This window comes from Engystomops pustulosus, chromosome 9 (genome assembly GCF_040894005.1).
Source record: "Engystomops pustulosus chromosome 9, aEngPut4.maternal, whole genome shotgun sequence".
Lineage (NCBI taxonomy): Eukaryota > Metazoa > Chordata > Amphibia > Anura > Leptodactylidae > Engystomops > Engystomops pustulosus.
The window spans coordinates 12407985-12696342 of record NC_092419.1 but is presented as its reverse complement, the minus strand read 5'-3'; the positions used below and the strand labels follow the sequence as shown (position 1 = coordinate 12696342).

At 45.2% G+C, this 288358-nt stretch overlaps 1 protein-coding gene across 1 annotated transcript; it reads left to right on the top strand.

The window, feature by feature from the left end:
* Positions 1-99850: 99850 nt before the first annotated feature.
* LRFN1 (leucine rich repeat and fibronectin type III domain containing 1) lies at positions 99851-249655 on the top strand. Its single transcript, XM_072123390.1, has 4 exons — positions 99851-100130; positions 189310-189398; positions 230723-232124; positions 247803-249655. The coding sequence occupies exons 3-4, from the start codon at positions 230743-230745 to the stop codon at positions 248647-248649; spliced, it is 2229 nt and encodes a 742-aa protein (XP_071979491.1). The 5' UTR covers positions 99851-100130; positions 189310-189398; positions 230723-230742; the 3' UTR covers positions 248650-249655.
* Positions 249656-288358: the final 38703 nt, after the last annotated feature.

Below are 288358 nucleotides of genomic sequence, written 5' to 3'. Positions count from 1 at the left end.
TTTAGATCCAGACAAATTTTTTTTTTTGCCCCGGTGACAATTGGAGTTTCCAAATTTTTTGCTGTAATGGGACCAAGGATTATCAATAAAGCTTCATTACAGACACCTTACAGCTGATCATTGCAGCCGGGGACTATAGTAACATCCAGAGAGGTCACCAGAGGTCACTGGGGGCAGAAGGGTCCGTCTGTAACTAGGGGTTATAAGTCGGGTGTCCTTAAGTAGGGGACTGTCTGCATACTAACTCCCAGTTGAATTAGATACAGCCCCCAATATACAGATTCCCACCTGTTTAATTATATACAGGAAGTCTACAGGTTACATACAGGATAGGGTCTGTAGGTTTGTTCTTAAGTTGAATTTGTACGTAAGTCGGAACTGTATATTTTATCATTGTAAGTCCGGACAAAATTTTTTTGGGTCTCTGTGTTAATTGGATTTCAAAAATGTTGGTTTGTCATAAGAACCAGAAATAACAATAAATCTTCATTACAGACGCCTGTGATAACTGTTACAGCTGATTATTTGATCTTAGGGCTAAAGTACAGTAAATTACCAATTACCAGAGGTCCGTTTGTAACTAGGGGTCGTCTATAAGTCGGGTGTTTTTAAGTAGGGGACCGCCTGTATATACATCCACCCATCCTGCTCCCATATATTGATCCCCCCCCCAACTAGAATAATAACTCCCCCCACCCCACCATTTTTTATCATTAAAATAATGAAGCAATTACTCACCTGCCGCCTCCTCTTTCTGGGCACATCTGCCGCCCAAGGCGTGACGTCATCACACGCCGCCTGCGTCCTTCAGAAGTTACCGAGCAACTACGGAGAGTCTACAGAGTCCAACACAAGGGAAATCCAGCTCAAGGACCAAAACCGGGTTGTTATAAAAGCATAATAACTTCTTTATTGAGACATCGGGGAATCCAAAAATATACAAAAAATTATACAAAACAGAGGGAAACGCAAGGCCACAGCTCACGGTCTATGCGTTTTGGAAATCATCCTTGACCTGAAGTCTACAGAGTCAGGTATAATAGTCTGCACCGCTCTGCCTATCAATAACATCAGTGTCTTAAAGACGCAGATGTCAATTATTTTACTGGTGGGTGATGGGCACCCAAATTTCCCATATTATAATTTAGCATTGCGCTGCCCCCCCTCAGGGCTTTGTCATCTGCTGCCTCAAAAGAAAGATTTTCATCACGCCTCATGACAGATGTCTATGGGCCACATGTATCACTCGTTTTTTCTGTTGTGCACCGTTTTTGCGCCATTTTTGCGACTAAACGCCAAACTAGCCGCGCAGCAAAAATAACCAGATTTCCCTCATCTATCTTACCAATCCAGATGTTTTGATGCGCCTAATGATATTCATCACTTGCAACGTTTTCATTTAGGCGCAAAAACGGGCGCAAAAACACTCCAGCCCGAAGGTGGCGTTATCTGAGAAGAAAGCACTGAGCCCCTTTGCAGAACAGCTCATTTCTAGCAGCAGAGCTCAGCCAGACACTGGTACATATAATAGATACATGAGATACATTACAGACAGGAGCTGCAGACTATTTACAGTTCATCACCTTCTATTTACAAAATATTCTGCAAACTCCTGAGCTCAGTCAAAAGAGCTCAGAAGTTTGCAGAATGTTGCAGATACTACAAACAAGTGTCCTCCATGTAATTCTGCACAGTATCACCAGTGTGTCTGAGGGGGATACTGTGCAGAATTACAGGGGTGCAGCAGGAGACCAGCACTGGGGGATCCCCTCCAGGAGAAGCCCCTGCTGAGGAGGTCACTGGGTGCTGGGTGTCACACACCTGGGTGCTGCTGTGAGTGTTATCTTCATTCTGGGCTGTGGGAGAAGCAGAGAGGAGCTTGTAGCAGGATCACATGTAAGTGCCCGAATCTAACATTGCGCCTAAATTGCGCCTAAACTGTTTTAAAGTAAAGTGATTAATAAGAGGCAGAAAATATACTTATCACAGATGGTTGTAGCCTGTGATAATTCTGGCAAAACAGTGCGACAGAATTTAGGCGCAACTACTACACTTAGGCGCACAAAAGTGATAAATGTGGCCCTTTATGTACACATACTGTATGAAGCCTCATCTGGTACTAAGGACCATTGAAATGCTTATAAGATCATCTCAATGAAGGAAAAACATTGGATACAAGATCCATTTATCAGGGATGTCGTAGGAACAATACTCTCCGGACACAGTTATTACTGAGAAGCTGCCAAGGGCAGAAGGATCAGTGGATACAATAGTAACATTATTATAAGAAGAACTCGTTTCTGTTATCTCTTAACATTCACATCTTTGATCCCATCCTATTATATTTGCATATTTCCCAGAATCCCACAACGGAGCATCAATGGCTATAAATCTCCACACGCCTGCAAGGCGGCCTTAATTGGCAAAGTTTCTGTAAGGAGAAATCTTACTTCCTGAGCCTTGTCAAAAGCCCCTCACTAAGCTAAACCAGTTCCCTACACTACACTTGGCCGCGTTGAAGCATCACTCACTACCGTTAGGAGTCTGTTCCTTTTAGGATTCATATACTGGTTTGGCTTTAATCCTGCATCATGTCATTAGGCTTCCTGAAAGTCATGCTTGATGCTAAGGGGTCTACCATATGAGACAATGAGGCTCATTTACTAAGGGTCCATTGGACGAATTTTCCCGACGATTTCCGTTTTGCGCCGCATCGCGTCGGGGATTGTGTTGCATGCGATCGGATTTTGCTGCATCGGTGCCGGCTTGCACACAACAGAAATGGGGGGGGGGGGGCGTGGCAGTCGGACAACCCGACGAATTCGGACAACGCCCAAGATTTAACATTTAGAATTGTGTCACTGACAAGCAACGGGGAGAAGAAGGTGAACTCCGGTGCGGAAGCGACGGATGCAGGAACTCGAGCGCACGATCTTCATGAATTGCGCCGGACTTCATCCTCGTCGGACTGTCCGAATCGGGGATCGCGATAGGACCAGGTAAGTAAATTTGCTCCAATGTTTTCCTTGTCCCATCGTGGAAAATGTATTTGCATATTTCCCAGAATCCCCTAGTGGAGCATCAATGGCTGTAAGTACCATATACAAACATCCAGCATATATACACACATACAGTATATACACACCATACACCATATGCATATCACATACATGTTATGTACATATTATCCTGTGCAATGTGTAGCATAATAAGTATATAACGCAGCACATCCTCCATTCTTTAGAATGTCAGATGATGGGGCCCCCTGACACTGTGGGCCCCCTAGCAGCCACTATGGCTGCTTCCCCTGTAGTTACACCCTTGGCTGGTAACAGGTGGGGACTAGAAGAGAGTGAGCAGCTGGTAGAGGAGGATCTCATTCAATTTTACATTTGTCATTGTTTCCTTTTATGCTCTGGAGTTCCCCTTTAAAATCTAGAAAGGTAAAAGACAATAAAGACAAGTGAGATATAAAACCTCGCTGGAAGGATTTGTAATATTAATTTCAGCGCTTACAAAAATGAACCAAACATTTTCGGATTTTTGTTCCCTATTTCCCCATGAATATTTAAATATGTGATTTCCTGAATCCTAATCCATAGCTTTCACCTCATTTAACCCCTTCCTCTCACCCCTCCTGCCTCCCTGCCCTCTGACTGAAGCCTCTCCAGGCTGCGGGGGGTCCTTTGTCCATGGTGCACACATTAAACATTGATGTTTTTGAGCCTTTTATGCTGCAATGAGTAGATTTTTGTTGTATCACGGAGGCCGGCTCTACATTTACTAGCGTTTCGTCTGACATTTTAAGTATATAGTTTGCGCTAATGTAAAAATGCAGCAGGAGGCCGCTCACTAATTTGTTTATGGAAATTACGCAGCACATTTTGAAGTTGGCGAATCCGTTGTTCTCCGGCGTCTACTACATGATCAAAGCCATTAGCATTTTTCCGTATAGCGGTGACGTGGGCCAGAGGAGGGTCGTGATTCATTGAACCCGGTATTTCCAATTACTGAATCCTGGAGGTTTGCAAACTAACAGCGAATCATTTATTTATACATCGATTCGCCAATAAGAAATACAAGGAAATCGCTCTCATTCTCCAGTGCGGGACCCAGATCCCGGATGCAATAGAGGAAGATGAATAAGTTGTGTCTCCATGATGACAAATTTACAGTTCTACAGAGAGCTCAGAGAAATGAGTCTGAAACAAATACTGTAAAATCTCCACTTTCCAAGGACATTATATACAATCTGCTCAGCTCCTCCTGCTCTATAACATGCTGCCTGCAGATAGGACACAATGTACAATCTGCTCAGCTCCTCCTGCTCTATAACATGCTGCCTGCAGATAGGACACTATGTACAATCTGCTCAGCTCCTCCTGCTCTATAACATGCTGCCGGCAGATAGGACACTATGTACAATCTGCTCAGCTCCTCCTGCTCTATAACATGCTGCCTGCAGATAGGACACTATGTACAATCTGCTCAGCTCCTCCTGCTCTATAACATGCTGCCTGCAGATAGGACACTATGTACAATCTCCTCAGCTCCTCCTGCTCTATAACATGCTGCCTGCAGATAGGACACTATGTACAATCTGCTCAGCTTCTTCTGCTCTATAATATGCTGCCTGCAGATAGGACACTACGTTCTCGCGTTCTCTGCGGTGGATTCGGGTCTTCCGGCGATTCACTAAGGCAGTTCCTCCGATGTCCACCAGGTGTCGCTGCTGCGCTGAAGTCTGCCGAGGTTCGCCGTAGTTCACGATCCGTTGCTGGGTGCAAGTAAACGCTGGACACTTTTTTTTTTCTTTAAATGCGGCGAGTTTTCTGAATCCGTCGGGTTTTCGTTCGGCCACGCCCCCCGATTTCCGTCGTGTGCATGCCGGTGCTGATGGGCTACAATCCGATCGCGTGCGCCAAAATCCCAGGGCAATTCAGGGAAAATCGGCGCTAAACGTAAAAATTCGGGTAACCCACCGGAAAAATATGATACGGCCCTTAGTAAATGACCCCCACTATGTACAATCTGCTCAGCTCCACCTGCTTTATAACATGCTTGCTGCAGATAGGACACCATGTACAATCTAGTCAGCGTGCGCCCGATAGCCAGCAGGTGTCACTGCTGCGCCGAGGTCCGCCGGAGTTCACCTGCTTCTTCCCAGTGTATGTAACTGCTAATCTTAAGACACAAATCGCTTTTTAAATTCTGCGGTTTTTCCGAATCCGTTGCGTTGTCCCACGGCCACGCCCCCTGATTTCTGTCACGTGAAAGCCGGTGTCAATGTGCCACAATCCGATTGCGTGCACCATAATCCCGGGGCAATTCGGCGCAAATCGGAAATATTTGGGAAACCCAACGAAAGTGCGTCGTTCGGACCCTTAGTAAATGAGCCCCACTATGTACAATCTGCTAAGCTCCTCCTTTTTCGGACAAACGAAAAACTGGAAGTGTCGGTGCCAGAATTTTGGTGATTTTCCGACACACCCTACTTATTCTTTTTGGGCGCAACATTGTGTCGCCGGTTCTGAATTCTCTGGACTTTAACAAAATACTGGACCCCAGAAGTCCGGGTGAAGCAAAAACAATTTGTTTTCTCCTGAGTTTCTCTTTGGGATCGGCCATTACTGGGCAGAAGATAAGGGAGGAATATTAAGGTGAGGAGTCCACATTGTAGATTATCCAGCACATAGAACACAATGTGGGCTCAACCAACAATCCCAAACACTTAGCTCTGTAGAATTGTCCGTGCCCAGAGGTGACGGCTCGTCTCACCCGCCCGAGTCACAAGTTTATCTCCGGGGCTCATTGTCATTTGCTTGTGAAGATGCGACATGAGAAGGGCTCGTCTGCTCCGCGCCGCGGAGAGGTTACTTATATAACGTTGCAGTTTGGGGCTAAGTTTCGGAGCTCACAGTGGAAAGAGCATCTTATCCTTCCCTCCAGGCAGAGATTCAGTCTTCCGGATGGATTTAACTGCTGTGTGGAGTGAACGTCGGTGACAGGTAAGACGCGGGAATCAGCGCCCCAGGCACGCAATTGTCTGCTTGAGATAACACCGGCAAAGAGGAGACAGAAGATTGGAAAGTAAAGTAAGTCAGATAGTAAAGTTGTTAAAAACTCCACATTCCACTAATGTTTTCTGGGTCCTGTGATCTTCATGTATCAGATGCAATTACTAAGGGGCCGCAATCAGTGGGGGGCGAGAGGGGTCTATAATTGGCCGGCGCAAAGTTCCCAAACCCGAACTCTCTGGGTCAAACCCATGATCAGTGCCGGCGCCGATTGCAGGAGTTATCCTTTAAATGGCGGAAAAGCTGGCAGCGGCTTTTTCATGCTGAGGATCGTCGCTCCCCAATGATGTTATACCTTCGATGTGGGCATTTAAAGAGTTAACAGATTACCCGGCCACAGGAGTTCCCGAAATACGCAGTGTCCGACGACCATGCCCTCTGATTTCCTGCATGTGTCGCTTCACCGCTCAGGTCCGCCGGAGTTCACCTTCTTCCTGGTGCATGTGAGTGCATTGTCTTGCGACACAATTTCGTTTTTAAATTCTGCATCCGAATCCATTGGGTTGTCTGGCGGCACGCCCCCTCCCCGATTTCTGACGCATGCAAGCCGGCACCGTTGCTCCAAAATCTGATCGGGTGTGACACAATCCCCTTCTAAATAGCTGTCACAGCGGCACAAATCCCGAAAATTTCTAAAATGCGACGACGGTGCAATCCGCCGGACCCTTAGTAAATAAGCCCCAATGTGTGATCAGTGTAAATGGTGATCGGTGAGCCCCAACACCAAATCCTAACTACTGTCTGAATTCTGGGTTCAGGGACCTGAACCTCATCACTATTGATAACAAAGCAAAATAATCAGTCTTTTAAATAAATCTCTTCCATTAGACACGTCCCTGCTTGTACATGTACCTGTGTCTTTGCCTCCTTTGAGAGCTTCAGCCACCTTCCTTCATCTCGTTGCTCTTAGCCGTTCTCTTGGTGTCTCTCAGTTCATCTCGCTGACAGACACAGGAAGACAGAGGGAGGAGGATGAGTCATCGTCTCCTGCTGCAGCTCCTCCTATTCATCAGAGCTCAAACATGTAAACAAAAATCTACGGAGAGTCTGCAGAAAACACTAAAGTAAGTAACAGGACTGCTGAATCACTTGATGAACTTTCAGGGACTATCCACAAAGCAGTAAAGGCAACTTATGTAAAAGAGTGGACAACCCCTTTAATATGAGATTGAGTGGGTCCCCCCTAAACAAATAAACAGGAAGTAAACATCTCCATTCTGAATGCAGTGGTCACACCAGGTTACTACAAATAATCTCATACTCATTTGAATGAGGGCTTAGTTGCAGTGACTCAGTTCAGCCACTACACAGAGAGCGGCGCTGTAGAGAACTTCATTCAGGAGATGAAGAGCACAGGAGAAGTTGCTTGGGATCGTTTGCATTCGCTTCTGCTCACATCGTATATTAAGCGTATAAAATATTTTGTTAATTTGATGTTGATCCAGGGGGTAATTCTGACAAATTTGTTGTCGGGAAGGAAATTTTCCAGAATTTCCCTATATTGGCATCTGCCTTGTAGGTTTTTTGACCTACCTCAGTATCCATAGGTTGGACTTGATGGATCTGCATCTTTTATCAGCTTTATCTACTATGTAAATATGATATATATTGCAGGCAGCTTCCTCACTTCCTAACATAGAGTAGTTTTTTAGCATATCAAATTTTTTGTTGTAGAATTTTGCTGCTGATTTCCACATTTACAATCTAGGGGAGACAACTGGGGTAAAACCGCAGGAACTTTGAGGAGAATTTATTACGAGTTGCATTCTTCACTGCAGAGATGACGTTTTCTTCAATATTAAATACTACAACCAGTGGACCTGTGAGTTCTCAAGAATCTAATGAGACTGATTAGCAAGTACTGGATCATCTACTTTGATGTTCTGTACATTAACAGCCAAGGGGCGTGATATTAAACGGTTCTTAAAGGATGTCTACCAGCAGGTGTAACAATAGAAAACTGAAGGTAGTGTTAGGTATTGGTTACATATCTAAAATGTGTTAGATATCTGTCTTATCATAACTTTTTAAATGAAAAAATGCAAATATATTCCAGGATTGCAGCTGGACTTGGTGCAATCGGAGATTTTCCTCTTAGATGTCTCCATTCAAACTGCTCTCCATTGCTGTAGTATCTAGCAAGAAGCCTGATACTGCCCTTACTCAGAGCAGAGGGGAGGGGCTGTGCTGTGTACAATTTTACATACCAGGGCTCCAAGTCCAGCTACAATCTTCAACACACAGAAAGGACAATAGCTAACACTGAAGCTTTGAATAAGCAAAACACCTTTATTAACAGTTTTTAGGAAAACATATTCTTAAGCTTGATCTCTTCAAAAATGCTTCACAGCAAACAATCCTGCAGCATGATCATTCAAAAGTGAAAACCCCCTAGCCTTAAAATATTATTTACTGGGACGTGTTAAGGTAGAAAAAGGGTTACAGGCCATGGTCTCACCCACAACCCCTCTCACCTACCTAACAAGCTTTGCAAGCCCTATTGGTTGGGAACTTCAGGGTCAACAATCCCTACTATGATTGCACAAGACAGTTCACACACACAAAACACAGAGGACAGGAGACTTCTGTATTTTGTGTGTGTGAACTGTAGCTAAGATTGTTGCTGCCTTCGGACTGATTGAACTACACCTGGTTCCTGTGGTTCGAATAACAAGAGAGCAGTTGAAAAACGTAGCAGAGGTCAGATACACAGTACAGCAAAAGCAATAGCAAGGGAGACTGACAAAAGTGTCAGGAGACTAGCAAAACCAGAAAAGTGTAACAGAACTGGGTGGATATATAAAGCAGTTCCTGGATGCCTCCCCCAACTGTATCAGCTGTCCATCACTCAATTTTACTGTTTTCTGAACAGAGCTGAGCTGCACAGGAACCAGGTGTCAATCAGTCCCAATGCAGCAACAATCTTAGCTAGAGTTCACACACACAAAACACAAAGGACAGGAGAAATCTGTGTTTTGTGTGTGTGAACTGTAGCTAAGATTGTTGCTGCATTGAAACTGATTGAACCACACCTGGTTCCTGTGGTTCGAATAACAAGAGAGAGGTTGAAAAACGGAGCAGAGATCAGATACACAGTACAGCAAAAGCAAAAACAAGGGAGACTGACAAAAATGTCAGGAGACTAGCAAGACCAGAAAAGTGTAATGGAACAGGGCGGATATATAAAGCAGTTCCTGGACACCGCCCCCAACTGTATCAGCTGTCCATCACTCAATTTTACTGTTTTCTGAACAGAGCTGATGGTTCAATCAGTCCCAATGAAGCAACAATCTTAGCTATAGTTCACATTGACAAAACACAGAGGACAGGAGACGTCTGTGTTTTGTTTGTGTGACCTGTAGCGAAGCTGTGTATCTGACCTCTGCTACGTTTTTCAACCGCTCTCTTGTTATTCGAACCATAGGAACCAGGTGTGGTTCAATCAGTCCCAATGCAGCAACAATCTTAGCTATAGTTCACATTCACACAGAGGACAGGAGACGTCTGTGTTTTGTGTGTGTGACCTGTAGCTAAGCTGTGTGTCTGACCTCTACTACGTTTTTCAACCGCTCTCTTGTTATTCGAACCACAGGAACCAGGTGTGGTTCAATCAGTCCCAATGCAGCAACAATCATAGCTACAGTTCACACACACAACACACAGTGGACAGGAGATTACAGACAAATGATGACACAGAAGTTACAGACAAAATTTTGAAAACAGTTATCCAACAGTAACCCATACTTGGAATACCGTTTCTTCCCTTTCATGTTCAGGGATAACAATGTGAAGAGCTGATACCAAAGTACAAGGAGCGGAGACAATGGCCGCACATTCCAAGGGTAATATAATACGTCTTTGTGTTCTCTTTGTTTGATACATTCAGTTTGAAGATCAGTAACCATTCAGACTGACAATTCCGGAGCAATAGGAGGCATCCGGATGCAGTATGTGTCTATGTGGTTATTACGGGATCATTTATGCGCTCTGCACCGGTGCGGTCCCCTCCACTCCAGAAAGTAACATCTGGTGGGCGTTATCGAGCACATGTGCAACGACAAGACAAATGGAAGCGCATAGCGAGCGGCGCATTCCTCCGAGAGAGGGACAAGTTGCAGAGCTTTTAGCGAGACTCGGCTCACAAAGCTGCAGGTGAAATGCGCTTTGTCTTTGTGCTAATGGAATATGTTGCCGGCTCTTGCTGTATTGTTTGCGCCGCTCTTTGTATTCAGATTTTCCTCCATGTCTGATCAGACATCGCCCTGTACATAATACTTGCTCCGTCAGACTGCAGACGCTTTTGTACAGGACTATTATGAAGATTGGATCTTTCTGTATGTGCATCTCGTATCTTTCTTCTCGCTATAATAGTGAGTAGTAGAATGTTCTGCGCTCGGCTCGTTAATAATGTTGACTCATTGGAATGTATGACTAATGACAGGCGCCTAAATAAAAGAGACCAAAAAAAAAGGAGATAGATGGATGGACATATGGAAGGACGGATAGAGATAGACAGGAAGATAGAGAGAATCCCTCCTCCAGCATCTTATACATCATATATCATTATCCAGAAGGTTAAACAATTGTTGCTGTTGTATAGATAGATAGATAGATAGATATGAGATAGATAGTTAGAAAGATAGATATGAGATAGATAGATAGATAGATAGATAGATAGATAGATAGATAGAGCGATAGATAGATAGATAGGAGATAGATATGAGATGATAGATAGATAAGTACAGATAATACAGACACTAGTACAGATAATACAGACACTGCAGACACTAGTACAGATAATACAGACACTAGTGCAGATAATACAGACACTAGTACAGATAATACAGACACTAGTGCAGATAATACAGACACTACAGACACTAGTACAGATAATACAGACACTACAGACACTAGTACAGATAATACAGACACTAGTACAGATAATACAGACATTACAGACACTAGTACAGATAATACAGACACTAGTACAGATAATACAGACACTAGTACAGATAATACAGACACTAGTACGGATAATACAGACACTACAGACACTAGTACAGATAATACAGACACTACAGACACTAGTACAGATTATACAGACACTAGTACAGATAGTACAGATAATACAGACACTAGTACAGATAATACAGACACTAGTGCAGATAATACAGACACTACAGACACTAGTACAGATAATACAGACACTACAGACACTAGTACAGATAATACAGACACTAGTACAGATAATACAGACATTACAGACACTAGTACAGATAATACAGACACTAGTACAGATAATACAGACACTAGTACGGATAATACAGACACTACAGACACTAGTACAGATAATACAGACACTACAGACACTAGTACAGATTATACAGACACTAGTACAGATAGTACAGATAATACAGACACTAGTACAGATAATACAGACACTAGTACAGATAATACAGACACTAGTACAGATAATACAGACACTACAGACACTAGTACAGATAATACAGACACTAGTACAGATAATACAGACACTGCAGACACTAGTACAGATAATACAGCCACTAGTACAGATAATACAGACACTAGTACAGATAATACAGACACTGCAGACACTACAGATACTTACACACACTACACACACTGCAGATGTTACGTGCAGCCTTTGTTTACAGTTCATGACCTTGTATTTACTAAACAATGTGCAGAAGCCTCAGCTCAGAGCAGGACAGGAGAGAAGTTTGCAGGATTTTGCAGATACTACAGAGAAATGTCCCCCGTGTAGCAGGATGACCACACTGGTGTCTGAGGAGGACATGGGTGCTGCTGTGGGGGTCATTCTCATGCTAGGAGAGAAAAAGAGAGGATCTTGCAGGAACTCAACTCATCACAGATGGTTGTAGCTTGTGATCGTTCTGGCGGTGCACCAGAAATAAGGTGCAACTACTACACTTAAGTGCAGAACAGTGATACATCTGGCCCAAAGTGTTAAAAAAAATGCTCTTCTTTTATTCCATGACAGACAACAGCGACATTTCAATCTGAGCCTTTCTCAAGCTAAATAACATGTGAACATAGTGGACTTATATACATACAATGGGGGGTCACTTGACCTCATAAATCCATCCCATTACATTTACATATTTTTTACATCACCAAAGAGCATATGTTAATAAATAATAAATAATTCATAAATATGAGGTGCAAATACTTTTTTCATTATATATACAGTGGCGGCCAAAAGTATTGGTACCTCTGCAATTCTGTCAGATAATACTCATTTTCTTCCAGAAAATTGTTGCAATCACAAGTTCTTTGGTATTAATATCTTCATTTATTTTGCTTGCAATGAAAAAAAACACAAAAGAGAATGAAAAAAAAAGTAAAATCATTGATCATTTGACACATTGGGGGTCATTTACTAAGGGCCGAATCGCGTTTTTACGTCGATTTACCCAAATTTTTCCATTTTGCGCCAATTTTCCCTGAATTGCCCCGGGTTTTTGGCGCACGCGATCGGCTTGTGGCGCATCGGCGCTGGCATTCACGCAGCATAAATCGGGGGGCGTGGCCGTACGAAAACCCAATGGATTCAGAGAAACCGCCACATTTTTAAAAAAAAGTGTCGCTGGACACGAGCTTACCTGCACCCGGCCCGGCTTGGTGAACTTCAGTGCATTCCCATGGACGTCAGCGCAGCAGCGACACCTGGTGGACGTAGGAGGAACTACCTTAGTGAATCGCCAGAAGACCCGAATCCTCCACGCAGAACGCGCCGTTGGATCGCGAATGGACCAGGTAAGTAAATCTGCCTCATAACTCTAAAAAAAAAGGGCCGGACAAATGTATTGGCACCCTTAGCCTAATACTCGGTAGCAAAACCTTTAGACAAAATAACTGGAAACCATCAATGAGTTTCTTACAAGGCTCTGCTGGAATGTTAGACCATTCTTCTTTGGCCATTGCTCCACGTTTCTGAGATGTGAAGGCACCTTCTCCAAACAGCCATTGTGAGATCTCTCCACAAGTTCTACGGGATTCAGGTCTCGACTCATTGCTGCCACTTTAAAAGTCTCCAGTGCTTTCTCTCACCATTTTCTGGTGCTTTTGGAAGTGTGTTTTTGGTCATTGTCCTGCTGGAAGACCCATGACCTCTGAGGGAGACCCAACTTTCTCACACCGGCCCTACATTATGCTGCAGACTTCATAATGCCATGCACATGGTCAAGAATCTCCACCATGTTTGACTGTAGGGACCGTGTTCTTTTCTTTGAAGGCCTCTTTTATATTCCTGTAAACTCTATGTTGATGCCTTTTCCCAAAAAAAGCTCAACTTTTGTCACATGTGACCAGAGAACATTCTCCCAAAACATGTTAGGCTCTCAGGTAAGTTTTGGTTTTTTATGTTTCTGTATAAGAAGTGGGGTCTTCCTGGGTATCTTACCATACAGTCCCTTTTCATTCAGACTCCGACGGATAGTACGGGGTGACACTGTTGTACCCACGGACTGCAGGGCAGCTTGAACTTGTTTGGATGTTAGCCGAGGTTCTTTATCCACCTTCAGCACAATCTTGCCTTGAAATCTCTCGTTAATTTTTCTTTTCCGTCCACATCTAGGGAGGTGCCACAATGCCAGGGGCTTTACACTTCTTCATCCAGGGAGGTGCCACAGTGCCAGTGGCTTTATACTTCTTCATCCAGGGAGGTGCCACAGTGCCAGGGGCTTTACACTTCTTCATCCAGGGAGGTGCCACAGTGCCAGGGGCTTTATATTTATACATCTAGGGAGGTGCCACAGTGCCAGGGGCTTTACACTTCTTTATCCAGGGAGGTGCCACAGTGCCAGGGGCTTTATACTTATACATCTAGAGAGGTGCCACAGTGCCAGGGGCTTTACACTTCTTCATCTAGGGAGGTGCCACAGTACAAGGGGCTCTACACTTCTTCATCTAGGGAGGAGCCACAGTGCCAGGGGCTTTATACTTCTTCATGTAGGGAGGTGCCACAGTGCCAGCGGCTTTATACTTATACATCTACTGAGGTTCCACAGTGCCAGGGGCTTTACACTTCTTCATCTAGGGAGGTGCCACAGAGCCAGGGGCTTTACACTTCTTCATCTAGGGAGGTGCCACGGTGCCAGGAACTTTACACTTCTTCATCTAGGGAGGTGCCACAGTGCCAGGGGTTTTACACTTCTTCATCTAGAGAGGAGCCACAGTGCCAGGGGCTTTACACTTCTTCATCTAGGGAGGTGCCACAGTGCCAGGGGATTTACACTTCTTCATCTAGGGAGGTGCCACAGTGCCAGGGGATTTACACTTCTTCATCTAGGGAGGTGCCACAGTGCCAGGGGCTTTATTCTTCTTCATCTAGGGAGGTGCCACAGTGCCAGGGGCTTTACACTTCTTCATCTAGGGAGGTGCCACAGTGCCAGGGGCTTTATTCTTCTTCATCTAGGGAGGTGCCACAGAGCCAGGGGCTTTACACTTCTTCATCTAGGGAGGTGCCACGGTGCCAGGAACTTTACACTTCTTCATCCAGGGAGGTGCCACAGTGCCAGGGGCTTTACACTTCTTCATCTAGGGAGGTGCCACAGTGCCAGGGGATTTACACTTCTTCATCTAGGGAGGTGCCACAGTGCCAGGGGCTTTATTCTTCTTCATCTAGGGAGGTGCCACAGTGCCAGGGGCTTTACACTTCTTCATCTAGGGAGGTGCCACAGAGACAGGGGCTTTACACTTATTCATCTAGGGAGATGCCACAGTGCCGGGGGCTTTACACTTCTTCATCTAGGGAGAAGCCACAGTGCCAGAGGCTTTACACTTCTTCATCTAGGGAGGTGCCACAGTGCCAGGGGCTTTATACTTCTTCATCCAGGGAGGTGCCACAGTGCCAGGGGCTTTACACTTCTTCATCCAGGGAGGTGCCACAGTGCCAGGGGCTTTATACTTATACATCTAGGGAGGTGCCACAGTGCCAGGGGCTTTACACTTCTTTATCCAGGGAGGTGCCACAGTGCCAGGGGCTTTATACTTATACATCTAGGGAGGTGCCACAGTGCCAGGGGCTTTACACTTCTTCATCTAGGGAGGTGCCACAGTACAAGGGGCTCTACACTTCTTCATCTAGGGAGGAGCCACAGTGCCAGGGGCTTTATACTTCTTCATGTAGGGAGGTGCCACAGTGCCAGCGGCTTTATACTTATACATCTACTGAGGTTCCACAGTGCCAGGGGCTTTACACTTCTTCATCTAGGGAGGTGCCACAGAGCCAGGGGCTTTACACTTCTTCATCTAGGGAGGTGCCACGGTGCCAGGAACTTTACACTTCTTCATCTAGGGAGGTGCCACAGTGCCAGGGGTTTTACACTTCTTCATCTAGAGAGGAGCCACAGTGCCAGGGGCTTTACACTTCTTCATCTAGGGAGGTGCCACAGTGCCAGGGGATTTACACTTCTTCATCTAGGGAGGTGCCACAGTGCCAGGGGCTTTACACTTCTTCATGTAGGGAGGTGCCACAGTGCCAGGGGCTTTATTCTTCTTCATCTAGGGAGGTGCCACAGTGCCAGGGGCTTTACACTTCTTCATCTAGGGAGGTGCCACAGTGCCAGGGGCTTTATTCTTCTTCATCTAGGGAGGTGCCACAGAGCCAGGGGCTTTACACTTCTTCATCTAGGGAGGTGCCACGGTGCCAGGAACTTTACACTTCTTCATCTAGGGAGGTGCCACAGTGCCAGGGGTTTTACACTTCTTCATCTAGAGAGGAGCCACAGTGCCGTGGGCTTTACACTTCTTCATCTAGGGAGGTGCCACAGTGCCAGGGGATTTACACTTCTTCATCTAGGGAGGTGCCACAGTGCCAGGGGCTTTATTCTTCTTCATCTAGGGAGGTGCCACAGTGCCAGGGGCTTTACACTTCTTCATCTAGGGAGGTGCCACAGAGACAGGGGCTTTACACTTATTCATCTAGGGAGATGCCACAGTGCCGGGGGCTTTACACTTCTTCATCTAGGGAGAAGCCACAGTGCCAGAGGCTTTACACTTCTTCATCTAGGGAGGTGCCACAGTGCCAGGGGCTTTATTCTTCTTCATCTAGGGAGGTGCCACAGAGACAGGGGCTTTACACTTATTCATCTAGGGAGATGCCACAGTGCCGGGGGCTTTACACTTCTTCATCTAGGGAGAAGCCACAGTGCCAGAGGCTTTACACTTCTTCATCTAGGGAGGTGCCACAGTGCCAGGGGCTTTATTCTTCTTCATCTAGGGAGGTGCCACAGTGCCAGGGGCTTTACACTACTTCATCTAGGGAGGTGCCACAGAGACAGGGGCTTTACACTTCTCCATCTAGGGAGGTTCCACAGTGCCGGGGGCTTTACACTTCTTCATCTAGGGAGGTGCCACAGTGCCAGGGGCTTTACACTTCTTCATGTAGGGAGGTGCCACAGTGCCAGGGGCTTTACACTTCTTCATCTAGGGAGGTGCCACAGTGCCAGGGGCTTTACACTTCTCCATCTAGGGAGATGCCACAGTGCCGGGGGCTTTACACTTCTTCATCTAGGGAGGTGCCACAGTGCCAAGGGCTTTACACTTCTTCATCTAGGGAGGAGCCACAGTGCCAAGGGCTTTACACTTCTTCATCTAGGGAGGTGCCACAGTGCCATGGGCTTTATTCTTCTTCATCTAGGGAGGTGCCACAGGGCTGTGTATCTGTGTCTGTATCTAGACCCTCCTCAATCCTCTACTCCACAATGAAGACAGATCTGAGCAGTTTAGCAGGCAGGAGAGGACTGATAACAAGTAGAGGATTTTTCCTTGACATACAATGTTTTACAAAGTTTATTACATTAACTTGAACGATTCTTCTAGAAACTACCCTATATGCTAAATGCCCTCAATTATCTTTGTTCTGGCCTTTCGAACGATAACAATCCTTGATCATTTTGCCTTTGCCATAACAATACCTTTGGTAGCTGCAAAAGTGAAGGCTTTCTGGTTTAACCTCCCAACTGAGTATAGTAGTATAGGATACCATTCTATCATCATACCAGGCCGGAAGAGGAGAAGACGGAGCAGCGAGGAGAAGACGGAAGGTGAGTATAGATTTTTTCTTTCAAGAGGGCCTTACTGTGGACAATACATTAAAAGGGGCATCAGGGCGGATATTTCATTAAAAGGAGGCATCTAGGGTGGACATTTAGTTAAAGGGGGCATCTGGGGTGGATATTTCATTGATGGGGGCATCGGATGTGGACATTTCATTAAAGGGGCATCTGCTGTGGACATCTCATTAAAAGGGGGGCTCTCCTGTGAACTTTTCAGTCAAGGGGGGCTCTGCCGTGGACATTTCATTAAAGGGGTGGCTCTGAAGTGCACATTTCTGTAAAGGTGGGGCTCTCCTGTGGACTTTTCAGTAATGAGGTGTGGCTGCTGCTGGACATTTTAGCAGAGTAGCGGCTGCATTTCCTATTCTGGGGCTTATACTCAAGTCAATAACTATTTCCAGTTTTTTTTTGTGCAGTAAAATTAGTTCAGCTGCAGAGCACAGAGGCCGGGCCAGGGGCAGCATCCACATCTCCTGCACTGTCTGGGGATCTGGTCTGGTTGGTAGTCGGGTGGAGGGTTTCATGCAGTCCGGGAATGTGATTGGCTTTCCAATGTAGATGGGATATAAGAACAGGATTGAATGTGATAATTTAACTTTATGAACAGTATAAGATTAAAGATATAGACAGGGCCGGATTAAGGTTAGTGGGGGCCCCTGGGCGCAAAATCTGGTGGAGGCCCCCGACTTATCATTTTAATTTCTTTAAGACATTGATGTGCGTTTCTGGGATTCGTTTACAAACGCATCCAAAAATGCAAGGCTTCGTAGAATGTGTTTGCGCCCCGTACTTGCAGAAAAATATAGAGCAAGCTCTTTTTCCCGTAGACAGCATGGTACAATGACACATGTTGTGTTCACCATACCATAGGTGTCTATGGGGACAGATATTGTACGGGCAGATACACATCCCCATAACGTTCGTGTAAAAGAGGCCCAAGGATGCTGTCACATGTTTGCGTTTTGAGAATATACTACTATTACAAGAATATAATACTATAATACTGTGTACAAGAATATAACTACTATAATACTGCCCCCTATGTACAAGAATATAACTACTATAATACTGCCCCCTATGTACAAGAATATAACTACTATAATACTGCCCCCTATGTACAAGAATATAACTACTATAATACTGCCCCCTATGTACAGGAATATAACTGCTATAATACTGCCCCCTATGTACAAGAATATAACTACTATAATACTGCCCCCTATGTACAAGAATATAACTACTACAACACTGCCCCCTATGTACAGGAATATAACTACTATAATACTGCCCCCTATGTACAGGAATATAACTACTATAATACTGCCCCCTATGTACAAGAATATAACTACTATAATACTGCCCCCTATGTACAGGAATATAACTACTATAATACTGCCCCCTATGTACAAGAATATAACTACTATAATACTGCTCCCTATGTACAGGAATAAAACTACTATAATACTGCCACCTATGTACAGGAATATAACTACTATAATACTGCCCCCTATGTACAGGGTTATAACCACTATAATACTGCCCCCTATGTCCAGGGATATAACCACTATAATACTGCCCCCTATTTACAGGGATATAACTACTATAATACTGCCCCCTATGTACAGGAATATAATTACTATAATACTGCTCCCTATTTACAGGGATATAACTACTATAATACTGCCCCCTATGTACAAGAATATAACTACTCTAATACTGCCCCCTATGTACAAGAATATAACTACTATAATACTGCCCCCTATGTACAGGAATATAACTACTATAATACTGCCCCCTATGTACAGGAATATAACTACTATAATACTGCCCCCTATGTACAAGAATATAACTACTATAATACTGCCCCCTATGTACAAGAATATAACTACTATAATACTACCCCCTATATACAAGAATATAACTACTATAATACTGCCCCCTATGTACAAGAATATAACTACTATAATACTGCTCCCTATGTACAGGAATATAACTACTATAATACTGCCCTCTATGTACAAGAATATAACTACTATAATACTGCCACCTATGTACAGGAATATAACTACTATAATACTGCCCCCTATGTACAGGAATATAACTACTATAATACTGCCCCCTATGTACAAGAATATAACTACTATAATACTCCCCCCTATGTACAAGAATATAGCTACTATAATACTGCCCCCTATGTACAGGAATATACCTACTATAATACTGCCCCTATGTACAAGAATATAACTACTGTAATACTGCCCCCTATGTACAAGAATATAACTACTGTAATACTGCCCCCTATGTACAAGAATATAACTACTATAATACTGCCCCCTATGTACAAGAATATAACTACTATAATACTGCCCCCTATGTACAGGAATATAACTACTATAATACTGCCACCTATGTACAGGAATATAACTACTATAATACTGCCCCTATGTACAGGAATATAACTACTATAATACCGCCCCCTATGTACAGGAATATAACTACTATAATACTGCCCCCTATGTACAGGAATATAACTACTATAATACTGTCCCCTATGTACAAGAATATAACTACTATAATACTGCCCTCTATGTACAAGAATATAACTACTATAATACTGCCCCCTATGTACAAGAATATAACTACTATAATACTGCCACCTATGTACAAGAATATAACTACTATAATACTGCCCTCTATGTACAAGAATATAACTACTATAATACTGCCCCCTATGTACAAGAATATAACTACTATAATACTGCCCCCTATGTACAGGAATATAACTACTATAATACTGCCCCTATGTACAGGAATATAACTACTATAATACTGCCCTCTATGTACAAGAATATAACTACTATAATACTGCCCCCTATGTACAAGAATATAACTACTATAATACTGCCCCCTATGTACAAGAATATAACTACTATAATACTGCCACTATGTACAAGAATATAACTACTATAATACTGCTCCCTATGTACAGGGATATAACTACTATAATACTGCCCCCTATGTACAAGAATATAACTACTATAATACTGCCCCCTATGTACAAGAATATAACTACTATAATACTGCCACTATGTACAAGAATATAACTACTATAATACTGCCCCCTATGTACAAGAATATAACTACTATAATACTGCCACTATGTACAAGAATATAACTACTATAATACTGCCCCCTATGTACAGGAATATAACTACTATAATACTGCCACCTATGTACAGGAATATAACTACTATAATACTGCCCCCTATGTACAGGAATATAACTACTATAATACTGCCACCTATGTACAGGAATATAACTACTATAATACTGCTCCTATGTACAGGAATATAACTACTATAATACTGCCCCCTATGTACAAGAATATAACTACTATAATACTGCCCCCTATGTACAGGAATATAACTACTATAATACTGCCACCTATGTACAGGAATATAACTACTATAATACTGCCCCCTATGTACAGGAATATAACTACTATAATACTGCCCCCTATGTACAGGAATATAACTACTATAATACTGCCCCCTATGTACAAGACTATAACTACTATAATACTGCCCCCTATGTACAAGAATATAACTACTATAATACTGCCCCTATGTACAAGAATATAACTACTATAATACTGCTCCCTATGTACAGGAATATAACTACTATAATACTGCCCCCTATGTACAGGAATATAACTACTATAATACTGCCACCTATGTACAGGAATATAACTACTATAGGAATACAATATGCATAACACAAATATCTGCACCACCACTGCAGGAGTGGTGTGTAATATATGGCATTACACAAAGGACTGCTGCAACCTGTAGCCCTGTACATTACAAAGTTCTGCCATGTGTACTAGAATACAACAATGTTACACCTGTGCGCTTCACAGCAGTGGCAGCAGTCCTGTCATAACATAGGAGGTCAGGCTGCAGCAGACCATTGTAAAATATGGACCTATGGGGTGCAGCAGACCTTCCACACGACTTATGCTGCTACCTTGTGTGAAGCAGAAAGTGACATTTAGCAACTCACAGGTGATGATCTGCTCCATCAGGTATAGAAGTGCATAAAGATTCTCCAGGCCATCACTTGTCGATGAAGAATTCACACTTGGCTGTAGTCGGCTCCTTGCATCACCTCTGTGATCCTAAAGACACTATAGTCACTTACACTATAGGGTCACCTGAATAACACCGTGCTCCTAAATTATATAGTATATACCCCTCACACCACAACTGACCACACTGTGCCCTAGGAAGTGTGTACTAAATTAATAATGATATTTACATTGCCCCTTTTAATTTGCTATAATACATTCAGCTCCCAACTACATTAAAATAACTACAATCTACATGAATAATGATATATACAGGCAGCCCCCGGGTTACATACAAGATAGGGTCTGTAGGTTTGTTTTTAAGTTGAATTTGTATGTAAGTCGGAACTGTATATTTTATCATTGTAATCCCAGCCAGAACTTTTTTGGTCTCTGTGACAATTGGATTTTAAAAATGTTGGGTTGTCATAAGAATTAATATTATCACTAAAGCTTCATTACAGACACCTGTGATAACTGTTACAGCTGATCATTGTAGCCTAGGACTAAAGTACAATAAATCACCAATATCCAGAGGTCTGTTTGTAACTAGGGGTCGTATGTAAGTCGAGTGTTCTTAAGTAGGGGACCATCTGTACTGTGAATACAGAATCATATTCTGTTATGTTTCCAGTGGCACATTGTAATAGATGTGTTAAATCCACATATACTGCCATACTGAAGTATTGCAGTGTATTGTAGGATCAATCAGACAACCCAGGGGTGTGAAAAATAGTAAAAAAAAATGTTATTAAAAAAACAACAAAAAAATTTAAATCACAAATCCTCTAGAACTGATATAAAAATAAAAAACAGTAAAAATCATAAACATATTAGGCATCCCTGAATCACAAAATGTCCGATCTATCAAAATATAATAACGGTTTTTCACTGCATTTAACCCCGTAACGGAAAATAGCGTCCAAAGTCAAAAATGACATTTTTTTGCCATTTTGGAAAATATAAAAAAATTAATAAAAAGTGATCAAAAGGTAGCACAGTCCTAACAATGATAGCAATGAAAACGCCATCAAAAGTCGCAAAAAATGACACCACCCACAGCTCCGTACACCAAAGTATGAAAAAGTTATTAGCGCCAGAAGATGGCAAAATCAAAAAAAAAAATTTTGTACAGGAGGTTTTAATTTTTTTAAATGTATGAAAACATTATAAAACCTGTACAAATGTGGTATCCCTGTGATCGTAGCAACCCAAAGAATAAAGTAGACCTGTCATTTGGGGCACACAGTGAAAGCTGTAAAATCCAAGCCCACAAGAAAACGTCGCAAATGTGTTTTTTCACCATTTTCACTGCATTTGGAATTTTTTTCCCGCTTCCCAGTACGCGCCATGGAATATTAAATACCGTCACTACGAAGTGCAATTTGTTACGCAGAAAATAAGCCATAACACAGCTCTTTATGTGGAAAAATAAAAAAGTTATAGATTTTTGAAGGTGGGGTGTGAAAAATGGAAGTGAAAAAACTAAAAAAGGCCAAGTCGTTAAGGGGTTAATAACAAGTGATCAGCAGGTCATACAGTTCCCAAAATGGTTTCAAAGAAAACATCAGCTCATCTTACAATATTTCACCTCTCACATATCTCCATATACCAAAGTATGAAAAATTTATTTGCGCCAAAACATAGCAAAATAGAGAATTTTCTTTTTGTACAATTTTTGTGTTTTAATTTTTTAAAATTTATTAAAACACAATAAACGAATACCAATACCAATTAATTTGGTATCCCAGTGATCGTACTAAGACAAAGAATAAAGGAAAGTGCCTTGAAAACGAAGCTAAGTAGAAAATGCGTTTTTTCACCAATTTCACTGCATTTGGGATTTTTTTTCCCGCTTCCCAGTACATGGCATGGAATATTAAATACCGTCACTATGAAGTGCAATTTGTTGCGCAGAAAACAAGCCATCACACAGCTCTGTATATGGAAAAATAAAAAAGTTACAGATTTTTAAGTTTGGGAAAAATGGAATTCAAAAAAATGAAGGGCTGCGGCGTTAAGGAGTTAATAACAATAGATCTAGTGACAACCTAATACTACACAACAACAAAGTGCTCACTTTAATTAGTATTTGAATAATTAGTGCTCAGCCCTCCTAATAATAATCTAATGTAGTTTTACTTACAAATAGTGAGTCCCTCACCAGCCCCAGCAGTGCCCCCTCCCCACCCTACACTTAAAGTCTCACAGGGATAGGTAACCTCTGCTGCCCAATTGTTTATGTTATTTAATACATTACCCTCCTGCCTTTAAAGCTGCTGTCACCTCTGGCCTTCTCCACGCTGTTAATGTTCCTGGGGTCCTTGGTTCTATCATTCACTTTGCAGCCGGGCGGCCGGGCCCGCGCTTCGGAGCGCAACACACATCGTAAGTGCCGACACTCCTCCACGCTACACAGGTCGCGCAGTGATGTCACTAGCGCGACCTGTGTAGCTGATATACGTCCTCCCTTGCTAGGAGGGAGCGATGCTCTGCAGTCAGAGGACCGTCACTCACAGTTAACTGTTCAAGGACTGGACCTGGTATCCTCAGTTGCGAGCCGGCGCCATGTCACTGAGCTGTTTTTCACATGAGTGGGAGCGATGCAGAGCTGTCACTCATGTCTCACAGCTTGGCTGACAGGAAGCATCGGAGCCAGTGTGCGGCGCCGAAGCATATAAAACTACAGGACCCGATACTTAATGTCTGTGCCGGCAGACATAGTCAGCTGGTGGGGGCCCCCTGGGGGGGCAAGATGGTGGGGGCCCCGGGGCTCGAGCCCCGGGAGCCCCGCCTATGATCCGGCCCTGGATATAGAGGATATAGAGTAGTAATTAAGTCCTAACATCTGGGTACACACTGGGGGGGGGGGCCCTAGTTGTGTGAACAGCCCGGGGTAGAGGGGGAGATGATGCCGACACACTAAGCTATGAAAGAAAGAAAGCTTCATCTAGAAGCTGCTCAGCTGCTTGACAACTTACTGGTAGTGGGTTATTAGGAAAATATGGACCATAGTCATTTCCTAGATTACCCTTAGTGTTCTGTTACCAGATTATCCGATTATAAATTGTTTCGGGATATTGAGAACCTGGTGGTAAGAACCAGAGAGGTCTACAAAGTATTATTATACCGCGTCACCAGTCACTATGCGGAGGTCATTGAGAACAATGTTCCACAAATGTCAAAAAACCAATGGTCTCCTTCCCATGTGACAAACATCTCGAGAATTATTCCTTCTGAGAAGCCGAGCAGATGTTGACATTTTCCGCCAGTAATTCCCATTGCTGTCAATTTACCGGGAGAAAATAACCCTTAGTGTGACCTCTTTTAATAAACAGAAAGTAGAAGGATGGCAATGTAGAAGACAGTGACAGATATTTCAATCGGTACTTTCATGGTCAGGAGAGGGATAATAAGACACCCAGGACCTTCCGGCGACTCCATAATGTGCCGGATGACCAAGGACATAAGACGGGCAGCGGCATACAGATAAACCAGGGCAGAGATGATGGGTTATCAATCTTGGAACAATGCTTTTTTTTCCCCCTCTGAATGATGTCCCCTTCGAGACCTAAGGTGTCAAAAATAGCATAAGAGCGAAGCAAACACACATCACACACTGCGTATCGTGCACTTAGAGGCACAGTCATGTACCATGTGGGTGATGAGATGTCACCACTACAGCTCGGCTGTCTCTTTACTCTGACTCTTATCCACTCGACTGTGAAATCCTCTTCCCGGTATCATACTCCCAGCATCTCAATGTTCTGTTTTATGTCACACTTTTAATTTTAGGTATTAAGTCCAATCAACACGAAGAAGAAGTCATCTGAGATGCCCTCAGAATGTGCTAAGATGTCCTGTCCTATAATTGGAGTCATCACCATAGTCTTTGAGAGCCACCAAAATTGTTGTCCTCTGTCTTGTTACCATCACCTCCATTTTGGGGAACCAGTCTTGGTAAAGTCTCATGTAGATCCACGGGGTTTAAAAGGGTTTTCTGGGCTAAAAATATTCAGAACATGTCAGATAGGTGGGGTGTCCAACTCCAAGGTGGTCTTGTAAACGAGGGAGGATAAACTATATAGTTCTGCACATCACATCAAGCTGCTGTCATGTGCTCACTCCATGACTTGCCGAGGTCTCGCTCCACATTTGAAGACCCCAGCATGTCATGGGTGAGAAGGACTATCCTTCAGAACATATCAGATAGGTGGGGTGTCCAACTCCAAGGTGGTCTTGTTAACGAGGATAAACTATATAGTTCTGCACATCACATCAAGCTAATGTCACATGCTTACGTCATGACTTGCCAAGGTCTTCATTACACATTTGAAGACCCAAGCATGTCATGGGTGAGAAGGACTATCCTTCAGAACATAGCCACCAACTCAAAAGCAATGGGAAGGTGGTCATGTAGAAGATCAAAGAAGACCAGAATCATCTTAGAAATTGATTGTTAGATTTGCAATTTCTCATGTAGTTTAAAAGTTATTAACACAGAACGTTCCCTGTGATGCACAGCTATATGACATGTTGCCTTGGGTGCTTGATCCAATTCTTATGATACTGCATGAAAAACTATGGAGAGTCTCTGTGCTGGTAACGTTTAGTGCAATGACTGCTCTATGTATAGCAGCACATGCAGGGGAAAGACTCTTCTACTGCTATCAAAAGGGATTGGAACCAGGGCCACCGCTGCCATGAGGTGACATGAAAATTATTCTAATGTGGGTGATTCAGGCTCACGTTCCAGCTTGAATAACCCACCTAAAAAAATCAATTGCACCTGTGTCTTTAAGACACAGATGCAATTGATATACTCCACTATCTGCATCACTCTGTACTTTGCAGGGACGTGTGGTCTCCTGTGTCTCTGCACAGAGCGGTCCGCAGAAGAGCTGGGAGATGAAGAGCGCAGGGAACCCAGTATATATGTAGCCCAGAACACTCCATCCAGTATATATGTAGCCCAGAACACTCCACCCAGTATATATGTAGCCCAGTACCCTCCACCCAGTATATATGTAGCCCAGAACACTCCACCCAGTATATATGTAGCCCCAAACACTCCACCCAGTATATATGTAGCCCAGAACACTACATCCAGTATATATGTAGCCCAGAACACTCCATCCAGTATATATGTAGCTTAAAACACTCCACCCAGTATATATGTAGCCCAGAACACTACATCCAGTATATATGTAGCCCAGAACACTCCATCCAGTATACATGTAGCCCAGTACCCTCCACCCAGTATATATGTAGCCCAGAACACTCCACCCAGTATATATGTAGCCCAAAACACTCCACCCAGTATATATGTAGCCCAGAACACTCCTTCCAGTATATATGTAGCCCAGAACACTCCTCCCAGTATATATGTAGCCCAGAACACTACATCCAGTATATATGTAGCCCAGAACACTCCATCCAGTATATATGTAGCCCAGAACACTCCACCCAGTATATATGTAGCCCAGAACACTCCATCCAGTATACATGTAGCCCAGTACCCTCCACCCAGTATATATGTAGCCCAGAACACTCCACCCAGTATATATGTAGCCCAAAACACTCCACCCAGTATATATGTAGCCCAGAACACTCCTTCCAGTATATATGTAGCCCAGAACACTCCTTCCAGTATATATGTAGCCCAGAACACTCCTTCCAGTATATATGTAGCCCAGAACACTCCACCCAGTAAATATGTAGCCCAGAACACTCCACCCTATATATGTGTAGCCCAGAACACTCCACCCAGTATATGTGTAGCCCAGAACACGCCACCCAGTATATATGTAGCCCAGAACACTCCATCCAGTATATATGTAGCCCAGAACACTCCATCCAGTATATATGTAGCCCAGAACACTCCACCCAGTAAATATGTAGCCCAGAACACTCCACCCAGTATATATGTAGCCCAGAACACTCCACCCAGTATATATGTAGCCCAGAACACTCCACCCAGTATATATGTAGCTCAGAACATTCCACCCAGTATATATGTAGCCCAGAACACTCCACCCAGTATATATGTAGCCCAGCACCCTCCACCCAGTATATATGTAGCCCAGAACACTAGACCCAGTATATATGTAGCCCAGAACACTCCATCCAGTATATATGTAGCCCAGAACACTCCATCCAGTATATATGTAGCCCAGAACACTCCATCCAGTAAATATGTAGCCCAGAACACTCCACCCAGTATATATGTAGCCCAGCACCCTCCACCCAGTATATATGTAGCCCAGAACACTAGACCCAGTATATATGTAGCCCAGAACACTCCATCCAGTATATATGTAGCCCAGAACACTCCACCCAGTATATATGTAGCCCAGAACACTCCACCCAGTAAATATGTAGCCCAGAACACTCCACCCAGTATATATGTAGCCTAGAACACTCCACCCAGTATATATGTAGCCCAGAACACTCCATCCAGTATATATGTAGCCCAGAACACTCCACCCAGTAAATATGTAGCCCAGAACACTCCACCCAGTATATATGTAGCCCAGAACACTCCACCCAGTATATATGTAGCCCAGAACATTCCACCCAGTATATATGTAGCCCAGAACACTCCACCCAGTATATATGTAGCTTAGCACCCTCCACCCAGTATATATGTAGCCCAGAACACTAGACCCAGTATATATGTAGCCAACAACACTCCACCCAGTATACATGTATCCAAGCACATGCCCCCAGTATATAGGCAGCCCAGAACATGCCCCCTGTACATAGGTAGCCCAGCACAGCATAAAATAAAAATCGAATACTTACCTACCCACGCTACTTGTAGCCTCCTCCTTGCTCCTGTGCCTCTTCCCTTGCAGGGTGCTGGCGTCCTCTCTGTAGCACAGAAGGCACTGGTTAGTCGATGGCACTTCCTTGGTTAAAGAGAGGGCACAGGTAGCAGTAACACCCTGCTGCCTGAATCCAGGAATCGGGGAATGTGAGCCCTCTTCACAGAGTAGAACACACAGATGGCATCTTAAGCAATCGCCTGCCCTTGCCAACCCTTCATCCCAGCATTGGGAGGGGGCTATATGGGAGGCTGTGCATAAACAAACTGTGCGGGAGGATGTAAATATGTGGGCCAGATCATAATTAAGCTGCAGGGGGATCTATATGGGAGGTTGTTTATAAATAGACTGGGGGGGTCTGTTTATATAAAAACTGGGGTGCTGTACATACTTTAATTACAGGGGACTATGTATATATATATACAGAGTGAACTTTTTTATAAGTTGGAGAGAGTGGTCAGTTGTGTTGTGAGGGGTATATATTTTTTAGGAGCACAGTGCTGTTATCTAGATGCCATTATACAATGACTGTGGTATATTTAGGGGCACAGTGTGGAGATGCTGCACAGAGCTGAAGACATCAGGGGGTCAATTCAGCAGTGATAAGTCACGGACGGAAGAACTTGTATTAAATTATTCTTCCGGATAGAGAAGATTGTCCCCTACAAGCTACTAGATGCCACCAATACCCTTCAGAATATGTGTATTTTAATTTTCAGCTTAGGCAGCAAATCAGAATCAGCCCTGATTGTGGTAATGTATTAAGGAGGCTGGCACTATTGATTACTATAGTTATCACTAATTTAGTTTGTGTGTGGTCCGGTTTGAGCGCACTGTGCTAAGATAAGGGGACTCGGCACCAGGCCCCCAGAGACAGGGCCCCTTGAGCCTATGCCACATGGTGATGGCACCTAGTAAGGGTCCTTTGGGTCAGATACATTGCTACCCCTGACTCTGTATCACAGCCCCCTCACCTGTAAGGAGTAATAGGGAAGCAGGGCGGCGTTTTACTGTATCTTCTAAAAAAAACTTCTGGAAATCTCCCAAGCGCAGCCTTGAAAGAGAACATATAAAGCAATATCCTGACCTTGCTGATAATAGACATAAGAATGGAGCTCACACCTAAGACCATAAATCCTGCACAAACCAGTCTCAGATCCAGTGATAACGCGGCAGCGGATAATTTCGGGCCGTCCTATAAAATTCCTGATTTATGATCCCGCTGTCACTTGTGTCCCCTTTAAAATGTATCTGTTATTACTGGGGAACCGAAATTCCGATTGCTTTGTAGATGAGTGTTAGATGTAGTTTGGGCCAAAGTCTTGTGTGTAAAATGCAGGTTTTAGAGATTTTTCCTCTCGCCGCTGGTTTGTAGACGATCATTTCCTCCTTTTAGTGTTTAGTGAGTGACAGCAAGCAGAGATCTAGAAATCTGTGAGGAATTGATGCAGAACATATATTGGAAAATTATATAACTTTTCATTACATGAACAATAAAATTCAGGGACATAACTTTAGAGGTAACAGCCATAGCAGCTGCTATGGGGCCCGCAGTGTCAGGGGCCCCGACTCTGGGGTATTGGGTGTGAATAAGCTGTAGGTGTGTGTGTGTATGCTGTATGTCTGTATATGGTATTGTATGTGTATTTGCTGTATGTGTGTATATGTGATATGTATATGCTGTATGTGTGTGATGTGTATATACTGTATTTGTATGAGTGTGTATAGTCTGTATTTGTATGTTTGTGTATATTCTGTATTTGTATGTTTGTGTATATACTGTATTTGCATATGTGTGTATGCTGTATGTCTGTATAATGTATTGCATGTTTATTTGCTGTATGTGTGTATATGTGTTATGTATATGCTGTATGTGTGTGTCGTGTGTATATTCTTTATTTGTATGAGTGTGTATGTACTGTATTTGTATGTGTGTGTATGCTGTATGTATGTATATTGTATTGTATGTGTATTTGCTATATGTGTGTATATGTGTTATGTATATCCTGTATGTGTGTGTGTATATTGTATTTGTATATGTGTGTACAGGCGGTCCCCTACTTAAGAACACCTGACATACGACCCCTAGTTACAAACAGACATCTGGATGTTGGCAATCTACTGTACTTTAGTCTTAGGCTACAATAATCAGCTCTAACAGTTATCACAGGCGTCTGTAATGAAGCTTTAGTGTTAATCCTGGTTCTTATGACAACCCAACATTTTTAAAATACAATTGTCACAGAGACCAAAAAAAGTTCTGGCTGGGATTACAATTATAAACTATACAGTTCTGACTTACATACAAATTCAACTTAAGAACAAACCTACAGACCCTATCTTGTATGTATCCTGGGGACTGCCTTTATGCTGTATGTCTGTATATGGTATTGTATATGTATTTGCTGTATGTGTGTATATGTGATATGTATATGCTGTATGTATGTATGTATATATGGTGTGTATATAATGGGGCACATTTACTTACCCGGTCCTGTTGCGATCCAGCGGAGCATTCTCCGATGCAGATTCGGGTCTTCCGGGAATTCACTAAAGTCGTGCGCCCAATGTCCACCAGGTGTCGCTGCTGCGCCGAGGTCCGCCGGAGTTCACCATCCTATTCCTGGTGCATATAAGTGCGTGTCAATTTTTTTTTTTTTAAATTCCGCGGTTTTTCCGAATCCGTTGGGTTTTCCGACGGCCACACCCCCAATTTCTGTCGGGTGAAAGTCGGCCGATTTCCGGTTGCGGCGAAATCGGCGGAGCCCTTAGTAAATGAGCCCCATTGTGTGTGAATGCGATATTCACATGTGTGAGTTTAAAAACATGTACATTTTTTGTAAGGGGGAGTTGGGCCCCATTCAAAAGTCTGGTATGGGCCCCAGCCTCTCCTAGTTACGCTCCTACTACAGTAATATGCTGAAAGTGGACAACCCCTGGTACCTCTGATACCGCTAGGAAGTACAATCTGTCCCTTAGAATAAATCCTATGCAGATGGCTTATTGCATAAGGGAAGTGAAAAAAAACGGAAACGCAAAAAAACTAAGAAAGGGCCTGGTCCTTATAGGGTTAAATCAATGGGAGATGTAGAAACCTGCAAACCACAGACACCAGCAATGCAGATCTGCATTAGCAATCAAGATCCGAGGACCTGATGTTTTCTCTTGCTGGTCATCCCTGCATTGCTCAAAATTTTTTATTACCTCCTCGAGGCCTTTCCGAATTTTTTATTTTGTTTTCGTTTCTACCTATGGAAGGAGATAGATAGAAGGAGATAGATATATGTCCTCCATGAAGAACACCAGAGGTGATTCATCCCCTAATATAATCTGTCATTGTGCCTCGTTGTATCCGGCGCCGGTGCTGTCCGCGCACGACTCGCTCACGCACAGCGCTGCTCCGGGGGGAAAGTTTTTTTTTTTTTAATAGAAAATTATGCAAATAGTTTAATAACCAGCTAACCAGTGTTCTGACATGACAGAAAGAAACCACTAATTAGTTTATGACCTCCCTAAGTGCTCGCCTCCATCAGTAAGTTCCTTGTTATCGGCTCTGGAGATGTGATAAGGCGCGTGTAGTGCGTCCTGCGCCCGCACGCAGATAAAACACGATTATTATTATAATCTCCCTATAATTAGCGCATCTATCTGTGTTTTAGATCCCGGACACAAAGCAACGCGGTAAATATTTATCTATTTCCACTTTACGCTGAATTGAAATTTGGTCGTCGGCAGAGTTTATGTTTGTTTAGTCTCACGTTGTAATGTGCGCCATCCGTCAGCGCGGAAAGTTCTTCTACAAGACGGCAGGAGAAGTCGTCCAAAGAGGAAAATAGATAATGTTGCTTAACTTCATCAGTAAAGGGAGGATGTTGTAGAGCAAGAGCAGCTGACTAGATTGTACATAGTGTTCCATCTGCAAGCAGCATGTTATAGAGCAGGAGGAGCTGAGCAGATTGTACATAGTGTCGTATCTGCAGGCAGCATGTTATAGAGCAGGAGGAGCTGAGCAGATTGTACATAGTGTCGTATCTGCAGGCAGCATGTTATAGAGCAGGAGGAGCTGAGCAGATTGTATATAGTTTCTAGAGATGAGCGAACACTAAAATGCTCGGGTACTCGTTATTCGAGACGAACTTTTCCCGATGCTCGAGTGCTCGTCTCGAATAACGAACCCCATTGAAGTCAATGGGAGACTCGAGCATTTTTCAAGGGGACCAAGGCTCTGCACAGGGAAGCTTGGCCAAACACCTGGGAACCTCAGAAAAGGATGGAAACACCAAGGAAATGGACAGGAAACAGCAGGGGCAGCATGCATGGATGCCTCTGAGGCTGCTTAATCGCACCATTATGCCAAAATTATGGGCAACAGCATGGCCATGACAGAGTGACAGAATGAAGCTAGATAGCATGTAAAACATCCAATAATTGACCCTGACACTATAGGGGACGGCATGCAGAGGCAGCGGCAGCAGGCTAGAGAGTGGCATGGCGACATACCCTAAATGGACTCAGGCTTCAAACCAATGGGTGGCAGAGAGGAACCAAAGAAGGTGAGCAAGAAGCGCTCAAATAATATCGGTACATGATAAAAGTTTGCCAGTATATTTTGTGGATTACACAGCAGGGTGGCGACAAAGTTAACATGGAAGCCATGAAAACAACCCAAAATTCTGCCTGACACAGCTCGTTTGATAAGGGGACCATGTATGCTTACAGTTCATGCCAGTCGCTGCACTGGCTGCCAGTCTCCTTTCGAATACAGTTTAAAATAATAATAACCCTCATCCATAAAGCTCTGTATAATGCTGCACCCCCCTACCTCTCCTCTCTTATCTCAGTCTATCGCCCAACCCGTGCTCTTATATCCGCCAGTGATCTTAGATTAACCTCTACCCTAGTGCGGACCTCCCACTCGCGTCTCCAAGACTTCTCTAGAGCTGCACCAATTCTATGGAATGCTCTGCCCCGGACTATCAGACTAATACCTAACCTCCAAAGTTTCAAACGTGCTCTTAAAACCCATTTCTTTAGGCAAGCCTATAACACTCATTAACTGCATGAAGTTTTAACTCTTCTACTAACCCGTCCTGTGTCGTCCTCCCATCTGTTATCCAGCAACCAACAGGCACCAGACTTCTCTGCAGTCCCATTCACCCTGGACCTGGTATATAAGATGACGGCTGAGTGGTTCAAGCGACAGCAATTCCATTTATTATATTTTGTTCTATTCCCTAAGAAGAATGGCTTGACCATTAAATATTCTTTTACCTCGTGTTACCCCATCATCTTCATAAACCGTAAGCTCTGGCGAGCAGGGACCTCACTCCTGTTGTTCCATACAAATGTTGTGCTCTGTTACATTACATTTGTATTTGTTTCCTATGATTTGTAAAGCGCTACAGAATATGATGACGCTATATAAATAAAGATTATTATTATTATTATTATGGAGGCAGTGAACTAGTAGTAGATTAAAGGTGCTGCAACTATGTTAGTTGGATCTTGGGATGGAGCTGGCGCTCTGCAGCCAGGCGAGCTTTTGCCAATCCAAGCCCCTGTCTCTAGGCTACTCCCCAAACAGCACTTCTAAGAACCTTTTGTATAAGATCAAGTGTAGTAGCGTTCTTATAAGTTTAGGATATGCCGGGTGAGGGGAATGTAAACAGATGCGCAAGAAGCGCTGAAATAATATCCCTAAATGGTAAAAGTTTGCCAGTATATTTTGTGGATTACACAGCAGGGTGGCGACAAAGTTAACAACTTTGATGTGGAATGCCCTGTAATAGCTCTTGGGCGGTGTGCCTTTTATCGCCTAGGCTCAGCAGTTTCAGCACCGCCTGCTGTCGCTTAGCGACGGCACTGCTGCTGTGCCTAGAGCTACCGACTGATGGCGCCATGCCCACGGATGGTAATTCGGAGGAGGAGGAGGTGGAGGAGGGGTGGGAGGAGGTATAGTAGGCCTTTGAGACCTGGACCGAGGTAGGCCCCGCAATTCTCTGCGTCGGCAGTATATGACCAGCCCCAGGGTCAGACTCGGTCCCAGCCTGCACCAAGTTAAGTGTAGTAGCGTTCTTATAAGTTTGGGATATGGCGGGTGAGGGGAATGTAAACAGATGCGCAAGAAGCGCATGATGCGCATGGAGCTGGCGCTCCGCTGCCAGGCGAGCTTTCGCCAATTCAAGCCCCTGTCTCTAGGCTACTCCCCAAACAGCACTTCTAAGAACCTTTTGTATAAGATCAAGTGTAGTAGCGTTCTTATAAGTTTAGGATATGCCGGGTGAGGGGAATGTAAACAGATGCGCAAGAAGCGCTGAAATAATATCCCTAAATGGTAAAAGTTTGCCAGTATATTTTGTGGATAACACAGCAGGGTGGCGACAAAGTTAACAACTTTGATGTGGAATCCATGAAAACAACCCAAATTTCTGCCTGACACACCTAGTTTGATAAAGGGACGATGTATGGAGGCAGCTATATGGACGACTTTTGGAGGTAGCAATGGAGACAACGTGTGGAGGCTGCTATGGAGACAATTTAATTTGGATAGTGCCTGTATGTGGCAGTCCAAAAAAGTTTTCAAACCAGAGGAGCAGGTAGGTGGCCCTCCAGAAAAATGAAATAGATTGAGTGCCTGTATGTGGCAGTCCCAAACATTTTTCAAACCAGAGGAGCAGGTAGGTGGCCCTCCAGTAAAATGGAATAGATTGAGTGCCTGTATGTGGCAGTCCCAAAAATGTTTCAAACCAGAGGAGCAGGTAGGTGGCCCTGCAGTAAAATGGAATAGATTGAGTGCCTGTATGTGGCAGTCCCAAAAATTTTTCAAACCAGAGGAGCAGGTAGGTGGCCCTCCAGTAAAATGGAATAGATTGAGTGCCTGTATGTGGCAGTCCCAAAAATGTTTCAAACCAGAGGAGCAGGTAGGTGGCCCTGCAGTAAAATGGAATAGATTGAGTGCCTGTATGTGGCACTCACAAAAATTGTTTCAAACAGAGGACCGGGTAGGTGGCCCTCCAGAAAAATTAAATGCATGAAGTACTATAGCAAGAGCCAGTGGGCCCTGTCAAAAAATAGCCATTTTCCTCTGCTTTACTGTACAAAGAGGAGGAGAAGGAGGAAAATGAGGAGGAGGAGGAGTGGATCAATTATTCAGGTTGAGCTTCCTTCACCTGGTGGAGATTGGAAATTCTGAGAAATCCATGCTTTATTCATTTTAATAAGCGTCAGCCTGTCAGCGCTGTCAGTCGACAGGCGTGTACGCTTATCGGTGATGATGCCACCAGCTGCACTGAAAACCCGCTCGGACAAGACGCTAGCGGCAGGGCAGGCAAGAACCTCCAAGGCGTACAGCGCCAGTTCGTGCCACATGTCCAGCTTTGAAACCCAGTAGTTGTAGGGAGCTGTGTGATCATTTAGGACGATGGTATGGTCAGCTACGTACTCCCTCACCATCTTTCTGTAAAGATCAGCCCTACTCTGCCGAGACTGGGGACAGGTGACCCTCGCTACTCTCCCTCGCTACTTGTCCCTCAGAACTACTCACTCTGCCGCTAGCGCTGTCAGAAGGGAAATACTGTTTCAGCTTGTGCACCAGGGCCTGCTGGTATTCATGCATTCTCACACTCCTTTCCTCTGCAGGGATGAGAGTGGAAAGATTTTGCTTGTACCGTGGGTCCAGGAGAGTGAACACCCAGTAATCGGTGCTGGAATAAATTCTTTGAACGCGAGGGTCACGGGATAGGCAGCCTAGCATGAAATCTGCCATATGCGCCAGAGTACCAACGCGTAAGAATTCACTCCCCTCACTGGCCTGACTGTCCATTTCCTCCTCCTCCAACTCCTCCAACTCCTCTTCTTCTGCCCATACACGCTGAACAGTAAAGGACTCAACAATGGTCCCCTCTTGTGTCTCGCCAACATTCTCCTCCTCTTCCTCCTCATCCTCCTCCACCTCCACCTCTTCCGATATGCGCTGAGAAACAGACCTGAGGGTGCTTTGGCTATCAACAAGGGAATATTCTTCCCCTGTCTCTTGTGACGAGCGCAAAGCTTCCGACTTCATGCTGACCAGAGAGTTTTTCAACAGGCCAAGCAGCGGGATGGTGAGGCTGATGATGGCGGCATCGCCACTGACCATCTGTGTTGACTCCTCAAAGTTACTCAGCACCTGACAGATATCAGACATCCACGTCCACTCCTCATTGTAGACTTGAGGAAGCTGACTGACCTGACTACCAGTTCTGGTGGAAGTTGACATCTGGCAGTCTACAATCGCTCTGCGCTGCTGGTAAACTCTGGATAACATGGTCAGTGTTGAATTCCACCTCGTGGGCACGTCGCACAACAGTCGGTGAGCGGGCAGTTGGAGGCGGCGCTGCGCTGCCCTGAGAGTGGCAGCATCTGGGCTGGACTTCCTGAAATGCGCACAGATGCGGCGCACCTTCGTGAGCAAATCAGACAGATTGGGGTATGTCTTGAGGAAACGCTGAACTATCAGATTTAACACATGGGCCAGGCATGGCACATGTGTCAGTCTGCCGAGTTGCAGAGCCGCCACCAGGTTACGGCCGTTGTCACACACAACCATTCCCGGCTTAAGGTTCAGCGGTGCCAGCCACAGATCAGTCTGCGCCGTGATGCCCTGTAATAGCTCTTGGGCGGTGTGCCTTTTGTCGCCTAGGCTCAGCAGTTTGAGCACCGCCTGCTGTCGCTTAGCGACGGCACTGCTGCTGTGCCTAGAGCTACCGACTGATGGCGCCGTGCCCACGGATGGTAGTTCGGAGGAGGAGGTGGAGGAGGGGTGGGAGGAGGAGGAGGCATAGTAGGCCTGAAACACCTGGACCGAGGTAGGCCCCGCAATCCTCGGCGTCGGCAGTATATGAGCAGCCCCAGGGTCAGACTCGGTCCCAGCCTCCACCAAGTTAACCCAATGTGCCGTCAGAGATATATAGTGGCCCTGCCCGGCAGCACTCGTCCACGTGTCCGTGGTCAGGTGGACCTTGTCAGAAACGGCGTTGGTCAGGGCACGGATGATGTTGTCTGACACGTGCTGGTGCAGGGCTGGGACGGCACATCGGGAAAAGTAGTGGCGGCTGGGGACCGAATACCGAGGGGCGGCCGCCGCCATGAGGTTGCGAAAGGCCTCGGTCTCTACTAGCCTATAGGGCAGCATCTCCAGGCTAAGCAATCTGGAGATGTGCACATTAAGGGCTTGGGCGTGCGGGTGGGTTGCACTATATTTGCGTTTCCGCTCCAGCGTCTGGGGTATGGAGAGCTGAACGCTGGTGGATGCTGTGGAGGATCGTGGAGGCGACGATGGGGTTTTTGTGGCAGGGTCCTGGGCAGGGGGCTGACTAGCAGCTGACACAGGGGAAGGAGCAGTGGTGTGCACGGCCGGAGGTGAACGGGCTTGTTGCCACTGAGTGGGGTGTTTAGCATTCATATGCCTGCGCATACTGGTGGTAGTTAAGCTAGTAGTGGTGGAACCCCTGCTGAGCCTGGTTTGGCAAATGTTGCACACCACAGTCCGTCGGTCATCCGGTGTTTCCTTAAAGAACCTCCAGACTTCTGAAGATCTAGCCCTCGCCGCAAGAGCCCTCGCCACGGGAGCTTCACTAGTTGACACATTTGGCGCTGATGCACCAGCTCTGGCCCTGCCTCTCCGTCTGGCCCCACCACTGCCTCTTCCAACCTGTTCTGGTCGAGGACTCTCCTCCGTCTCAGAAGCACTGTGTTCACCCGGCCTCTCAACCCAGCTTGGGTCTGTCACCTCATCATCCTCCGATCCCTCAGTCTGCTCCCCCCTCGGACTTCCTGCCCTGACAACAACTTCCCCACTGTCTGACAACCGTGTCTCCTCATCGTCGGACACCTCTTTACACACTTCCACTACGTCAAGAAGGTCATCATCACCCACAGACTGTGACTGGTGGAAAACCTGGGCATCGGAAAATTGCTCAGCAGCAACCGGACAAGTGGTTTGTGACTGTGGGAAGGGTCCAGAAAACAGTTCCTCAGAGTATGCCGGTTCAAATGCCAAATTTTCCTGGGAGGGGGCAGACTGGGGGGGAGGAGGCTGAGGTGCAGGAGCTGGAGGAGTGGCGATTTCGGTGACATGGGTGGACTGCGTGGAAGACTGACTGGTGGTGGACAAATTGCTCGAAGCATTGACGGCAATCCACGACATCACCTGTTCGCACTGTTCTGGCCTCAACAGTGCTCTACCACGAGTCCCAGTAACTTCAGACATGAACCTAGGGAGTATAGCTCTGCGGCGTTCCCCTGCTCCCTCATCAGCAGGTGGTGTCTCACCCCGCCCAGGACCACGGCCTCTGACCCCTGCAGTAGTTGGACGCCCACGTCCCCGCCCTCGTCCTCTACCCCTAGCCCTCGGGTTAAACATTTTTAAAATGAGAGTTATAACTTTATTTTTTTTTTAACTTTTTTTTGTTTTTTTTTGTGTTTTTTGTTTTTTTTTGTGTTTTTTGTTTTTTTTTGAGTTTTTAAAACCAAACAATGCTATCCTATTGCTATGGCTATTTTCTAGCCAAGTATCAAAGCACACTACTATGCCAGATGAGATGACACTGAGTTAGTGCCTAATTGAAATCCAACCCCTACTAAATTTTCCCACTTCGGTCTTTGCTATGGATATGTGCGTCACTAAGCGCAGAACACAGCGGTCGCAAGTCTCACTACAAATTGCTCAGAATTGGCAAGTACATGCACTGCAGAAAGTACAGCCACCAGCAGATCAACCAGAAATCAAATATATAGAACGCTACTGTAGGCGTAAGTAAGCTCTTTGTATTCTCCTATGGCTATTTTCTAGCCAAGTATCAAAGCACACTACTATGCCAGATGAGATGACACTGAGTTAGTGCCTAATTGAAATCCAACCCCTACTAAATTTTCCCACTTCGGTCTTTGCTATGGATATGTGCGTCACTAAGCGCAGAACACAGCGGTCGCAAGTCTCACTACAAATTGCTCAGAATTGGCTAGTACATGCACTGCAGAAAGTACAGCCACCAGCAGATCAACCAGAAATCAAATATATAGAACGCTACTGTAGGCGTAAGTAAGCTCTTTGTATTCTCCTATGGCTATTTTCTAGCCAAGTATCAAAGCACACTACTATGCCAGATGAGATGACACTGAGTTAGTGCCTAATTGAAATCCAACCCCTACTAAATTTTCCCACTTCGGTCTTTGCTATGGATATGTGTGCCACTAAGAGCTAAACACAACGGTAGCAAGTCCCCCTGCTAATTCCTCACAAAATGGTACTAGATGCAAATTAAAATAAAAAAAGTAGAACGTTATTGTAGCCCTAAGAAGGGCTGTTGGGTTCTTTGAGAATCACTCCTGCCTAACAGTAAGCTAATAGAACACCCTAACGCTTTCCCTGACCAGCAGCAGCTCTCTCCCTAGCGGCATCCAGACACAGAATGATCCGAGCAGCGCGGGCAGCGGCTAGTCTATCCCAGGGTCACCTGATCTGGCCAGCCAACCACTGCTATCTACGTGTAAGGGTACCACGTCATGCTGGGTGGAGTGCAGAGTCTCCTGGCTTGTGATTGGCTCTGTTTCTGGCCGCCAAAAAGCAAAACGGCGGGAGCTGCCATTTTCTCGAGCGGGCGAAGTATTCGTCCGAGCAACGAGCAGTTTCGAGTACCCTAATGCTCGACCGAGCATCAAGCTCGGACGAGCATGTTCGCTCATCTCTAATAGTATCCTATCTGCAGGCAGCATGTTATAGAGCAGGAGGAGCTGAGCAGATTGTACACAGTGTCCTATCTGCAGGTAGCATGTTATAGAGCAGGAGGAGCTGAGCATATTGGGACTCATTTACTTCCCGGTGCAGTCGCGATCCAGCGGCGCTTTGTCCAACGCGGATTCGGGTCGGCCGGGATTCACTAAGGTCGTGTGCCCGATGTCCACCAGGTGTCGCTGCTGCGCCGAGGTCCGCCGGAGTTCACCTTCTTCCTGATGCATGTGAGTGCTGATCTTGTGACACAAATTATTTTTTCAATTCTGTGGTTTCTCCAAATCCGTCGGGTTGTCCGACGGCCGCGCCCCCTCCCCCCATTTCTGTTGCGTGCAAGCCGCCGCTGATGCGCCAAAATCCGATCGCGTGCGCCAAAATCACAGGGCAAAACGGAAATATTTGGGAAACCCGACGAAAACCCTTAGTAAATGAGCCCCAGTGTCCTATCTGCAGGCAGCATGTTATAGAGCAGGAGAAGCAGTGGTGGATTAAGTGTCCCATTGGCCCTGGGCTGCTCACACGACTAGGGCCCCCCCAGCATCCAAACCAATATGTGCCTGGATATACCTTTAATCTTATACTGTTTATAAAAGTAATTTAACTCCCAGCCGGCCGCGCCCCACTCACGCCCCTTCACGCCCCACTGGCGTGAAGGTGGCAGAGAGAGTGCTAGCAATAGGCTAGGATTTGCAATTATTTCAAGTCCTGATAAATATGCCCCAATGTGTCACGAAAAAACAGTCTCAAAATAATTTTGATAAATTGAAGTGTTTAAACATTATAATAACCATATAAAGCGACGCAGATTACACAAAAACAGGCTGAGCATTAACCCCTTAATGACATGTGACATAATAGTAGGTCACACGTTGGCTGCAGACGCAAGGAGAGGGCTCACGGGCTGAGCCCTCTCCATTGCAGATAAGTGTTTGCTGTAAATATCGCAGCAATCACATACCGGGTAACTTACCGGGTAACTGCCTGATCTATCAAAATATAATAACAGTTTTTCACTGCGTTTAACCCCGTAGCGTAAAATAGCGCCTAAAGTCAAAAATGGCTTTTTTTTCCCATTTTTAAAATCATATAAAACACGATCAAAAGGTTGTACATTGCTAAAAATAGAAGCATTGAAAACATCATCAAAAGTCACAAAAAATGACACCCCCCCACAGCTCCGTACACCACAGTATAAGAAAGTTATTAGCACGAGAAGATGAAAAAAAAAAAATTTGTGCACTTTTTTTTGTAAATGTATGAAAACATTATAAATCCTATACACATTTGTTATCCCCGTGATCGCACTGACCCAAGGAATAAAGTAGACCTGTCATTTGTGGAGCACAGTGAAAGCCGTAAAATCCAAGCCCATAAGAATATGGCGCAAATGCGTTTTTTCACCAATTTCACTGCATTTGGAATTTTTTTTTTTTTCGGCTTCCCAGTACACGGCATGGAATATTCAACACCATCACTCTGAAGTGCAATTTGCAGAAAACAAGCCCTCACTCAGCTCTCTACATGGAAGATTTAAAAAGTTATAGATTTTTGAAGGTGGGGAGTGAAAAATGGAAATGCAAAAACGAATTTGGGCCGTGGTGGGAAGGGGTTAAGGTCAGAACTAGCAACGTCCTTATGGTGTCCAATAATAAAACGTTATCATACAGCAGACGCCACACGCACTCCTGGAACATTTTTTCACAGAGCTCTTGGGCGTATCTCTTTGCTGCCTAATAAGGGCTGCTCTGATTGGATGATGTCACAGTGTGTGGGGACACGCCCCCCCCAACTGGTCACACCCAGGAGGAACAACATAGGAAGAGCAAAGGACAGTATTATGAAGAAAGATGATTCAAAATGGCAAAAGTAACAATATTCTAGAAGTGTCATGTCAGGAGAGGAGCGACGCCATCTTTACGTTTTTACCAGATAAATTCCAGTTAATTACTACCCTGTGGCTTATTCTATCCTCCTAGCGCATTACTGGGGATTTACTCTAGTGATGGAGCCGTCCAATTTACCTTTCATTGTTCTTATCCAAAAAGGAAAGACGCGTCAGGACAGAAAAACAGCCCCGATTCTTACCTTCTGATTTTATTTCATTGATCTCTTCTGGGAACTATTCCAATTCCAAATGGAAGGAAAGACAATTCTTTCCGAGGTTTGTACATTCCTCGTCAACACCTGAGCTGAGCCTCGAAATATTATCCATCTGTGGCAGTTATTAAAACCTGCAATATTACGGATCTATTTTACCAACCCTTCAGGATAACTGGTCGCTGTTTAGTAGACAAATTGCAAGGGACGGAGCAGATGATAGGTAGAAAGATGTAGTGATAGATAGATAATAGATGATAGATAGATATGAGATAAATAGATAGGAGATAAATAGATAGATAGATAGATAGATAGATAGGAGATAGATAGATATGAGATAGATAGATAGATATGAGATAGATAATAGATGATAGATAGATAGATATGAGATAGATATGAGATAGATATGAGATAGATAGATAGATAGATAGGAGATAGATAGATAGGAGATAGATAGATAAATAGATAGGAGATAGATAGATAGATACCGTATATACTCGAGAACAAGCCGAGACCCCTAATTTTAACACCAAAAAAATGGAAAAACCTATTGACTCGAGTATAAGCCGAGGGTGAAAAATGCATTGGTCACAGCCTCCCCCCAGTATATAGCCGTCCCCCTGTAGTGTATAACAGCCCCTGTAGTATATAGCCTGCCAGCCCCTGTTGTATAAAGCCTGCAAGTCCCCTGTAGTGTATAGCCAGCCAGCCCCTGTAGTATGTAGCCTGCCAGCCCCCTGTAGTATATAGCCTGCCAGCCCCCTGTAGTATATAGCCTGCCAGCCCCCTGTAGTATATAGCCAGCCAGACCCCTGTAGTATATAGCCAGCCAGCCCCCTGTAGTATATAGCCAGCCAGAACCCTGTAGTATATAGCCAGCCAGACCCCTGTAGTATGTAGCCTGCCAGCCCCCTGTAGTATATAGCCTGCCAGCCCCCTGTAGTATATAGCCAGCCAGCCCCCTGTAGTATATAGCCTGCCAGCCCCCTGTAGTGTATAGCCAACCAGCCCCTGTTGTATGTAGCCTTCCAGCCCCTGTAGTATATACCCTGCCAGCCCCCTGTAGTATGTAGCCAGCCAGCCCCTGTAGTATATAGTCAGCCCCCTGTAATGTATAGCCTGCCAGCCCCCTGTAGCATATAGTCAGCCCCGTGTAGTGTATAGCCTGCCAACCCCTGTAGTGTATAGACTGCCAGCCCCTGTAGTATATAGACAGCCCCTGTAGTATATAGCCTGCCAGCCCCCTCTAGTGTATAGACTTCCAGCCCCTGTTGTATATAGCCTGCCAGCCTCCTGTAGTTTATAGCCTGCCAGTCCCTTGTAGTATATAGCCTGCCAGCCCCTTCCCCCAATATAATGCCTGTATGAAAAAAACAAAAAGTGTACTCACCCTTTGACACCCCTCCGGCAGGTCCTCTTCTATCCATCACGGCTCCGGCATCAGCTTTGTGTCCCCGCGCAGTCCGTCGCAGGCACCATGACGCCAGCTGGAGGCTGACATCATGGTGTGTGCCGATGCTGCCGCACATAGTACAATGTCAGCGAATGGCTGAAGTCATGATGACAGCGATGGACCGGGACACGGAGAAGATGCCGGGGCCGCGATGAGTTAAAGCTGAGTTTGGGTTTTTTAGCACATTTTTTGTGCTGAAAAACTAGGCTTATACGCGAGTATATAGGGAAGATAGAAATTGACCAGAAGTGATGCATCCTCCTTTCCCCAAGAAGCTGATTCTAGTACCAGATGTAGGAAGTGATTCCAGACTTGTAGGGGCCAATAATATTCATACAGCCCAGGGCTCATGGTGGTCCTAATCTATTGCTGGTCAGTGCTGGTCCTTTAGTTTCCTATAGTACTTCACATTAATGGGTGAAGCTTTACTATTCTGCACAGCCACTAGTATGGATGACTTGCCCTGACTTGCAATGCATGGTACAAACTGATGAAGGTAACCCCCCCCCCACCGATGACCGACATTCGGCTATTTTCCCGGCGGACCCCTTTAAGGGATAAAAGCGGCTGTATAATTGAACACTCAATTAAAATGATTATATTTATGATTAGTTTCATTACATCCAAAAACAGCCGCGGATCATAAATTCAAAAACATCCTCCATCCCGCCGCATATTACTTTCATAAACTTCTCCGGGATTATGAAGGAAAACTCATATTAATGATATAACGCTGGAAAGTGAAGACGTCGGGGGTGGAACGTACAAAAAAACAAGAGGATTAGGTTTCCTCTTAATTAAAGAAATTCACAACCGGCCGGGATTAGGTTCCGCATTCACGGGAAGGAGTCTCTGAAATGTAGGAGCGACGCGCGCCGAGAGACACGGAGATGAGACCCGGTTGTTGTCGTCTCGTGGTTTTATTGGACAAAGTCACCAAAATAAACAAAATACCGAGAATGTCTCATGTTTCATAGTATTAACCATTGCCTCCCTGTGGACATAATGGGGCTCATTTACTTACCCGGCCCCGTCGCGATCCCGCGGCTCGTTGTCCCACGAGGATTCGGGTCTGCCGAGATTCACTAAGCTTGTGCACCCGAGTTCCTGCATCCGTCGCTTCCCCCTCTGAGGTCCGCCGGAGTTCACCTTCTTCTTCCCGGTGCATGTGAGTGCTGATCTTGCGACACAAATCCTTTTTTAAATTCCGCGGTTTGTCCGAATCCGTGGGGTTGTCTGACAGTCCACCCGCCCCCCCCACCATTTCTGTCACGTGCAGGCCGGCGCCAAAATCCGATCGCGTGCGCCAAAATCCCGGGGCAATTCGGCGCAAAACGTAAATCGTCCTGAAACTCAACGAAAATCCGTCCGACGGACCCTTAGTAAATGAACCCCAATGTCTATACTATTCCAGATAGTTCTGTGATAGTAAAGGAACGTCTTTTGTACTTTATAGGACCCCACAGACCTCAGGATGATGGGATGATTACAACCGGAGATTGCAGTTGTGCCTCCACAGTAGCCCATAGTTACAATGCCCACAGTAGCAGAGTCACAGTGCTCCCACAGTGGCCATATAGTAACTGTGCTTCACAGTAGCCAATATAGTAACAATACCCCCACAGTAGATAAGTTGCAGCGCCCACACAGTAGCCAATATTGTCACAGTACCGTCACTGTAGTCCATAATCACAGTGCTACCACAAAAGCCAAAAGTCACAGTGCCTACAGTAGCCAACTAAAAAGTATCCAATGCAGTTATGAAGTCATTCTCACAGTGCCCACAGTAGTTAAGTCATAGTGCCCTCACAGTGGCTCATAGTCACAGTGTCCACACAATAGTCAATATATCACAATGCCCTTTCAATAGCCCAAAGTCACAGTGCCCTCATAGCAGCCCATAGTCACAGTGCTCCACATTAGCCAATAGTCACAGTGCAACCACAGCAACGCATAGTTACAGTGTCTTCACAGTAGCCAACAGTCACAGTGTCCCCACAGTAGCTCATAGTCATAGTGCTCTCACAATAATCAATAGTCGCAGTGTCCCCACAGTAGCTCATAGCCATAGCGCTCTCACAATAATCAACAGTCACAGTGTCCCCACAGTAGCTCATAGTCATAGTGCTCTCACAATAATCAATAGTCACAGTGCCGTTACAGTAGATCTGAGAAGTTTATACGCACCTCTCTGCTGCTAGCACTGTCATCCTGATCCAAAGATCTCTACCATATACCACCTTCTGCTTGACAAATGGGCAGACTTACCTCTGCAATTCTCTAAAAACTGGGAGGAGGAGCTAAATAAAACCCCATACCAAAGACGAGTGGCATAGGGCATTTGAATGTAACATAAGTTATCAATCTCAACTAAGTCCCCAGAAACAAACTATAAAATCATATCCATGTGGTACTGGGTTCCCGCAAAACTACACAGGTTCTATCCCACCTGTCCAAACGAATGCTGGCGATGCAGAGGCTCAATAGGGACAATGAAGCACAAATAGTGGGAATGCCCCAAACATCCAACCTTTCTGGGAAAATGGCTGTAAAATAGCCACAGAAATCACAGGACACAAGGTCATCAATGACCCATCACTGCTGCTATTATCCATATCCTACACACAAACTAATATCAGAGAACACCCATTACTATGTTTCCAGCTGCACGTTCATTAATCCCAAGATTATGGAAGACCTCTAGAGTTCCTTCTACCACTGACTGGTTTACCAAAATTCTGCATTTACAAAAATTGGAAGAACTTTCAGCGGAGAGCAAAAAAAGCACATGACAAACACTTAAAGATATGGGCCCCGTGGATAGCTTTCCAAATATCTCCAACATACCTCTCCATAGCAGAATAACTTGAAATCGAAGACCATCCTCTTAACAAGTTGATTAAAATAACCCAGACGTGGTTCCCCATTCCCTTCTCTTCCCTAACTCAACCAATCCCCCCCCCCCCATCCCAACCATTCTTTTTATTTTCTAATCACCCTTTATTCCTCCTAATTTTCTTATTTTTTCTTTTTTCTTTCTTACTAAATGCTTCCATAGCCAATAAAGTGTTGACATGTTTACTTACTGTCGTCTAAAAGATACTCTTCATCATCTTACTGCCCCGCAGCTCCTAGTGCTTGAGTGCTCGATCCAACGCCGCAGTGTTAGAGTGATAGTGTTACCGGAAACCTCCGGCGGGGTACAGTGTAATTGTTGGACAGCTCGCAAAGCTGTCCGAAGTATTCATGAGGGGGCGGGGTTGGGGCCTGGCTAGGGGCGGTGACTAGCGTGCGGCAGTCACTGGCGGCCTATGGAGCGAGCGGGGCGGTCCGGGGTAGAGGCAGCGCCTCGGACCGCCCCCTCATGAATACGTCGGACAGCTTTGCAAGCGTCCGATGATTACACTATACCCCGCCGCAGTGTTAGATAGCGTTACCGGAGGCTTCCGGTAACGCTATCACTCTAACACTGCGGCGTTTGATCAAGCACTAGGAGCTGCTTACTTTAGTAACATCTCCTAGTGCCAAAAATTTAGGTGACAGGTCCTCTTTAACTTTGTACGAAGCGGAAACACTCCATATGCTGTAAACATGAAAATATGTTATATAAAATACTAACTTGTTGTAATTGTTTAAATCTGTTTCAATAAAGCAAGAGTGATAAACAAAGATGTGGATCCGACCCAAGATGCTTATGACAGCGTGATGATATCTTTGTGCCACTTAAGTCCTGTACACCTCTCCATGCTAATCAATATAATACTGCTGGCCTAACACACACAGGTACAACCAGGGGGAAATACAGTGACCCTTTATTATTGTAAAACTATCTGAGCCCATGACAAAGGCCCCAGTACCCCCCTCCTCAACCACAGTGGCCCTGGGTGTGCCAACTTTCTAATTTGCATACTGATTAAAAGTTACTTTTCTGCACCTCTGCTACAGACAAATTAAAATGCGGAGCTTGGGAAATCCATGGCAAAATTATTTTCCCATTGAAATCAATCAAAGATTTCCTCTCGGAATATCGGGCACATTGGTCAAAATCTGCAGCCGAAAAACTTGACGTTGGATTTTGACCCAGATGTGAAAGTTCCACCATCGGCTCCAGATCTGCGTCTCATTAAGTATTTCTCGGATATTTCTCAGATTTTCTCGGTTTTGAGCTGATAATTTGTAATTTCATTATTAATAGTCTTCCCGTCTCTTCTATCAAGTGGAATCCTCTCTGATCTCTCGTCACATTTGATGTGTTAGGTATCGGCACCCAGGAAGGTAACGCTTTATATCTGATATAGTTTGAGGCAGAATTTTAATGGATATCTATAAAAATCACATTGTGAAATATCCTCCCATGAAGAAAGTCAGCCTGGGACTGGATGTAACACATCTACATGCGCTCAGCAGTGTGAGGACCAGGCTTGTTGGAGATCTACAAGGCCTTATGTAGTATGTGGAGTTTTTGGAAAGTAGCTTCTACATTGGCAAAGTATGTAATTATGTAATAATTATCAGAGTGGGCTTACGAATCATGGCCAAATTTTGTATCAATTTCTCAAATTAGGAAACAAAATTTGATATTTTCCTACAAATAGCGCCACCCTTGGACATGGCTGGTTCTGGTATTGTAGCGCAGACCTTTTCAAGCAAATACTGCCATGCCTTACACTACCTGAACTTCATGGAAAAATGCATGTTTTTTTTCTTTTTTGCTCCACAATGTGACCCCTGCATATACAGATAATACACTTCGACCCCTCAATATATTATAATATATACTACTGTATACCTTATATACTCGAGTATAAGCCTAGTTTTTCAGCACAAAATTTGTGCTCAAAAACCCTAACTCGGCTTATACTCGAGTCAACTAAAAACATAAAGACAAAACTCACCTTTCTGACGTCACCCATAGGTCCTCTTCTGTCTGAGACAGCCTGAGACAGAAGAGGACCTATGGGGGACGTCGGAAGGATGAGTACCGTGTTATTTTTTTTCCTACTACAGGGGCTGGGCAGGCTGTATGCTACAGGGGCTGGCAGACTATATACTGGAAGGCTGTAACCAATGCATTTCCCACCCTCGGCTTATACTCGAGTCAATAGGTTTTCCCAGTTTTTTGTGTTAAAATTAGGGGTCTCGGCTTATACTCGTGTCGGCTTATACTCGAGTATATACGGTACTTCCCTCTCATTAATTCATGTTTAACACCAGCAAATTGTAAATAATTTTGATAGCAGAGCACCCACTTTATATACACTCACCGGCCACTTTATTAGGTACACCTGTCCAACTGCTCGTTAACACTTAATTTCTAATCAGCCAATCACATGGCGGCAACTCAGTGCATTTAGGCATGTAGACATGGCCAAGACAATCTCCTGCAGTTCTCCCGAGCATCAGTATGGGGAAGAAAGGTGATTTGTGGCCTTTGAACGTGGCATGGTTGTTGGTGTCAGAAGGGCTGGTCTGAGTATTTCAGAAACTGCTGATCTACTGGGATTTTCACGCACAACCATCTCTAGGGTTTACAGAGAATGGTCCGAAAAAGAAAAAACATCCAGTGAGCGGCAGTTCTGTGGGCGGAAATGCCTTGTTGATGCCAGAGGTCAGAGGAGAATGGGCAGACTGGTTCGAGCTGATAGAAAGGCAACAGTGACTCAAATCGCCACCCGTTACAACCAAGGTAGGCAGAAGAGCATCTCTGAACGCACAGTACGTCCAACTTTGAGGCAGATGGGCTACAGCAGCAGAAGACCACACCGGGTGCCACTCCTTTTAGCTAAGAACAGGAAACTGAGGCTACAATTTGCACAAGCTCATCGAAATTGGACAGTAGAAGATTGGAAAAACATTGCCTGGTCTGATGAGTCTCGATTTCTGCTGCGACATTCGGATGGTAGGGTCAGAATTTGGCGTCAACAACATGAAAGCCTGGATCCATCCTGCCTTGTATCAGCGGTTCAGGCTGGTGGTGCTGGTGTCATGGTGTGGGGAATATTTTCTTGACACTCTTTGGGCCCCTTGGTACAACGCCACAGCCTACCTGAGTATTGTTGCTGACCATGTCCATCCCTTTATGAGCACAATGTACCCTGTAACATCTGATGGCTACTTTCAGCAGGATAATGCGCCATGTCATAAAGCTGGAATCATCTCAGACTGGTTTCTTGAACATGACAATGAGGTCACTGGACACAAATGGCCTCCACAGTCACCAGATCTCAATCCAATAGAGCATCTTTGGGATGTGGTGGAACGGGAGATTCTCAACATGGATGTGCAGCCGACAAATCTGCGGCAACTGTGTGATGCCATCATGTCACTATGGACCAAAATCTCTGAGGAGCTTCCAGCACCTTGTTGTATCTATGCCACGAAGAATTGAGGCAGTTCTGAAGGCAAAAGGGGGTCCAACCCGTTACTAGCATGGTGGACCTAATAAAGCGGCCGGTGAGTGTATGTAGCCCCAGCACGTTGCTCCACATATGCCCTAGCAGTATATAACGATCCCACACATGCCCCAGCAGTACAGAGGTAGCCCCCACACATGTCCAGAAGTACACAAGTAGCCCCCAAACGTGCCCCAGCAATACAGTCATGGCCATAAGTTTTGAGAATGACGCAAATCTTCTATTGTCACATGATCTGTTGCCCTCTGGTTTGTCAGATGTTTATCACATACAGAAATACAAGTGCAATCATATTATGGGGAACAGAAGCTTTTATTGGCAGTGAGAAGGAGTTACTGCAGCGAGTCAGTATTTGCAGTGTTGTCCCTTCTTCTTCAGGACCTCTGCAATTCTCCCTGGCAGCTCTCATTCACCTTCTGGACCACATCCTGACTGATAGCCGTCCATTCCTGCACAATCACTGCTGCATTGTGTCACAATTTGTTGGGTTTTGTTTGTCCTCCCGTCTCTTGATGATTGACCACAAGTTCTCAATGGGAATAAGATCTGGGGAGTTTCCAGGCCATGGACCCAAAATCTCTATATTTTGTTCCCTGAGCCATTTAGTTCTCCCCTTTGCTTTATGGCCGGTGCTCCATCATGCTGGAAAAGGCATTGCTCATCACCATCTGCTCCTGGAGGGTTGGGAGAAGTTGCTCCTGGAGGACATTCTGGTCCCATTCTTTATCATGGAGGTGTTTTTAGGTAAGACAGTGAGAGAGCCGATTCCCTTGGATGAGAAGCCGCCCCACACATGAATGGTTGCAGGAGGCTTTACAGGTGGCATGAGACAAGACTGGTGGGATCGCTCACCTTATCTTCTCCCAACAAGCTGTTTTCCAGATGTTCCAAACAATCAGAGAAAATGACTTTCCCCCAGTCCTCAGCGTCCACTCCCTGCACCTCCTGCAGAATATCAGTCTGTCCCTGATGTGTTTTCTGGAGAGAAGTGGCCTCTTTGCTGCCCTCCTGGACACCAGGCCTTGCTCCAGGAGTCTCCGCAGTGTCACAGTGCGTGCAGATGCCTCACACCTGCCTGCTGCCATTCCTGAGCTCTGCACTGCTGGGAGCCCCATCCCCAAGCTGAGACACTTGTAAGAGACGGTCCTGGCGCTTGCTGGTCCTTCTTGGGGTCCTGGAGCCTTTTTGGTAACAATGGAGCCTCTCTCCTTGAATCCCTTGATGATGCAATAGATTGGTGACTGAGGTGCAATCTTTCTAGCTGCGATACTCTTCCTTGTTAGGACAGTTTTGTGCAGTGCAATGATGACTGCACGTGTTTCTTTAGAGATAACCATGGTTACCAGAAGAGAAACAATGATGCCAAGCACCAGCCTCCTTGTACAGTGTCCAGTGGTGTAATTCTTACTTAATCATGACAGATTGATCTCCAGCCCTGTCCTCATCAGCACCCGCACCTGTGTTACTGGAGCAATCACTGACACCATGTTAGCTGCTCCTTTTAAGGCGCCTGCAATGAAATTGAAATGTATTTTGGGGGAAAAAAGTTCATTTTCTAGGCAAATATTGACTTTGCAATTAATTGCTGTTAAGCTGATCCCTCTTTATAACATTCTGGAGTATATGCAAATTGCCATTATAAAACCTGATGCAGGAGACTTTAACATTTATATCAATCTCAAAACTTTTGGCCATGACTGTATATGGTGGCCCCCTCACATGTCCCAGCAGTATATAGTGCCCCCAGATGTGCCCTAGCAGCATATAGTGCCCCTCACACATTCCCCAGCTGTATATAGAAGCCCCCATATGTGCTCCAGCAGTATGTAGTAGCCCCCACACGTGCCTCAGCAGTATATAATGTCCCCCAAACGTGCCCCAGCATTATATAGTGGCCCCCACACGTGCCCCAGCAGTTTATAATGGCTTCCACATGTGCACCAGAAATATATATTGGGCCCTTAGAAGAATATATGCTGCACAGCCAAATGAAAATTTAAAAAAATCAATACTCACCTACCTGCACTCCCTGCAGCCGGATCTCAGTTCTGAGATGTTCTGCTTCAGACACTTACATCATTGTTTAGGCGATGGAGTCCGAGATGAGTCCTCTCTATGACGCAAGCAACGACATCAGCATCTGGGCCGGACAATGGGCGTAGCCAGCGGTAGTATCGCTCCCTGCGTCCAGTAATCAGTGGTAATTTCCAATTTTTTCTCCCTCTAGCACAAGGGAAGAAACTGCAGCACTTGAGTCTTTTCACTTACTACACACTACACTGCTGTACACAGTATGGTGGTTGTTCTTGGTATTGCAGCTCAACCCTATTAACTTGAATGGGACTGAGCTGAACAGAGGGGAACATTAGCGCTAATGGTGATAGGGGTCAGTCCACCACTTATCTGATTACTTATTCTAAAACTTAAAAACTGAACTTGTCCCTACACAAATCCCTAGATGGGTTAGAGTTGATCTAGATATACAATTTAGACCGACAAAAAATGTGGCCGTTGGTTTTAATCTTAATCCATATGGATAGAATTTTTTTCACTTTCCTACATCCAACAATGGAGCATTATAATTTTCTACAAAGAATTTCCCGAGCCGATCCTACATAACAGATTAAACCCAGTGTCACACAGCAGATGTTCCGTCACAATGTTGCCAATTATTACCGGTTTGTAATTTGGACGGCACCTGGACGTCCTCCTCAAGCCAAGCTCACAATAACGCGGGAGAGAATGGAGGATCACGCTGACGGGAGATCTTCATCATTAGCCACCGTCTCCGGGTTGCCTCTTCCCATTGACTTTCTGAAGCTTTTCCTTCCTGATACCTCAAAGGTGTAACAGATGTGGAGATAATTGGGAGGCAGGCCCAACTCGTGTAATCTGGAGTGTTGTCGGCGTTCACAAAATCCATCTTCACACTTGCTTGTTCACCAAAGCCTTGGAGACATCAGTTTATAAATACATTTGCAGCCAGTCCTCCCTCCAGGTGGCATCGTCCTCCCTCCAGATGGCCTCAAGATCTCGCTCCAGAAGTACGAAGAAAACACTTTCGGAGAGCCTGGAAGTAGACTAAGGGGCGTTAAGTTCTTGGCACCGGCCTCAATGGGACGCACCGTCCCCTGCAATAACCCGAGGAACATAGAAGCTCTTAGCTCTTAGCGGGCATCAAGAAAGGCTGTTAATTAACCACGTACTAAATGAGTCAGAAACAAAAGCTGTCAGGTTCCTGCGCCGGTGGATAGAGTTCTACCTTATCTCCCTCGCTGTGTCATTAACACGCTGCCGGCGCACTTTCCGTATTGAAGAATAATTAAGGCGAGGGGCGACGGTTTAATACCTTGTCTCTGACAGCGAGGTTTACGAACTAGGGAAGGAAGATTCTGGAAACAGCGTCTAAATGCCGGGGGAATTAGGAGCAGTTTATTTTCTGTGAGTTCAGCAGATGAAGATGTGTCGTGGTCAGTTTAGCAGTAGTTAGCCGAGCAGCGACGGTACAGCCTTCGAGTAAATGAAGGGGCGGAAAGCAACATAATAGGGCACAATTAAAGAGGGTCCGAATCCTGTTTTCCCGAATTTTTCCAATTTGCGCCGAATTGCCCTGGGATTTTGGCACACGCGATCAGATTGTGGCGCATCGGTGCCGGCTTTCACGCGACAGAAATGGGGGCGTGGCCGTCGGAAAAACCCAACGGATTCGGAAAAACCGCGGAATTTAAAAAACAAATTGTGTAGCAAGATCAAGCACTCACATGTACCAGGAATAGGTTGGTGAACTCCGACGGACCTCGGTGCAGCAGCGACAACTGGTGGACATCAGGCGCACGACCTGAATCGCCAGAAGACCCGAATCCTCGTCGGAGAATGCGCCGCTGGATCACGACAGAACCGGGTAAGTAAATGACCACCATTATACAAACCAAGCTTTAATTCTAAGCAGTTTTATGCAAAAATGTAAAAAATAAATAAAAATGAGAGCGGATAATAAGACATCGCTTCCTGTTGACTGCAGTTGAGTCGTCAGCTTTGACGGATAGGCTGGGACATGTCTGCAGAGGATGGTCAAGTTATTCACTGTTATGTTGTAAAATAATGCCCTCATTAAGGGGCTAATAAATAAAGTTACACGATTTCAAAGCTTAGAAGAAACAAATAACTTGTTGGCCGATTTCCAAATTGTTTCAAAGATCATGAAAGCAAAGTTTTTACAGTCACATTTGGTGGTCCCTACATGAGGCATTAGGGTTATTGCAGTCTTCCTGGTGCTTGTTTGACTTCTAGGGTATGGGGGGAGATTACCAAGTCACGATCAGTTAATTTTCCCCGGAAGCAAAGCATTGGTGTTGGCTGGATTTCCTGGGTGGGGTGGCTGCCACCAGTCAATCATCGCTCTAGTATAAATGCTGCCACCAGTCAGTCCTCTGTCTATTGTAATAACTATTACCAGTCAGTCCTCAGTTAAATATAATGGCTGCCACCAGTGAATCCTCAGTCTAGTGCGATCACCATGACCAGTTAGTTCTCAGTATAGTGTAAAAACTGCCGCCATTCAGTTCTCATTGTAATATAATCACTGTCAACAGTCAGTCATCCGTCTAGTATAATGGCTGCCACCAGTCAGTCCTCATTCTAATAAAATCCCTGTCACCAGACTCAGTTTAATGTTATCACAATCATCAGCCTGGTATAATCACTGGTGCCAATCAGTCCTCAGTCTAGTATAAATGCTACCACGAATCAGTCCTCAGTCTAGCATAAATGCTGCCACCAGTCAGTCCTCAGTCTAGTATAAATGCTACCACGAATCAGTCCTCAGTCTAGAATAAATGCTACCACCAGTCAGTCCTCAGTCTAGTGTAAATGCTGCCACCAATCAGTCCTCAGTCTAGTATATTCACTGCCACCAATCAGTCCTCAGTCTAGTATAAATGCTACCACCAATCAGTCCTCAGTCTAGTATAAATGCTACCACCAATCAGTCCTCAGTTTAGTATAAATGCTACCACCAATCAGTCCTCAGTTTAGTATAAATGCTACCACCAATCAGTCCTCAGCCTAGTATAAATGCTGCCACCAATCAGTCCTCAGTCTAGTATAAATGCTACCACCAATCAGTCCTCAGTCTAGTATAAATGCTACCACCAATCAGCCCTCAGTCTAGTATAAATGCTACCACCAATCAGTCCTCAGTCTAGTGTAAATGCTGCCATCAATCAGTCCTCAGTCTAGTATAAATGCTACCACCAATCAGTCCTCAGTCTAGAATAAATGCTGCCACCAATCAGTCTCCAGTCTAGTATAAATGCTGCCACCAATCAGTCTCCAGTCTAGTATAAATGCTACCACCAATCAGTCCTCAGTTTAGTATAAATGCTACCACCAATCAGTCCTCAGTCTAGTGTAAATGCTGCCATCAATCAGTCCTCAGTCTAGTATAAATGCTACCACCAATCAGCCCTCAGTCTAGTATAAATGCTACCACCAATCAGTCCTCAGTCTAGTGTAAATGCTGCCATCAATCAGTCCTCAGTCTAGTATAAATGCTGCCACACTGCTCTGCACACACTGGGGAATGGCTTTATTAATTACCCAGCAAAAATTATGCTGCCAGCCAAATTGTCTGATTTCTGATGTGGTTTCATGCTACGTTTTAGCTTTGGCTTGGATTTGGAGCTCATCCTTTGGATATGAGGGGCTACTGAAGGGGAAATGATGAACATTTTAGTAATGGATCATTCGCAAACAAGCCAACACAAAGAGCCAGCTCTCTTGTGTGAATGACGGGAGTCAACTCACTTAACAAAACCCCTAATTGGGTAACCACGCCCCTTTTACCTCGATAAAAATCGGGATAAAAGTGGTGTGGGGAGGAGTGACTGACTCACCTGAGGCTCCCTATTACACATTTAATAGGAAGCCATTCAGGGGCCAGAAGAGCCGGCTCCTATTAGTGAGCGGAGCCTTAGGAGCCAGTTCACTAATAAGACCTGGACTTCCCATCACTAGAACATTTCCCCCCTCCACTTCCTCTCGTTCTTTCTGTTCAGCTCCTACATGTCGTCGGCACTCTAGCTCCAGGGGGGGGAAATAACATAACTGAGCAATGCTGCCACCTATTAGAATCAATCATCTCTTCTCCCGAGGGGAGAGGATTATTGTAGCTCTCTGATATCCTGCAGCGTCTTCCACCACTTCTTCCCCCTTTCCAATCTTTGATGGTCAAGTAACTTTTCACAATAAAGGATAAAGCTGACAATGGGGCACATTTACTTACCAGTCCCATCGCGATCCCTGCTGCGCGTTGTCCGACCTGGGTTTGAAGCTGCCGCGATTAACTAAGATTGTGCGTCCAACTTCCTGCATGTGTCACTTCCCCGCTCCGGTCCACTGGAGTTCCCCTTCTTCTTCCCGGTGTATGTGAGTGCTGATCTTGCGACACAATTAGATTTTTAAATTCCGCGGTTTGTCCGAATCAATCGGGTTGTCCGATGTCCATGCCCCCCCATTTGTGTCGCATGAAAGCCGGTGCTGATGCGCCACAATTCGATCGTGTGCGCCAAAAACTCGGGGCAATTCAGCGCAAAATGGAAAAATTCCGGAAACCCGACAGAATCGTGGACCCTTAGTAAATGTGCCCCAGTGACCCTACAAACTCTACATTAACCGATAAAAACATAACCACAAAACACGTTCTACATGACAACCACAAGTCATAAGAGGATATTCCCCGATCCTTTTCCTTCTGTAAGATGTGATATTTCCCTTGAGCACTTGAACTTTTATGTCTATGTGATGGAAGTTGTAAAATGTTTCAGCTGTGATTGCTTCTAATTTCCTTGTTTTTATGGTCCGGTGATGAGAAGGTATCCTTGTCTTCAGTTTTTGTCCTACTTCTTCTGAGTATATTCAAGAAAGCTTCATACGTCGTAAAGAATACATGTGGGTATTAATATTGCAGTGGAGGTGTCCTAGTGTAGCCTCTAGAAGTCAGGGCTTATTTACATAAACTGGAATACAGCTCCGGATACGAGAGATTTATGAGTTTAGAACCGTCGTGATCTCCATAAAAGGGTTTTTCAGGGAAAAAAATAGCAAATGCCGGAGTTATTTATAGGAGGTCGGATGTCTGCGTCTACAGTAAGTAGGGCTTAGCCATTGTATAAGGACGAGAGGTTGGTAGAGGAGAAGACCTATATTCTCGATCAGTAGTGGTTCATGGAAGTCACACCGAAAGTGGAAACAAGGTATAGAAGGATCCATTGATCACACGTTTCTGATCTATCAAAAAGTTCCATATAAACACAATCACGGAAACAAGGTATAGAAGGGTCCATTGTTTAGAAACAATGTAGATCCTACATGCAAATTGGGCTTCATTGTTTCCAGACAAACTCTGACCCAAAAGTCACCCTAGCGCTTGTATTGGCAAAATAGAATTATCATTGGCTCCTGCAATAATTTAATTGCCCACACATGGTAGGGACAGCTCAGTACTCATTATTTACCCTCCTGCCTCAACGTAGACGTGTACGAGAAAGGAAAAGGTGGGGCTTAACGGGTGTGGGTGTCCTCATCAAAGACCGATGTGATTCAAAATCAACACATTTGATTTATTTTATAATTTTTGTTATTAAAGAGATATAAAATCCAATATCACCATTAGATATTGAATTTTATATCTCTTTATATCTCTTTAACCCCTTAAGGACCAGGCCCTTTTTCGTTTTTTACATATTTATTTTGCACACCCCACCTTCAAAAGTCTATAACTTTTTTATTTTTCCACGTATAGAGCTATGTGATGGCTTGTTTTCTGCGTAACACATTGCACTTCATAGTGATGATATTTAATATTCCATGCCGTGTACTGGGAAGCAGGAAAAGAATTCTGAAAGCAGTGAAAATGATGAAAAAACGCATTTGCGCCATTTCTTGTGGGCTTGCATTTTACGGCTTTCACTGTGCGCCCCCAAATGACATGTCTACTTCATTACTTGGATCAGTACAATCACAGGGATAACACATTTGTATAGGTTTTATAATGTTTTCTTACATTTACAAAAATTAAAACCGCCTGTATAAAAAACAAATTCTTCGTTTTGCCTTCATACTTTGGTGCACAGAGCTGCGGGTGGTGTCATGTTTTGCGAATTTTGATGGCGTTTTCATTGCTATAATTTTTAGGACTGTACGACCTTTTGATCACTTTTTATTGAATTTTTCATATTTTTAAAAATGGCAAAAAAAGTGGCATTTTCGACTTTGGACGCTATTTTCCTTTTCGGGGTTAAACACCGTAAAAAAACTTTTATTATATTTTGATAGATCGGGCATTTTCGGACACGATGATCCCTAATGTGTTTATGATTTTTACTGTTTATTCATATTTCTAGGGAAAGTGGGGTGATTTGAATTTTTTTTTATATATATATATATTTTTTTTTACTATTTTTTACTATTTTTAAAACTCCCTAGGGTACTTTAACCCTAGGTTGTCTGATTGATCCTTTTTCAATAGATCCAAGAGACCGACAGTATATATCAATCCATCTTTATAATTTTATCATTTTAGCAAGACTTAAACCATCAGAGTGCGTTGCCAAAGTCCATAGAAAAGTTCACACATTCTTAGCGGTGGCTCCTTACTGAGACAACGAACGTCCGGTGTGTCGTGACGTTTCGGAGGGAGTACCTCATAGGCATAGGCATAGGCATCATGGATGACATTATAGAGAAGTACTAAACTTAATAGAGGAAAACTTACTATTAGATGCAGCATCTTCTTTGTTTCCGTGTGTATCTGCTTTATTCTTAGTTTGCTTCTTCTTTCCTCCCTCCTTCTCCATTAACCTCCATGTGAAGCTGTAATATGATCCTTCTCTCACAGTCTACCATGGAATAAAAATTGGACTATAGTCACGTGCTGATAAATTGTCCTTCTGTCTAGACAATGCTTTAGGAGTTTTCACCCATGATGGTCAAACCAATATGGACAAGAAATGTAAGTATTTTTTGGGGGGTGTTAAAACTATAAAAGGCCTATCTATATACCTTAAATCTATACACTCAGCGGCCACTTTATTAGGTACACCATGCTAGTAACGGGTTGGACCCCCTTTTGCCTTCAGAACTGCCTCAATTCTTCGTGGCATAGATACAACAAGGTGCTGGAAGCTCCTCAGAGATTTTGCTCCATATTGACATGATGGCATCACACAGTTGCCGCAGATTTGTCGGCTGCACATCCATGATGCAAATCTCCCGTTCCACCACATCCCAAAGATGCTCTATTGGATTGAGATCTGGTGACTGTGGAGGCCATTTGTGTCCAGTGACCTCATTGTCATGTTCAAGAAACCAGTCTGAGATGATTCCAGCTTTATGACATGGCGCATTATCCTGCTGAAAGTAGCCATCAGATGTTACAGGGTACATTGTGCTCATAAAGGGATGGACATGGTCAGCAACAATACTCAGGTAGGCTGTGGCGTTGTACCAAGGGGCCCAAAGAGTGCCAAGAAAATATTCCCCACACCATGACACCACCACCACCAGCCTGAGCCGCTGATACAAGGCAGGATGGATCCATGACACCACCACCACCAGCCTGAGCCGCTGATACAAGGCAGGATGGATCCATGCTTTCATGTTGTTGACGCCAAATTCTGACCCTACCATCCGAATGTCGCAGCAGAAATCGAGACTCATCAGACCAGGCAATGTTTTTCCAATCTTCTACTGTCCAATTTCGATGAGCTTGTGCAAATTGTAGCCTCAGTTTCCTGTTCTTAGCTGAAAGGAGTGGCACCTGGTGTGGTCTTCTGCTGCTGTAGCCCATCTGCCTCAAAGTTGGACGTACTGTGCATTCAGAGATGCTCTTCTGCCTACCTTGGTTGTAACGGGTGGCGATTTGAGTCACTGTTGCCTTTCTATCAGCTCGAACCAGTCTGCCCATTCTCCTCTGACCTCTGGCATCAACAAGGCATTTCCACCCACAGAACTGCCGCTCACTGGATGTTTTTTCTTTTTCGGACCATTCTCTGTAAACCCTAGAGATGGTTGTGCGTAAAAATCCCAGTAGATCAGCAGTTTCTGAAATACTCAGACCAGCCCTTCTGGCACCAACAACCATGCCACGTTCAAAGGCCACAAATCACCTTTCTTCCCCATACTGATGCTCGGTCTGAACTGCAGGAGATTGTCTTGACCATGTCTACATGCCTAAATGCACTGAGTTGCCGCCATGTGATTGGCTGATTAGAAATTAAGTGTTAACGAGCAGTTGGACAGATGTACCTAATAAAGTGGCCGGTGAGTGTATATCTTACAACCCAAACACTGTTGATGCCAGAGGCAATTTTGTATATTGAAATCACACAAAAGAGTGCCACTTTTGTTCATGGTAGGTGCAGGGTACTGCAGCTCAGAACCAATCTGTCACGGGTGGTCCCGTGACCCATGTCTTGGGTTGCGGGCTCACCCATGCCCCCACCCCCGTGTGCCCCCCCCCCGCTCCGCGGCACATTCACTTACCTGGCCTGGCTTCTACTTCCGAGTCCTCGAGCTTGTGTTTGCTTCTACAGGTCCTAGGGCGCTTACACGCCGACTTCACAAGATTTAAAGGGCCGGCGTGCCATTAATTGGCGCTGGCCCTACCCAGAATTCTATTTAACCCAGCCTCTTCCCACCAGCCTGCCAAATCTTTGTGCCTCATAGCCTTAGAGAACGCTTGTTCCTGATGCCCTCTGTGATTATTCTGATTTCCTGTTGTGATCTCGATTCTCTTCCTGACCTCGCTCCTGTGCTGCCAGCCTCACCTTCTTCTACGTCCCCGATTCTGATTCTGTGCTGCCTGTCTCGACCTCCTGCCTGTCCCCCACCATGCTTCTGTCTCACGATTCTGTACTTCGCCTTTGCTGCCACCACGGTAAAAAGTTGCACTTGTGGAACAACCTATTGGTACCTCAACGCAGCAAGTCCAACCCCCCTTCCTTCGGGCTTTGGTGAAAAACGGGTGCCACTCCGGTCCCAGCTGTCGGCTTACATCATCGTCTGCGTCTGCCGTGGTCCATAGGATCCGCTACCACTGATTCTAGACACAACAGTGTTCAGTTTTATGTAACTTACTTTGACTATTCCCATCTTAAAGGTTTCTCTTAACCCATTTGCCCCTTTTAAAAGGTCATTTTACAGCCTGTCCCTTTAACAGGTAATTTGCGTTCATCCTAAATGAGTAGTAGGGGAATACGGGAAGTGTTTTCAGTCATCCTGTCAGTTAATTGATGACCTAGGCACCGTTTCAGGATCCTGAGCCGCGAGGCTGGTGGATGATTAGATGTATCTTACGTTATTACCCAGCTCTGTGCGGCTCGCCATGACACGGAGGCAGCACACGCCGCCCTGTCACCGATCTCGCCTCGCTTCATTAATCTGACAATTAATCAGATCGCTGCACCTCCACATTCTGGATGTTGCTGAGTGTTTGCTGGAAAGAGACAAACAATTCTCCAAAAATAATCCCTGCCCTAGACCCGGCGCGACAGAAAAGGCCACTCATTACCGCGCTGCCCAGGTAGACGGAGCGGCTAAGTGTGCCGAGACGGAGACTAATTTGTCGCGTGGACGAGGAGTCACGTCATTGAAACAACAGCTCGTTGTTAACACATCTTAAGGAGCCCAATGGATAAAGTGCGATGGCGCCCCCGGTGCTGTTTGTAAGAAAAGGTATAATTTGGTGTCTGCTCCATTTTATCCTATTAAAAGGGTTTGCCTTTCTCAAATTAATTAAATTAATTCGCTAGTGATGTTTACACAATCAAGAACATTTTTAAAACTCTTACTTTACAGTTTTACAAAGTTTCATTCCTGTTTTAGCTCCTATCACTCAGTGATGGTCAGTGTAAGATTCCAGAGTGTGGGCGGGGACTCGCTAAGCAGACACTTCATGATTTCTCTGTGCTATGAGATGCTGTGTGCTGACAATGGGGCAAATTTACTTACCCGGTCCATTCGCGTTCCAGCGGCGGCTTCTCCGCTCTGGATTCGGGTCCGGCCGGGATTTAATAAGGTAGTTCTTCCGCCGTCCACCAGGTGGCGCTGCTGCGCTGAAAGTAAACTCATCGCGCCGGAATGCACCGAGCTGGACCAGGTGAAGGTAAGCGGTCCTTATGCGACACATTTTCGGTTTTTAAATGCGGCGGTTTTTCCGAATACGTCGGGTTTTCGTTCGGCCACGCCCCCCGATTTCCGTCGCGCGCATGCCAGCGCCGATGCGCCACAATCCGATCGCGTGCGCCAAAATCCCGGGGCAATTTAAGTACAAGCGGCGCAAAACGGAAATATTCGGGTAACACGTCGGGAAAACGCGAATCGGGCCCTTAATAAATGACCCCCAATGTGTTTAGATTATCAGGGTACAGGGATTATATACACTTTTATTTAGCTTTTGAACATCTACTTGTATCTCTGACACAGAAAAAGAGAGATGAGACAGATAAGAGATTAGAGACGTTGAAATCCATGAGATGGATATAACACACAATGACACACTCACCTCTGCAGCCATTGCAGCCTAGGCAGCCTTTGGAACCGCACACAACATAAAATGAGAAAAAACTTAACCATAATAACCAGGCCCAGATCATGAGTAAAAGAGACCTTATGGATAAAAACCCTTCTAAAGTATTGGAGTGGGGTTCCCTGGGCCAACCACATACAATTATTTAAGTGGAAGACCCTTCTTTAATCCCATGGAAACATATTTCTCTGCTTCTGGCTTCTTCCGTATCTCTGGGGTTCTAAACTCACCTTTTAATTCTCTGGTGGGAAAGTCCAACACTGCCCCCCTATCCATCATACCGGGAGCATTAACTTCTGATTTCAACTAATTGAAAGAATTTCCGTAATGTGGAACATTTTCTGGCAGAGGAAATTCTGAGTTTCTGGATTTCTTTTTCATTATATGACAGTAGTTTAAAAAGACACAAAAGCATAAAATCCTATGTCCTTGTAACTGTCGAGAGCTGAAGACCAATAGATAAGGGGGGCAACTTTTCTTCCTCTTCACCCTATAGTCAATGCATTTAGGCAGAAGCCAATTTCAAAGTTCTCAAAAATGGTCGTCACTATGGACAATACAAGTCTTCATGGATCATGCACGGGGGGAAAATTTGTGAAAAACCACTAAGGGAAGGCCATAATTTGGACATTGACTCAACAAACATTCAAGGAACATCTGATTCGGTCCCTCTTACAGATGTGGGTTCAGTTCGGCCTTAGTCTTCCTTTCCAAATTGCTTTATAGAGTCAACACAACGTGAAGGAGGCCTCAGCAAAATAAAGATTGAAAATCCAATCCATTTAGGCTAAATCTGCTTCCTGACACAGAGATAGGATTTTTTTTTACCTTTCCAATACAAATATCAATACATGATATAAGACGTCCGCGGAAAGACCGTTTCAAGCTTATTGGAAATTTCCTGCCGCAGCCTCCGAAATTGAGCATTAAATGTTAATTGGCCGAGTTACAGTCATATTCTTTTTTCATTGCACAGATGTTTGTGAATAAATACACAGTAAAATTAAAAATAATAACCACAAAACGGGGCAAGGCAAGAAAAACGGAGCCTTTCATTGTGATCTCCGATAAATATCGAATCAGAGATGAGGACTTAATGGACTCAAGGGTCGATTAGCGTTTTGCACCGAATTGCCCCGGGATTTTGGTGCATCGGCAGCAGCTTGCACGCGACATAAATCGGGGTGGGGCGTGGCCGTCTGGACAACCTGCCGGATTCGGACAAACCGCAGAATTTAAAAAAGGAATTGTGTTGCAAGATCAGCACTCACATGCACCGGGAAGAAGAAGGTGAACTCCGGCAGACCTCAGCGCGGAAGCGACGGATGCAGGAACTCGGACGCACGAGCTTAGTGAATCGAGGCAGACACAAATCCACGTCGGCCAACGCACTGCGGGGTCGCGATAGGACTGGGTAAGTAAATCTGCCCCAATATTCCTGATTTTCTATAACCTAACGACAGAGGAAACACATTGGGGCAGATTTACTTACCCGGTCCGTTCGCGATCCAGCGGCGCGTTCTCTGCGCTGGATTCGGGTCCGGCCGGGATTCACTAAGGTAGTTCCTCCAGGTGGCGCTGCTGCGCTGAAGTTCCCCAGAGGCGCGCTGGAATGCCCTGAAATTCACCGGCCTATACCTGGTGAAGGTAAGTGTAATTTTCGCAACACATTTTTTGTCTTAAATGCGGCGTTTTTTCTGAATCCGTTGGGTTTTCGTTCGGCTACACCCCCGATTTCCGTCGCGTGCATGCCAGCGCCAATGCGCCACAATCCGATCGCGTGCGTCAAAATCCCGGGGCAATTCAGGTACAATCGGCGCAAATCGGAAATATTCGGGTAACACGCCGGGAAAACGCGAATCGGGCCCGTAGTAAATGACCCCCATTAGTGTCATTAATGACACATTGGGGCACATTTACTTACCCAGCCCATTCGCGATCCAGCGGCGCGTTCTCTGCGGTGGATTCGGGTCCGCCAGGATTTATTAAGGCAGTTCCTCCGCCGTCCACCAGGTGGCGCTGCTGCGCTGAAAAGCATCCGAACGCGCTGGAGTTCACCGGCTCGGGCTGAGTGAAGGTAAGTGCAAGCTCCGCAACAGATTTTTTTTTTTATTCATAAAATTGAGGGTCAGAAGTCTTAGCGAGAACATCCAAAACTATATATGTTAGAGAATAAAGAAAAGAGCGGATGTCCATGTACAAATAACTGTAACATTTTATTAGTTCATAAATACACAAAGTATAAACATAAAAACAATTAAAAAGCACTGAACGTGCATACAAAGTACCCTAGTCCCCAGTGCACAATAATAGATGGATATGAAGAGGTTAATACAGGTTATGAAGCCTAATAGTCAAACATGGTAATCTGAATAAATAGTATGAGACATAATATAGTTCATATAAAATCCATAATATATGACCTGTGAATTACCTCGGTAGGGAGTATCAAGTAGTGACACTGGGGGCACAAATCCCTAAAAGATTTTTTTTTTTAAATGCGGCGGTTTTTCCGAATCCGTCGGGTTTTCGTTCGGCCACGCCCCCGATTTCCGTTGCGTGCATGTCAGCGCCGATGCGCCACAATCCGATCACGTGCGCCAAAATCCCGGGGCAATTCAGGGGAAATCGGCACAAATCGGTGCATGTAAGCGCATTGGATGCGACACAATTTAAAAGTTAAATCCCACGCTCAGTCCGAATCAGTCAGATCGTCCGATGGCTACGCCCCCCGATTTCTGTTGCATGAAAGCCGGCGCCACTGTACCATAAAAAGGGTTGAGTGCGCCACAATCCCAGTGCACACACTTACCAGTTCAAGCCTTTTTAGCCCCAAAAAAGGTGCACAGTCCGACGAAAGTGCAGTGCCGACCCTTAGTAACTGAGCCCCCATTTTCTTATCTTGGAGGGACAAAACACACAGATTACAGATGTGGATGCACAGTTATTGCCTTGTGTCTGTACTAGGTCAATGACCTTCAGCTTTAGCTCAGACTCTGGGTAAGACACTTCCCCCTCTTGTGTCTGTCTCTACCACTACCATCTTCCCCGGTGGTGGGGGGCTACTTCTATTCTCACTATCATGAGAATAAAAATAATTAAATAAAGAATAGAAATAATTCTTTATTTATATAGTGCCTGCACAGAACTTGCCAAATCGGTCCCTGTCCCCAATGGGGCTCACAATCTAATCAACCTACCAGTATGTTTCGGAGTGTGGGAGGAAAGCGGAGGACCCGGAGGAAACCCACGCAAACACAGAGAGAACATACAAACTCTTTGCAGATGTTGACCCGTATGGGACTTGAAACCAGGACTCCAGCGCTGCAAGGCTATAGTGCTAACCACTGAGCTGCCCTACGTATCCATTGCAGCATCACAGACTATCTATCTTGTGGGGTCCAACTGGTCAAGTCCCCAACAAACCATACATTTATTTTGTGCTCCTTTGATATTCCTATGATACCTCCAAAATCAATGAAATCCCAGTTGAAATAGGGAGTCTTAGGGTAATCCTAATGATCTCCAGGGGTCCCGGCTGGCAACCCCAGGGGTCCCGACTGGCAACCCTTCCACCTCAGCCATTTCTGTTTAGACACATTGGATGCCCCTTTAGCTTTATTACAGCCAAATATGTCAAGGGGACATCTAAAAGTCTAAGGACACTTAATAGTGTCCAAATATAATATGAACCAAGTGAGTCACTCCAAAATCCTTACTTTGAGCAGATCTTCCTTGCATAGACCCCCCCTCCGCTACGTTCCTCTGAGCCCCACTCCCCATTCATCCCTTCTCTCATCCACTCAAGCGTCTGAATGAATCAACCTAATTGCACAATCACATCACTGTGTATCTAGCAGAAATAATCTGACAAAATGAAAGTTTAATTAAACATAATTTAGGCTGTAATCATCCCTTTAATACAGTTCATGTTCCCCTCCCCCATCCTTATTTAATAAGAACTCATGGTAAATGAAAGGAAAGGACCCCCAAACCATAGAAATGTTTGAGATTCTCAAGAAGGTGGAAGAGTCTAATTGGCTGAGTGTATCAGGACTACTTACAGGACAATGGCTTAGAGACCACGGGAATAGTGGTTATATAGGTTAACAATCAACTGGAAAAAAAGCAGGAAAAATTCCTAATTTTAACATAAAATGTGCTTATACTCAGAAGAAACAAGATCAAAAAATGACATGTACTCTAAATCATACATTAAAAAAACTCATATTTATTGCACAACAGTAGTAATACATAAAAAAAAGTATAAAAATAAGGTAATGATACTAACACACAACATACAGCTACAGTAATATACCACTCATACCTCATGAATAGTGATGATTGGCCCAGGAGGGTTCAGGTTTGGTAGAACAAACTTCTAACACCTGCAATCGGAGCTGGCACTGGTGTGTTAGCCCTTTAAATGCCATTGGCTAAGACATTAATACTGTTCCAAATCTATTGGCGTAACCATATAGGTCACAGTATTCTTAGTTATGACTGGAGCTGGCACCCAAACCACAATATGACACTCTGATCTCTGACATCTGCAAATTAAGCATAATAAATCCTTTCACCCTTACTCCGTGCACTGAGATTTATGACACATTCTGCCAAACATGTCCCCTCCTACTCTGAGGAGAAGATCATGAAAATGTCTGAAGTTGAAGTAGGTTTAGGATACATTAAGTAGCTGCGGCTATAGATAAATAGGCAACTGCAAGGGTGATAGTATCCACCTTTATCACTACATACAGAGAAGATGTGGCACAGAAGAGTAACCACGTCTGTGTACTGTGGCTATACATACAATAATATAGAGATATCTACCATGCATGGACCTGCGCTGCTGTATCTAGGCTGCCATTATATAGACATCCACCTAACGTAGGACCATGCTGCTGTATCTAAGCTGTCACTATATGGCATTCACATTACATAGAGCTAAGCTTCTGTATCCAAGCTGCATCGGAGGAGCAGATTTATAATGTTATAATGGATATTCTGCTTACATAATACATATAGATTTTTTTTGGAGGGCCTGAGGCAGCAAAACATGTTTTTACAATAGGTTATGTGACTCGCTAAATGGTACCCAAGGGCATCAGGAAAAAATGTGCGGGGGCTCCAAGTGAAAATTATGCCCTGGGGCAGGTGAGTCTTTAGTTACATCCTGACTCCTATCCTATAGATGAGGACAGTTATATTATTCCTATGCTGTATATATGGACACAGCACAGTATTACTACTCCTATCCTGTATATATGGGCACAGTACTACTACTCCTATCCTGTATATATGGGCACAGTACTACTACTCCTATCCTGTATATATGGGCACATAATAGTATTACTACTCCTATCCTGTATATATGGGCACAGCACAGTACTACTACTCCTATCCTGTATATATGGACACATCACAGTACTACTACTTCTATCCTGTACATATGAGCACAGCACAGTACTACTACTCCTATCCTGTATATATGGACACATCACAGTACTACTACTCCTATCCTGTATATATGAGCACAGCACAGTACTACTACTCCTATACTGTGTATATGGGAACAGCACAGTACTACTACTCCTATCCAGTATATATGAGCACAGCACAGTACTACTAATCCTATCCTGTATATATGAGCACAGCACAGTACTACTACTCCTATCCTGTATATATGGACACATCACAGTACTACTACTTCTATCCTGTATATATGAGCACAGCACAGTACTACTACTCCTATCCTGTATATATGGACACATCACAGTACTACTACTCCTATCCTGTATATATGAGCACAGCACAGTACTACTACTCCTATACTGTGTATATGGGCACAGCACAGTACTACTACTCCTATCCTGTATATATGGGCACAGCACAGTACTACTACTCCTATCCTGTATATATGAGCACAGTACTACTACTCCTATCCTGTATATATGGGCACAGCACAGTACTACTACTCCTATCCTGTATATATGGGCACAACACAGTACTACTACTCCTATTCTGTATATATGGGCACAGCACTACTACTCCTATCCTGTATATATGGGTACAGCATATTACTTGTATTCTTGTTTTCCCTGGGTAGCCGGGGAGATTCACCTTTGAACAATAGACTTCTCAGTATTTGCAGTACATTGGGTGTGTAGGTGTTTTTTCAATAGTCTGGAAGGTCCCTTTAAGGAGGTGTCCGATTCCTACTGAAATATGTGTGTTGCCTGAGTAGTTTTACATGAGCCATACTTCACTGTGGCTGCGGTGTATATAACCGGCTGTCACTGTGTATACATTACGTGCATATACTCCGTCACATAAGATGCATTTCCTCCTCTTGTCTTTACGTTACGACTGAAAGATCTAAAGGTGACAACCTTGGGATTCCAGAATCCATTGTCACTGGCCGAGCCCCGGGAAGACCATTAATCACCAGGCTGGAGAGGAGCCGGAGACGTCGCTCCCTATTAAACCCCTGGGCCCCAGGTTAGATTGAGGACTGCAGGAATCATATACAAGTCAGACTCCTTCTAATTAAACCTCAGGATTGCAGCTTTGTTAATTTGTGCTCGATGGTTTCCACTGCCAATCATAGGCCCCGACTAATTAAATTTGATCATATTCCAAAGCTATGAGAGCAGGATAAATTTAATTAAAAGTCAAGATACGGGATCTTCAATCTTCCATATTGAAACTATCACTGCAGGTTGGATAATGAAAAGCCGCCGTTAGTATTTGTATTAATAGGTATCGGTAATATGAAAAGGTGCGCTTGATCCCTCCACCCTCAACCACGGCTCCACGATGACCGGTTCTGCATTAAAATCTCAAAATTGGCCGCGTCCTATGGAAGAATTAGAACATCGTGTGACTATTCATTTTGTCTTTCACATTTTGGTTTTGAGTAGATTTTCTTTTTTACACAGAAAGGGACAAATTTACTTACCCGCTCCTGTGGCGATCCCGCGGTGAGTTGTCTGACGAGCGCCCGAGTTCCTGCATCCGTCGCTTCTGCGCTGAGGTCCGCCGGAGTTCACCTTCTTCTTCCTGGTGCATGTGAGTGCTTGATCTTGCGACACAATTCCTTTTTTAAATTCCGCGGTTTGTCCGAATCCGTCGGGTTGTCCGACGGCCACGCCCCCCGATTTCTGCCCCGTGCAAGCTGGTGCCGATGCACCAAAATCTGATCGCGTGCGCCAAAATCCCGGGGCAATCTGGCGCACAATGGAAATATTCTGGAAACCCAACGGAATCTCAGTACCGCGGTCCCTTAGTAAATGAGCCCCAAAGTGTCCAGGCCGATGGCATCTCTTCTCGGCCGACAACCGGCAACAACTTTGAAGGCCTCTCTGAGGAACCATACAAAATTATGGACCTATTTCATACCGTGTAGGGGCCAAAACAGCTACTGTGTACCCCAACCAAAATACACTCCTAAAGATATTATAAAGGGGCTTATTTACTAAGGGTCCCGCGGCCACATTTCCATCGGTTTTCCAACGTTTTTGGGGATGGCGCCCCTGGGACAGGGATTTAAAGGGGATTGTGTTGCACGCGATCGGATTTTGGTGCATTGTCGGCGCCTTTCATGCGACAGAAATCGGGGGGGCGGGCCGTTGGACGATCCAACTGATTCGGACTAAGCGCAGGATTTACCTTTAAAATTGTGTCGCAAGCCATGCGCTTACATGCACCAGGAAGAAGAAGGTGAACTCTGGCCGACCTGGGCGGGGAAGCGATACATGCAGGAAATCGCGTGCACGATCTTAGTGAATCGTGGCAGAGTTCATTCTCGACGGACACTCCGGATCGGGGAATGTGCAGGACTGGGTAAGTAAATGTGCCCCATTGTCTAATTGCCCCATTGTCTAATTTCTACCATTTCCCACAAGTATATACAACTACTCCCACCTTGCAATGGAAACCCCCTAAGCATCTCCCAAACATTATCAATATGCTGAAGACAGCCTTAAAAAATAAACCTTGAAGATAAATGGAAATGAGCAAGTGGAAGGACATTGACCTCGCTGTTTGTGCACAACTCTGTCATATATGTTCCATCCTCTAATGTCTCATTTCCACCTAGGCCCTTTCTCGTCAATGTGTAATGTCCCGCAGGATGGGTAATCAGTAAATTTTGCTTTAGTTTGTTTCCTGGTTGGCTGGGCAGGGTCTGGTCAGCTTTCTCATGCCACCTTAAGATTGATTTTCTCTTTAAAGCTGTGGTTCCCTTGGTTCGACAAGTAATCCTTGCTATAGCTATTGTTTGCTGCTCAACTGTATTGTTGACACCTTCAGTATATCATGCCTACTACTGAAGGGTTAAGATGTGATATTTATGTTATGTTGAAACACTTGTTATCTTTTCTGCAGGATCCCAGGCTGAGATTGGTTAGCAGCTCAGCGTGCTCAGCGAGAATCTATAAATGAAAGCTCATTCCAAGCTTCTGGGTTTTTCCGATATTTTCTTTGATATTCCTTCAAAGATATACATCTCTGCATAACTGGAGAAGCAGAAGAGCCAACCTGGCTCCTACTGATAGCCTTCTAACCTGGATCAAGCCTGAGGTACTACTAAATTCCTACTCTTCAATGGAATCACGCATTATGCGTGCCTGCAGACAGGACCATTATCAGTCTGTTACCTGCTGCTGTATGGACTCTGTCTGCCATTAAAGAAACTGTGAGTCTTGCAACGGACCATCTGGCCGGGGATCTGTTAGCACACAAACCGGCAGTGTCCTGGGGGATCCTTCATCTACATCGCAGCCTCCTTCTCTTTTTACATTTCCCTGCTGGCCCTGATAGGCATGGAAGATACCATGACACTTTGGCCCGATGGGGTAAATTTGCAAATTTACTTCTTGGAGGAATTGTTTCTGGCCCCTTTTTTGTCTCATAGTGGACTTCCCAAATGCTGAAAATCTTAATCTTATAATTTTGAAAATGTATGATCAAAGCTCAAACACCTTGGTTTTGCACAGTGGTCTTCACCATTACACATCTGCCATATTGTCCTAAAAATCCATAAGTTGAGAGGCGATTTAAAGTTCATGGGTCTTAATGGTTAAAAATCAGAACCCACAACTTTTTCATATGCATATGGAATTATTAAAGCCCTTTGGGATATTCACCTGCCCATACACACTACTGTCAGTGTAGATTGTGGAGTGACAACTTTTGGGGAGAATGGGTGGTAACTGGAGCACGAGTTTCACATTGCCTAAGCTTAGAGCCTGTATACTCCTGCCAAGGCACTGGAACCTGGAGCACACATTTTGCGTTGCCTATTATTTGTGCCTGTGCACTCCTGCCAAGGCACTGGCACCTGGAGCACGAGTTTCACATTGCCTTAGCTTTGGGCCTGTATACCCCTGCCAAAGCACTGGAACCTGGTGCACAAGTTTTGCGTTGCCTTAGCTTTAGGCCTGTATACCCCTGCCAAGGCACTGGTACCTGGAGCACAAGCTTTACATTTCCTTAGCTTTGTGCCTGTATACTCCTGCCAAGGCACTGGAACCTGGAGCACAAGTTTCACATTGCCTTAGCTTTGTGCCTGTATACCCCTGCCAAGGCACTGGCACCTGGAGCACGAGTTTCACATTGCCTTAGCTTTGTGCCTGTATACCCCTGCCAAGGCACTGGCACCTGGAGCACGAGTTTCACATTGCCTTAGCTTTGTGCCTGTATACCCCTGCCAAGGCACTGGCACCTGGAGCACGAGTTTCATATTGCCTTAGCTTTGTGCCTGTATACCCCTGCCAAGGCACTGGCACCTGGAGCACAAGTTTCACATTGCCTTAGCTTTGTGCCTGTATACCCCTGCCAAGGCACTGGCGCCTGGAGCACGAGTTTCACATTGCCTTAGCTTTGTGCCTGTATACTCCTGCCAAGGCACTGGAACTGGGAGCACCATTTCCACATTGCCTTAGCTTTGTGCCTGTATACTCCTGCCAAGGCACTGGCACCTGGAGCACGAGTTTCATATTGCCTTAGCTTTGTGCCTGTATACCCCTGCCAAGGCACTGGCACCTGGAGCACGAGTTTCATATTGCCTTAGCTTTGTGCCTGTATACCCCTGCCAAGGCACTGGCACCTGGAGCACGAGTTTCATATTGCCTTAGCTTTGTGCCTGTATACCCCTGCCAAGGCACTGGCACCTGGAGCACGAGTTTCACATTGCCTTAGCTTTGTGCCTGTATACCCCTGCCAAGGCACTGGCACCTGGAGCACGAGTTTCATATTGCCTTAGCTTTGTGCCTGTATACCCCTGCCAAGGCAATGGCACCTGGAGCACGAGTTTCATATTGCCTTAGCTTTGTGCCTGTATACCCCTGCCAAGGCACTGGCACCTGGAGCACGAGTTTCATATTGCCTTAGCTTTGTGCCTGTATACCCCTGCCAAGGCACTGGCACCTGGAGCACGAGTTTCATATTGCCTTAGCTTTGTGTCTGTATACCCCTGCCAAGGCACTGGCACCTGGAGCACGAGTTTCATATTGCCTTAGCTTTGTGCCTGTATACCCCTGCCAAGGCACTGGCACCTGGCGCACGGGTTTCACATTGCCTATGCTTTAGACCTGCATAACCCTGCCATGGCACTGGAACTGGGAGCACCATTTCCGCATTGCCTTAGCTTTGTGCCTGTATACCCCTGCCAAGGCACTGGCACCTGGAGCACGAGTTTCATATTGCCTTAGCTTTGTGCCTGTATACCCCTGCCAAGGCACTGGCACCTGGAGCACACATTCCCGCGTTGCCTATGCTTTGTGCCTGTATACCCCTACCAAGGCACTGGCACCTGGAGCACGAGTTTCATATTGCCTTAGCTTTGCACCCTATTATCTTGCAATGGCATCTGGACCACAAGCTACTTTCATTCTTGATATCGTCCCTCATACCGGTATGTTCCTGAATACACAATTTTTGAGTAAAATGCAGTTTCTCAAATCTTTCTGTAGTAACTTGGGGCGATGGTACCATCTTCCGAAGAACACAACCAGTTAACGGATTAACCCTGCCCGATGCAATAAAAAGATTGCACCTCACTCTGCATTTATTGGGTTGGAGGCGGAATTCTGCTCAATATACAATCTGAAGTTCTCACTTCTCCCAGCAGAGGAGAGTCTGATTTATTTAGATATCTTTAGGCTATTTTAGGCAAAGTGCGCATTCACTATCAAAGCCTGAGAATGCTTCTTCTTGTACAAACACTTCTCTCTCTGGATGCTTCTATCTTGCCTGGTAGCGATACCAGACATCTGGCCTGTGCTTTGCTCCTGTGCTTCCTATTTGGGCATAATGTCTATGCACAATATGCCTGGCAGGCTGATCTGAATGAGACTGTGGAAATACATTCCCGTTCCGCCTGTACAACACTTTCATACACCCCCTTCCCCCCTCTGCCTTCGCTTTCCATTAGTTGCTGAGTAGAGTCCATTCCTGATGCTGGGACCTTATTGTTCCGGCCTGGAAGAGTATTCCTCTTCTGTTGACATTGGGATTTGTCAGAATGATCATATAGTAATGTATATCAGCCGACAGTCACTCAACGGATGGGTGGTGATAGTAGCGAGGAACCGCATTGCATGTCCTTGTATCAAGGTTGATGCTCTCCTCTGCTTGTTATGTGGAATCACAGATATATAGAAGATAATGACTGTGTGAAATCTCCTTATCATGGATAACAATGAGACGTGAATGCTCTGAAGGACGGTAGACAAGATAAACATCTGCTAGAGGTCGTAAATTTATTGTATGGTGGCTTACGTGTAGACCAACCTCCAGACAGATCCAGAAGGTAACAAGGTATGAAGACATAATGCAGAACATGACAAATACCTCAGGGAATATTGATCTAGTCTTCTATCTCCGACACAATACATGACAAACAAGATGAAATGTCCGTGGCTCATTATGGATGAGACGACAAGGATCCTCCATGACAACACAATCACAGACAAAGCCTATGGCTCCATAGTGGTCACACTACTAGTAGCGAAAAAGCTTGATTTTCTAAACTGTAATCCATTGAGTAGATTTGGGTTTAAAGTCTAAGGGATCCCTAAGCTGCATCAAATCACAAAAAAAGTGATGAAGAGCTTCTGATGGAGATGTAGCATGGTCAGAAAATGAGTTCTTCAGAAGTAAATGGGTCCGGACAAATGGGAGTGGAGGCAGATAATAAAGGCTATGTCAAAGGTAGAAAATAGGGTGCAAGCCCTAGACGCACCCACAACCGCTGTCACCTACCTAACAAGCCCCAGAAACCCTATTGGTTAGGGACTTCTGGTCCACAATCCCTACACTGACTGAGTGCACAGAAAGGATGCATCTATGAACTGTGTCCAATAATAGACCATATACAAAGTTTGGACACAGTTCATAGATGCATTTTGTGTGAGGCTTTGGAGATCCTCTAGTCCTGGACCAAGTAACTGTTTATTTCCCTCTTCGTATCTTTGTCTATTGTTTTTCTGGATTGCACAGGAAGGATGACCAAGCACAGAGGGACAGATAACCGACAGACAAGCGAAGTTGACAGAACCAAGTCAATACCAAGATGGCGGAAAAGCACAAATGGAATAACAAAAGAATGGTCAAATAACGAAGCAGAAGTCAGATACACAAAATAGCAAAGGGATAGCGAGTAGAAAGAGGGAAAGGTATCAGGAGGCTAGTAAAACCAGCAAGGTGTAATGGAACTGGCAGATGTCTAAAGGAGTTCCTGGACAATGCCCCCAGAAGCTGATTGGACCGACCGTCCATCACTCAAGTTAACCATTACTAGGCTGAGCTTCAGAAGAACAGGGATCCTCTAAGGAAAGAAGATAATGCTGGAATGAACATAACAGGCAAGGAGAATTACCAAGAGGTCCAAGAGAAAAAGGAACAAGCAATATACAGGAAAAAGGCTCAGGGTCAACCTGGAGTTAGAATCAGGTACAAGGGTAAGAACCTCAATTAACATAGAAGACATTGGAAGCATTGGATTAACCTTTAAAAGGCTTCTTGGCCAGATGTATCTGCCAGACAATGATGGCCTGACAACATACAGCTGCCGATCAAGGTGAGGAGAAGATCAATGACTGGGATTGACATTGGGCCAAGAGGAACCATTAGATCATCCAACAGAAGGAGACCACTCGCCAGGACTGGACATCTAACAGAAGGACACCACTCGCCGGGACTGGACATCTAACAGAAGGTGACCACTCCCCGGGACTGGACATCTAACAGAAGGTGACCACTCCCCGGGACTGGACATCTAACAGAATGTGACCACTCCCCGGGACTGGACATCTAACAGAAGGTGACCACTCGCCGGGACTGGGAATCTAACAGAAGGAGACCACTCGCCAGGACTGGACATCTAACAGAAGGAGACCACTCGCCGGGACTGGACATCTAACAGAAGGAGACCACTCGCCGGGACTAGACATCTAACTGAAGGTGACCACTCGCCGGGACTGGGAATCTAAAAGAAGGTGACCACTCGCCGGGACTGGGAATCTAACAGAAGGTGACCACTCGCCAGGACTGGACATCTAACAGAAGGAGACCACTCGCCAGGACTGGACATCTAACAGAAGGAGACTACTCACCGGGACTGGACATCTAACAGAAGGAGACCACTCGCCAGGACTGGACATCTAAAAGAATGAGACCACTCGCCGGGACTGGACATCTAACAGAAGGAGACTACTCGCCAGGACTGGACATCTAACAGAAGGAGACCACTCGCCAGGACTGGACATCTAGCAGAAGGAGACTACTCGCCAGGACTGGACATCTAACAGAAGGAGACCACTCACCAGGACTGGACATCTAACAGAAGGAGACTACTCGCCAGGACTGGACATCTAACAGAAGGAGACTACTCGCCAGGACTGGACATCTAACAGAAGGAGACCGCTCGCCGGAACTGGACATCTAACAGAAGGAGACTACTCGCCAGGACTGGACATCTAACAGAAGGAGACCACTCGCCAGGACTGGACATCTAACAGAAGGAGACCACTCGCCAGGACTGGACATCTAACAGAAGGAGACCACTCGCCAGGACTGGACATCTAACAGAAGGAGACCACTCGCCAGGACTGGACATCTAACAGAAGGAGACCACTCGCCGGGACTGGACATCTAACAGAAGGAGACCACTCGCCGGGACTGGACATCTAACAGAAGGAGACCACTCGCCGGGACTGGACATCTAACAGAAGGAGACCACTCGCCGGGACTGGACATCTAACAGAAGGAGACCACTCCCCGGGACTGGACATCTAACAGAAGGTGACCACTCCCCGGGACTGGACATCTAACAGAAGGAGACCAAACTTAAATTCCTTACATGACCTCTATCTATGACTACAGGGACCTCCACAATCATCAGAACGTGGGTGCTGTGTCCATGGTTGCACCCTAGAAGAATTAGCATGGAGTGGTGACTGTGGTTGGGTCCTATCGCTCTATCACCTGGTCATATTGATCACTTCCATACACGTGGCAGGACTCCAAATATTTCCTGGTCTTGTGGGTTAAACAAAGACACTGGAGCCAAATTATTTTTTGCTTATATAGAGAGACTGAATGCGAATTCATGGGATACAATGTAAAAGAAACATTGTCACGCAGACACATAGGTAGTAATTGCATGCGGCGGGTCTATATGACTATACGAGGTGCATGTCCCTTTAACCTTATACTATGAGACTGGAATAATTATGGCCGACATTTGATGTGTCTCTTACGCAAAACATTTCTCCCGCAAGTTTTCCTCTGTTCCAGCAGCTTGTTCTTTGTAAGGTCATAATGAGCCTTGGGCCAATGACGGAATTGTTGTGTTTAGCACCGATGCAGTCATTGTAATTCCTCCCGGCTGCTTCACACTTTGGCGGACGGGCCGTGTCTGGTAAGTACTGCAGGTGCTGTGTATGGGGTCAAAGTATCAAGTAAAGGTCAACCCCTATAAAACACCCCTGATGCCACCCAACCCTACATGACAATCCAGGGGTTACATTTGTAGGACATATATCAGACTCCCCTAGACTTGTCCTATTATTTAAGGGTTAATGCTTTACATTCAGCTTTACAGTTTTTACTTCATGGACAAGCAATTTACTAACATTTTCCATCCTGTTTTGTAACAAGGTCTTGTTTTTTGTAGGACAAATTATGGTTTTGATGGCACAATCTTAGGGCATGTAGAATGAAGTTATACTGATTCATCTGCAGGAAATTATAGCACTATGCACCTGGATCACATATATTAAAATCTGTCATCTATCAAATTTTTTTAAATTATTTACGGATTTGAACAAAAAACTGATGGAACCACCGGGATAGTCATATAGCAGAATCCTGGCCAAAGTATGGAAGTAGTTGTGGTGATGGTATCAGAGTAGTTACATTGCTGGGGTTAGAGTTACCTCCGATCTTGGTGACCTCAATAAGATTATAATAGCAAATTTACTGATCAGGAATGGGGTTTCCAATGTTGAAAACCACCACGTAAAACTTCATGTATCATCCCACTAGTAAAATTAGCAATGTGTAGGGATCTTTATACATTTTTCAGACATACCTTTGCTGTTCCACAGTGATCCATAATGTTAGAGAAAATGTTGTTTTTATCTGTCAAGAAAGAGAAGAAGTTCAAGCCCTCTGTTCCCACAACCTCTGTCCCTGCCTACTTGCTGGCTCTTTGCTAAATCACATGTGACACTTGGGCGATGGTCCCTGCACAGAACAATAAGACAAACAAATAAGAGATAGACAAGTAGCAAGGTAACACAAACCAATATGGCTGTGACGTACAAAATCGTAAGCCTATAGGATAGTCAAAGAAACAAGCAAAGGAACAAAAACACAGCAAAATCACTATGTAACCTGACCAGAAGACTTGTCTAATAGACACAGAATGAAGTCACAAGTGAGTTTTAATAGAATCCCTGGATGCCGCCCATCAGTCAATTGGTTTGCCCGTCAATCACTCCAACTGCCACCTGTGACACCCCCCAGCTATGGGTCAGTTCACATTATTCGATGACAAGGGGTCTATGGACAAGGTGCATCAAATTAAAGGGATAGATTAGAGAATATATGTGCAGAACAAATAGCAAAAATACTCTAGAAAGCTCAAAGCGACACCTCTGCCTCGCTCTACCGACTATAGCCAAAAATGTATAAGTGTCAGAGCAGATTATTGTTTTTGCAAAAAAAAAAAGGTGGTGGAAACAAAGATTGTCTTCTCAGTAGATGTAGTTACAATGGAATGACAAGACACCAGGGAATAGCTGCCAAGGCGTGCATATATATCAAGGTCATCTCCGGATCATCATTCTTCTCCGAGTACATCTCCCTTCCCGACATTTCTGGCTGCAGTCGTCTCGGAGCTGACACCTCTGTACCTCTAGGAGGGAACACACATAGAATATGGAGATCAGCGTGAAAACAGGAGCAGATGTTGCTCCCAGCCTGGTAACTACGGGGATGAGAGAGTCACATTAAGTCACGCTGATAGGAAATACAAAATCTGGAATTGCAGCTTCCACGAGTTCAGCTGGCAGCCAAGCTCCGAATCAGCCGAGTCTGAACACATCAATCCTGCTTCCGAGGCCTGTCAGCGAGCTGTGTACGAGCCGCACCGCCGGGTCAGCCGGCTCTGTCCTGAGATAGCTCCTGATATTATACATGACACCAAGAGAAAATATTATTGATACCGGACACGACGTCCACTCCGGGTCACATGACCCTCGCGGATAACCAGGGAGCAGGTGACCATCTCACACACGTGGTTGACTCTTGGTGAGATTACGTGCCACCATTGTGTGGGATCAGGTTTGATGCCCAACGTCAGGGCCATGCTCTCAACGAGACCAAATCTCCTAAGCGCTAAGCATGACATTTTTTATCGTGAGACAAACTTCCCTGAAGGAATCATCACCAGAGAAGAAGCAGATTGTAATATAACGACTTGGCAGCAGCCTGGTGCCTAATGCTTCAAGGGGGCCTATGACCACCATGTCTGATACCACCATGTAGAGAAGAGAGGGGCCTCGAATAGTGAAATTTTCATCTGCCTCTCGACACTTATGTATACAAGAGCATTTCAAGGACCTTAAAGGTCCTTAAAGTTCAGACGTGAAAGCCAAAAATAGGGATTCCCGTTCCTTTAAAGGGAACCTGTCACCAGGAGATGTAATGTGCGACCTTTCAATGTCATGTGCTCTGAGACAAGGTCATTTGTTCCCTGAGAGTGGCTATAGAGGAGCGCCCGCCTCCCCCCCACCAGGTTCCCTTTAAAAAAAAGCTTGTCTTAGTCTTAGAGGGGCTCACATTGCAGTCTTTAACATGGGTCATGCAACACAATTCTGTCGGACTCTGCATGTTACATCCGACGCACGGTCCGGCCAAGCACCAGATCGGCCCCTTCAGTGCAGGAATTTGTGTCACATGAAATATAGTGCAGCCGCAATACCAAATGGTCGTGTGCGGCACAAATGTGGCACGGGCACTTCTTAAATACCTGTGCAAGAAGTTTGTACTGAAAAGGATACTGGCGCAAGGACCTTAGAAAAGGTGCCCCTCCGTACGTCAAACATGATCCACTTTCATGAGTGATGAATGGGGCGGAGCTGTACTACCACACACAACCAATGGAAAGTTGTAGCGATGTTTTTGAAAAAAAAAAATAAAAGTGTGAAAAATTGTGAAAAACCATCCTTTTTTTTTACAACCCCTTTTTTCTTTAGATCCTAAAAGGCAGGAAATTTATTTTGGTATAAAACATTTGCCAGGGTTAACCCTTATGGTCAACCACCAGATATGAGAGGTTGTAGGGTTAATTTTATAGCAGGAAAGTAGAGGTGACCCTGAGTATACGGCGGATAGATGAAAGCAAGGTACTCGGCTTTCTTGGCGGGCAGCAGATTTCACATTCGTAAATGACAAGGTCTCCATGAACTTGAAATAAAAGTTAAAAAAAAGGGGAAAAAACCGTAAGAACGGCAAAAAAGAAGAAAAGCAGGACTCAGAGATAGTCCACTGGTCAGGTCAACCTAAATATTTCGCAGTACTTCACTATGTAAGAAGGACTTGTTACAATGCTCATCCTAATCCTCCTGGTTCAGAAATGTCAATATCCGATCAAAAAGTTAGTTTGATATTCCAGTAATAAAAAAAATTGCCACCAAAGTATAATGCAGGCACAAACTTAAATGTATTTAACACAAAGTAATAAGTATTTATACAGTGTAAAAAAAATAATGGGGGTCATTTACTTACCCGGTCCTGTCATGATCCAGCGGCGTGTTCTCCGTCGAGGTCCACGGGTGTTCACCAACCTATTCCTGGTGCATGTAAGCGTGTGTCAAGCGACATAATTTTTTTTTCCGAATCTGTTGGGTTTCCCGAAAATTACCGATTTGTGCCGAATTGCCCCGGGTTTTGGGGGCACGCGATCAGATTGTGGCGTATCGGCCCCGGCATGCAAGCAACGGAAATCGGGGGGCGTGACCGTTGAAAAAACCTGACTGATTCGGAAAAACTGCTGTATTTTAAAAACTTACCTGCACCCAGGCTAGCTTGCTGAACTCCAGTGAACTCCGACGGACTTCAGCGCAGCAGCGACACCTGGTGGACATTGGGCGCATGACCTTAGTGAATCGCCGGAAGACCCGAATCAGCGTCGGAGAACCCGCCGCTAGATTGCGAATGGACCAGGTAAGTAAATGTGCCCCATAGTGTTTTGTTATATACACTTTGGGGCACATTTACAAAGGGTCCATTTCCATCGGGTTTCCCGACTATTTCTGATTTGCCCTGAATTACCCCGGGTTTTAGGCGCACGCGATCAGATTGTGGCACATTGACAAAAAATTGGGGGACGTGGTTGTCGGACAACCCGACTAATTCTGACAAACCGCAGAATTTAACATTCAAATTGTGTTGCAAGATCAGCACTCACATATGCCGGGAAGAAGTAGGTGAACGCCAGCAGACCTGAGCGGGGGAAGCAACACATGCGGGAAATTGGATGCAGAAACTTAGTGAATCGCTGCAGCTCCGTATCCTCGTCGGACATTCCGGATCAGGGATCGTGATGGGACGGGTAAGTAAATGTGCCCCATTATGTTTATTATTACTGTATCTGTATAGACGAGCTAAAAGGGTTAATGAACAGTGAGAGGCATTTGTGACTGTGTATCTCTAACTAAAGAGAAACTAGTCATTTTCCAAAGCTTGCTTTACAGAAGTAGAGATTGCTTTGCAGAAGAAAAATAGACTTATTTGTAGAATGGCAGGTTCTGTCTGGAAAGTTGTTTACACTTTAGAAACTTGCTGCCATAGAATTAAGGGGACTCAATGTAAGTTTATGGGAGAATACAATGTCATTGTTTGTGCTGAAATGTAAAAAACCCTTCCCCTATAAAAAGAGAAGTGCCTTGCGGACCAAGCATAGTGTTAGGGCCACCCCTAACCCGGACACTACCTGTCCCCTGAAACAGGATCCATTCTTCCTTTACTTTCCAGTGGACTTATTTTGGAGGAAATTGTCTTTTACAATTATGCAAATGACCCTCAGGGGCTCCTGCCTATGTCACAGAAGCCCCTTCTGGCTCTGTCGTCTGCTTATTATGCATGCCTCTGTTTGGCACTACTGCCTGCTTCTTAACTCTTGTTGATGTCATAATTAGCAGGCAATGGAACTATAAGGGGCTTTGGTGGTGTAGACAGGAGCCCCTGAGGATCATTTTAAAAGACGATTTTCTCTAAAATTAGGTTGTTCAAAGATAAAGGAAGAACGGATCCTGTTTCTGGGAACACACACCTGCGTGTAAGTGTGCTTAGTGTACATTACTGCATCCATGTGGTAGATTTCCTTTAAGAGTGTACTGTAAAGAGGAGTGTGCCTCCATCGTATGGGCAGATGCAACCACTAAACTTAAGTAAACTGAACTGTGAACCCTGCATCTCCTGGTGTTTATTTGAACACCACAGACACACAGATGGACTATCTCCATGCGGAGAACACAGTTGGCTGTGCCGGAGGGGTATGACACCGCATTACAGTATCCTGATCGCAACCTCGGGACAGAGATTGGATGATTAACCAGTTAGCTGCCATGACTAACTCAACAGAGCATGCCGAGTTGGATTACTTGGGCCCCTCTTTGGCCCCTTCTTTAAATCCATATATTGCTGGTAACTTGTGGCTAGAGGTGAGCGGATCCGACGTTCCCATTTTGTCGCGTGACCCAGATACATTGTCAGATCGTATCCTGGCCAATCATAGCCATGGCTACTTATTAGGTGAATCAATTGGTGATGGATTGGTTATTTGTTCTCCAATCCACAAATATTTTGGGGTTGTGACATCTCTACTAATGATCTAGTTATTCAGTGACGCAGCAATAATATTGGGGCGTGGCACCTGCAAAACTTTTATTTTTCGGAGATCCGTCGTGAAGGTAGCAGAATACAATTATCCTTGAGATTCCTCCGCAGCAGCTTCCCCGTTCTTTAAGTGTTGTGCAGCAGACAGGTTTGCTCTTGATGTGCCAGGCTTGTTTTGTCATCCGCCGCAGCAGCTCCGTTAGATCATTTCTTAATCCTACTCCCAAAAGGCGAAGAGAAGAAGAATATTATCTGCATGTTAATATTGTGAAGTAATCTGACACAATTCAGTCAACCGCAAACACTATAATGACTTCCAACCAAAGAAGATGCAGGAATAATAACTGTGCCACACCCGGACTGTATACCATGCGAGCCACCATCACCCATCACTCATAGAGGGGTAACTCATGTCCAATACATTGTCTAACCCCCTGGCAAAAACTAATCCCCTTTGTCCTCTTTGTCCTTGAGAAGGGAGGTCTCTGTCCCTTAGGATAACCCAACCCATGAGGAGGGAGAGCACTTTCCCTTAGGATAACCCCACCCATGAGGAAAGAGGTTCTTACCCTTAGGATAACCCCACCCATGAGGAGGGAGACTCTTTCCCTTTGGATAACCCCACCCTTCAGGAGGGAGATCTCTTTCCCTTATGATAACCATATCCATGAGGAGGGAAGTCTCTTTCTCTTAGGATAACCCTATCCATGAGGAGGGAGACTCTTTCCCTTAGGATAACCCCACCCATGAGGAAAGAGGTTCTTTCCCTTAGGATAACCGCACCCATGAGGAGGGAGACTCTCTCCCTTAGGATAACCCCACCCATGAGGAGGGAGAGCACTTTCCCTTAGGATAACCCCACCCATGAGGAAAAAGGTTCTCTCCCTTAGGATAACCCCACCCATGAGGTGAGAGTTTCTTTCCCTTAGGATAACCCCACCCATGAGGAGGGAGATATCTTTCCCTTAGGATAACCCCATCCATGAGGAGGGAGACTCCCTTAGGATAAGACCCACCCATGAGGAGGGAGGTCTCTTTCCTTTAAGATAAACCCACCCATGAGGAGGAAGATCTCTTTTCCATATGATAATTCCACCCATGAGGAGGGAGGTCTCATTCTCTTAGTATAACCCCACCCACAAGGAGGAAGGTCTCTTTCTTAAGACCTCCTTTCAGGAACCAGAGGAGAGTGATCCCAGTTTTATCAGTGGTCAGTTTAATCTATTTGCTGGTTCATAGAATCCTACTCATTTAAAAATGAAAAATCTGTGTTTTAGAGGACAACAAGAGCTCATATACCATTTTTCACAACAATTGGAGCAACCCTGGTTCAGACCGAATAGATTTGGATCTGAATAAAAAAAAATTTCCAAAAGAAATGTGTTGAGCCCTCGGCAAAGCAAAGTTTACAAGATCTCTAATCAGAGAGATAGAGCTAGACACATCTCCCCCATCCTATGCAAAACCAAAGATTCAGGATCAATTGATCATAGGGATCTGTCAACGGGTTTGACCCTACAAAGCTGCAGGCCGTGTTAAAGGGGTTGTCCACCATAGCACATTACAGCAGATAATTCATATTGTTTGTGTAATGAAAAGTCATTGCATTTTCCAATACACTTTCTATATCCATTCCTCACTGTTGATCTAGATCTCTGCTTGCTGTCTTTCTACAGGAAGCTTCTATGTTAACTTCCTGTGGATAAACACCAGTCCATGATCGTGTGATGTCACACATGTGTACGGCTGGTTGAAATCATACAGCTTTGATTTCACTGTGTGTTATGACGATCTTTGCACCTGTGTGACATCCCATGACCAGGGATATAACGATCTGTGCACCTGTGTGACATCTCATGACCAGGGACATAATGGGGGTCATTTACTAAGGGCCCGATTCGCGTTTTCCTGACGTGTTACACGAATATTTACGATGTGTGACGAATTGCCCCAGGATTTTGGTGCACGGGATCAGATTGTGGCGCAACGGCGCTGGCAAGCACGCGACGGAAATCGGGGGCGTGGCCGAACGAAAACCCGATGGATTCGGAAAAACCGCCGCATTTAAAACAAAAAATCTGTTGCGGAGCTTGCACTTACCTTCACTCAGCCCGAGCCGGTGAACTCCAGCTCGTTCTGATGCTTTTCAGCGCAGCAGCGCCACCTGGTGGACGGCGGAGGAACTACCTTAATAAATCCACCGAATCCACCGCAGAGAACGCGCCACTGGATCGCGAATGGACCGGGTAAGTAAATCTGCCCCAATGATTTGTGCACCTGTGTGACATCACATGACCAAGGATATAACGATCTGTGCACCTGTGTGACATCACATGACCATGGACATAACGATCTGTGCACCTGTGTGATATCACATGACCATGGACCACTGTTTATCTACAGGAAATAAATAATACAGCTTCCTGTTGCATGACAGCAAGCAGAGATCTTGAAAACCATGAAGAATTGATACAGAAAGTATATTGGAAAAATGTAAGAACATTTTATTACACAAACAATATCAATTAATTGCTGGAATGTGCTTAAAGTGGACAACCCCTTTAAGTATTGTGCTTGGAGATCTGTGTAATTATACCCATGTGTGTGTTAGTAACAGCAGGACTGTGGGATATGGATTCATATTCCATGATTTTAGTTTCTCCAGTGAACTGGGGAAGTGTTGTCACACTGCTTTGCTCTTAGCTCTCTGCATTGAGCTACTACCCAGCCCCTCCAATTAGATCTAAGTGAAATTTAGATCACCCCCCCCCCTGTGTATTGTTTTCTTTTTTTCTATTATACTCTATGAAACTGTGTATCTGCTCCCAATTCTCAACGAGAATCCTCATAGTAATGGAGAGGAGCAGTGCACAAGCTTACTGCACAGAGCCAAGAGCACAGCAGTGTAAGGACAAACCCTGATGCGTTTGGAGAAACTACAATCCTGAGATATAAATGCACAGTCCTGCTGCTACTAACAATGCATAGTTACAGAGATCTGTGTGCACCCTCTGTCCAGGATTCTCCGGGCTGTGTGTGGCGGCAGGATTTGGGCAATGCCTCCCCCCCCCCCGGGTAACATATGCTCAGCAGCTGGGAGGTGGCGCTATTCACTGGGACGGAGACTGATGCTGTCTCTGCCCGCAGAGCATCACACCACTCCGAGACACCCGAAATCCAATACGGATAAATCTCCTCACGTGAATTGCAGCCTCTATTCATCACCGTGCTGACAGATAATAAAGAATCTCAACAAAATTTGCAATTTTGTTCGTCGTAGCAACACACTATAAATTTCCAAGTCTATTTTGGGATTCACACATCGGTAAACGTCACCTATTGGGAAGATTTAGTCAATACTAGAAATGTAGCCGCAATTAAAGGGACGGTCCTGGAACTGTCCAATCACTGGAGGTCCATCCTCTAGGACTACTATCAATCACTACAATGAAGATCTCAAAATCCCCCATAAAATTTTTTTTACAGGGGTACAAGGGACCCCATTCCCTTTATTGGTGGGGGGTCTCAGTGGGTAAGGAATTATTTAGAATACATTCTGCATTTTCAAATTATCCTCAGTTTCAATTATTATCTATACTCCAGAGCTGCACTCACTATTTTGCTGTCATACATGACATTACTTATCCTGTACTGATCCTGAGTTACATCCTGTATTATACCCCAGAGCTGCACTCACTATTCTGCTGCTGGTGCAGTCACTGGGTACATACATGACATTACTTATCCTGTACTGATCCTGAGTTACATCCTGGAGATCTTTTACTTTATATAAAAGTGAAAACATAACAATAATAAACATAAATCATAAACAATAGAAACATAAACAATAGAAACAAAAAGAAACTTACAAAACTCTCCTGGCCCAGCCACACACACCACCCACTCAGCATGAAGACAACCAAAACCTTCACCCAATCCCACCACCTACATTTTTTTCCCCTTAAATAACTAAACAATACACAGCAGAAATAGCCATAACAGAAAAAAACTCCAGAGAGCGCACCTTCACCAGGTCACCCAGAATGTTCCTAACCACCTCAACCACCGGGAGGATTTTACGCTGCGTCCACCCAGGCCTCTGAATGCTCCATTGGCCCACTCTGCATAGGAGAGACCGGCCAACCCGGGCCAATGGATGGAAGCGCCCACCCGGTTGTACACCTCTGTGTTAAAGGGGCACTGAAGCAGGAAGTGGTCCATGCTCTCCAGCAGGCCACCGCACTCCTCCCAGGGACAACCCCTTTCCTCAGAGCTCCTACACTTCAGATTGTCCCTCACACACAGCTTTCCATGGAAGCAGCGCCAAGTCACGTCCCAAAACTTCAAGGGGATCCTGATGGAATTCAATAAACTCAAACCCACCCCCAGATCCCGACTTGGGCAATCCCTGAGGGCCAGAGGCTTCTGAAAATGGGTCAACAGAACCCTATGGTCGAGGAGTTTCCTTGATATGGTCCTGATCTCCCACATTCCCAGACCCCACCGGCGAATCACCTTCAGAACCGGGGTAGCGTAAGCCGGAAGATGCCCATGCGGTGTACGAAGATCCTTCACTTGTCCTCCTGTCTCCCATTCCTCTCTATCCAGAAAGGCAGATCAACCTCTCCACCCTCTACAGTGATTGATCTTTCTCCTTTTCTTAGAGCCTCCAGAAGACGCTCCCGCAAAATATTGCCCCTAGGAGGAGGATGCGAAATCTCCCCCAGCAGTGACACTGGCATAACTTCTGCCAGGAGTCCCCACCGCTGGGGGCACAACAGGACCAGATCCAACCATACCTTCACTCATAACAGCCCCCTTATTACCTGCAAAACCTCCCGCAACATCTCCAGCCACACCAGTATCTCTACTCACAGCAACACCTCCCACCATAGCAGCACCACAAGACCCAGCAACACCTCCAGCCACACCAGAATCTCTACTCACAGCAACCTCCCCAGTTACAGCAACACCTCCCACCATAGCAGCACCACTAGTCCCAGCAATACCTCTCTCCATACCACCATCTCCACTCACAGCACCACCATCACCTGCATTTTCTCCCCCTGATAACGACCCTTCAGCCACAGCACCATTCACACTTGCTGGACCAGCAGTAACGACGGACGGCAGGACAGCCTCAGCATCTCTAGCCATAGGGGCAGAGGCCACCTCCACAGAACCGATTCCCCCGGCCTGCATGGTCTGTCCAGAGGTGACCCCAACCCCAGATTTTCTTTTGCCCTCCGCTTCTTCGGCGTCAGATGTCAGTTTGCATTTAGTTGCCGTCCGTCTTTCACCAGTCTCTGCAGGATGTCTCTTGTCAGCATCACCAGTTCCAATACAGAAAAGGACTTTTTTATTCATGGAGTAACCACCACTGCTGGGAGGACTGGGACTAGTACCCGGAACCGCCGCCGACACCAGGCTGCCCCCCCTCCCCCTGGGGAGCAGGCTGCAGTGCCGGTGCTAGATGGAGCGCCCCCCGCGGGGCGACACTCAGTGGCCTTTCAGCCGATGCTTTCCCTGCTCCATCTCCACTACTACAAGCAGAGATGGAGCCTTGCGCCTCGTCACCTGACTTTGTAATCTCCCTGCACCCTTGCATCGGGTCCACAGCAGAACTCGGGGGGGGGGGGGGGTTGGGTAGCAGGGCGTGCACAGTGAGCTGACCCTGCGCTTTGCCCTGGGGGGTTTACAGGGAGGGGGGTAAAGATGAATCTTACCTCTTCTTTCTTATTTGGCCTGGTCTTCTTAGCCTTCCTCCGGCCGCTCTCCCCAGCGGCTTCCTCTGGGAGCTCATCACCAGAAGAAAAGTTCTCCATGCGCACTGGGGACTCGAGCAGCCGGATCTCTGCCATGAGCGCCCCTCCCTGGCTGCCGGTGTCACTGTCCTCCCCCGAGCGAGGTGTTTCTGCTGGATGTCCTGCAGGGGACCCACTGCACGAGGCCTGCTGATCTTCCTGCAGGCCGCCAGGTGTGTCCTGCTGCTCGTTGTCATCATCATCATCTATCTCCTACACCTGACTCTCAGGCTGCAACCCCATCAGCCTTTGCTCTCTGTTATCAGCCATCTGTCCACTATTCTCACAAATAAATATTCAGTTTAGCAATCTCTGCTTTCAGGGGATTAATCTCTTAATTAACCTCTATCTTGCGCTTCTTTGGCGCCGTGTTCGCCCTGGCGCGGGCACATCGCAGCTACTCCCGGAGCCTCCTGATGGTCTTGGTCGCCTCTTCGTACTCACAGAGGTGGCTCTGGACCCGGAAGGCATAGGTGGACTTGACCCCCGGGGCCCCTGCACCGCCCAGCCTCCCCCTGCATGGTCAGCCTTACCTCCATGTGCACTCCGCTTCACATGTCCAACCCTGGAAGGACAGCTCTCACCCGCACCGACATAGGCATGCAGCTTCTTGCTGCGCCGCTTCGCACTAGACCCAGGGGGAGTAGGAGCCGCATTGCTATGACTCCTGGTGGAACGTCTCACCCCTGAGTCCTCCATAGCGCTGGCCAGTATCTGGCTGCCCCTGCCCCCCGCTGGCCTGGCCTGGGAAGCAGGAGCCTGGGGCTTGCCGCTCTGGCTGATACCTGGAAACTCACCCCATCCCTGGGAGAGGAGTGAGCAGGCCCTGGGCAGAGATGGAACCTGCTTGGAGCTCAGAGCAGCAGCAGCACACAGGATCACAGCACCTCGCACTCCTAGTGAGCAAACGAGCTCCAGAGCTGCACTCACAATTCTGCTGGTGCAGTCACTGTGTACATACATGACATTACTAATGACATTGACACAGATGCTATTGATTTTCATACTAACCACAGACCTGCCGAATAGCTCTCAGTTGGTCTGTACTTCTGGGGGTCAGCACCGATCCTTCTGAATGCTCCGGCCTCGGATGTCCATACTATAATCCGCCATTAGTCACTATTATTATGTGGATCATGTCTGTACATTATATAAAATACTAAATTTTTGGAATCCTTTACCTTTGTAATAATAAATCATGGAACCTTCTACAATAGTGTAAATATAGAGCGAGAGCCAAGACCAGACAACAATCTTCCCTCGAGTCGCGATGTGTGAAGACATGGATATTGTCTTGTGTGCACAGTAATGTAGGTGGCCGCCCCGCACTCACAGGGTCAGCACAATGGAGGCGGCGGGGGCAGGGGGGGGGAGCAGAGCCCGGAATTTCATCGGAAGATATTTGCTCCCATCCATTCAATTCCCTTAGTGTAAGGATAGGAAGCAGCGGCTTTCCCATCAATCCCTCCGGGATCTTCCTGATTCCATGGAGAAAACATCAACTTACAATTTTCTCTTTGCTCTTCTGTGAACTATAACTTTTTAAATGACAGAACCATCTGAGGGCTTGTTTTTTTATGGGGAGAGGGAAAAAGCTGTTTTGTTGTTATGTCTTTATTACACTAATAACAAATTTATATCATTTATATATAGTTTTTTTTTATACTTCTTTTTAAATATACATTAAAACATATAGATTTTGTTTCTCTTTTAAGATTGGTTTAGGGGGGCTAGTTTTTTGTGGGATGTAGGCTCTATTGGTACCATTAGTATTTCGTAGTTTTAAAAATGTTATCTTTGTTCTTTGGGGAGCAGGATGACATTTTTTATTATTATTATTGTTTTTTACAGTGTTCATCACATGGGTCATATCATTTCATCATTTAATAAAGAAGGTCATATGGATGTGTGTATATAAATTTGCATAGGTTTTATTTTTTATTCCTTTCCTGTTTTTTTTTAATTCACCATGGATCACACACTACTGACATATGGATTACAAAAACGGACTACAGATCAGCACATGTTATTGTGTATGTAGTTCATGTGTAAGTCCCACAAGAAGAGCGAGGCCTATAGCTTCCGGGACCGGGCTGAACACAACCACATCACCTGGACTCACTGGGGCACATTTACTTACCCATCCCGTCGCGATCCCCGATCTGGAATGTACGATGAGGATTCAGAGCTGCTGCGATTCACTAAGATCGTGGGGGTTATTTACTAAGGGCCCGAATCGTGTTTTTCCGCCGGATTTCCCGAAAATTACCGATTTGCACCGAATTTGCGCCGGCATGCACGTGACGGAAATCGGGGGGCGTGGCCGCCAGAAAACCCGTCAGGTTCGGAAAAACCGTGGAACTTTAAAAAGAAAATGTGTCGCTTGACACGCACTTACCTGCACCCACGATAGCTTGGTGAACTCCAGTGCACTCCGACGGACTTCAGCGCAGCAGCGACATCGGGCACACTACCTTAGTGAATCGCCGGAAGACCTGAATCAGCGTCTGAGAACCCGCCGTTGGATCGCGAATGGACCGGGTAAGTAAATCTGCCCCCATGTGTCCAATTTCTTGCATGTGTCGCTTCCCCGCTAAGGTCTGCTGGAGTTCACCTTCTTCTTCCCGGTGCACGTAAGTGCTGATCTTGCGACACAATTTGAATTTTAAATTCTGCAGTTTGTCCGAATTAGTCGGGTTGTCCGACGGCACGGCCCCCGATTTGTGTCACATGAAAGCCGGCGCCAATGCACCACAAACCCAGGCAATTCAACGCAAATCAGAAATAGTCTGGAAACCCGACGGAAATGCGTCCAACGGATCCTTAGTAAATGTGCCCCACTGTGCCATAGTCACTCCTCTTGGGACTACCACCCAGTATTGAAAGAACAGACTGTATACAACTATTTTAAGGGTGCCCCTTAGAACCTACCTATGGCAAGCTGTAATAGACTAGCACATATGGCAGACTAGGTCCCTAGATTGCCATAGGCACTCTGCTTTCATTCTGTATCAGAGACCAGTTCAGAGCAATCACATGGATCTATTCTTTGCTTCCACAATGTAAGAATCTCCAATACGATCCCCGTAAAATGTAGGTGCTGTGAGATTTGTATTTTTTTATCAATTGCTAAATTTTTTTGCAACTCCTACTTTAAGAATCAGATGCATTTTACAATGCCATGAACATATATGACGTATCGGACTGGGGTCCCTTTGGCCAACCAGATGAAATGATTCTAGGAGCCCACCCTCCATCAACTCCTAGGAAATAGATCATTGAAGCCTTGGAGTTGGGTTGTCGTCAGCTGGACTTCTTAGACTTATTCTATAGCTATAGTCTGGGCCCATGGAGGATCCTCTGATTCTCCGGTGGGCAAGTCCAATGCTGCCTGGCGAATACAATGGGGGTCATTTACTAAGGGCCCGATTCGCGTTTTCCCGACGTGTTACCCGAATATTTCCGATTTGCGCCGCTTGTACATGAATTGCCCCGGGTTTTTGGCGCACGCGATCGGATTGTGGCGCATCGGGGCCGGCATGCGCGCGACAGAAATCGGGGGGGCGTGGCCGAACGAAAACCCGACGTATTCGGAAAAACCGCCGCATTTAAAAACCGAAAATGTGTCGCTTGGGGAGCGCTCACCTTCACCTTCTATGGGATGGTGCATTCCGGGGCGTTAAGATTATTTTCGGCGCTGCAGCGCCACCTGGTGGACGGCGGAGGAACTACCATCTTAAATCCCAGCCGGACCCGAATCCTGTGCAGAGAATGCGCCGCTGGATCGCGAATGGGCCGGGTAAGTAAATGTGCCCCAATGTATCAAATTGCCAATCTGTTTATTTAATGGGGACTTAAAAGGAACCTGTCACCAGGAGACCCATTTTTAGCACTGCCCCAGTCCCCACAGAGCATAGTACATACACTGCCAAAGTGTTTTTGTGTTAAAAATTGGTTTTACAGAAAAAAAAGATATGTTATATTGTACCTTTCATTAGCATCTGCTATGTGACTTGGCAGTTGACAAATGGGAGGGGCTGGAAAGGAGCAGTCCCCCCCCCCATCCTTGGGGAAAAGTTACTCCATGTGAACTTTTCAAATATATGAAAACACCCATCACTTGGCTTAGCGACGCCCCCTGCTCCTCTACAGCCAATCCCGAGAGTGGGGAGTTATTCATATATTTGTAAAGGTCACATGTTTCCCAAGGGTGGGGGGGAACTGCTCCTTTCCAGCTCCTCCCAATTGGCAACTGCCTAGTCACACAGCAGATGCTAATGAAAGGTACAATATAACATATCTTTTCTTCTGTAAAACCAATTTTTAATACAAAAACACTTTGGCAGTGTATGTACTATGCTCTGTGGGGACTGGGGGAGTGCTAAAAATGGGTCTCCTGGTGACAGGTTCCCTTTAAACTGGTGACGGTTTGGGGTTCCCTAGGTCAACCAGAGAAAGCCCACCTTTAATGATTGGTTTTGTTTTGTGCTGCACCTCTGGTGTTCAGTGCTGGTTTGAACCAGGGCCCACCGGTGGATCGTCTGGTACTCTGCTGGGCCAGTCCGACACTGTCTTAAATTATGTTGCAAAGTCCATTCTTTATAGGAAAACATTAATTCTAAGTAGCAATATAATGAAGAACTAGAAGTCCCAGAAATCTGTGATTTATTGGACGGGTGTTCTGGTCGCCTGTCTTGCACAGATGAAACAAATCCGCATCGCCATGGTTCTGGCTCGTCCCGCGCCGTCCTGTAGTGGCAGCTCATATCAATAAGAGATGATTAATGGGCGATTAGTAGCAGCTGCCTGGAATTCCCAGTTTGATCAAATGGTCTCCACGAAGCAGAATTCTGCTGGTGCCAGATCCTCACACACAGACGGCACATCCAGATCCTCACACACATCCGGCACATCCGGATCCTCACACACATCCGGCACATCCGGATCCTCACACACATCCGGCACATCCAGATCCTCACACACATCCGGCACATCCAGATCCTCACACACATCCGGCACATCCGGATCCTCACACACAGGCGGCACATCCAGATCCTCACACACATCCGGCACATCCAGATCCTCACACACAGGCGGCACATCCACATCCTCACACACATCCGGCACATCCAGATCCTCACACACAGGCGGCACATCCAGATCCTCACACACAGGCGGAACATCCAGATCCTCACACACAGGCGGAACATCCAGATCCTCACACACATCCGGCACATCCAGATCCTCACACACAGGCGGCACATCCAGATCCTCACACACATCCGGCACATCCAGATCCTCACACACATCCGGCACATCCAGATCCTCACACACATCCGGCACATCCAGATCCTCACACACAGGCGGCACATCCAGATCCTCACACACATCCGGCACATCCAGATCCTCACACACAGGCGGCACATCCAGATCCTCACACACATCCGGCACATCCAGATCCTCACACACATCCGGCACATCCAGATCCTCACACACATCCGGCACATCCAGATCCTCACACACAGGCGGCACATCCAGATCCTCACACACAGGCGGAACATCCAGATCCTCACACACAGGCGGAACATCCAGATCCTCACACACATCCGGCACATCCAGATCCTCACACACATCCGGCACATCCAGATCCTCACACACAGGCGGAACATCCAGATCCTCACACACATCCGGCACATCCAGATCCTCACACACATCCGGCACATCCAGATCCTCACACACAGGCGGCACATCCAGATCTTCACACACATCCGGCACACCGGATCCTCACACACAGACGGCACATCCAGATCCTCACACACATCCGGCACATCCAGATCCACACACACATCCGGCAAATTCAGATCCTCACACACATCCGACACATCCAGATCCTCACACACATCCGACACATCCAGATCCTCACACACATCCAGCAAATCCAGATCCACACACACATCCGGCACATCCAGATCCTCACACACATCCAGCACATCCAGACCCTCACACACATCCGGCACATCCAGATCCTCACACACATCCGGCACATCCAGACATCCAGACCCTCACACACATCCGGCACATCCAGATCCTCTGCAATGGATATTGGATGTCACTGTTATTGCTGTCTCTACAGTTAGATGACTGATTGACATGAGTTATGCCGCGTCAATGTCCATTAGTAAAATCCTGGGATATAGAAATGAAACGTTTCTTAGAAATATACAATAATTGTGAGGCCTCGTAGCACCGCGGCATCAAGAGTAGTAGTGATAAATCACTCAGTTACCATGAGGGTAGTAGGGTTGCTAACACTAAAAGTAGTAGCAATTATATCAGTAAGAATGGTAGTAAAGTGGTAACACTGATATAATGGATGTTGTAATAATTGTGGTGGCTGTAGTAATAGTAGTAATTGAGTTATTGGTGCACATTTACTTACCCGGTCCATTCGCGATCCCACGGTGCGTTCTCCGACATTGATTCGGAGCTTGCCGGGATTCACTAAGGTTGTGCACCCGATATCCACTAGTTATTGCTGCTGTCCCGGTGTATGTGAGTGCTGTTCTTGCGACACAATTTTTTAAAAAAATTCCACGGTTATTCTGAATCCGTCGGGTTCCCCCCCGGTTTTCGTCCCGTCACAATCCCCGATCGCGTGCGCCAAAATCCCGGGGCAATTCGGCGCAAATCGGAAATATTCGGGAAACCCAACGAAAATGCACGATTCGGACCCTTAGTAAATGAGCCCCATTAGAAGAACGGCTAGTAGCAATAGTGGTAGAAGTGATAGTAACTGTGTTGTAGTAATAGTGCTATCAGTAGAAGTAGTAATTAGGGCATTAGTAGAACTGGTAGTACTGATAAGGAGCCGCTCCCTGTGATGTTTATACTCCTGATCCAGAGCAATCTCCACCCTCTGCTGCCTGAGTGTAGGAAGGGACAGCGCCACCTACAGGCGATAGTGGTCTGGAGGCACATTCTCTTGGGGGATGGTGTTGGTGACTGTACTGCAGGATGGCATCCACTGCTTTAGGGGTCAATGCACACTGTTCATTGCTGATGCTATCGCTTGCTGTGGGGGTCAGTACAAAGTTTGCTACTTCCGGTCCTTTTTTGGCCTTTATACATACAGAATACCTGAACCTGCTTGGTTTGGTTTTAAGGGCCAATATCCCTTTTTTCTGAGTTAAAATATGTGTCCGTGTAAAATATGGCAAAAAATATACCACTTGAGATCATTTACTTACCCGGTCCTGTCGCGTTCCCACGTTGCGTTGTCCGACGTGGATTCGGGTTCTGCCGGGATTCACCATGGTCGTGCTCCCCAAAAATCCAGTCGCTGCTGCTCCAAGGTCCGCCGGAGGTCACCTGCTTCTTCTCGGTGCATGTAAGTGCTTGATCTTGCGACACATTTAGTTTTTTAAATTCCGCATTTTTTCCAAATCCGTCGGGTTTTCCGACGGCCACGCCCCCCAATCGCGTGAAAGCCATCGCGATTCGGCGCAAAACGGAAAAAATCGGGAAACCCAACAAAAGTGCGGCTGTGGAGCCTTTAGTAAATGAGCCCCATTGGGGGTCATTTACTAAGGGCCCGAATCGCTTTTTTTTCTTCGGGTTTCACAAATTTTTCCGATTTGCGCCGAATCGCCTTGGGTTTTTGTGGCACTTCGGCGCCGGCATGCATGCTATGGAAATCGGGGGTGTGGCCATCGGAAAACCTGACGTATTCCGAAAAATCGCGGAATTTAAAAAAAAAAAGTGTCGCTTGACACGCACTTACCTGCACCAAGAAATAGAAGGTAAACTCCGGTGAACTCCAGCTGACCTCGGCGAAGCAGCGACACCTGGTGGATATCGGCGCATGGACCTTAGTGAATCCCGGCCGGACCCTAATCAGCATCGGAGAACCCACCGCTGGATCGTGACTGCCTCATTGTCTCCAGTTTTTGCATTTAAATACTCTTCTGGTCCAATTGTCTCTGCTGAAAATTAGTTGTGACTTTTCACAATTTTGGGGGTAAAATACAAATGACTCCTGGAATAGTAGAATGACTATTGGGTACTTGGGGCACCGTGCCGTTTGGCTACTGGAAATGTAATGGATATTGGCTACGGAGGCTACGTGACTATTGGGGCTTCATGGATATCACCTACTGAGGGCTCCATGATTATTGGCTATTAGGGCTCTGTGACTATTGGCTAGTGAGTGCTCCATGATTATTGGCTATTGGCGGATCTGTGACTATTGGCTAGTGAGTGCTCCATGATTATTGGCTATTGGCGGATCTGTGACTATTGGCTAGTGAGTGCTCCATGATTATTGGCTATTGGCGGATCTGTGACTATTGGCTAGAGAGTGCTCCATGATTATTGGCTATTGGCGGATCTGTGACTATTGGCTAGTGAGTGCTCCATGATTATTGGCTATTGGCGGATCTGTGACTATTGGCTAGTGAGTGCTCCATGATTATTGGCTATTGGCGGATCTGTGACTATTGGCTAGTGAGTGCTCCATGATTATTGGCTATTAGGGGCTCTGTGACTATTGGTTAGTGAGTGCTCCATGATTATTGGCTATTGGCGGATCTGTGACTATTGGCTAGTGAGTGCTCCATGATTATTGGCTATTGGCGGATCTGTGACTATTGGCTAGTGAGTGCTCCATGATTATTGGCTATTGGCGGATCTGTGACTATTGGCTAGTGAGTGCTCCATGATTATTGGCTATTGGCGGATCTGTGACTATTGGCTAGTGAGTGCTCAATGATTATTGGCTATTGGCGGATCTGTGACTATTGGCTAGTGAGTGCTCCATGATTATTGGCTATTGGCGGATCTGTGACTATTGGCTAGTGAGTGCTCCATGATTATTGGCTATTAGGGCTCTGTGACTATTGGCTAGTGTGGACTCTATGACTACTAGGGTCTTATTGGCTATTGGGGGATCTGTTACTATTGGTTAGTGAGTGCTCCATGATTATTGGCTATTGGGGGCTCTGTGACTATTGGCTAGTGAGTGCTCCTTGACTATTGGCTATTAGGGCTCTGTGACTATTGGCTAGTGTGGACTCTATGACTACTAGGGTCTTATTGGCTATTGGGGGATCTGTTACAATTGGTTAGTGAGTGCTCCATGATTATTGGCTATTGGGGGCTCTGTGACTATTGGCTAGTGAGTGCTTCATGATTATTGGCTAGTAGGGGCTCTGTGACTACTAGGGTCTTATTGGCTATTGGCGGATCTGTGACTATTGGCTAGTGAGTGCTCCATGATTATTGGCTATTAGGGGCTCTGTGACTATTGGTTAGTGAGTGCTCCATGATTATTGGCTATTGGCGGATCTGTGACTATTGGCTAGTGAGTGCTCCATGATTATTGGCTATTGGCGGATCTGTGACTATTGGCTAGTGAGTGCTCCTTGACTATTGGCTATTAGGGCTCTGTGACTATTGGCTAGTGTGGACTCTATGACTACTAGGGTCTTATTGGCTATTGGGGGATCTGTTACTATTGGTTAGTGAGTGCTCCATGATTATTGGCTATTGGGGGCTCTGTGACTATTGGCTAGTGAGTGCTTCATGATTATTGGCTAGTAGGGGCTCTGTGACTACTAGGGTCTTATTGGCTATTGGGGGATCTGTTACTATTGGTTAGTGAGTGTTCCATGATTATTGGCTATTGGGGGCTCTGTGACCATTGGCTAGTGAGGGCTCTATGGTTATTGGCTATAATGAGCTCTGTGACTATTGGCTAGTGCGGACTCTATGACTTTTAGGGTCTTAGTGACTCTTAACTACTGTGACTACGGACACATCTCTTATTGAGATGCCTCTGAGTGCTATATTCAGGTACAGAAGTTGGAGGAACTTGTGAGCCCTGATTCTATAGATTTATGGGGATTAATGGGAACCTATTGTTGTACCATTATTGTTGGATTCATTTCTGTGTACATTTACATGCAAGTCTGAACCCTTTGTGTCTCCATCTCATATATATTATATTCCATTATCAGCCCTGCACATAACAATGATTTGTATGTTCTGTATGTAAATTATTATCTTCATTATTAAAATTTACATATAACATACAATGACCTGACCCTGACAGGGGTCATATTCCTTATCATCTGGTGCGGAGATTCTGTGTATACAGTCTTCTCCTAGTGCTGGAGGGAAATCATAAGTAGATGATTCTATTCCCTTCCCGTGTGTAGGGTTAATATTTTATGCACATGTTCTGTTGTTTCCTTATGTCTTGTATTTCCTATTACTATTATGCTGGTTTTTGTTATTGTTTTGTGGTTCTGGTTTCATATATATGTACATATTGTTATTGCTATTATTTATTATTATTATTGCTATTATGTTATTACTACAGTTTGTTACGTTTCCTGTTATTGTATCTGTTGTTATTATTTTATATTCTTGTTCACTTTTGGGCGTTAGTGGAATATTCATAAGAAAAATCTTCATAAATAAGTATATGAAAAAGTGCAGCCTTTTCCATGCAGATTTTTTTTTCCTATGTTTATATTATTAATATTATTATTTTATTATTCTTAGTTTTATACTAAAGCTGCTACACAGGTTTCTGTGTGTGGTGTCTGTGTGTTTTATTGATTGATGTTGTTGGTGTCATGATTGCTATTTATAATATTTATGTATTATTATTATTATTATTATTATTATTACTAGTACTATTATTTATAACATTTATGTATCATCAGTATTGATACCTAAATGTATCATGTTTCATTTTTTAGCATTAGGATTCTGTTTCAGAGCTGTAATGTGTAGCCTCCATAGGTTTTCTATCTCTGTATCCATCTTTCTTTTATGACTCTTAGTTTGTCATGTCTATTAGGGTAAGAAGGGGTTAAATTTGGACAACAACCCCCTTTTAGCATGGAAATGCCGGATGAAAGTGCAGCGAAGACATGAATAATATATGACAATATACGTAGCTGCAGTGTGGGGAGGACAGGGTTAAGGTGTAGTCGGGGCGGGGCAGCGGCGGACTGTACTTCTGGTCCATGTAGTGTTAGATGTGAAATGTAGGAGTGCACAGGAGACCTGGGGCTGCCTGTGGTGTGTGTGTGCATGTATGTGCACGCTCTGCCAGGTGTCTCTGTGCTGCGATGTGCTGCAGTGCTCCTCCCACCCCCGGCAGCAGGTCCCTCCCAGCCTCGTCCTCCCTCCCTCCCTGTCACCTCCAGCCTCCCCCACCCCGAGCACCCAGACTCACCGAGCCAGGGATTGGACAGGGTGGCTCCGGCACGGCTGCTCCCGGGGGTCGGATGTGCGCCCGTAGTCGGGGGGCCGCTGGATGGATTAGCCAGGGATTGGAGCTATGGATGGAGCTGCCCTCTGTATGCCCCTTTCCTGAGGCGGGGGCTGCTGCAGAAGGGGCGGCCAGTGCTGGCACCAGGTGGATGGCATGGCGCAGAGAGAGCCCAGCTGAAGGTAGGTGGCCACACACTGCAGTGCCAGCCTCATTACATGCTGCATCCTCTGCCTCTCCTCATGATGATGATGATTGTCCTCCAGCTTGTGGAGGTCTCTAGGATGTCACCAGCAGTCTCTTTCCCTGGTGCTAGGACTGTCTCAGGGTGTCTCTGTCTGTGGCTGTCTCTCTCTTTCTACATCTGACATTCCCTGCATGCATTGCCTTGCTGACTCCATGTTTGGATCTTCCTGATGTCCTGTCCCTGAGAATGAAGATTGATCAGCAATGGTCTTCATCCCCCCCACCCCCCACATCCATGTTACTGGACCTGTCCCTGGATCTGATCCAGCCCTAATCTATTCCTCTGCTCAAGATGCTGAGGCTGCTTTAACCCATATTACCGGACTTGCATCTGTACATGGTGCTGGGTCTGATCCAGGTCTCTCCAGAACCCTGTGCCCAAGATGCTGATTCTGCTAAGTTTATATTATTGGACCTGTCTCTGTTTATGGTGCTGAACCTGATCCAATTCCTACCAAATGTACTGAACCTGCTCATATGCATATTATTGGACCTGCCTTGGAACATGGTGCTAGATCTTATCGACTCCTTATCTATTCCCCTGCTCTAGATACTGACCCATATCACTGGACCTGCATCTATACATGGTGCTGGGTCTGATCCAGGTTTCTCCAGAACCCTGTGTCCAAGATGCTGATTCTGCTAAGTTTTTTTTTTATTATTGGAGCTGTCCCTGTGTATGGTGCTGAACCTGATCCAAGTCTTACCCAATGTACTGAACCTGCTCTTATGCATATTATTGGACCTGCCTTGGAACATGGTGCTAGATCTTATTGAGTCCTTATCTATTCCCTTGCTCTAGATACTGACCCATATCACTGGACCTGCATCTGTACATGGTGCTGTATTTGATCTAGGTCGCTCCAGAATTCTGTGCCCAAAATGCTGATTCTGCTAAGTTTATATTATTGGACCTGTTCCTGTGTATGGTGCTGTACCTGATCAAAGTCTTAACAGAACCTTCTAACCAATGTGCTGATCCTGCTCTTATGCATATTATTGGACCTGCCTTGGAACATGGTGCTAGTTCTGATCTAGTCCTTATCTATGCCACTTCCCAAGGTACTGATCCTTATTACTGGATCTGCCTCTTTACTTGGTGCTGATTGTAACCTAGGTCTTACCAGAATTCCCTGCCCAAGGTGCTGGACCTTCTGTAACCCTGTAAATGGTGCAGGATCTGACCCAGTCTTTTCTTCTGCTCAATATGCTGATCCACATTACTGGACCTGTTTCTACATGGTGCTGAATATGATCCATTTCTTACTAAAACCTATACAAAGAATGATTATGTTGCTCTGATCCACTTTACTGAGCCTGTCTCTTTACATAGTTATGTCACTGATCCAGTTCTTTTCAGAATCCATTACCCAAAATGCTCCAATCCACAATACTGGACCTGCCCCAGTACATGGTGCTAAATATGATCCAGGTCTTTCCAATATCCATGCACAAAGAGATTATACTGCTCTGATCCACACTACTGGACCTCCCTCTTTACATGTTGCTGTCCCTGATCCAGATCTTACCAGAACCCCCAGCCAAAGCTGCTGAGCCTGCCTTGATTCCTAATACTGGACCGGCTCTGTACATGGTTCTGATCCAGACCTCACAAATACCACTAACCAAGGTGTTTACACTGCTCTGATCCTTATTGCAGGGTACTGGATCTGACCCAGTCCTAAAACCTTGCCGAAGGTGCTGACCCTTCTATAATCCATATTACTTGACCTTTCTATACCAATGGTGCTACTAAAACTCTGCTGAAAGGTGCTGATCCTAGTCTGGTCCATGTTAGGGCTTATGTTTACAATTCTGATCTTGCTTTAACCAATATTATTGGACCTGTAAATGGTCCTGAATCTGACCCAGGGGGCTGTTACTCTTTCGTGTATTTAAGTTCATATTATTGGACTTAGTGGTTCTCCAATTGCTGAACCTTCCAATGTCGATGGTGCTGAACCTGCTCCAGTCCATGTTAGTATCACTGTCCATGGTGCTAGTTATGCTCTGGTCCATATTACTGGACCTGTCTCTGTACATGTTTCTGATCTCGCTGTTCTCGACATGAATGGTCCTGATTCTTTTCATGGTGATGGTTGTGCTCTGGTCTATGGTCTTGTCCATGGTGCTGATCCTAGTCTAATCCATATTACTGTATCAGCCACTGTCCATGGTGCTGAATCTAAACTGGTCAATATTCTGTGATCTGTTTTTGACACTGGTGCTGAACTAACCCATATTATTGGACACGCCATTGGCCATAGTGCTGGTCCGGGTGTAGTCCATATTACTGGACATCCCTCTGTGTGAATCTTATCAGATCCATTGATCTGTTCTTGTCCATGGTGCTGAACCTGCTAGCCCATATTACTGGACACGTCACTGGCCATAGTTCTGGTCCTGGTCTAGGTCATATTACTGGATACAACACTGGCCATAGTTCTGGTCCTGGTCTAGGTCATATTACTGGACATCACTCTGTGTGCACCTAATCAGATCCATTAATCTGTTCTTGTCCATGGTGCTGAACCTGCTGGACCTTGTTCCTGCTAATCTCAATGGCTTTGAACCTGCTATAGTCAATGTCAATGAAGCTCCTCTGTCCATATTACTGAGCCCACTATTGTTTCTGGTACTGATTCATATCCCCTGGTTCTGATTCCTTGCCTGGGGTATATTGCTATGATGAAAGTGCCCCTGATGTATCCATGATGATCATGCTACCCAGTGGTGCTGGATGTGTCCTTTGTCCTTGGTTCTGAACTGTGTGATCTGGATCCAGTATCCATATGACAGTCCTTGTACATGGCACATCATATGTTCATAATGCAGGTCATTACCATTCAATGTCATCATATCAGGCATCCATCCTCCTGCCTGGTAACAACCTGCAAATAATAAGGCAGAGACTGTGAGACATGTCAGGAGCAACTAACACCTTATTATTAATATCCACTCAGCAGATCCCTACCTGCATCCAGTTATGATGAATTATTTGCATACATGCAGCGGCCCCTCGGAGGTGACATCCACATATGTGCAGCTTCCCCCTGAGACCAACCAGCACAATACATCCCACCATCTTATCACTAGTCAGCACTCTACATCAAACAGCCCGGGAACATACATGATCCCTGCATAAATCTTCCAGCCTTCACACATATCAGCAGCGCTGGCTGAATATACTGCCCGCTATATACAGTATATCCTACAGCCCTGACACACACTATATACTATATACATTGTTCCGCTCAGTCCAGGGTGATCATATATCAGCGCAGATCCAATACCTTGTCTGCAATGCATTAAGGTCTGTGATGATCACTACTGAGCCAACGGGTAGGAGACTGATTGCCAACGTGATGAATACTGATGGCATCGCCAGAAGTTGTGTACACAGGAGGTAGCGATGGATCTGCCTGGGTTACTATGATGTGTCCAGGCTACTAGAGGCTGAATATGGCAACGGCTACTGAGCATCAATGGTGGATCAGTAGTAATAACTCAATGTTTTCAAAGTCCTCGTAGATGATCTCAATGGGTTCAGTAAATGAAGAAGAGAACCTGCACCCAGTTATTGTATGTGGGAGGTTTTATCATAATATGTTTTTCACAATTCACCTTGTACCTACTGATTGTAGAGGTTTCTACTCTTATATGTGTCCTGTAATTGCAACCTTCTTTACCTGGAGCAACTAGAAAAGTGGTCACATTGGAGGACCTGTCATGTACATGCATTGCCTGGGCAGAGTAGGGACTTCAGTAGGTGCATGAAACGCTGCTTCTTCCCTGTGCGGGGCACTCCAAGGAACTGAGCGCTGGCAGATAACAGCTTGTAGCTGGAGGTCCTGATAGTGGGGATCCCTGATTGCTGGAGGTCCTGATAGTGGGGTTCCCTGATAGCTGGAGGTCCTGATAGAGGGGATCCCTGATTGCTGGAGGTCCTGATAGTGGGGATCTCTGATAGCTGGAGGTCCTGATAGTGGGGATCCCGGATAGCTGGAGGTCCTGATAGTGGGGATCCCTGATAGCGAGAGATCCTGATAGTGGGGCACCCTGATAGCTGGGGGTCCTATAGTGGGGCACCCTGGTAGATGAAGGTTGTAATAGGGGGCACCCTGATAGCTGGAGGTCCTGATAGTGGGGCACCCTGATAGCTGGAGGTCCTGATAGTGGGGCACCCTGATAGCTGGGGGTCCTATAGTGGGGCACCCTGGTAGATGAAGGTTGTAATAGTGGGCACCCTGATAGCTGGAGGTCCTGATAGTGGGGCACCATAATAGTTGGATGTCCTGATAGTGGGGCACCCTGATAGCTAAAGGTCCTGATAGTGGGGCACCCTGATTGCTGAAGGTCCTGATAGGGGGGCACCCTGATTGCTGTAGGTCCTGATAGTGGGGCATCCTGAAAGCTGGAGCTCATAACAGTGGGGCACCCTGATAGCTAAATGTCCTGATAGTGGGGCACCCTGTTTGCTGGAGGTCCTGATAGTGGGGCACCCTGATTGCTGGAGGTCCTGATAGTGGGGCATGCTGATAGTGGGGCATCCTGAAAGCTGGAGCTCATAACAGTGGGGCACCCTGATAGCTAAAGGTCCTGATAGTGGGGCACCCTGATTGCTGGAGGTCCTGATAGTGGGGCACCCTGATAGCTAAAGGTCCTGATTATGGGGCACCCTGATAGCTGGAGGTCCTGGAAGTGAAGCACCATGATAGCTGGAGGTCCTGGTAGTGGGGCACCTTGATAGCTGAAGGTCCTGATAGTGGGGCACCCTGATAGCTGGAGGTCCTGATAGTCGGGCAACCTGATTGCTGCAGGTCCTGATAGTGGGGCACCCTGATAACTGGAGGTCCTGATAGTGGGGCACCCTGATAGCTGAAGGTCCTGATAGTGGGGAACCCTGATAGCTGCAGGTCCTGATAGTGGGGAACCCTGATAGCTGCAGGTCCTGATAGTGGGGCACCCTGATAGCTGCAGGTCCTGATAGTGGGGCATCCAGCACATCATCATGGGACTCTTTTAGTGATATATTACCATGTACAGTAGCAGCATTGAAAATGTAAACATCTCCTCTCTTCTCCTGAATTTTGTCTCTTTCCATTCCTCTTTTCTCGCTTGTTTTTCACCCTCTCTTCTCTCTCTTCTCTATTTATATTCTAATTATTTTGTTTTTGCTCTTTTACTGTATTTTGTATCTTTCCTGTGTTTTTTTAATTTCTCCTCTTAGTTTCTACTTTGCTGTATCTTTTTATCTTTTCTTGCTTGTTTTCCACCCTCTTTTATGCCTCTCCTCTCCTCTAATTGTTGTGTTTCTCCTCTTCTCTTCTTCTCTCTCCATCTCTTCTCCAATTTTTTTCCCCTGGACTTCTGTTCCTACACCGGAATCCACCTTTCTGTCTCCTTTCTTTTTGTTGTCTCTTCTATTTGTGACCTTTTTCTTCTCCTTCACTTGTCTCTTATATTTTCACTCTCTTTTTTCCTGCCTCTCCTCTCATTATTTTGTCTCCTCTCCTCTGTTTGTCATCTCTCCTCTCTCCTTGCCTTATTTTGCTTCATCTCCTCAGTTTCTCTCCTCTTTTTTCAATATTTTCTTCCTCTTTTCTCTCTCTTTCTCATCTGTCTCTCTTCTGTGTGTCTCTTCTCCGTCTTCTCTTTTCTTTACCCTCACTTTTGTCTCTCATTATAGATGTCACTTGTTTACCATTCATGTACAAAATTTACTTAGTATAAGTGTCCTTCAAGCCAACTGGAGTGTAGCAAAAGAAAATCCTTAATTAAGATCACACATTAATCTCACTTATCATCAAGTCTTGCAACTTTCTGGTTTGTTAATGTCCTTAGTGTTTTGAAGTAACCCATATTGCTTTTCCATGTATACTGTATATCTGTCTAGTGATAGAGCGATATAGTAATGATGTTCTTCACGAGGCTTGTGCTGAGGTGACATCCTCTAAATACTGGACGGTTTAGAATATTTTGGTCTTTGCTCAATGGTTGAACATAAACAAATGTGAAGATGTCTTGGTTCCAAAACAAGTTTGGAAATGGATGACCTGAGCTCAGTCATTAGTATCAAATCTTTGTGGGTCTGATACCAAGGTTCTACACTAATCAGCTGTCCAGCCTTGGACAGCTCCATGCACAATATAGTGGTTGTACCAAGGAACTGCACATCTTTTACTTCATACCTTGTTGACTATACCTAATACCCCTGTCCTACTTGTAACCCCTACTCCCCTTCTTCTTCTAGCTCTGGTTCCTCCATCAATATCCTGAGACAACCACTCAAGTCAACCAAAAATTAACCAGTAGACCTAGAGCCAGCAGACCATAAAGGAACTGATTGGGATAATGGGTCTCTGGTACCATAGATGAATGGTCTCTTGGGACCATGTCCTTTATAATTGGATGGAGAGTGGTTCCTAGTCTATTGTTACTGCAGATAAGATCTTATTTCCCTTTTATTAGAGATGGAACTAAAATGTAACAAACCTTCTGACTCCTAGGAGTGTAATGTACGGATTTGACTTGGGGCTACTCCTAAGGCACTTGTCATTGTGGTCCTCTGGTTTTGAATCTTTAAGCCTGGGTGTGGTGCTCTGGACATCGCTGAAGGGAATCCACCAGGTTGCTACCTCTTGGAGTAGAATCTACGTTACAGATAAAAGACATGGATGTATGATGTCAGAGGGGCTTACAAAGACTCGGTCAGGGGACAGGTTGAGGATGGTGCTGGTGGAAGTTCTGCATTGTAGTAATCCATTAAAAGTTATGGGTAGGTGATATAGAGTCAATACGGTTATCTGCTGGAAGTAAGTGGAGGTAGAACTTAGGTCATGAGTAGTATGGACAGACGTTGGAGAGATTTTGGTGATGCTTTGAGTTCCCTATGGCTCAGGCACCTTCTCCTAGGAAGGTGCCTTATATTATGAACAGTAGCCCAGATATATTATTGTGCCTGCACCAGTTTTCATATATCTGGGTCAATGTGCGGTGATTGTTGACACTGAGCCATGGCATCCAGCCTTGCAAGCAGACTAGTACTAGGACCCAGAAGCCACCAGGTATAGGCAGTGCAGGATATCAGAGGGTCGATGTGCTCCTGCCTCCAGGGAGTTTGACTATTTTATTCTTATGATGTCAGTGACAGCTCAGTAGTAAATCAGTAGTAGCATTGGGTGATTGTAAGTTGCTCGTACATTACTACACACAACCTCTCCTTTACTATCCAACAGATGAAGTCATTTTCCATCAACTGTAGCCATAAACAATGTATCATGTGTCATTTATCTGATGATAAGCCTTAGTAGATAATAGTGCGCGATCTGTAACAGGCATAACCTCTGCCCGGGATTTTATTAGACTTTAATTTTCTGATAATGGTAAGTGCCAATAAAGGGAGACAAGTGAATCTCCATTATGTACTGATGCCTGATATGAGGCTAATGCTACTTCACAGTCATTGGGGTAATATCAGAGATCTCCCGGTGTTTACTGGAGGGGATCTGGAGACTTCGATGTGATGTTACTCATCTCTTAGCGCTTAGTAATAATAGATGGAGATGCTGGAGAACTTCCACTTCATTTATTCATTAGAAATACAGCAATAGCTGGGGGTACATCAGTATATAGGAATGGTAGAGAGCTCTGGGGTCTGATGATTGTAAATGTACAGTACATGTAGTACAGGTAGAGAGCAGTACAGTACATGTAGTATAGGTAGAGGGCAGTACAGGACATGTAGTACAGGTAGAGGGCAGTACAGTACATGTAGTACAGGTAGAGGGCAGTACAGTGTATGTACAGGTAGAGAGCAGTACAGTACATGTAGTACAGGTAGAGGGCAGTACAGGACATGTAGTACAGGTTGGGGGCAGTGCAGTACATGGAGTACAGGTAAAGGGCAGTACAGTACATGTAGTACAGGTAGAGGGCAGTACAGGACATGTAGTACAGGTAGAGAGCAGTACAGGACATGTAGTACAGGTAGAGAGCAGTACAGTACATGTAGTACAGGTAGAGAGCAGTACAGTACATGTAGGACAGGTAGAGGGCAGTACAGTACATGTAGGACAGGTAGAGGGCAGTACAGGACAAGTATTACAGGTAGGGGGCAGTACAGGACATGTAGTACAGGTAGAGAGCAGTACAGGGCATGTAGGACAGGTAGAGGGCAGTACAGGACAAGTGCTACTGGTATGGGGCAGTACAGGACATGTAGTACAGGTAGAGAGCAGTACAGGACATGTAGTACAGGTTGGGGGCAGTGCAGTACATGGAGTACAGGCAAAGGGCAGTACAGTACATGTAGTACAGGTAGAGGGCAGTACAGTACATGTAGTACAGGTAGAGAGAAGTACAGTGCATGTAGTACAGGTAGGGGGCAGTACAATACATGAAGTACAGGTAGAGGGCAGTACAATACATGTAGTACAGGTAGAGGGCAGTACATGTAGTACAAGTAGAGGACAGTACAATACATGTAGGACAGGTAGAGGGCAGTACAGTACATGTAGGACAGGTAGAGGGCAGTACAGTACATGTAGTACAGGTAGAGGGCAATACAGTACATGTAGTACAGGTAGAGAGCAGTACAGTACATGTAGTACAGGGAGAGGGCAAAACAGTAAATGTAGTACAGGTAGAGAGCAGTACAGTACATGTATTACAGGTAGAGGGCAGTACAGTACATGTAGTACAAGTAGAGGGCAAAACAGTACATGTATTACAGGTAGAGGAAAGTACAGTACATGTAGTACATGTAGAAAGCAGTACAGTACATGTAGTACAGGTAGAGGGCAGTACAGGACATGTAGTACAGGTAGAGAGCAGCAAATTACATGTAGTACAGGTAGAGAGAAGTACAGTGCATGTAGTACAGATAGAGAGCAGTACAGTACATGTAGTACAGGTAGAGAGCAGTACAGGACATGTAGTACAGGTAGGGGGCAGTACAATACATGTAGTACAGGTAGAGGGCAGTACATGTAGTACAAGTAGAGGACAGTACAATACATGTAGGACAGGTAGAGGGCAGTACAGTACATGTAGGACAGGTAGAGGGCAGTACAGTACATGTAGTACAGGTAGAGGGCAATACAGTACATGTAGTACAGGTAGAGAGCAGTACAGTACATGTAGTACAGGTAGAGGGCAAAACAGTACATGTAGTACAGGTAGAGAGCAGTACAGTACATGTAGTACAGGTAGAGGGCAGTACAGTACATGTAGTACAAGTAGAGGGCAAAACAGTACATGTATTACAGGTAGAGGGAAGAACAATACATGTAGTACATGTAGAAAGCAGTACAGTACATGTAGTACAGGTAGAGGGCAAAACAGTACATGTAGTACAGGTAGAGGGCAGTGCAGGACATGTAGTACAGGTAGAGAGCAGCAAATTACATGTAGTACAGGTAGAGAGAAGTACAGTGCATGTAGTTCAGATAGAGGGCAGTACAGTACATGTAGTACAGATAGAGGGCAGTACAGTACATGTAGGACAGATAGAGAGCAGTACAGTACATGTAGTACAAGAAGAGGGCAAAACAGTACCTGTAGTACAGGTAGAGAGCAGTACAGGACATGTAGTACAGGTAGGGGGCAGTACAATACATGTAGTACAGGTAGAGGGCAGTACATGTAGTACAAGTAGAGGACAGTACAATACATGTAGTTCAGGTAGAGGGCAGTACAGTACATGTAGTACAGGTAGAGGGCAATACAGTACGTGTAGTTCAGGTAGAGGGCACTACAGGACATGCAGTATTGGAAGAGGGCAGTACAGTGCATGTTGTACAGGTAGAGGGCAGTACAGTAAATCTAGTACAAGTAGAGGGCAGTACAGTATGTGTAGAACAGGTAGAGGGCAGTACAGTACATGTAGTACAGGTAGAGAGAAGTACAGTGCATGTAGTACAGGTTGAGGGCAGTACAGTACATGTATTACAGGTAGAGGACAGTAAAGTACATGTAGTACAGGTAGAGAGAAGTACAGTGCATGTACTACAGGTAGAGGGCAGTACAGTACATCTAGTACAGGTAGAGGACAGTACAGTACATCTAGTACAGGTAGAGGGCAGTACAGTAAGTGTCGTAGAGGTAGAGGGCAGTACAGTATGTGTCGTACAGGTAGAGGGCAGTACAGTACATCTAGTACAGGTAGAGGGCAGTACAGTACATCTAGTACAGGTAGAGGGCAGTAAAGGACATGTACTACAGGTAGGGGGCAGTAAAGTACATATAGTACAGGTAAAGGGCAGTACAGGACATGTTGTACAGGTAGAGGGCAGTACAGCACATGTAGTAAAGGTAGAGGGCAGTGCATGTAGAATAGGTAGTGGGCAGTACATGCAGTACAGATAGAGGGCAGTACAGTACATGTAGCACAGGTAAAGGACAGTACAGGACATGTAGTAAAGGTAGGTTGCAGTACAGTACATGTAGTACAGTTAGAGGGCAGTACATTACATTAAGAATATGTACGGGGCAGTACAGTACAAGTAGTACAGGTATAAGGCAGTATAGTACATGTAGTACAGGTAGAGGGCAATGCAGTACACATAGTACAGGTAGAGGGCAGTACAGTACATATAGTACAGGTAGAGGGCAGTACAGTACATATAGTACGGGTCGAGGGCAGTACGGGACTTGTAACGGTAGGGAGCAGTACAGTACATGCACATGTACAGTACAGTATGTGCACGTTTTACAGCTAGAGGGCAGTACAGTACATGTCGTACAGGTAAAGGACAGTAAAGGACATGTAGAACAGGTAGATTGCAGTACCGTACATGTAGTACAGGTAGAGAGCAGTACAGTACATGTAGTACAGGTAGAGGGCAAAACAGTACATGTAGTACAGGTAGAGAGCAGTACAGTACATGTAGTACAGGTAGAGGGCAGTACAGTACATGTAGTACAAGTAGAGGGCAAAACAGTACATGTATTACAGGTAGAGGGAAGAACAATACATGTAGTACATGTAGAAAGCAGTACAGTACATGTAGTACAGGTAGAGGGCAAAACAGTACATGTAGTACAGGTAGAGGGCAGTGCAGGACATGTAGTACAGGTAGAGAGCAGCAAATTACATGTAGTACAGGTAGAGAGAAGTACAGTGCATGTAGTACAGATAGAGGGCAGTACAGTACATGTAGTACAGATAGAGGGCAGTACAGTACATGTAGGACAGATAGAGAGCAGTACAGTACATGTAGTACAAGAAGAGGGCAAAACAGTACCTGTAGTACAGGTAGAGAGCAGTACAGGACATGTAGTACAGGTAGGGGGCAGTACAATACATGTAGTACAGGTAGAGGGCAGTACATGTAGTACAAGTAGAGGACAGTACAATACATGTAGGACAGGTAGAGGGCAGTACAGTACATGTAGTACAGGTAGAGGGCAATACAGTACGTGTAGTTCAGGTAGAGGGCACTACAGGACATGCAGTATTGGAAGAGGGCAGTACAGTGCATGTTGTACAGGTAGAGGGCAGTACAGTAAATCTAGTACAAGTAGAGGGCAGTACAGTATGTGTAGAACAGGTAGAGGGCAGTACAGTACATGTAGTACAGGTAGAGAGAAGTACAGTGCATGTAGTACAGGTTGAGGGCAGTACAGTACATGTATTACAGGTAGAGGGCAGTACAGTACATGTAGTACAGGTAAAGGGCAGTAAAGTACATGTAGTACAGGTAGAGAGAAGTACAGTGCATGTACTACAGGTAGAGGGCAGTACAGTACATCTAGTACAGGTAGAGGACAGTACAGTACATCTAGTACAGGTAGAGGGCAGTACAGTAAGTGTCGTACAGGTAGAGGGCAGTACGGTATGTGTTGTACAGGTAGAGGGCAGTACAGTACATCTAGTACAGGTAGAGGGCAGTACAGTACATCTAGTACAGGTAGAGGGCAGTAAAGGACATGTACTACAGGTAGGGGGCAGTAAAGTACATATAGTACAGGTAAAGGGCAGTACAGGACATGTTGTACAGGTAGAGGGCAGTACAGCACATGTAGTACAGGTAGAGGGCAGTGCATGTAGAATAGGTAGTGGGCAGTACATGCAGTACAGATATAGGGCAGTACAGTACATGTAGCACAGGTAAAGGACAGTACAGGACATGTAGTAAAGGTAGGTTGCAGTACAGTACATGTAGTACAGTTAGAGGGCAGTACATTACATTAAGAATATGTACGGGGCAGTACAGTACAAGTAGTACAGGTATAAGGCAGTATAGTACATGTAGTACAGGTAGAGGGCAATGCAGTACACATAGTACAGGTAGAGGGCAGTACAGTACATATAGTACAGGTAGAGGGCAGTACAGTACATATAGTACGGGTCGAGGGCAGTACGGGACTTGTAACGGTAGGGAGCAGTACAGTACATGCACATGTACAGTACAGTATGTGCACGTTTTACAGCTAGAGGGCAGTACAGTACATGTCGTACAGGTAAAGGACAGTAAAGGACATGTAGAACAGGTAGATTGCAGTACCGTACATGTAGTACAGGTAGAGAGCAGTACAGTACATGTAGTACAGGTAGAGGGCCGAAAAGGACATGTACTACAGGTAGGGGGCAGTAAAGTACATATAGTAGAGGTAGAGGGCAGTACAGTGCATGTAGTACAGGTAGAGGGCAGTACAGTGCATGTAGTACAGGTAGAGGGCAGTACAGTACATGTAGTACTGGAAGAGGGCAGTACAGTGCATGTAGTACAGGTAGAGAGCAGTCCAGTGCATGTAGTACAGGTAGAGGGCAGTACAGGACATGTAGTACAGGTAGAGGGCAGTACAGTACATGTAGCACAGGTAGCGGGCAACACAGTACATGTAGTACAGATAGAGGAAATTAAAGAACTTTTAGTACAGGTAGGCAGCAGTACAGTACATGTAGTAAAGGTAGAGAGCAGTGGAGGAGATGTGTTACAGGTTGAGGGCAGTACAGTACATGTAGTACAGGTATAGAGCAGTAAAGTACATATTTTAACATTAGAGAGCAGTACAGTGCACATAGTACAGGTAGAGGGCAGTACAGGACATGTAGTACAGGTAGAGAGCAGTACAGTACATGTTGTACAGGAAGAGGACAGTACAGGACATGTAGTACAGGTAGAGGGCAGTACAGGACATGTAGTACAGGTAGAGAGCAGTACAGTACATGTAGGACAGGTAGAGGGCAGTACAGGACAAGTAGTACAGGTAGGGGGCAGTACAGTACATGTAGTTCAGGTAGAGGGCAGTACAGTACATGTAGTACAGGTAGAAGGCAGTACAGGACATGTATTACAGGTAGAGGACAGTACAGCACATGTAGTGCAGGTAGAGGGCCGTGCAGTACATGTAGTATAGGTGGAGGGCAGTACAGTACATGTAGTACAGGTAGATAGCAGTACAGTACATGTTGTACAGTCAGAGGGCAGTACAGTACATGTTGTACAGGTAGAGGGCAGTACAGGATATGTAGTACAGTTAGAGGGCAGTACAGTACATGTGGTACAGGTAGAGGACAGTACAGGACATGTAATACAGGTAGGGGGCATTACAGGGGATGTTTTACAGGTAGAAGGCAGTGCAGTACATGTATTTCAGGTAGAGGGCAGTACAGTACATGTATTACAGGTAGAGGGCAGTACAGTACATGTAGTACAGGTAGAGGTTAGTACAGGATATGTAGTACAGGTAGAGGGCAGTACAGTACATGTAGTACAGGTAGAGGTTAGTACAGGATATGTAGTACAGGTAGAGGGCAGTACAGTACATGTATTACAGGTAGAGGGCAGTACAGTGCATGCAGTACAGGTAGAGGGTAGTACAGTATATGTAGTACAGGTAGAAGGCAGTACAGTACATGTATTACAGGTAGAGGGCAGTACAGTACATGTAATACAGGTAGGGGGCAGTACAGTACATGTAGTACAGGCATGAGGCAGTATAGTACATGTAGTAAAGGCAGTGGGCAGTACAGGATATGTAGTACAGGTAGAAGGCAGTACTGTACATGTAGTACAAGTAGAGGATAGTACTGTACAAGTAGTACAGCTAGTGATCAGAACAGGACAAGTAGTATGGGTAGAGGGCAGGACAGGACATGTTGTACAGGTAGAGGACAGTAAAGAACATGTAGTACAGGTAGAAGGCAGTACAGTACAAGTCGTACAGGTAGAGGGCAGTACAGTACATGTTGTACAGGAAGAGGACAGTACAGGGCATGTAGTACAGGTAGAGAGCAGTACAGTACATGTAGTACAGGTATGGGGCAGTACAGTACATGTAGTACAGGTAGAGGGCAGCACAGTACATGTAGTACGGGTTGAAGGCAGTACAGTACATGTATAGCGCACACAGTATTGATGGAGGGCAGTATAGTGCACACAGTAATGATGGAGGGCAGTATAGTACACACAGTATTGATGGGGGCAATATAGTGCACACAGTATTGATGGAGGGCAGTATAGTGCACACAGTATTAATGGGGGGCAGTACAGTGCACACAGTATTGATGGAGGGCAGTATAGTGCACACAGTATTGATGGAGGGCAGTATAGTGCACACAGTATTGATGGAGGGCAGTATAGTGCACACAGTATTTATGGAGGGCAGTACAGTACCCACAGTATTGATGGAGGGCAGTTTAGTGCACATAGTATTGATGGAGGGCAGTACAGCACACACAGTATAGATGGAGGGCAGTACAGTGCACACAGTATTGATGGAGGGCAGTACAGTGCACACAGTATTGATGGAGGGCAGTACAGTGCACACAGTATTGATGGAGGGCAGTACAGCACACACAGTATAGGTGGAGTGCAGTACAGTGCACACAGTATTGATGGGGGGCAGTACAGCACACAGTATTGATGGAGGGCTGTACAGTGCACACAGTATTGATGGAGGGCAGTACAGTGCACACAGTATAGATGGAGGGCAGTACAGTGCACACAGTATTGATGGAGGGCAGTACAGTGCACACAGTATTGATGGAGGACAGTATAGTGCACACAGTATTGATGGAGGACAGTATAGTGCACACAGTATTGATGGAGGGCAGTACAGTGAACACAGTATTGATGGAGGGCAGTACAGTGCACACAGTATTGATGGAGGGCAGTACAGTGAACACAGTATTGATGGAGGGCAGTACAGTGCACACAGTATAGATGGAGGACAGTGCAGTGCACACCGTATAGATGGAGGGCAGTACAGTGCACACAGTATTGATGGAGGGCAGTACAGTGCACACAGTATTGATGGAGGACAGTTTAGTGCACACAGTATTGATGGAGGACAGTATAGCACACCGTATTCATGGAGGGTAGTATAGTGCACACAGTATAGATGGAGGGCAGTACAGTGAACACAGTATTGATGGGGGGCAGTACAGTGCACACAGTATTGATGGGGGGCAGTACAGTGCACACAGTATTGATGGAGGGCAGTACAGTGCAGTATTGATGGGGGGCAGTATAGTGCACACAGTATTGATGGAGGGCAGTATAGCGCACACAGTATAGATGGAGGGCAGTACAGTGCACACAGTATTGATGGAGGGCAGTACAGTGCAGTATTGATGGGGGGCAGTATAGTGCACACAGTATTGATGGAGGGCAGAATAGCGCACACAGTATTGATGGAGGGCAGTATAGTGCACACAGTATTGATGGAGGGCAGTACAGTGCACACAGTATTGATGGAGGGCAGTACAGTGCAGTATTGATGAGGGGCAGTACAGTGCACACAGTATTGATGGAGGGCAGTACAGTGCAGTATTGATGGAGGGCAGTACAGTGCACACAGTATTGATGGAGGGCAGTACAGTGCACACAGTATTGATGGAGGGCAGAATAGCGCACACAGTATTGATGGAGGGCAGTATAGTGCACACAGTATTTATGGAGGGCAGTACAGTACCCACAGTATTGATGGAGGGCAGTTTAGTGCACATAGTATTGATGGAGGGCAGTACAGCACACACAGTATAGATGGAGGGCAGTACAGTGCACACAGTATTGATGGAGGGCAGTACAGTGCACACAGTATTGATGGAGGGCAGTACAGTGCACACAGTATTGATGGAGGGCAGTACAGCACACACAGTATAGGTGGAGTGCAGTACAGTGCACACAGTATTGATGGGGGGCAGTACAGTGCACACAGTATTGATGGAGGGCTGTACAGTGCACACAGTATTGATGGAGGGCAGTACAGTGCACACAGTATAGATGGAGGGCAGTACAGTGCACACAGTATTGATGGAGGGCAGTACAGTGCACACAGTATTGATGGAGGACAGTATAGTGCACACAGTATTGATGGAGGACAGTATAGTGCACACAGTATTGATGGAGGGCAGTACAGTGCACACAGTATTGATGGAGGGCAGTACAGTGCACACAGTATTGATGGAGGGCAGTACAGTGAACACAGTATTGATGGAGGGCAGTACAGTGCACACAGTATAGATGGAGGACAGTGCAGTGAACACAGTATTGATGGAGGGCAGTACAGTGCACACAGTATTGATGGAGGACAGTTTAGTGCACACAGTATTGATGAAGGACAGTATAGCACACCGTATTCATGGAGGGTAGTATAGTGCACACAGTATAGATGGAGGGCAGTACAGTGAACACAGTATTGATGGGGGGCAGTACAGTGCACACAGTATTGATGGGGGGCAGTACAGTGCACACAGTATTGATGGAGGGCAGTACAGTGCAGTATTGATGGGGGGCAGTATAGTGCACACAGTATTGATGGAGGGCAGTATAGCGCACACAGTATAGATGGAGGGCAGTACAGTGCACACAGTATTGATGGAGGGCAGTACAGTGCAGTATTGATGGGGGGCAGTATAGTGCACACAGTATTGATGGAGGGCAGAATAGCGCACACAGTATTGATGGAGGGCAGTATAGTGCACACAGTATTGATGGAGGGCAGTACAGTGCACACAGTATTGATGGAGGGCAGTACAGTGCAGTATTGATGGGGGGCAGTACAGTGCACACAGTATTGATGGAGGGCAGTACAGTGCAGTATTGATGGAGGGCAGTACAGTGCACACAGTATTGATGGAGGGCAGAATAGCGCACACAGTATTGATGGAGGGCAGTACAGTGCACACAGTATTGATGGAGGGCAGTACAGTGCAGTATTGATGGGGGGCAGTACAGTGCACACAGTATTGATGGAGGGCAGTACAGTGCAGTATTGATGGAGGGCAGTACAGTGCAGTATTGATGGAGGGCAGTACAGTGCACACAGTATTGATGGAGGGCTGTACAGTGCACACAGTATTGATGGAGGGCAGAATAGCGCACACAGTATTGATGGAGGGCAGTACAGTGCACACAGTATTGATAGGGGCAGATTAGTATGCATGGCATAGATAGACGCCTGTGATAATACCCATACACTGTCCTGCACCCCCTATTACACATCCTGCAGTTATTTGCATCTAATGTGATGAACTATTTTTGCTCTATTGTGACAAGTCTAAAGCCTTTTCCCTATGAGATGACACTCTGTTTGTCCGCCGATGGCCTGGGGTTACCAGGAGTCCAGCGTTGTAGTCTCCAGGGATATTGAAGAGCAGAATAATCTCTGAATAATTCTCCACCTATATCCCTCTCCTCATAAACTAAGCGGCTCTGAAATTAACACATAGTAAAATAAACGCAGCCCAATTCTCCCTTCATTATGGAAGTCATCAGAGCCCCGGCCCCGCTCCTTTTACAGGCATGCGCCCATGACTTCTGCTTTATACCACAATTACCATGTATATGAGATCTGTGTATGGATAATAAGCGAGTTTATTGGGAGCAGACACTTTTTATGAGAACATACTCATAAAAGCAGTCACAAACAATGGCGCATAAACATTGGATGAACCCGCCTCATCACAAATGGATGTTGTATCGTCAAGGTCTCCTTGTGCAACTGCAACGCGGCCATCAGGATCAAGACAGAGACCGATGTGTTGTACCGAATGAAGAGGCAAGGACATGGTCAGGGGAAAGGCTGAGGTCAAGGCAAGCAGAGATCAGGGCACAGAGTGAATACTGTTATCAGGGAGAGGTCAGAGCAGGCACACCTGGATTAAAGCAGTAGCGGATTATAATATAGGTGGTCGGGTCGGCAGCCATATAGAGGGCCCATGGCCACCAAAACCACTCACCAAATTTTATATGCAGGAGGACCTTCACCATCTACATCTGTTCCTGCTCTCAATTGACATGTGTACAAAAGCCATTTAAGGACCTTTGAAGGTCCTCGAAGGGTCCTAAAAGCAGCAGAAGGGACACATTCTCCAACTCCAAAAAGTTGATTCTAGTACCAGATGTAGGAAGTGACTCCAGACTTGTAGGGGTCATAATATCCATACAGCCCAGGGCTCATGGTCATCTTAATCCGCTCTTGGGTTAAAGTATTCATTATTTTCATTCAAAGAAACTAAAGCAACGCTCCAGCAAATATTTTCAAAAGACAGAGTAAGCAGGGTCTTACTACAATCTATGATCGATGACAACTATTATATTATCTCACTTCAGATTCTCATTGTACCCTATGAGAGCTGGCTGTAATCTGTCTTTCCTGCCTCCTGCTTGTAACAGGTATCTCCTTGTTAGCTTTTATAAGCAGGAGCCCTGCAGGAGCAGTACCCCTAGAAATGGTCACATAGGATACACTGGGAATACTGCACACAGCACTTTCAATGTATCCTGGTAGCTTTAGTCTGCCTCCTGCTTGTAACAGGTATCTCCCTGTCAGTGTTTAAAAGCAGGAGCCCTACAGGATCAGTGTGAATCTGCACACCATAGGATACATTGGAATATCTGCACACAGTACTTTTAAGTGTACCCTATTTGAGTCAGCTTTATCCTGCCTTTCCTGCCTCCTGCATGTAACTGGTTTCTCTCTGTTTGCTTGAAAAAGCAGGAGCCCTGCAGGAGCAGTGTGAATCTGCACCCCAAAGGATACACTGGAATATCTGCACAGAGCACTATTAAGTGTACCCTATGTGAGCCATCTTTAGTCTACCATTCCTGTCCCCTGCTTGTAGCAGGTTTCTCTCTGTTAGCTTTTACAAGCAGGAGCCCTACAAGATCAGTGTGAATCTGCACCCCACAGGATACACTGGAATATCTGCACACAGTATTTTTTGTGTACCCTATGTGAGACAGCTATAGTTTACCTTTCCTGCCTCCTGCATGTAACATGTTTCTCTCTGTTAGCTCTTACAAGCAGGAGCCCTACAAGATCAGTGTGAATCTGCACCCCACAGGATACACTGGAATATCTGCACACAGTATTTTTTGTGTACCCTATGTGAGACAGCTATAGTCTACCTTTCCTGCCTCCTGCATGTAACAGGTTTCTCTCTGTTAGCTTTTACAAGCAGGAGCCCTACAGGAGCAGTGTAAATCTGCACCCCACAGGATACACTGGAATATCTGCACACTGTACTTTTATGTGTACCCTATGTGATTCAGCTTTATTCTACCTTTCCTGCCTCCTGCATGTAACAGGTTTCTCTCTGTTAGCTTTTACAAGCAGGAGCCATACAGGAGCAGTGTGAATCTTTACCTCATAGGATACACTGAAATATCTGCACACAACATTTACAGTTAGCAAAAAACAGGTTGTATAAGTTGAATTGAGCTGGAGTTAAACTTCTCTTGAGCCTAAAACATAGAATCAGCATCTGTTTGTTGCAATATTAGAGACCTGCGGCTGTCAGGATACGATGGGAGCTGTTGTTTTACAACAAGACAGTAACACATTGGAAACCACCGCAGTAGACCATGACCCGCTGTCATCCTGTTATGCTATACAAGGTAAGTATCTGGAGCGAATGACTAGAGTAATGACACAATACAACCGCCCATGTAAGAGAACAATAGAAAGTGGCAATTACATCTCCATTGCATAATTCCCTGTCACGCGCATCGCGCTGACCCAGTTGCCATCTTCTCTAATTATACTATGTGTCTCCTCCACCAGGCTGACATTATATGCGGAGACATGACAGAGAAGACTTGCCTGTGCCAGGGGGTCCTGCCCTGCTCCTATGACTGTGGTATAATCGTGGTAGAAGGGAAGCGGCCATGACAGCGATCACAATCTGTAATTGTAGAGTCCGACCTTCCTATATCACAACAAAAGCTGGAATGAGAAGGACCATGAGTCATCCGGTGGTGTCTTCAAATATTACATTGACATTTTCATTTATAGGGTCTTCTTAAAATAGATATTGGCTTATAATCGGTGGACGTTGCATCTCAGCCTTGTTTACTAGGATGTATCTGAGCTGCTGCGCTGGTGCAATGGCATAGACAGATGCTCCATCAAGTCACAAATTAGAATAAAGTCATTGCAAGTCTATATAAAGCTCCATTTCTCTGATGATCTCTATGAAACCTCGGGGGTGGGACCTAATTGAGACTACGTATAAGGAAGTCTGCTTTGTCTCTGTTGACCTCTATAGATCATTGAGGGTGGGACCAAATTGAGACCACCTAAAAGTAAGTCCACCAACTTTGATGTAATCCTACACATAAACAAAAGGACTTTATAAACTTTCAAGTCATACCATGCATTTTATCCAGTGATTTGTCGTTTTACAGAAAATTAGATTGGTCTTATTATGTAAAATATAGTCTTGGTTCCTCAGGGGCGGGGCCATGACTGCTTTTTCATCTTTCTTCACCTTATTTCTAGAGGAAATGTCATAGATTGGGGCACATTTACTTACCAGGTCCGGAGAAGTTCCAGAAAGTGAGTTGTCTGACGGCAATGCCCTGTGCCGCTCGCGTGTGACACAATCCCAGCCCAAACCCCTGTTAAATACCTGTCAAAGCTGCACAAATCCCAAGAACCCTAAACAGTCCGATGAAAGTGCGATCCGCGACCCTAAGTAAATAAGCCGCATTGTGTTGGTCAGCATAGAAAGAAGACAGGTTCACCAGAAGTCCTGGCCCCGCCCCTGAGGAACCAGAAATTAAAAGTAAAAATAACAATGTGATTTTTTAGTGAAATGACAAATCACTAGGAAACAAGAATGGTAAGTTTATAAAGTCTTTTTTTTATATGTGGAATTACATCAAAGATGGTGGACTCACTTTTAGGTAGTATCAATTAGGTCCCACCCCTGAGGATCCATAGATGCTTTATAAAGCATTGAGACTACTTTATTCTTCATTGGGGCATGATGGAGCATATGCCTATGCAATTACACCAGCACGGTCTCCTCCCAAGTGCATAAAGATAATGGGGGTCATTTACTAAGGGCCCGATTCGCGTTTCCCGACTTGTTACCCGAATATTTCCGATTTGCACCGATTTCCCCTGAATTGCCCCGGGATTTTGGCGCATGGGATCGGATTGTGGCGCATCAGCGCCGGCATGCACGCGACGGAAATCGGGGGGCGTGGCCAAACGAAAACCTGATGGATTCGGAAAAACCGCCATATTTAAAACAAAAAATCTGTCGCGGAGCTTGCACTTACCTTCACTCATCCTGGCTCGGTGAACTCCAGCGCGTTCCAATGCTTTTCAGCGCAGCAGCGCCACCTGGTGGACGGCGGAGGAACTACCTTAATAAATCCCGGCCGGACCCGAATCCAGCGCAGATAACGCGCCGCTGGATCGCGAATGGGCCGGGTAAGTAAATCTGCCCAAATGACTTTAACACTTGGGTGCTGGGCGACCCCTTTAATGTACATTCCTATAGAAAGCCCCTTTAAAACTGTGTTTATTAGGATGAATGAAGCCATACATCACATATATTGGTCCCCCTGACACAATGGGGCAGATTTACTTACCCGGCCCATTCGCGATCCAGCGGCGCGTTCTCTGCGGTGGATTCGGGTCCGGCCGGGATTTACTAAGGCAGTTCCTCCGCCGTCCACCAGGTGGTGCTGCTGCGCTGAAAAGCATCGGAACGCGCTGGAGTTCACCGGCTCGGGCTGAGTGAAGGTAAGTGCAAGCTCCGCAACAGATTTTTTTGTTTTAAATATGGCGTTTTTTCCAAATCCATCGGGTTTTCGTTCGGCCACGCCCCCCGCTTTCTGTCGCGTGCATGCCAGCGCCGATGAGCAACAATCCGATCGCGTGCGCCAAAATCCCGGGGCAATTCAGGGAAAATCTGTGCAAATCGGAAATATTCGGGTAACACGTCGGGAAAACGCGAATCGGGCCTTTAGTAAATGACCCCCATTGTGTGTATTATATTATTATAGTCCTCCGTCCAGCCTTTCCTATGCTCAAAGTAGTTAAAAGTAATTGGGATTTTCTTAAAAATCCAATTTTCATGCAGGTCCATATCCGTCACCAGCTTTTTATCTACTAATTGGCTGAATGTACAGACATATAAGTGATAAATCAGGGGGTAATGAGGAGCGAGGGAGATAATAAGCAGTTAGGAGCCTCAGTGACTCTGGGAACAATGCAGTAGGTGCTACAATACTATTCATGAGACTTTATATTAGCGAAAGAAGATAAGTGGGATCAAAAGTAGGGATCATCTCCAACGTAATAGGAGCGCGTGGACTGCATTCATTGTGGTTATTAGTGGTCACTAACAATTTAGGGTAACCGGATGATGCTGTGATGATGCAGCTTTCCTGTGATTTATAAAGACTTTCCGAAAATATCCTCAGGTAAGAGTAAAACTTCTCTTATAGGAAGATACTGGATCTGAATTTTTTTCTACCTTTCTCAACTTTGATAAAGGTGGCTGGACAATTTTGCATCTAATAGTCAGGTAATAACCAGAAAAGCACGAGAGGTCTGTCAGATTGCAAATAAAGTCTGATTTAGAGGCAGCATGTTATAGAGCAGGAGGAGCTGAGCAGATTGTACATAGTGTCCTGTCTGCAGGCAGCATGTTATAGAGCAGATGGGGCTGAACAGATTGTACATAGTGTCCTATATGCAGGCAGCATGTTATAGAGCAGTAGGAGCTGAGCAGATTGTACAAAGTGTCCTATCTGCAGGCAGCATGTTATAGAGCAGATGGGGCTGAACAGATTGTACATAGTGTCCTATTTGCAGGCAGCATGTTATAGAGCAGGAGGAGCTGAGCAGATTGTACATAGTGTCCTGTCTGCAGGCAGCATCTTATAGAGTAGGATGAGCTGAGCAGATTGTACATAGTGCCCTATCTGCAGGCAGCTTGTTATAGAGCAGGAGGAGCTGAGCAGATTCTACACCATGTCCTATCTGCAGGCAGCATGTTATAGAGCAGGAGGAGGTGAGCAGATTGTACACAGTGTCGTATCTGCAGGCAGCACGTTATAGAGCAGGAGGTGCTGAGCAGATTGTGCATAGTGTCCTATCTGCAGGGAGCATGTTACAGAGCAGGAGGAGCTGAGCAGATTATACATAGTGTCCTATCTGCAGGCAGCATGTTATAGAGCAGGAGGATCTGAGCAGATTGTACATAGTGTCCTATCTGCAGACAGCATGTTATAGAGCAGGAGGAGCTGAGCACATTGTACATAGTGTTCTATCTGCAGGCAGCATGTTATAGAGCAGGAGGAGCTGAGCAGATTGTACATAGTGTCCTATCTGTAGGCAGCATGTTATAGAGCAGGAGGAGCTGAGCAGATTGTACATAGTGTCCTGTCTGCAGGCAGCATGTTATAGAGCAGATGGGGCTGAACAGATTGTACATAGTGTCCTATCTGCAGGCAGCATGTTATAGAGCAGTAGGAGCTGAGCAGATTGTACAAAGTGTCCTATCTGCAGGCAGCATGTTATAGAGCAGATGGGGCTGAACAGATTGTACATAGTGTCCTATTTGCAGGCAGCATGTTATAGAGCAGGAGGAGCTGAGCAGATTGTACATAGTGTCCTGTCTGCAGGCAGCATCTTATAGAGTAGGATGAGCTGAGCAGATTGTACATAGTGCCCTATCTGCAGGCAGCTTGTTATAGAGCAGGAGGAGCTGAGCAGATTCTACACCATGTCCTATCTGCAGGCAGCATGTTATAGAGCAGGAGGAGGTGAGCAGATTGTACACAGTGTCGTATCTGCAGGCAGCACGTTATAGAGCAGGAGGTGCTGAGCAGATTGTGCATAGTGTCCTATCTGCAGGGAGCATGTTACAGAGCAGGAGGAGCTGAGCAGATTATACATAGTGTCCTATCTGCAGGCAGCATGTTATAGAGCAGGAGGATCTGAGCAGATTGTACATAGTGTCCTATCTGCAGACAGCATGTTATAGAGCAGGAGGAGCTGAGCACATTGTACATAGTGTTCTATCTGCAGGCAGCATGTTATAGAGCAGGAGGAGCTGAGCAGATTGTGCATAATAGTGTCCTATCTGCAGGCAGCATGTTATAGAGCAGGATGAACTATGCTGGTATCCAGGGGTTCAATACCAACAAGCCACCCTTCCTTGGGCAAGGATTTTAGATGAAAGACTTGTGTACATATCTGAATATGACCTAGTTGTGGTAAAATCTATGACTTAGTCTTGGCTGCAGGTTGGGCTGAATATCAGACATCCCATGTTTTCCTTGGGGAGATGTTCTGGCGCTGCCCCCTCCATATTCCCCAGTCTCTCCATCTCCTGATGACACGTCGGGGCAGGCCATCGTCTTGAGATCTCTATCTGTGTCTGGCGGCTCGGAGGCCAATTAGAATATTTGTAATTACAGAAAGCGTCTGGGGCTGGAGATTTGGGTAAACACGTTCTTATGTATTTTTCTCGGTAGGTAAATAATATTCACATAAAGAAACAAGTCAAGACAAAACAGTTTTGCCTGAACAAACAGCGGGAGCCGCCGCTGACGTACGTTCAAGAGGGAAGAGAAAATGCAGATTACTGACATTTTGTGCCGGGAATTGGCCATTTTATGAACCGTCGTGAATTTGCAGTGACAAATGCCGGAACACGAAGGGAGGGACGCGCTCCGACGGGCTCCCGGCATATGTCCCATGATCATATCCATAGATTAGGGAGCGCGTAGATATCCCAAGCACACAAAGCCATCTGCTGTATGGCTCCTGTCTATCAGCTCCCGCAACATCTGTCCGCGCTTCATCCTCCTCGTTGCTCTCTTTACCGGATAAATCCCTTTGTTCCCGGGAAGGTGTCGGTGAACCTAAATGTATTTCCTATAATAACTAATGCGCAGTGTAAATCCTCAGATCCAATCCATGAGACGCAATGTGCCGTGTGACTGCATGAACCTACTCAGCAGCGACATCTCCCCAGAGCTTCTACTAAAATAGTCGCAGCGACGTTACGTTGGAAGAATTCCATCGCCCATATGTCCTGGTCATGTCCTTTTTTCATAAGATGATCTTCCATTGCCTCTCCCCTACTGAGAGAAAGCTGTCATTTCCAATCTATCCTGTCGAAACCATGATGCTATCTTAATCGTGACACTTGCTGCGAGAAAATTGTCCTATATACTTAAGAAGTGGAAGAGGAAGCTATCCTGTACATTCATTCTGGTGGTGGAAACCTTCTCTCTTCCCCCGAGGCTCAGACACTCAGCTTTTATATGACCTCCACGACATGAAATACATGATGTCTCTTCACCTTCATCACTGATATTGAAGACTGGAACAAGGAGCCTTCTGTCTTCCTTAAGTTTTTTTTTTTATTATTTTGACCTTCACAAGGTCTCTTCACCTCAATCAGTCATATTGAGGATTGGAGGAAGGGGCCTTCTGTCCTCCTTGAGGTTCATACCTCCATCTTGATCTTCATGTTGACCTTCGAAGGAATAATAAAGGTTGTTTTCTCGCTGAGATTGATCACATTAAGGATTTGTGGGATGGACCTTCTGTCTCCACAATGAAAGATATGGGATTTGTCTAATCCTTGGTCACTTATATTAAAGACTAGAGTAAGGCGTTTTCTTTGTTCCTTGAGGTTCACACTTTGACACTTCTAAATTTTGATACTTCCTTTCAAAATGGAGAACAGATTGTGTTTCTTCACCTTGATGACTCACATTGAGAACTGATGGAAGGAACCATCTGCCTTCCATGTGGTCCATACCGTAACACATCTATATATTCACATTGACTATCACAATAAGAAACACATGGGGGCAAATGTTCTTACCCGATCCTGTCGTGATCCCTGATCAGGACGCTCCGATGAAGATGAAGTCCAGGGCGATTCACATAGCTCGTGTGCCCGAGTTCCTGCATCTGTCGCTTCTGCGCCGAGGTCCGCCGGGGTGCACCTGCTTCTTCCCGGTGCTTGTAAGTGCGTTGTCTTGCAACACAATTCTAAATGTTAAATCCCGTACGTAGTCCGAATCGATTGGGTTGTCCAACGGCCCGCCCCCCGATTTGTGTCGCGTGCAAACCGGTGCCGATGTGCCAAAATCCGATCGCATCTGCCTCGATGCAGCACAAAACAGAAATCGTCAGGAAACCCGATGAAAATGCGCTCCGCGGACCCTTAGTAAATGAGCCCCATTGTGTTTCTTCACCTTGATGACTCACATTGAGAACTGATGGAAGGAGTCATCTGTCTTCCTTGTGGTCCATACCTTAACACATCTATATATTCACATTGACTATCACAATAAGAAACACATGGCAGATTTAGTTACCTGGTCCCGTCGCCATCCCGCGGTGCATTGTCCGTGTTGTCCATCGGCCCGTCCCCTGATTTCTGTTGCGTGCAAGCCGGCGCCGATGTGCCAAAATCCGATCGCGTGCACCAAAATCCCGGGCCAAGTCAGCGCAAAATGGAAATATTTGGGAAACCCGACGAAAGTGCGGCGTTCGGACCCTTATTAAAGGAGCCCCATGGTGTCTCTTCACCTTGGTTACTCATATTGATGATGGATGGAAAGAACCTTCTATCTTTATTGAGGTTCATACCTTTAGTATCTTACTCTACCAACCTTCCCAAGAGGTTATTCCCCTTCACCTTCTGTGAGATGGAATCTCATTTTCTTCACTTTTAGAACTTAGAATCTTGAATTATCCTTGTATCCAGTAGGGGAACCATAGCATAAAAGAAATTGAGGACCTTATCACTGGACCACTAATTATTGATGTTCCTAGTATTTCTCTCCCACCCAAGCATTTTCTTTACTTTTGGAGACAACTCTCTGACCCAAGAGATGGGATGAATCAGGACTGGTCTCCTTCTCTCCAAGATTTCTATATTGCATAGGGGCAGATTTACTTACCCGGTCCATTCGCGATCCAGCGGCACGTTCTCTGAACAGGATTCGGGTCCGGACGGGATTTATGAAGGTAGTTCCTTCGCCGTCCACCAGGTGGCGCTGCTGCGCTGAAAATCATCTGAACGCACCGGAATACACCGAGCCGGACCAAGTGAAGGTAAGCGCTTCCCAAGCGACACATTTCCGTTTTTTAAATGCGGCAGTTTTTCCGAATACGTTGGGTTTTCGTTTGGCCACGTCCCGATCGCATGCGCCAAAATCCCGGGGCAATACAGGGAAAATCGCCGCAAATCGGAAATATTCGGGTAACACGTCGGGAAAACGCGAATCGGGCCCTTAGTAAATGACCCCCATAGACTCCTTCTATAAATTTGACCATTTTGACCTTCACAAGGAAACATCTAATATATCAGGTGTTTTCAAATAAAGACTTGTCCTGGGAGCATTCTCTTTTTCTAAGAGCCCTTCTGGAAGTCCATTGATATCCCTCTATATAAACATTCTCACTTTGGCCTTCACAATGACACCAGTCTGAGATCTCTTCACCGTGAAGTCTGGTTCTAGGAACCTCCCCTTATTCTTAGGGTTGTGGACAAGACTGAGCAACCTTGAAGTAGCGGAGCTCTGCCGAAGAAAAATGAGGTCAGGATCTTGTCTCTTCCATTACTTCTAAGCTTCACCAAGAGGAACTTATCCAGTTGACATTTTCTAATTGCCCCCAAATTAGTAAACAACTATGTCTATCTCCTCTCATCTCTTCTCTGATGATCCTATCCATTAATCCTAATCCCGTTGATTTATCCTCTGCAATTTATGTTCTCGTTACATCTAGCGGTTCGATATAATGTCCATGTTTCCTCCTCTCATGTGTGATAAATCTGTCCTCACCATCTCTTCTATCCATTACTGTCAGCGCTGTGACGTATCGCTCCCCATACATCTGCTCCGTTCACGCATGATCAATGTTCTAAGGATCCTGTTACACTGTAAGTTCACACTTTGAGGAACCTGTAATGTTCTCTCCTATGGATGTGATGAACCATATGTAGATGTGTTGTGTCTCCATGAAAGGGGCCTAAGACTTGGTATGAGATTCATATATCTGGGGAACTTACAGAAAGATGAGCTATTTTAGTATTCATAATAGGACGTTAGTTAATCATAACTTTTCTATATGTTGTCGTTGTTGGTAGCAGCAGGAATGTGAAAATCTGGATTTATATTTCGGGATTACAGCTTTTTCCAAGTGCTAGATCTCTGCATTTAGCTGCTCCGGGCCCCTCATCGCTCTTATTAGTGTTAGCTGTAGTATTCAACCAGAATCCCAGGGGAGTGACTGCAGAGCAGATCTATGCAAAGAGCAAAGAGCACAACAGTGTGAGGACATACCCCCAATGCTCCAAGTCCAGCTACAAATTGGGAAAATGAATACAATTTTTTACAGTCCTGCCACTCCAGTGGTCTGATCCCCAAGTAGTACCGTGGATGAACTGGGTTTTACTACTCTATGTGGCCGTCGGACTATGGAAGCCCATCCTGATGTTTCATGGAAGGTTGAACTTGATGGACTTTGTGTAGCAACTGTATAATTTGTTCAATAACATAATAGAAGAGAATAGAATAAAACTTTATTGATCCCGTTGGGTTATAGTTTTGTGCATCACTACTCCAGACAAGTCATGAAATGGTATTTTACATAATAGACAACAAGAATAACATTACATTGTTTGGGGGGGGGGGGGCGGTGGTAGAGGAAGGCAGGGGGGTGGATTTGACTTAATACTTTGCTTTCGCCACCGTTTGATGAAATAGTTTGTTTTCGGGATGAGGGAGTGGTGGAACCTTGTGGTACGGCAGGATAGTAACGGTGGCATTGACTTATGTTGCTCCGTTGTTGCAGTTGGGTGCCGTGTAGTGGGTGGATCCCGTTCACCGTGAGTAAAATTTCCTGAGGCATTTGATTTGACTTCTTCTCCTCAGCGTCTCCCCAATAGTGCTCTGGGCTCTCCGGATGACCTTGTTGAGACGGTTCTTTTCTTTACTTGTAACCAATTGTCCTCAAAGGGAAAGTCCCTTTCAGGAAAAGAAAGCCAAACTGAAAAGTATATGCCAATGTAGAAAACTTTACTACATACAATAGATTAACATTTTTTAAAAACATCAAGATGATGGCAGAGGAGGAAACAGGGCATCACCAGACAAAATATGGAGGATAGTGGGTACATATATAAAGGGGTATAGACTAAACTTGAGTGTGGGCAATCAGTATAATGTCACATACAAAGATAAGTACAAGTGTCCAACCGACCAAATTCCCAACACAAAGCTACAATGTTGTACATGTCTTACCCTAGTATTAGAAGTCACACTCCACTGTCCGGGATGGAACCTTCCCCGACGCACGTTTCGGCTCGATTGAGCCTTCGTCTGGGGGAAGAGCCGAAACGCGCGTCGGGGAAGGTGCCATCCCGGACAGTGGATGTAATCTCGTTGATGTAACCAACGATTACCAAGGGACAGTACAGTCCCTTGTGGTGCTCCCCTGTTGCTGATGATGGGTTTCCTATTTGGACTTACTTCGGTCGGTTTGTCAGGTAGTCATAGGTTCCATCGAGATGCCTGAGAATGAGACTGGACTAGTGATTCATTATATGCAAATCTTCCAAACCTTTTACAGGAAGGGTCCATAAACCTTCTTATCACCTGATAATTGGAGCCGTAACATCTATTAAGTTTTTATGATTTGCTCATTCATTTATTGAGAATATTAATGTCAATCTCTGATTCCAGAGAACCATATGGTCAAAAAGATTCCACCAAACACCTACAAAGTCAGTCATCACCCATGTCGACATGTGGTGACCCGGGATTGTATTTGGGGTGCTGGGCCTTTAAGGTGTCACACGGTGGTAGTCTATATCCGAGGGAATATATGGGCCCCAATCCCAGGTGGCACTCACACTCCTTGTGTGTCCCGATTACCCGCCCCCACGTAGGTACCTGTAGCAATGAAGACTTCAGACGCCCAGTCTCGGGGGTAACCGTTGCTCTTTATTGGCAGGACACGAGAAATCCAGATCACAGTCGTTTTGGATGGTGTAGCTGATGGTAAGTGGTCTTCTGAAGCAGATGAGCGGAGTCTTTTCACAGAGGCTTGGACTAGCAATAACTATGCTTGCTTGAGCTGAGTAGAATACCTGCTCCCAATGACTTTACTTCCTATTAGACAGGGTACGTGCTTAAATACGAACAAACTTTGGCGCTGCTGGCGGGATGACCCTCAAACTTCCAAGACAGCTTGCTATGGGCTCTGTATATATATTATGTATTGTCCCACAGACTGTTAAAGAGGATGCACGTAGTAATCCCTGCTAACTTGGGTAAACAGGTGATGAACAGGCTTGCAAAGGATAGGGCCTATGGCTCTTTCTCCTCACAGACTTACTTGACCACACACTGAAGTGTGTCTGCACACACCGAAGTGTGTCTCCCCAAAAAACTACAGGGTTACAGACCCTCTATCCAGAGGGCTGCTCCTGGGACTCCTCCTTCCAGAGCAATCAAAGCCTTGACTGGCCCTGGAGGTCAGGTGATTCAGAAGATCCACTCCCACAGCTTGACCATGTGCAGATGATGTAATATTACAGTAATATTGCGTAATATAGAAGGGAGGGCACTAACATTAGTGTCACTGGCAGATGCAATTAGCAATTTTTTTACCACAAGATGGGGCTAAGTGATATAATACAATTATACAAACCACATGGAAATCTAAAATGGAGAATGAACTACTCCCACACTAGGCTTGGGCCTATACCTTCACATGTGCTTACAGAAGATGCATGAAAGACTAGGTAAGGGAATACATATATGAGAAAACAGGGGTTTAAGCTATGCAGGTGACCAAACATATAGTGACAGACTGCCAGATGTATACTGGGCATGTCCAGGTCACTGCAAACACCCTCACTGAAAATAAGCCGTCCTCGGCGTCTATATGAGGAGGAAATGCACATGTTTAGGTGGGGTAGCACCTGAAATACAATGACAATGTAAAGTTAGAATGATCTGGAAAATATATCATAGAGCAATGCAATAACACATGAAAATAACAATGAAAATGCGCAAAACAATATGAACAGTAGATATAGTGCACTTTAGGTAGAGTCTCTTTTAGCAATTAGGCATTGTCCATGGGAAGGCTCTGGTAAAAGGCACTTTTGAGAACAGACACAGTCCTTAGTAGTCCATAGACTGTATTAATATGCAAGTTAACCAGAAACAATATGCATGGTAGTTAACCAGGTACTTGAGGCTTAAACCGTTGCAAACTAGCTAACTATCTAGTTAAATAAACAGTAATATATGTATACAAGCAAAACATTATATATACATGTCAAGGATATAGTTCTTTATTCTCTGTAACGGACAGGAGGAGTTCCTTTAGTACTTCGCTCTGAACGCCTCAGCACTTGACTTTCCTCAGAATCTGGAATTTGGTGATGAGGTAGTTCTTCTGATGCTGGTACAGGAACAGGAGAAGCAATTGAAGCAGGAACTTGAACTGGAACTTGTACAGGAGCTTGAAAAGGAACTGGTACCCATTGATAACAGCCTGGAATTATGAATGGAGAGTTATTGATTGATTCTTCCACAGTGGGCTGTCTTGGTGGTGTCTCAGTTACAGGAGTTGGTGTGTAGACCGGCATGACTGGTTGTGGAGGAGAAGACATAACCATAAGGTCTTCTTTAGTGCAGAGTTTCATGCGATTCCTGTGAACTGTTTGAGGAGCCATTCCCGGCTTCTTGACCTCGTAGACATCTGAATCAGGGTATGGGATACTTGTGACAGTGTAGGGTTCTCGTTCCCAGAGTGAGTCAAGTTTGTCTGAGCGATGGTATTTTCGTAACCATACTTTATCTCCCACTTGTAGTGGTGTGGCATTGGCTCTTAGGTTATAACACTCTTCTTGCCTACGATGAGCTTCATTCATCCTGTGATCAACTATTTCTTTTGCTTCATGGATGCGACGTTGATGTTCAGAGACCCAGTTGGTCCTAGGTAAGGGATTAATCACATCAGGTACTTGAATTCCTAAAGCTCGATCCCTAGGGAGTTGACCTTGGCGACCAAACATAAGGTAATATGGCGAGTAGCCTGTTGAACAATGAATGGTGTTATTGTAAATCTCCACTAGTTCATCTAGGAGTTGTGGCCATTCTGCTTGTTTGGTTACTGATGCAGTTCTCAGCATGTTGATGAACACTTGGTTTATTTTTTCACAAAGTCCATTCCCTTGTGGATGATAAGCTGTTGTACGTAGCTTCTTACACTCATGGAATTGGCAAAGCTCTTGGAAGAGTTGTGATTCGAAGGCAGGTCCACGATCTGTTAGGACTGCTTCAGGGCAACCATAATGTCTCACGTACTCACGATAAAAGACGGCAGCTGTAGTGCGAGCAGTAATATCTTTCACTGGAACAACTGCGACCCACTTAGAGTAGTGGTCCACCATAGTGAGAGCATAAGTATATCCTGAACGTGTAGGTGCCAGTTTCACATGATCCAGAGCAACTAGCTCATTTGGTCGGTGAGAGTTGATTGGATGCAATGGCGCTCTAGCTTCCTTCTTTCCGGCTTTAGTCAGGTTGCAAGCTGGGCATTCGCTGCACCAGTTTTCAATATCTGCTCGCATTCCAATCCAGTAGAAGCGCTGGCGTATGGTAGCTTCCGTTTTGTGTACGCCAAAATGTCCTGATTGGTCATGATAAGCGTCAAGCACAATTTTTGCATCTCTTCTGGGAATGAGAATTTGGTGTATTCTCTCTCCTGAGACAGGATCCAAGGTAGTACGTATGATGAGGCCCTTTTGAATGAAGAGCCTTTTTCGCTGTCTCCATAGACGCTTGAGTTCAGTATCTGGATACTGTCTTCTGAGTCTGACAGGTGTTCTTCCGGTAGTTAAGAAATCATAGATCTCACCTAAAACTCGAGATTCATTCTGGAGAGTTTGCCATCTAGATGGATCTTGAAGTGAATCATGTTTCTGTTGAGGACCTTTATCAGTCTGGGTAGCAGCAATAACATTCTGCATAGCAAACCTTTGATAGAAGGGAGGCATCTCAACGTCTTCCCACATGTCTTCTTCATCAGGAGGTCCTTCTCCTATGGGCAAACGGGATAATACATCTGCATTGATGTTGGTTTTACCACTGCGGTATTTGATATCAAAGCAATAATTTGCTAATCTGGAAGCCCATCTTTGTTCAAGTGCACCTAGCCGTGCAGTATTAAGGTGAGCGAGAGGGTTGTTGTCCGTGTAAACGGTGAATGGTGTGGCTGCGAGGTAATCTTTGAACTTCTCGGTAACGGCCCACACAAGAGCTAGTAGCTCTAACTTGAACGAACTGTAATTGTTATCGTTCTTCTCGGCACCTCTCAAGCTTCGGCTGGCATAAGCGATGACTCTCTCTTTGTCGTCTTGGACTTGTGACAATACAGCTCCTAAGCCTTGATAGCTGGCATCCGTGTAGAGACGGAAAGGATGGCTGTAGTCAGGGTACGCTAGAATTGGAGGAGAGGTCAGCAGGGCTTTCAAAGTCTGGAATGCAGCTTCTTGTCTCTCAGACCAATCAATAGGAAATTTTCGGTTATAATTTTCTCTAGGACAACCACGTAGAAGTTCGGTGAGTGGTTCTGCTACTTGGGCAAAGTTAGGTATAAAGCGGCGGTAGTAGCCCGCAAATCCTAGGAAACTTCTGACTTCCTTCACAGTTCTTGGGGTGTCCCAATTTTTCACAGCAGAAATCTTTTCTGGATCAGGCTGTATTCCTTCAGCACTGACGACATGACCCAAGTAACTGACCTTTGGTTTTAGAAGGTGACATTTAGACGGCTTGATCTTCAGACCATGTTCAATGAGCACTTGGAACACTTCGGTTAGATGATTTAAGTGATCTTCATATGTGCGAGAATAAACAATGACATCGTCAAGATACAGCAGGACGCTCTGGAAATTAATGTGGCCTAGACATCTTTCCATAAGTCTCTGGAATGTTGCTGGGGCGTTGCACAATCCGAATGGCATGCCATTGAACTCATAGAGTCCCATTGGAGTAGTGAAAGCTGTCTTCTCCCTATCCTCAGGAGCCATGGGTACTTGCCAGTAACCGCTGGTTAGGTCCAGAGTGGAGAAGTATGCAGCTGAGCCAAGAGCAGTGATGGATTCTTCAATCCTGGGAAGAGGATAGGCATCCTTGTGGGTGACATTATTCAGTTTTCTGTAGTCAACGCAGAATCTGATGTTGCCATCCTTCTTCTTCACTAAGACGATGGGTGCAGCCCAAGGACTTTGACTTTCTTGAATGACTTTGGTGTCTTTCATCTCCTTAATCAGTTTCTTTACTTGCTGGTAGTTGGCAGGAGGTATGGGACGGTGCCTTTCCTTAATAGGAGGATGATCACCTGTATTGATCTTGTGTTGAATCAAATTAGTCTTCCCAAAGTCCAGTGGATGCTTGCTGAAAGCTTCACTATGTCGCTTAGCGACTTTGATGACACCATTAATATCTTCAATAGGAGTGTTCGCATCTCCAACATTGAGTTCGTTCCACCAAAAGGTAGTTGGTTTGTGGTTACCTTTGGGGGTGGTTTTAATTGACTTTTGGTGCGCAAGATTTTCTTCATCCAGGATGTCTTCTGGATCCAGGTGATATAGTTGAGCAACTGAATTGAATTTGTACAAGTCTACAGGTGCATCGCTGAGGTTCACTAGCCGTACCGGTACTCTACCGTTTGAGACCGTGACGATACTTCTGGCAGCTTTTACCAGTGGCTGTCCTTCAATTTGGATGGGATCAAGAAGAGCTTCATAATCTGCATTATCTATCCCTGGACGAGCTCGACACCAGACTAGTGTTTCGCTGTTTGGAGTTAGGGTTACTGGTCTCACATCCTGGATACGGACACGGCAAATTTCACCTTTGCGATTGGCGAACTTCTGCTGGGCACAGAGCACTTTAATGGTCCGCTGAACTGCTTGTCTGTAATGGGAAGATGCAGAAGGGAGGGAAGCGTGCAAAGCAGCTAGTAATTCAGTAAAAACATGGCGCATCACATTCATGCCTAACACTACTGCTGTTGTATCTCCCTGAGCCTCAGTAACAATTACACCTTGACCTGGTAACTGACGATCACCAATACGAATGGTGGGTTCCCAGTAGCCTAGCTGGGAAATAGGTTGACCATTACTTGCTATTAAACGTAACTTGGCTTTACCCACAGGATTTAGAATGTCAGAGTCCCAATACTTTTCAAATGTCTGTCGCTCAATGGTAGTGACTTGTGAACCAGTGTCCACTAAGGCTTCTAAGGGTACACCATCTATACAAATAGTTATGTACGGGCATTTCGAGATGAACTTTGAAATCCATTGCGATTGTCCCTCTGGGCCCTTGGATTCACTACCCGAGGGGCGGCCCTTGGCCTCGGGAGTGGCCCGTTTAACTGGTAACATTGGTATTTGTAATGCCCAGGACGTTCACAGTAAGTACAATAAGGAGGTTCATGTCGTGGAGACCTTTCAGGAGGGAGCCTATCAGGTCTCGGGTGATTAGGACGTGGTTCTGGAGACAATGTCCTGGCTAAAGATGACTCACGGGATGAGGGCTGAACCTTTATCTCCTTTAAGGCTTGACACAGAGAGTCAACAACTTGGGCAAGTACATCAGTGGTATTAGGTGTAGTAACAGGGGTTGACTGGACAGTCTGAGTGGCCTGCATAGGTAAAACAGGAGGTAGTAGGGATGCAGTAGAAATTCCACCAGCCAGGTCTGGAGAATTAGTGGCAGAAGTATAACTAGCACAGGGTGAGTCAGTTCCTACTACTCGTAAGGCTAAAGTCTTAAAGTCTAGAAAGGACATGGTTGGGTTCTGGGCTGCCAGCATGCGGAGTTGGCTCTGTATTAGCCTGGAATCAACGCCTTCTATAAATCTATCAGTGATCATGCTTTGAGCAGCAACAGGGTCAATGGTATCTACTTGGCACAAAGATCTGTATGCAGCCTGGAGGGCGAGGGCATATTCTCTGAGCGTTTCTCCAGGTTTCTGACGTCGGTCATAAAATTTAAGACGAACCTCAGTTGGTGATTGGACCTCAAATTCCTTCTTGAGAAGATTGAGAATCTGGTCAACACTGGTCTTTTCTGCAGATGGCCAGGAACGGACTTCCTCTGCAGCAGGACCATCAAGTTGTCCTATTAGAAGCTGTACCTGCTGTTTGGGAGAAAGTGACACAAGTTCAATGGTACGCAATATCTTTTCTTTAAATGCATCAATGGTATGAGGATCCCCTCTGTAACTTGGGAGATTAGAGGTTCCTATGAAGAAAGGCATTCCTGTTGCTATAACAGGGGCTGGAACAGGTGCAGCAGCTGTAACCTGTGGTGTAGGAGCAGTAGCAGATGAAGATGCAGGGCTGCTATGGCGAGCCTGATCATTTTGAGAAGATGTAGACATTTTTGCAAAAATTAATGTACTGTCTCTTTAAGGAAAATATGGCTGCTGTCGCTTTAAGAAAAATTATCTTATGCAAAAACACAGTCTCTAAATATATAACTTCCTTTCCTTTATATAACACTGCTGAAAAACGAAGAGTTGCACTTATCTGTATAGCTGTAATGACAGGTGCTGCGCTCACAGCAGCAATCACTAGAAAATGCAGGCACAAACAGGCTGAAGAAAACAACTGGAGCTGCAGACTGAATGATAGGAGAACAGTAGAATGGAGCAATGCAGCAGTGGTGACAGAGCTGAGGGTCTGGTACTCTGTGCAAGATGGCAGTGCCTAGCAACTGTATGTGGTGCAGCTAAGAAATCCTTCCCCTTTAGTACAGGAACAACACAGAATAGTTCCACTTTGCCGGAATGAAGAGAGGAGGACCTGAACACGATGCAGGTGGACGGAGCTACAGTGCAGAGCTGCTGGGGGAGACAATTAACCTCTTGTATGCTCTTCTGGCAGCAGCACAATGAACAATGGCAGTAGATAGTCACACAGTAACACAGCAGCACAATCCTTTGCTTCACACAATTATAGGTAACTTTTGCAGTCCACAATAGAAGATGCACAGCGGCAGCAATAACTGTAATCCACAACAATGGCAACTGGAATCCACAATAGGGGATGCTTGCAATTCAGAAGATAAGCAATTGTATTCCACAATAGGAGATGCTTGCAATTCACACCACACAGATTTAAAGTGATGCAGTCTCAATCTCAAAGGGACGGCACCCTCACTTTTTCACAAGCACAGTAATGATTTTAGATGACTTGTAATGTCTCTTTAACAATTTTTCGTGACGCCACCGATTAATCGGAAGTCTTTATTGTGGCTCTTAGGCGCACTGGGCTGATCCTGTTACGTGATCGCCAAAAAGAACATGTGGTGACCCGGGATTGTATTTGGGGTGCTGGGCCTTTAAGGTGTCACACGGTGGTAGTCTATATCCGAGGGAATATATGGGCCCCAATCCCAGGTGGCACTCACACTCCTTGTGTGTCCCGATTACCCGCCCCCACGTAGGTACCTGTAGCAATGAAGACTTCAGACGCCCAGTCTCGGGGGTAACCGTTGCTCTTTATTGGCAGGACACGAGAAATCCAGATCACAGTCGTTTTGGATGGTGTAGCTGATGGTAAGTGGTCTTCTGAAGCAGATGAGCGGAGTCTTTTCACAGAGGCTTGGACTAGCAATAACTATGCTTGCTTGAGCTGAGTAGAATACCTGCTCCCAATGACTTTACTTCCTATTAGACAGGGTACGTGCTTAAATACGAACAAACTTTGGCGCTGCTGGCGGGATGACCCTCAAACTTCCAAGACAGCTTGCTATGGGCTCTGTATATATATTATGTATTGTCCCACAGACTGTTAAAGAGGATGCACGTAGTAATCCCTGCTAACTTGGGTAAACAGGTGATGAACAGGCTTGCAAAGGATAGGGCCTATGGCTCTTTCTCCTCACAGACTTACTTGACCACACACTGAAGTGTGTCTGCACACACCGAAGTGTGTCTCCCCAAAAAACTACAGGGTTACAGACCCTCTATCCAGAGGGCTGCTCCTGGGACTCCTCCTTCCAGAGCAATCAAAGCCTTGACTGGCCCTGGAGGTCAGGTGATTCAGAAGATCCACTCCCACAGCTTGACCATGTGCAGATGATGTAATATTACAGTAATATTGCGTAATATAGAAGGGAGGGCACTAACATTAGTGTCACTGGCAGATGCAATTAGCAATTTTTTTACCACAAGATGGGGCTAAGTGATATAATACAATTATACAAACCACATGGAAATCTAAAATGGAGAATGAACTACTCCCACACTAGGCTTGGGCCTATACCTTCACATGTGCTTACAGAAGATGCATGAAAGACTAGGTAAGGGAATACATATATGAGAAAACAGGGGTTTAAGCTATGCAGGTGACCAAACATATAGTGACAGACTGCCAGATGTATACTGGGCATGTCCAGGTCACTGCAGACAGATCTTAGGATCCCAGGAGCGTGTCACGTGGTGAGGGTCTGGGTGTTGTTGTTGGGATTCCCTCTAATCCGTGTTGTGATGTCTCCACGTTCTCGGTGCTCAGGAGTCGGCGCCATGCGGTGATTTGTAGTTGCTGCTTTGATGGTGGATGTCTCTGATGATGAAAGGGAGAGGCTTCAATAGAGTATTCACCGGGGAAAGGGGGGGTCACTTGAAAAGTAGAATTTAGAGGGTCCTTTACATTCATTTAACTTTAATAAGAGTGTAAGTGGGGATTTTAACCCTTGGGTTTCAGGTATATTGTAGGTAGAGAGGAATTTCTAATTAACTATAAAGATACCATGATCTCATGAAAGTCATTAAAGGGAACCTCAGGTTTTACCCCACTAAACTACCAGCCCCCCAGGTAAGGAATGAAATGTCCTTTCTAGAATTATCTCTTTTATGTGAAATCTCACCCGTTTACCGCTAAAAAGCTTCCCCAAAGTCATGTAAATATGTCTCTTCTCACTTCATTTTCACATGAGATGAGTCAAGTTTAGAGGCTGCAGAGGTAGTGTCACTTCAGGTGTCATATTAAAGATAAGAATCTCATCTTTCGGATCCCATCATGCTTACTGGATCTTTAGCTCGTTAGCTAGCGACAGCTTCCATTTCTATGTCTATAACGGCCTCTATACCAAGTGCTGTAGTTTACAGAACCAGAAGCTGAACAATGAGATTCTTATCTTTAATATAACATCAGTCACATGTTTGTAGGGGCTGTCACTATAACTGCAACCAGTAAACTTGACTCATCTCATGTGAAATGAGGTGAGAAGAGACGTATTTGCCGGATGTTGGGAAATATTTTTTCTATGTATACGGGTGAGATTTTTTACATAAAAGGGAATTCTAGAAAGGACATTTCATCCCCTACCTGAGGGGACTAGTTGTTTAGTGGGGTAAAGCCTGGTGACAGGTTCCCTTTAAAAACTTTTATTTTTCTCTCCCTTTAAAAACATATTTCTTTCTTTTGTGCTGACTGATATCATTTGCCCACAATGATACATTGTAGCAAATGCCAGGAAAGAGATTTGTGCTTCTGAACTGATACACTGTAACGATCTAAAGTTTGAACTGTTACACTGTAACTATAAGAAGTGTGGGCTGGACTTCTTTGGGGCCGAATCAAAGCATCATCAAAGCCTTTACTGCCTTAATAATATTCTCAGAATGTGCACCAATCGATTCTTCATCCTTGAGTTTCCTTTAGTGCTGTGTGCAGACTCCCTGTGCACTCTGTAGGATCTTTGTAGGAACTTGTAGCAGGAGATTATCACTCATCCTGCTCTCTCCTCCCCTCTCCCAGTGTCTGTCAGTAAGATGGACTGAGACAAAAAAGACACACTGGAGGCTGCCATTAGGACAGACTGAAGGAGTGAGAGACAGGAAGATGTGTGTAGAACAGGGAAAGGCTGAGGCTCTCATTGGAGGCAAAAGTACAGGTACTCACAGAGACATGTCTAATGGAAGAGATTTATTGAAATGTCACCAACCCCTTTATATTTGGTTGTTCCTGTGTTTCATTCTTGTGTTGTTGTCTGGGGGGCCACTGTAGAATCCTCTGATTCTCTGGAGGGCCTGTCAGACCCTGCAAACTTTGCAGCTGATTCTTAGATATTTTGCTCTAGTTTTATCCATTGGTCGGTTTAGTTCTGTTCCAATTTTGTGGCGCAGTGAGACTTTCAAGCCACACCCCTTATAACTAAACCACTCCCACTTGTCAAAACGTTTCATAACACAAATAAATATGGAGCAAGGTCAGAAAAGATGCAAGTTTTTTGGTGCACAATTTGGAGACAATTTTGTAAAGAGTTGTGGAAATTGGTTGTGGAACTTCACATCATCCTATGTCTAGAAGAGATCATACATGACACAGATTTTGCTATATCTCCCAGGGGTGGGGCTTAGTTGTCACATGACTGCCTGACCCTGCCAAATGACACTTCTGTGCAACCAGATAATTGACACGCAGTCGGTATATGATCCGTACCCTCCGCACGTCCTCTGTGTCTTCTCAATGAGTTTGTGCCTGTTCTTTGGATGCGCTTTGGATGAGCCTAGCGGGGATCATCTACGTCTCCACAAAGCGGGACGCGTCCTATTTTACCGTACGCTGGGAATTCCACCTAAATGTTTGTCTATTAAGGATTGTTACTTACTAACTAAGACAAGCGCTATGTGTCCCTATAGACAGGCGATAACCTGGTTTTGTCATTCAGTGTTACGGTTTATATACGTTACCTTCCCGGGTGGCTATGACATGTATCAGAGTCAGACAAGGGGAACTGGGGATCCTCCGATGGGTCCAGGACATCATCATTTTGAGGTGGCTATAGGGCAATCATTTCCTATGGGGTGAGTCTTAAATACCCTATATGTTCTTAAAGGTGATGCAGCCTGTGTGATGTGTACAGATGGGGTTTCTTGGGCACACTCATTCCCCAGGAAATAGACCGTAACTACCTCCAAATTATTACTATTGGATTAGAACCTGGGCCCACCGGAGTACCCTCTGATCCTATGGTGGGACAGTCCGACACTGCAGATTAAGATGTAACTATGAATGGATTGGATGAATTGATGTTCTGTAAGGGCCCCAGATTCTTCTTCTTTAAGGCACCCAAGAATTGTAGCTTCTAAAATATTAAGAGCAAATTACATTGGGGGTCATTTACTAAGGACCCGAATCGCTTTTTTTCGTCAGGATCCCCGAAAATTACCGATTTACGCCGAATTGCCCCGGGTTTTTAGCGCACGCGATCGGATTGTGAAAATCAGGGGGTGTGGCCGTTGGAAAACCCGACAGATTCGGAAAAAAAACGGAATTTTAAAAAAAATGTGTCGCTTGACACGCACTTACCTGCACCCAGTCTAGCTTGGTGAACTCCAGTGAACTCCGACGGACTTCAGCGAAGTGAATCGCTGGTAGACCTGAATCAGCGTTGGAGAACCCGCAGCTGGATCACGAATGGACCGGGTAAGTAAATCTGCCCCATTATCTTTGCTTTCTTAAAGGGTCTGTCTTGTTGTATGTTCTTGTTTCCACCCACACAGTTTGAACAGCTGAAGCTTTGCTACAATCTCGAGGTGTGAATACTTGAGGTGAGACCGGCACCACAAGTTTGTTACAATGTATCCACTCACATCTGCACTGATAGATTGTAACTAATCCTCAGAACAGGATAGAGATTAGCTGACACTGATACACTGTAACAAACGTCAGCTCGGAGAATAAATTGTTCTCAAACCCTAAATCTAAATCGGATTTTTTTTTATTCAGGTGGAAGGAAGACACTTTTTTAAATGGTAAAAAAGTAAAACACAAAGTATTGGAGAAAGTTGCCGAGAACTTCTCGTTCCTCCATGATTTATCTTCATTTACATAGAAATCTGAGGCTTGCTTTAAAGACTTGACATCAAAGGATCATAATAAATGGGCTCCTCTGAGGCTGAGACGATGACACCAGGAAACCTTGTGCTTCCTTACATGGAGGGAAATCATTTGTATGGAGCAGCAGAGCCCAATGCGCGCCAAGGCAAGGTGTCAGTGTCCATCTCCGCAGGTCCATACATAAATACCAAGCAATGCTGCGGCTCCTGCCTCCACCTCCTGGGGGGCCAAGACGGTCTGGTGTTGGTCAGATATGGATTTAACACTGCAATAATTTTCTCCTTCTGGCCTGCAATAGCTTCTTCTTCTTCCACAGGGTCTATAGAGCTTCACTAGTAATGAAATAGTCCTTCTACACAACTATTCACCGTCTATGGGTCTCGCTATAGATAGAGAAGACCTATGGTGGTCACCCAGGTTCAATAGTGATCCCTATACAAGGGCATACAGACCCTTCTGTCTGTCAATTAGCTGGAAAGAGTCCAGGGTCCACATTAGCTGTGGAGGTCCCAGTAGTCAGACCCTACAGATCAGATCATCAAACCTATACATAATATAGATCGTCAAACATGTCACCTTACTCTCCACTCGATATCTATATCAATAAGTACAGGGTTTTGCTTTTTTCTAACACTCTCATAGAAAACTAATTAAAGGGAACCTGTCACCAGAAAAGTCATTTTTTTGCTGCTTTTAAAAATGTCTTTGTCAACATTCTGAATCATTTCAGTACCTTGTTAAACTTTATTTCACATTACCTGGCTTCTTGCCAGCAGCTTGTTGCAAGTCTCTGGGGAGGGCAGCTGCAGCGTGTGTGTCGCAGTCTCCTCATGCAGGAGACTGAGACACAGGCTCACAGGCTGCTGCAACCCCCTCCTCCCCTTCCCGGGACTGACCACAAGCTGCTGACAGGAAACCGTGTAATGTGAAATAAACTTTTTATAAAGTAGTGTCAGTATTCAGAATACTGATGAAGGAATTTTACAAATCAGTGTAAATATTTAAACCTGTCACCAGCTAAAAATTACATTTCTGATGACAGGTTCACTTTAAGGGGCAGCATGTACCATCTGCTTTATCAACTAGCAGTTACAGTCCTCATGATTGGTAGCAATCCAATAGCTAGACTCTACAAATCTGATCCCAGGATCCCAGTGCTCAGATATTAGTAGATTGTTCTTGTCTTCTATCCTATGGATACGTTATAAATTAGTGTGATGGGACAGTATGTCTTCAGCATGCATGTACAGGAGCTCAGTTGCATGCGCTGTGAAATTGTGTATGCTCCAGTGCAGACAGAGTACATAAGTATGAAGGTTTGTTATACATAGGTATACATACGTATATGGCTATTTGGGACACTAACAATCCGGTCCATAAGGAACTGTGGGCGTTAAGTCACAAAGTCCCTGGAAGGTTCCCTTTAAGTTGCTGTGAGCAGTATCTTGAAGCACCTGTAAAATCTTCCCTTGTCCTATATTGCGTCTCTGTGGATTTGTAAGCGCTGCGATCCATCCTGACGCCGGTTATGATGCAGGATATGTGGGTGTTTGCCCAGGGGAATGATTATTAAGCGTTATTGTGGGATGGGTTATGCCGGGTAAAAGCTCTTAGTAATGTATCATTCCTCATCCTAATGCACAGTAACACACAGCGCTACCTGCACGGTTCCCCAAATATTTCTAGATTTCTCCCTGAGCGTTGCTATCCTTCCCGAGGAGCTGAATTGGACTCATGTCACTTTTCCTTTACTTTTTGATGAAATACAATGTTACAGTCCATATATTAGTTCTGCTCCAATAACCATGGACCAGTCGTTCTACTAGAGAGGAATATACACCTTGTACAATGCCTTCAATGGGTTGTAAATTCAGGTTGTGCATGGCGCAGGGTCTGAGGAGGGCGCTATAGGGCACATGTTCCCTAAAACATTCACTGTATAATCAGATCCTACACTCTTCTTACTCAGTGTCTGCCCCTTTATCAGAAAAAGATCATGGAAAAAATACTCAAACATCACATGATTCCGTTATACCCAATCAGTGCCCTCATTTATAACCCAGGACAACCATTGGCTGTAATAAGCATCCATCTACATGGCCATTGATTTTGGTTAAGAAAGTGTAATTCCTCATGTAGCCATCGGGGGAGCTGTAGGGAAACTACATTAGGAAGAGATCAGCATGTAACCAGATTAATCCGGGAGCAAACCACTTGTCAACGACATCGTGTTCTGATTCTAGCAAAGTCTGATGGCCACATCTGTTCACTTAACATCTAGATGCTCCTTTCTCTGGTCCTCATGTGTTCACGTGTGGTCGGTCCTCATAGGCTCCTGAACACATGAGGACCAGAGAAAGGAGCATCTGGTTGGAAGATGGATAATAGGATTGGACATGACTAAATGTTTAAGATGTGTGATGACTACAAGGACCCCATTTTATGTCCGAATTAAGACAAAAAGTGACATATTTGATACCCAATGAGTAATGTCCACAACATGGCCGCCATCTTGAATCCTGCCATATTGGATTCCAATAGGAAGATGGTCATATACTATATCATAAAAACCCCACCAATTGCCACAATCAGATCTGTAATATCTCTTGTGGTTCAATGCACTCATGTGGGTCCATAATGACTGGATCCAGCACCTTCACCTCTGTGGTCAGCATCAGGGACAATGGGGCAAATTTACTTACCTGGTTCAGTCGCGATCCCCGTTTTGGACGGTCCGATGAGGATGAAGTCCGGTGCGATACATGAAGATTGTGCACAAGAGTTTCTGCATCCGTCACTTCCCCGCCGAGGTCCGCCGGAGTTCAGCTTCTTCTTCCCGTAAGTGCGTGTATGCTCGTAAGTGCGTTTATGCGACACAATTCTAAATGTTAAATCTTGCGCGTTGTCCGACGACCCGCCCTCCGATTTCGAAGCACCAAAATCCGATCACTTGCAACACAATCCCTAGCACTATGCGGCGCAAAATGGAAATCGTCGGGAAACCCGACGAAAATGTGCTCCGCGGACCCTTAGTAAATGAGCCCCGATATGTCATATAGCTGTGCATCACAGGGGACGTTCCCAGTTATCGTCGCACCTTTCTCTATTATAACCCAGGGAGATATTGCAACGATTGTTTGTAGTAATTGATATCTTTGACAATTCGGATCTTCTCTGAAATCTTGCCCTTGATCCAGTATGGTGGCTTTCAAGATGTTCTGTTCAAGGCTTTATAGATCCCCTCGCCCTGTTACATGCTGAGGTATCAGATATGTCATTTTCCCTTTTGTTTCCAAAATCAAAGCTTATCCTCGGACTTCGGATTCCATCTGTATAATGACGGTTCTGACTACTCCATCATCTAGAGATGAGTCCAATGCAGTTTCGCTTTTAGAGGACGCGAGGCGGCAGCCGGTGGGTAAGCGATGGCTTCTGTCATGGCTCAGACTGTGATGGATAAGATGTTGGCCTCTGTACACATGCGCCTGGCAGGCCAGACAGGATGCCGGCTCTTGTGGCTGCCAGCTCCATATTAGTTGGTTCCAGGGCTGAGCTGCAGGTAACATTACCCAGAGATCAATGAAGCGGTGGGAGCCGCCATCGAGGACTGCGAGGACTTAGATCAACACAACAACCCGGCCGCGTGAAAAGCCCATAACTGTCTCTGGAACAGAGGAGCGAGGGCGCAGCAGCGGGGCCGCCTTAAATATACAGGAACATCTACCAAATGGCTCCCAGGAGTTTCCTGCATTTACATTAAAAGTCATCATCCCACGAGCGCGGCCCCATCCAGTCCCCACTGCGTGATCAGCATATAGCGGGACCAGAGGAGGGGGCGTAGATACATGTACATGTGGATAGACAGACATAGAGATAGATCTACATGCAGGTAGACAGAGAGATAGATAGATAGATAGATAGATAGATAGATAGATAGATAGATAGATAGATAGGAGATAGATATGAGATAGATAGATAGATAGATAGATAGATAGATAGATAGGAGATAGATAGATAGATAGATAGATAGATAGGAGATAGATAGAGAGATAGATAGATAGATAGATAGATAGATAGATAGATAGATAGATAGATAGGAGATAGATAGATAGATAGATAGGAGATAGATAGATAGATAGATAGATAGATAGATAGATAGATAGATAGGAGATAGATAGATAGGAGATAGATAGATAGGAGATAGATAGATAGATAGATAGATAGATAGATATGAGATAGATAGATATGAGATAGATAGATATGATATAGATAGATAATAGATAGATAGATAGATAGATAGATAGATAGATAGATAGATAGATAGATAGATAGATGAGACAGATAGACTGATGTGTCATGATAGGTAGATATATATGATAGAGATCCAGAAAACCATGTGGGTTTGTTACAGATAGTATATTGGAAATGTGTATAATTTTTTTCATAGAAACAATAACATAAGTGGGGAATATCCCTTTAAGAATGAGAGTTGCATTGATTGGTTCCCATGTACTGGGGATGGCTGAGCTTTGTCTAGACAATACAATATGAATCTATGTAATTATCATTTATTGGTCATGTCATTGGTTTTATCACTGATGAGACGGCAGATGTATCCATCGAGTATCTGTCTCCATGATGTGCGCTGGATATATCCTGTCTGCTGCAGTCTGGTATCTATCATCTCTCTGGCCCCATAGTATATGTACTGTATATCTTACCTGGCCCCATAGTATGATGTATATGTACTGTATATCTTATCTGGCCCCATAGTATGATGTATATGTACTGTATATCTTATCTGGCCCCATAGTATGATGTATATGTACTGTATATCTTATCTGGCCCCATAGTATGATGTATATGTACTGTATATCTTATCTGGCCCCATAGTATGATGTATATGTACTGTATATCTTATCTGGCCCCATAGTATGATGTATATGTACTGTATATCTTATCTAGCCCCATAGTATTATATCTATATACTGTATATATTATCTGGCCCCATAGTATTATATCTATGTACTGTATATCTTATCTGGCCCCATAGTATCATATCTATATACTGTATATATTATCTGGCCCCATAGTATCATATCTATATACTGTATATCTTATCTGGCCCCATAGTATGATGTATATGTACTGTATATCTTATCTGGCCCCATAGTGTTATATCTATATACTGTATATATTATCTGGCCCCATAGTATTATATCTATGTACTGTATATCTTATCTGGCCCCATAGTATTATATCTATGTACTGTATATCTTATCTGGCCCCATATATTTATATCTATGTACTGTATATCTTATCTGGCCCCATATATTTATATCTATGTACTGTATATCTTATCTGGCCCCATAGTGTTATATCTACACTCACCGGCCACTTTATTAGGTACACCTGTCCAACTGCTCGTTAACACTTAATTTCTAATCAGCCAATCACATGGCGGCAACTCAGTGCATTTAGGCATGTAGACATGGTCAAGACAATCTCCTGCAGTTCAAACCGAGCATCAGTGTGGGGAAGAAAGGTGATTTGTGGCCTTTGAACGTGGCATGGTTGTTGGTGCCAGAAGGGCTGTTCTGAGTATTTCCGAAACTGCTGATCTACTGGGATTTTCACGCACAACCATCTCTAGGGTTTACAGAGAATGGTCCGAAAAAGAAAAAACATCCAGTGAGCGGCAGTTCTGTGGGCGGAAATGCCTTGCTGATGCCAGAGGTCAGAGGAGAATGGGCAGACTGGTTCGAGCTGATAGAAAGGCAACAGTGACTCAAATCGCCACCCGTTACAACCAAGGTAGGCAGAAGAGCATCTCTGAACGCACAGTACGTCGAACTTTGAGGCAGATGGGCTACAGCAGCAGAAGACCACACCGGGTGCCACTCCTTTCAGCTAAGAACAGGAAACTGAGGCTACAATTTGCACAAGCTCATCGAAATTGGACAGTAGAAGATTGGAAAAACGTTGCCTGGTCTGATGAGTCTCGATTTCTGCTGCGACATTCGGATGGTAGGGTCAGAATTTGGCGTCAACAACATGAAAGCATGGATCCATCCTGCCTTGTATCAACGGTTCAGCCTGGTGGTGGTGGTGTCATGGTGTCTTTGGGCCCCTTGGTACAACGCCACAGCCTACCTGAGTATTTTTGCTGACCATGTCCATCCCTTTATGACCACAATGTACCCTGTAACATCTGATGGCTACTTTCAGCAGGATAATGCGCCATGTCATAAAGCTGGAATCATCTCAGACTGGTTTCTTGAACATGACAATGAGGTCACTGGACACAAATGGCCTCCACAGTCACCAGATCTCAGTCCAATAGAGCATCTTTGGGATGTGGTGGAACGGGAGATTCGCATCATGGATGTGCAGCCGACAAATCTGCAGCAACTGTGTGATGCCGTCATGTCAATATGGACCAAAATCTCTGAAGGCAAAAGGGGGTCCAACCCGTTACTAGCATGGTGTAGCTAATAATGTGGCCGGTGAGTGTATGTTCTGTATATCTTATCTGTCTCCACAGTGTATTGTTTCATCTTTATCCCCATCTTATGTGTCCTGGTCTCTCGGGGCAGGAGCGTTAGCACAGTTTCCAATCTCCTGGACATCTTCATGACTTGGTGGACCACCTTGGTGGACCAGACCCTTCTGATGTCATTCCCACTGCTGACTCAGACCTTCTGCTTCTGGTTCCTTTAGTTTTATAGTTTGCACCTCTAGAGATTCTGAGATCAAGTCAAAGACATTTACCGGATGTCAAATCCTGGACCATGAGACTATTCTTGTGGATGAGGTTAACTCCTGCCTAATGTACAGGAAATGTGCTCTGAGCACCATACAATGGTCACCTATAATATCCAGAGAATAATTCAGACCCTCATCCACAATTAATGGATATCTTGTCTACAAGTCAACCATAAATGATTTTCCCGAAAAGTAGATTGTATTAGCAGGGTCCATGTGCTGGGGCACCACTGATTCCCAAAATAAAAGAAACTCTGGTCTTCAATGTATCATGCATTTGAAAGCTGTTGACTATGACATACAGTATTGGGATTTTCCCACTGGTTTAGGTAGGAATCAAGATCAGGAATCAGTTACCTGGTCTTTAAAGGGTTACCCCAGAATCTAGACTTGATAAAAGTCTAGCACTAGAGGATCCATCATTGAAGGTTCTACCACTGAAGTTCTCACTAATGGAGGTTCGATCATTGGTGGTGCCATCTCTGGAGGTTGCACCACTAGAGGCTTCATTACTAGTGGTGCAATCACTTGAGGTGCACCTACTTGAAGTTTCACCACTGGGAGTTGCGTCAGTAGAGGTTCCCCTTCTGATGGTTCCGGCAATAGATGTTCCACATCTGGAAGTCCCATCAGTGTAGATTTCACTGCTGTTGGTGCCACCACTGGAACATCCACTATTGAAAGTGTCATCACTTGAGGTTCCTCTACTAGAGGCCTCATCACTGGAGATTCCACTACCTGTGGTTACATCTGTAGAGGTTCCACCACTGGAGGTGCCATCACTAGAGGTTCTACCACTAAATGGGCCATCCCTGGAGGTCTCATCCATCTCAATGATCACCACCATGATGTCCACTGATCATGACAAACATCTTCTGGTTGTACATGCCACCTGTTTGTGCTCATCACCACGTGTGGCACAGTGGCAACCATGCCCGACCACTGCTTATTCAGACTCCTCCTAGACTTAAAATATGAATGGAATGGGGAAATGTGATCCACAAATCCAGGGATTAGTATGGAATTTGGGGAGGTACTTAAAACTTCACATCTCCCCTGGATGCGTATTGACATGTGTGACCCTGTATTCACATAGTTACATAGAAGATGATCTCTTACTACAGACCCTGAAATTTTTGGGACAAGTTTCCACGTTTGAGAAGCTCTTGTTGCTATTAGTCATGTTTGCCAGCTCCGTGCCGGCTGCTTTAGTTATTAATGGCATTAAGGCATTTGTGTGTGTGATATAATAGATCATTTTTGTCGTTTTGTGTTTAGTGCCATTACTGACCTCGTTAAGCGTATTATTTATCATGTGATTACATCTAATTACCGCGCTAATCGGAAAATCCTTTGGATTGCGATTTGTTATCCACTTTTTATTTTGATTACTATCCTAGAAAAATAGAAAGTCAGCAGCCAATGCGACAGGGTAATGATGTTCTGCAGCAGCTCAGGTGTCTACTATGAGGTTTTGCAGTGGTACTTGCTCATCTCCGATCATCTGCAAGCAGTGAAAGTAGTGGTGGCACAAATGTACCTTAAGATGCAAATCCCTTTAAGGGTGGGTTCTGCATTGGATGTGATACTGTAGTTGTTAGAGTGAAGCCCCTAAAGGACTATATGGAAATGGTGCAATGATCTGATCAGGAGGAAATTAGATGCCAGCAGTGGAAGATGAGGATGTTTATGTTGTAGGGAAAAGTGACCGTGTGATTGTACAAGGATTGTACAAGGATGGACAATGATGCATGTCAGGATTCTGGGGTAGTGGACCCACTGGACCACCGCGGAAGATGACGTAAGCCAACATCTGGGACCAGAGTCTAAGTGCTACCCGGTTTTCACCAGAGCCTCCCAGCAAAGCAGGTTGGACTTGCTGTGGCATGATGCCACCAGGTCGTTCCACATGTCCGCGGTGGCAACCAAGGCAAGGTACAAAGACGTTGAGCAAAATCGTAGTTGGGGACAGGCAGGAGGTCAGGACAGGCAGCATGGGATCAGAGTCGGGGACGTAGCAATAAGTAGGCAGCGGAGGAGCATAGTCAGGATGTGAACCGGGGTCACAATGTGCTGGCCCTTTAAAATTTCTGAAGCCGGCGCGTGCCCTAGTAGACAGGGAAGCGTGCACAGCCGGAGGACTGGGAACAGGAACGGGGAGAGGTAAGAAGCGCAGACGCTGAGACGGGTGAGCTTGCGACCTCAGATATGGGTCACGGTAGCATCGGTGACAATGCAACAAGGTGATATGACATGTTTCACAAATAACTAGAAAATATGAATAATAGTAACAAAAGGAAAGAAGTATGATGATCTTGCAGGAGACAATGGGGCAGATTCACTTACCCGGTCCATTCGCGATCCAGCGTCGCGTTCACTGCGGTGGATTCGGGTCCGGCCGGGATTCATTAAGGTAGTTCCTCCGACGTCCACCAGGTGGCACTGCTGCGCTGAAGTTCCCCGGAATGCACTGAACTACACCGGCCTATTCCTAGTGAAGGTAAGCGCGAGTCCCGCAACACTTTTTTTAAAAAATGCGGCAGTTTTTCCGAATCCGTCGGGTTTTCGTTCGGCCAGCGCCGATGCACCACAATCCGATCGCGTGCGCCAAAATCCCGGGGCAATTCTGGGAAAATCGGCGCAAATCGGAAATATTCGGGTAACACGTCGGGAAAACGCGAATCGGCCCCTTAGTAAATGACCCCCAGTGACTTATCCACTCAAGTGACCGTTGCACAGGACTGCATGTGACATTGCCAGCCTAAGCCTAGAGAACTAGATGGGTATACAGAAGCATATTACACAACAAATGAGATTGCAAATAACAAATGGTAACAGCAGGTAGAAAAGAGTATGCTGCCTTTCCAGGAGAAAGTGACTTATACACTGAAGTGACCATTGCACAGCACTACATGTGACATTGTCAGCCTAGAGAATGAGATTGATATACAGTAGTATATCCTACAGCATATGGGGTATTCAACATACAATAACAGCAGGAAGAGAGAAGTATGTTGATTTTGCAGGAGACAGTGACTTAACTGCTAAAAGGATCGTTTGAAAGCCTAGAGATACATGCAACATATTCAGCTGAGTACAGGTCTCCTACAGCACTTTAATAGAACAGTATATAATGTAAATGGTAACAGCAGATAGAGAAGAGTATGCTGGTTTTGAAGGAAACAGTGACTTGTCCACTCATGTGACAGTTAAGATTTGTGTGTGTCAGGGTCACTTTTATGTATACATTGTATATAGATTTAGAACAGTCTTCAGTCATTGATATGATCTAAATAACAACAGATGGGTAGGAGTATGCTGATTCTGTAGGCGGCAGTGACCAGTGATTGATAATTACATACAGGGAAGCAGGTGACGGGGTGAGTGTCATGAAATAGATCAATACCAAACAATCTAGTACCAATAAAGGCCATTTCTACTATATAATCAAAGCAGAAGCAGAGGAGTGTGTGGTTTCTGTAAGAGGCAGTGACTTATTCTCTTGCACATGTAAGTGATTACAGTTTTTTCCACCCGATTGGACGAAAGATGCCTAAAAATATATAATTTTTGTTTTTATTTTCATGACCCAAATACATAGACGCAGAGTCTGTAAAAACAGAATCCTCAATTTATGCACCTTGGTATTATGTTTGATTTTATAGAAATAAATTGGATCAGGAAAAAACATATAAACAACTTTGAACAACATAACCCAAAAAGATGCATGACCCTTCCTGGGACGTGGGCTGATCCCTGGATAAACAGTGTACAGTGCTAATAGTAATAGGCGTAGAGACTGAGGCCGAGGCTCGCTGCAGAGATGTCACCCTAGAAGAGTCTTTCGTAGGGCGACGAATGACAAAAAAGGAATAGCCTTTGAAGGGGGTGTGGCTTATAATAAAAGTAATGGCTACATTTATGCAGATCCCATTTCAAATTAGCAAGTCCTGACATAAAATTGACATGGATTCTGAAATCTCAACTGAATTCTGTCTTGATAGTATTAGCAGTGAGTCACAGCAGCTGCAAGACAACTGAAAACTATGGGGGGTGTATCATACGCTGGTACACGCTGCACCAGCATATGACGCGACGCCCTGCCCCTTGTTACTCACTGGACATATATCTGACCTCCTGAAAAATGTTGCTGGGGTTGCACCAGCACCAGGTCCAACCTGGCATAGAAAAGCGCCTTAGCCCTTGCCATTAACCAGCGCTGGCTATGGGTAGTGTGCAGGGACGGTTCATACCACTGAGCAGCTGGCCACGCCCCCATTCAAGCAACTCCACGCCCACTTGGTGTGGAGGTGGCATTAAGACAAAACAGGCACAATTGTGTGATAGATAGATTATTCTTACGCATCTGCCGGAAGACCAAAATTTGCCAAAATGCTGTCCTTGGATAGAGATTTTAATTCCATGATATTTGCACACACAGATTAATAAGGAAGGTCTTATTAATAAAGCTCATGGAGGTAATACTTCGACCTTTGCTGTCTGCTCAGTGATTATTTAATTGACTTACATCTGGCATAAGAAACCACCGGCAATCATCTGCTCCTGCCGAGAGGAGTTGAGCCAAGCCAAGCATTTTCCCTACAGTGGCCACTGCAGGACAAGCGTGATACTACACTCTGGCCACTCCAATGACTGACCATGTAGCACATTTTTCTCATGTGTTTCTGTTAGTTTCTGTAACTATCTCTCTACGCTACAAGGGAGAAGTTTCTTGAAGTAGTGAAATATCTACAATTTCCCATCTGGGAATTAATCCGTAGTGAGAGCATCTCTCTAATTATCCAGGTTTATCCCACAGACGGAATATCTTTCCTGTGATGTGCCCATGCGTTATCCCCTCATGAGATTATATCTCCAGCCTCCCCTCCGCTCTCTATGGTGGTTATCAGAATATTTCATTCACATATTATCTCTCTTTGAGAACAGAACATCTCACCATTAGCGAGGCTCAGGTCATAGCTCCGTGCCAGTGCGGAGGGCTCACTGACTGGCATCTACAAGATTGTAAATTATTCATAGAAAGCTGGGTATAACTAGTCTAATGGCTGCATCAGGGTGTATGGGGATAGAAATATATATCCTAAATCTATGGGCTATGTACGCCAGGGCCGGGCGTAGTAATAAACGATGTGCAGATCCCCACCGGATACATCAAATGGAGCTGGAGCCTATTGATGTATCCGACTGCGCCGGAGCAGTGGAGGGGTTATCATATGCCGACGCACGTGCCCCTTATTCTATATTGGCAGGGGTCTGATCCCTGGATCCTATAGAAGTGAAAGGAGCGCAGGTGAAGCTTGTGCACTTGGGCCCCATTTGGTATGCAGGACATTAGGGGATGTCCATGGATAGAGGGTCAGTATCAATCAAGGGACAACCCCTTTGTGGAGCATACTTATCATGTGACATCAACTAGTGGTATTTTTGAATAAAGTCGGGAAGGCTCATTGGATTTTCAAATCTTGATGGATGAATCTCTGATGGGGGAGCAAGTCTGATGTGTCCCTTACTGAATGTTTCTCGTCTCCAATCTTTCCATTTGGGTCAACGGGAGTGTCAATAGTAGTCCAGTCCAAAATGGTCCAGTCTATACACTCAGCTATTTTCAATATGCCATAGACATGGCAACACCTTTCATTTGGCCCAACTGTGAGAAGGGGGTCAATGGACCCCTTTTCTTGAGGTAAGTGTGGGCCTCCGAGGTGGGGTATTTGGCATGAGGCATTAGAATGTAAAAACCGGTGTCAATGGATCCATGTTCTCAAGATAAGTCTTGGCCCCCGAGGTGGGATATATGGCACATGGCCTTAGCAGGTAAAAAGGAGAACAGTGGACCCCTGTTCTAGAGATAGGTGAGGGTCTTTGAGGTGGGATATGTGGCACATGGCCTTAGCAGGTAAAAGAGGAGAACAGTGGATCCCTGTTCTAGAGATAGGTGAGAGTCCATGAGGAGGGATATATGTCATAAGGCCTTACAAGGTATAAAGGGGGTTAGCGGATAATAAATAAGTGTGGGCACCCAAGGTGAATGTTGCCATTGTTGGCAGAAAAGGGGGTCACCTCTGTTCTTGAGATAGGTGAGGGTCCCTGATGTGGGATATATGGAAAGGGGCCTTAGCATATAAAAAGAGGAACCTTTGTTCTCGAGATAGGTGAGGCTCCTCAAGGTGGAATATAGAGCATGAGGCCTTAGCAGGTGGAAAGGGGGTCAACAGACCATTGTTCACGAAATAGGTGAAGGTTCCCCAGGGTGGGAAATGTAGCAAAAGTTCAACCTTCTAGTAGAATAACCTTCTTTCTGAAGGGCCAGGATGATGATTGCATGATATCTTCCCTATCTGGCCATGAAGCGGCTCCATCCTCCTATTATGTCCCTCTCATCTTTGGCATATTATAACAGATATCTGGGGATGTTCTTCCCTCTATCTCCGGTGATATTTTATCTCCTGAAGTGACCTTTTTGCTCTGAGCATTTCGTTGCTTCCTCCGTGTAACCCTGAAATTCATCAAACCTTCTTACTAAACTAATTTCTAGATTGCTCTTCTTAGCCGTCGTGAATCCAGCTCTGGGCGCGACCTTTCCATGTCTTTGTAGTATATAGTATTGTAATCTCCCGCCGCTAAGCCACAGTATATATTCGGCATGTCCAATCTGTGTCATAGCTGCATTGGGTATGAATATCATCAGTTACTACGAGACAAGATCTTGATACGCCGCATGTTGCGAAGAGTTAGGAAACAGCTTTTTACTTATCCACAGGACACGTCTAGTATTGCAGGTCATTACCATTCATGTGCCTTATCAAGATCCGATTAAAGGGATTCAATGCTTTTGGTTAGCAACAGTCAAGCAATCCTGGTTTACCGCAGCTCAGCTTCTACTCTGACAAATGGGAACTGATCTGCAGGAACTCATGATGGCCACTATGTCGTGAACGGTGCTGTGTGATTACAGTTCTGTTTGCCATGCTAATTTTGGTAAGAACTGCTCCTTACATATGCTGATATTAATGACATATGCTAGCACAAATCTAAATACATGGCCTGTTTATATGGAGCTCCCTCTAGTGGTGACTTGAAGAAGTCAGAAATTGCTTAAAATTAAAAATACATTGGTGTGTTCCCTGCTAAGGAATATTATAAAACCATCACCACACATGTAACATCTGTGTCAGCGTAATCCTGGGTCAGTGGTGTGCGACTCGGGAGGCGCTGATTTTATCTCTGTGCTATGCTTGTATTTTAAAGTGTGAACACGGATTTTACTTGTTATACTGTTTGTTTGATTGATCACCACACTTGTTTTTTCCTGCAGCATAGCTTTGGTCCAGCGGTAGTTAACACCTGATGATTGACAGCCTGCGAACCACTAAACTGTTCCCTGTTCTGTCTGGGTCTCTAGGCTCTCGTCCAAATACACATGAGGCCGGAGCCTTGAGATCACATATTAGTTCTCTCTACCATTTTTTACCTCTAGTTAAAGAACTTTTCTTATCATCTCCAAACCTTCCTTGTGACTTGTACCTTTGATTTCTGCTTTCATGACATTCAGCTTGTTATTCAACCACTCTCCTGTCTAGTGATTTGGTACTGCGCTGCCCTCTCTGTTGTGACCTGGGTCTGTCGACTTTGTCTGTTTGTGTTGTTGGTTGTGTAGTAGGGAGGGACTGTCTTCTAGTTTCCCTGTACCACCTAGGGTACGTGAGGCAAGCAGGTAGTGTCTTTGGTGATTTTACTTGGGTCTTGTCTGTGTCCCTATATCTGTGTCCCTATATCTGGTCCCCGCATTCTGCAATTATGAATCTTTGTAGATGATGTATACAGAGGTGGGTGTTCCCTTTAAGATATTACTGACTACTCAAAGCATGGGCCCAATTTATAATTTTAGCAAATAATAAAGATGGATTATGTGAACATATACATCAGTATTAGGTTTTATGGAAAGCCTTATCTGCGTGTGTGATGGGTGTCATGGCGGGAGGAGGGGTGCAGAGCTGATTGACTGTCACACGGGAGAGCTGGCTGTCAGGATCGCTTCTGTACCTGGAATAAAGTTGCCAGTTCAAAGATTTCCTTTCCTTTTTATGGAGTAGCGGGAAAATATGCTGACATTTTACTGGTGTAAAACAAATCATTATCATCGGGGCTGGGAATATCTATACACTGCAGCAGATATATATAGATTTCATAGAGGCAGAGGGTACAGGGAGTATATAATGAAGGAAACATCTGAGCGGGGGGCCGCGCTGTGGCAGGTGGGCTCACACTCATTGAATTAGAATAATACATACACTGCATGGTTGTATGGATAGATGGATATGATAGGTCAGTGATTGATGGATAGATGACAGATATATTTTAGATATGAGATAAATGATAAAAATGAATAGTAATGGTGCACTTTTATCATGCGCTGGTGACTGTGCTGCACCCGGCCTTGCATCTCTTCACGTCCACTTGGCATCGAGGGGATGCAATTCTTGTCCATGTGTAAACATAACTTAGGAGAGTTTTGGAGCTCTACACCAATCAGCTGCTGGGGCGGCATACAGGTGGCGTAAGGAGGGACTGTCTTCTAGTTTCCCTGTACCACCCAGGATACGTGAGGCAAGAAGGTAGGGTTTTTGGTGTTTTCACTCTTCTCTGTCTGTGTTCATATATTTCATATATTTTGCAATTATGAATCTTGGTGGCCTAAAGGGGAAAAGAAATGCAATTCTTGACCGTATGTGTAAACATAATCCTATGAGAGTTTTGGAGCGCTACACCAATCATCTGCCGGGGCAGCATATCGACAGCTAAACTCACATGTGACTTCCTACAACAGCTTCTTAAAGACTTGGCACAGTGATTTCGTATATATCTGTGTTTTCTGCTGTGCCTTGCTACGATTCTGACCTTTGCCTACAACTTGACCATTCTTTTTTTGCCTTATGATTTTGTACCTCGCCGCCATCATGGTTGTGACCAGATTAGTTTCACCTTGTTATCTGTCTGTGTTTTTTTCTGCCTGTTTCTGATTTGCATCCACTTCTGTTTTTGTGCAGTAGTCACATGCAATTTAGATCAAGGGCCGACAAGTAGGCAGGGACAGAGGTTGTATGAAGCTCAGGTCCCACACCTTTCCACTACTGGCATGGCAATCGATGTGAGATAGATAGGTAGGTAGATAGATGAATACATGGGTTTGATAGATAATTCATTCTGATGAATTCACATTGACAAGATCAGAAGGTTTCGCATTGAATTTGATATTTTGTAAACACTGGATGATCTGATCAAGGTGACTGTGACCCTGACGTGTCATGTGTATTGATTTTCTGCTTTCTCTTTTATTCTGTTTTTATGTTTCTGGTATGAAAATAGCTCTTAATAAATCCATGCACTTTGATAGAAAACTGAGCTATTTTTTAGCTAACTAGTTGATAGATAAATAGATGGATGATAGATATATAAACAGATATGACAGATAGATGATAGACAGATAGGAGATAGATAGATAGGAGATAGATAGATAGATAGATAGATAGATAGATAGATAGATAGATAGATGATAGATAGGAGATATAGATAGATAGATAGATAGATAGATAGATAGATAGATGATAGATAGGAGATATAGATAGATAGATAGATAGATAGATAGATAGATAGATAGATAGATAGATAGGAGATAGATAGATAGATAGATAGATAGATAGATGATAGATAGGAGATAGATAGGAGATAGATAGATAGATAGATAGATAGGAGATAGATAGATAGATAGATAGATAGATAGATGATAGATAGATAGGAGATAGATAGATAGATAGATAGATAGATAGATAGATAGATAGGAGATAGATAGATAGATAGATAGATAGATAGATAGATAGGAGATAGATAGGAGATAGATAGATGGATAGATAGATAGATAGATGGATAGATGGATAGATGGATAGATAGATAGATAGATAGATAGGAGATAGATAGATAGATAGATAGATAGATAGGAGATAGATAGATAGATAGATAGATAGATAGATAGATGGATAGATAGGAGATAGATATATAGATAGATGGATAGATAGGAGATAGATAGATAGATATGAGATAGATAGATAGATAGATAGATAGATAGATAGATAGGAGATAGATATATAGATAGATGGATAGATAGGAGATAGATATATAGGAGATAGATAGATAGATAGATAGATAGATAGATAGATAGATAGATAGATAGATATGAGATAGATAGATAGATAGATAGATATGAGATAGATAGATAGCTAGATAGATAGATATGAGATAGATAGATAGATAGATAGATAGATAGATAGATAGATAGGAGATAGATAGATATGAGATAGATAGATAGATAGATAGATAGATAGATATGAGATAGATAGATAGCTAGATAGATAGATATGAGATAGATAGATAGATAGATAGATAGATAGATAGATAGATTTTAGAGATAGATAGGAGATAGATGCTTTCCGCTGGCAGGGATAATCAGCTCCTATATACAGCAGCGCCGCTGATCTCTGTATACTCATCAGGTTGTGACATCAGAATGTGATGTTTCTATGACTCGCCCATTGACGTATCTTATTTGTACATAGTTGGGATTTATGGGAGGGATAAACTGTACTGAGGCTGCACAGATACGGTGTCAGGCAGACCACGCTCACGTTGTGTAAACCGCCCACCTGCACAAAGTAAGGGCTTATCCTCCTGAAATTGCATACACAGATGCACAGCGTCGTCAGGGGCTTCTTTATGCGGCGGTATATAAAACCGCAGCCGCACGCCACCGTGCGCACACATAAAGCGCCAGCGCAGGCGAGACGTATGACATGGCACACATGGAAGCACAATCTAGTAATTATACAGCCCCTAATCCATCATGCACGCACATTAATAACAGTACGCCAGGCGAGCACCGCGCCACCGCTTTTCACTGTTCATTATCAGCTGCAGATCTCACGCCTTCCCCCGGGAGCTCCGAAAACATTGGATACAGACATCAAGGCTTAATCCTGAAAATAAAACTCATCTGAAGATCACGGGAAGGAGGGGAATAATATGGTGCGCCTCACCTGCTGTCATGGCAGGCAGAATACTCAACACGACCCGCTGACCCGTTCGACCCTAGTTGGAGATATCTGAACAATGGGAATTTGCTGCACATGGCCACCACTAGATGGCGCTAAAGAGTTTGGTGATTTGGAATTCAGTATTCATTCTGTATACAGAAATTTCCTCCTAGTGGTGACTAAAGGGAGACAACAATTTACAATTTAGAGGTGTTGTCCATAATTTTTAAAATTAATGTCTAAAAACCCTCCGCCCATTTGCTGAGCGGTCAGATACCGTATTTTTTGGACTATAAGGCGCACAATCAATAAATGCCTGCTACGACAATTCATATAAATTCATATAAGTTCATATATAAGGCGCACCGGTTTATAAGGCACACCGGACTATAAGGCGCACCTTTGATTTCTGAGAAAATTAAAAGATTTTTTGTGCGCCTTATACTCCAAAAAATATGGTAATTGTGATGCAGGAACAAGAAGAATCTTGACCTAGTGCCCAATCCTATGACCTTGTCCATTGCTAATCTCCTCTTCTTCTGGTCCTCAATAACTTTTAGGATCATCGCCCGACAGTAGCACTTATAGTCCAAGAGTAGGGTTAGAAAATAGGGAATTATGCTTTTTGGGCTTTGTCCTACCAGTTTTGTGAAGATAGGCAACTATAAAACAGTTTTCTGTAGTTGCTGACTACAAAGAGGCTTTGTGTAGTCAGACCCGCCTTCCACATTTTCAAAAATTATTGTACGTAACATGTGGTTAAAAATACTCCAGGACTGCAGCATCAGACTACACAAGGTTTCTTTACAATCTGTTGTACCATGGAGACACATAGCTGCCTCATTGGACCTGCATACAAAATTTTGGAAAAGTTTTGTATTTCTGACAGTTTTTTGGTTTATTTTATATGCTTGGTTGTGTTTTGAGTGCAGATTATTATTAGAGCTGATCTCCTGCCGCTGATAGCGTGAGCAGGGTGCAATGCCCGCTTGATCACCTTCACCACCCGAGGCCCTTGATGTTCTACTACGCCAAGGTGCGCACGGGAGTTAATGTGCATAATAGAAATGATGGTTGAGTTTGATTTCCCGTCAGCACAGAGCACTGGGGGAGAGGACGGTTGCCTATGAGATGTCACAGAGTGCGGGGGGAATGACATCACACTGTGTTATTTGTTCTCTGCCGGAACGTGATATTTATCTCACCTGAACTTGTCCCTCTTGTCCTCCGAGTCCTCTCTGGATAATATTTATGTGATTAGACCAGCAGGGAGCCGAGAGCTCATCCTGAGCCTGACAGACTGATAACGCTTCAGAAATTTTCCCATATAAATTATATGAACTGGTTAAAGGGGAATTGGATGTTTGATGATCTTTCTACAAGGCACATTCTATATCCATCGCACAGCCAGGGTCATACTCTGTCATTACTGGAAAGATCTGTGTAGAATTTCAGTAGAGGTCTACTGACATGGTATTGCCTCCCTTATAGAATAACAAATTTCTCTTGGAAATACATGGATAAATTGAGTGTAAAGAGGGCCATACCTCAGCAACAGTTATATATTGGGCAAGTGTTTATAAAGTATAATGTGCCCTTGGTTTCTTAGTATTTTGGTACTGGTTTCTGTGCAGTTCTGGGTTTTTGCTTAGTAACAGACTACAACTAAACTTTGTGTAGTCAGATCCTTCCGCCACGCCCACTTCTTCCTGTACCTATTTCCTTGTGACTAATAATGTTTTGATAAATTAGTAGGTGCCCTTGAATCCTTAGTACTTTAGTACTGGTTTCTGTGTTGGTCTAGGTTTATCCACAACTTAACTTTGTGTAGTCAGATCCTGCAGCCTGGGCCACTACTTTTTGGACTTTAATCTTCGTGACTAGTAATGTTTTGGTTTATTGATTCCTTAGTATTTCAGTACTGGTTGCTGGGAAGGTCTTGCTTTCGCCTTAGTAACAGACTACAACTAATCTTTGCATACAAGTGTTTATAAAGTATAATGTGCCCTTGGTTTCTTAGTATTTCAGTACTGGTTTCTGTGCAGTTCTGGGTTTTTGCTTAGTAACAGACTACAACTAAACTTTGTGTAGTCAGATCCTTCCGCCATGCCCACTTCTTCCTGTACCCATTTCCTTGTGACTAATAATGTTTTGATAAATTAGTAGGTGCCCTTGAATCCTTAGTACTTTAGTACTGGTTTCTGTGTTGGTCTAGGTTTATCCACAACTTAACTTTGTGTAGTCAGATTCTGCAGCCTGGGCCACTACTTTTTGGACTTTAATCTTCGTGACTAGTAATGTTTTGGTTTATTGATTCCTTAGTATTTCAGTACTGGTTGCTGGGAAGGTCTTGCTTTCGCCTTAGTAACAGACTACAACTAATCTTTGCATACAAGTGTTTATAAAGTACAATGTGCCCTTGGTTTCTTAGTATTTCAGTACTGGTTTCTGTGCAGTTCTGGGTTTTTGCTTAGTAACAGACTACAACTAAACTTTGTGTAGTCAGATCCTTCTGCCATGCCCACTTCTTCCTGTACCCATTTCCTTGTGACTAATAATGTTTTGATAAATTAGTAGGTGCCCTTGAATCCTTAGTACTTTAGTACTGGTTTCTGTGTTGGTCTAGGTTTATCCACAACTTAACTTTGTGTAGTCAGATCCTGCAGCCTCGACCACTACTTTCTGGACTTTCATCTTTGTGACTAGTAATGTTTTGGTTTATTGATTCCTTAGTATTTTAGTACTGGTTGCTGGGAAAGTCTGGCTTTCGCCTTAGTAACAGACTACAACTGATCTTTGCGTAGTCAGATCCTGCAGCTGTGCCCCCCTTGTCCTGTAACCATTTCTTAGTGACTAGTACTGCATTTGTTTGATTGATTCCTTAGAATTTTCGTATTGGTTTTTGTACTGATCTAGGTTTTTGCTTAGTAACAGACTACAACTGTTCTTTGCGTTGTCAGATCCCACAGCCATGCCCCCTTCTTTTTGTCTTTTTTTCTTTGTGACTAGTAACCTGATTGGTATTTATCCTTAGTATAATAGGACTGGCAGGGCCGCCTCCAGGTTTCAGTAGGCCCTTGGGTGACAGAGCCTCAGTGGGCCCCTTTGCAGTGAACTCATGTGGCGACATTAAACGTATAAAAACTAAAACACTCTCCTGTTCCCTTAAATATTCCCTACTTTATCATACCAAATCGCCCTGTCATGGTTATTTTATATAAAGCCCCCCTCACCATCTGTGGATTCATTAGATACAGCCTCCCTCAACCTCATGGGTTTCTTATGTACAGCCTTATGTGGGGCCCCCAGCAGCTCTGGGCCCCGGTAATTGCCCAGGTATGCCCAGCGCTGGCACCGGCCCTGACTACTGGTTTCTGGGAAGGTCTGGCTTTCGACTTAGTAACAGACTACAACTAATTTTTGCGTAGTCAGACCCTGCAGCTGTGCCCCCTTCATCCTGTACCCGATTCTTAGTGACTAGTAATGTTTTGGTTCATTGATTCCTTATTATTTTAGTATTGGTTTCTGTCCAGGTGTAGATTTCTGCTTAGTAACAGACTACAACAAATCTTTGTGTAGTCAGATCCCGCAGCCGTATCCACTTGTTTCTAAACTCTTTTCTTTGTGACTAGTAACTGGATTGGTATTTATCCTTAGTATTTTAGTTCTGGTTTCTGTGCAGTCCTGGCTTTCTGCTTAGTAACAGACTACAACTTAAATTTGCGTAGTCGGATCCTAAAGCCGTAGCTACTTCTTTCTGTATCCTTTTCTTTGTGACTAATAATGTTTCGATATGTTTCTTTGTGACCAAAAATAAATATAATGTTGTTATATAATTATGACTTCAGGATCAGGTTTGTTTGTAGTCTTTTAGCATGGAGACACATAGGTCTGCATTGGAGCTGTATACAAAAAAACATAGAAATTTTATTTAAAGATATTTAGTTTATGCACCGAACTTTATTGGCTGATCCCCATCTTTGGGTACCGTATAGGTCCTCATGGCTATACTTCATGGCCACCTACCCAGGTACACTATCCCAGATAGGTCACAGACAGATTTTCTATATGAGTATAGCTACAAAACAAGACATGATACGTAAGCTGATTCATGCACATGTCAGAGGGTATGGAGAAGCCGCTGATATGTTGATATAAGGGAACACGGGACATCTGTTATAGATGTACAAGACATCTGGAATAGCTGAGCGATGCCAATACATCCCTGGCACCGACAGTCTTCATAATGCACACATTTCATATCTCACATGGGTGCTGCATATCCTTTAATCAATGAAAAGAGGTTCTGCAGCAGCAATTAAGATATTGGGGGTCATTTACCAAGGGCTCGATTCGCGTTTTTTGTGACAGGTTATCCGAATATTTCCGATTTCCGCCAATTTTCCCTGAATTCCCCCGGGATTTTGGCGGACGCGATCGGATTGTGGCACATCGGCACCGGCATGCACGCAATGGAAATCGGGGGGCATGGCCGTAAAAAAACCCGACAGATTCGGAAAAACCGCCGCATTTTAAAAAAAAAGTATCGCTTGACGCGCGCTTACCTTCACCCGGCGGAGGACGGTGAACTTCAGTGCAATCCGACAAACTTCAGCGCAGCAGCGACACCTGGTGGACATCGGGGGAACTGCCTTAGTGAATCCCGTCTGGACCCGAATCCTCCGCAGAGAACGTGCCACTGGATCGCGAATGGACCGGGTAAGTAAATCTGCCCCAATATGTAAATTATTTAACTGGGACTTGTATATATGGGTGATATATGGTTTTCCATGAGAGGGGGAGGGGTGAACTATTCTATATATAGAGCCCCAGTACCCCTATAATGAGTCTGATATGAATAACCCCCCAGCCGCATCTAAATATAGGTGAATTACCCTGAGTGATACATTATAGGTTTCACCGTTTTGATGTGCTAAGCCCAAAGCTCAAGCACTCATCCTATAATTGGATTTATAGGAACGGGTATTAATAGAGCATTAAATTACTTCTCATTCATTCCATATAATTGTTTATTTGAAATGCAAATAGAAAAGCATCCAGAAAGAAGAGCGGGAAACCCCATAGGAACGCACTGGGATGTTGGTTTTTTTGGAGCATGGTGACACGTGTAATGCATGTGTCGTGTACATAGACAAATCCTATTATTACTAGTAATGTATGGCCTATATAAGAGAAAAGCTACATTATAGGGCAGAATCAATGGTTACCGTTTTGTGTTCACAGCTCCCATGCACACTCATGTGTTTCCAGGGTTTACAGGTTATCAACCAAACAATGATACATGGATGGGTAGAGGTCGATAGTAAGACGGCATGGGAGCAGTAGACAAAGCTTTGCCAAGTTATTTTTGGAATATTTTTAATTCTTACGAACCAAAGTACCTGTTGTCTTTAGAGGGTTGGACTCTTCTTTGGGATCTGTAGGACAATACACAGGATGGTGCAGGTTAGGTGGTCTTTGGTTACTCCAAGATCAGACAAATATGATGTTGATACCTTAAAGCCACTAAAACGGTTCTGACCTATCGAGGACTCCATAGTATTCTGAAGGGGTCCTATGTTATCTGGCTTCAAGACACTATCAGGAGGACCTTCAAGTCCTGTAACTTGTGACGTAGAGTCTCCATGGATCTGACTCCTCTTTCCAATGGATCCCACCATGTTCGATTGAACTGGGATTCAGGGATTTTGGAGCAAGGGTTATGTACTTGATCCCTTCGTCTTGGTCTGTAGAGCATTACTGAACCATATTTTCAGTGTGACTAGTGAATTCTCCTGCTGGTAGAGGCTACATCCATTAGGGGGCACTGCTGCCATGAAGGGGGGGTAGTTCATTTTTACAAGGTCGGTGGTTTGTGTCATAGTAACACCCACATGATGCCACCGGCATCCGTGGTGTCCTAGTAGGACATTGAAAAGAGCATCACTGCGTCATTTTTAGCTTGTGTTCTTCCCATAATGCATCTGGTCTGCAGCACCGCCACCGTTAAACTGAGGTATTGCACTTATTGATAAGGTTTTGCATACAAAGTTGCTAATTTATAGAGGTTATGAATGAAGGACATATACATTGCATTGTATATGATCCAGGCCTCCAGACATCCATGACTCAGTACAGGCCTCGATGACGCTCAAGTGAGAATTGTTTCCTTAGAACAACAAGATGACAAAGCTTTAATTAACCTAAGGGGGCAGCTAAAAACTGAATAGGCAAGTCATGAGCTGTCGTCTTGCCTTGTTATGGCACTCGTGCCGCCATCGTTGCCCGCTCTGGTGTAAATTGTTGAGCGAAGCATCTTCCAAAGTCAGCGGAGTGGCTACACCTGAACGCGGACCTGTGGGATTATTAGTCGCTTTTATGAATAAATATATGCTGAGCCTTGGCGTTTCTCTACCGCGTGTGAACGACCTTGATGAAAGTGAGCGTCTGACTGGCTGATGTAGGTTCTAGCTTATTTGCACTTCATTAGGGAATAAGCTCTGGTGACATTATCCACGGCTAAAAAATATAGAGAAGGATCGATGGCCGTGCCTGGAGACTTCAATGAACACAGCTGACAGATGTTTGATGGGCTTAATCCAATTACATGGCTTGCCCCGCTCACGACTCAGCTAGATATTGGCTCATTTATATTGTAGAGGGAGAAATACCAGAAAACTAATACAAATTCCAGGCTGACCAGCCACGTAGTCGTTGACTTTCCCTTTTTGTTTCCAGGGTCGGGAAGTAAGAGATCTCCTTATGGTGACTGCCAATTATGGCCACCATGTAGGTGTGTAGAGTCTTATAGCCATGGGCGCTCCACTAGGGGATTCTGGGAAAATAAGCAAAGTTTTCCACTCCTCGAAAGAACATCACGCCTCCATTAGCCACCTTGAATGCAGCAGCACCCTTGATATCAAGAATGACCTTCAGGAAGCCTCTTGACATGATGCGGGATTAAAACCAAACCAGTATATCTATTCCAGAAGGAACAGACTCCCAATTGTAGACAACGCTGTATGATGTCTCCCCCGGGTTGGGTCCCTTCAGTACAGCGTTAGAAACTGGTTTGGCTGAGTGAGAGGCTTGTGATTAGGGACAGGAAGTAAGAGTTCTCCTTACGTAGATTGACAATTAAGGCCACCATGTAGGTGTGTGGAGTCTTATAGACATGGACGCTACACTTGGGGATTCTGGGAAAATATGCTGAGTTTTCCGGGATGGGATAAGGAACACCACGCCTCGATTAGCTACCTTGAACGCAGAAGGAACAGACTCCCAACTGTAGACAGCACTGTTTCCACCTTGTTGGGTCTCTTCAGTACGGCGTAGGGAACTGGTTTGGCTGAGTGAGAGGCTCGTGTCTTCCTGAACAATGAAGTCTAACATACTGTTGTAATTGTTCTCCTCTTAGTGCCACACAATAATATTGCCCATTTCTGTGCCACCTGTAGTCCACCTTAAGCCCTTACTTGCAGTAGTAAAATTGCTCCTCTAAATGCAACTGACTGTAACTGCTCCCCCTTTAAGCCCTACATAATAATAGTGCTTACCTTAATACCCAAACAGTAATACTGGGGACTCTGGACTCAGAGATGAGAGACAGGACAGTAAGCACTAAAATGAACCCCCAAACTGTCACCTGCCTGCTTGCCTCTGCATATCCTAAGTAATATGGGGCACCTAGAAGATAGTACCTCCCTACACCAAAATGAGGACACGAAACAAAACTCACAAATAACATAGAAGAATAAAGAGCAATCTGGCTCACAACTGAGGACATACAGCATAAACTCCCAGGATAACTAGAAATTCAGAATAGTAATAAAAGCAAACAAGGACTAAAGGGCCAGCAGAAAATATAACTAGCATAGTACTTGATATAAGCCTGATATATATGTATGAAACCTGATAGTCTCCGGCCAAGCTGACTGGAGCAGGGCTTTGTCCATAGCAGGAAGTTAAAGGTGTTTTCCCACCCTCAAGTTGGATAGGGCCTAACTTGCTAATCAGTGGGGGCTTCAGTGATGAGACCCCAAAAGATCACAAATGTGGAGGTCTCTGTCCGATTCCCCATTTTCATGATCCCTGTCCAACCCCTCATTCTCGTGATCTATGGGGTCCCATCACTGAAACCCCCACCGATTAGCAAGTTAGGCCCTACGCTTGGTGGGAAAACCCCTTTAACTATTTCTAGGCAAGAGCACAGCTGCAGTGAGATTAGGTGTGCAATTAGTCTCAACCACAGCCAGCAACATAAAACACAGTTCACACTAGAAATGTTGAACAAAAACAAAAAAGAATACACTGGCACAGATGTAACAACTATATTTTAAAGGATTTGGCCACATGACTTTACTGCCTTGTGGATAATCCCCGAATGTTCATCAAGTGATTCAGCTGTCCTGTTACTTATTTTTGTACTGTGTGCAGACTCTCCGTGATTCTTTGTTTACATTGCTGTGCCCAGTGAGAAGAGAGACATAATGGGAGAAGCCATGAGGACGAGGTGGAGCAGTGAGAGAGAGGAAGTTGTGTATATATGCCCCGGGCCGTATGGGAAAGACAAGAAAAGGATGAAGCTATTAAAGGAGGCTATCAAAGACACAGGTACATATACATGCAGAGGCATGGCTAAGGGAAGAGATTTATTAAAAAGTGTCCAACTGCTTTAATCTCCAAATAGTAATAGGGCCCCAAGCCCCTGTCAAGTCCTAAAAAGTAATATTGTTAATTTTATTTTCTTACACAGTAGTGCCCCGGACTGTAACAGTCATTGTTTGTGCCTCATGAAGTGGTATTGATCACCCCCTTCAAAAATATCAACTTTATGCAAATGTTGGGTCTTGAAGTCAATGCCATTGTTAAAATGTTCAACTGGACAAGGATAGTCATGAAAGAAGAGTTTGTTTTGCATATGGAGTTGGGAATGTGCTCTAGATGCCCAGTATTAGTGATGGCACTGGTGGATACCCAAGCCTCACCAATGAATGAGAATATTATACACATACATTCACTCGGAATTTCCCGGGAATTCTCAGAAGAGGCCGGCTGGGAGAGCGCTCCTGACTTCTTGGTGCTCCACGATACACCTTCCTTCTCACCACCGTCTTCCCTCAAAAGTCCCTTTTCTAATTTTCTATGCAGCTCATGTGACAAAAACACAGAATGTATCTCTGTTAGATCCCGGGAGAATAGATTTATTTCTTCATTTTCGCACATGGCTGGGCAGCTCGACTATCTGAAAAAAAAAATCTAATTAGGGAACAGCTTTTCTGTCACTGAGAATGTAACAGAACCCCATGTACACTTGTAAACAGAAGCAAATAGTCATTGTTAGTTTGTTATTTCCTTATAATTAATGGCCCGAGGCTGACCTCAGCGGAAAACAGTCCTGAACTCTCCAGCCCTACTGTATGGCATGTATGACGGATAGCTGTAGGGCTCCGACGGAGAAGGCAGCAATGGGTAACGTAGAGATGAAGAACGATGGGTTGGAATCAGTCCAAGAGCTTTTAAGGAATCAATGTGTGATGGCTCCAATGCTATACGGAATTTTTTATTTGTAACTTTTTTATGGAAATTGAACCAATTAGAGGGTCTTGGGTTTCCGGTATAGGTGGAGAAATAGATGCAGGCAGTTAGACTAGAGCTATCCACCCACATGGATTATTATAGCTGGAAGCCATCGAGGAGGGTGTTCTTTAATGTGACACTTCTAGCACACAGCTGTGTTGTGCCTGATACAAGGCCTGAAGGGGAGTGACTGATATATCCATTTGCAGTTCTGTTTCTCACCATTTAGTTTGTGAAAATTTCCTTGGCTGATTGGAGAACCTCCCATTTTCTATTGTTGCAAATGCACGGATATTGCCAGTTGGTTGCCTAAGTTATTGTCCTAAATTTAGCCATTGATTGGTGGAAAATAAAAGTCCCCATGGAGAAGAAGTGTTAACGAAGGCAAAGGTCATGACCAGGAAGGTAATTAGAAGGTAAGAATAGAATCGAAGGCCAGAGCCAGAAGAAAAGTTGAAGGTGTTGGGCAAATCATCAAAGGATAAAGCCAAGGTCTAGGTGAGTCAGGACTCAAGTTCAGGAACAGCTGTAAGATCAAAACCCAAAACAGAATGAGGGCCAAGGGTGAGGTTGAAGGTGGTGCAAAGGGTGGGGTCATACCTAGGGCCTGAAACATTAGAAGGTCTTTAAGGTCTCTCCTCCCATACAACGAGGCCAATGTTATGAATTATAGTACAAATTCAGGGGCCCAATGGCTCCAAGTTACAGATCTCATAGAGAAAAACCATACCCCTCTTGTGGAGGTCTTCAAGAGAGGGAGATCTCCTTCGAGCAAGGACCTTACAACCTTCCAATGGAGGAGTAACTTGATGCTAATGGTCCCCAATACAGAATATGTCACATCCTCATATATTGGGAAGGAACACCACAATCGGTACACTAAGGCTCATGGGCTTGGCACAATTGGCACGCTAAGGCTCATATTACCAAGCCCTCTGAATCTGTGGTTGTTTAATACCTTCAGAGATAGAGAGATCAGGATACGAATGGGAATATCAATGGGAGACCCCCTCACCTGTAATCTAAGTGCTGAACTGAATGAAGAAGGAAAGGTAAGAACTGTAGGAAAGACCAAACCAGTGGAGGGCCCCAATTTCTGAGCTAGCACCGTTCCGAAAATGATGGCATATCCCAGTGATGGCGAACCTATGGCACGGGTGCCAGAGGTGGCACTCGGAGCCCTTTTTGTGGGCACCCAGGCCCTCACCCCAACACAGGAGAAAACCTTGAGTCCTAGCTGGCAGATCCAATAGAGCCCAGGACGTGTCATGCTCAGCGCTATTTGGCTGCCAAGACTAAAGGAGGAGCAAGAAGGTGTGGATAGAGATGGATTGTTATTGGAGCTCTTGCTTTGGGTCCCCTGATCCTTCCTCTTCAGGGCACCCTGGAGGGAAGCTACAATCCAAATTTCTCCATCTTTCTATTATATTGGTGAACTCAGGACGCCAATACGATTAAAACCTGTGATACACCAGGGATCAATCACTTACTGCTTAAATTGTCATGTTGGCACTTTGCAACATATAATTGGGTTTTGGTTGTAGCTTGGGCACTCTGTGTCCAAAAGGTTCGCCATCACTGGCATATCCTAACAATGTGCCATTTGCTCATGTAAATGAGAATAACCCTTTAAGGTCAGATGTCTGAATTCTTCTAAACATATTCAGCTAAATTTGAGTCTCGTGGGACGTGTGTAAAAAGCACTGTCCTCAGTAAAATGGCAGAGGTTGCTCCTTTTTGTGAGTAGATTTCATCACCGCATAAAAGCCGATTGCCTCGCACACAAAATAAAAGGCTATTTAGATGTCCGTGCCATTAAATGGGAGAGGAACTTTTATTCAGAGGAGAGCGCTGGCAGATGGCCCGGGAATACTGGAGAAGCTGGCATTTACAATAATTACTATTGTGTGTTGGAATCGAGAGGTAAATATCCATCACTAGCGAGACAAGCTGACAGTGGTGGACCTCCGGGCTTACAATAATAGGGGTCCGGTGAGACTTCTCCTCTGTTTGTACATTCAATGGAAAAGTGAATACATAAGTAAACAACACACCCAGATAAAAATGTCGGGTTGCTGTAAAACTCTGTGTGATCTCCTAGGAGGATCTTGATGATTAGAGATGTGGTCTGTTGCCTCCAAAGAGGATAAAATATTTCCACCGCTGTCCTATCAAACCGCTTTCAGAGACTTCCGTTGGGTAGTGAACCTCTTCATGAGAGATCGTTGACTTCTAGACATGTCTCTACAAAGCATTCAAAGACGTTTGATGGGGGTCACATCATTGGAATAAGAGAAGCAGGTCAACCTGCCATCCAGGTCAACCTGAGCGAGCCACTAGGAGATGTTTGGTGCAGTGATTACGGAGTGGTTTGGGTTCGGACAACTTAAACAGACCACCAGTAGGGAGCCAATCATCTAACACAGGCAACGCTTTCATCTGCTCCTACATCCAGGCACTGGGATGAAGGAAGTTTGGTCTGAGGGCTTCCATCAAGTGACATCCACCATTGCTTTGGTTCACAATGGTGTCATGAACGAATAACTTGGACTTAAGCCACGTGATCCAACTCTACCTACATGCCATCGCCCAAGTTCTCTTTACCCAGCAAGCTTTTAGATTTTTCAAAGACACTGGTGACCTTTTGAAACATTGAGGCTTCTTTATACGTATGATGATGGCCAGGGTCAGACTGGGTTTCCTTAGGCCCACCAGAGAACATCAATTTGGGGGCCCACTCACTATCCCCCAGGAAAAATACTCTAGCAGCCTCCAAATTATGGTGTTTTTGGATGGACCTCTGGGGTTCAGTATTGGGTTGAGCAGGGGCCCACCGGAGGATCCTCTGGTAGTCTGGTGGGCCAGTCCGACACTGATAATGGCATTCACAGGGAGAATATATTGGCCCTCTACAATGGTTTCTACTTTCGGCATCCAGGTTGACCCATGTTCTAGTTCTTCCATCACCTATTGGCTTACAGATCTTCTGTAATGAGGAATCCTTAACAATTATTTGCCTCCTGGCATCCATCGAGATGGGACAAATCTGGGTTGTGCCCTCTGTCTCCTCTCTTGGCAGTATTCTGGTCCTCCTATGAAGTAACCGAAGTATACTTTGGTGGACACTCCAATGGGGCACGAAGGTTTAATGACCTCTCCACATTCAGGCCAAGGATTTTCTCCAAAACCATGTGCCTAAGATAGAGGACACTTCACCTACAAGGCTATATGTTTAGTACGTCTGTGGCCCAGGAGTCTTCTTTATAGATTAATGGGAGCATAGACCGTTGCTTTTGAGGATTTGGAGTCCAAGGTGGTTTCTTAAAGGTCCCACACGTGAAGCAATGCGACATCACGAGCCTGAAATAGATCACAGTCTACTTCAGATTTTCTCGAGCTCGACAGACATTTGATTCCTCTAATTTGTAGGTCAATGGTATTGCGCCTCGTGGGATAATTATATGCATATCATTTCTTCATGGGTTTCACCTTTAAGCGGAAGAGAAATGGTCCGGGGTGGTGGACCATGGATGAGGAAGCGCGAGGTGCCGCAGCAATCATCTCTCACCATCTGTTTTCTGCAACCTCCATGTACAGATCCCATCACTCCTCCTCTATGGATCAGTGGTCATCACGTCAGGCTCAGTTAAACCTCCATCCCTCACATCATGACGAGATCATACGTGGACATGGAGTGAGCCGGGGCGGAGGAGGACCCAAGAAGAAGAGCTTCTAATACAAAGCCATGGCGCGTCATCTGGCCTCAGCTCGGGCGACCTCCCTTCTGATGTCACATTCGGCACACTCGCTTCTCCTTGGAGTAGGGGTGGGGACGGCCGAGCATCTGCCAGATGGAAGGATTGATGAAAGAGACGGCATCATTGTATTCAGAAATGTGTCTTCAAAGCCCAAGCTCTCGGCTCTCTCTCTCCAAGAGTGGAATATACCACGGGGGATTGTGGGCCGTAGTCGCTAAGCAGCCTCCGCGTGCGCCCGTACATTCAGGAGCACAATTAAGCCTCGCAATCAGAGATGTCTCTCAGGATGCGGCAGAGGATGGAGATGGGTTTTATGTAATGCATATAGAAGGAGAGCGGCCGGGACCACGCAAGCAATAATAATGCATCCCATTAACCCCTCGTAACCTCAAGGCACATCACAATAACACACAACACATAACACTCCAGGGATACAGCATACAGTGATGTCACAGTGCAGAGATAATACACACAGTGATGTCATAGTACAGAAATAATACACACAGTGATGTCACAGTACAGGTATAATACACACAGTGATGTCACAGTACAGGGATAATACACACAGTGATGTCACAGTACAGAGATAATACACACAGTGATGTCACAGTACAGGGATAATACACACAGTGATGTCACAGTACAGAGATAATACACACAGTGATGTAACAGTACAGGATAATACACACAGTGATGTCACAGTACAGTGATAATACACACAGTGATGTCACAGTACAGGGATAATACACAGTGATGTCACAGTACAGGGATAATACACACAGTGATGTCACAGTGCAGAGATAATACACACAGTAATGCCACAGTACAGAGATAATACACACAGTGATGTAACAGTACAGTGATAATACACAGTGATGTCACAGTACAGGGATACACACAGTGATGTCACAGTACAGGGATAATACACTCAGTAATGTCACAGTACAAAGATAATACACACAGTGATGTCACAGTACAGAGATAATACACACAGTGATGTCACAGTACAGGATAATACACACAGTGATGTCACAGTACAGGGATAATACACACAGTGATGTCATAGTACAGAAATAATACACACAGTGATGTCACAGGGATAATACACACAGTGATGTCACAGTACAGGGATAATACACACAGTGATGTCACAGTACAGGGATAATACACTCAGTAATGTCACAGTACAAAGATAATACACACAGTGATGTCACAGTACAGAGATAATACACACAGTGATGTCACAGTACAGGGATAATACACTCAGTAATGTCACAGTACAAAGATAATACACACAGTGATGTCACAGTACAGAGATAATACACACAGTGATGTCACAGTACAGGGATAATACACACAGTGATGTCACAGTACAGAGATAATACACACACTGATGTCACAGTACAGGGATAATACACACAGTGATGTCACAGTACAGAGATAATACACACAGTGATGTCACAGTACAGAGATAATACACACAGCGATGTCACAGTACAGGGATAACACACACAGTGATGTCGCAGTACAGGGATAATACACACAGTGATGTCGCAGTACAGGGATAATACACACAGTGATGTCGCAGTACAGGGATAATACACACAGTGATGTCGCAGTACAGGGATAATACACACAGTGATGTCGCAGTACAGGGATAATACACACAGTGATGTCGCAGTACAGGGATAATACACACAGTGATGTCGCAGTACAGGGATAATACACACAGTGATGTCACAGTACAGGTATAATACACACAGTGATGTCACAGTACAGGGATAATACACACAGTGATGTCACAGTACAGGGATAATACACACAGTGATGTCACAGTACAGAGATAATACACGCAGTGATGTCACAGTACAGGGATAATACACACAGTGATGTCACAGTACAGAGATAATACACACAATGATGTCACAGTACAGGGATAATACACACAGTGATGTCACAGTACAGGGATAATACACACACAGTGATGTCACAGTACAGGGATAATACACACAGTGATGACACAGTACAGGATAATACACACAGTGATGTCACAGTACAGGGATAATACACACAGTGATGTCACAGTACAGGGATAATACACACAGTGATGTCACAGTACAGAGATAATACACACAGTGATGTCACAGTACAGAGATAATACACACAGTGATGTCACAGTACAGGGATAATACACACAGTGATGTCACAGTACAGGGATAATACACACAGTGATGTCACAGTACAGAGATAATACACACAATGATGTCACAGTACAGGGTAATATACACAGTGATGTCACAGTACAGGGATAATACACACAGTGATGTCACAGTACAGGGATAATGCACGCAGTAATGTCACAGTACAGGATAATACACACAGTGATGTCACAGTACAGGGATAATACACACAGTGATGTCACAGTACAGGAATAATACACACAGTGATGTCACAGTACAGATATAATACACACAGTGATGTCACAGTACAGGGATAATGCACGCAGTAATGTCACAGTACAGGATAATACACACAGTGATGTCACAGTACAGGGATAATACACACAGTGATGTCACAGTACAGGAATAATACACACAGTGATGTCACAGTACAGATATAATACACACAGTGATGTCACAGTACAGAGATAATACACACAGCGATGTCACAGTACAGAGATAATACACACAGTGATGTCACAGTACAGAGATAATACACGCAGTGATGTCACAGTACAGGGATAATACACACAGTGATGTCACAGTACAGATATAATACACACAGTGATGTCACAGTACAGGGATAATACACACAGTGATGTCACAGTACAGGGATAATACACACAGTGATGTCACAGTACAGAGATAATACACACAGTGATGTCACAGTACAGAGATAATACACACAGTGATGTCACAGTACAGATATAATACACACAGTGATGTCACAGTACAGGGATAATACACACAGTGATGTCACAGTACAGAGATAATACACACAGTGATGTCACAGTACAGAGATAATACACACAGTGATGTCACAGTACAGGGATAATACACACAGTGATGTCACAGTACAGGGATAATGCACACAGTGATGTCGCAGTACAGGGATAATACACACAGTGATGTCGCGGTACAGGGATAATACACACAGTGATGTCGCAGTACAGGGATAATACACACAGTGATGTCGCAGTACAGGGATAATACACACAGTGATGTCACAGTACAGGTATAATACACACAGTGATGTCACAGTACAGGGATAATACACACAGTGATGTCACAGTACAAAGATAATACACGCAGTGATGTCACAGTACAGGGATAATACACACAGTGATGTCACAGTACAGGGATAATACACACAGTGATGTCACAGTACAGGGATAATACACACAGTGATGTCACAGTACAGAGATAATACACGCAGTGATGTCACAGTACAGGGATAATACACACAGTGATGTCACAGTACAGAGATAATACACACAATGATGTCACAGTACAGGGATAATACACACAGTGATGTCACAGTACAGGGATAATACACACACAGTGATGTCACAGTACAGGGATAATACACACAGTGATGACACAGTACAGGATAATACACACAGTGATGACACAGTACAGGATAATACACACAGTGATGTCACAGTACAGGGATAATACACACAGTGATGTCACAGTACAGGGATAATGCACGCAGTAATGTCACAGTACAGGATAATACACACAGTGATGTCACAGTACAGGGATAATACACACAGTGATGTCACAGTACAGAGATAATACACACAGTGATGTCACAGTACAGAGATAATACACACAGTGATGTCACAGTACAGGGATAATACACACAGTGATGTCACAGTACAGGGATAATACACACAGTGATGTCACAGTACAGAGATAATACACACAATGATGTCACAGTACAGGGATAATACACACAATGATGTCACAGTACAGGGATAATGCACGCAGTAATGTCACAGTACAGGGATAATACACACAGTGATGTCACAGTACAGGGATAATACACACAGTGATGTCACAGTACAGGAATAATACACACAGTGATGTCACAGTACAGATATAATACACACAGTGATGTCACAGTACAGAGATAATACACACAGCGATGTCACAGTACAGAGATAATACACACAGTGATGTCACAGTACAGGGATAATACACACAGTGATGTCACAGTACAGGGATAATACACACAGTGATGTCACAGTACAGGAATAATACACACAGTGATGTCACAGTACAGATATAATACACACAGTGATGTCACAGTACAGAGATAATACACACAGCGATGTCACAGTACAGGGATAATACACACAGTGATGTCACAGTACAGAGATAATACACACAGTGATGTCACAGTACAGGGATAATACACACAGTGATGTCACAGTACAGGATAATACACACAGTGATGTCACAGTACAGGGATAATACACACAGTGATGTCACAGTACAGGGATAATACACACAGTGATGTCACAGTACAGGATAATACACACAGTGATGTCACAGTACAGGATAATACACACAGTGATGTCACAGTACAGATATAATACACACAGTGATGTCACAGTACAGGGATAATACACACAGTGATGTCACAGTACAGGGATAATACACACAGTGATGTCACAGTACAGAGATAATACACACAGTGATGTCACAGTACAGAGATAATACACACAGTGATGTCACAGTACAGATATAATACACACAGTGATGTCACAGTACAGGGATAATACACACAGTGATGTCACAGTACAGAGATAATACACACAGTGATGTCACAGTACAGAGATAATACACACAGTGATGTCACAGTACAGGGATAATACACACAGTGATGTCACAGTACAGGGATAATACACACAGTAACGTCACAGTACAGAGATAATGCACACAGTGATGTCACAGTACAGGGATAATACACACAGTGATGTCACAGTACAGAGATAATACACACAGTGATGTCACAGTACAGATATAATACACACAGTGATGTCACAGTACAGGGATAATACACACAGTGATGTCACAGTACAGGGATAATACACACAGTGATGTCACAGTACAGGGATAATACACACAGTGATGTCACAGTACAGGGATAATACACACAGTGATGTCACAGTACAGAGATAATACACACAGTGATGTCACAGTACAGAGATAATACACACAGTGATGTCACAGTACAGGGATAGTACACACAGTGATGTCACAGTACAGATATAATACACACAGTGATGTCACAGTACAGGGATAATACACACAGTGATGTCACAGTACAGGGATAATACACACAGTGATGTCACAGTACAGAGATAATACACACAGTGATGTCACAGTACAGATATAATACACACAGTGATGTCACAGTACAGGGATAATACACACAGTGATGTCACAGTACAGATATAATACACACAGTGATGTCACAGTACAGAGATAATACACACAGTGATGTCACAGTACAGGGATAATACACACAGTAACGTCACAGTACAGAGATAATGCACACAGTGATGTCACAGTACAGGGATAATACACACAGTGATGTCACAGTACAGGGATAATACACACAGTGATGTCAGTACAGAGATAATACACACAGTGATGTCACAGTACAGATATAATACACACAGTGATGTCACAGTACAGGGATAATACACACAGTGATGTCACAGTACAGGGATAATACACACAGTGATGTCACAGTACAGAGATAATACACACAGTGATGTCACAGTACAGATATAATACACACAGTGATGTCACAGTACAGGGATAATACACACAGTGATGTCACAGTACAGAGATAATACACACAGTGATGTCACAGTACAGAGATAATACACACAGTGATGTCACAGTACAGGGATAATACACACAGTGATGTCACAGTACAGGGATAATACACACAGTAACGTCACAGTACAGAGATAATGCACACAGTGATGTCACAGTACAGGGATAATACACACAGTGATGTCACAGTACAGAGATAATACACACAGTGATGTCACAGTACAGATATAATACACACAGTGATGTCACAGTACAGGGATAATACACACAGTGATGTCACAGTACAGGGATAATACACACAGTGATGTCACAGTACAGGGATAATACACACAGTGATGTCACAGTACAGGGATAATACACACAGTGATGTCACAGTACAGAGATAATACACACAGTGATGTCACAGTACAGAGATAATACACACAGTGATGTCACAGTACAGGGATAGTACACACAGTGATGTCACAGTACAGATATAATACACACAGTGATGTCACAGTACAGGGATAATACACACAGTGATGTCACAGTACAGGGATAATACACACAGTGATGTCACAGTACAGAGATAATACACACAGTGATGTCACAGTACAGATATAATACACACAGTGATGTCACAGTACAGGGATAATACACACAGTGATGTCACAGTACAGATATAATACACACAGTGATGTCACAGTACAGAGATAATACACACAGTGATGTCACAGTACAGGGATAATACACACAGTAACGTCACAGTACAGAGATAATGCACACAGTGATGTCACAGTACAGGGATAATACACACAGTGATGTCACAGTACAGGGATAATACACACAGTGATGTCAGTACAGAGATAATACACACAGTGATGTCACAGTACAGATATAATACACACAGTGATGTCACAGTACAGGGATAATACACACAGTGATGTCACAGTACAGGGATAATACACACAGTGATGTCACAGTACAGAGATAATACACACAGTGATGTCACAGTACAGATATAATACACACAGTGATGTCACAGTACAGGGATAATGCACACAGTGATGTCACAGTACAGGATAATACACACAGTGATGTCACAGTACAGAGATAATACACACAGTAACGTCACAGTACAGAGATAATAAATACATTAGTATACATTTCTCTTAGAGACAGAATATTACAAGCCACTGGAAATTTTATATGATGGAAATTTGGGGTTAATGTTGATGTTATTGGTAAAGTATAAGTACTGGGGATATTTAATAAAATTATGTTGCTCCTAAAACCGAATTGAGTTGAGCTGCTACCAACAAAGCGGCACATTTCCATGTTTTCATTGCCTTATTAAACGAGCCCAATAACATTTTATGGACATCTGCAGAACTTCTCTTGTTCTACAGGAGGATTTCATGAATTTTGTCAATGTGAGCGATTTAGCTGAATATTTTATTCCTTGTTTTGCTTCGTGGTCATAACCCTGCGCAGGTCCGGGGAGATCCAGACCTTCAGTGCAGACAAAACTAAAGTTTAACATTGGTCCTTAAAGGGATCCTTGTAATGTTGAAAATCCAGTCCAGTTCAGGAGTCCAGTGGGCGGGATCTTTTAACACTAATGGGCGGAGTCAACCGCCCCTTTAAACTATAAAAGTTCATAAAGATAAAAACTTAGAATTAATGGGGCAGATTTATTTACCCGGTCCATTCGCGATCCTGCGGCGATTCAGGTCTTCCGGCGATTCACTAAGGCAGTTCCTCCGACGTCCACCAGGTGTCGCTGCTGCGCTGAATGCACTGGAGTTCACCAAGCCGAGCCGAGTGAAGGTAAGCGCATAAATGCGGCGGTTTTTCCGAATCCGTCGGGTTTTCTCTCGGCCACGCCCCCGATTTCCGTCGCATGCACGCCGGCGCCAATGCGCCACAATCTGAACGCGTGCGCCAAAATCCCGAGGCAATTCAGGGAAAATCGGCGCAAATCGGGTAACACGTCGGGAAAACACGAATCAGGCCCTAAGTAAATGACCCCCAATGTATTTCTAGTTGTATCGAATGTGTCATTTTAAATGTACTTAAATGTATAATTTTCAGGATCTCTGCTGTCTGTCTTTGATCTGAAACATTGGGGCTCATTTACTAAGGGTCCAAATTGCGCACTTTCGTCGGGTTTCCTGACGATTTCCGATTTGCACCGATCGGCGCTGGCTTTCACGCGACAAAAATTGGGGGGTCGGACATCCCGACGGATTCGGAAAATCCGCAGAATTTAAAAAACGTTGCAAGATCAGCACTCACATGCACCGGGACGAAGAAGGTGAACGCCGGCGGACCTCGGCGCAGCAGCGACACCTGCTGGATATCGGGCGCACGACCTTACTGAATCCCGGCAGACCCGAATCCTCGTCGGAGAGCGTGCAGCTGGATCGCGACTGGACCGGGTAAGAAAATGTGCCCCATTATTATTTACATTCAAGGGGTGAAAACCCTAAAGAGGCTTCAGACTTGTCACAGCAGAGGGTTCGTCACAGTCCTCTCCAGTGCGGGTTGAGCTCTGCTACATGGGTGGGACATAGGCAGCGCCTGTTTACAGCCGTCGCCGCTTTCCCCTGCAGCTTTATTGTTCCAGACAGACAGAACACACAATAAGAACACAATTACCAAACTTTTTACTGAGCAGGAACGTTAGGAGGCACAGGAAGCCATTCCCGGGCTGTAATGTCTTCTTTTCATTTCCACCATTATGCTCCAGCGAATTTCATTTATTTAACAGTCCCATTTAGCGGCTCGTAGACGCGGCTGCGGGATGGAAAGACGATTTTCCTGTGTCTCTCATGTAATGGCAAACAGCAATCTAGAGATCAGGAGAGGAGTTATGTACGAGAAAATCTAGTTAGCGAAAATCGCTTGCCTACATCATCTGCTACAGCTATTATGGTCGCTTTTCCACCAGATTTCCCCCCAAAAATGTAACCAATAGGAAAGCTTGGTTACTTTTTGGAACCTTCCACCCGCTCTACCCCTTTGATAGGTCTCTCTCCGCTGATTCTGGAACAGTTGGAATTTTTTCTCTAGGCCCTACCGTTCCCAAGATATTATGATATGAGTTTTATCATCTTATATGCTAATTAGGATATCTATTGTCAGGAGGGAGGTGCCAGGATGTCTGCTCCCACCTACTTGACAGAAGAAAGCCTAATGAAAGGCATTGATTTCTCTGGAATGGTGTGGGCTAGAGAAAAAATTTCAACTGCGTCGGAATCAGTGGAGCAAAATCTATCAAATGTATTTAGAGTTGGTGGAGGTGGCAATAGGTCTTTTTTAAAGGGATACCACCAAAAAAACATAGATTACACACTTAGATGTGAGGTTTACCATACTTTTAGAGCCATTAATGAGTTGGGTTAGTGTCCAGCTGGAATGATTTATGAATGATATATTATTGTATATTGTAGCGGTTTTGTAGTCTTGATGGTGTTTTTGTGTGCGGCCTTTAAAGGGATATCTACATCTAAATGTAAGAAAATTCTTTTAAGAAACCGTGACCATGAAACTTTAAATGGACAATGTCATATGCTAAACAAACCCAGCTACCTTTTTCCAGAAACAGCGCCACCTTTACTCTAAGGCCGTGTCAGGAATTGCAATTTAAGACCATTTTTTTAAATAAAGGGTTTGGTTTTACTACCACAACATCTGACACAACCCCTTTAAGCTTCATTCCGTTCCTTCAAATACTAATTTCCGTCTGTGAGGGTCAGAAGCTACGAATCAGTTGTGCGCGCCGCGAGTTCTGAGCGTCAGTGTGTAATTTATCTGTCATTAGATAAAGAATAGAAATGAATGTGACATTTATCAACTCATCTCTAGTTATAATAACACAGAGAGCAAATGACCCAGTAACCGGATTACACCAGTCAGACGTCCGTCAGATGTAAATCCAGGCCTGGAAAGGAGAGGAGGCGCATGAAGTTACCGGGCTGTGATCCAAAATCTGCACCAGACGCCCCCGCCCCCACCCCACCCCATAACTCAGATCCTGCCTGGACCAGGGAAGGTGTACGGACAGAAGTCCATGTAGGCCGGATCGTCATCCTGGAAGAATGAAAAGTATAATTGTTCCTTTTGGGACGTGGGATGTGATTTGCATGTATGACAGGTACGTTGTAAATTGGACATGGATTTTTGTGTGCCGCTTAATTATCCATAAGCCCGTAATGGAAATCCACATAATTATGCCCCGGGGGGTGCGGAGGAATAATTGAGGAATAGTCAGATAACGCAGCTGGTAATGTATCCATGAACATGTAATGAACACGGGAGGATCATGAGATAAACGAGAAAGAAAAACGTTAAAAATAATCTTACATAATCTTTGGGTTAAAGGGGTTGTGCCAAAGGCTGATTGTTGTGCCCTAGCTACAAGATCTGATTATTGGGGGTCCCACAACTGATTGTGAGAATGTGGGTAACTAATTGATCGGGTCTAAAGTCGAGTATACTTACTGCCGCTCCATTCAGTAGTATAGGGAACATCACAAATGGGCAATAATAATAACTCTTCCTTATCTCTGACACACTCCGGAAGAGTGAATGGAATAGACAAGTGCTCTGCCCCTCCCAACTCTCTGGTAGGATTGGGTGGAGCGACAGTAGGTATGCTCGACCCGCTGCTCCACTACCTACAATACCAATCTTCCTATTTCAAATCTCTTTTTATTTGTTTTTTTTTAAGTTTGAATAAATAAGTACAGGCGGTCCCCTACTTCAGGACACCCGACTTACAGATGACCCCTAGTAAGCCCACTGTGACCTCTGGTGACCTCTCTGGATGTTACTATAGTCCCAGGCTGCAAAGATTAGCTGTAAGGTGTCTGTAATGAAGCTTTTTTGATAATCCTTAGGCTATATTCAGACTGTCATTGCTCGCCGCACCATAGCACCGTGTGCACACGGCAGCGCTGCTCACCCCCACCCCTCTCCACAGGGATATATGGTGCACGACGCCATATGCCGTGAAGAAATAGGACATGTCTAATCTTGGAAATAATTGGTGACCTATACAACGTTTTAACCAACTTCCATCCTGTTGGGTCTGAAATCTATGGATCAACAGCTAATCTATAGGTATGGCCAATTTTAGGATGGGGAGTAGGAATGAGGCGTTGGGAAGCCATCATTTTGCAACCAGAACGGGTAAGTCAGATCATCGTAAGATGGAGTTGAGGTTGTGAAAGAGAAGGGGTCAGAAAGAAAAGATTTATTGATAGTAACATCCATCAGATGAATACTTGGACTTATGACTCCATTCATGATGTGCTTCCTATTCTACTATGGTGTCAATCGGTTGAGACTAATTCGGAACACATTTTGTAACACCGTTCATTTGCCAAACATATGCGATGTATTGCTCACTGCGCTGTGGTGATGAGTAATAAATTCTTCAGAACAAAAATTCTGCGATTTAATTAGTTTTATAGAGGAATTAGCCGCATCTCTATATAGTAGAAGGTGACAACACACAAGAACTTCGGAGGGAAGCGTTGTCTACCGCCTATTGCGCAATTGGTCGTCACCAAGAAATGTTAAATTGTAGTAAAAAATCAAGTTACTTGTGCATCAATGACCCACGCCAGGAATGGAGACTCATTAGTGTTTATGGACACGTGTAGACGTTATATCCACCTATTGTGATTTTTTAGGCAACTTCCGAATTATAATTTTCCTATTGTTTTCTGTATAATATAAAAAAAGGTGAAAACAATCATAATAAACATCATGGATCGATTTGATGGGGGTTTTACTTAAGTAATGGTAGAGGCTACGGGCTTAGTGGTTGGGAGATCATCTCAAGAGGCAACTGGTTTGGAAGTTACAGAATGTTTGGATTGAGGTGGACCTCATGCTTAATCAGTCCAGATGTCACGCCGTTGGGTGGGAACCCTTCATTTCCATAGTTTCATGATCGCTACATACTTAAGCCCATGTGCGTCCTACATGTTTCTACATCCTGGCTGATGTTCAACTAGGTGCTGCTCAAATACTACACCACCGATCCTCATGGTGGTGCACCAACTAGAGGGCTCTACTTGTCCACTTCTACTCTCTACTACGAAATGATGCTTTTGGACCGATTAATTGAAAACCCTGTACAGACCTACTGTACAGTGATCTCTATATGACCTTGACACAAAGTATGGTACAGGTGTCAGGTAAATGCTAATAATCACTTCTTGGTTTTCCATCTACTGTATATATATTTCCATGGTAAAAAAAAAATACCACCAACTACTTCCTCATGTACCAAGTACATGTTATCAAAAGTACAAAGCAGATGGGAGGAGCTGACTACACAGAGTCTTTTTGTAGTCTGTTACAAATAGCAGATTATTAAGTAACAATATTTGCAAATTTGCTTTGATCTTCATTTGTTTATTTACTTCTCAGTCCCAATGTCCAGGGGCCTAATATAAGTAATATTTGTTAAAGGGGATTGAACGTTAAAGGGGATGTCACTGATCTTGCTTACATTTTACATTCTATTGATGGGATTCATAATTACCTACGACAGGATTGATGTGGACCCATACTCATTGCAGGGACCATATGGATGTTTTTATGGCCAGCTGGAACCTGCAGATGCTACACGAAGTAATGTTAGGAGGCAAAAACATCCTCTGTTGCTATACAGGAAAACAACGCAGCCACCCAATTGTCTACAGGCAGCAGAAATAACTCTGCATCGTTCTCACCTTTTTAATTACTGTAATTGAAATAGTGATAATATAATGTAGTCACTGAATATATTGGCATCTGAGAATTTATCGAAAATCTACCTGGTATTAAGCTGACTGCTAAGTCTCTAACCCCAGGGCAAACATACTGTAACCCCACAGCATTTGAATGCCTATTTTTAGGGTAGTGGTAAAGGGGTTTTCTTGGCCAAAAGTACTAATGACTTGTTGGGGATGCCAGATGTTGTATCTCCAACAACACCATATTGATGAACGAGTTAATTAAATATGGAACCTCCCTTACAGCATTGACTGACATACCCAGGGGTGTCCAAGAAATTGGCTTCTTAGCTTAAGTAATATCTAACATAATTATATATTATAATATCTATTTAAAGGGAAACTGTCAACAGAGACCCTTTTTTAGACTCACTATGTCCCCACAGATGGGAAACAGTAATCAGATAGATTAAAGTTGACCTGGCTCCTTGCCAGCTTGTGTCCTGGGTCCCTGGGGAGTGTTCAACAAGGAGCAGAGTCCCGCCCCTTCCAGAAAACACTCATCATCTGGGACCTAAAAAAACAAAAACCCTCCCTCCTCCCAGTCACTACTTGTCCTCTCCTCCTCTTCTCACTGACCACAGGTGGTCAGCACCTACTTCTGGACATGTGCAGATGCAGTCCCGACAACCGGCTATCTCTGCATGCACCGCATTGCACTCCATGTTGCCAGGCAGTGAGCCGGGTACGCAACTCACATTACGGAATTTGTTTACCTGCTGGTGCCCCATTGTCTAGCAGACCTGTGCATGATGTTGCGCATGCGTAGATAGTAGTGAAGATGGGCCGGTTGTCAGGACTGCATCTGCGCATGTCCAAAAGTAGTTGCTAATCGAGCAAGTGCCAGATTAGATTTCTGTGGTCAAGAAGAAGAGCAGAGGGCAAGGAGTGAAAGGAAGGAGGGAGTTTTTGGGTGATGAGCAATTTACCAGAGGGGGCGGGGCTGAACATGCCCCAGGGACCTAGGGACACAAACTGGAAGAGAGCCAGGTAAACATAAATCTAATTTAATGTTTAACTAAAAAGGGCAGAATTTTTATGAATTACTGTTTGGGATATGCTGTTTATTGTCTGTGGGGACATGGGCGAGTCTAAAAGAGGGTACGTGATGACAGGTTCCCTTTAACTCATGTCCCGTGACCCAACAGAGACGATGATGTAATTATTTCTGGATCGGTAGACAAAACCTAATCCTTTTCAATCAAAATTGATTATTCTAGATTCCCCTGGATAAAGGAGGATGAGATGCTGAATGCTGACCATATGCAATATTGCATGAGGCTCATTTGTAAGAGATTATGTAGACGTTGCACAAAGGTAGAGTCCAATGGTGACATCACTGATATTTACAGGATATACAATGAAAGTTATACACGCTCCAACGAGCCATTACAGAGAGACGTTCTCCCTCATTCATCTAAATGGGCACCATGGAATAATTCATTGCTCCTTCATCTGACCAAATGAGTGTTTAAAGGGAACCTGTGAGGTGTTTTTGGGGGCACTAAACCGCACCCATGCCTTTATGCAGCTTTGGGGTTCCAGATCTATTAAATGTGTTGTCACCAGGAAGTGGAGGTAATACAGAGAGAAGGTGCTGGAGGTTTACGCTACGCATTGAGCCAGTTGAGGCCAAATTCAGTACGTCACTGTGTATGCTTTGACATCGGCGCATGCGCAGCAAAGCTTTGAGACCTCAATGTACATGCACCAGGGGACTGAAACAGAACCAAGTCATCGGACATCTAGTACATTTACCCCCTGTAACTATTCCAACATTGGTGAGCTTAATAAGTTTGAGACTAAATTCCAGCTACTTAATACCATGCTGATGGTATGGTGGTCCAAAACACTGGTTCCCTTTAAATTAAATGGGGGGGATCTATCAAGAGCTGGCCCACCCCGTACGTCACACCGGTTATACTAAGATGCTCTGGTCTCTTAGTATATCTGACATCAGAAGAAGTACATGATACAGCCTTGATAAATCCCCCCCCCTCCCCCCCACAATATTCTAGTGAAAATATTGGGCAGTGGCTTACATTAAGAAAAGAGAGCAGGTGCAGCAGAGGGCCATAACTTGTTTTTGTGGGGGTGAGGGGTTCAGAAGAAGCAGGTATAATCCGGTAGTGAACTATAATATGAATGGTTCTATGGCCATTTAGGGCACGGTGGGGCCCGTGACCACCCAAACTTTTCACCAAGTGATCTATTTCCCATTAGAGATGTGAAGGAGAAAGGTCACCAGCCATGCACTACTCATTTATATGTGCCGCCTCCCAACAAGAAGCATCAATATCCCATCAAAGACCTTGGAAAACTCCTTCAAAGCTCCCAAAACTGAGCCCTAAAATGAGAAAACCACGACATTCCCCCTTTCTTGCCAAGAAGCTTGGTTCTGGTACTGTATCTGGAGAGTAGGTGCTAAACAACTTTAAACCCCAAGTTTTCAGTCCGTGGTATTTCTGATCAACCTCTTCTCATGTCCTTAGGAGAAGACTGGAGTTCAGTAAACTGGGCACATGATGGGTTCTGGTTACTGCTTCTCCATTGAGTTACACCCCCGAGGAGCGGACAGAGATAGCTACTTCCTGTAGAAGACGATAGCTGACCCCCTGGTGGTTTTACTGACTATAGCTGGGTCTCCTCTTTCCATGGGCTCCACAGTAGCTTCTCCTTTTGTACACGTGCCTTTGTCTTGGGGGTCGGGACCCTTTTTATCACACTCAGCTCCACTCTGATCTATAGAAGCTTTGGAAGTCCTCCGGGCCGGCGCTGATACATGGTCGAGGAGGTTCACTTAATAATCTGTATTTAAATCCCTTTCTTTAAACCTGAAAACTGTATTGATCTTTTGTGCCGGGAATCTCTGCCGTTCGTCTGGGGCCTGTAGGATTTAAGACTTAATCATGAAAACTGTCAGGTGTATACAGTAAAATGTTGCTTTTATTACCGACTTTGTTAGCACAATATAAAGTCGTCTTTTATAACAATGAAATGCAGATCTAAAAGGTTTATTAGAAATATTTGTGCTCATTGTTACCTCACCTGAGTGATTTACACCCGGCCGTCTTTACGACTCTCATAAATGTCTGTCTCGTTTTTCAGATCTGGATGAGCTCCTTCGTTGCAATGTATACATGACAGTGACTCTGGCTCGCTAACTCCAAGATGTAACATCCCTGCACTGGTATAAGGTAGGTACGACATGTATGTCTCCAGGATACATGATGTAACATGAGGAATTGGTTGTCCAGTTATTTTCTCTTCCATCTGTATAAGACTATGTTCACATTTGCAGTGGAGGATTTTGATGCCTACAGAGCAATTTTTCATGATCTACCCCATTGGGGGTTAAAGGGGTTTTCCCAAGAAACAGGTTAGGCCCCGTCTACAGGATAAGGCCTAACTTGCTTATCGTTGGTGGTTTAAGTGAGGAGAGCCCCACACATCACAAGAACGGGGGGCCTGCTGTACCCCTTGTCACTCCCAAAGATGAGCGGAGCTGCCGGCCGTACATGGCCAGGCTACCCCGTTCAACTCTATGGAGCTGATGGAGATTGCCGAGCTCCATATTCTACAATATCCATAGAGATGAATAGGGCATCCCGGCCATGTACCACTAGCTGTTCTGTTCATCTCAAGGGGTCCGATGGGAGTACATTGAACCCCACTGGACCTCCGGTTCTTGTGATCTGTGGTCGTCTCATCGATGAGACCCCCGCCGATAAGTTAGGCTCTACCCTGTGGATAGGACATAACTTGATTCCTGGAAAAACCCCTTTAATGGTACCCCCTATCATCAGCTGATATACAGAATGAACACAGACAAATCCATTCTTTGTGGCAGAACCGAGTTACCGCAATAAACCGTTTTCACCACCACACGGAGAATGGCGCTGTCTGCTTCCTGTCTCATTCTCCATACTGGCAAAAGCTGATCTATGAGGGTACCAGATGTTAGACCACCACAAATCTGATATCGAAACCCTATTTTATGGATATGTTATCAATGTTTTCTAGAGAGTTTTCTAAATTCCTGTGTTGACATGGAATAGTTGTAGCACTGGAGAGACACATGTTTCACCAGGTAGTTGCAAAAAGTTGGTTTAAAGGGTCTTCCACCATCTCTTTCAATACTAAAAAGGGGCACTAGGACACCTGACCCTTTCCTATATCTTAAAATCCCACTAAACTTGTCGGCTCCGGGCAGGGAGTCGGTGGCTCTGTTAACTCCGCCCCTAGATAACTGACTCCACCCCTGAAAGGAGACTCCCTATATTATATTTAATAGGGAACCATTCAGCGGTTATAAGATTCGACTATTTTCAGTGTACTGAGCCTAGTGATCTAGCTGACTGAGAAGAGCCAGACTGCCCATGTCTATCTTCCTGGATTCATGGAAAACCCCCTGGGGCAGGTCCATTGTAGCTCCAAGGTCCTAACTCCATCAGAATTGTCCAGGGTCAATGGACAGACCTCAGCCAACCAGTGAGATTCTGCAGACAGCGGGACAACACTTGTGATATAGGAGGAATTGACGTCCCATGGTCTGAGGAGCCATCTGATTGGCCAAAACATGTCCCCTTCCCATCGGCACTTCTGAAGGCACCAATGCCACTGAAGACTGGAGCAAAACTGGAAATGTTAGTCGGATCAGGGTTAGTACGCTTTTTTTCAGTACCCCTGACCCCCAGGGGGATTTCCCTGTTCCCTAGTACTTACATTTTGTCCACCCAAACAATCCAGACCCCCTGTGAGTGCATCCGAAACATAGAGACCCCCTTAGTACTTGTTCTATGACATTTAGTCGGAATCCATCAAAAATACAAAAAAAGGTACGAATAAAGGAAATAAAGTTACATTACGGATTTAGATGTGTCCTTGGATGTAGCTATGACAACCTCTATATGAAAACCTCTATTGTTTACATCGGAGGCTTCATGCGGAGAATTGGAAAATGGAGCGGAATAAGGTTTATGATAAACATTCTATATACGTTTGTACCACACATTACGCTGTGAAATTGGAAGTATACAGAGATCCAGTAGGTACCTGCAGTTTCTTATTTTTACTAGAACCCCTATAATCCTATGTGAACCCCTAACAAAGAGGAACCCATTATAAAAACCTACACATGGGTTCATATAGATTTTGCATGAAGGCTCAATATGGCGCAAAAATGCTTCAATTATGACAAGTACAGAACAGATTTACAAGATGGTGTCATCGACCTTTAATGAGTTTCCCCACCAATTTTGGCTTTAAGTCATAACTTACTAATGATGGTGATCAGTGTCAGAATAGGCTTCCCCAGGCCCACCAGATAAACTTATTCTGGGGGTCCACCCTATTAGGGAATAGACCCTAGTAGGTTTCCAAATTGGGTTGACATGTGTTAGAATTTTGCTGTCCAGGATTCAGTTAGGGCCTTAGCTCACTGGAGGATCAGCTGGTGCTCTGGTGGACCAAGACTGATGGCTTTCCAATCACTGGTCACTAGAAGGGAACGTCCTACAGTATAAATACTAGAGACATAACCGCAAGCTTCTGGGCCCCAATGGATAATCTGTACCAGCTCCCACTTTCTACTCTATGCCGTTTTAAATACTGATGTCTTCTTATGTTTCAAAGAGGCCAGAGGGTCCATTAGACTCCGTGGCCTGGTGGTGACTGGTACCTCTGATTTCCCTATAGCTATGACATTGATTTACACTATGGGGCTCATTTACTCAGGGTCCGCGGAGCACATTTTCGTCAGGTTTCCTGACGATTTCCATTTGCGCACTGAATTGCCCCATGATTTTGGCGCATGCAATCAGATTTTGGCGCATCGGCGCCGGCTTGCATGCGGCAGAAAACAGGGGGCGGGCCGTCGGACGGATTCGGACTAACCACGGAACTTAACATTTAGAATTGTGTCGCAAGACACGCACTTACAAGCACCGGGAAGAAGCAGGTGAACTCCGGTGGACCTCGGCGGGGAAGCAATGGATGCAGGAACTCGGGCGCACGACCTTAGTGAATCGCGGCAGACCCGAATCCTCATCGGACAATGCACCATGGTATCGCGACACCCTATGGGGCAGATTTACTTACCCGGTCCTGTCGCGATCCCGCGGTGCATTGTCTGACGAGGATTCGGGTCTGCCGCAAAGCACTAAGGTCGTTCACCCAACTTCCTGCAACCGTGGCTTTCGTGCTGAGGTACGCGGAGCTCACCTGCTTCTTACCGGTGCTTGTAAGTGCGTGTCTTGCGACACATTTCTTAATGTTAAATCCCGCGGTTTGTCAGAATCCATCGGGTTGTGCGACGGCCCGCCCCCCTATTTCTGCCGTGTGCAAGCCAGCGCCGATGCTCCAAAATCCGATCGCATGCGCCGGCAATTCAGGGCACAAAATGGAAATCGTCGATTAACCCGGCGAAAATGAGCCCCTAAGTATCAATCTTAAGTGATCACTATCTAAGGAATGTTTATGTCAAGAGTAACCTAGTGCCATGAAAATGCCATCATGGCTAGTGGGTCCATTCTTGGTATTGATGGGGGTCCTAACAGCTATGGATGTCAAGATCAGTAAGTGTTGGGTATTCTTGCCTTTACTGCCTCTAAAAACCCTATAAACATTCCCCATGTTGTGAGAGGCCACTAGACGATTATCTCATGGTCTGTAAAGATAAAATCCCTGTTAGCACCTCTAATGCCCAAAAATATCGACAAACTATTTTCATTAAAAAATAAGTTATTGTTTGAAGAATGCAGAGATTAAAAAAACCATCCGTAAGGGGTCGGCAACCTCAAGGAGTTAAATAGTGGCAAGCTGTCCAGGTAATGAAGCGGTAAAATCATCTTCTCATCTTGACTAGGAGTTTGATATTCTTACTACAGAATGCTGTATTTGCTTAAAATCAGACATATTGGGACCTGTGTTGTTCAAAGAGATCCATATTTGATTCATGTCTCTAGAAAACGCTGCACTAAACAGCTTGAGGAACATCTAAAGTTTTCGGAATATCTAAGAAGAGCATTGATCTTCTTTTCTCTGTAGTGGTGTCCGCCTTTTTACTCAACCATGAATCCAAGTATTTTTCCCCGTTTTCATATTGTGGTGCCAGGAACAATGAGGCGGGAGAAGCTTGATGTTCTCCTGAGATGTTTCTAATGGTGTTTGGCCTTCGGAGTCTTGTAGGCTTTACCCTCGATAAATCATACTTCTACATCTTGAGTGTTTGATTATTACGAGCTTAACCGAAATCAATGGTGACCCGAAGTATTTTCATTCTATATGTTTCCATTCGTTTGCTTGATAATAACAGACATGAAAACCTTTATCAGTAGAGGTGGTAGAAGAGACACAAGAACACGGGATAAATTGAGGTCCAATAAAGCAATTTCTCTCACCTTCAAGATATAGACAAAATCCATGGAGCATTTACATATGGTCATATCCAAAAGTATCACAGGTATTGGTGGATCCATTCTCCACCATCTCTGTCATGGGATTTCTCCTTGCTTTGGATTACTTTTGGATCTTTGGTTTATTCTGGTATAATTTGGACCTCGGGTGGTTTCCCAACTGTTCGGAAAAGCAAATGTTATGCCAAACCAAGGGTCTAGCATGTTGGGCTCCTTTTCCTTTCCCTGGAGATAAGCCATCCCCGGAAGTTTCTGGCAGTGGCTCATTCCTGTATTCACATTGAGATCTTCCATGATTATACAAGAGTATGAGGTTCATGGATGGAAAGCAATGACCCAACTATTTTTGGCAAACAGTTGACTAATGTGTAAGCCTATCGAGGGCCATCTCTTAATGACTTTCTCTAGGGATAAAAACTCTTCATTATTTAGTGGCCTGCCTTATGTAAATGTTGCATTGACTTACCTGAGTACAGACTATCAATGTCATTTTGGAAGGAGCCTGGTCATATATATATCAGGTCACTGATTGGTCAATCGCCAACATCTTTGGCCCAGCTGGGACTGTTCTTCTCTTGTCTGCCCACTGCAGTGCTCTCTGCCTCCTGCCCCTTCTTTACAAGACAGCTCAAGTACAGGCACTTCCTACCAGCAAGCAGCGTGCAGAGACTCCACAAGCTACAGACAAGAAAATGGGGCTCATTTACTAAGGGGTCAGTCGGACGCTCTTTCATCGGGTTTCCTGACGATTTACGATTTGCGCCGAATTGCCCCGAGATTTTGGCGCACTCGATCGGATTTTGGCGCATCAGTGCCGACTTTCACACAACAGAAATCGGGCTGCATGGCCGTCAGACAACCTGACGGATTCGGAAAAACCTCAGGATTTAAAAAACATTTTGTGTCGCAAGATCAATCAATTACATGCACCGGGAAGAAGAAGATGAACTCCGGGCGCACAACCTTAGTGAATCCCGGCAGACCCGAATCCTCATTGGACAACGCGCCGCGGGATCACGACTGGACCGAGTAAGTAAATGAGCCTTATTGTCTTTATTTGGAAGGGAGGCATATAGCAGAGCTGACTCTGTGTGTCATAGCTGACATAAAGTAGAGCTGAGAGTGTAATTGTGTGTTATATCCATCTCATGGATCTCATCATTTCTCAGCTCTGATCTCTCTCATCTCTCTTTTTCTATGTGTCAGATACTATTAGGATGTTTAGAAGCTGAACAAAAGTGTAGATAACCCTGTACCCTGATAATCGAAGCACATTGTCAGCACACAGCATCACATAGCACAGAGGAATCATGAAGTGTCTTAGAGACACACTCTGAGTGATAGGAGCTAAAACAGCAATAAAACTGAGTAATATTGTAAAGTAAGGGGGTTAAAATGATCTTTATTGTGTAAACATCACTAGGGGGTTGAAATTTAAGGACTTTTTTCATGGGAAAACCCTTTAAAAATAGACAATTTTTTTTATCATAGGAAGACTTCACTGCAGAAATTCAGCCTATATTGACGATGCTTTCCGATGTAGAAGCTTTCGAGCTGAAAATAGTTGTGCTGCTCTAGCACAATTCTTGTGAGAAAAGATGGAAAACATTAATAATTCTTGGTTATTTGCTATCTCAGCTGCGCGACCAAAAAAGCCACTAAAAGGTCAATCTTAGATAGTGTTAACTGGCAGATTGAGGTCTCTGTAGAAGATATAACAGTGTGAGACGTTTTCTCGGCTTCCTTCTTGTCAGAAATTTATGGATTTAATAAGTCTTAAAATATCTCATTGAGGAACATAATTGCTTCGTAGAGACATTACACAAAGAATATGATCAATACAAATCCTATATTAGAAGATATGCACTGATGCAATTCCAAGCTTTTTAGCTCAGTGATAAAGGGAGCGGAAAAGGGGGGAAGGGAACATTGTCCAGGACAATGCCTGGAATTTGGAGGTGCAATACATCTGGAGATAGAGGTGGTGGGGGAGATTTATGAAATTGTCACTGTAGAACAGCCTGTACCACAACCGGGTGAATAAACAAGGTCTGGGGTCTGGGGAACCTTGCTGTTCCTCATCTAGAATGGATTGTCCAGTGGTGAAACAAGGGTAAAAAAATGCTGACATCCAAAAACATCTGGTGTTTCCCCAAAGCTGTCATTCTATCACCTCCTGGATATCTCACTGGTATCTATATCATGTTCCTCTTGGGCATCTCACTGGTCTCTACTTTCTGGCCCTCCTGGGTATCGCAGTGGTCTCTAATATCTGGTAACCCTGCATACTTCACTGGTCTCTACTTCTTGGTCCTTGTGAGAATCTATTTCTTATTTGTTCCTGGCTTCTCACTGGTCTCAACTTCCTGGTCCTCCTAAGAACCTCAGTGGTCTCTACTTCCTGGTCCTCCTAAGTACCTCAGTGGTCTCTACTTCCTGGTCCTCCTAAGTACCTCAATGGTCTCTACTTCCTGGTCCTCCTAAGTACCTCAATGATCTCTACTTCCTGGTCCTCCTGATTACCTCAGTGGTCTCTACTTCCTGGTCCTCCTGATTACCTCAGTGGTCTCTACTTCCTGGTCCTTCTGAGTACCTTAGTGGTCTCTACATCCTGGTCCTGGCTTCTTACAGATCTCTACTTCCTGTTCCTCCTGAGTACCTCAGTGGTCTCTACTTCCTGGTCCTCCTAAGTACCTCAGTGGTCTCTACTTCCTGGTCCTCCTGAGTACCTCAGTGGTCTCTACTTCCTGGTCCTCCTGAGTACCTCAGTGGTCTCTACTTCCTGGTCCTCCTGGGTACCTCAGTGGTCTCTACTTCCTGGTCCTGGCTTCTTCTTACAGATCTCTACTTCCTGGTCCTCCTGGGTACCTCAGTGGTCTCTACTTCCTGGTCCTGGATTCTTCTTACAGATCTCTACTTCCTGGTCCTCCTGGGTACCTCAGCGGGCTCTACTTCCTGGTCCATCTGAGTACCTCAGTGGTCTCTACTTCCTGGTCCATCTGAGTACCTCAGTGGTCTCTACTTCCTGGTCCTGGCTTCTTACAGATCTCTAATTCCTGGTCCTCCGTAGTACCTCAGTGGTCTCTACTTCCTGGTCCTCCTGGGTACCTCAGTGGGCTCTACTTCCTGGTCCTGGTTTCTTACAGATCTCTACTTCTTGTTCCTCCTGAGTACCTCAGAAGTCTCTACTTCCTGGTCCATCTGAGTACCTCAGTGGTCTCTACTTCCTGGTCCATCTGAGTACCTCAGTGGTCTCTACTTCCTGGTCCTGGCTTCTTACAGATCTATAATTCCTGGTCCTCCTGGGTACCTCAGTGGTCTCTACTTCCTGGTCCTGGCTTCTTCTTACAGATCTCTACTTCCTGTTCTTCAAAAGTGTCTTACTGATCTCCAGTTGATCCTTCTGGATCCCCCACTGTTCTGTACTTCCCGTTCCTTCTCAGTGCCTCACGACCTCTGCATCCTGTGCCTTCTGACTCACTGGTCTCTACTTATTGGTCTTCCAGGATACCTCATTGTTTTATACTATAACATCCACCTTGGCAACTCACTGGTTTATTTTTCTTGATCCTCCTAAAAACCTAACTGGACTCAACTTCCAGGTCCCCTTGGGTATTTCACTAGTATCTATTTCCATGTCCTCCTTGGTATCTCACTGGCCTTTACTTCCTGTTCCCTCTCAGTACCTCACTTGTCTTTACTTTTTGGTCTTCTGTGATACCTCACTGGCTTCTACTTCCTTGTCCTCTTGGGTACCTCAATGGCTTCTACTTCCTTGTCCCCTTGGTACCTCACTGGCTTCTACTTCCTTGTCCTCCTGGGTACCTCACTGGTTTATTTTTCTTGTTCCTCCTAAAAACCTAACTGGACTCTACTTTCTGCTCGCAATAGGTTTTTCACTGTTATCTTTTTTTCATGCCCTCCTAGTTCTCTTCTTATCTATTCCTCTTGAGCACCTGACTAGTTTCTACTTCCTGGTCCCATTTCCTAGTACACCCAAGTACTTCCATGGTCTTCACTTCCTGGTCATCCTTGGTTCCTTACTTTGTGGACTTCCCAGCAAATAAAAAATGTCGGGTGATTTTCTGAGGATTCATTTTAAGTATTGAGAAGGACTAGGAAACAGAGACTTTCAGAAGTCCCAAGTAGCCCGAAAGAACCAAAGGGACTTCACAACTCAGGATAGACTCCTAAGGTGACGCCATGGACCCACGCAAGTAAATAATCAGAATTTTAGAATTTACTGTTATGTCTGTGACAAAATTTTGTAGAAATCTCTAGAAATGTAGTATAATAATAGATACAAACAACATAAAAATAACAAATACTTTAAACCCTCACAGGAGGAAGGGCTGGAGGAGTATTTAGTCTTATGCTACATGGATATATGTGGTAATAATACACAGAATGTCGGAATTTATCTCGAAAAAGATGGAAGGAAAGAATCTGACAACTGAAGGTTATCTATTGACAGAGGATATAATTGGATTTCTAAGGTTTTATTTATTGCGTTGTTATAGCAGAGGATACAATGTCCTTTAATGTTGTATCACGATATACAGTATCATGCGAGACAAGAGAAGAATGCAGCCTACAAGAATGGGATATGTAGGATGATCACCTGAAGGAGATAGAGACAGATACGTCTGCTATGTCCACATTGTAACACGTAGGCAGCAGGAGGATGAAACATGAAGGTCACATGACGCGGTGCACGTTACACGGATGAACTTGTTTCACCTCATCTTCCTGTACTACACTTGGCCTCCATGATAGTGGACACTTGGCCTCCATGATAGTGGACACTTAGCCTCCATGATAGTGGTCACTTGGCCTCCATGATAGTGGGCACTTGGCCTCCATGATAGTGGACACTTGGCCTCCATGATAGTGGACACTTGGCCTCCATGATAGTGGACACTTGGCCTCCATGATAGAGGACACTTGGCCTCCATGATAGTGGACACTTGGTTTCCATGATAGTGGGCACTTGGCCTCCATGATAGTGGACACTTAGCCTCCATGATAGTGGACACTTGGCCTCCATGATAGAGGACACTTGGCCTCCATGATAGTGGACACTTGGCCTCCATGATAGTGGACACTTGGCCTCCATGATAGTGGACATTTGTTCTCCATGATAGTGGACACCTGGCCTCCATGATAGTGGACACTTGGCCTCCATGATAGTGGACACTTGGCTTCCATGATAGTTGACACTTGGCCTCTATGATTGTGGACACTTGGCCTCTATGATGGTGGACACTTGGCCTCCATGATAGTGGACACTTGGCCTCCATTATAGTGGATACTTGGCCTCCATGGTAGTGGACATTTGGCCTCCAAGATAGTGGACATTTTGCCTCCATGATAGTGGACACTTGGCCTCCATGATAGTGGACACTTGGCCTCCATGGTAGTGGACATTTGGCCTCCATGATAGTGGACACCTGGCCTCCATGATAGTGGACACTTGGCTTCCATGATAGTTAACACTTGGCCTCCATGATAGTGGACACTTGGCTTCTATGATAGTTGACACTTGGCCTCCATGATAGTGGACACTTGGCTTCCATGATAGTTGACACTTGGCCTCCATGATAGTGGACATTTCGCCTCCATGATAGTGGACACTTGGCCTCCATGATAGTGGACAACTGGCCTCCATGAAAGTGGACACTTGGCCTCCATGATCGTGGACACTTGGCCTCCAAGGTAGTGGGCACTTGGCCTCCATGATAGTGGGCACTTGGCCTCCATGATAGTGGACACTTGGCCTCCAAGGTAGTGGACACTTGGCCTCCATGATAGTGGACACTTGGCCTCCATGATAGTAAACACTTGGCCTCCATGATAGTGTCCTATCTGCAGGCAGCATGGTATAGAGCAGGATGAGCTGAGCAGATTGTACACAGTGTCCTATCTGCAGGCAGCGTGTTATTGAGCAGGAGGTGCTGAGCAGATTGTACACAGTGTCCTATCTACAGGCAGCCTGTTATAGAGCAGTAAGAGCTGAGCAGATTGTACATAGTGTCCTATCTGCAAGCAGCATGTTATAGAGCAAGAGGAGCTGAGCAGATTGTACATAGTGTCCTATCTGCAGGCAGCATAGTATAGAGCAGGAGGGGCTGAGCAGATTGTACATAGTGTCCTATCTGCAGGCAGCATGTTATAGAGCAGGAGGGGCTGAGCAGATTGTATATAGTGTCCTATCTGCAGGCAGCATGTTATAGAGCAGGAGGTGCTGAGCAGATTGTACATAGTGTCCTATCTACAGGCAGCCTTTTATAGAGCAGGAGGAGCTGAGCAGATTGTACATAGTGTCCTCTCTGCAGACAGCATGTTATAGAGCAGGAGGAGCTGAGGAGCTTATACATTGTGTTATACATTGTGTCCTAAAGTTTTACTTATTATGGGCTTAGGACAGTGATGGTGAACCTTTTAGAGGCCGAGTGCCCAAATTACAACAAAGACTGGGTGGCATGAGCCAACAAACTTAAATAACATCTCTCAGGCCCTTTAATGAAACCCCTTTATAAAACACATAACCATAAAACGCACAGACTCACTTTTTTGTTGGGTATAAAAGATGGTCACAGATTTATTTAATTAACAATTCAAATTTTAACTTGTAAAGGCACATGTAAATCGTTCTGTCGGCCCGGCAGCTGTATGCCAGCTGGCCTCCCAGCTGCCAAGTCGGCCAACCGAGCCTTCACATCCATCGCTCACTTTCCGCCAGCTATGACTTAAATAACAAAAAGAACAATAAATTATCACAAAAACACAAAAAAAGGGGCGGGAGGGAGGGACTGCTTCCTTGCCGGCTTGACAAGAAGAGGGAAGAACCACCCCTCTGGCAAGGCTTAAATCCACACGCCAGAAGGCGTGAATAATTATGAGGTAGCGGGGGGTGGAGATAAGCCATAACCCACACTTTTACTTAAAGTGCCAAACCCTGACCTTGAACTTGAATTATATAAAACCGAGAGCAGCCACCAGTCCAGGGGCACCTTCCTTATTTAGTCAGGCGCACCCCGCAGACCCGCTTATTTATCGCAAAGTGCCCACACAGAAATGTAATTTGTGATTTATCCTCCCTTCTCTGTCACAGCTTTCATTGATACCAGCACCTGAGGACATCAATAAAGCAGAAAATAGTCCCAGGTAGACCTGTCACTTTAAAATATCTCTGTGCACAGCAAGTCCTGGGCTGTCTGGGACTGCAGGAAGATACCTGGAGTCATCTCTGGTGATGGCCTGAGTGCCCACAGAAAGGGCTCCGAGTGCCACCTCTGGCACCAGTGCCATAGGTTAGCCATCACTGGCTTAGGTGATCTTTGTGTTGTCCAAATGATTGATGTGCATCTTTGAATGTCTTATACACAGATTGGAGGCTGTCACTGAGTAGGAATTCCCATTTTTATACATAAATATATATGTTAGCAGCTCCTCCTGCTCTGCGTTAGGCTACTTTCTGAGTTTCAATGTGATAAAAGTGATAAATCGGATGGGATTGGGGATATTTCTAGTGCCAGGCGGTGGGATAGAAGACGCTGTCATCCTACAGGTGATCGTGTGGATACAATTCTGTTTATCTAAGACAAGAAGAGGTTAAAGAGTATAAAGAGCCAATCTATAAGCCTGGAATTCATGAACCCATATGTTTAGTGCAATTACTAGGTAGTAAAATTCTGCATTATCCTAAAGAGATGAGGATTGAGTGAGGAATTAAAGGGCTGGTCCTGTGCGATTGCCCTTTAGGCGATACTTAAGGTTTGTCCTGACAGATGCCGGTGCATCTGATTATGAACGGATTATACCGGAGTGTTGATATATATGGGGGCAATATAGTTATATCTGCCCCAAGGTGGTTCCCAGCACAAACACAACCTGTTCCCCCAGACAAGACCTCGAATACTATAGTTATGCAAAAAGTGTAAAAATGTGTCTCCTTACATTGAACTGGTTATGAAAATCCTTCTGTAAGTGCCACGAGGCGTCGCTCACGTTCCACTGTCCTATTGCTCCGGCCAATAGGAAGACCCTCAACTTTTATCGAGACACAAGATATTTGCTGGGAGATCAGTGCTATCCGTAAACTATTGGATGTGGTTAGTGGTGGGGAGGAGCCAATCTATTTCGTTCTGTATGGACCATTTTTTAGGCACCCAATCGCATCCGGATCTTTTCTGATTCGCTTCCGACAAATCAGACAAAATGACGGCTACTTCTGTCATTCAGCCTTAAAGCCAAGGATGGATGAGAGGAAATTATATACACCCTGGACGGGTGTTTATGGCCACCAGCTACACAGATTCTCCTCCTGTTTTGTGTCTCACCTTCGGGACTAAGTTCCCCCTCATCCACCCAGAGCAGAAGCCTCTCTACATGAGCAGATCCTGTCTCCATCCAGTTCTACCATCTTACAGAAAGACCACTCTCCACCATATGACTGTGCACCTGTGTGACATCACATGACCAGGGATATAACGAGCCGTGCACCTGTGTGACATCACATGACCAGGGATATAACAAGCCGTGCACCTGTGTGACATCACATGACCAGGGATATAACGAGCCGTGCACCTGTGTGACATCACATGACCAGGGATATAACGAGCCGTGCACCTGTGTGACATCACATGACCAGGGATATAACGAGTTGTGCATCTGTGTGACATCACATGACCAGGGATATAACGAGTTGTGCACCTTTGTGACATCACATGACCAGGGATATAACGAGCCGTGCACCTGTGTGACATCACATGACCAGGGATATAACAAGCCGTGCACCTGTGTGACATCACATGACCAGGGATATAACGAGCCGTGCACCTGTGTGACATCACATGACCAGGGATATAACGAGCCGTGCACCTGTGTGACATCACATGACCAGGGATATAACGAGCCGTGCACCTGTGTGACATCACATGACCAGGGATATAACTAACCTTGCACCTATGTGACATCACATGACCAGGGATATAACGAGCTGTGCACCTGTGTGACATCACATGACCAGGGATATAACAAGCCATTCACCTGTGTGACATCACATGACCAGGGATATAACAAGCCGTGCACCTGTGTGACATCACATGACCAGGGATATAACGAGCCGTGCACCTGTGTGACATCACATGACCAGGGATATAATGAGCCGTGCACCTGTGTGACATCACATGACCAGGGATATAACGAGCCGTGCACCTGTGTGACATCACATGACCAGGGATATAACTAACCTTGCACCTATGTGACATCACATGACCAGGGATATAACGAGCTGTGCACCTGTGTGACATCACATGACCAGGGATATAACAAGCCATTCACCTGTGTGACATCACATGACCAGGGATATAACAAGCCGTGCACCTGTGTGACATCACATGACCAGGGATGTAACATGCCGTGCACCTGTATGACATCACATGACCAGGGATATAAGGAGCCGTTCATCTGTGTGACATCATATGACCAGAGATATGCCGAGGTGTGCACCTGTGTGACATCACCTCACCAGGGATATAATGAGTCGTACACCTGTGTGACATCACATGACCAGGGATATAACGAGCTGTGCACCTGTGTGACATCACATAATGAGGGACAGATTTTTGTCCACTGGAAGTAAACACTGAAGCTTCTGATAGAGTGACAGCAAGCAGAGATCTAGAAAACTGTGAGGTATTGATATAGAAAGTATATTGGAAAATTGGAACATTTCGTTATACAAACAATATCATTTACAGTTTTAATTGCAGAATCAGCACATTTTGTGATATATGATCACTTGATGATGGAGCGTTACAGTCTTGTCTCCATGACCTGTGGCGCTGTAGAAAGTACAAGCGGGATCCTGCCACCTCGGAGGTGGAATCACATGCGGCTTGTGCTGAGATGTCATCCGCGCTGCAGGCGACAGACATTACCGGGAGAAGCTCAAGTCAAAAGACTTTCCTGAGAATGTACATTGCTACTTTTCTGGGCTGAGAATATAAAAATGTAACACATTTTCCTTTTGTACTTACTAATTCTTCCCGGCATCTGAAACTCACGTCCTACAGTACGTCTCTATTGTCGCAACTTGTTGGCGACGTGTAAACGCAACGTCAACTGTCCACAGAGCATTGCACATACACTGCTAAACATTTTTTGTATGAAAAATCGGTTTTACAGAACAAAAGATAACTTACATATTACCATTGCATGACATGTGCCGTGTGACTAGTCAAGTCGCCCCCTGGGCAGGGGCTGAAGAGGAGTAGTTTACCCCCACCCTTGGGAAACCGCTCCTCCACGTGTGATTTTCAAAGAATACTCCCGCCCCTCTCCTTCATTCTTACGTCCCCTGGCTCTCCCCCCCTGCACACGTCACCTACCCATATCCCGCCCGCTGTCCTGAATTCTCGCTGACCGCGCCAGGCATTCTTGCGCCTCTTCTCGTACCGTGCGCACGGACATGCGCAGATGAAGCGGTGCTGGCCACAAGGTCCCTGCATTTGTCTGCCCATGGGCCACACCACGCTGCTGACTCGGAGTAGCTAAGTAGACAGTGAGGCGCCCGGAGATACGAGAACTAAGTAGCTACTCCGAGTCGGCAGCGTAGTGTGGCGCATGCGCAGACAAATGCAGGGACCTTGCGGCCGACACCTAAAATATGGTCAAATTGTATAGTCCACAGCAATTACCCCCCTCGGTTTACTTATCCCGTATATGGGAGATTTTTGGTTCTAGAGGACCAGGGGTCTTGGTGTGAACCATGGGTCATGCGGAGCTGTGATGGAGCTTCCAGAGGGTTCAATTGGCCCAGAAGAGAACCAGAGGGTTCTCCGGTGGTACCAGGTTCTCTGTTGGTACAGTGGACAATAACCCAATTCGAAGGTTTTGGGCTATTAAAGTCTATTTCCTAGGGTTCGATCCAGATCCATTTTATCTGTTTTGCCCAAGAGACCTTAATTTGACACTGGTAGAGGTCAAAGAGTCCCCAGAAGAACCTCTCTATACCTTTCATTTGTATTGTATTTTATATATATATGGGTATATTTGAGTCTAGATACATTGTTTATTGCGGGAAGACCACCTATGTATGGTTCTCTTTATAGGCTTTACACCAGCACATGGAGGTTGTGTATCGTCACACTATGGATCACTGCTGTGTGAACAGTCCCTTAGTCCCATGCACCACTATAACATCTCTCGTAGCTGTATGTGACGCTGCCTCTATCCCATTGCATTGTCAGTCTTAGAGAACAGTTCTAATGAGAGCTGTGTATTTTGGAGCGCTGTCAGTTTGAGTGAAATCATCTGCGAGGGAGCGATCATACATCCAAATGGCCTAGAACACAATGGGGGTCATTTACTAAGGGCCCGATTCGCGTTTTCCCGACGTGTTACCCGAATATTTCCGATTTGCGCCGCTTGTACATGAATTGCCCCGGGTTTTTGGCGCACGCGATCGGATTGTGGCGCATCGGGGCCGGCATGCGCGCGACAGAAATCGGGGGGCGTGGCCGAACGAAAACCCGACGTATTCGGAAAAACCGCCGCATTTAAAAAACGAAAATGTGTCGCTTGGGGAGCGCTCACCTTCACCTTCTATGGGATGGTGCATTCCGGGGCGTTAAGATTATTTTCGGCGCTGCAGCGCCACCTGGTGGACGGCGGAGGAACTACCATCTTAAATCCCAGCCGGACCCGAATCCTGTGCAGAGAACGCGCCGCTGGATCGCGAATGGGCCGGGTAAGTAAATGTGCCCCAATGTGCAACCATGTTATCCGTTTACGTAACCGCATAAAGCTGCATGCACATCTATAATCATGTCTCCCCGATGGACGGGGGAGGGGTGCTCTCTCCTTTGTCTCGTGTAGTATATCCTTCATTGTGAATGACATTTATCCTGCAGTCCAGAAACATATCACATGGACCTTGCAATTTGTATGCACATTACTTAAAGGAAAAGTGGTTTTAGCCTAGGAAGGATTTCAATGACATCTAAATAGAGATAGAAAAGAAACCACCATTGATAAAAAGTGGGGGGGGGTAACAACTTATCGACTCCACCTCCACCTCTTGCAATACTCTTCCAGAGACTTCAATCAACGTCTTCAAACGAAATTGTCTATTGGCCACGGAAGGTCTATAAGAGCTGATCATGTATATTCATCAGTAGTGGATTATAATGTAGGCAGTTTGTGCAGCTGCCCGGGGCCCAAGGTTTCTAGGGGGCCCATGATCACCTGAACCAATCACCAAGTTACTGAGAAGGACATCCAGCCATGAAATCCTCAATCTATCAACACATATGTTTACAAGTGTTCTTCCAGGTCCTTCAATGGTCCTCAATTTGCAGAACTAAAAGTGGACAGGAGAGACCCCCTCTCCTCTCCCAAGTAGCTTGATTCTAGTACACAGTCACAGTTTTCATACAACCCAGGGTCCATGGCCATCTTAATTCGCCCCTGATGTTAATGTAGGTTGGTTAACTAAACATGAGATGTAATGCCCCATAAGGTCTACATAGGAGATAATGGGGTAATGGGGGTTGTACTTAAGTCGTTCCATAGTTTGGAGGAGTTTTCATTTTTACAGTAGGAATGTCTGTGGCAATGATGATATATTTGAATTAAAATCTAGTAAATGTATAAGTATATATGTCAAGTGAGGGAAAGGGCTGCAGGCCATAATTACCTACACAATAACCTCGCAAACCCTTGTGGTAAGGGACTACTGGTCGACAAGCCCTACTCTGAGTTTTTCCTCAAGACAGAAGGAAAATGAAGAGAGAGACCGACAGATAAATGTACAGACCAAATAAAATCACGGAACATGTACAGGGGTTCAGACTAGATTCAGGCTCAGGTAAAGTTTTGGGGTTCAGGGTTCTGGATCAAACAGAATATAGGCTCCGGTACAAGTTCAGGATCAGGTTAGGTTTTAAGATTCGAGATCAGGCAAGATACAGATTCAGGTTCAGGTTCCGAATCAGATTGTGGTTCAGGGTTCCGGATCAGACAGGATCTAGGCTCAGCTACAGGTTGAGGGTTCTGGCTCAGATTGGGGTCAAGGTTCTGGATCAGGCAGGATCCAGGCTCAGGAACGGGTTTCAAGGAACAGGTCCAGCAAAACAAAAATGTGGCTCCTTTACTCAACAGCTGAAAACTCCCAGCTCAGAAGCTACACCTAGGAATTAACTCAGCAAGGCAGAGCTCCAGCAGAGAAGCCCCCAAACTCAGAACACTGCAACCAAAATCCATTCAGAGGGTTCTGACAACAGGTCTAAATGCAATTCATCAACTTCAAGATATGTCCTGGTGCATTTAGTTTTGGACTCTGATGAGTCCAAAAATATTGCATCTGTATCCCTACGGATGTGAAGAAAAGGGTGCCATGTCAGCAGTCATCCGGGCAATTGGGTGGCGCACAAGAAGAACCAATCCGAGAAAATATTGGTGTCCTACTGAATTCAAGGGCAGTCCCAGACCTAGGGTGTCCCAAAACGGGATTGATCCCAAGAATAAGGTTTCTAATCGGGGTTGTTCCCCCAATGACATCACCACTGATCCTTCATATTAACAATGGGATGTTTGGTCCATGTGCTACATTTTCTAGAACTTTCACTGAACCCAAGAACATTTTGTCCAGTTTTACAGTGATTCTAAGCCAGACTGGGAAAAGTGTGGACCCCCCCCCCCCCCCACTTACCACAATCTCTTATATTTATAAGGACTAGAGATGAACAAATCATCCAGTATTCACTACATTGAAGCTTTGCCAAATTTTTCAAAAGATTTGTTACAGGTCCGCACCTATCCGTCCAAACCTACTTTGTCCAATTGTCCTGGAAATTGGTATATAACCCCCTTTAGTCCTTTAAAACATTGATTTTTGTTTCCATTTTTTACCATTTTTCCATTTTCCCCAGCAACAGCCCCCCCCATCTTAGATCTGGGATGAATAACAACATTGTCAGGGTACGGGATCTGTGGATCCTCTGGACCACTGCGGGAGGTGGTACTAGCCGACACACAGAAACACGGAAACGCAGGAACACGGGAACTCAGGAGCAGTAACACACAGGAACAACCAGGAATGCAGGAATACTCAGGGATATCGCAGGGAGCTTTCTCAATGGCACAGTCTCACAGATCCGGCAGGGTGTGCAGGGAGAGGCAGATTTAAATAGAATTCTGGGAAATGGCCAGCGCCAATTAGTGGTGCGCTGTCCCTTTAAATTTTCTGAAGGCGGCATGCGCTCACCCGAGGAGTCTGGGACGCGCACATACGGCCCGAGGTCCAGAATCAGGTGCGGAGAGAGGCAAGCCGCGCTGGCGACCGGAGAGGGGTACGGGTGAGCCCACGATCCGAGATATGAGTAGTGGGAGCACCCGTGACTAGCATTTTCTAGGCACCACTTTACAAGATTCATCGAAAGTGAAACCAAAAGGTTTCGGTGCCCGAAAACTGGAAGCTTCATATTAGCCGAAGAATAGTCTCGCTCATGCCTACCGGGGACCCCCCTCCTTTAGCTCCTGGGCTCGTTCCTGGCAATCAATCTTGCTCCAGGATTTATATCACAATGATATCTCATAAAGGTTAATTGTAAAAAAAAAAACATTCCACAATCTGTAAAATATAAAATCATCACTTATTATTGATGACCCAATTACTGGGCTCGGTAATTACTACCGTCCTCGCTCACATAATTGATGTTTTTTTATCTTGTACTTTTACATTTGGCTAGAGATGTAACTCCTTACATAAAGGCAAGAAGACTGTGATACATTCCCTGCTGTTATTCTTATATAAGACGCATTACTATCGAGCCGCTCGGCCCCCCGAGAGCTGTAGGTAATATATATATTTTTGCTGATGTTCCAGATCCCCCCCTTCTCCTGCCTCGACGTTAGATCGGCCGTATCTGGAAGCCGGTACCGATGCAAATTGGACATTTTCTGCAGCGTTATTCCAGTTCTACACTTTGTTTTCATGAAATATTCCATTTACTTGGTTATTTACACTGGGAAAAACCCCATGTTTAGACACAATTATTAATTCCCTCGAATGTGTACCATACCACCTACGCAGAGCGAGGAGAGATTTCCACAGATGAATATTCTAGAGGTGTTATGGGATTGACTGCGCAGTAATATTATCGCTAGTATAAAAAAAAACAAGTCCACGTTATGGGATGTTTTTTGCACTCAATTATCTCTTCCATATGGAAACATGGAAAAATTTGTAAATATAAATTTGAATTATTACTTGATTAAGTTGCAAATCATCCATATTGGTTACTTATGGCACAGTACAAAAGCAAGTGCCCCCCCTCCGAAGCCGCTCCACTGTTATCCATCGGTTATCCAACCACATTGTAAAACGTACACATATATTCCAAATATTATTTGCACCTTATGATAATATTCGGTAAAGAGAACATACACTTTTGCCGCTATAGTCTGTCTCCGTGGTTACAGACTACAAACAAAGCCTGCATGTAGTCTGATTCTTATATGTGTTTTTCTTTTTCATCTGTGTCTACTCTTCAACTGTGTTTAGGTTATGGAGAAGTAAGAGCTGAGAGTAGAGGATTAGATGACCCAGGGGTGCACCAGCCATGAGGCGAATTGAGCCTCTTGCCTCAGGCAGCACCACCTGCAGCAAAGTGGGGGGCAGCATCAGGGGCGCAGTCACCTACTATAGAGCAGGACCTGACTATTTGACTTAAAAATAGTGTGGGTAATTTACCAAGGAACCGATTCGCGTTTTTGCGACGGGTTAACCAAATTTTTCAGTTTTGCGCCGCTTTTCCCTGTATTGCCCTGGGATTTCGGCACGCTCGATCGGATTGTGGCGCATCGGCACCGGCATGCACGCGACGGAAATGGGGGGGCATGGCCTTAAAAAAAAAGTGTCGCTCGGCACGCGCATACCTGCACCCACGATGGCTCGGTGAACTTCAGTGCGTTCCGGTGCTCTTCAGCGCAGCAGGGACACCTGGTGGACGTCGGATGAACTGCCTTAGTGAATCGCCGGAAGACCCGAATCCACCGCAGAGCCACTGGATCACGAATGGACCGGGTAAGTAAATCTGCTCCAGTGTCTCTTCACACCCATGTCTACATGGAGATCTCACTTACTGATATGTGACTACTGTATAAGGCAGAGGGGGTGGTGTTCCATAGGCAGCAAATAGTTCAGGTTCACCCCTGACATGACCTTAGACTACATTGAGTTTGGCTGTAGTCTGTTACTATGCCAACACATAGGTATATATGTAACTGGCTATAAGACTATACTGACTATAATGTCCTATACAGATCTACCCAAATAGGAACTTAGGGGAGAAAACTCATATGGTTTCACCATTGTATTGCATAAAGATCTAGAAACACAAACAAATGAATGGGAAGAACACTCAAGCAATATTAAGTGTGGAAAACAATAAACACGTTTCCAACAAGGTCGATAGACAATTCATTCATCCCTCTCCAAATTAGTCTAGAAATGATGAGGACCAGATTCATTGTATTAAGCCATCACTTGCCATCACTGGCAGGTCTTGGTGGTGATCCCATGGTGTTGTAGTGTTGTGTGGACCTCTTCTAGGCTGTTGACCCGAGATGCCCTTCCATAATGATGGGGCAGAAATACTTACCCGGTCCATTCGCGATCCAGCGGTGCGTTCTCTGCAGTGGATTTGGGTCAGGCTGGGATTCACTAAGGCATTTCCTCCGCCGTCCACCAGGTGGCGCTGCTGCGTTGAAGTCCGCTGGAATGCACTCAAGTTCACCGGCCTATTCCTAGTGAAGGTAAGTGCAATTTTCGCGACACATTTTTTTTTTTTAATGCGGCGTTTTTTTCGAATCCGTCAGGTTTTCGTTCGGCCACGCCCCCCCCGATTTCCGTCGCGTGCATGCCAGCGCCGATGCGCCACAATCCGATCGCGAGTGCCAAAATCCCGGGGCAATTCAGGGAAAATCATCGCAAATCTGAATTATTCGGGTAACACGTCGGGAAAAGGCGAATCGGGCCCTTAGTAAATGACCCCCAATGTCTTTACTGCTGCCCAGTGCACACCAGCCAGGTAAGTGTAATTTCGTAGTAGTATAATAGGGTACATTTCCTACTCCCAATATCTAGCGACAGTACTCTCAGTTGTAGATAGAGCCAAATAAATGGGCCTCCAAAGGGTCAATTATTTTCTGTCGAAATTATTGGTTGTCTACAAGTCCAATAAAGGCTTAAAACTGGATAATAGTGAGAAGGCCGGAAACTAGAGGATTATTCTGATGCTGAATCATCACAAGAGGGACTTATGTTCACAAGCAGAAAATAAAACCACAACTTCACAAGCCATCGTATCTCTTATTCTGTGAGATAAGGAAGATTAATGAGGGAGTGGATAGAAGAGGTTGGAAGAGTTGACCCTTAACTATTCCCAAAGTTTAGATTTGGCCATCTAAGTCAAGGCTATTAAGGGGGTTTTGAGCTTGATGATTTTGAAGATTTATACAGGTGTTGAATGCACCGAAAAACAAAGTTTGGGTCCTTGTCCTGGATTTCACCCAGAAGTTCGGATTTAGCATTTGGCACAACACGGAAAAGCTGGTTAATGAGCTGCTGAACAGCCCATCAATCAGCTTTTAATGATGTTTAAAGAGGGCTCATGGTCTGAGATGCATTTAATACTGGCAGCAAGTGCACACCGCCATCTCCCCTAGGAGGGGTGCACCAGCCCTGTGGCAAGTTGAGCCTCTTGCCTCAGGCAGCACCACCTGCAGCAAAGTGGGTGGCAGCATCAGGGGCACAGTCACCTATTGTAGAGCAGATATTGACTATTTGACTTAAAAATAGTGTCTCTTTATCCCCAATGTCAACATGGGTGTGATACACTACATGGAGAACCCACTTAAGGATATGTTACTACTGTATAAGGAATTTAATACTGGCAGCAAGTGCACACCGCCATCTCCCCTAGGATCATTGTGCTCCCCAATGATGTAATGGGATGTGACGACCCTCGGGTAAATGCTGTCGGCTTTGCTGGCAGCATTCAAAAGAATTGGTGCCGGATTTTGTCAAGGCTCAGCCGAACTCGCCAAACCCGAAAGAATCCGCTCATCCTTAGCAAAGGAGAGTAACTTGGCTCAACCACTACAAAGAGAATGGAACTGTTCTTCTGTCTCCGTTTCCTCTGCTGATTTCAGCACAAGTGGCAATTAGAATCCACTGATTAGTGATGGTCCAACAAAGGATTTGGAGGCAACTTTGAAACCAATAACAATAGGGTCGATTTCTATACATAAACATAGAGAAAGATGACGGCACGCACCGGTTCCAAAAGCAGGAAAAGCGTCCTTTATTGGTGGGGAAGCATGCAGGGGGGTAAACAGACAGGTTCCGGCAACGGGGCCGTTTCACGTACTGTGACGCTTTTCCTGCTTTTGGAACCGGTGAGTGCCGTCATCTTTCTCTATGTTTATGTATGGATATCTTCTTATATACATTGATTGAGCGCCGCTGGAAAGTCCTGCCGTGATCACCCCTGCCCCTGGAGAGTCGGGCCACGCGTTGGGCTGCCGGCGGTATCGTTGGGGCTGTGCCCGCCAGAGACTTTTCTCCATTTAATATAGGGTCAATTTCTAATGGGATAATTTACTCATAATGTAGTCATGTAAACTTTACGGAAGATATGTACCAGGGGTTGCCCATTGGACCCATTGCGGATCTCAATATCATGTGGTCCTGAGAACCAGTTCCTTGAGTAGATCAAAAGAACCATTGATCCCATATTTACAATTTACAATTGTGCTTTAGTTTAGGTCCATGTTGACACAAATTTCCCACTAGTTTTGCACTAGTTTTCGAAATGTCTTGATGAAGAGAATCATGTTATACAGACTCTCTAAATCTTGTTCATGGTGGAACCCAACAAGGCACAACAGCTGTTTTCTCAGATGCATCAGATTTGCTCTCCATGTAGATGGAAGACTTAATAGTTGCATTGTGTATTGTATCAGTGACACTACATTGGTTTGACACATAGATGTTCCTATTACCCCCCGTTTCCTGACCATGACAGCAGCACAGTCTGGAACAGCCTGCTTGTCCTTTTAAAAGGTCTAATCAAAGTGAAAAGTCCACGCTTGTTCTGTCCAAGTGTGTCATTCCGATTCAGGCTCACGTTCTCTATCCTCAGGCAGCTGACAGATCTCTCCCGGGAACAGAAGTAAACAGTGTGTCACCTCCTGTAACCCATCAAAAACACGTCACCCGGCCTCCAGGGAGCAGGGAATCTCAGGGGAATGAATGCCTTTGCGACTGAATGTCTTCACGGGAGGGCATGATAATGAATTATTTTACAATTATAATGTACAAAGTGCACAACGGTGAACAAGGACTTGTTGTGTTGCATCAAAATTCCTAAAGTCAAAGCAATTCATCAAAAACTTTACATGAATTTACTGAAACCAAAAGGCAGGCTATTGTTATGGAAAGCCCATGACTATAGGTCAATGGTAAGATCCACTCTAAGAACAGATCAAAGCAACTCGTAAAGTTTTCATAGTCCTCCATGTCCTCTCCTTCGTTGAAGCTCGATGAAGACTGCCAAGGGGTTGAGGAACTTGATGGCCCTGCAAACCTCTCTTAGACCTCTTTGAAACTTTACAGAAGCAGCACCTTCACCCTGAAAGAGTCTACACAATTAGACTACTTCTTCAATGACACCTATTGGAGATAACCGCACAATAGTCATTGTCCAGCCCCTTAAGGAGCCATAGAGTATGACTACTACTTCAGTTCCTGGCAAATAGTCATCGGTTCTTCTCCTTAGAGGTTGTAAAGTTGTATTGCCAGGGCTCCTGAGTACAATACACAAACTTCCTGTGAAAACTTTGAAAATAAAATGGTAAATCTCAAACAGAAAGGGTTACGGAGTATTAACATGACTCAGAATGTCTATGTCTTCTACTGAGGTAAGAAAACAACCCGGGATTTCTACCTGATTGAATCTGACGGGCATAGTCAGTGAGATCATTTAGCTAAGGTTTCTTCTCTGTTTATGACTCATAGAATTGCCTGTGGGGTTCCAAGAATAAGACAAAATATTGCAGCACAATAGGTTCATTAATCGAATTGAAGACATCAACCTCTAGAGGAGTCCTCACCAGGTTGTTTTATGGCAGAGTGACCCTTGATACCATGTATCTCCTAGAGTGGTTGTCAGGCTTGCGGGATGTGGATCCGCTGGACCACTGCAGACGATGACTCAAGCCACTACCTGGGACCGGAGTCTAAGTGGTACTCGGTTTTCACCAGAGCCCGCCGCAAAGCGGGTTAGACAAGCTGCGGCGTGGTACCACCAGGTCGTTCCTCAGGCATGACTTGTCTGCAGTGGCAGCCAAGGTTGAGGTACAGAAACAGCAGTCAAGCTCGAGGTCACAGTCCAGGCACAGGGTCAGGGCAGGCGGCAGAGATGCAATGTCAGGGTCCAAACCGGGGTCAGCAACAGGAGGTCCAAGCAGAAGGGTACGGGAACACAGAATTCACGACAGCAATACTGGGGAACACTGGTACATGGGAACACGAAGGTAGTCAGGTAACACAGGAACACGGAAGGAGTCAGGCACGCGGAAAACACAGGAACGCAGAAGACACTGGAACGCAGGCAAATCGTAACAGAGCTTTCTCTAAGGCTGTGAGGCACAAAGATCCGGCAAGAGTGTGAGGGAGGTGCAAAGTTTTTAAAGGGGAAGTGATCAGCCAGTGCACCAATTAGCGGTGCACTGGCCCTTTAAATTTCCTGAAGATACCGCGCGCGCGCCCTGGGAGACGGGAACGCGCGCGGCCGGAACCTGGCAGCGATTCCGGAGCGGGGAGAGGTGAGTCGCGCCGGCACCGCGCCTGCGAGGCTCGAAGGGCACGGGTGAGCCCGCGACCCGCGATATGGGTCGCGGGACCACCCATGACAGTGGTCTGTAGTATTAGCAACTGGCACAGTTTACGCATGCTCAAAGGGCCACTCTATACCTCAAGGTGTTCTCTTGGTTACTGACCCACCAGTTTTCACAAACCTTGCTCCCAGTTCCAGACCATCAGGGTAGTCACACTTCCAATCCAAGTTCATATGTTTGGGAATTCGACCTCTATAAGGAAATCACTGGCATACAATATTGTTCCATGAACATCATAGCATTAATTCTTCTACACAACCTTGTCCTTAACCATCAGAAATGTTCAGTGGGTCAACCTTCTGCCACCAGAATTTGCGACAGGAGAGTAGCTTTACAGGTCTTCCCTTGGACAGAAGAGGTCTCTTCTTGGTTCCTCTTACTTTAGCTCAACATCTTGATGGGAGTTGGGTTGAGCATGATATTTCACACCATTCATAGTAGGTCTCCCTGTTTGGCCATTCTATACACCTCCTCACTCCTAACTTTCTCCCTTCGTGGCAATGCTCAATATCGCAAGACTGTCCAGTTATCAGTTCCAGGCTTTGTATGGACCTACATTGACACCAGATCCTTCCTCCTCTAAACTGAAAGCCAGGAAACTCTGTTTTATGGTAAATAAGATTTCTTCTTAGGGGTTTTGTGGGCACCTCTGATCGTTGGAGACCAGACAATCCTCTAGGTATTCATCAAAGGTTCTGCTCACTGTGGGCCACTAAGACGAGAACCGGCAAAACAAAGGGGCAAACAAAATCAAACAATACAAGGGGGTTAAGAGGCTGCCTCGTAGTAACTTACTTCAACTTTTTTACCCAAAATGATTGTCATGGTACCAGAGTTTCTTTATGTGAAGAGCTTGAAGAACCTGTGAGAACAAAGCACTTGCACCAATACTGTGACTTCTTTTATATTTTTCTTTTGAACAATATTCCTATCTGTAAGTTCATTAAAGAACACAGCGGGGAGCAACGTGGAAGCTTTTATGAGCAGAGAAAAATAAGGAGGGCAAAAGCAATAATAAAATAGTATATGTGATGCCAAAGATCCTAAATCCTGCCGCACTACGTGGAATGCTGCGAAGATGAGCCATCGTAAACCCAGAGGGACAGTGGGACACTCACAGATTTGGATCTATCATTTATGGGTTATCAAAAACTGAGCTAGCAAGGAACTTATGTTCCCAATACTTGCTAATGGGTCCCTGGGCCGGGGTGGTCAGGCAATGAGTAGCCAAGTTACTATAATTGGTATAGCCCAAACAGGGGATTAGGATGGGGCAAACTGGGAATTTGCCCTAAACAGATCCTCTCCATCTCCAGATATTTCTGAGCTGCCGAAACATGTTGTGCAGTGTGGAAGATGTGCACTGTTATATACATAGTATGATGTACAGCGTGCAGAATATTATGTATATAATGGGGGAAATCCTCCATTCTTTGGTGTGTCAGGTCAGATGACGGGGGCCCCCTGACACTGCGGGCCCCATAACAGCTTCTATGGCTGCTACCACTGTAGTTGCGCCCCTGGCCACCATCAGATCTATCATATTTTTTGTGGTTAATAAGTTATCAACAGAGATATTCTCAAGAGATTTCAGTTCATAATCTTCATTGTCTTCCGCTCTGTGTTGAGCCCAATAGACAACATACTGTATAGTTGTGCATCACAGGAAACATTAAGAGTTGTTTTTGCAACTTTCTATATTGATAATTTTTGAGCTAAAAAAGATTTATGTTGAGACAATTCTGGTCTTCTTTGTTATGCTACATGAGAAAACTTGCCCTTGATCCATTTTGGTGGAATGTCGATGACAGCCATATTCTGGTCATAGCCAAAAAGATAGGCTCCTTCACCCATTACTTCATGAAGTATCGGATATGTCATTTCTCTTTACCCTTCTGGCATAAAACGGTGTCCTCGACATAGATTGTAATTCGTTTTCAATCACAGTGACTCCATTTATTCCAATCCACAACCTACGTGCAGTTTTCTACCTCCGGATACTTGTCTTCCTTACGTTATGTGTTCTGCATTCTTAAAAAGGACCCTACCCAGCCATGGTATACCCACTGTGTACAGTAATCATCCAATGGAACAGACCAATCACCGTCGGACCTTATCACAGACCTTCACTTCTGACAGCCGTAGGGAGTCGATAAGCATTCAATAGCGGATTTCATGGGGGCTCATCAGGTGGTTTGCAGGAGGAGATCTCAGCACTGACCAGAACAAGTTTTCCCTCTATCTCCAGCGCTCATCTGCTTTTAACCTCAGCAGTCTAATCTCATTGATTTTCAGACAGTAAAAGCTTCTTCCTTCCCCTACGGAATACATTTCCCGTTAAACAGTAACCTTAGAGATCCATACATGAGGAGAAAACACGGCGTAAGAAGGAGGCTGAGAAGACGATGATGGAAGGAAGGAACAAAACAAGTATGGGATGAGTATCTGCTGCGGCTACTCAATATAAATTGCAAAAAATTACACCAGTTGAACCAAAATTTAAGTGGATGCCCCCCCCCTCCCCCCCAAGCAAGCCTAATGTAATAATTACAATTCTGGAACATGTTTCCTCATAATTCTATTTTTTGCTATTCCCTGTTAAACTACTGGGTGTTACCGTTCTCCTTTCAATTTACTCTTATAGGGGTTTTGTGGGCTTAAAATATCGAAATTGTTTTTTCTGGGCAAAAAAAAAACCTTTTGGAGATCCAAAATGTGGTTGGGACTACTTTGATGTCACATACAGGATCCGATCTTTGATACTAAGGAAAGTCAATGGTTAAGCCATTTTGGGGGACAGAGCTTAAATCATAGAGCAAACCCCAATGAAATTTGTGGTTTACGTGACACTGGAGAAAGTAGTCAAGTAGCCAGTGATCAAGATGAATTCCAATTTTCATAATTACCACAGTTTTTGGTGATTATTAGAGATGAGCGAGCACTAAAATGCTCGGGTACTCGTTATTCGAGACGAACTTTTCACGATGCTCGAGTGCTCGTTTCGAATAACGAGCCCCATTGAAGTCAATGGGAGACTCGAGCATTTTTCAAGGGGACCAAGGCTCTGCACAGGGAAGCTTGGCCAAACACCTGGGAACCTCAGAAAAGGATGGAAACACCACGGAAATGGACAGGAAACAGCAGGGGCAGCATGCATGGATGCCTCTGAGGCTGCTTAATCGCACCATTATGCCAAAATTATGGGCAACAGCATGGCCATGACAGAGTGACAGAATGAAGCTAGATAGCATCTAAAACATCCAATAATTGACCCTGACACTATAGGGGACGGCATGCAGAGGCAGCGGCAGCAGCGGAAGGCTAGAGAGTGTCATGGCGACATACCCTAAATGGACTCAGGCTTCAAACCAATGGGTAGCAGAGAGGAACCAAAGGAGGTGAGCAAGAAGCGCTCAAATAATATTGGTACATGATAAAAGTTTGCCAGTATATTTTGTGGATTACACAGCAGGGTGGCGACAAAGTTAACATGGAAGCCATGAAAACAATCCAAAATTCTACCTGACACAGCTCGTTTGATAAGGGGACGATGTATGGAGGCAGTGAACTAGTAGTAGATTAAAGGTGCTGCAGTTAAAACTATGTTAGTTGGTTCTTGGCATGGAGCTGGCGCTCCGCTGCCAGGCGAGCTTTCGCCAATCCAAGCCCCTGTCTCTAGGCTACTCCCCAAACAGCACTTCTAAGAACCTTTCGGATAAGATCAAGTGTAGTAGCGTTCTTATAAGTTTGGGATATGGCGGGTGAGGGGAATGTAAACAGATGCGCAAGAAGCGCTGAAATAATATCCGTAAATGAAAAAAGTTTTCCAGTATATTTTGTGGCTTACACAGCAGGGTGGCGACAAAGTTAACAAGTTTGATGTGGAATGCCCTGCAATAGCTCTTGGGTGGTGTGCCTTTTATCACCTAGGCTCAGCAGTTTGAGCACCGCCTGCTGTCGCTTAGCAACGGCACTGCTGCTGTGCCTAGAGCTACCGACTGATGGCGCCATGCCCACGGATGGTAATTCGGAGGAGGAGGAGGTGGAGGAGGGGTGGGAGGATTTGGAGGTATAGTAGGCCTTTGAGACCTGGACCGAGGTAGGCCCCGCAATCCTCTGCGTCGGCAGTATATGACCAGCCCCAGGGTCAGACTCGGTCCCAGCCTGCACCAAGTTAAGTGTAGTAGCGTTCTTATAAGTTTGGGATATGGCGGGTGAGGGGAATGTAAACAGATGCGCAAGAAGCGCATGATGCGCATGGAGCTGGCGTTCCGCTGCCAGGCGAGCTTTCGCCAATCCAAGCCCCTGTCTCTAGGCTACTCCCCAAACAGCACTTCTAAGAACCTTTTGTATAAGATCAAGTGTAGTAGCGTTCTTATAAGTTTAGGATATGGCGGGTGAGGGGAATGTAAACAGATGCGCAAGAAGCGCTGAAATAATATCCGTAAATGGTAAAAGTTTGCCAGTGTATTTTGTGGATAACACAGCAGGGTGGCGACAAAGTTAACAACTTTGATGTGGAATCCATGAAAACAACCCAAATTTCGGCCTGACAAACCTCGTTTGATAAAGGGACGATGTATGGAGGCAGCTATATGGACGACTTTTGGAGGTAGCAATGGAGACAACGTGTGGAGGCTGCTATGGAGACAATTCAATTTGGATAGTGCCTGTATGTGGCAGTCCAAAAAATTTTTCAAACCAGAGGAGCAGGTAGGTGGCCCTCCAGAAAAATGGAATAGATTGAGTGCCTGTATGTGGCAGTCCAAAAAAGTTTTTAAACCAGAGGAGCAGGTAGGTGGCCCTCCAGAAAAATGGAATAGATTGAGTGCCTGTATGTGGCAGTCCAAAAAAGTTTTTAAACCAGAGGAGCAGGTAGGTGGCCCTCCAGAAAAATGGAATAGATTGAGTGCCTGTATGTGGCAGTCCCAAAAAATTGTTTAAAACAGAGGACCGGAAAGGTGGCCCTCCAGAAAAATTGAATAGATTGAGTGCCTGTATGTGGCACTCCCAAAAATTGTTTAAAACAGAGGACCGTGTCGGTGGCCCTCCAGAAAAATTAAATGCATAAAGTACTATACCTAGAGCCAGTGGGCCCTGTCAAAAAACAGCCAGTTTCCTCTGCTTTACTGTAGAAAGAGGAGGAGAAGGAGGAAAATGAGGAGGAGGAGGAGTGGATAAATTATTCAGGTTGAGCTTCCTTCACCTGCTGGAGATTTGAAATTAGGAGAAATCCATGCTTTATTCATCTTGATAAGCGTCAGCCTGTCAGCGCTGTCAGTCGACAGGCGTGTACGCTTATCGGTGATGATGCCACCAGCTGCACTGAAAACCCGCTCTGACAAGACGCTAGCGGCAGGGAAGGCAAGAACCTCCAAGGCGTAGAGCGCCAGTTCGTGCCACATGTCCAGCTTTGAAACCCAGTAGTTGTAGGGAGCTGTGTGATCATTTAGGACGATGGTATGGTCAGCTACGTACTCCCTCACCATCTTTCTGTAAAGATCAGCCCTACTCTGCCGAGACTGGGGACAGGTGACAGTGTCTTGCTGGGGTGACATAAAGCTGGCAAAAGCCTTGTAAAGCGTACCCTTGCCATTGCTGGACAAGCTGCCTGCTCGCCTACTCTCCCTCGCTACTTGTCCCGCAGAACTACGCACTCTGCCGCTAGCGCTGTCAGAAGGGAAATACTGTTTCAGCTTGTGCACCAGGGCCTGCTGGTATTCATGCATTCTCACACTCCTTTCCTCTCCAGGGATGAGAGTGGAAAGATTTTGCTTGTACCGTGGGTCCAGGAGAGTGAACACCCAGTAATCGGTGCTGGAATAAATTCTTTGAACGCGAGGGTCACGGGATAGGCAGCCTAGCATGAAATCTGCCATATGCGCCAGAGTACCAACGCGTAAGAATTCACTCCCCTCACTGGCCTGACTGTCCATTTCCTCCTCCTCCAACTCCTCCAACTCCTCTTCTTCTGCCCATACACGCTCAACAGTGTAGGACTCAACAATGGTCCCCTCTTGTGTCTCGCCAACATTCTCCTCCTCTTCCTCCTCATCCTCCTCCACCTCCACCTCCTCCGATATGCGCTGAGAAACAGACCTAAGGGTGCTTTGGCTATCAACAAGGGAATCTTCTTCCCCTGTCTCTTGTGAGGAGCGCAAAGCTTCCGACTTCATGCTGACCAGAGAGTTTTTCAACAGGCCAAGCAGCGGGATGGTGAGGCTGATGATGGCGGCATCGCCACTGACCATCTGTGTTGACTCCTCAAAGTTACTCAGCACCTGACAGATATCAGACATCCACGTCCACTCCTCATTGTAGACTTGAGGAAGCTGACTGACCTCACTACCAGTTCTGGTGGAAGTTGACATCTGGCAGTCTACAATCGCTCGGCGCTGCTGGTAAACTCTGGATAACATGGTCAGTGTTGAATTCCACCTCGTGGGCACGTCGCACAACAGTCGGTGAGCGGGCAGTTGGAGGCGGCGCTGCGCTGCCCTGAGAGTGGCAGCATCTGTGCTGGACTACCTGAAATGCGCACAGATGCGGCGCACCTTCGTGAGCAAATCAGACAGATTGGGGTATGTCTTGAGGAAACGCTGAACTATCAGATTTAACACATGGGCCAGGCATGGCACATGTGTCAGTCTGCCGAGTTGCAGAGCCGCCACCAGGTTACGGCCGTTGTCACACACAACCATGCCTGGCTTCAGGTTCAGCGGTGCCAGCCACAGATCAGTCTGCGCCGTGATGCCCTGTAATAGTTCTTGGGCGGTGTGCCTTTTATCGCCTAGGCTCAGCAGTTTGAGCACCGCCTGCTGTCGCTTAGCGACGGCACTGCTGCTGTGCCTAGAGCTACCGACTGATGGCGCCATGCCCACGGATGGTCGTTCGGAGGAGGAGGTGGAGGAGGGGTGGGAGGAGGAGGAGGCATAGTAGGCCTCAAACACCTGGACCGAGGTAGGCCCCGCAATCCTCGGCGTCGGCAGTATATGACCAGCCGCAGGGTCACACTCGGTCCCAGCCTCCACCAAGTTAACCCAATGTGCCGTCAGAGATATATAGTGGCCCTGCCCGGCAGCACTCGTCCACGTGTCCGTGGTCAGGTGGACCTTGTCAGAAACGGCGTTGGTCAGGGCACCGATTATGTTGTCTGACACGTGCTGGTGCAGGGCTGGGACGGCACATCGGGAAAAGTAGTGGCGGCTGGGGACCGAATACCGAGGGGCGGCCGCCGCCATGAGGCTGCGAAAGGCCTCGGTCTCTACTAGCCTATAGGGCAGCATCTCCAGGCTTAGCAATCTGGAAATGTGCACATTAAGGGCTTGGGCGTGCGGGTGGGTTGCACTATATTTGCGTTTCCGCTCCAGCGTCTGGGGTATGGAGAGCTGAACGCTGGTGGATGCTGTGGAGGATCGTGGAGGTGACGATGGGGTTTTTGTGGCAGGGTCCTGGGCAGGGGCCTGACTATCAGCTGACACAGGGGAAGGAGCAGTGGTGTGCACGGCCGGAGGTGAACGGGCTTGGTGCCACTGAGTGGGGTGTTTAGCATTCATATGCCTGCGCATACTGGTGGTAGTTAAGCTAGTAGTGGTGGAACCCCTGCTGATCCTGGTTTGGCAAATGTGGCACACCACAGTCCGTCGGTCATCCGGTGTTTCCTTAAAGAACCTCCAGACTTCTGAAAATCTAGCCCTCGCCGCAGGAGCCCTCGCCACGGGAGCTTCACTAGTTGACACATTTGGCGCTGATGCACCAGCTCTGGCCCTGCCTCTCCGTCTGGCCCCACCACTGCCTCTTCCAACCTGTTCTGGTCGAGGACTCTCCTCCGTCTCAGAAGCACTGTGTTCACCCGGCCTCTCAACCCAGCTTGGGTCTGTCACCTCATCATCCTCCGATCCCTCAGTCTGCTCCCCCCTCGGACTTCCTGCCCTGACAACAACTTCCCCACTATCTGACAACCGTGTCTCCTCATCGTCGGACACCTCTTTACACACTTCTTCCACTACGTCAACAAGGTCATCATCACCCACAGACTGCGACTGGTGGAAAACCTGGGCATCGGAAAATTGCTCATCAGCAACCGGACAAGTGGTTTGTGACTGTGGGAAGGGTCCAGAAAACAGTTCCTCAGAGTATGCCGGTTCAAATGGCAAATATTGCTGGGAGGGGGCAGACTGGGGGGGAGGAGGCTGAGGTGCAGGAGCTGGAGGAGTGCCGATTTCGGTGACATGGGTGGACTGCGTGGAAGACTGACTGGTGGACAAATTGCTCGAAGCATTGTCAGCAATCCACGACATCACCTGTTCGCACTGTTCTGGCCTCAACAGTGCTCTACCACGAGTCCCAGTAACTTCAGACATGAACCTAGGGAGTGTAGCTCTGCGGCGTTCCCCTGCTCCCTCATAAGCAGGTGGTGTCTCACCCCGCCCAGGACCACGGCCTCTGACCCCTGCAGTAGTTGGACGCCCACGTCCCCGCCCTCGTCCTCTACCCCTAGCCCTCGGGTTAAACATTTTGAAAATGAGAGTTATAACTTTTTAATTTTTTTTTTAACTTTTTTTTTTTTTTTTTTTTTTTTTTGTGTTTTTTAGTTTTTAAAACCAAACGATGCTATCCTATTGCTATGGCTATTTTCTAGCCAAGTATTACAGCACACTACTATGCCAGATGAGATGACGCTGAGTTATGAAAAAAATAAACGTAAAATAAAAAAGGAAATGGCAGACTGTGCCTAGTTGAAATACAACCCCGGGCCCTAATAAATTTTCCCACTTCGGTCTTTGCGATGGATATGTGCGTCACTAAAACACAGTGGTCGCAAGTCTGACTCCAAATTGCTCCCAATTTGATAGTAGATGCACTGCAGCAAGTACAGCCACCAGCAGATCAACCAGAAATCAAATATATATAACGCTACTGTAGGCGTAATTAAGACGTTTGTATTCTCCTATGGCTATTTTCTAGGCAAGTATTACAGCACACTACTATGCCAGATGAGATGACGCTGAGTTATGAAAAAAATAAACGTAAAATAAAAAGAAACTGGCAGACTGTGCCTAATTCTACTCAAACCCCTAATAAATTTTCCCACTTTGGTGTTTGAGGTGGATATGTGTGTCACTAAGAGCTAAACACAACGGTAGCAAGTCCCCCTGCTAATTCCTCACAATATGGTACTAGCTGCAAATAAAAAAAAAAAAAAATTATAACGTTATTGTAGCCCTAAGAAGGGCTGTTGGGTTCTTTAAGAATCACTCCTGCCTAACAGTAAGCTAATAGAACAGCCTAACGCTTTCCCTGAGCAGCAGCAGCTCTCTCCCTAGCGGCATCCAGACAGAGAATGATCCGAGCAGCGCGGGCAGCGGCTAGTCTATCCCAGGGTCACCTGATCTGGCCAGCCAACCACTGCTATCTACGTGTAAGGGTACCACGTCATGCTGGGTGGAGTGCAGAGTCTCCTGGCTTGTGATTGGCTCTGTTTCTGGCCGCCAAAAAGCAAAACGGCGGGAGCTGCCATTTTCTCGAGCGGGCGAAATACTCGTCCGAGCAACGAGCAGTTACGAGTACGCTAATGCTCGATCGAGCATCAAGCTCGGACGAGTATGTTCGCTCATCTCTAGTGATTATAAGATCTTACAAATATATAGTCAAGAATGTTCCGACAATCCTTTTGAGTGTTCATAGAAGTCCATGGGAGTATAAATTTACCTCCATATGTTCTGAGGTTTTTCCTTTCATGACTTTTATATCTTTGATAACTCCCATATGACAATCATACTGTAGATGTCTGAAGGCATGAGATGGTCTTCAAACATCTATGAAGAGGTCTGAAGGAATGAGATGGTCTTCAAACATCTATGAAGATGACTGAAGGCATGGGATGGTCTTCAAACATCTATAAAGAGGTGTGAAGGTATGAGATGGTCTGCAAACATCCATGATGAGGTATGAAGGCATGAGATGGTCTTCAAACACCTATGAAGATGTCTGAGGGCATGATATGGTCTTCAAACATCTGTGAAGATGTCTGAAGGCATGGGATGGTCTTCAAACATCTATGAAGAGGTGTGAAGGTATGAGATGGTCTGCAAACATCCATGATGAGGTATGAAGGCATGAGATGGTCTTCAAACACCTATGAAGATGTCTGAGGGCATGAGATGGTCTTCAAACATCTATGAATATGTCTGAAGGCATGAAATGGTCTTCAAACATCTATGAAGAGGTCTGAAGGCATGGGATAGTCTTCAAACATCCATGAAGAGGTATGAAGGCATGAGATGGTCTTCAAACACCTATGAAGATGTCTGAGGGCATGATATGGTGTTCAAACATCTATGAAGATGACTGAAGGCATGATATGGTGTTCAAACATCTATGAAGTTGTCTGAAGGCATGAGATGGTCTTCAAACATCTATGAAGATGTCTGAAGGCATGAGATGGTCTTCAAACATCTATGAAGAGGTCTGAAGGCATGGGATGGTCTTCAAACATCTATGAAGATGTCTGAAGGCATGAGATAGTCTTCAAACATCTATGAAGATGGCTGAAGGCATGAGATGGTCTTCAAACATCTATGAAGATGTCTGAAGGCATGAGATTGTCTTCAAACATCTGTGAAGATGTCTAAAGGCATGGGATGGTCTTCAAACATCTATGAAGAGGTCTGAAGGTATGAGATGGTCTTCAAACACCTATGAAGATGTCTGAGGGCATGAGATGGTGTTCAAACATCTATGAAGATGACTGAAGGCATAAGATAGTCTTCAAACATCTATGAAGATGTCTGAAGGCATGAAATGGTCTTCAAACATCTATGAAGAGGTCTGAAGGCATGAGATAGTCTTCAAACATCCATGAAGAGGTATGAAGGCATGAGATGGTCTTCAAACACCTATGAAGATGTCTGAGGGCATGATATGGTGTTCAAACATCTATGAAGATGACTGAAGGCATGATATGGTGTTCAAACATCTATGAAGATGTCTGAAGGCATGAGATGGTCTTCAAACATCTATGAAGATGTCTGAAGGCATGAGATGGTCTTCAAACATCTATGAAGAGGTCTGAAGGCATGAGATAGTCTTCAAACATCTATGAAGATGCCTGAAGGCATGGGATGGTCTTCAAACATCTATGAAGATGTCTGAAGGCATGAGATAGTCTTCAAACATCTATGAAGATGGCTGAAGGCATGAGATGGTCTTCAAACATCTATGAAGATGTCTGAAGGCATGAGATTGTCTTCAAACATCTGTGAAGATGTCTGAAGGCATGGGATGGTCTTCAAACATCTATGAAGAGGTCTGAAGGTATGAGATGGTCTTCAAACACCTATGAAGATGTCTGAGGGCATGAGATGGTGTTCAAACATCTATGAAGATGACTGAAGGCATGAGATAGTCTTCAAACATCTATGAAGATGTCTGAAGGCATGAAATGGTCTTCAAACATCTATGAAGAGGTCTGAAGGCATGAGATAGTCTTCAAACATCCATGAAGAGGTATGAAGGCATGAGATGGTATTCAAACACTTATAAAGATGTCTGAGGGCATGATATGGTGTTCAAACATCTATGAACATGACTGAAGGCATGAGATGGTGTTCAAACATCTATGAAGATGTCTGAAGGCATGAGATGGTCTTCAAACATCTATGAAGATGTCTGAAGGCATGAGATGGTCTTCAAACATCTATGAAGAGGTCTGAAGGCATGGGATGGTCTTCAGACATCTATGAAGATGTCTGAAGGCATGAGATAGTCTTCAAACATCTATGAAGATGCCTGAAGGCATGAGATGGTCTTCAAACATCTATGAAGATGTCTGAAGGCATGAGATTGTCTTCAAACATCTGTGAAGATGTCTGAAGGCATGGGATGGTCTTCAAACATCTATGAAGAGGTCTGAAGGTATGAGATGGTCTTCAAACACCTATGAAGATGTCTGAGGGCATGAGATGGTGTTCAAACATCTATGAAGATGACTGAAGGCATGAGATAGTCTTCAAACATCTATGAAGATGACTGAAGGCATGAGATGGTGTTCAAACATCTATGAAGATGTCTGAAGGCATAAGATAGTCTTCAAACATCTATGAAGATGTCTGAAGGCATGAGATGGTCTTCAAACATCTATGAAGATGTCTGAAGGCATGAGATTGTCTTCAAACATCTATGAAGAGGTCTGAAGGTATGAGATGGTCGTCAAACATCTATGAAGATGTCTGAAGGCATGGGATGGTCTTCAAACATCTATGAAGAGGTCTGAAGGTATGAGATGGTCTTCAAACATCTATGAAGATGTCTGAAGACCACATTATGTCTCTAAGTTCTTTCCCCTTTTGCCATTTTCCATGGGATGTAATGTTATGGAGAGATGTTGGGGTTTACACGTCTATATGACCCCATATGGTATCTATAAGATACCATATCTATAAGACACTATAGAGTGGGTGGTACATAGCTCCATAGTAAGGACTCATTGAGATCTGAAAATCCAGTCCATCAATAGCCGAATCAATACCACCATAAAGTATGTAGATGATGAGAACTGGTGGACAAAAACTAAAATGAAAAATATGCAAACGAGTCAGCGGTGATGGGTATTTACTGCACACGCTCATTCCATATCGATCTCTTATGATTTGTACCTATTGAATTACTGTACATAATCCATACATGTAATGAGTCTGATTATTTCACTAATCAGTCTTCTCCTGACTGGAGAACCTAAGGATCAGGCATGACTTACGTATAGGGGACGTTCAGGATCTAAGTCAGGATATGACAGCACATGCTTTCAGTCAACCTGACCGATCAATATCTGCCAAAGAGTGTGAGCCGGAGAGGGGGAGGGGGGTGGGGGACTCCGTTTTTTGAGAATTTTGCTTACCCATGAAAAATGACATCAAGAAGAAGCTTAATTTAATCATCTGCTCCATTCTTTCATTGTATTTAATTATATTCTTTAAATTTCATTAAAGAGATTTTATATACTGGATTATCACAATACCAATTAAATGCTAAATGACTATGCATTTACAGTTTAAGTTTTAAAAAAAAAATTTTAGTTTAATTATATATTCTAACGTTTCAATATACTATCAATTGATGGGTAATGATGAATGAGGGGACTTAGGGAGGGGTATGAAGAAGGTGCCGCTAACCCTGATGATCTAGAGATCTGGAGTGTACACCTGGAGCTGGATCTAGGTTTCAAGGATTGTTTCATTATATAGATAACTGATCCATGGGACCAATCATCAGTATCAGCTTGTTGGTGGTCCAGCACTTAAGACCCACCAATGGTCAACTCAATCCAGCTTTCTCTTGTGGTGAAAGCAACACAGCACCAGAAAAATAGCTCCATTCCCTGTGTAGTGGCCAAGCTGCATTACTGCATCTCTGTTTCCTTTCACGCGATTGGGCTGCAGTTTCCCTACCTGGCCACTACACAGAGAGCAGAGCTATTATTTTAGTGCCAGGTTGTTTTTACTGCAAGAGAAAGCTGGATTGAGTTGGCCTATGGTGGGTCCTAAGTGTTGGAGCACCAACGATCTGATACTGATGATCGATCCCATGGATCAATCATCAATATAACAAAACAATCCTTTAACATTCAGACAAGCAAGTGTAAAATATGATTGTATGGTACACCAACCAACCTATGGTCACCAATGGGAATTGGTAGGTATGACTATATATACACTAATAAACACGGATCTGCCATAACAAAGGTGAGTAATAGATTACCTCTAGACCATGGATGGACTAGGGGTAGGATATTAAGGCAAGTCCATACTTCATGAGCAAACCTATTAGTTGCTTCATAGACCAATTGTTCTATATTGAATTGAATTCAGATTTTTTTTTTCGGATTCTCTTAAGATCAAACTATTTTGCTTCATTTGATGTGGGAATTGGTAGATAACCCTTTTAGTCCTATATTTTCTTTTAAATTTAAAGGTCCTATCTCGTTTTCTTCAATTTCTATAATTGTTTCATTTTGGTTCGGGGTAGGGTTAACCCAAACCCTATTTCTAACCCTAATACCAACCATAATCTACCAAAAGTGGTCCAAGAAGGACAGCTAGTAAAGTAACAACAAGGTCATGGGCTCCAAAGATTCAGTGATTTTCATGTGATCCATGGAGTATCAGCTGTAAGGACTTAAAGTATCGGCATCTAATGTCTTGGCTAAGTGGAGTTGATGCCTTATAGAAGGGTACGGTTAGCCCAAACCCTATTTCTAACCCTAACACCAACCATAATCTACCAAAAGTGGTCCAAGAAAGGAGAACTAGTAAAGTAGTAACAAGGTCATGGGCTCCAAAGATTCAGTGATTTTCATGTGATCCGTGGAGTATCAACTGTAAGGACTTAAATTATCGGCATCTACTGTCTTGGCCAAGTGGAGTTCATGCCTTTTGAAGGGCAGGGTTAACCCAAACCCAAACCCCATTTCTAACCTTAACACCAATCATAATCTACCATCTAGTAAAGTAGTAACAAGGTCATGGGCTCCAAAGCTTCATTGATTTTCACGTGATCCAAGGACTTAAAGTATTGGCATCTACTGTCTTAGCCAAGTGAAGTTGATGCCTTATGAAGGGTAGGGTTAACCCAAAACCCAAACCCTATTTCTAACCCTAACACCAACCATAATCTACTAAAAGTGGTCCACGAGGGACAACTAGTAAAGTAGTAACAAGGTCATGGGCTCAAAAGCTTCATTGATTTTCATGTCATCCAAGGACTTAAAGCATCGGCATCTACTGTCTTGGCCAAGTGGAGTTCATGCCTTATGAAGGCAGATCCATCTTGGCAGCAGAAGACGGACCTACACCTTATAAGACAGAACTGGCAATACAATTTTTTTGCATATCTCTTAGTTCTTTTTACCCATTCTACATAGAGCGGTAATTGCGGCACATAACCGAAGCCATTACAGAACCTCTTCCTAATTTCATTATAATGCATGGATTTAATTTTACACTTGTGGAGTCTCCATCACTAAACAGTACAGAAAGGGTTCTCATGTGAGCCGAAATTGTCTGTAATATTATGGGACATTTATGAAAAGCAGTGGAAGAGATCATACCACCCATAGCAACCAGCCAGATATTACCCTAGGCGGCACTAGAGAAATGACAGAATCTAATTACTTTCTTTAAGGAACATCAACTTTTTTTTCCCAGGAATCTGTTCCTGCAAATAACCCCCACCTGATTGTACTAATTTACCCGCAGACTTGAAGGTTCTGTAATGCGATTCTTAGAAATTTTTGCTGAATGTATTAAAAAGTTGAAAATTACAGCTCCAGGGTCCTAATTGGTACAGAAAAAATGGTTTATGCAAAGGTGATGTCTGTGGGAAACAAAACACAAGAAAGAATCAATAGTCAACCCCAATAGGGTTTTCTAATATTGGTTGTTTGGTCGGATGCACAGGACACAAGTCTACTGGCAATGACCAACAAAACAAGTTGATGAAGCCTTTTATATAATAAGGACTTCTCATACATGTGTATGAGCTTAAACATGTGGGTAACCCTTCCAGGACCTTTGAAGGCCCTCCAAAGGTATCCAAGGCCTTTAAAATGTCCTCCAAAAGACCCAATGGCCTTTAAAAGCTCCACCAATGGTCTTTAGGGCTTTTAAAAGGTTCTCCAAAAATCCTTAAACAGCAGATCTGAACTGGATGGTCCTGGTTCTGAATTTTGTGTCATACTATTTTTAAGAATTTCCTGGTGGGAACCCACGGTCTTCATACGATCCTCAAGGGCCCGTGGCAGTCTTAATCGGCCCCTGGTTATCCCTCTAGTTCCTCCTCTGCCCCTGTTATGACACTTACCAGCAGGTCTCTTCTTCCTGGTCCAGTCACAATACACAGAAAATGCTCTCTCAGCCAATCACTGGCCACGATACAGGCATTTCCTGTATGTTTAAACAGAAACAGGAAGTAGAGACTAGCAAAGACTGGAAGGGCTCAAAATGAATTTGAAGACTGTTTCTTTTTTACAGTTTCTGTGATTTTGAAATATTTAAAACTCCTTTGATAATGATTTTTTTTTAATTGATATGTACTTTTTTTGCTTATTCTTCTCACTATCTTTTTTCTCTTCCCTGCAGACTCTTTTGGCCAAGAGGCCATGGAGAAGTTGCTATGCCTGCTGCTGATGGGAGCTCTGGGGTACCTTGGGAGAGCACAGCACTGCCCCGGTCGCTGCATCTGTCAGGTCAACTCTCCAACCCTCACCATGCTGTGTGCCAAGACAGGACTTCTCTTCGTTCCACCAGCCATTGACCGCAGGACAGTAGAGTTACGACTGACAGATAATTTCATCACCATCATTCGACGCAAGGATTTTAGCAACATGACCAACCTGGTACACCTGACACTGTCACGGAATACTATTAGCCAAATCGTACCGCTGGCGTTCTCCGACCTACGTTCTCTGAGAGCCTTGCATATGAACAGCAACAGACTCTCTGCCCTAAGAAATGAGCATTTTCGTGGTTTGGGCAATTTGCGCCATCTAATTTTAGGTAACAACCAGATAAATACTATCCAGCCCGGGGCTTTCAATGAGTTTCTGTCCACTGTGGAGGATCTCGATTTGTCCTACAACAACCTCGAAGAACTGCCCTGGGAAGACATTGGCCAAATGGTGAATCTGAACTCACTAACATTAGACCATAATTTAATTGACTACATTGCAGAAGGAACATTCAGTATGCTGCATAAGCTGGTGAGGCTTGACATGACCTCCAATCGCTTGCATAAACTGCCTCCAGACAACCTTTTTCTCAAGTCTCAAGTTTTGGCAAGTTCAAGAGGGTCTAGTGCTTCATCTCTGGCCATAAGCTTTGGTGGGAATCCTCTGCATTGTAATTGCGAGCTTTTATGGCTTAGACGACTGACCAGGGAGGATGACCTTGAGACCTGTGCCTCACCAGAACAGCTAACTGACAAGTATTTCTGGTCAATTCAAGAGGAGGAATTTATCTGTGAAGCTCCGCTTATTACCAAACACTATGCCAGCAAAACCTTTGTCATGGAGGGTCAAAGTGTTAGCATTAAGTGCAAAGCAGTAGGAGATCCTGAACCATCAGTACACTGGATTGCTCCAGATGGAAAACTTATCCATAATACAACAAGAATGGTCGTTCATGACAATGGGACGTTGGATATCATCATTACCACACTGAAAGATAGTGGTTCCTTCACTTGCATTGCATCTAATGCCGCTGGTGAGACCACTGCCCCGGTGGAGTTGGCAATAGTACCGCTTCCATTGCTGGTGAACAACACAGCTCATATTAAAGAACCTGATCCAGGGTCTTCTGACATCACAACTTCAAATAAGTCTGGATTTAATGATACCAAGAACTTGCAAGACCGGAGAATTGTGGTGGACAAGTTGAAGTCAACCTCAGTTGTCATCCAGTGGCCATCAGAGCGTCATATTCCTGGCATCCGCATGTACCAGATTCAGTATAACAGCTCCTTAGATGACTCTTTAGTATACAGGTAAGTGATATTGATGGTAATAGTTGTAGGTCATATGTTATAATGTGAAAGCCTAAAGTTATTTTTAATGGACAGATCTAGCCCTAGCCCTAACTCAATAGAATTCCCCTAGTTCAATACATGTTTCTCATCAAACCTTTAGCACATCAGAGATGGAGAGCGCAGAGTCCTATCTTATGGTCCAAGCCAAGTCACAGTTTAGTGAAAGAGTGATACTCTTTCAGTGTATCCTATATGATGTAGCTTTAACCTGTCTTTCCTGCCTTCTGCTTTGTATTAGTTTCTCCATGTCAGCTCTTACAAGCAGGAGGAAGAGGAGAGTAGAACAAAGCTGCATGTCAATAGATACACTGGAGATTCTACGTACAGAACTCACAGATACTATAGACAACCAGTCTGGCAAATACTTAGGACATAGATGGGCAAAAGTGTGTCTTGAAGACAGGCTAGGATTAAGGTAGGTGGAGGTTTTTGGGCACAAAATCTGGTGGGGGCCACCACTGAAAGTAGCCCAGACAGTGGTGCATACAAAATGCAGGCTGTGTGGGCAATCTCTCACTGACAGAGACTGTGCACACTGTGCATCACTCCCAGACAAGGCTGATTGGGGCCTCCTTATGAGTAAAGTGGTGGGGGCCCTGGGGCGCGCACCCCTAGAACCCTCCCTATAATCCCACCCCCTGCTTGAAGACTTGAGAGATCATCACCTAACCATCTGAAGATTACAAATATTTAGACTTTAAGTTCTCTATTTACCACTTCATCACCAAAAAGGAAATGATCACATCAGTATAACAATCTCCCACGCTGAACTTGGTCTTAAAACCACCATAGGACCTGCATACCACTACAGTGCTCCCATGCTCTAATTGATTTCTACAATTGTAATTTTTCACCATAACATATACTATACTATCTGAGAAAACACCCAAAATGTCTCTAAAAATCTTGAAAGTGGAGTAAAGTGGAGTTTTCTCCAATTATATCCCACTATACGATGTCTCATATTTTGAAGGAGCGGTTAGTATAATGGAGAAGAGTGCTCCTTGTAGCTCCTTATTTCCATCCTATTATTATTCTAGATATTTCTTCCCATAGAAGACTCCTTAGCTATGGGAGAATTGGGGAGATAAGATCCGTCCTTTGCCCAGTATCACCGTAATGACAATTCCTCCAGTGTATAGATGGAGAATGTCAAACACTGCAAACAGTTTATAATGGGATGGTTGGGGCTTGCCAAGCAATACAGAGCGGTAATATTTGCCGTAGATAAACAGTGCGGAGAAATAAAATCTGCTTAACGTGTAGATACAAGACAAAGCAAAGTGTTCAGTGTTTAACTATGGATATTGCGTAGAATATTGGAGAAAGTCCCGTTCATTGTACTGTATTTAAGGGGAAAGTTGTGATTAGTGATATCTGACAGAGGTGATGGTCAAGTCATTCTTCTAAGATCTTATCAATGTCCTTAGACCTCAGCAGTTTTGGACTTTGGTTCTCCCTTGCCCACCATGTGGACATCCAACTCCTGTCCCTATACACAAAACACCACAAATACTGTAGGTTATACTTGAATCACCCTCTTAAAAAAAGACCCTACTAGAACGTTATTGGCTACAGAATCAAGTCCAATTGGGTTGTTGTTACTGGCGTCAACAAGGGGAGACTATTGTGGATAAATGTGATCCTGGATAGCTTCTTGCATCTCTAATGCTTTCAGCCCAATGGTCCTGAAGACCATACTGTGATCCCCACCTGTGGTCCCCACAACTTCAAGACTGGTGGGGACCACCAAAGTGTTATTGGTGACATTTGTGATGTTATCCAAGTTCCTGGACAATTTTGTCTCTGTTTAGGGACAATTAGCTCAACCCACTAAGGCAGCTCTGTTCCTTACCCATTAATAGGGTCTACAAACATAGAGGGGGTTTACCCAGAGAACTCCATGTAGGAACCCTCGGGGAGAACTGATAGGTTTCATTACCTCTTGTTGACCCAACCAAAGGAAAAACTCATACTTGAAAACTTTCCCAAAATATCCAAAGGTCTATCAAAGGCCAACATTCAAGACTGGACAGATCTCCCAATCCTTGCAGGATGCTCCTCCATCCGCTGACCTCATAAACATGGCACTTTCATGTGTCCTGAAAAAGTTGTGTGACTTTGTTGTAGAGTTACGTGTCCTCCCAGAAACATATTGGCCATGGTTTAGGAACCTTGAAGCTCCTAAGAAGCTTCAGCCTACAAAAAGCCAATTCTACGAGAGGGTCTTTCTACGTAGACTTCAAGACATGATTGTGACTGCCAACTGTGTACCCAATTTGCCTCTTTACCTGGCCATCAGTGTTTTACGTGGTCACAAGTGGCTGTATGTGGATGTGCTATCCCCTCCAGCGGCTGCAGGTAGACCTCCCAGAATCCCATCCATTAGTGGTGACCACATTGTCATGTACATCCCAGTATTTATTCTATTTCCTTGTGTTACCTTCAGTGTCACTTCAGCTAATGGCGGCAGCGAGGCTCCTCTGTTTTCTCGTGCCATATAGCTGATACATTCTTCTAAGATTAGATCTGAGAGGTTTCCCCGCTGTTCATGTCTGGGAAGTCTTTCTTCTGGTCTAGTATCAGCTGTAAACAACTATGAAGTCTCCTCTCTGTCGTTCTATCCCCGTTCTCTCTACCACCCGCGCCCTTTCTAATCCTCCATCATGTCCTCTCATCCTTTCCCTTTCACGTTCTCTCTGTTTTTCTCTTTTCTTACACTCTTCTATCCCTCTATGTGACTGCTCTCTCTCATCTTCCTCTCACCTTCTCTCTGCAGCTCCATATCCCTCCTCCCTGTCTCTCCGCCCTTCTCACCTTCCTTTACTTAATTTTCATACGTCTCTCTTTCCATCACTTCTGCCTCTTTGATGTAGGGTACATGTATATGTCATAATGCACAAATTTGTTAGAGGCATTCATTTGAATATTTATCCATACACGGATGCAGGGGTGTACCAAGCCTATCTGCTGCCTGAGGCGAGCCATAGAAAGACGCCCCCCCCCATATATGTAATATATCAGATACAGCGTGAAAATAGATACAGCGTACCTCCATGTAGTATAAAATAGATACAGCGTACCTCCATGTAGTATAAAACAGATACAGCGTACCTCCATGTAGTATAAAATAGATACAGCGTACCTTCATGTAGTATAAAATAGATACAGCGTACCTTCATGTAGTATAAAATAGATACAGCGTACCTCCATGTAGTATAAAATAGATACAGTGTACCTCCATGTAGTATAAAATAGATACAGCGTACCTCCATGTAGTATAAAATAGATACAGCGTACCTCCATGTAGTATAAAATAGATACAGCGTACCTCCATGTAGTATAAAATAGATACAGCGAACCTCCATGTAGTATAAAACAGATACAGCGTACCTCCATGTAGTATAAAACAGATACAGCGTGCCTCCATGTAGTATAAAATAGATACAGCGTGCCGCGATGTAGTATTAAATAGATACAGCATGGCACCTTGTATTATAAAATGCATATAGCGTGCCGCCACGTAGTATAAAATGCATACAGCATGCCGCCATGTAGTATAAAATGCATACAGCGTGCTGCCATGTAGTATAAAATGCATACAGCGTATCGCCATGTAGTATAAAATGCATACAGCGTGCCGCCATGTGGTATAAAATGCATACAGCGTGCCGCCATGTGGTATAAAATGCATACAGCGTGCCGCCATGTGGTATAAAGTGCATACAGCGTGCCACCGTGTAGTATAAAACTAAAATTTGCTATTATTTCAGGGCTTCTACACCACTGACATGGTGCAGAAACCCTGATAAATATCACCAATACAGCATAAACAAATAGCATATATACACACTCATACAGTTTATACAACATCTATACACATACTGAGTATGCATACAGCAAATACACATATACAAACAGTATATACACACATTGCACATACATACAGCAAATATACACACACACCATATTCAGAATATACATAAATACAAACATATATATACACATCTATACATACATGCACAAAAATATATACATATACATACATCATACATCACTTATACATATTTATATACATACACATCTATACATATATACTTATATATACATATACATAAAAGGTACCTTTTTTTTATTTTTTCTATGGTCCTGGCTGTTTGGTCTTTATATCCAGAGGGGGGGGGATGTGTACCGAAGCCGGGGGGACCGGAGTCGGGTAGGGGGGGGAGGGTTGGGGGGAAGAAACAGCAGCCGGGAGCAGAGAGAAGTGGGGGAACCCGGAGTGGACAGGTGGGGCTGCGGGGGGCTATGGGGCTGTTCGGGAGGGCGGGATGTGCCAGCCGACTGTCAGGGTGGGAAGTGCCGGCCAGCGGGAGGGTGATGCCATGTATATGTGCCGGGGTGCGGGCGGATGATATGCTGCCTGGCGGGATGTAATGGAGCAGTGCCGGCCAGCATGTACATGCACATATTGGAGTAGTGCCGGCCCGCAGGCATGTGCTTGTGCGAGGGGATGGGCGGAGGATGTGGCGCCCGGCGGGACGCACGGAGCAGTGCCGGAGGCAGGCATGTACATGTGCTGGGGGGCGGGCAGAGGATGTTCCCTCCGGCCGGACAACACTGGAAGTGCCATCCGGCAGGCATGTAAATGTGTCGGGGGCGGGCGGAGGATATGCAGGCGGGATGCCACGGTCAAGTGCCGGCCGGCAGGCAGGTACGTGTATTGGAGGGTGGGCAGGGGATGTGCCAGCGGGCTGGAGCATGTGGCGGGCGGAAGCCTGATGCCGCCCCCTCGTCCAGCAGGATGCGTGCCGCCTGAGGCGAGATTCTCAACTCGCCTCATGGCAGGTGCGCCCCTGCACGGATGAGCCTAAACTGTCTGCTGATTGAGGCAATCTATAGAATGGCGCCCCCTCTGCCCCATCCAGTAGTAATATATCAGATTATTTTTTTAGTCAATGGGTTCTGCTTGCTGACCTCAGGTATGAACAAGGCTGGTGTTAGGGGGCGGCAAACTGGGCCTTTTCCAAGGAGCCCATTGTGCTAAAGGGGCCCCTGCATGTGGGCTTTTCTGAACAGAGGATGTATTGCTCTTGTAATACCCCTTCCTGGGTGAAGATGTTTATCTATCTATCTATCTATCTATCTATCTACACGTAGTGAAGAGGCAGCACTCAGTAAGTTGTGGAAAGATGGTGAACTTTTATTCCATCACACGGCGACGTTTCGGTGCTAAAGCTGCACCTTTTTCAAGCATGATAACAGTGAAACAGCTCCAACTATTTAAGGACCAACAGGCATGCTGATTGGTCAGTAATTGTGTGAAACAATAATTGATATAACATACAAAATTGATACAATAGTGCAATATCACAATGTACATTTCATTATTAAAGTGCAATAGTGCACTTTAATAATGAAATGTACATTGTGATAATGCACTATTGTATCAATTTTGTATGTTATATCAATTATTGTTTCACACAATTACTGACCAATCAGCATGCCTGTTGGTCCTTAAATAGTTGGAGCTGTTTCACTGTTATCATGCTTGAAAAAGGTGCAGTTTTAGCACCGAAACGTCGCCGTGTGATGGAATAAAAGTTCACCATCTTTCCACAACTTACTGAGTGCTGCCTCTTCACTACGTATATTAAGGACCCGTGCCAAGGGATCAACGGCTATTGCACCGATTATCGTTTACTGGCTTGTGCTGCTTTGGACTTTGCATTTTTCTATCTATCTATCTATCTATCTATCTATCTATCTATCTATCTATCTATCTATCTCATATCTATCTATCTATCTATCTCATATCTATCTATCTATCTATCTATCTCATATCTATCTATCTTCTATCTATCTATCTATCTATCTATCTATCTCATATCTATCTATCTATCTATCTATCTATCTATCTATCTATCTATCTCATATCTATCTATCTATCTATCTATCTCCTATCTATCTATCTTCTATCTATCTATCTATCTATCTATCTCATATCTATCTATCTATCTATCTATCTATCTCATATCTATCTATCTATCTATCTATCTATCTATCTCCTATCTATCTATCTATCTATCTATCTCCTATCTATCTATCTATCTATCTATCTATCTATCTATCTATCTCATATCTATCTATCTATCTCCTATCTATCTATCTCCTATCTATCTATCTATCTATCTATATATCTATCTATCTCCTATCTATCTATCTATCTATCTCCTATCTATATATCTATCTATCTCCTATCTATCTATCTATCTCCTATCTATCTATCTCATATCTATCTATCTATCTCCTATCTATCTATCTATCTATCTCCTATCTATCTATCTCATATCTATCTATCTATCTCCTATCTATCTATCTATCTATCTATCTATCTCATATCTATCTATCTATCTATCTATCTATCTATCTATCTCATATCTATCTATCTATCTATCTATCTATCTATCTATCTATCTCCTATCTATCTATCTATCTATCTATCTATCTCATATCTATCTATCTATCTATCTATCTATCTATCTATCTATCTCCTATCTATCTATCTATCTATCTCCTATCTATCTATCTATCTATCTATCTATTATCTATCTATCTATCTATCTATCTATCTATCTATCTCATATCTATCTATCTATCTATCTATCTATCTATCTATCTATCTATCTATCTATCTCATATCTATCTATCTATCTATCTCTTATCTATCTATCTATCTCTTATCTATCTATCTATCTATCTATCTATCTATCTATCTATTATCTATCTATCTATCTATCTATCTATCTATCTATCTATCTATCTATCTTTCTATCCTCCTATTATCTGTCCATCTGTTGGTTACCTGAAGACCAAAAGTCAATCTTTGCTTTTATGGGCTTCATGGAACCAAACACAGCGGCACTAACCTCGCTTAAACTCCAAAGAACATAATTAGGCCTGTGACTGCAGACTGCACTGAGTGCATTAATCGGGCGGCTGCACTGACTCAACCCCTTGTGATTTATTGATCTCCTACATCCATCTAGTTTTATTTTCCTCTTCTGCACCGAGCACTTCACCGGTTCCTGTCCTCTACGATACTCGTTATTACTTTTATTTCTCTTTTGCTATATACATTTTTTAAATATCTGATTTTAAACTTTGGACAAAAATTGTGAGCTGTCAGCTTCCTCTCCATGTTGGATATTATTGTGTTCAGCGTCCGGTGATCTCCTGATTCCTCGCCTGGTGTCCTCTGTCCTTCTGCTGGTGTCCTGCCGATGTCTCCCAGCTGGTCGCAAATATTTATCGTCTCTGCTTAATGAGCCGTGAAAGATACTTAAAAAAACATTAAACCTCCTTCTTCCCTCGAAAATATTAACAGTCAGGATAGTTTGAGGCAGAATATTACCAGAACTTGAGCCCCTTTATGGGTCATGACTAGAGATGAGCGAACACTAAAATGCTCGGGTACTCGTTATTCGAGACGAACTTTTCCCGATGCTCGAGTGCTCGTCTCGAATAACGAACCCCATTGAAGTCAATGGGAGACTCGAGCATTTTTCAAGGGGACCAAGGATCTGCACAGGGAAGCTTGGCCAAACACCTGGGAACCTCAGAAAAGGATGGAAACACCACGGAAATGGACAGGAAACAGCAGGGGCAGCATGCATGGATGCCTCTGAGGCTGCTTAATCGCACCATTATGCCAAAATTATGGGCAACAGCATGGCCATGACAGAGTGACCGAATGAAGCTAGATAGCATCTAAAACATCCAATAATTGACCCTGACACTATAGGGGACGGCATGCAGAGGCAGCGGCAGCAGCGGCAGGCTAGAGAGTGTCATGGCAACATACCCTAAATGGACTCAGGCTTCAAACCAATGGGTGGCAGAGAGGAACCAAAGGAGGTGAGCAAGAAGCGCTCAAATAATATCGGTACATGATAAAAGTTTGCCAGTATATTTTGTGGATTACACAGCAGGGTGGCGACAAAGTTAACATGGAAGCCATGAAAACAACCCAAAATTCTGCCTGACACAGCTCGTTTGATAAGGGGACCATGTATGGAGGCAGTGAACTAGTAGTAGATTAAAGGTGCTGCAGTTAAAACTATGTTAGTTGGATCTTGGCATGGAGCTGGCGCTCCGCTGCCAGGCGAGCTTTCGCCAATCCAAGCCCCTGTCTCTAGGCTACTCCCCAAACAGCACTTCTAAGAACCTTTTGTATAAGATCAAGTGTAGTAGCGTTCTTATAAGTTTAGGATATGCCGGGTGAGGGGAATGTAAACAGATGCGCAAGAAGCGCTGAAATAATATCCCTAAATGGTAAAAGTTTGCAAGTATATTTTGGGGATTACACAGCAGGGTGGCGACAAAGTTAACAACTTTGATGTGGAATGCCCTGTAATAGCTCTTGGGCGGTGTGCCTTTTATCGCCTAGGCTCAGCAGTTTCAGCACCGCCTGCTGTCGCTTAGCGACGGCACTGCTGCTGTGCCTAGAGCTACCGACTGATGGCGCCATGCCCACGGATGGTAATTCGGAGGAGGAGGAGGTGGAGGAGGGGTGGGAGGAGGTATAGTAGGCCTTTGAGACCTGGACCGAGGTAGGCCCCGCAATTCTCTGCGTCGGCAGTATATGACCAGCCCCAGGGTCAGACTCGGTCCCAGCCTGCACCAAGTTAAGTGTAGTAGCGTTCTCATAAGTTTGGGATATGGCGGGTGAGGGGAATGTAAACAGATGCGCAAGAAGCGCATGATGCGCATGGAGCTGGCGTTCCGCTGCCAGGCGAGCTTTCGCCAATCCAAGCCCCTGTCTCTAGGCTACTCCCCAAACAGCACTTCTAAGAACCTTTTGTATAAGATCAAGTGTAGTAGCGTTCTTATAAGTTTAGGATATGCCGGGTGAGGGGAATGTAAACAGATGCGCAAGAAGCGCTGAAATAATATCCCTAAATGGTAAAAGTTTGCCAGTATATTTTGTGGATAACACAGCAGGGTGGCGACAAAGTTAACAACTTTGATGTGGAATCCATGAAAACAACCCAAATTTCTGCCTGACACACCTCGTTTGATAAAGGGACGATGTATGGAGGCAGCTATATGGACGACTTTTGGAGGTAGCAATGGAGACAACGTGTGGAGGCTGCTATGGAGACAATTTAATTTGGATAGTGCCTGTATGTGGCAGTCCCAAACATTTTTCAAACCAGAGGAGCAGGTAGGTGGCCCTCCAGTAAAATGGGATAGATTGAGTGCCTGTATGTGGCAGTCCCAAAAATGTTTCAAACCAGAGGAGCAGGTAGGTGGCCCTCCAGTAAAATGGAATAGATTGAGTGCCTGTATGTGGCAGTCCCAAAAATTGTTCAAACCAGAGGAGCAGGTAGGTGGCCCTGCAGTAAAATGGAATAGATTGAGTGCCTGTATGTGGCAGTCCCAAAAATTGTTCAAACCAGAGGAGCAGGTAGGTGGCCCTGCAGTAAAATGGAATAGATTGAGTGCTGTATGTGGCAGTCCCAAAAATTGTTCAAACCAGAGGAGCAGGTAGGTGGCCCTGCAGTAAAATGGAATAGATTGAGTGCCTGTATGTGGCAGTCCCAAAAATGTTTCAAACCAGAGGAGCAGGTAGGTGGCCCTCCAGTAAAATGGAATAGATTGAGTGCCTGTGTGTGGCAGTCCCAAAAATTGTTCAAACCAGAGGAGCAGGTAGGTGGCCCTGCAGTAAAATGGAATAGATTGAGTGCCTGTATGTGGCAGTCCCAAAAATTGTTCAAACCAGAGGAGCAGGTAGGTGGCCCTGCAGTAAAATGGAATAGATTGAGTGCCTGTATGTGGCAGTCCCAAAAATTTTTTAAAACAGAGGACCGGGTAGGTGGCCCTCCAGAAAAATGGAATAGATTGAGTGCCTGTATGTGGCACTCACAAAAATTGTTTCAAACAGAGGACCGGGTAGGTGGCCCTCCAGAAAAATTAAATGCATGAAGTACTATAGCAAGAGCCAGTGGGCCCTGTCAAAAAATAGCCAGTTTCCTCTGCTTTACTGTACAAAGAGGAGGAGAAGGAGGAAAATGAGGAGGAGGAGGAGGAGTGGATCAATTATTCAGGTTGAGCTTCCTTCACCTGGTGGAGATTGGAAATTCTGAGAAATCCAGCCTTTATTCATTTTAATAAGCGTCAGCCTGTCAGCGCTGTCAGTCGACAGGCGTGTACGCTTATCGGTGATGATGCCACCAGCTGCACTGAAAACCCGCTCGGACAAGACGCTAGCGGCAGGGCAGGCAAGAACCTCCAAGGCGTACAGCGCCAGTTCGTGCCACATGTCCAGCTTTGAAACCCAGTAGTTGTAGGGAGCTGTGTGATCATTTAGGACGATGGTATGGTCAGCTACGTACTCCCTCACCATCTTTCTGTAAAGATCAGCCCTACTCTGCCGAGACTGGGGACAGGTGACAGTGTCTTGCTGGGGTGACATAAAGCTGGCAAAAGCCTTGTAAAGCGTACCCTTGCCAGTGCTGGACAAGCTGCCTGCTCGCCTACTCTCCCTCGCTACTTGTCCCGCAGAACTACGCACTCTGCCGCTAGCGCTGTCAGAAGGGAAATACTGTTTCAGCTTGTGCACCAGGGCCTGCTGGTATTCATGCATTCTCACACTCCTTTCCTCTCCAGGGATGAGAGTGGGAAGATTTTGCTTGTACCGTGGGTCCAGGAGAGTGAACACCCAGTAATCGGTGCTGGAATAAATTCTTTGAACGCGAGGGTCACGGGATAGGCAGCCTAGCATGAAATCTGCCATATGCGCCAGAGTACCAACGCGTAAGAATTCACTCCCCTCACTGGCCTGACTGTCCATTTCCTCCTCCTCCAACTCCTCTTCTTCTGCCCATACACGCTGAACAGTGAAGGACTCAACAATGGTCCCCTCTTGTGTCTCGCCAACATTCTCCTCCTCTTCCTCCTCATCCTCCTGCACCTCCACCTCCTCCGATATGCGCTGAGAAACAGACCTCAGGGTGCTTTGGCTATCAACAAGGGAATATTCTTCCCCCGTCTCTTGTGACGAGCGCAAAGCTTCCGACTTCATGCTGACCAGAGAGTTTTTCAACAGGCCAAGCAGCGGGATGGTGAGGCTGATGATGGCGGCATCGCCACTGACCATCTGTGTTGACTCCTCAAAGTTACTCAGCACCTGACAGATATCAGACATCCACGTCCACTCCTCATTGTAGACTTGAGGAAGCTGACTGACCTGACTACCAGTTCTGGTGGAAGTTGACATCTGGCAGTCTACAATCGCTCTGCGCTGCTGGTAAACTCTGGATAACATGGTCAGTGTTGAATTCCACCTCGTGGGCACGTCGCACAACAGTCGGTGAGCGGGCAGTTGGAGGCGGCGCTGCGCTGCCCTGAGAGTGGCAGCATCTGGGCTGGACTTCCTGAAATGCGCACAGATGCGGCGCACCTTCGTGAGCAAATCAGACAGATTGGGGTATGTCTTGAGGAAACGCTGCACTATCAGATTTAACACATGGGCCAGGCATGGCACATGTGTCAGTCTGCCGAGTTGCAGAGCCGCCACCAGGTTACGGCCGTTGTCACACACAACCATTCCCGGCTTGAGGTTCAGCGGTGCCAGCCACAGATCAGTCTGCGCCGTGATGCCCTGTAATAGCTCTTGGGCGGTGTGCCTTTTGTCGCCTAGGCTCAGCAGTTTGAGCACCGCCTGCTGTCGCTTAGCGACGGCACTGCTGCTGTGCCTAGAGCTACCGACTGATGGCGCCGTGCCCACGGATGGTAGTTCGGAGGAGGAGGTGGAGGAGGGGTGGGAGGAGGAGGAGGCATAGTAGGCCTGAAACACCTGGACCGAGGTAGGCCCCGCAATCCTCGGCGTCGGCAGTATATGAGCAGCCCCAGGGTCAGACTCGGTCCCAGCCTCCACCAAGTTAACCCAATGTGCCGTCAGCGATATATAGTGGCCCTGCCCGGCAGCACTCGTCCACGTGTCCGTGGTCAGGTGGACCTTGTCAGAAACGGCGTTGGTCAGGGCACGGATGATGTTGTCTGACACGTGCTGGTGCAGGGCTGGGACGGCACATCGGGAAAAGTAGTGGCGGCTGGGGACCGAATACCGAGGGGCGGCCGCCGCCATGAGGTTGCGAAAGGCCTCGGTCTCTACTAGCCTATAGGGCAGCATCTCCAGGCTAAGCAATCTGGAGATGTGCACATTAAGGGCTTGGGCGTGCGGGTGGGTTGCACTATATTTGCGTTTCCGCTCCAGCGTCTGGGGTATGGAGAGCTGAACGCTGGTGGATGCTGTGGAGGATCGTGGAGGCGACGATGGGGTTTTTGTGCCAGGGTCCTGGGCAGGGGGCTGACTAGCAGCTGACACAGGGGAAGGAGCAGTGGTGTGCACGGCCGGAGGTGAACGGGCTTGTTGCCACTGAGTGGGGTGCTTAGCATTCATATGCCTGCGCATACTGGTGGTAGTTAAGCTAGTAGTGGTGGAACCCCTGCTGAGCCTGGTTTGGCAAATGTTGCACACCACAGTCCGTCGGTCATCCGGTGTTTCCTTAAAGAACCTCCACACTTCTGAAGATCTAGCCCTCGCCGCAAGAGCCCTCACCACGGGAGCTTCACTAGTTGACAGTGGCGCTGATGCACCAGCTCTGGCCCTGCCTCTCCGTCTGGCCCCACCACTGCCTCTTCCAACCTGTTCAGGTCGAGGACTCTCCTCCGTCTCAGAAGCACTGTGTTCACCCGGCCTCTCAACCCAGCTTGGGTCTGTCACCTCATCATCCTCCGATCCCTCAGTCTGCTCCCCCCTCGGACTTCCTGCCCTGACAACAACTTCCCCACTGTCTGACAACCGTGTCTCCTCATCGTCGGACACCTCTTTACACACTTCCACTACGTCAAGAAGGTCATCATCACCCACAGACTGTGACTGGTGGAAAACCTGGGCATCGGAAAATTGCTCAGCAGCAACCGGACAAGTGGTTTGTGACTGTGGGAAGGGTCCAGAAAACAGTTCCTCAGAGTATGCCGGTTCAAATGCCAAATTTTCCTGGGAGGGGGCAGACTGGGGGGGAGGAGGCTGAGGTGCAGGAGCTGGAGGAGTGGCGATTTCGGTGACATGGGTGGACTGCGTGGAAGACTGACTGGTGGTGGACAAATTGCTCGAAGCATTGTCAGCAATCCACGACATCACCTGTTCGCACTGTTCTGGCCTCAACAGTGCTCTACCACGAGTCCCAGTAACTTCAGACATGAACCTAGGGAGTGTAGCTCTGCGGCGTTCCCCTGCTCCCTCATCAGCAGGTGGTGTCTCACCCCGCCCAGGACCACGGCCTCTGACCCCTGCAGTAGTTGGACGCCCACGTCCCCGCCCTCGTCCTCTACCCCTAGCCCTCGGGTTAAACATTTTTAAAATGAGAGTTATAACTTTATTTTTTTTTTTACTTTTTTTTGTTTTTTTTTGTGTTTTTTTTTTTTTTTGTGTTTTTTGTTTTTTTTTGAGTTTTTAAAACCAAACAATGCTATCCTATTGCTATGGCTATTTTCTAGCCAAGTATCAAAGCACACTACTATGCCAGATGAGATGACACTGAGTTATTGCCTAATAGAAATCCAACCCCTACTGAATTTTGCCACTTCGGCCTTTGCTATGGATATGTGCGCCACTAAGCGCAGAACACAGCGGTCGCAAGTCTCACTACAAATTGCTCAGAATTGGCAAGTACATGCACTGCAGAAACTACAGCCACCAGCAGATCAACCAGAAATCAAATATATAGAACGCTACTGTAGGCTTCAAGAAGCTGTTTGTATTCTCCTATGGCTATTTTCTAGCCAAGTATCAAAGGAAGCACAGTACTATGCCGGATGAGATGACACTGAGTTATTGCCTAATAGAAATCCAACCCCTACTGAATTTTCCCACTTCGGTCTTTGCTATGGATATGTGCGCCACTAAGAGCTAAACACAACGGTAGCAAGTCCCCCTGCTAATTCCTCACAAAATGGTAAAAGATGCAAATTAAAATAAAAAAAGTAGAACGTTATTGTAGCCCTAAGAAGGGCTGTTGGGTTCTTTGAGAATCACTCCTGCCTAACAGTAAGCTAATAGAACAGCCTAACGCTTTCCCTGACCAGCAGCAGCTCTCTCCCTAGCGGCATCCAGAGACAGAATGATCCGAGCAGCGCGGGCAGCGGCTAGTCTATCCCAGGGTCACCTGATCTGGCCAGCCAACCACTGCTATCGACGTGTAAGGGTACCACGTCATGCTGGGTGGAGTGCAGAGTCTCCTGGCTTGTGATTGGCTCTGTTTCTGGCCGCCAAAAAGCAAAACGGCGGGAGCTGCCATTTTCTCGAGCGGGCGAAGTATTCGTCCGAGTAACGAGCAGTTTCGAGTACCCTAATGCTCGACCGAGCATCAAGCTCGGACGAGCATGTTCGCTCATCTCTAGTCATGACCCAGTTTTAACCATCTTGAAGTTTACGTGGCCACAAATCTCTCTATTTTCTCCTTATATTTTGTACTGTACTTTACTATATCAGTATAACAGTCATTGAAGTTGACTTGTTGAGAGCCCGGAGCTTGGCTAACATTGGGATCGGTGCCATTGTGTCAAGAGCTTGAATGCATTGAACCAGCCCAAAGAAGTCCAAGGAAGGACAGGTGGTTGATTAATGGCGGGTCATGGATACCCAAGAACCTTTTGAAGTACATAGAGAGAAAAGTTTAGACCAACTGGTAGCAAAACTTCTAAAATAAAGTTATATCTGGCTGTAATAGAAAGTGGTCTGAACCCACGGTGGCTCAGTGGTTAGAATTATAGCCTTGCAGCACCGTGGCTCAGTGGTTTAGCATTACAGCCTTACAGTGCTGGGGACATGAGTTCAAGTCCCAGGGTCAATATCTGCAAAGAGTTTGTATGTTCTCTCCGTGTTTGTGTGGGTTTCCCCAGGGTCCTCCGGTTTCCTCCCACACTCCAAAACATACTGGTCGGTTGATTAGATTGTGAGCCCCATTGGGGACAGGGACCGATTTGGCAAACTCTGTGCAGCGCTGCGTAATCTGTGTGCGCTATATAAATAAAGGAATTATTATTATTATTATAACCCACATGGGGCTGCGTACCGGTGTAATATGCAATATATACAACTATAGTATACAACTATAATATATACCGTATATACTTGAGTATAAGCCGACCCAAGTATAAGCACATTTTTTTGTGCTGAAAAACTAGGCTTATACTTGAGTATATATGGTAATTGACCATACTGGTCTTCTCTTTGAAAGAGACCCCCCAATAGGTCTATTGGGAAGAGTATATGACTGTGGTTATTCTGATCTCTTAGAGGTATGACTATCCTTCATCTACACAGAACATGCCAAACATACATGACTAATAGTCCTAAATCATCCCATAATGAATAGGAATTAGTGTCAAGTTATTGACCTCCCTGTGCTAGACCTCTGGACTTATGGTGGTCTCAAAGCCTAGATCCACCAGAGTATTCATAGTAGGGTGTACACTTAAATATAATAAAATCCTTGAAATGTAGAAATATTTTGCTATAACATGTTTTTTAGAGCGTCTTTTAACTTTTTGTTTTTCTTTCTCCAGGATGATTCCACCGAGTAACCGAAGCTTCTTGGTCAATGACTTGGCTCCTGGCCGGGAGTATGACCTCTGTGTCCTGGCTGTTTATGATGATGGGATGACCTCGCTCACCGCCACTCGTGTGGTAGGTTGTGTCCAGTTCAACACGAAAGAAGAAGGTGCTCAATGTCAACCACTTTACACGCAGTTTCTTGGTGGAACGATGATTATCATTATCGGAGGAATCATTGTAGCTTCCGTGTTGGTGTTTATCATCATCCTAATGATCCGATATAAAGTGTACAGCGGACAGGAGGAAGGAGGCAAAGCACGGGTCAGTAATGTGTATTCCCAAACAAATGGGCAACAAGGCATGGCCTGTGCTCATTCCTGTGCCAAGTTGGGAGAAAATAACTATGAACCATTGCCCCCAGCTTCCAAAGAACCCCAAGTGGAGGGCAAAGACCCTGCTAAAGGGGAGAACCGACCATGTTCACCTGTTCCAGCTCCTCTGATGGAAATGGACAAGAGGAGAACTAAGACATCTAGTGATCTCCAAACAGTGGCTCTTTTGTCTTCTCTCTCAGGTGGAGATCAGACAGAGACCAGCGCAATGGGCTCCACCACCTCATTATGTCTGATTACTACGGAAGGGCAAGCACACCTGGGGCCCAAAGCTCCTCCCAGGACTTATCAACATAGATTCTCCTTCGATGGAGACTACACTCTGTTCCAGAGCCACAGTTATCCTCGCAGGGCACGGACAAAGCGACACATGTCCGCCTTGGAGTTGCACAACCAAGAAGCTGAACTTGGACATCGAAGAGTCACATTTAGCAGCACAGAGTGGATGCTAGAGAGCACCGTGTGAATAGCACAGTAGTTCACAAAAATTTCCAAGCAAGGGGCGAGTATCATGGAGGGACATTTCCTTTGATACATCATGTCTCAGCAATCATGTTAGGGGCACATCAAAGTTTTCTATGGAAGTTCTGCATTGTGTAGCTATGTTTAATATCTCTGTACACTTTTGCAAAGGAGGGAAGTTTTTGGAACCAGCCACGTCCATGTCTAGTCAAGGTTCCTTCCATCATAGGTGGCGCAGTCTGCCTTGAGAGCATCCTACTGATTCCTCAAAGTGTACAGACATATTCTACATTGTTATATGGTGCGTAAACTTTGGAAGAAGCATGGGCACTGCTTTCTTGAAGGGTCTTAAAGTTGTGTTTTTTCTCTAGAGCCCACAGCCTGGTATTGCCATGTGATGCCGAATCCAACACAAACCATATCATAACCAAGAGCAATTCAAGAATTTTTCGGCAAGCTCCTTCTACTTGCCCTAACTAAAACTGATCCACATCTTTGCCCTCTGTGAGCCCTTCCCTCCTCTGGTTTGGGGATCTAGAGGGATATTGTTCTGCTTGGGTTGTGGTACGTGAATGCTGAGCCCTTGAAGCAGTGCCTTAAACCAAGAGAAAGACCAGCACACAAGCTTTCTGGAACCCTCTGTGACCTTTCCTTTCCATGGGGATGGACACGTTGGTTCATCAGGGGGAAACAGGACTTATGCACAAATGACACGATTCCCAAACCTACCGTACAAGAGGGAAAACCTAGAAGGATTTGTTGACCATGTTGTTTGGGTCCTGACACTATATACCTTCTGTACATCTAGCTGGTCTGGATCCTTTCTGAGTTACTCAAGTCAGGAGCCTTTCTGGGACCTTGCAGGAAGAGAATTCATCTGGAATTGACAAGCACAAGTTTTTACATTAAAAACGTGTGTGGCCCTCCCTCTTCTCGGCACATATATCATTGCGGAGAGAGAGATGCCAGTTGGGTGCAGTGGGAAATTAAAGTCCTTTCTGTGACTGCTCCGTCTGTCTCTTGTGTTTATTTCTTACGGTCACAACTAAGTCAACATAAGGTTGTATCTGTGTAGGAAAAATTGTGAATGGATCGCTCTCGGTGGACGTGTTGGAAAAAGAAAAAATTGGGCAAGCGTAAGATGACTTTGTAAGAGCCAAAGTGTGAGGTCTTGAGAGTTGGGTTGGAGCATCTACAAAGTTGTAGGTATTTTGCAATCGCTCCTGGTATTCAGTGGTGGTCAGAAAAAGGACAACTGAACGGATGGTCCTATAACAAGGTCAGGGGTGCCCAAAGCTCATGCTAGTGTGCGGAGCAAAGGATAATCTCATCTGACCTGAAACCAAAGGGGAGCTAAAATTTCTGCAAAAAATTATGGTTGATTTTAATAGAAAGGTTACAATACAAGGGGATCTCTTCAGCTGCTCTAGAATTGGCAGATTATCTAAATATAGTAAAGGATTTTTCCTAGAACAGAGTGAGAAGGCCAGCTCCGCGCTTTTTCTAGTGGCCAGCAGCGCTAAATGCAGCTGCGTTTCATTCAATGGGAAGCGAGCAGCCAATTCTGGTGATTGACACTACATAGGGAATGAAGAGAAGCTAATCCTCAGGGGGTCACCATGTCTGGTACCCTTAAAAGTGATATTAATTATCTTCTCTATCTAAAAAGAAGAAATAAACTTTTAATTTAAAAAAAAATTCAAAAGTCTAAGCAAAAATGGTAGTGAAATGGATTTTAGAAAATATGACAAATATAATATAAATAAAATATATACAGACAGTCCCCGGGTTACGTACAAGATAGGTTCTGTAGGTTTGTTCTTAAGTTGAATTTGTATGTAAGTCAGAACTGTATATTTTATAATTGTAGCTCCAGACAGATTTTTTTTGGTCTCTGAGACAACTGGATTTTAAAATGTTGGGTTTTCATAAAAACCAGGATTACCAATAAATCTTCATTACAGACGCCTGTGATAGACTAAAGTACAGTAAATTACCAACATCCAGAGGTCCGTTTGTAACTAGGGTCATCCGTAAGTCGGGTGTTCTTAAGTAGGGGACCGCCTGTATATATATATATATCGGGGCACATTTACTAAGGGTCCGCACACCGCATTTCCATCGGACTATTTCTGATGTGCGCCACATTTAACAGGGGTTTTTGGCACACGCGACCGGATTTTGGCGCCAACTTTCATGTGACAAGAATCGGGGGCGTGGCCGTCAAACAACCCAACGGATTCAGACTAAGCGCGGGATTTAAAATTCAAATTGTGTCGCAAAACATGCACTCACATACACCGGGAAGAAGAAGGTGAACTCCGGTGGACCTGAGCGGGGAAGCGACACATGCAGGATATCGGGTGCATCTTAGTGAATCGCACCGGAATCATCCTCGTCGGACAACGCACCTCGGGGATCGCGACAGGACCGGGTAAGTAAATGTGCCCCATTATGTTTGTAGCAAAATAAGAGTCTAAGGGGCACATTTACTTACCCAGTCCTGTCGCGATCCCCGAGGTGCGTTGTCCGACAGGGATGAAGTCCGGCGCGATTCACCAAGCTCGTGCGTCCGATTTCCTGCATGTGTCGCTTCCCTGCTGAGGTCCGCCGGAGTTCACCTTCTTCTTCCCGGTGCATGTTAGTGCATTGTCTTGCGACACAATTTTAATTTTAAATCCGGCACGTAGTCCGAATCAGTCGGGTTATCCGACGGCCGGCTCCCGATTTGTGTCGCATGAAAGTCGGCGCCAAAATCTGATAGCGTGCGCCAAAAGCCCCTGTTAAATGCGGCACAAATTGGAAATAGTCAGGAAACCCTGACAGAAATGCGGTCCGCGGACCCTTAGTAAATGTGCCCCTGTATGTTTATGTTAAGTGGGAAGGGGGCCCCATTCACAAGTCTGCTATGGGGCCCTTCCTCTCCTAGTTCTGCCCCTAAAGTGAATTATTATTTCTTTCTTTACACTTTGCCCTGTCTTTTTTTTTTTAATCTTGCGGATCTAGAAAATACGGCGTAATGTATTGTGTTCCATCCTTTGTGTCTCTGCCATAAGATGTAGCCCCGACTCAAACAATTGTATCATCAGTCTATCATGTTAATCAAAGAAGTTTTTTAAATAATTGATGAGACAATCCACATAAAAGTAAGAAAAGTCTAGTATAAAAAGTTTGGTTTCTCTCTGGCCACTATAGGCAGAAGACTCCTTCTGTGACCCGTCAGCTTTGCCATGTAGACAGCAGCGGGTCAGCAGAGTCATCTCATTATTTTTAATGACAGATGAGAGCTCCATTGTACTGCTCTGGGATGGCAGATGAAGCAGAATACACGATACACATGGATGCGGCTCTGCTCTCAGTTCTCCTGCCACTCCCTGGTCTACGAGAAAAGGGTTTTCTCCCATCTTTTCATTAGGAGTTTTTTGGCTGAAAGTTTGATAATATGTTCATAGAATAATACCTCAATAGGCCGAATCTAAAAATGTGGGGCTTTTTAAAGGGAAGATGCCTTAGAGGCAAGGTCAGCGTCCTAGTATGGTCCTAGTATGGTCCTAGTATGGTCGGGAAAATCCTGGGACCCACTGGTGCTCTCTAATCTGGTCTACCTCAGTGTAGTGTAGTCAGACATATCAGCCGAGCTGCAGTGACTCGGTTCAGCCACTAGACAGAGAATGGTGCCGAATAGAGATGAGCGAGTATACTCGTCCGAGCTTGATGCTCGTTCGAGTATTAGCATACTCGAAACGGCTCGTTGCTCGGACGAGTATTTCCCTTGCTCGAGATCGAGCATTTACTTAAGAAAACACAGTGAAGAACAGTGAAGAATACAATGAAAACAGTGAACACAGGATCATTTAAAGGGCACCTACCACCACGATTCTACCTATAAAGGTAGATCGGGTGGTAGGTGGATGTAAGGGACGTGAGGAGAGCTCTTTTTAGAGCTAATCCTCACGTCCCCGCTAACTTTTAATAATCTTTATTCCCCTAACATTCCACCTACCACCCGATCTACCTTTATAGGTAGAATCGTGGTGGTAGGTTCCCTTTAAGTGAAGAACACAGTGAAGAACACATTGCAGATGTTCCGTACATCTGCTAACTTATCCGAAGACGCGCGCTGAACGGTGTTCTTCACAATAGTATGTGAAGAACATTGGGGCAGATTTACTTACCCGGTCCATTCGCGATCCAGCGGTGCGTTCTCTGCGGTGGATTCGGGTCCGGCCGGGATTCACTAACTTAGTTCCTCCGACGTCCACCAGGTGGTGCTGCTGCGCTGAAGTTCCCCGAGGCCCGCCGAAATACACTCAAGTTCACCGGCCTATTCCTAATGAAGGTAAGTGCAAGTTTCGCGACACTTTTTTTAAAAAAATACAGCGGTTTTTCTGAATTTGTCGGGTTTTCGTTCGGCCACGCCCCCCCATTTCCGTCGCGTGCATGCCCGGAAATATTCGGGTAACACGTCGTGAAAACGCGAATCGGGCCCTTAGTAAATTACCCCCATTGTTCTTCACATACTATTGTGAAGAACACCGTTCGGCACTCGTGTCTTCCGATAAGTTAGCAGATGTACGGAAACATCTGCAATGTGTTCTTCACTGTGTTCTTTCAATGTGTTCTTTCAGTGAAAACATCTGCAAACATCTGCAATGTGTTCTTCAGTGTTCTTCTTTCAATGCGTTCTTTTAGTGAAAAATGCTCGAGTCTTAACTTCATAGGGGCTCGTTATTCGAGACGAGCATCGGGAAAAGTTTGTCTCGAATAACGAGCACTCGGGCATTTTAGTGCTCGCTCATCTCTAGTGCCAAACAAAAAGTATTCCTGCCCATTAACCTATATTTAGACATGAGCGGCCCCAATCGTCTGGTTCGGGGTTCCGCTGCCTGACCCGGAGATATTGCCGGATTGGTGGCTGAACAGATTATCTAGCAAATTGACGCCCCTTGGGTCTGCTCATCTCTACTTGTTTCACCAAGACTGTTTCACCAAGCAAACAGTCTATATAACACCTTCCATGGAAAAATGTTACATGCCCTTAAAGGACGATTCCATACCTCCATGTTCAGTGTTTGAAATGTGGATCAAATTTTATTGGTATGTTTAGGGCGCCTTGCTCATGTCATAGTCATATTACATGTTATTGGCAGTAGATGATCATAATATGGATGATACATGTGTGTCATCCACTGATATATGTATACAGCAGCCCTTTTAGGACCTTTAAAGGGGTTGGCCACTTTTCAATAAATCTCTTCCATTAGCCATGTCTCTGCATATATATATATGTACCTGTGTCTTTTCTTCCTTTGAGAGCCTCAGCCTTTCCCCATTCTCACCGTGCTGCCATCAGCATATATATACAGCTACCTCTCTCTAGACTTTCCTCATGGCATCTCCCACTGTGTCTTTCTTTTCACTCTCCATACTCACTGACAGACACTGGGAAGAGGCAGGGTGAGTCATAATCTCCTGCCGCAGCTCCTCCTATTCATCAGAGCTCAGACATTGAAACAAAGAATCACGGAGAGTTTGCACACAGCAACAAAGGAAGTAGCAGGACTGCAGAATCACTCGATGAACATTCAGTGATTATTATTAAGGCAGTAAAGGCACATAAGCAACTTATGTAGAAGAGGTCCTCGAACTGGAGAACTGAAAATGACCCCATTCTACTCTTTTGAATCGTGGCTCTAAAAGTTGGGAGTTATTGTTGGCATCCCACTGGACACCTTAAAGGGGTGAGGTATTTGTGACATAGAGAATATGTCATAACTACTTGATAGATGTTCATTTCACATTTGGGACTTGGCACCAACCTGTCATGCCGGGGTATTCTGGTCCTTGTTTTGTTGCCAGGTAGATTGAAGACTATAGTCCTAATGGTGAGATCCACCTCTGTCGTGTTTTTAGGATATATCCTGTGGATGGGGAAATCACTTCATCTAAGAGTAGAAGAAATGTATCTCTTTACGAACAAAGACTATGGAAATCGGAATACGGTGTGAGAAGAGAGTAGAGATGGTCGTCAGTAATAAGAAGATGAGAGATAAAAGGACAAGAACAAAGGAAGGTGATGAGAAGAACATGGAGTAGGGCGGCTTAGGTGGTGGGGAAGCAGGATGGAAGGTGGAGATCTCCGCTCTATCCGGCATCATTATGTGTGAGTAGAAGTTCACACCGAGTCCAATAATGACAAGGAGAACTGGCAGCAAATCCATCCTTCCATCCCATATGTCCGGAGCCCAGCAGAGTGCTTAATACTAATCACTTCTCCAAGAAACAGCTGTCTCGGCGGCCACTTGAGACGCTCGCTCTGCCCGGCTCCTTATACGTTATCTCCACTTCTTCTCCTTAACCTCGTCCCTTTCGAGAGTCTTTCTCTCCGTGCTGCTCGCTACTGATCTTCCCCATCCACCATCCCTTGTGTTCCATGTCATCCATTACTATCTCCTCCTTTTATTGTATTCATCTCTCCGTCTTCCGTGCCCCGCCTGACAGCTGCGAAGCTTTTACATTAGGGAAAGCAAACACCGGCCTTGTAAAGCTTTGAATTCTAAGCAGATTTCTCTCATTGGCATCTTTGCTTTTAGCATTGAGAGGTGTCAATCCTGCGAGAGAACATATCGAAGGATATGGAAGCGGGAGATAAGAATTAGATATAGTACAACCAGAAATGTAGACTAGAACCTGCAGATTGGGGGTCTTCTGTCTCTTCGATTATGGAGTCCCCATCAATTATTTCCTATATTATGATTTTGTGGTAATGGATTCACGTTGTAGACTATCATGACCTTCACGTATAAATGGAACCTGATAAGTCATACAGATAAGTAATAATACTGCGAGATGGAGCTGAATAACGAGTAAGTAACGAGACGTCCAATGCCAAGTAGTCAGTTCATAAAGTGAGATATTGGGGCACATTTACTAAGGGTCCGAATACAGCATTCTCGTCGGGTTTCCCGACTTTTTAGCGTTTTGCCCTGAATTGGGTTTGCCCGGGTTTTTGGCGCACGCGCACGGATTGTGCACTGGCTTGCAGGCAGCACAAATCGGGAAGCGTGGACGTCGGACAACCCGACTGATTCGGACAAACCGCGAAATTTAAAAAACGAAATTGTGTCGCAAGATCAGCACTCACATGCACCGGGAAGAAGAAGGTGAACTCCGGCGTACATCAGCGGGGGAAGTGACGGATGCAGGAAATCGGGCGCACGAGCTATGAGAATCGTGCAAGATCCGAATCCTCGTCGGACAATGCACAACAGGGATCACGATGGGACGGGTAAGTAAATCTGCCCCATTATATTAAACCCTCCAAATAAAATATTGACCTTCTATGAATTAAAAGTATGGCGTCATCTGAAAAGAAGGGGTTTGGGAGATTTGCATAAACTGAGGGTCTAAAAATTTGGGGCTTTTTAAAAATAAGATGCCTTAGAGGCAGGGTCAACGTCCTCACCTAGTATGGTCGGGAAAATCTCAGGACCCACTGGTGCTCTCTGATCTGGTCTAGCGAAACCTAAATATAGTAGATGTTCGGAATCCCTTGACTATAAATCAAGGGAAGTTGCTTCCAGTTACATATTTATCTTCCTTTTCATTCCTCTTCTCAATGATGGGATTTGAATCCCAGGCAAGAATATTAACAGCGATGACCCAGGAAGATTTTTTATGTTTTCTAAAAATGATATGATTATGGAACATACCACAAAAACTCTTCAAGGGGGTGGGGTGGCTTAACACACTTCCATCACAGTAGGGACTGAAGCACACAATTGTGTTCATATTTTGGGCCACAAGCAATGGGCCACGTGTCACCGCTTGTGGTCCGATGTCCATAGGTGGTGAGTTCACAGGCCACATAGTCAGGTAGTGATAGGAGCTGTCCTATCTTTTGCACGCAGACAGTTCCCATCACAGTGATGAACAATGGCCGCGCATACTCCACTCGTGTGCACAACAATATGAGTCAATGGGGGGCATTTCTCTTATCTCTGTTTTTTTCTTTTGTCTTTTTTCCTTGTGTTACATGGGTATTTTCTTGCAGATCTGTTTTTGAGACATTTGTTACAAATGTCTCAAGTCATTTCTTTCCATTTCCATTTTATAAGTTTCCCTTAAAGGGGTTCTCTGGAGGTGGAAAAACATGGCTGCAGTCTTCCAAAAACAGCGCCTCACCTGACCATGGGTAGTGTGTGGTATTGCAACTAAGCTCTATTCATTTCTATACAGCTGAGCTGCAGTACTGGCAGTAACCATGGTCAGGTGTGGCGCTGTTTTTGGAAGACTGCAGCCATGTTTTTCCACCTCTTGAGAACCCCTTTAAGTCTGGTTTCGCTTGGAGTTTTTTGTGCCAAAAAAAAAAGTGTCATTTGAGACATTTAGCACTTCAGGAATAAAAATTAAATGTGTCTTATTGACAATAAAAAAATGTCCCCAAAAAGGTCCAAAAATTGCAATGTCTCAAAAAAGACAGAAAAAAAGTAAGGAAAATAAAGATAAATGACCCCCAATATGCTATTTTTGAGGTTAACTCATAACCAGAGCATTAATTCATGTGTATGAGGCCTTACTCATGAGGATTAGACCGTTCAATTTCTCTATCTTTGTACTGTCTTCTATCAATCTCATGATGCCTCAGCATAATTTTACATGGTTGTTGAAAATTGTCCTGTGTCAGCCCCACTAGATTTATAGATTGGAATAAATTAAATAAACTCAAGACCAAGAGATTCGCCCCACATAAACCAGCAGCTATTGATCTGTGTTTTTGACTACACAGGTGATGACTGCTGTCAGGCTCTGATCACACAGTTGTAATTAAGAACATGACAATGCAGCCTCCCTGGCTGTATACAGATGGCCCATTGTCCAGCTAGCAGACAGAGATGGTGCAATTTCTAATGAACATGTGAGATTTTGCTGAGACATCATGGGATTGGGAGGATACTGCATAAAGATAGAGAAATAGAGAAAGATATTGTCAGAACAGAGAGGAGTCGGCACTGCAGGGAAATGTATGTGCAGTACTCTGAACTTCTATTCTGTACAAAGCCAGGTAAGAGGAATAAATTTGTCGGAGTAATGTGTAATAGCACAAATAGTAATGGTTGGGGTAACAGGATGAAAATATCCCTTTTATAATAACCTATTGTGGGTATATCAAAGAATTGAGCAGTTGCTTTTACAGAACAGTAAGGACGGAGTTGGGTTTCCATGGCCCAGCAGATGTTCAGGTCCAGTGCCAAGTATCCGCTGGTATGGAGCATACTGCCATTGGATTCTGAAGCAGCGGAAGTTGAGTGATGAATTATGTTCCACCATCTGGCCGTCTGAAGGATGAGTTTGCCAGGACCATGATTCCTGATGATTGAATATGTAACGTGTAGACCATAGAGGAAGATCATACAGTGACCGTCTAGGGTTTGGGAAGCTCAGATCACGAGCAAAGAGCGGGAAAGGTCTTCACAAGTGTAAAGTGGAGTGTAAAGTCACCTTAGGGGAAATGATCAAAGAAGAAAACTTCTACCTGGAAGTTTTTCTTTATGTATGAGGGTCGATGCAACAAGAAACGATAAAATGAAGGGATTTACAATCAAAGTGTTGTATGCTGAACTTTTAGGGTGGTGAAGTGTATTCTGGAAGGGCTACATTTGGGCTCCACAAAAGGTTGTCCTGTTCCTGCTGACCTATAAAATTCTCCCAAGATTTGAGAAACTTGACTGGACGGTGACCATATATTGCATATGGCTGTCCTGTTATTTGTCCAGCTGCTTTTTCTCCTGCCACCCTCCACCATGTATGCATGCATGCTGTACTTTGCAGATCATGGGGCACATTTACTTATACGGTCCTGTCGCGATCCTGCGGTGCGTTGTCCAACGAGGATTCGGAGCTGCCGCGATTCTCTAAGATTGTGCGCCCGTGTTCCTACATCCGTCGCTTCCACGCTGAGGTCCGCCGGAGTTCACCTGCTTCTTCCTGGTGCATGTGAGTGCTGATCTTGCGACACAAATCCTTTTTTAAATTCAGCGGTTTGTCCCAATCCAACGGGTTGTCCGACGCCCTGCCCCCACAATTTTTGTCGCCAAAATCCGATCCCGGGGCAATTCGACGCAAAACGGAAATCGTTGGGAAACCTGACGAAAATGAGCCCCCATTTTTTGGAATAGGGGGTAGGGGAGTAAGTTACCTCTAGGCACTTATGGTGGTGGATATTCTCCACTGAATGCAAAAGTATCGGGAATGTACAATTCAACCTAATTCATTGTACTTCCCTCAATCATCAGATGATTGGCTAAAGAGTGGGTCCTGCCAAAACTACATTCAGGGCCCAGACCGAAATGAGTCTAATTTTCCAAATTTGGTGCCAAATACCACCAATACTTTTGCGGGTCAAAGTAAGAGAATTTGATCAATTTTTGTCCAAATTCTAGACGAAAGCCATCACTAAAGAGTGTAGACTGTCTGGTCAACTCAACAATAAATACCTATACAGACAGTCCCCGGGTTACGTACAGGATAGGGTCCATAGGTTTGTTCTTAAGTTGAATTTGGATGTAAGTTGGAACTGTATATTTTATAATTGTAGAGAAATTTTTTTTTTGCCCCAGTGACAATTTTTTGCTGTAATGGGACCAAGGATTATCCAAAAACCTTCATTACAGACATCTTGCAGCTGATCATTGCAGTCTGGGACTATAGTAACATCCAGAGAGGTCACCAGAGGTCACAGGGGGCAGAGGGGTCCGTCTGTAAATAGGGGTTGTCTGTAAGTCAGGTGTCCTTAAGTAGGGGGCTGTCTGCATTACTTTGATCATGTATGTCACTATACCGAAACATCAAACTAACATTACACACCAATGGTATAACAGAGGGCGTCAGACCTTCGACAAGTACAGATAGGATGACTTCCAGATGTCCATGTCCTTTTCTCCTTCAGCAGTTCCGAGCTTCTCTGACGTCTTCGGGGTTTGTTTTTTTTCTCTCTAATAACTAATAAAGATCCTAAAAATAAATCATGAAATTACAAATTCATCTCTGCTGGAATTATAGATTGGAAGCCTTCAGACACAACGGTTTATGGATTGAAATGAACTCCATCGTGAAGACGGCCATGTGCCGGGAGATTCCCTCCACGGAAAGCAGCTGCTATTGATCGGCGTTTTTGGACTACACAGATGATGACTTTATCATGGGAAACTCAGGAGGAATCATACTAATCAATAGATAACAACGTTGACTGAAGGTCGTTTAGGAAGTCGCAGAGGTTATTCGGTTATCGGGGGCATTTACAGGAGCAGTCCGGATTTATTACATTACACTTTGACAATAGGTATTGAAACTTTGATGGTTGTTGCTAGGAGAAAACCTAATCATGAAATCAAGGAAATTTCGAACCTTAAGATTATGTCTGTTCTCCTGTTGGAGGATAGCAGAAGATGGGGGTTGGGGGCAGCATTGAGCTTCTGGACAGCTATTCATGTAAGAGTTTGTATTTTGGGAGAGTGAACAATCATATGGTATGAAGACTACTCAAAATGTCAGTCTAATAAATACCATATATACTCGAGTATAAGCCGACCCAAGTATAAGCCAAGGCCCCTAATTTTACCACAAAAACCTGGGAAAACCTATTGACTTGAGCATAAGCCGAGGGTAAGAAATGCATTGGTCACAGCCTCCCCAGTATATAGCCTGCCGGACCCTGCCCCATAGTATATAGCCAGCACCTGCCCCCCAGTATATAGCCTGCCAGCCCATATACCCCAGTATACAGCCAGCCCCTGTACCAGTATATAGCCAGACCCCTGCCCCAGTATATAGCCAGCACCTTCCCCCCAGTATATAGCCTGCCAGCCCATATCCCCCAGTATATAGCCAGCCCCTGCCCCAGTATATATAGCCAGCCCCCTGCCCCAGTATATAGCCTGCCAGCCCATATCCCCCAGTATATAGCCAGCCCATATCCCCCAGTATATAGCCTGCCAGCCCATATACCCCAGTATATAGACAGCCCCTGCCCCAGTATATAGCCAGCCCCCTGCCCCTGTATATAGCCTGCCAGCCCATATCCCCCAGTATATAGCCAGCCCATATCCCCCAGTATATAGCCTGCCAGCCCATATCCCCCAGTATATAGACAGCCCCTGACCCAGTATATAGCCAGCCCCCTGCCTCAGTATATAGCCTGCCAGCCCATATCCCCCAGTATATAGCCAGCCCATATCCCCCAGTATATAGCCAGCCCCCTGCCCCAGTATATAGCCAGCAGCAGGGGAAGCCAAAACAGTGAGTTTTCTTTCTTTTTTTTTTAACTCGAGTATAAGCCGAGTTTTGGTTTTCAGAAAAAAAAATTTGTGCTGAAAAACTAGGCTTATACTTGAGTATATATGGTAAGTCTCAGGAGAAGCTAGGTATTCAAGAATGAATGTCGTCTCATAATGTAAGTTCCTCCATAAATATATCTTGACCATGTGTTGGGTTACTTCATAGCATAGACAACAACATCCTCAAGAAGATCTATTTTGTGGGGAACCAGATCTCTCTTGAAACAGAAAAGGTTGGATTTCCTACTTATACAAACAAATTGTGAAGATGTATTTTAGAGGCTTTCACCTGATATCTTAGGGTTCACCTATCAAGTTTCTGTCATGGCCAAGGAAGTGTCCTTGAAGAAGTTTTCGCGACCCTGGAAGATAAAGTATCGTGGTGTCGTAGCTGTACAGTGGAGAGTCTACCAACTCTCCCAGCTATACACAACTATCCTCACCCTATAGGAGATGCCCATAAAAATCTGTATGTATATCAGCTTAGTTTGGGGAGATGTTTGGGTTATGCCTAAAGACATATAGTTGTAGGAATATCGATTTGCAGTTGGGGGAGGTGGTAGACGCCCTTTAAAGGAATTTTCCTACAAAGAAAAGTTTCTTAAATATACTCAGGATAACACATTGGGGGTCATTTACTAAGGGCCCGATTCGCGTTTTCCCAACGTGTTACCCGAATATTTGTGATTTGCGCCGATTTTCCCTGAATTGCCCTGGGATTTTGGTGCACGCGATCGGTTTGTGTTGCATCGGCGCTGGCATGCACGCGACGGAAATCGGGGGGGGGGGGCGTGGCCGAACTAAAACCCGACGGATTCGGAAAAACCGCCGCATTTAAAAAAAAAAAAATGGTCGCACGGGCCACACTCACATGCACCACGATGAAGACGATGAACTTCGGGCACCTCGGCGGACTTCGGCGCAGCAGCAACACCTGGTGGACATCGGGCGCAGGACCTTCATGAATCGCCGGAAGACCCGAACGCTCGTCAGAGAAGACGCCGCTGGAACACGAATGAACCGGGTAAGTAAATGTGCCCCATTCTCTAATGCAGCATTTCACAGATATAATTCCAACCTGTCTCGGTCAGTCCTGGTGTACACAATTTCAGTTGCCCCTGGTTTCTGACCCTGGATCTTCTGAATTTAGGGTTGGCAGCCATCTTTTCTAAGGCTGCGGAGTTGAACAGTTCTCTGCTCTCTCCCTCTAGCCCCCAGCCTTGCATTCCAGGATGAGCTCACACTGATACTCACTGATTTCCTGCCGGCAAGCAACAGCAGTAGTGATGGGAATTACATCTCTTCTTAGTAAGCTGTGTCATTAGGCTCTTCTGGCTCCTGAACGGCTCCCTATTACATTTATAATAGGGAGCCACAGTCCAGCCAGTCTCCCTAATACCGATTGTTACGAGTTAACACGGGGCATGGTGAGCCGGTAAGGGGTGGGATTTAGTGAGCCATAGGCTCACTGCAGGGAGCCGAATCCCGTTGTTCGTGTAAAAGAATTTTATTTTTTGGGCAAACCCCTTTAACTGCTAAAATGCTATAACACCTTGTATTGCTGGGTTATGAAAGTTTCTTAAAATACATTAGCCTGTCTTGTTTGAAAGTCAGACTATCTTTAAGGTTGAATAAAGACACATGTCCATCAAGTTCAACCAACAATCCTACAGTGTTGATCCAGAGGAAGGCAAAAGAAAAACCTGATTTTTATCAGCTTTCTCAAAATTCCAGGCTCATATCTAGATGACTTATAAGTATTACGGGTAATTGAACCTTTTCCAAACCACAAGGACTTTTTGGGTTGCAAAAGGTTCTTGAAGAACACATACCCAGCCATTACTCAAGTTTAAAACGTAAACACTGTTGGAAATTCCAAATCTCAAGATTATGTTGTCTTGGTGAAGGATAGAATAAGATGAGGGTAAGTTACAAAGCCTTAATGAGGTCAAACTCATTGGGGGTCATTTACTAAGGGCCCGATTCGCGTTTTCCCGACGTGTTACCCGAATATTTCCGATTTGCGCCGATTTCCCCTGAATTGCCCCGGGATTTTGGTGCACGCGATCGGTTTGTGGCGCATCGGCGCTGGCAAGCAAATTGGGAGGCGTGGCCGAACGAAAACCTGACGGATTCGGAAAAACCGCTGCATTTAAAAAAAAAAAATTGGTCGCACGGGCCATACTCACATGCACCACGATGAAGACGATGAACTCCGGGGCACCTCGGCGGACTTCGGCGCAACAGCGACACCTGGTGGACATCGGGCGCAGGACCTTCATGAATCGCCGGAAGACCCGAACGCTCGTCGGAGAAGCCACCGCTGGATCGTGAATGGACCGGGTAAGTAAATGAGCCCCATTGTGCTAAAGCCAATGGTGGCCTGTGAGGTTGCCTTCTTCTCCTACCCTTGTCCCTGGTTGTGTGCTTAGGGTTCCACCATCCTTATGGTAAGATATTATAATTGTAATATTGCAGCTAAATCTTCTGGCCGTACGTGAGGAAACTTCATTATAAGATTGCGTTATGATAATTTGAGTTTGCCCAAGTTCTGATCATATTTTTAGAGAGAGAAACTTGGCAAAGTTTCTTCCTCGCCTCGGTAAGCCGTTGATGCGGCGTCTGAGCAGAGTGGGCTTTGTTCTGTTGTCCCAGCACTTAGAGTTTTTCCAACAGCTGAGACAGCTTTTTATTCCGCTGCCACATAAAGTGAGAGCTGATACGGAAGAGAATCCCTTTTATAAAAGCCCCGTGGGCATTCTGTTTTGTGGATGTATTTGTCTCGGGGGTATTGTTAGGCTCTAAAAATTTTACAAGTTCTTTATGGACTGTCTGTTGCATTTGTTAAAGGGAAAGGAGGAATATGTTCAGATTAAGGGATATTTACCAGGGTAGTGGACTCCAAAGATAATGGGGGTCATTTACTAAGGGCCCGATTCGCATTTTTCCGGCGGGTTATCCGAATTTTTCCATTTTGCGCTGATTTTCCCTGAATTGCCCCGGGTTTTTGGCGCACGCGATCGGATTGTGGCGCATCGGCGCCGGCATGCACGCAACGGAAATCGGGGGGCGTGACTGTAAGAATACCCGACTGATTTGGGAAAAAAACGCTGTATTTAAAAAAAAAGTGTCGCTTGACACGAACTTACCTGCACCTAGCGTAGCTTGGTGAACTCCGATGGACATCGGGCGCACTACCTTAGGGAATAGTCGGAAGACCCGAATCCTCCGCAGAGAACGCGCCGCTGGATCGCGAATGGACCGGGTAAGTAAATATGCCCCAATCACTTCCTTCTCCGCAGGGGAAAATGATCTTAAATACAAGGAACATACACAATTATGCAATTACCCAGCCTCTTTGTGGTCTCTGCACACAGTCCATGGTCAGGGTAAATTTTCCTTAGCTAAAGTTAATAAAAGTAAATCGACCTGCTCCCCAAACGGTGGCAAATGTCCATGTTGTGGATTCCTCCCAGATTCAAGGCGTTTGAAACGCGTTGGTGATACTTTTGAACACAGCCGGTCCCTGTAATAAGCTTTTACGGATATCACTAAGAAATAAATTTTGAAGAATTTTATAAAGAAACTTTGGTCTCCAGTGCTGGATTGTTGGTTTTTTTTGGTAAATTTTCCTTAGTATAATACAGAACCATCTGTGGGTCATTTCACGTTCTTTTAGCAGATATCAAAATCCATAAGTAGTGTGTGGATTCAGTACAGATATCTGATCCGTGATCAACTACTGATTCATAAAAGCAAGGATGCAGTTACGGGAAGTTGGGCGTCCCAATTCATCAAGTTAAGAATAGAGGACATTTCCAGATTGGTCCACTCCACCACCATATCAGATCTCATGATCCCACTGTAGTCCACACTGGAAGCTTCTTACACATACACGTATCTCATCAATCAATCAAATCCACGACAACCACATTTCCCAACCCTTGCTTTTGCCGGTTCCGGCTTCTTCCGCGGTATTGGCATTGAAACACACAAAACTTGCTCCTTTGATACAATCGCTCCTTGACCCTTGTGGGGGATTAGATATATTTTTATGAAGTGATATGTTGCAGATTTTGGTGCAGCTATGTGCTTAGATTTTGGACAGTCTGCACTATATCGTCTGCTATCTCCTTAAGATTGTTTTGCATGAATCCTGAAAGCCCCCTGGGGGCAGAGATGACATGATAGAAAGTGTACCTACCCTGCTCCAGCTCTCGTTCCAGTATTCCAAAAATCTTCCAGTCTCGGGGAGTGATAGTTTGCCCACTAGTGCCACGAATAGCGACAACCAATTGGGTCAATTAGTGGATTCCTTGGGAATTAGGACTGGGACGTGACAAGGGACATCTCATGGTCTGAGAAGGCAACTAATTGGCTTGTGCACTACTGGCAGAACCTCTGACGTTGAAGACCACCACAACACTGGAACCTCAACCATGGCCCCCATGGGGATCTTCTGGATTCATAGACAAGCCTTTTAAACAATTTCTAGGAAACTGTTGGTACCTTTTCCAATATTCCACTAGCTAAAGACTTGAAGAAGGATCTCCGACAAATTATCTGGAAATAAAATAAAAGACCTTGTCCGGGCTTCCAAGATGTCCTGAGGGCAGTATGTGATCGGAAATATGGGGCAAGGACACAAATTAGGTAGCAGTCTCATCTGAGCCTAGGTTCATCATTGATCCCAGTGGACCCTGCAAGAATTGAGACCCAGAGTCTGCACAGTAGATTATGGACAATGCCAAGTGGGCTGAGTTAGGACCATAATAATCGGACACTTTTTACATTCTGAGTTCTCTTATTCCTGGTGAAGGTTTCGTCTTCGAGTTTGACTCCATTACAGCACATGATATGTGCCATATATGTGCCTAACAGTAGGAAAGTGCCATATGTGCCATATATGTGCCTAACAGTAGGAAAGTAGTATTTTCCTGGCCCGTTCCTTTGTACTGTTGTCTACAGTTTCTGGCTCCAGCACTTTGTGAGTTTTTCCGCAGTGCAGGAGTAGCCTTGTATGCATTTTTACACTTATCCAGGGTCAATGGCACTTAGTGTTAACCTTTACAAAATTACCACTTCAGAAGGATGTTCAGATGTAAACTGCAAACACACTCCATCCAGTCCCTCATGGCCATCAAGAAATACAAGAAGGGAAAGAAAAATTCGTCGGAAGCTTTATGAAAGATGTAAAGCATTAACATAAAATACACACATTCAGAAAATGGTAACAAAAAAAGGTCCTACAAAATAAAAAATTAGGTAATGGACATAAAAAATAATAATAAAAATCCTTGTTATACAATATACTTCAGGAAATATTTACCAGCATAATCTAAAAACTCTGAACCCCCCTCTACATGTATGGGCCTATATGTATGGTCCATCAAAAAGACTGTATGCAAATGAGCCTGAGGGACTCCTTGCTCCATTAACACCTATGGAGCCTGGAGCTACTCAGGCTCATTTGCATATAACCCTTCATCCTGGTGGTAGATACCCTTTAACGAGCTTCTCTCCTCCATCAACATGAGGCTTTACCCGAGATTTGGTGCCAATGATGAAGTCCTACAACCAGAGGTAGGATCTGACTAGTTCTCTCGCATTCCTCTCCACCAATTGCTAAGATAACATCCAGATTAAAGACCTGGATCTAAGTTAACCCTTATCTATAGGATCGGTGGGGGTCCCTGTTGTAAGACCTCAATAGATCACTAGAACTGGGGTCCATTGTACTGTCAATTTCCACCAGTTCATAGACAGAGAGTGGAACAGCAACACACAAGTCCGACCTGCCGCTCCATTCTTTTGGGCAACAATGGGCTATAATGGACCCCCATTCTCGTGATTATTAAAAGCGCTTCAACTGAGACCCTTACCCACCGATCAACAAGCTATCTCCTATCCTGTAGACTGGACAAACAAGGAATGGGAGACATTCACCATCCAGTTGTCCACATTTGGCTTGTAAGATGAAAGATGTATCTAGGGTTTAGATGATACAATGATATCATCATATCCACCTTTATCTGAAAAGCAGATGTTACTCCCCCCCCCCCATACCCCAACCTGGAATTGGTACTTATACACATGCACCCCAATCATTCAGGAAGGCAAAATATTTACAAAATTACTAAACTTGCCGTTCAATTTTAAAAAGTGGAGTGTCCCTTTAAGGCAGAATGTTGAAGAACGTTTCCATTGTCTGATTGTACTCAATCTCCACCAGAAGATTTTAGTGAAATTATTGTCACATCCATGGTCGTTTTTGAACTGGGATAAAACGCCGTGAAACAGAAGATCACGTCGGCCCCTCTCAGCCCCTCTCGCCTTCTCTTACCGCCTTGATGTCTCTTGATGTTTCTCTGCTCTATTTCTGCATCTTCTGAATATCACTCCTCGCTGTACCATCTTCTGCCCTCTCCACCTCTTCTCCTTCCTTTTATATATCACAGTCTTCTCATCCTTCATCTCCCGACGTCCCTCTACTGCAGGCTCCTTACTTGCTTTTATCCCGTCTTATGTTCCTATGTTTTTTTGTTTTTTTTTAATCCATCCAGGGCCACCAAGGTTTGGGAGAAGACAACCCTATTTGTGGATGACCATGGAGACCTATAACATCTAACACAAAGACTGCAATACATTTTGAAAGGATGTGTACATGTTCTTTATACACAAAACCCAATGACTGATACTTTGACACTATATCAATGTATATCACATACTCCATCTCCATGCAAGTAATTCAATTTGGCAATTCCATCAGTCTCGATACAAGCCTACAGAGTCTTTCATCTCTGGTAGTGGCTCTCTGCTGTGCCCAACTTACTTTTGTCATCTTTACATCCGGAAAATCCACAAAAGAAAGACCCAGGACCTTTTTATCTCAGTGTGTCCTCCTGACAGTCCGGAGAGTAAGGATGGATATTACCTTCCCAAATGCTTTGTTCTTCGGCTAGATTAAGAGAAACGCCCTTCTTACCTCATTCAGAACAAATGGAAGACTGGATGAGACAAACACAATGTAAAAAGGAAAAAACCCAAAGGTGAAAAGTCCAGCTCACCCAAAAGGAGACAATCCCAACTTGCCTGGTCTCGGCCTCGGTGCACGCTACCACATCCACAGGATCCAATCTTTGAAAAAGTAAGCAAAAGGTTTGGCACTCGGAAGAAGCCACCAGGATGAGTAAAATGTAGTTTCTCTTTAATCTTGTCTCAGGCTCATAATAGCTTTAGTGCATACGATCAACCAGGATCTGAGACAAACACAAATCCATATGTATGGGGATGCCACCAAAATAGTTGTTCTCTCGAAGCCTATGGGGCAGATTTACTTACCCGGCCCATTCGCGATCCAGCTGCGCGTTCTCTGCGCTGGATTCGGGTCCGGCCGGGATTTATTAAGGTAGTTCCTCCGCCGTCCACCAGGTGGCGCTGCTGCGCTGAAGAGCATCGGAACGCGCTGGAGTTCACAGGCTCGGGCTGAGTGAAGGTAAGTGCAAGCTCCGCGACAGATTTTTTGTTTTAAATGTTACAGGTTTTTCCGAATCCGTCAGGTTTTCGGTCGGCCACGCCCCCTGATTTCAGTTGCGTGTATGCCGGCGCCGATGCGCCACAATCCGCTCGCATTCGCGCCAAAATCCCGGGGCAATTCAGGTATAATCGGCGCAAATCGGAAATATTCAGGTAACACGTCGGGAAAACGCGAATCGGGCCCTTAGTAAATGACCCCCAAAGTGTCTATATGTTTCTATGTCCATCACCCCATTGCTTGTGTTACTACATTGAATCGGTTTCTTTGGAGTCCTAAATGGTCGGTAACTATTCAACCATCTTAGTATAAATTATTAGTACAAAAGCCTATGAATATATGTTATTAAGCCCCTTCACGACCGGTCAATGTATAATTACCGTATGTTTTGAAGGAGTCATGGAGGAAGCCCTCTCCATTGGTGTCAGCTGTATTATAGAGTTGACACCTGCTATGATTGGTGCAGGCACGAATCACGACAGTTAACCTGTTAGGTGCCATGTTCAAACCCAGCCACAGGAGTTTATCAATGTTGCACATGCCGCCATCTTGGCTAATGATTGCTGTTCCCCTGACAGCATCGGAGGCGGTTGATCAGTTTCCATGACAGCTGAGATGCTACCATAGTTGTCATTCAACAGTCACTGGCAATACAGTTTTATTGCAGTATATTGTATAGGTGATCAGACCCACTAGGGCAGTGATGGTGAACCTTTTAGGGACTGAGTGCCAAAAATTACAAGCAAAAGCCATATATTTGCCAATTTAAAGTAACTCACAGGTTTAAAACGTATTGGCGCCCTGAGGACACCAATACAGGAGTAAAAAGGAGAAATTTGGATTATTATTGTAGTTTCCCTCCAAAGTCTCCTTAACAGAGTGGATCGAGGGTCTGGAGAAGGGGCTACAATGATAATCAAGTTCCTTCCACACCTCCTTGATTTAGGTCTTGAGTCCTGAATGGTGACCTTTGGCTGGGTGATAGCCTGGGTGCCCACAGAGAGGGCTTTAAGTGCCACCTCTGGCACCCGTGCCATAGGTTCGCCACCACTGCCCTAGCGGGACCAAAACAATCGTGAGAAACACATTTTTTTTTTCAAATTATGAAAAAAACACATAGAAAAATAAACAAATTTAACCATAAACATGTTCCCCGCATCCCAACGTGTCCAATCAATCAAAATATAAAAATTTATCGTTCCACGTCATGAAAAATAGTGCAGAAATGTCTGAATCACCATTTTTTCTCCATTAAGCCTCAAGTGATCAAAAGATAGTAGAGATGTCATAATGGTATCAATCATCAATGAGCATCTAGTCCGCAAAAATTGCAACTTTTACAGGCAGTCCCCGGGTTACCTACAGGATAAGTTCTGTAGGTTTGTTCTTAAGTTGAATTTGTATGTAAGTCAGAACTGTATATTTTATAATTTTAACCCCAGCCAAATTTTTTTTGGTCTCTGTGACAATTGGATTTTAAAAATGTTGGATTGTCATAAGGACCAGGATTAACACTAAAGCTTCATTGCAGACACCTGTGATAACTGTTACAGCTGTTTATTGTAGCCTAGGACTAAAGTACAATAAATGACCAATATCCAGAGGTCCGTTTGTAACTAGGGGTCATCTGTAAGTCGGGTGTTCTTAAGTAGGGGACCGCCTGTATATAATTTGATGTATGGAGCCGTACAAAAAAGTTCCGGTTATAAGGTATTAATTCACAATTGAACAATATAGAATTGGTATCTCTATAATCCTACTGACATAAAGAATAAAGAGGACGTGTCATCCGGGGCAGTGAGCACCTCCTACTGTATTCTTAGTGAAGAGGGAGGGGTGCAGGTGATACAGTGTAACAGCCAGTTAAGCCAGATCACAGAGGGGCTAGAGGCAGCCCTTCAGGCTCGTTATCATCATTTTGAAAGTTGATTTTTGAAGGAAGGAGGCCATGGATAACAAATAAAAGAAGACGCCACAGTCCCGGTGCCTGGACCTATGAGTAATGTCCCTGGTTTATCAGGATGGATTTTAGGCTATATTCACACTGCCGTTGCCCTACCGTACCGTACCGTAGCGGGCAACGGCAGTGCACGGGGAGAGGAGGAGGAGGTGAGCGCAGCTCACCCCCGCCCCTCTCCATAGGAAGTAATGGCACACGGCACCGTATTACGGGAAAAGATAGGACATGTCCTATCTTTTTCCCGGGTACGGAGCGGTACGGTGCCGCACCGTACTGCTCCCGTAGAGTGCCGTTCTCCCATTGCCGTCTATGGAGGACGTATATACGTCCTCCATACGTTAGTGTGAATGTAGCCTTATAGTAGATTTCTTTTAAGAAAATAACTTCCTTCTCCAATAATTGTAATCCTCTTGTGCTCCCTCCCTTCATGATCACATGAGTTTCACTCCAAAATTCTCTATGAAATCCCTTTGTCTTGCAAGGATGCAAAAATAAAGTGCCAGATTACATTGACCCTCTATGGAGAGGGGAGGGGGCAGAGTGAGTCACAGCAACTAGGTCTCCACCCAAATTACTGATTAAAGGGGTCGGCCACTTTACCTCATGATTTCTGTACTGTGTGTAAGTGGGGGGGGGGCAGGATATGAGGTAATTTACCGATATACATCTATTACTAGTTCTGCTTCGCTTTCCTGATATGTAAAGTGAAGCCTCCTGTCTTTTACCTCATCAGCATAAAATGGCTGCCGATGGAGGGTCATGTGATCTCTAATTGTTCATGAGAAGCGATTTTTGGCTGCTCTTTAAGTCGGCTTTGGTTTTAATGACCTTTGTACACTCTGACTACACGGCCGATGTCTGTCCTCTGACTACATTTCTGATGTCTATTCTCTGACTACATGTGCAACACCCCTGCCAAAGTATAGGCAAGGGGGTAGTTGCAACTAGAGCCATCTACCTGTTGGTATGCTCAGGAGACTCTTATCCAGAGCTGCAGCTTCCACAGTTTGGACACAGCTCCATCTGTGACCTATCTTACAGACGCTTAGGGGGTTGCCCCAGTACATCAGCCTCTCCCTCCATATTTCTTGCACACATCACCTGCTGGAGACCTGCCAGGCTGTAGGTCAGTCCTCCGGTCCCTACACCAAGCACCGTGACACTAGTGTGCCTAGGCCGCAACTGCCAGCCACTCCAGTATTCTGGGCCCCGGCTGCCTCCAGGCCCCAAAAAAAGGCTAGGCCCCGGTGGGGGATGTTGCACATGTCTGATATCTGTCCTCTGACTACACGGCTGATGTCTGTCCTCTCTGACTACACGGCTGATGTCTGTCCGCTCTGACTACACGGCTGATGTCTGTCCGCTCTGACTACACGGCTGATGTCTGTCCGCTCTGACTACACGGCTGATGTCTGTCCGCTCTGACTACACGGCTGATGTCTGTCCTCTCTGACTACACGGCTGATGTCTGTCCTCTCTGACTACACGGCTGATGTCTGTCCTCTCTGACAACACGGCTGATGCCTGTCCTCTGACTACACGGCTGATGTCTGTCCTCTGACTACACGGCTGATGTCTGTCCTCTCTGACTACACGGCTGATGTCTGTCCTCTGACTACATGGCTGATGTCTGTCCTCTGACTACATGGCTGATGTCTGTCCTCTCTAACTACACGGCTGATGTCTGTCCGCTCTGACTACACGGCTGATGTCCGTCCTCTCTGACTACACGGCTGATGTCTGTCCTCTCTGACTACACGGCTGATGTCTGTCCTCTCTGACTACACGGCCGATGTCTGTCCTCTCTGACTACACGGCTGATGTCTGTCCTCTGACTACACGGCTGATGTCTGTCCACTCTGACTACACGGCTCATGTCTGTCCACTCTGACTACATGGCTGATGTCTGTCCGCTCTGACTACATGGCTGATGTCTGTCCTCTCTAACTACACGGCTGATGTCTGTCCTCTGACTACACGGCTGATGTCCGTCCTCTCTGACTACACGGCTGATGTCTGTCCTCTCTGACTACACGGCTGATGTCTGTCCTCTGACTACATGGCTGATGTCTGTCCTCTCTAACTACACGGCTGATGTCTGTCCTCTCTGACTACACGGCTGATGTCTGTCCTCTGACTACATGGCTGATGTCTGTCCTCTCTAACTACACGGCTGATGTCTGTCCTCTCTGACTACACGGCTGATGTCCGTCCTCTCTGACTACACGGCTGATGTCTGTCCTCTCTGACTACACGGCTGATGTCTGTCCTCTGACTACACGGCTGATGTCTGTCCTCTCTGACTACACTCCTGATCTCTTTCCTCTCTGACTACACGGCTGATGTCTGTCCTCTGACTACACGGCTGATGTCTGTCCTCTCTGACTACACGGCTGATCTCTTTCCTCTCTGACTACACGGCTGATCTCTTTCCTCTCTGACTACACGGCTGATGTCTGTCATCTCTGACTACACGGCTGATGTCTGTCCACTCTGACTACATGGCTGATGTCTGTCCTCTCTGACTACACGGCTGATGTCTGTCCTCTGACTACACGGCTGATGTCTGTCCTCTGACTACACGGCTGATGTCTGTCCTCTGACTACACGGCCGATGTCTGTCCGCTCTGACTACACGGCTGATGTCTGTCCTCTCTGACTACACGGCTGATGTCTGTCCTCTGACTACACGGCTGATGTCTGTCCTCTGACTACACGGCCGATGTCTGTCCGCTCTGACTACACGGCCGATGTCTGTCCGCTCTGACTACACGGCCGATGTCTGTCCTCTGACCACACGGCCGATGTCTGTCCTCTCTGACTACACGGCTGATGTCTGTCCTCTGACTACACGGCTGATGTCTGTCCTCTCTGACTACACGGCCCGATGTCTGTCCTCTCTGACTACACGGCTGATGTCTGTCCACTCTGACTACACGGCCGATGTCTGTCCTCTCTGACTACACGGCTGATGTCTGTCCACTCTGACTACACGGCCGATGTCTGTCCGCTCTGACTACACGGCCGATGTCTGTCCTCTGACTACACGGCCGATGTCTGTCCTCTGACTACACGGCTGATGTCTGTCCTCTCTGACTACACGGCCCGATGTCTGTCCTCTCTGACTACACGGCTGATGTCTGTACACTCTTACTGGATCTCATACTGATCAATGTATCTCAGCTGGAAGAAGGCAGGTGCAGCAGGACACACAATGATGGCGGAGCCGTGTAGAGACTCAGAGGAAAGCAAATACAAGAAGCAAAGCAACACAAGAGATGAAAGAAGGCAGCGATAGGAAGAAGCTTCATTACCGCTCGCCCCATCTCCTGATATTTTCGCACTTCCTGACAGCTGCGGGGCTCACACATAAGGGGAAGCTGAAGATCTGACTCCTAGACACATACAAGTCCTGATCATCGCCGTCCTTTCATTCCGAGACCCTTTAATGAATGAGGACATTCTCTGGTGATTTATAAAGACGTCGGCCCATGAAAGAGACTTCCCTGTAGCAGGAGAGAGAACGCCATGAATAAGACCATAAAATATAAGACTCGTCCAGGATGAATTAGATTTAGGATTCTCACCTGTTATCATGGATGATCTGAATATTGTAGGATGGATTCATGCACATGAGGCCCAGTGTATAATACTGAATCTTCTCCCTGTGCAACATCCCCCACCGGGGCCTTTTCTTGGGGCCTGGAGGCAGCCGGGGCCCAGAATACCGGAGTGGCTGGCGGTTGCGGCCTAGGGCACGCTGATGTCACGGTGCTTGGTATGGGGACCGGAGGACTGACCTACAGACTGGCAGGTCTCCAGCAGGTGGTGTGTGCAAGAAATATGGAGGGAGAGGCTGAAGTACTGGATCTCCCTGGGGCAGCCCCTGAGTGTCTGTAGGATGAGTTACTGGGTAATGGATGGGGAGCCCGTGGTGGTAACAGCCGTATCCAGGAATCAGATGGAGGCAACGTTGTGCAAATTAACTCACGGCTCTTTAATGAACAACAGGTAGCAGGCAACGGCCAACAGTCTAACATCAGATTCTGGTACTGGAGTGGTCATGGAGAGTGGTCCTCAGTAATAGTGCAAATTAGATGGAGTTGTGTCCAAACTATGGAAACTACAGCTCTGAGTCTCCTGACTCTGTTCCTGGGATTGGGTTCAGTGTCAATACTGAAGGTGTACTACACACTGTCTCTCTATTCACTCTGACGGCATGTCTGACTCCCTGCTGTGTGGAAAGACCATGTGCTCCCACTGCACAGGGGTTTATACTGTCAGCTGGTCGCACCTCTCCAATCACACTGCAGTTTACAATTCAGCCACATATTTGGATAATTTCTTACACCTATTTAACTATTGCCTTTCCAGGCAGAGGCTACAGCTGCTATTACATAATCTCTCTGTTCTAGAAACTTACTAGAGGGTGCATGACTCCCTGACAGCTCATGACCTGGAAAGGGCGCTATTTGCAACTACCAGCCTGCCTATGCATTGGCAGGGGTGTTGCAGATTCATACACATGAGGCCAAGTGTATAATAATCTCCCTGGCTGTACATATACGTGACACAGGGGGTCCCTATGTTATAGATGAGTCAGGGTTCCCTATATACAGGGAGCCGTGTTATCTGTATACACATTAGATATTTGCCTCTTATACCTGACACATCGGATGGTCACATGTCATATAACTGCTGCACACACGTCTCATACATTAGATACTTGTCACACTCGCCTCAACACACTCATAAACCCCTGTCACTCACACTTACACATAAGCTGCACCTGTCACTCACACTTACACATAAGCTGCACCTGTCACTCACACATTATATATAAACTGTACACCTGTCACTCACACATTATATATAAACTGTACACCTGTCACTCACACATTACAGAATGTCCAACCTGTTACCAGTCATCTCTTCTCTGCTGAAGCATTATATATAATAATTATACTTCTTATTTTTCTTTTATGTTCACAATAACATTTTATACAGTGTGTATTATCCCTGTACTGTGACATCACTGTGTGTATTATCCCTGTACTGTGACATCACTGTGTGTATTATCCCTGTACTGTGACATCAATGTGTGTATTATCCCTGTACTGTGACATCACTGTGTATTATCCCTGTACTGTGACATCACTGTGTGTATTATCCCTGTACTGTGACATCACTGTGTATTATCCCTGTACTGTGACATCACTGTGTATTATCCCTGTACTGTGACATCACTGTGTGTATTATCCCTGTACTGTGACATCACTGTGCGTATTATCTCTGTACTGTGACATCACTGTGTGTATTATCTCTGTACTGTGACATCACTGTGTGTATTATATCTGTACTGTGACATCACTGTGTATTATCCATGTACTGTGACATCACTGTGTGTATTATCCCTGTACTGTGACATCACTGTGTATTATCCCTGTACTGTGACATCACTGTGTATTATCCATGTACTGTGACATCACTGTGTGTATTATCCCTGTACTGTGACATCGCTGTGTGCAGTGTCGGACTGGCCGACCAGAGCATCAGAGAATCCTCCTGTGGGCCCCAGGTTCTTATACCTTATAATGGGGCCCCAAAGATCTTTATCAAAGTGAATGGAGTAATCATTGGATATTATGATATATTACATATAGGCCAATATCCAATCTTATAGATTATTAGACCTTTTTTGATGATGCATCCAACATGATATAATTTTTTTATGGTTGAAGGGTGGGCCCCCAAGATCACCACCTCTGGTAGGCCCAACACATGCCAGTCCGACACTGGCTGTGTGTATTATCTCTGTACTGTGACATCACTGTGTGTATTATCCCTGTACTGTGACATCGCTGTGTGTATTATCCCTGTACTGTGACATCACTGTATGTATTATCTCTGTACTGTGACATCACTGTGTGTATTATCTCTGTACTGTGACATCACTGTGTGTATTATCCCTGTACTGTGACATCACTGTATGTATTATCTCTGTACTGTGACATCACTGTGTGTATTATCTCTGTACTGTGACATCACTGTGTGTATTATCCCTGTACTGTGACATCACTGTGTATATTATCTCTGTACTGTGACATCACTGTGTGTATTATCTCTGTACTGTGACATCACTGTGTATATTATCTCTGTACTGTGACATCACTGTGTGTATTATCCTGTACTGTGACATCACTGTGTGTATTTTCTCTGTACTGTGACATCACTGTGTGTATTATCCATGTACTGTGACATCACTGTGTGTATTATCCCTGTACTGTGACATCACTGTGTGTATTATCCCTGTACTGTGACATCACTGTGTGTATTATCCCTGTACTGTGACATCACTGTGTGTATTATCTCTGTACTGTGACATCACTGTGTGTATTATCTCTGTACTGTGACATCACTGTGTGTATTATCCCTGTACTGTGACATCACTGTGTGTATTATCTCTGTACTGTGACATCACTGTGTGTATTATCTCTGTACTGTGAGGTCCTCCCCTCTCCTTATGGTATCTCCCCTCTTCCTTTTACATTGTCCATTGATCCATTGTAGGAGTGAAGTTTTCCCTGGAGTATAATTACAGCCGGAATCTTATATTTTTCCATGTGTTTTCCCTTCATTTTACCTTAAGTAGGTCGGAGCTGTTTTGCAAACTTAGCCAAAGTAATTCATCTTCATTGTGCGGCAGTGATATAACTCACCGCTGGCTCCAGCCTCATGGTCAGGGAATAGACCTGACATACAATAGATCTAGTCCGCCGGACCCCAGACCATTCCCTGATCTAGTGTGAATGGCTCCCAATGTCATGACCCTAACCCTACACCCCTTACAAAGTATAATGCCCCCAGTCTCCACAAGGTATAAAACACCCTATTGTATCAGTTGACCCTCTTTCCTCAGGCAGCACCACCTGAAGCAAAATGGGGGGCAGCAGGAGGGGCGCAGTCACCTACTATAAAGCAGGACATGACTCCTAAAAACATTGGGGCAAATTTACTAAAAACAGTGCAGTGTGTACTATGTGCAGTTATCTGTGTAGTGTGCAGGGGGCGCCAGATTCTGGATTTCTGACGTCCGTTCTGCATGAATCTAGCGTCCACTGCACTGCTCCGACAGAATGCACCAACTTTTTTTTGGTGCACCTTTAATATCATAGTATCATAGTATATAAGGCTGGAAGGAGACGCAAGTTCATCAAGTCCAACCTTCAAGAATTAAATAAATGTTTTATCCCCATAACCCGTGATATTTTTCCTCTCCAGAAAGTCATCCAGGCCTCTCCTGAACATGTACATAGAGTCCTCCATAACAACCTCCTGCGGCAGAGAGTTCCACAGTCTCACTGCTCTTACAGTAAAGAACCTTTGTCTATGGTGATGGTAGAATCGCCTCTCCTCTAGGTGTAGAGGATGCCCCCTGTCTATGGTGATGGTAGAACCTCCTCTCCTCTAGGCGTAGAGGATGCCCCCTGTCTATGGTGATGGTAGAACCGCCTCTCCTCTAGGTGTAGAGGATGCCCCCTGTCTATGGTGATGGTAGAACCTCCTCTCCTCTAGGTGTAGAGGATGCCCCCTGTCTATGGTGATGGTAGAACTTCCTCTCCTCTAGATGTAGAGGATGCCCCCTGTCTATGGTGATGGTAGAGCCTCCTCTCCTCTAGGTGTAGAGGATGTCCCCTGTCTATGGTGATGGTAGAACCTCCTCTCCTCTAGGTGTAGAGGATGCCCCCTGTCTATGGTGATGGTAGAACCTCCTCTCCTCTAGGTGTAGAGGATGCCCCCTGTCTATGGTGATGGTAGAACCTCCTCTCCTCTAGGTGTAGAGGATGCCCCCTGTCTATGGTGATGGTAGAATCGCCTCTCCTCTAGGTGTAGAGGATGCCCCCTGTCTATGGTGATGGCAGAACCTCCTCTCCTCTAGGTGTAGAGGATGCCCCCTGTCTATGGTGATGGTAGAACCTCCTCTCCTCTAGGTGTAGAGGATGCCCCCTGTCTATGGTGATGGTAGAACCTCCTCTCCTCTAGGTGTAGAGGATGCCCCCTGTCTATGGTGATGGTAGAACCTCCTCTCCTCTAGGTGTAGAGGATGCCCCCTGTCTATGGTGATGGTAGAACCTCCTCTCCTCTAGGTGTAGAGGATGCCCCCTGTCTATGGTGATGGTAGAACCTCCTCTCCTCTAGGTGTAGAGGATGCCCCCTGTCTATGGTGATGGTAGAACCTCCTCTCCTCTAGGTGTAGAGGATGCCCCCTGTCTATGGTGATGGTAGAACCTCCTCTCCTCTAGGTGTAGAGGATGCCCCCTGTCTATGGTGATGGTAGAACCTCCTCTCCTCTAGGTGTAGAGGATGCCTCCTGTCTATGGCGATGGTAGAGCCTCCTCCCCTCTAGATGTAGAGGATGCCCCCTGTCTATGGTGATGGTAGAATCGCCTCTCCTCTAGGTGTAGAGGATGCCCCCTGTCTATGGTGATGGCAGAACCTCCTCTCCTCTAGGTGTAGAGGATGCCCCCTGTCTATGGTGATGGTAGAACCTCCTCTCCTCTAGGTGTAGAGGATGGCCCCTGTCTATGGTGATGGTAGATCCTCCTCTCCTCTAGGTGTAGAGGATGCCTCCTGTCTATGGTGATGGTAGAACCTCCTCTCCTCTAGGCGTAGAGGATGCCCCCTGTCTATGGTGATGGTAGAGCGGCCTCTCCTCTAGGTGTAGAGGATGCCCCCTGTCTATAGTGATGGTAGAACCACCTCTCCTCTAGGTGTAGAGGATGCCCCCTGTCTATGGTGATGGTAGAACCTCCTTTCCTCTAGGTGTAGAGGATGCCCCCTGTCTATGGTGATGGTAGAACCTCCTCTCCTCTAGGTGTAGAGGATGCCCCTTGTCTATGGTGATGGTAGAACCACCTTTCCTCTAGGTGTAGAGGATGTCCCCTGTCTATAGTGATGGTAGAACCACCTCTTTAGGTGTAGAGGATGTCCCCTGTCTATGGTGATGGTAGAACCTCCTCTCCTCTAGGTGTAGAGGATGCCCCCTGTCTATGGTGATGGTAGAACCTCCTCTCCTCTAGGTATAGAGGATGCCCCCTGTCTATGGTGATGGTAGAACCTCCTCTCCTCTAGGTGTAGAGGATGCCCCCTGTCTATGGTGATGGTAGAACCTCCTCTCCTCTAGGTGTAGAGGATGCCCCCTGTCTATGGTGATGGTAGATCCTCCTCTCCTCTAGGCGTAGAGGATGCCCCCTGTCTATGGTGATCGTAGAACCTCCTCTCCTCTAGGTGTAGAGGATGTCCCCTGTCTATGGTGATGGTAGAACCTCCTCTCCTCTAGGCGCAGAGGATGCCCCCTTGTCCTGGTCACAGGACGAGGTATAAAAAGATCTTTGGAGAGATCCTTGTACTGTCCGTTCAGGTATTTGTACATTGTAATGAGGTCTCCCCTCAGTCGTCTTTTTTCTAAACTGAATAATCCCAAATTTTGTAATCTGTCCTTGTATTCTAATCCCTCCATTCCCCTAATAATCCTGGTTGCTCTCCTCTGCACCCGTTCCAGCTCTACTATATCCTATATCCTATATATGGGGTGTTAACATTTGTTAACATTATAAATAATAATAATTCTTTATATAGCGCACACATATTAGGCAGCGCTGCACAAACCACGACAAATCAGTCCCTGTCCCGATGGGGCTCACAATCTGATCAACCTAACAGTATGTTTTGGAGTGTGGGAGGAAACCGGAGGACCCGGAGGAAACCCACGCAAACACAGAGAGAACATACAAACTCTTTGCAGATGTTGACCCTGGACCCAGGACCCCAGTGCTGCAAGGCAGAAGTGCTATCCACTCAGCCACCATGCACAAGGTCCGACTAAGCAGCGGAAGCACCCCTTCAGAGCAGTTCTGTAGCTCGCCTCGTGCAGCAGATAATTTAGGTCCAGCCCTATAGTTAGTCCTAGACATTTGGGAAGGATAAAGATATTAGAATCCACAAAAAGTGGTGAAAAAGCAACTGCACAGAAAAGATGTATCAGCACAGTCTATAGGTGAATCACTAAAAATACCATCAAGGGAGCAAACTCTACCTTGTATGGCCACGAGGTTTAGGATAACATGTATCAGCAAAAAATTACAAATTCTGACGACGATAATGCCCTGTGCGGGGAGTCACTAAGATCGTGCGCCCGATATCCTGCATGTGTCGCTTCCCCGCTCAGGTCCCCGGAGTTCACCTTCTTCTTCCTGGTGAATGTAAGTGCATTGTCCGTGTATAATGCGCTGTGCGGGGAGTCACTAAGATCCTGCGCCTGATATCCTGCATGTGTCGCTTTCCCGCTCAGGTCCCCGGAGTTCACCTTCTTCTTCCTGGTGAATGTAAGTGCATTGTCCGTGTATAATGCGCTGTGCGGGGAGTCACTAAGATCCTGCGCCTGATATCCTGCATGTGTCGCTTCCCCGCTCAGGTCCCCGGAGTTCACCTTCTTCTTCCTGGTGAATGTAAGTGCATTGTCTGTGTATAATGCGCTGTGCGGGGAGTCACTAAGATCCTGCCCCGATATCCTGCATGTGTCGCTTCCCCGCTCAGGTCCCCGGAGTTCACCTTCTTCTTCCTGGTGCATGTAAGTGCATTGTCCGTGTATAATGTGCTGTGCGGGGAGTCACTAAGATCGTGCACCTGATATCCTGTATGTGTCGCTTCCCCGCTCAGGTCCCCGGAGTTCACCTTCTTCTTCCTGATGCATGTAAGTGCATTGTCCCTGTATAATGCGCTGTGCGGGGAGTCACTAAGATCGTACGCATGATATCCTGCATGTGTCGCTTCCCCGCTCAGGTCCCCGGAGTTCACCTTCTTCTTCCTGGTGAATGTAAGTGCATTGTCTGTGTATAATGCGCTGTGCAGGGAGTCACTAAGATCGTGCGCCCGATATCCTGCATGTGTCTCTTCCCCGCTCAGGTCCCCGGAGTTCACCTTCTTCTTCCTGGTGCATGTAAGTGCATTGTCCGTGTATAATGTTCTGCGCGGGGAGTCACTAAGATCGTGCGCCCGATATCCTGCATCTGTCGCTTCCCCGCTCAGGTCCCTGGAGTTCACCTTCTTCTTCCTGGTACATGTAAGTGCATTGTCCGTGTATAATGCGCTGTGCGGGGAGTCACTAAGATCCTGCACCCGATATCCTGCATGTGTCGCTTCCCCGCTCAGGTCCCCAGAGTTCACCTTCTTCTTCCTGGTACATGTAAGTGCATTGTCCGTGTATAATGTGCTGTGCGAGGAGTCACTAAGATCGTGTGCCCGATATCCTGCATGTGTCGCTTCCCCGCTCAGGTCCCCGGAGTTCACCTTCTTCTTCCTGGTGCATGTAAGTGCATTGTCCGTGTATAATGCGCTGTGCAGGGAGTCACTAAGATCCTGCGCCTGATATCCTGCATGTGTCGCTTCCCCGCTCAGGTCCCTGGAGTTTACCTTCTTCTTCCTGGTGCATGTAAGTGCATTGTCTGTGTATAATGCGCTGTGCGGGGAGTCACTAAGATCGTGCGCCTGATATCCTGCATGTGTCTTTTTCCCACTCAGGTCCCCGGAGTTCACCTTTTTCTACCTGGTGCATGTGAGTGCATTGTCCGTGTATAATGCGCTGTGCGGGGGGTCACTAAGATCGTGCACCCGATATCCTGCATGTGTCGCTTCCCCGCTCAGGTCCCCGGAGTTCACCTTCTTCTTCCTGGTGCATGTAAGTGCATTGTCCGTGTATAATGCGCTGTGCAGGGAGTCACTAAGATCCTGCGCCTGATATCCTGCATGTGTCGCTTCCCCGCTCAGGTCCCTGGAGTTTACCTTCTTCTTCCTGGTGCATAAGAGTGCATTGTCCGTGTATAATGCGCTGTGCGGGGAGTCACTAAGATCCTGCGCCTGATATCCTGCATGTGTCGCTTCCCCGCTCAGGTCCCTGGAGTTTACCTTCTTCTTCCTGGTGCATGTAAGTGCATTGTCTGTGTATAATGCGCTGTGCGGGGAGTCACTAAGATCCTGCACCCGATATCCTGCATGTGTCGCTTCCCCGCTCAGGTCCCCAGAGTTCACCTTCTTCTTCCTGGTACATGTAAGTGCATTGTCTGTGTATAATGTGCTGTGCGGGGAGTCACTAAGATCGTGTGCCCGATATCCTGCATGTGTCGCTTCCCCGCTCAGGTCCCCGGAGTTCACCTTCTTCTTCCTGGTGCATGTAAGTGCATTGTCCGTGTATAATGCGCTGTGCAGGGAGTCACTAAGATCCTGCGCCTGATATCCTGCATGTGTCGCTTCCCCGCTCAGGTCCCTGGAGTTTACCTTCTTCTTCCTGGTGCATGTGAGTGCATTGTCCGTGTATAATGCGCTGTGCGGGGAGTCACTAAGATCCTGCGCCTGATATCCTGCATGTGTCGCTTCCCCGCTCAGGTCCCTGGAGTTTACCTTCTTCTTCCTGGTGCATGTAAGTGCATTGTCTGTGTATAATGCGCTGTGCGGGGAGTCACTAAGATCGTGCGCCTGATATCCTGCATGTGTCTCTTTCCCACTCAGGTCCCCGGAGTTCACCTTTTTCTACCTGGTGCATGTGAGTGCATTGTCCGTGTATAATGCGCTGTGCGGGGAGTCACTAAGATCCTGCGCCCGATATCCTGCATGTGTCGCTTCCCCGCTCAGGTCCCTGGAGTTTACCTTCTTCTTCCTGGTGCATGTAAGTGCATTGTCTGTGTATAATGCGCTGTGCGGGGAGTCACTAAGATCGTGCGCCTGATATCTTGCATGTGTCTCTTTCCCACTCAGGTCCCCGGAGTTCACCTTTTTCTACCTGGTGCATGTGAGTGCATTGTCCGTGTATAATGCGCTGTGCGGGGGGTCACTAAGATCGTGCACCCGATATCCTGCATGTGTCGCTTCCCCGCTCAGGTCCCCGGAGTTCACCTTCTTCTTCCTAGTGCATGTAAGTGCACTGTCCATGTATAATGCGCTGTGCGGGGAGTCACTAAGATCCTGCTCCCGATATCCTGCATGTGTCGCTTCCCCGCTCAGGTCCCCGGAGTTCACCTTCTTCTTCCTGGTGCATGTATGTGCATTGTCATGCGGCACAATTTGAAAGTTAAATCCCGCGCTCAGTCCGAATCAGTCAGATCGTCCAACGGCCCGTTCCCCAATTTCTGTCGCATGAAAGCAGCGCAGCTGAGCCACAATCCCACCGCCAGTGACACAATTCCCAGTTAGATACCTGTCACAGTGGCGCAAATCCCGAAAATGTCGGAAAAGCCAACAAAAGTGCAATCGACAAACCTTAGTAAATAAGCCGCAATAGGGCTCCACGGCCGCACTTTCCTCGGATTTCCCGAATTTTTCCGTTTTGAGACGAATTCCGACGGGATTTTGGCACAAGTGATCGGATTTTGGCGCAATTGCGTCGGCTTTCACGTGACAGAAATCGGGGGCGTGGCCATCGGACAACCCGACGGATTCGGAAAAACCCCGGAATTTAAAAAACTAAATGAGTTGCAAGATCAAGCACTCACATGCACCATAGAGAAGAAGGTGAACTCCGGCGGACCTCGGCGCAGCAGCGACACCTACTGGATATCAGGCAAACAATCTTAGTGAATCCCGGCAGACCCGATTCCACGACGGAGAACGCACCGCTGGATCGCGACTGGGCCGGGCAAGTAAATGAGCCCCATAGTTTCTACATCGCCAGGAGGAATAACAAAGCATCAGCACAAGTAGATTGTACATTCTTACTCTATGCAAACGCAATCCTATAATGTATCCGCTTAATCACCTTCAGATCAAATACACTTCAGAATTCTCCCAGGAAATGGCGATGAGTTACACCCGGACTAACACGATGGTGAAAAAGCCAAATACTTAGAACTTTAATGTCTGATTTAAAAACATGTAAGCAGATTGCTATTGCCTCCATTGCTGGCGAGATGGAGAATTGCTTGAAGTCACTGACGTGGAATGATGGACTTGTGGAGCGGCGAGCGATGAGCAATGAGACTGCAGCAGGCAACGGGCGGCGAGCAACCTGATTGATTTTCTGAATCCTGCGGAAAAAAACAAAAATTCAGCTGTTAGCGGAGCGAGCGCGATCCAGGAGGTGTTACTGGGATGAGGCTAATGCAGGAATACATTATACATCACTAGGGACACCTACCTGGCTTTAGATATGTAGCAGATATTAGGATACTATTGGTTATGCTCGAGTGGACCGAGTGTACTCATATACGACAGCTCCAATACCGCAGATTACCGTCCAGTGTGTGGCGCTATTTCGGGTGTTGGGTGACTTATAATCCTCATCCCCTATGCTGCCCACTTTTTCTAAATATGAAATGTACTTCCAAATACCATTATGAGACCTAGCTGCTGTGACTCCCCTCCCCTGTTGGTTTAAAGGGGGTTTTCAGAAATCTCAAAAAAAAAACCCTGGGGCATTGATGGGCAACCCATGGCAGAGGTAGCACTCAGAGCCCTCTCTATGGGCGCCCTCCCCATCACCCCAGCGCAGGGTTCACCAGACAGCCCAGGACCCTAGAAGAAAGCTACAATGATAATCCAAACTTCTTCTCCTTCTCTCTACTGTGTTGGTGTCCTCAGGTGCCTATACAATTTAAACCTGTGGATGAGCAGGGAGTGATAAGTTACTGCTTAAATTGTCGCATTGGCGCTTTGCGAAAAATACGTGGATTTTAGTTGTAGTTTGGATACTCGGTGTCTAAAAGAATCACATCACATCACAGGATGTGTTAGGGACACAAAGAAATCGTACCTACCATTCCTGGGAACGAGGCTCCCATGTAGCTTCAGGTTTTCGGCACTATACCTAGCTGAAAGGTCACTTTAGCCAATGAGTAGCCTCCTGGGTCCTAGAGACAACAAAGGTAACCCAGGACAACTAAGACGACCCAACGGTTATTGGATGTGAGATCCTGTGGTTCGAGGAAGCCACTCATGGGATGACCTCCCAGAACTACAGGCTAGGCATTCTGCCGAAAACCTGATGTACTGGGAGCTAGGTAAGAACTTCAGATTTTGGAAAAACTATCTAATATATGCTGGAAAAGTTACCAATTGATGGTGGTTATTGATGAGTGGACTCGGACATTTGGCTCCAGGCTGAACATTGTGGGTTGAGGTCCCTGAACCCAGACTTAAGCATGAAGTTCGGGTTCCGCATTCATCTCACCCCTCCTTTGTCAACACCTCTGATCGGTGCTGGCGCTAATCACTGGTGTTAACACTTGTAATGTGACCAGCAACGCTGGTGGCATCATCAGGGAGCGACGATCCCTGGGAAAATGGCGGTGGAATTGTGCCGCTTTGGAAAACCTAGACCTTAATTGGTTCACACATCCCTAATGGTGGTCGAACAGCTAGGACCCGCACTTATCATGACTTCCATTGGATGTTGCAGAACACATCAATGATTTGTGAAGACACAATCAAAGAGAGAGCAGCCAAAGTAGAGGGTACCATGATGTGACCAGGATGTAGGGGTAGGGAGTTGCCAAGAGGAGCCATTAGAAAGCAGGTGGGATGTGGAGTCTCTTTTGTTAGTAATGGGTCTTGGTGTGGGGTCAGGAAGATTATTATTGTTGGGGTGTGCGAGTTGTTTTCCTCATGGCAGCGTCTTGGGTTTTGGGGGACCTGGAATTGATGGTTATTTCATGGAGGAGAAACATGGCAGGTAGTTTCTCCCTGAATGTTTTGGTCTGGCTGGTGAGGGCTCATGTTGGGTGGTCTCTTAGAAAGACATCTTTGGTGAAGTAAGGTGCCTTGTAATTTGGTGGTAAACTGCGGTGTTGGGAAAATTTTTGGAGCTCAAAAGACTTTCCTTCCCCAAAAATATATCTCCAGGTACATGTGATGGTGATATCCAGAATTTTAGGTAACAAGGAGACTAATACTAGCTTTGGGCATCTGGGGTTGGCAAGTTAAAATAAGAGAGATTAACTCAATGATGCCAGGGAGGCCAAACCACGGCCAACAATCTTACACCTTGCAACCTGCTTTCTTTTTTTGCCGAATTTCATGTATTTTTCCAGTAGGAGAAGCTTCTGTGGTTGTCCTTGGATTGCCCTCTGCTGCACATTACATATACTGCAGGTAGGATTTCTCCCCTTCTCCTGCCAGCTCTACCTGGCACATACTACACACAGGATCCTTTGACAGTCGAGGGGTTAAATCATTTGCATCCAGTATATGGCAATTGGAAAGCTTTGGGCCCAGATGATAAGGGGACGGGAGAATTTGTTTTGAACAAACCAAGCTTTGTAACATAGCTCGGGGTATGTTCCCATAGAGACTGTGCCGTCCTGTTTTGGCAAACTTCATCAAATTTAATTGCTTAAAATAATTAGAGTGGCGTGCTGCCCAAACCAAGCAGTTTGAGGATGCGATGGGTTAATTATTCCATGCTGGACAGTGCATCGGAAGGCCAGGAGAAATGATGGATCCTGAGCCAGTGTCCAACTATGGGGAATACACACAGGTAGACATCGAGAGGGAAGACGTCTCCAGATCAGAAGACGATGAAGATGCAAATATCCGGAGCATTGGATGACTGCACAATGATAACCCATAGGAGGAGTCTGGATATGCTGAGTAAGTGCTTCTCCTCTTCATATAATACGGATATACTCCGGGGAACGATTCAGGAGCATTCACTCATCAAAGTGTAAGGATAAATATTACGGGGAGACGCCTAAGGGATCATCATCAGATGTATGGAGTCCTATTGTGTGCAGCACATTGCAGGGAACCACAATCATAACTTCTTCTAAGGGTCCCGCACCTCTATAGATATGAGCGATGGGCGATGTTACTCCATGGAACTAAGAGGTGATCAGTTATGGTCCCTCTAAATTTGGGTCAAGGTCCATGACCACCATCATTAGACACCTCCATTAGATGGAGATGTTCTGCCTGGTAACTAGAGGTTGGCAGCAGTTGGACGAGGACTATGGTGACCGAGGGGTCTCGTGGTGAATGGACTTGTAGAGAAGAATTTCCAATGGCTGTTGAATATCCTAAAAATTGCCTGAAAACAGGTCAAAGAAAATAAAAGACCCTTAGTGCTCGGTCCTAAGAGTTTCTTCCACCTGTGTTCCGGAAAGGGCTGGAGATGATGAGACTTCTGTCACCAGTCTAGCCAATCACTGGCCTCAGAAGTCACATGGGAATAAGGTGGGTGTCACCGGGGATCAGACATAAGCACATCTATTTGGCGAGGTGTAGTTTCGGTAAAACTCTGCTGACTTTCCGGGAATGTACATGTGAATGGAGGGACATATCCTATATGTATGTATACAGTCTGCATATCCTGTATGTATGTGTGTATAGATAAATATATACTGTATGTATGTGTGTGCATGGAGAAGTATACACTGTATGTGTGTATATAGTCTGCATGTACTGTATGTATGTATGTGTATATATAGAGAAGTATATACTGTATGTGTGTATATAGTCTGCATATCCTATATGTATGTGTGTATATGGAGAAGTATATACTGTATGTGTGTACATAGTCTGCATATAATGTATGTATGTGTGTGTATGGAGAAGTATATACTGTATGTGTGTACATAGTCTGCATATAATGTATGTATGTGTGTGTATGGAGAAGTATATACTGTATGTGTGTACATAGTCTGCATATAATGTATGTATGTGTGTGTATGGAGAAGTATATACTGCATGTGTGTATATAGTCTGCATATCCTGTATGTATGTGTGTATGGAGAAGTAAATACTGTATGTGTGTATATGTGGTGTGTACATTCTGTATGTGTATATAGTCTATATTGTTCCTCAATCAGGGGTGATAAATTAGATTGTCTTGGAGAACTGT

Bases quoted from the DNA above. Each gene is read 5' to 3' on its own strand.
- LRFN1 (XM_072123390.1), top strand. From the start codon at position 230,743: ATGGAGAAGTTGCTATGCCTGCTGCTGATGGGAGCTCTGGGGTACCTT. The intron at 232,125-247,802 runs GTAAGTGATATT...TTCTTTCTCCAG, and splicing joins GATGACTCTTTAGTATACAG to GATGATTCCACCGAGTAACC.